This window comes from Bufo bufo, chromosome 8, assembly GCF_905171765.1.
Source record: "Bufo bufo chromosome 8, aBufBuf1.1, whole genome shotgun sequence".
Taxonomy (NCBI): Eukaryota; Metazoa; Chordata; class Amphibia; order Anura; family Bufonidae; genus Bufo; species Bufo bufo.
The window spans coordinates 159,142,363-159,430,720 of NC_053396.1; the positions used below are offsets into that span (position 1 = coordinate 159,142,363).

At 44.1% G+C, this 288,358-nt stretch overlaps 1 protein-coding gene and 1 long non-coding RNA gene across 2 annotated transcripts; one reads left to right on the forward strand and one right to left on the reverse strand.

Annotated features, from left to right (window-relative positions):
* The first annotated feature begins 32,484 nt into the window (after window positions 1-32,484).
* LOC120977801 lies at window positions 32,485-42,648 on the forward strand. The gene is made up of 3 exons (XR_005773966.1): window positions 32,485-32,496; window positions 33,905-33,908; window positions 42,399-42,648. It is a non-coding gene; the product is annotated as an uncharacterized LOC120977801 (long non-coding RNA).
* Window positions 42,649-74,670: 32,022 nt separating this feature from the next.
* LOC120978099 (pinopsin-like) lies at window positions 74,671-199,655 on the reverse strand. Its single transcript, XM_040406328.1, has 5 exons — window positions 199,304-199,655; window positions 116,495-116,823; window positions 110,391-110,393; window positions 99,235-99,468; window positions 74,671-74,886 (listed from the first exon to the last, which is right to left on the reverse strand). The coding sequence occupies exons 1-5, from the start codon at window positions 199,653-199,655 to the stop codon at window positions 74,671-74,673; spliced, it is 1,134 nt and encodes a 377-aa protein (XP_040262262.1).
* Window positions 199,656-288,358: the final 88,703 nt, after the last annotated feature.

Sequence of the window (288,358 nt, forward strand, 5' to 3'; positions counted from 1 at the left end):
CTACCCTCCCCTATCTATCGTCCTGGCTCAAATTCAGAGCACATTACTGCAGGAGATATAACAGGAGAGGACTATAACTAAAACTTTTTACATAGAGCCCTAGTGCCATCTAGCGGTAGAGTAAAAATTAAGACATGTATTACGAAATAGTTGGGGGATTTAACACTTGTGATGTCACTAGTGATGTGATCAAACCAGACCAATCCCATTTTTGAATGGGATAAAAAGGTGGCATGAGCTGACAGAGGGGATGCCATCTGATCCCATCTGATCCATCTGATACACCTACCTGAGGAAATCATCAGACCCATCCGATGAACTAGGACCACCTATCCAGTCATCCAGGGGGATCCACCTATTCCTTGAAAACATCATTCCATTCCTCAATCTTTTCAAGGAGGACACAACCATCCAGGAACAAATAGGACCAGACCAGTCTATGGTACTGATTTCTGCTAGCCGATACACTGGTATAATATAAACTTTCCTATATTTTATAGGAGAACGAAAATAAATATATTTGCCCATATACAGTTGCAAGAAAAAGTATGTGAACCCTTTGGAATAATATGGATTTCTGCACAAATTGGTCATAAAATATGATCTGATCTTCATCTAAGTCACAACAATAGACAATCACAGTCTGCTTAAACTAATAACACACAAAGAATTAAATGTTACCATGTTTTTATTGAACACACCATGTAAACATTCACAGTGCAGGTGGAAAAAGTATGTGAACCCCTAGACTAATGACATCTCCAAGAGCTAATTGGAGTGAGGTGTCAGCCAACTGGAGTCCCATCAATGATATGAGATTGGAGGTGTTGGTTACAGCTGCCCTGCCCTATAAAAAAAACACACACCAGTTCTGGGTTTGCTTTTCACAAGAAGCATTGCCGGATGTGAATGATGCCTCGCACAAAAGAGCTCTCAGAAGAACTACGATTAAGAATTGTTGACTTGCATAAAGCTGGAAAGGGTTATAAAAGTATCTCCAAAAGCCTTGCTGTTCATCAGTCCACGGTAAGACAAATTGTCTATAAATGGAGAAAGTTCAGCACTGCTGCTACTCTCCCTAGGAGTGGCCGTCCTGTAATGATGACTGCAAGAGCACAGCGCAGACTGCTCAATGAGGTGAAGAAGAATCCTAGCATGTCAGCTAAAGACTTCCAAAAGTCTCTGGCATATGCTAACATCCCTGTTAGCCAATCTACGATACATAAAACACTAAAAAAGAATGTATTTCATGGGAGGAAGCCACTGCTGTCCAAAAAAACCCATTGCTGCACATTTACAGTTTGCACAAGAGCACCTGGATGTTCCCCAGCAGTACTGGCAAAATATTCTGTGGACAGATGCAATCAAAGTTAAGTTGTTTGGAAGAAACACACAACACTATGTGTGGAGAAAAAGAGGCACAGCACACCAACATCAAAACCTCATCCCAACTGTGAAGTATGGTGGTGGGGGCATCATGGTTTGGGGCTGCTTTGCTGCGTCAGAGCCTGGACAGATTGCTATCATCGAAGGAAAAATGAATTCCTAAGTTTAGTGGTAGGTTGTGGTGGCTCACTAGCAAGTAGTTAAGGTATGGTGCTGCAAGCTCATATAGAGGGAATCACCCCACCCTCTCTTAAAGGCAAATGTAGTAATAGAGTAATGAGCGAGCACTCATACACTTGGCAACCAAATTGACATGTGCAGAAAATATTTATTATATCCCCATAAAATACAAGTAATAAAATTTATAAGAACAATGTAGCAATAATATACAACATTACAATCACATATATTGTGGTAGATATGATCAACACTATATTCATATGACTCAATAGTGTCGATAAATTCAATAATATATATCACACCAAGAAACTTCAAGTATATGCTGTTATTTGGGAAGAGGGGGTATTATCTTCTAGCGCTCTATCCCAATTTGGGAAACTGAATGTCACTGAAAATGTTGTAGGTGTATTCACTGGGAGCGCAATATGTTCATAAAGTGTCCACAGGAATCCTGATAATGTGAAAAGTCTCTTATAGCTGATCCTTTTAAGCTCGATATGAGCTTTGGATTGGAGAAAACTTTAAATCGATGTTTGGCTTACCGTCTAGCGTCTGCTGTCTCCCTATTGCTTCAATGGAGCTTTAAATATTTGCCGGCTTATTCAGTCGCTCCATACAGCAAGCTGGTTTAAATTTCGCAGGAGTTCCAAAGATCGCAGGAGTTGCCACTCTGTTCCGCAATTTCCTTTGGTGCAGCTTTCGACGATAAGAATAGTTAATCCTTTACTGTAGAGATTTTCTTCTGTATGGCCATACAGTATTATCGGAGGCTTTTCAATGCAGGTACATCACTTGTTTCACCATACGTGTTACGGGTAGATTCACTCTCCCTTCCTCAGTGGTCAAGTGTCTGCCTGCTCTGCCTCCATTTTTATCCATTCCTTTGATTGCTTCCCAAATCTCGGACACCTGTTGTTCATGCTACTCCCAGTTTGCAAGGGAATCCTCCCACATAATCAAGGGATAATTCTATACAGCCTTGATTTTTTAATTTTTTTTTATTTTTCCCCCTCTTGCAGTTTCCATGCGTTTTTTATGCGTTTTTTGGGGACACATGCGTTTTTTGGCCCAGATGTCCCAATTGGTGTGATATATCATTATGTGAAATATAAACTTGATATCTGATTGCCAACACTTATAAAATGACTTTTTATAATAAAATATTATTAAACAAATTTTCAAGATTAAAATATCAATATAAGAATATAAAACAATAAATAATAAATGTGAGGAATCTTGAAAGTTTCATAGGAATCCTAGAGATACAATTATTCGGATTTAATAGAGAAAGAAGGGTGGGTATCTCGGAGCCAAGGACACGTCGCAGCGCCGATAGACGGCCTAGCATGCGACGTGCCGTCGGCCTCGAGACATCCAACCTACATAAATCCAAAAATTTCCAACTCCGAATTAAGGCCTTTCGGTTGTAGAGATCCAAATTCATAAATGCGTCTGGATTCTATCCTAGACATTTGTCTGATAAAATCACCGCCTCTCCAGTGTTTCTCCACCTTCTCCAGTGCCGTAAACACCAGACTTGATGGATCCTGATTATGCATCTCTTTATAATGTTTAGATAGGGAATGTTTATCGTACCCCTTCCTGATGTTGGCAATATGTTCGGCCACTCTTTTTTTGAATGGCCTCTTGGTACGTCCTATATATTGTCTGTTACAGGGGCACTGGAGAAGGTAGATAACTCCACTGGAGTCACATGTAAGACAATCTTCTATCTCCCAATTATAGTTGTTCTGAGTCGAGGGGACATTAGTCGTCAGGCAGGGTTTTTTATTCATTCTACAACCCATACACCTTCCACATTTATAAAAACCCTTCAAACTCAGCCAAGTTCCTGAAAAACTCAACTTATTCTGTTTCCACGGTTTTACGGTAGGGGCCACCTTGATACCTAGATTGGGTGCGATCAAGATTCCTCACATTTATTATTTATTGTTTTATATTCTTATATTGATATTTTAATCTTGAAAATTTGTTTAATAATATTTTATTATAAAAAGTCATTTTATAAGTGTTGGCAATCAGATATCAAGTTTATATTTCACATAATGATATATCACACCAATTGGGACATCTGGGCCAAAAAACGCATGTGTCCCCAAAAAACGCATAAAAAACGCATGGAAACTGCAAGAGGGGGAAAAAAAAAAAATTTTTTTTTTTTTTTTTTAAATCAAGGCTGTATAGAATTATCCCTTGATTATGTGGGAGGATTCCCTTGCAAACTGGGAGTAGCATGAACAACAGGTGTCCGAGATTTGGGAAGCAATCAAAGGAATGGATAAAAATGGAGGCAGAGCAGGCAGACACTTGACCACTGAGGAAGGGAGAGTGAATCTACCCGTAACGCGTATGGTGAAACAAGTGATGTACCTGCATTGAAAAGCCTCCGATAATACTGTATGGCCATACAGAAGAAAATCTCTACAGTAAAGGATTAACTATTCTTATGTCGAAAGCTGCACCAAAGGAAATTGCGGAACAGAGTGGCAACTCCTGCGATCTTTGGAACTCCTGCGAAATTTAAACCAGCTTGCTGTATGGAGCGACTGAATAAGCCGGCAAATATTTAAAGCTCCATTGAAGCAATAGGGAGACAGCAGACGCTAGACGGTAAGCCAAACATCGATTTAAAGTTTTCTCCAATCCAAAGCTCATATCGAGCTTAAAAGGATCAGCTATAAGAGACTTTTCACATTATCAGGATTCCTGTGGACACTTTATGAACATATTGCGCTCCCAGTGAATACACCTACAACATTTTCAGTGACATTCAGTTTCCCAAATTGGGATAGAGCGCTAGAAGATAATACCCCCTCTTCCCAAATAACAGCATATACTTGAAGTTTCTTGGTGTGATATATATTATTGAATTTATCGACACTATTGAGTCATATGAATATAGTGTTGATCATATCTACCACAATATATGTGATTGTAATGTTGTATATTATTGCTACATTGTTCTTATAAATTTTATTACTTGTATTTTATGGGGATATAATAAATATTTTCTGCACATGTCAATTTGGTTGCCAAGTGTATGAGTGCTCGCTCATTACTCTATTACTACATTTGCCTTTAAGAGAGGGTGGGGTGATTCCCTCTATATGAGCTTACAGCACCATACCTTAACTACTTGCTAGTGAGCCACCACAACCTACCACTAAACTTAGGAATTCATTTTTCCTTCGATGATAGCAATCTGTCCAGGCTCTGACGCAGCAAAGCAGCCCCAAACCATGATGCCCCCACCACCATACTTCACAGTTGGGATGAGGTTTTGATGTTGGTGTGCTGTGCCTCTTTTTCTCCACACATAGTGTTGTGTGTTTCTTCCAAACAACTTAACTTTGATTGCATCTGTCCACAGAATATTTTGCCAGTACTGCTGGGGAACATCCAGGTGCTCTTGTGCAAACTGTAAATGTGCAGCAATGGGTTTTTTTGGACAGCAGTGGCTTCCTCCCATGAAATACATTCTTTTTTAGTGTTTTATGTATCGTAGATTGGCTAACAGGGATGTTAGCATATGCCAGAGACTTTTGGAAGTCTTTAGCTGACATGCTAGGATTCTTCTTCACCTCATTGAGCAGTCTGCGCTGTGCTCTTGCAGTCATCATTACAGGACGGCCACTCCTAGGGAGAGTAGCAGCAGTGCTGAACTTTCTCCATTTATAGACAATTTGTCTTACCGTGGACTGATGAACAGCAAGGCTTTTGGAGATACTTTTATAACCCTTTCCAGCTTTATGCAAGTCAACAATTCTTAATCGTAGTTCTTCTGAGAGCTCTTTTGTGCGAGGCATCATTCACATCCGGCAATGCTTCTTGTGAAAAGCAAACCCAGAACTGGTGTGTGTTTTTTTTATAGGGCAGGGCAGCTGTAACCAACACCTCCAATCTCATATCATTGATGGGACTCCAGTTGGCTGACACCTCACTCCAATTAGCTCTTGGAGATGTCATTAGTCTAGGGGTTCACATACTTTTTCCACCTGCACTGTGAATGTTTACATGGTGTGTTCAATAAAAACATGGTAACATTTAATTCTTTGTGTGTTATTAGTTTAAGCAGACTGTGATTGTCTATTGTTGTGACTTAGATGAAGATCAGATCATATTTTATGACCAATTTGTGCAGAAATCCATATTATTCCAAAGGGTTCACATACTTTTTCTTGCAACTGTATATGGGCAAATATATTTATTTTCGTTCTCCTATAAAATATAGGAAAGTTTATATTATACCAGTGTATCGGCTAGCAGAAATCAGTACCATAGACTGGTCTGGTCCTATTTGTTCCTGGATGGTTGTGTCCTCCTTGAAAAGATTGAGGAATGGAATGATGTTTTCAAGGAATAGGTGGATCCCCCTGGATGACTGGATAGGTGGTCCTAGTTCATCGGATGGGTCTGATGATTTCCTCAGGTAGGTGTATCAGATGGATCAGATGGGATCAGATGGCATCCCCTCTGTCAGCTCATGCCACCTTTTTATCCCATTCAAAAATGGGATTGGTCTGGTTTGATCACATCACTAGTGACATCACAAGTGTTAAATCCCCCAACTATTTCGTAATACATGTCTTAATTTTTACTCTACCGCTAGATGGCACTAGGGCTCTATGTAAAAAGTTTTGACAATTATAGCTATTTCCTATATTTTCCCTTTTAATTTGAAGGGGGCATCTTTAACTGGGATTTTAGACAGAACTTCTAGAACAATATAATGTAAATATAAAGGTGTATCCAGGATTAGACCTCTATTCTCAAGGACTTGTGGGTACACAACTCCTAGACATGACTAAACACCTTTTCTAGTAAACCAAAGGAGAAAAAGAATACAGAGATAAGAGCCGCACATCTAAAAAATATATCAAATTTATTCAAGACAACAGACACAACAGAGACAGATTAAAATCATTGTATACAATAAATCATGGCTATGTGGACCAAATACGTACCACACGCCACCCTGACTCTACCACAAAAACATGAGCATCATCCCACATGAGTAAGTAAGATACAATTAAAGTGCATGAAATCTATCAACATGAATGATATAAGTAGAATACTTTTCATGGAAGTAACATGGTGGGAGTGTGCGTGGTGGACAGGGAAAACAAGCCCAACGCATATCGCCAGGCTCTGCTGGCTTCCTCAGGGGTGCCTGTTTGTGTATCACATATGAACTCATATATATATATATATATATATATATATATATATATACACATAATAATGAAATAATAATAATAATCACCTGTGGTATGGGCGTACATGTGGTCTGTTGGAGGAACCCACCCCCCCAACAAAAAGGAGGAGGTGCTGGTCGTCAGTATGGGCTCGGCGCATAGGCAGAAATGCGGCGGGCGGAACTGCCACCTGCGCATGCGTGAGTACGCGTCGATCAGTTGAACCAGAATGCGCCGCGTTCAAAAGGGCGGAAGCAGCGTATCGCGCTGGATCAAAGCGCGCGCTGCGTTCCATGGAGAGGAAGCAGCGTCACGCAATGGAGGCTCGACCCGTAAGCATGAAAACCCATGTGAGCAAGAGGACAAAAAGGGGAGGGGAAACAAACAAAGGATAGGACATGAATAATAACATAAATAGATACCCTATGAGGGTCAGATAGTAAGCATGAATAGTAAGCATAAAACCCTATATATATATACATATTGAAACTGTGCTCATAAAACATCACCCAAGAGAAATGGGAAGGAGTGAATAAGGTGTGCATACACAGTATAAGCAGAATCAACACAATATACGTCACAGTGACCATGATTGGTGTATATAAATAAAAATAATAAAAAAACAGCAACTTTGTATTGGAACCCCTTACTTTTAAATCACTATCAATTGTGTCAATTATTAAGTATAATTTATATTGGTTATTTTATACATGATTAATCTACATAATTCATACTTATTACATAATTCATATTGTTGGTTTAGTTGATTTTACTTCCTTATTTTTTATTATTTTTATTTTTTATTATTTATTTATTTTATTTATATTTAATATTATTTATTCTAAATTATATCTATTTTTATATCTATTTTTATCTTTTGGATCCTAAAAGGGGGTGGAAGGGAAGTGAAACAGAAGGGAAGGAGGAAGGAGGGGAGGGAAAGGAGTGCTGGGAGGGAAATATTTTGTCCTGTCGCCCACAGAGTAAGAGTCCACAACTGTGGACCAGAGGAGGATGCTTAGCATAGTAAGGCATAAGGGAGACAAATCAGTTATCAGGTCAGTACAGTTCAAAAAGTGTATGTAGGACGAATAGGGAATATCCTCCACTGTGGATCCAGGATGAACAGGGAAAAACCTCCACTGGGGATCCAGGCAAAAGGTTCAACAAACGGCCCAGGAGATAGCCAATACGGAGGTATTCCAGGGAGGGAAAGGAGAAGAATATCCAAGGTACACCAAGTGAAGTGTGCAATCAATACCCGTGCGAGCGAAAAACATCTACAAGAAAATATAATAAACAAAAGAGTGAATAATATAAAACATACAATAAATTACCTAGTTTAAAAACCAGTGAACATAAGTTCCTCATTAAGACCCTGCGGAGACAAACATTCGAAATTATAAATCCATCGGGATTCAGCTTTAAGCAAACATTGTGTCATATGTGTCCCCCTAATATTATAGTGAACCTTTTCTAAACCTACCACCTGGAGGCCATTATACTTGCCTCCATGGTGATCCAGGAAGTGTGTTGCCACAGAAGTGAGTGGTTTCTCCTTTTCCACCCTGTCCCGAGCAGCCAAAGCAATGTTCGACATATGCTGTTGAATTCGTTTCCGCAAATCCTGTGAGGTCTGTCCCACATACAATTTCTTGCATGGGCAAATAATTGCATAAACAACATTTCTTGTGCGGCATATACATTCCTTACCATTTGAGAAGTTATCCTTGCCCAGCATGAATGAACAGACATTGCATTGGCCACACGAATGTGTGCCCTTTAATTTGACGCCTCTGTTCAACCCACGTAGAGGACACTGGAAATTACTCCGTACAAGTTGATTCTTTAAGGAAGGTGCCTTGCGTGCAATAATCTTCGGTTTATTATCCACATAAGGTGTCAACTTTTGATCAGACGTGAACAAGAACCAATGATTCTCTAAAATTCTGTAAAGTTCTGTCCACTGATTGTTGTAGCGGGTGATAAGATGTATCTTACCATCTCTAATTTTGTGCTTTGGAATAAACAACTTTGTTCGTTCTGAGCCCTTAGCATCCTGATAGGCCCGGGATATGAGCTTCTTGGGGTAACCCCTATTCCGAAACCGTGATGACAGATCTGCTGAGGCCGACCTGAAATCGGTCACCTGGGTGCAGTTACGTAGTAATCTAAGGAATTGGCCTTTCGGTATTCCCTTTTTCATATGTGCCGGATGGAAACTCCGGTAGTGGAGCAGACTGTTAGTGGCGGTGCTTTTTCGAAATAGAGCAGTAATGATCCGTTCTCCCTCTTTACGTAATTTTAGATCCAAAAAATCCACTGTGTCCTCCGAGATGTTATGTGTTAAATGAATGTTCAGATTATTCTCGTTTAATGCATCAATGAACTGTATGCAAACATCCTTAGGGCCCTGCTAGAAAAACAAGATGTCATCAATATAGCGGAACCAGCCCACCACACAGTCACGGAAAAGCGGCAACGGGTGCACGCATGCCTCCTCCCACCAACCCAAAAACAAGTTTGCGTACGAGGGTGCACAGCGCTTCCCCATCGCCGTTCCAGACTCCTGCCTGTAAAAAGTCAGATCAAAAACAAAATAGTTTTGATGTAAAATGAATTTCAGAAGACTTACCAAGAATGTGTGGTGGGCTGGCTCCCCAAAGTCTGATTTCTCCAATAAATAGGTGGTAGCTCTAATGCCATCTTTATGCGCAATGTTGGTATATAGGGATTCAACGTCGCAGGTCACTAATAATACGTCAGGTGTAATTAAGACATGTTCCAGAGGCCAGCGACGATGGAGGACAAGGAGGGGATTACGCAAATCCAAGAAATAGAGGACCTCAACACCGCAGGGGCAACAAGTATCCACTCTTTCAGAAGAGACGCCTGCAACAATATTAAATGGTGCCGAGGCCAATGCCCTCCAAGTCATAAATCTATCCTCATACAACCTGACCCCTCATGAAAAGTCAGTGCTAGAAAAGGGACTCTTTTTCTGCTATGACATTTTGGATAAGTTTGAATTCGTTAAAGATACATATTTGTTTTGCAGACAACTATGTTTCAAACTTTTATACGACCAACCGTCGATGTTACATGACCTGGCTGTGGATGAACGTGGTGCTCTTTTTTCAAGCTGTTGTACATGAAATACGCAAACTTAAATCTGATCCCTTATATGGCAGAAACCTGGACAAAGTGGAATCTGACACTATACGAAAATTATACGAGATGGGATTCTCTCCATCTGATTGAGATGTTGGAACATGTCTTAGTTACACCTGACGTATTATTAGTGGCCTGCGACGTTGAATCCCTATATACCAACATTGCTCACAAAGATAGCATTAGAGATACCACCTATTTCTTGGAGAAATCAGACTTTGGGGAGCCAGCCCACCACACATTCTTGGTAAGTCTTCTGAAATCCATTTTACATCATAACTATTTTGTTTTTTATTGGAATTTTTAAAGGCAGGAGTCTGGAACGGCGATGGTGGCGCGCTGTGCACCCTCATATGCAAACCTGTTTTTGGGTTGGTGGGAGGAGGCATGCGGGTACTCGTCGCCGCTTTTCCGTGACTGTGTGGTGGGCTGGTTCCGCTATATTGATGACATCTTGTTTTTCTAGCAGGGCCCTAAGGATGTTTGCATACAGTTCATTAACACATAACATCTCGGAGGACACATGGATTTTTTGGATCTAAAATTACGTAAAGAGGGAGAACGGATCATTACTTCTCTATTTAGAAAAAGCACCGCCACTAACAGTCTGCTCCACTACCGGAGTTTCCATCCGGCACATATGAAAAAGGGAATACCGAAAGGCCAATTCCTTAGATTACTACGTAACTGCACCCAGGTGACCGATTTCAGGTCGGCCTCAGCAGATCTGTCATCACGGTTTCGGAATAGGGGTTACCCCAAGAAGCTCATATCCCGGGCCTATCAGGATGCTAAGGACTCAGATCGAACAAAGTTGTTTATTCCTAAGCACAAAATTAGAGATGGTAAGATACATCTTATCACCCGCTACAACAATCAGTGGACAGCACTTTACAGAAAATTTTTGAGAATCATTAGTTCTTGCTCACATCTGTTAAAAAGATGACACCTTATGTGGATAATAAACCGAAGATTATTGCACGCAAGGCACCTTCCTTAAAGGATCAACTTGTACGGAGTCATTTTCAGCGTCCTCTACGTGGGTTGAACAGAGGCGTCAAATTAACCTCTTAAGGACATAGGGCATACAGGTACGCCCTTGTGTCCTGGTACTTAAGGACACAGGGCGTACAGATACGTCCTTTGTATTTTCGATCACCGCCGCACTGCGGGCGGTGATCGGAACCCCGTGCCTGCTCAAATCATTGAGCAGGCACTTGGGGCAAATGCGCCGGGGGGTCCTGTGACCCCCCCCCCCCATGTATGCGATCGCAGAAAACCGCAGGTCAATTCAGACCTGCGGTTTTCTGCGTTTCCGGGTTATTCGGGTCTCTGAAGACCCGATAACCCGGAACAGGATGGTGATGGTGGTGTGATTTCACCCCACCAATCACCATCCAGCGATCCTGAGTGGTGATGGTGACATCACCTCTCAGGATCGCCTCTGATTGGTCTGTGGGCGGGCCGGCGGCAGATTCAAATGATGCAAGCGCTCCTCTCCTCCTCCTTTTGTGTTCCGGAGCTGGAGGAGAGAGGAGCTGCCTGCACATGTCGTCCATCGGTGCCAGCATCACCCCATCTGTGCCCCCAGGACCCGATCTGTGCCCCAGCACCCCCCATCTGAACTTCAGGTACATAGGTAAAGCATAGGGGAAGTTTGGGTTAGGCAGGGAAAAAAAAGGGAAAGTTAGTTTGTAAACTTTTATTGCATCACCCTAAGTTAGGGTGTCTGGGGTCCACAGCACAGCTGTGTGACCCTAGACCCCCCAGGGGTGCTGCCGCTTGCCCCCCTCCCCCCCTTTTTTTGGGGTGCAGTTTTTTTTTGTTTACGCTGACTGTGGCCGGCACTCTTAGCGTCCGGCCACTGTTAGCGCATCGCACACCCCACCGCTGATCAACTTCGGACGGTTGATCAGCGGTTTTGAATTTTTTTTTCCTCATTTGTTGCCCTTTTTTATAATTTCGTTTATTTTTATTTTTTTCTGTTAGTTTTAGGGTGAGTTCGTGAACACCCGTGTCCCCAAACACACGCACACCAAATAAAGTTTTACACAGACGCACATACACACGCAGACACACACTCCCCTATGGCCCGCCGGACGTTCTCGGCTGAGGAGGCATACGCCCAGCTTGCCTCCGACTCCGAGAGTCCTAGTGAGGACGAGGATGACCCCACATTCCTGTTGTCATCCGTGTCCTCCTCATCATCTAGCAATGATGATGAGCCCCCAAGGCGGCAGAGACGCCGCCTGGTGGAGCAAGGGGACCGCCATATTAGGGACCCTGTGGCCCACACTAGTACGAGCAGCTCTGGGGCTCGTACTGGTTTCCCGGCCCACCAGTTAAATCCACCGGAGCACAATGCCGGTGAACTAGTCTGGTGTAGCCCAGAGTGATACGAGCCCGTGATTCCTGATTTTGTAGGCCAATCAGGAATCCAGATTTCCACAGTGGGCTACACTGAATATGACTTTTTTTTTAATTTTTTCAGTGACCCACTGGTAAATCTGATGGTGGAGCAGACGAACCTGTATGCCCAACAGTTCGTTGCTCAACACTCTTTTTGGCCAGGCCCGGTGGCTGGACGCCGGGCAGTGCAGCCGAAATGAGGACATTTTGGGGCCTCGTGCTGCATATGGGCCTGGTCAAGAAACCCAGTGTCAGGCTGTACTGGAGTGGGGATGTCCTATACCAGACCCCACTTTACAGTACGGCCATGACACGCTCCCGGTTTGAGGCCATCCGGAAATGTCTGCATTATTCCGATAATGCAGCATGTCCCCCCCCGAGGTGATCCTGCCTATGACCGTCTGTATAAGATACGGCCGGTCATCGATTACTTTGGGGCCAAATTCATGGACGCCTATGTACCTGGAAGGGAGGTCGCGGTTGATGAGTCTCTCATTGCGTTCAAGGGGAGACTCATTTTCCGCCAGTATGTGCCCTCCAAGCGGGCGAGGTATGGCGTGAAGCTCAGGGTACACTTACAAATTTATTGTATACGAGGGGTGAGATTCCCGGATTCAACTCCCAGAATGTCCCCCCACTCTGGGTGTTACCGGAAAACTTGTGTGGGACCTTATGTACCCACTGCTGGATAAGGGTTACCACCTTTACGTGGATAACTTTTATACCAGTATCTCCTTGTTCCAGTCCCTTGCCGCCAGATCCACGTCCGCTTGTGGGACCGTGCGGAAAAATCAACGCGGCCTCCCTGCCCACCCCCTCCAGGTACCTATCCCCAGGGGTGAGACCCGTGCCCTTACCCCTGGAAACCTGTTGCTGGTCAGGCATAATGACAAGAGGGATATCCTTATGCTGTCCACAATTCATGGTAACGGCATCACCCCTGTCCCTGTGCGACGAGGTACCGCGGCAACGGTCCTCAAGCCCGATTGTATAGTCGACTACTATCGGTATATGGGAGGAGTTGATCTCTCGGATCAAGTCCTCAAGCCATATAACGCCATGCGCAAAACCAGGGCATGGTACAAAAAAGTTGCGGTCTACTTGGTACAGGTTGCCTTGTACAACTCTTTTGTACTATCCCGAAGCGCTGGCAACACAGGGACATTCCTCCAGTTCTATGAGGCAGTCCTCAAGGCCCTGATCTTTTCGGACCGGGAAAGAGCAGGGCGGAGTACCTCGGGAACTGTAGGCACCCGGATGGTCCCTGGCCAACACTTTCCAGGTGTGGTCCCCCATACTGGAAAGAAGGGACGAACCCAAAAAAAGTGCAGAGTGTGTCGCAGGAGGGGGATATGGAAGGACACCACTACTCAGTGCGACACGTGCCCCGATCATCCGGGCCTCTGCATTGACGGTTGCTTCAGGGAGTATCACACTTCCATGGAGTACTAAATTTATATCCCAATTTAGCACTGACATCGTATAAAAAAAACTGGTTCTCAGACTTGAGACACCCAAAAAAACTATAATAGTTTATTAAAAGTAGACATATTAGGTATCGCCGCGTCAGTAATAATCTCCTCTATAAAAAATACCCCCTGACCTAACCCCCCAGATTAACACGGTCCAAAAAAAAAAGGGTGCAAAAAAAGTATTTTTTTTGTCACCTTACATAATAAAAAGTTTAATAGCAAGCGATCAATAAGTCATATAGCCCCCAAAATAGTGCCAATAAAACCGTCGTTTCATCCCGCAAAAAATGAGCCCCCACATAAGCTAATCGGATAAAAAAAAAAAAAAAAATGACTCAGACTTTAGAGATACAAAAAAAAATTTTTTGTATCAAAAAGGATAATATAGTCTAAAACCTAAATAAATGTAAAAAAAGTAGACTTATTAGGTATCGCCGCGTCCGTAAGAATCTCCTCTATAAAAATACCCCATGTCCTAACCCCCCAGATTAACACGGTCAAAAAATAATAAGAAAATAGGTGCAAAAAAAGAATTTTTTTTGTCACCTTACATAACAAAAAGTTTAATAGCAAGCGATAAAAAAGTCATATAGCCCCCAAAATAGTGCCAATAAAACCGTCCGCTCATACCTCAAAAAATTAGCCCCCACATAAGATAATTGGATAAAAAAAATGACACTTAGACTTTAGAGATACCAAAAAAAATTTTTTTTATCAAAAGGGTTAATATAGTCAAAAACCTAAATAATTGTAAAACAAAAGTAGACTTATTAGGTATTGCCGCGTCCGTAAGAATCTCCTCTATAAAAATATCCCATGACCTAACCCCCCAGATTAACACGGTTAAAAAAAAAAAAAAAAAACAGTGCCAAAATCGCTATTTTTGGCACTTTTCCATTTCAATCCGTTTTTTCCGGTAACAAAACAAGGGTTAACAACCAAACAAAAGTTAAAATTTATTACCCTGATACTGCAGTTTACAGAAACGTCACATTTGTGGTCATAAACTGCTGTATCAGTAAAAGGGAGGCCGCAAAAGGAAAGGACCGACATGGTTTCTGGAAAGCCGATTTTGATGGCTTTTTTATTGACACCATGTCCCTTTTGAAGCCCCCCTGATGCCCCACTAGAGTAAAAACTCCCTAAAAGTGACCCCATCTAAGAAACTACACCCTCAAGGTATTCAAAACAGATTATACAAACTTTATTAACCCTTTAGGTGTTAATGGCAAATGGAGATGAAATTTCAGAATTTCAATAAAGATAACCTTGCCTCACAAAAATGTAATATAGAGCAACCAAAAATCATATTTACCCTAAAAATAGTCCCCAAAAAAATGCCACCTTATCCCGTAGTTTCCAAAATGGGGTCACTTTTAGGGAGTTTCTACTCCAGGGGTGCATCAGGGGGGTTGAAACAGGACACGGTGTAAATAATCCGGTCTATAAAAATCAGCCCTCTAAAAACCAAACGGTGCACCTTTCACTCTACGCCCCGCTGTGTGGCCGTACAGTAGTTTACGGCCACATATTGGGTGTTTCTGTAAACGGCAGAGTCAGGGCAATAAATATACAGTCTTGTTTGGCTGTTAACCCTTGCTTTGTTAGTGGAAAAAATGGGTTAAAATGAAAAATTAGACAAAAAAATGAAATTCTCAAATTTCATCCCCATTTGCCAATAACTCTTGTGCAACACCTAAAGGGTTAACATCGTATGTAAAATCAGTTTTGAATACCTTGAGGGGTGTAGTTTCTTAGGTGTGGTCATTTTTGGGTGGTTTCTATTCAAGATTTGCTTCTAAACTTCTAAGCCTTATAACATCCCCAAAAAATAAAATAAGTCAAACATGAAGTAGACATATGGGGAATGTAAAGTCATCACAATTTTTGGGGGTATTACTATGTATTACAGAAGTAGAGAAACTGAAACTTTGAAATTTGCAAATTTTTCTAAATTTTTCGTAAATTAGGTATTTTTTTGTGCAAAAAAAAATATTTTTTTTTACTTCATTTTACCAGTGTCATGAAGTACAATATGTGACGAAAAAACAATCTCAGAATGGCCTGGATAAGTCAAAGCGTTTTAAAGTTATCAGCACTTAAAGTGACACTGGTCAGATTTGCAAAAAAATGGCCAAGTCCTTAAGGTGAAATAAGGCTGTGTCCCTAAGGGGTTAAAGGGCACACATCCGTGTGGCCAATGCAATGTCTGTTCATTCATGCTGGGCAAGGATAACTTCTCAAATGGTAAGGAATGTATATGCCTTAAACAATATGTCAACTGCCGCACAAGAAATGTTGTTTATGCAATTATTTGCCCATGCAAGAAATTGTATGTAGGACAGACCTCACAGGAATTGCAGAAACGAATTCAACAGCATATGTCGAACATTGCTTTGGCTGCTCGGGACAGGGCGGAAAAGGAGAAACCACTCACTTCTGTGGCAACACACTTCCTGGATCACCATGGAGGCAAGTATGATGGCCTCCAGGTGGTGGGTTTAGAAAAGGTTCACTATAATATTAGGGGGACACATATGACACAATGTTTGCTTAAAGCTGAATCCCGATGGATTTATAATTTGGAATGTTTGTCTCCACAGGGTCTTAATGAGGAACTTTTGTTCACTGGTTTTTATACTAGGTAATTTATTGTATGTTTTATTTTATTCACTCTTTTGTTTATTATATTTTCTTGTAGATGTTTTTCGCTCGCACGCACGGGTATTGATTGCACACTTCACTTGGTGTACCTTGGATATTCTTCTCCTTTCCCTCCTTGGAATACCTCCGTATTGGCTATAAAAAATAAGGAAGTAAAATCAACTAAACCAACAATAATAAGTATAAATTAAGTAATAAGTATGAATTATGTAGATTAAAAAATAATGTATAAAATAACCAATATAAATTATACTTAATAATTGACACAATTGATAGTGATTTAAAAGTAAGGGGTTCCAATACATATATATATATTTTTTTATATATACACCAATCATGGTCACTGCGATGTATATTGTGTGGATTCTGCTTATACTATGTATGCACACCTTATTCACTCCTTCCCATTTCTCTTGGGTGATGTTTTATTAGCACATTTTCAATATGTATATATATAGGGGTTCATGCTTACTATCTGCCCCCTCATAGGGTATCTATTCACGTTATTATTAATGTCCTATCCTTTGTTTGTTTCCCCTCCCCTTTTTGTCCTCTTGCTCATATGGGTTTTCATGCTTACGGGTCAAACCTCCATTGCGTGACGCTGCTTCCGATCCATGAAACGCAGCGCGCGCTTTGATCCAGCGCGATACGCTGTTTCCGCCCCCTTTGGAACGCGGCGCACGCTGGTTCAACTGATCAACGCATACTCACTCATGCGCAGATGGCAGTTCCGCCCGCCGCTTCTCTCGGCGCGCATTTCTGCCTCTGCGCCAAGCCCATACTGACGACCAGCACCTCCTCCTTTTTGCTGGGGGGGTTGCTCCAACAGACCACATGTACGCCCACACCACAGGTGATTATTATTATTTCATTATTATGTATATATATATATATAAGTTCATATGTGATACACAAGCAGGCACCCCTGAGGAAGCCAGCAGAGCCTGGCGATACGCGTTGGGCTTGTTTTCCCTGTCCACCACGCACACTCCCACCATGTTACTTCCATGATAAGTATTCTACTTATATCATTCATGTTGATGGATTTCATGCACTTTAATTGTATCCTACTTACTCATGTGGGATGATGCTCATGTTTTTGTGGTAGAGTCAGGGTGGCGTGTGGTACGCATTTGGTCCACATAGCCATGATTTATTGTATTCAATGATTTTAATCTGTCTCTGTTGTGTCTGTTGTCTTGAATAAATTTGATATATTTTTTAGATGTGTGGCTCTTATCTCGGTATTCTTTTTCTCCTTTGGTTTACATTGAATGTTTTATACCGTGTGCCAGCACTCTTGTTCTAATTTTGATGTGCCCCCGCCTTTCAGATTTCTAAACACCTTTCACCTAGTCATTGTGATAAAACAGGATTCAAGTGATACTTTGCCCTTTGTCTTGATGAAGACAATGTTTGCTTATGGACATCTGTGTTTACAATCCCCCTTCCCGAGATCTTCTGAGAAACAGTTAATTAACTTCACACCAGTCTCACTCTCTGACATAGCACTTTGAAACTACAGTACATTGGAATTTCCACCTCAATTCTAACACTAAATGAATATCCCTTTATCAAACTTCTAGTTATATAAAACACCCAATTTTATTACATATCATATAAAATCCCCAAATCCATTCATATGAGGATTAATATAAACATTACAATAAATACTAAATTATATTCTTTTTAGTCACTGAAAATAAAGTAAAACTCAGCACATTTCTATTTGGTTACCTATCTGTGTAACTACAGACAGCATTTTATGATACGTCTCTGTAAAGGCATAAAGACTTTTATGATATGTGTTAAACACCCTCCTCTCAAGAGAATACTTATAGAAACATTTCTGCACAAATCCTTTATCTCGGAGTTAGGGATTCTAAGTCCAAAGTGTTTGAACTCATATTGCCCTTTTGACAAAATCAGACAAGATGGCTTCTCCTTATGTTCATTTCCATATATCTGTATAGGGCTAATACTATGGACTCTTTTTATATCCAATAGTTCTGACAAATCTCCACCCTTTTTCCTACGTTAGTAAAGTGTCAACTTTAGACTTAAAGGGAACCTGTCACCTGGATTTTGGTTATAGAGCTGAGGACATGGGTTGCTAGATCGCCGCTAGCACATCCGCAATACCCAGTCCCCATAGCTCTGAGTGCTTTTATTGTGTAAAAAAAAACGATTTGATACATATGCAAATTAACCTGAGATGAGCCAGAGCTTGAAAATATGACTCTTCTCTGGTCACAGAAGTAAGATATGATTAATTTGCATAAAAGGCGGGAAGTACAAAAATGCATAATACTTATTGAATTCATCTGCAAATGAAATTAAAAGTGTAATTTATATGTTTAGGGTAACAATGAACATTTAGAAACGCTCAGTGAGGGTACCATAGTAGAGATGACAGGTTCCCTTTAACTGGGAAAAAGGTCAGAAGAAATATCAAGTCCATCAAAATATATATTTTTAATTTGCACTGTATTAATATTATTATAATATATATTTTGATTTACCACTGCCTTCTATTTGTCGTCAAACTTAGTGCAGATCACAAGCTTTATTGGCTTGGTCTTTATGACTGTAAGTTAGAATCTCCTCCCTTACAGATTCTAATTTATTTACATAAAGAATATAGACTGTTAATCAGAGCAGTATAAATATTCTGACAGTCCTCCTCAACCGTTTCTGGGTTAGGAGCCTCACAACTCGCAACACCAGCTCCCACGCCACTCTCCTCATCACTACTTGCTCTCCTAGCGGAGGAAGCGGCAGGTGTCTCCTCCACATCTTGGCTGGCCAGTAGCTGCTAACTGTCCTCTAGTAGCTCGTCCTCGCTGTATAGTGGGGCTGAGCCCTCAGCATATAATACTCGGTGAATTAATAGATGTCGTATATCTGGACTTCTCCAAAGCATTTGACACTGTACTGCATAAAAGGTTAGTATATAAAATGAGAATGCTTGGACTGGGAGAAAATGTCTGTATGTGGGTAAGCAACTGGCTCAGTAATAGAAAACAGAGGGTGGTTATTAACGATACACATTCAGATTTGGTCACTGTCACTATTGTGGTACCTCAGGGGTCAGTATTGGGCCCTATTCTCTTTAATGTATTGATTAATGATCTTGTAGAAGGCTTGCACAGTAAAATATAAATTTTTGCAGATGACAATAAACTGTGTAAAGTAATTAGCACAGAAGAGGGAAAAATGGCGTGGTGTTAAACAAGCAGGAAGTGCTCAAACCCATATGCAGTTGTGCATGTGTATACTGGGGAGCAAATCCTGCACTTGTAGCCCGTTGCTAGGGGGTAACTGGTGAGTTGGTTATGAGTTGGACCTTACGCTCCTGTAATTCGCCCACTGGCTCCTGGTATTGCCCATATGGCAGAGGTAGGTGAGTGTTAGGTCCCGAGCTACTTGAGAAACCTTGGCGCGGTGCTCGTGCAGTGTGCCAGGGCTCCCTAAGGATGATGTGGGCGTGAGCATACTAGTGATAAGGTGCCGAGGATAGTAGTACTCACGATTTAGTTGTCCCTTGGGGGCCGGCAGTGCAGTGGATGGGAAGACAGCACAAAATCCTCCAGGGCACTCTCGGTTGCAGGGAACACCAGCCAGATGTTGGTTAAGGTGCCCTTGATGGTAATTGGTGTAAGGTGCTTTTGCGACTGGGCCCTGTGTTCGTGACGCCAGCACCGTTAGGTGCAAATGTTGAGAGTAATGGTAGTAAGAATGAGGAGTCAGTAGTTGTAAACCAGTTGAACATTTACCGAAGAATAAATAGTTTCTGGACAGTTGGTACAGTTCTTCAATGGAAAGCATTTAGCATAGCATAAGTAATAATAAGTTGACTTGTAATCCTATTATCAGGCAATGGCAGTTGTCAATGGAGGGATTCTTCTAATGCTGATACTTTACAGGCAAGGATCCTGGTGGTAATCCTAAATTCACTCTTTACAGCAATCTGGCACTAAAGATGCTAATATATATATAGTTACTATGAGCTATCCTTTAAGGGCGATCTCCCTTGTGGCAGGCAAACACATCTGCTTCATTATTTGGCAGGATACTCTTATGAATAGGTTTTTACCCTATGACCCGCAAGGCTTGTGTAGTGGATAAGGACAATTATGGCCTTAATCATCGAGTTGTGTCCAGGCACTCGGAAAGCTACTCCTGGTCACTTGTGCTAATGAGGTCCTTAAGTTTAGCTGTTACCCTCGCCAGGCTATCTGCATCTTGGTGTATAGACTTACTGTCTGGTGCTTGGTTTCTGTAGTTATCCTCTTCAGGCTTGATCAGGGCCCAGAGGAAAGGAACACAGCTACATGGTGACTTTAACCTGTCTCTCTCCTCCATGAGCTTGCTTCTTCTCACCAACTACTAACTAACATCCTCTCTCTACATTCTAATGTGCTCTCAGCTAGACACCCCCCACTATATATATTATGTGGTGCCAGCACCACCTAGGGGCGAATAGGTGGGATTACATTGCCAGCCACATAATAGAGAATACCATACAATGTAATTACAGATGTTTGAAGCGCCCCTCTTACACACATATGTGGGATGCTGCACTCGGGCTCAGATATATCCTCCACAGTAGGATATGTTGGCTAATCTCTCAATTTTAACATCAGTATGAGGGTTTAGTAAGCCCGCAGAGTGCAGCTGTCTTTGCAAATGTTATTATATTGTTACATCAAAGGGGGCATAGCTGCCCGTGATGAGAACATACAGTCTTGTGAAAAAATTAGGACACCCTTTGAAAGCATGTGGTTTTTTGTAACATTTTTAATAAATGGTTATTTCATCTCCGTTTCAACAATACAGAGAGATTAAAGTAATCCAACTAAACAAAGAAAACTGAAGAAAAGTCTTTTCAAGATCTTCTGTAAATGTCATTCTACAAAAATGCCTATTCTAACTGAGGAAAAAGATAGGACACCCTTGCCCCTAATAGCGAGTGTTACCTCCTTTGGCTGAAATAACTGCAGTGAGACGGTTCTTGTAGCCATCTACCAGTCTTCGACATCGGTCTGAGGAAATTTTACCCCACTCCTCAATGCAGAACTTTTTCAGCTGTGAGATGTTTGAGGGGTTTCTTGCACGTACAGCCCTTTTCAAGTCACCCCACAGCATCTCAATGGGATTCAAATCTGGACTTTGACTTGGCCATTCCAGGACTCTCCATTTCTTCTTTTTCAGCCAATCTTTGGTTGATTTACTAGTATGTTTTGGGTCATTGTCATGTTGCATGGTCCAGTTCCGCTTCAGCTTTAATTTTCTAACTGATGGTCTCACATGTTCTTCAAGCACCTTCTGATACACAGTAGAATTCATCGTGGATTCTATGATGGTGAGCTGACCAGGTCCTGCTGCAGCAAAGCAGCCCCAAACCATGACACTTCCACCTCCATGCTTCACAGTTGGTATGAGGTTCTTTTCTTGGAATGCTGTGTTTGGTTTACGCCAAACATGTCCTCTGCTGTTGTGTCCAAATAATTCAATTTTGGACTCATCTGTCCAAAGAACATTATTCCAGAAGTCCTGGTCTTTGTCAACTTTATCGCTGGCAAATGTCAGTCTGGCCTCGATGTTTCTCTTGGAAAGCAAAGGTTTCCTCCTTGCACACCTCCCATGCAAGTTAAACTTGTACAGTCTCTTTCTGATTGTAGAGGCATGTACTTCTACATCAACAGTAGCCAGAGCCTGCTGTAGTTCTCGAGATGACACTTTAGGGTTTTTGGATACCTCTTTTAGCATCTTGCGGTCTGCTCTTGGGGTGAACTTGCTGGGGCGACCAGTCCTGGGCATGTTGGCAGTTGTTTTGAAAGCCCTCCACTTGTAGACTATCTTCCGGACAGTGGAATGGCTGATTTCAAAATCTTTTGAGATCTTTTTAAATCCCTTCCCAGACTCATAGGCTGCTACAGTCTTTTTTCTGAAGTCCTCTGACAGCTCTTTTGCTCTCACCATGGTGCTCACTCTCACTTCAACAGTCAGGAGCACACCAAACTAAATGTCTGAGGTTTAAATAGGGCAAGCCTCATTCAACATGCAGAGTAACGATCTACTAATTATGTGCACCTGGTGTGATATACCTGTGTGAGATCTGAGCCAATTTAAGAGGGAATACATGTGAGGGTGTCCTATCTTTTTCCTCAGTTAGAATAGGCATTTTTGTAGAATGACATTTACAGAAGATCTTGAAAAGACTTTTCTTCAGTTTTCTTTGTTTAGTCGGATTACTTTAATCTCTCTGTATTGTTGAAACGGAGATGAAATAACCATTTATTAAAAATGTTACAAAAAACCACATGCTTTCAAAGGGTGTCCTAATTTTTTCACATGACTGTAGTCCTGACACTTTTCAAATCACTAGTCAGACAACACATGGAGTACTGTGTACAGTTCTGGGCTCCTGTGAACAGGGCAGACAAAGCAGAGCTGAAGAGGGTACAGAGGAGCGCAACTAAAGTAATAACTGGAATGGGTGGACTACAGTACCCTGATAGATTATCAAAATCAGGGCTATTAACTTTAGAAAAAAGAGGACTGAGGGGAGATCTAATAACTATGTGTAAATATATCAGGGGTTAGTACAGAGATCTCTCCCATCATCTATTTATCCCCAGGACTGTGACTATGATGAGGGGACATCCTCTGCGTCTGGAGGAAAGAAGGTTTGTACACAAACATAGAAGAGGATTCTTTACGATAAGAGCAGTGAAACTATGGAACTCTCTGCCTGAGGAGGTGGTGATGGTGAGTTCACTAAAAGAGTCCAAGAGGGGCCTGGATGTATTTCTGGAGCGTAATAATATTACATGCTATAGCTACTAGAGAGGGGTCGTTGATCCAGGGAGTTATTCTGATTGCCGGATTGGAGTCAGGAAGGAATATTTTTCCCCTTAGGTGGAGAAAATTGGCTTCTACCTCACAGGGTTTTTTTTTTGCCTTCCTCTGAATCAACTTGTAGGATAACAGGCCGAACTACAGGGTGGGCCATTTATATGGATACACCTTAATAAAATGGGAAAGGTTGGTGATATTAACTTCCTGTTTGTGGCACATTAGTATATGTGAGGGGGGAAACTTTTCAAGATGGGTGGTGACCATGGCGGACATTTTGAAGTTGGCCATTTTGAATCCAACTTTTGTTTTTTCAAAAGGAAGAGGGTCATGTGACACATCAAACTTATTGGGAATTTCACAAGAAAAACAATGGTGTGCTTGGTTTTAACGTAACTTTATTCTTTCATTAGTTATTTACAAGTTTCTGACCACTTATAAAATGTGTCAATGTGCTGCCTATTGTGTTGGATTGTCAATGCAACCCTCTTCTCCCACTCTTCACACACTGATAGAAACACCGCAGGAGAAATGCTAGCACAGGCTTCCAGTATCCGTAGTTTCAGGTGCTGCACATCTCGTATCTTCACAGCATAGACTATTGCCTGGCTGTTCTCTGTCTGACATACTGTTAGATCAAATAAATCAATAAATAAATAAATCGGAAATTTAAACACCCCAAAAAAGTCAGTCATTTTTTTACTTCACCACGCAATGGCTAATAAGCTCTTTTTCCCCCACTAATACACGCAAAAAAGGCCTGTCATTTTCTCACTTCACCACACAACGGCAAATACTTTTTTTGTGCCACTAATACATGCAAAAAAAGGCTTTAGAACATATAACTGCACTGCTGAACGGCAAATATATTTTTCTTTTTTCCTGTTATACACTCCACAAAAGGCTTTAGAACATATAACTGCACCGCTGAATGGCAAATAGGCCCTTATTTTTTTCCACTTATACATGACACAAATTGCTTTAGAACATATAACTGCACCGCTGAACGGCAAATGTATTTTTCTTTTTTTCACTTATACAGGGCACAAACGGCTTTGGAACATATAACTGCATCGCTTAATGGCAAATAGTTTTTTTATTTTTTTCCACTTATACACGACACAAAAGGCTTTAGAACATAACTGCACCACTGAACGGCAAATATATTTTTCTTTTGCCACTAATACACAACAAAAAGGGCTTTAGAACATATAACTGCACCGCTGAACGGCAAATAATTTTTTTTTTGTGCCACTAATACACGCCAAAAAGGGCTGTAATTTTCGCACTTTACCACAAAACGGCTAATAAGCCCTTTTTCTCCCACTAATACAAGCCAAAAAATGCTTTAGAACATATAACTGCACCGCACAAGGGTAAATAAGATGTAAAAATATTTCCTTGTAATAAACCCTGTTAATGGCTGTATCAAACAGCACTTGCACCCCAATAACAAGAACGGTTTGCTGGAATTACAGAGCTGTATAATGGCAATTTGGATCCCCAGTCAGTGCAGCAAGGTGTAATAGGATAGTTTCTATTACCCAGGCTGTCACACCCCCTACTGAACCCTGTTCTACAGTACATAAATTCTGTGGAATGATTCCTCCCTATCCTTTCCCTACACCTTGAATAATATTTCATTTTTTTAGCACAATGAAGTCTTTCCTAGCACTGTCCCTAGCGCCTGCTGACATCTCTCCCTGCACTAAGTACACTGGAAAATGGCAGAATCCAAGATGGCTGAGGCTATTTATAGGGCTGTGACATCACAGGGCTGGCTGGCTGCTGATTGACTGCATGCATGGCATTATGGGTGATCCTTGCTCCATGTCCTCACACTTGGAGCAGCCATTTTAGGAAAAAATGTGATTCGTTACCACGAAGCGTGAGGAAATTCAGATTCTGTGCGAATCTAATTTTTCCTGAAATTCGGATCAAATTCCACTTCGTCAATTTTGATTCGCTCATCTCTAGTCATGACAGAGATCTGTTTAATGATCTATTAATCCCGATGTCTGTAACCAGACAAAGAAGCATCCTCTACATGTAAAGGAAAGAAGGTTTAGCAATATAGAAAGGGGTTAATGTAAGAGCAGCGAGACTATGGACTGTCAGAGGAGGCTGGTGTTATGGCGGTGGTCTATGCCCACCACTATTCCTCTCCTGTTGGTCACTGCCTCGTTCACCAGCTTCATAGCTGCAGGCCCCTTCTGTTTGGTTTCGCTGGTATCTTCCCATTCCTGCCTGGCATTCCCGACCACCAGAGTGTGTGTGCTACTTCTGTCTCTTAAATAGCCAATGAACCATAATCTTCCATAGCCGATGTTGGAAGGTGCCTGAGCAATAGGTTCTCATATTAGTTTCCTGTTAAGGTGTGCCATTTTTGTTTGCCTCTTCCATGTACCTGACCTTATGCCTGGATTACATGTATGCCTGTCCTGACTTCAGCATGTTCCTGACTCTGGTTGTAGCCTGATCCCTCATTGCTCTGCATCACTGTCTCCTGACCCCCAGGGGTCAGCAATCAACCAAGACTACTCCAAGAGATATCAGGCTGGTGGTTCCCCTGCAGCAAAGTCCAGATCCCTGTATAGAGGTTAGAGGATGAATACGTATGGAGATACTTAGATAACAGCCATAGGAGTAGTCCCAAACTAAATCTGTTCAAGTGAAATAGTGAGTCCACACCTACTTCGTTATAGCTGGGATAGTTAATTAATTAATTGATTTTGAAAGGGATCTGCATGCCTTATTTGATAGAATAATAATATCACAAGTTAGAGTTTCTAATTTATTCTGATTTACATATTTGGAGTCAAGAAGGATTTTCTCCCCTAAAATAAAGTAATAACTTCTGCTGCAATTTTTTCCCCTTCTTCTGCAATGTTGCAGGATAAGTTGAACAGAGTAAGGGTGGGTTCACACTAGCGTTAGCGATTCCGTTACGGCTTTCCGTTGTAACATGGTTATAACGGAAAATGACGGAATCCATAAGACGGAAGGACGGATCCGTTCTTCTGCCCAAAGACTTGTATTATGACAGAATGCAAAACGGAAGCTTTTAAAAGATAGATCAAAACGGATCCGTCCGGGTCCCGTTATGCAAGACGGAAAACAAAGTCCTGTCTTGCATAACGAATCCGTTATGCTTTCCTATAGACTTCTATTAGGAGGGAAAGCAAACGGAATGCCTTTTAAAGGCTTCCGTTTTGCATTCTGTCTGGGCATTCCGTTATTTTCCGTTATAACCATGTTATAACGGAAAGGCATAACAGAAACCCTAATGCTAGTGTGAACCCACCCTAACTAATATCTGTTATCAACCTCATTATATAACCCGCAAAGACTGTAGCGGATATCATACCCTCAGCCATACTAGTTACACTCATGTTTAAGAGTCAGAATTATTAGACAAAGAAACATCCCCTTTGCTGAAAATGATTTTTTCTTTTATGATAGAATATACAAGACATAAGAACACTGGCAGAGTGACACCCAGTGCTCGGATATTACATAGCAGCAAACAGTCATTCCATTGTCTTGCCTGGAAGGTTAGATTACTTGGGTGCTTCTAGATATTTTCTGATTAATTTTTAAAAATGGATAAATACCTAAGCAAATGGATAAAATTAGTTTATTTTTTTGCATGCATATAACAGTAACAGCCATCCATTCATTCTTTTATTCATTAATTTTTCTGTGCATTCATTCAGCCGATTATATTGTAGCGATCAATATACTAGTCACTAATGCCGGCCATACATTATTATTATTTATTTTAAAGCACCATTAATTCCATGGCGCTGTACATCCAGATGGGGTTACAGAAAAATAAAAATACAATAAACAAGAAACTATTAATAGACTTGTACAGAGGGGCAGAGGACCCTGTCAGCAAGACAGGGGTGGGATTAAAAATTTTAACAACAGGTTCTCTACTCAACGGCGGACATGCAGCGTCACGACACATGTTTACATGTACATACACCATATATATGCAAAACACATAAACATAAATACACCATATACATAGTACACATACATAAATACACTATATATACACTATACACACATACCACCCCACATTTTAAAAGCCTAAGAAGCTAAACAATGAATGGAAGCGCTTATCTCCAGCTGGCGCCGCCAGAGCACCAGATCGGGATTCAGCCGGTAACACGGTTCTCCGATCCGACTGTAATTTTAACCACCAAATCTGAGGAACCTGAGGGAACTGGCTGAATCCCATGCCTGCCGCAAGAGCTTACAATCTACAAGGTAGCGGGAGAACACAGTGGGTGAGGGTATAGGCTGCTCATGTGGCTGACAGTATGCTCATTGCAGATGGTAGGCTTTCCTGAAGAGGTGGGTTTTCAGGTTACTCTTGAAGCTTTGGATGTTAGGAGAGAGCTTGATGCGCTGAGGTAGTGAGTTCCAGAGTAGAGGAGAGGCACGTGCGAAATCTTGTAGTCGATTGTATGAAGAATAGATGAGAGGAGAACAGACAAGGAGGTCTTGTGAGGATCTGAGATTACGTGTGGGAATGTATCGAGAAAGCAGGTGAGAGATGTAAGGAGGGGACAGGTTGTGGACGGCCTTATATGTAGTTGTTAGTATTTTAAACTGAATTCTCTGGCCATTGTGGAGCCAGTGAAGGGATTGGCAGAGGGGAGAGCCAGAGGAGAAACGAGGGGAGAGTTGGAAAGTTGTTGGCTTAAAACTCTCTCTCCCAACATCCCTATAAACATGCACCCTTAAATCCACTGGAATGTATGGACATTTCACTGCGGAGATAGGAATAAGACGCTACATTCAATAAAATGGCTCCAGAGTAGGTGGGTCCCTAGTGGCTGATGGGATAACCACAATATGCTATCAATTAGCTTTACGACTTATGGATGTCATAGAGGAGGTTCCTTGCTTGAGACCCCTCTATGTCTATAAAGCTTCTTTCACACGAGCAAGTTTTCCGTCAGGGTGTGAAGCGTGAACCAAATGCATAGCATCCGGACTGAATCCTGACCCATTCATTTCAAGTTTTTCTGTTTTTATTCATGTGCGTGAAAAATGCATCAAAAACTGATTGCATCTGCGCAGAAAAAACTGAAACACTGAACGCAATTGCAGGCAAAACTGAACTTGTGTGCAAAACCATCAGTTTTTTCCTGAACAGACCCTGAGAGAATCCGTAACACTCGTGTGAAAGAGGCCTAAGGCCTCTTTCACACGGGCGTTGCGGAAAAATGTCCGGGTGCGTTGCGGGAACACCCGCGATTTTTCCGCGCGAGTGCAAAACCTTGTAATGCGTTTTGCACTCGCGTGAGAAAAATCGCGCGTGTTTGGTACCCAAACCCGAACTTCTTCACAGAAGTTCGGGCTTGGGATCGGTGTTCTGTAAATAGTATTATTTTCCCTTATAACATGGTTATAAGGGAAAATAATAGCATTCTGAATACAGAATGCTAAGTAAAACAGGGCTGGAGGGTGTTAAAAAAAATAAAAAATCATTTAACTCACCTTAATCCACTTGCTCGCGATGCCGGGCATCTCCGTCTGACTCTTTTACTGTCTAGGACCTGTGGAGAGCATTAACTATAGTTTAAGGACCTGGGATGACGTCACTCCGGTCATCACATGGTACGTCACATGATCTTTTACCATGGTGAATCACCATGGTAAAAGATCATGTGACGTACCATGTGATGACCGGAGTGACGTCATCCCAGGTCCTTAAACGATAGTTAATGCTCTCCACAGGTCCTAGACAGTAAAAGAGTCAGACGGAGATGCCGGCTACGCGAGCAAGTGGATAAAGGTGAGTTAAATGACTTTTTATTTTTTTTAACCCCTCTAGCCCTGTTTTACTTAGCATTCTGTATTCAGAATGCTATTATTTTCCCTTATAACCATGTTATAAGGGAAAATAATAAGGTTCGGGTCTCCATCCCGATCGTCTCCTAGCAACCGTGCGTGAAAATCGCACCGCATCCGCACTTGCTTGCGGATGCTTGCGATTTTCACGCAACCCCATTCATTTCTATGGGGCCTGCGTTACGTAAAAAACGCACAAATAGGAGCATGCTGCGATTTTCACGCAACGCAAAAGTGATGCGTGAAAATCACCGCTCGTGTGCACAGCCCCATAGAAATGAATGGGTCAGTATTCAGTGCGGGTGCAATGCGTTCACCTCCCGCATCGCATCCGCGCGGAATACTCGCTCGTGTGAAAGGGGCCTAACAGTGACTTCTAAAAGACTTTCTTATACTTATACTTAGGATGCTGCCACAGGTTCAGGTTCTTTGACACTTAAATCAGGTGTGGAACATAAAAGAAGAGAAAGTATTAAGGACAGATGCTTCTCTATTTTTTATCAAATCCACTACTGGTTTTGGTTTTAAATATTGAATGTATGGCAGCACCCGTAGGGCGGCCATACACATTCAGCTGTCAGACGAATTATCGTTCTGGGAGTTGTGATGCCAATCTCTCACGACTCCCTCTAAGCTCCCCCATACACATTTACATTTGGCTCGGGTGAACATGTATGTATATTCTATGGGGATAGGCCACCACCAGACACTTATGGCAGCAGCTTATTTCTAGGGAGAATAAAAAGATCTGTTGAAAATATTCACCTCCCCAATCCTCTCTCTCCCGATCCTTCTCTCCCCTTACATCATCTGTCAGGGGAGAGTTAGGAGCCCCCATAGACATTGGACTTTTGGATGAACCCACCGTTCTCGACAATACACTAATGTGTATGAGGGCCTTTAATACAGGTGAAACTCGAAAAATTAGAATATCGTGCAAAAGTCCATTTATTTCAGTAATTCAAATGAAAATTAGAATTTTGTGACAAGGTTCAATATTCTAGGCTCAAAGTGTCACACTCTGCTCAGGGGGTATGGATTAATTAGCTGACTAAAGGGTAACTCAAAATTGTGACTCTGGGGTTTCATAAACTATAATCCATAATCATCCAAATTATAACAAATAAAGGCTTGAAATATCTCGCTTTGCATGTAATGAGTCTATCTCATATGTTAGTTTCACCTTTTAAGTTGCATTACTGAATTAAATTAACTTTGCACAATATTATAATTTTTCGAGTTTCACCTGTACTGACCTCCAAGCACTTCAGATAAAAATGCTGATTTAGATTACTCTTAATTTCTAAAGCAGTCCCATGATAGGCAGGTGTTAACCACTTCACCATAAAGTGCTGACTCTGAGGTTTTATTCTGTGAGTCAGGGACAGGAAACTATCAGTCGTTCTCGGGCATGATGACAAGAAGGAGGTGTTGTGATACTAATTTAGGTCATGTTTGTGAAGGAAACAAAACTATCTCCTTTGCATACAATGTTTCCTAAAATGTTGATATCTAAAACCCAGGTAGATATGACAAGCTTGTGCCACGTAGCCCCTCTAACGTGCTAACGTGGGGAAGATACAAGGCAATGACTTCAAACTAAATCTTTGCTTCAGGAACGCTTGGTTAACAGCTGTGAAAAAAAAATTCCATATGGCTGATTGAGTAATTAAAAAATTTAAAATGTTTTAGCTTCACAAATCTTGAGTGTTTCTAGCATCATTTACTTATACTGCAGACAGAGCAGTGGGGAGAGGCAACTGCTGCAACAAGTTGCCTTACAACCAGACACAGGATTGTGAAAACGTAGAAAAGATCTGACCTCCTGGGACAAGGACAGAAGAAATTTTGGGGAATTTCTCAACTGCAATATATTTTATGCATTTTTTGTGCTTTTAGTATTTATTTTATATGGCTGACAATGGTAGCTGTCAGACAACAATAGTCCTATTGCAGACAGAGCAGTGGGGGGAGGTGCCTGCTGCAGCAAGTTGTCATACAGCCAGACACAGGATTGTGAAAAGGTAGAAAATATCTGACCTCCTGGGACACAGACAGAATAATTTTTTGCATATTTCTCAACTGAAATATATTTTCAACTTTTTTCTTTTTTTCTTATTCTTCTCATATGGCTGACAATGGTAGCTGTGAGACAACAATAGTCTGGAGACGACTGAAAAACACATCATTGAGCTGGCAAGAGAAAGACTTAACATAAGGATTTAGGTTTTCATTTTTGGTTGCGTACTCTAAGGTTCTTTCTTCCAAATAGAATGATGCTTCTGCCAAAATGGAGCAAAACAGCTAATTCTTTATTTTAATACTATTACTATTGTACATTCAAAAAATAAACTTGATGTTGCTGTCCATGAAATGGCTGTTATTGTATTACCCCACCCTGTTAGCCATTTTTTGCGGATCGGATGCGGACCCATTCCTTTCAATGGAGTTGCACAAGATGCGGAAAGCACACAGTGCGCTGTCCGCATTTGTAAGTCTGAGTCTCGGCCCCGCAAAAAAAGGTAGAACGTGTCTTACTTTGTGTCCATTTTGGGACAAGGGCAGGACATTTCTATTGAAGTGAAAAAGAAAATGGCAGGGGTAACATCTGCATGGAGTTTGTATGTTCTCCCCGTGTTTGTGTGGGTTTCCTCTTAGTACAACGGTTTTCTCCCAGACTCCAAAGACATACTAATAGGGAACTTAGATTGTGAGCCCCCTGGGGGACAGCATGATGCTAATGTCTGTAAAGCGCTGTGGAATATAGTAGCGCTATATAAGGGCATAAAATAAAAAATTATGGTCTAAACAAGAAAAAAAAGACAAACTCATGTCACTGATCCCCCGCCACTCCCGTTTTGAGGATGCCTGATCTCCTTTCTGGTTCTCTACTGCCTGCCGCACCGATGGCATCCTGGCTGGCACAGTGATTGTCTACCATGGCCACATGATGCATTTAGACCTTGCTGAGCCTTCGGGGTCTATAATCAGCTGTATGAGCAAAATAGGTATTTTGGGAAACCATGGTAACGGTACAGAAATATTATCTATGACCTATGGAGTAACAGGCGGGGTGATGAGTGTCAGTCTTTTTAGCCCTGTGTCTTATCTTTTATAAAAGTTAAAGATCTGTGCTTGTTTTCAGTACACTTTTGTCAGACAATATGTGCAATTACCACCATCTATCACTATTGCTAAAATTGGTTATGAATTAGTTATTACAGCAGCCTCTACTTGTCACCAGTAATGAGATCTGACACCTTGTAAACAAGTTATATCACTTATCTTCATATTCTCCTCTCGGAGAAGGAAATATTGGCAGGCACAGGCAATTAAGATTCTCTCAGAATATAAAATGACCTCCCCTTAAACATGTCATCTCTACTTTCGCAGCTTTCTCAATTGATCATATGCTCATAGACAGATAAGACGAGGAGAAAGGAGAAAGGAGAAAAGGGCACCATGTTTCCAAAGAAACTAAAGTAGATCGATGCAATGATGTCACAGCCCTATTAATATGGCAGCCATTTTAGATTCTGCCATTTTCCAGCGTTCAGAGTGCAGGGACAGACGTGTGAATGCGCTAGGGACAGGAAAAACCTCTGTTTTAAAAAAAAACCTGAAATAAGTATTTATAAGTGCAGTGAAAGGATGGGGAGGAATCATTTCACAGCATCTTAGTGCAGGGAGATATGTCAGAAGGTGCTGGGGACATTAATAGGAAAGTGATTTACAAGTGCAGGGAACGATTATTTGGGGATCCAAATAGTCATTAGACAGCTCTATCATTCCAGCTTTTTGTTATTGGGCTGTTAGTCTTATGTTGGAAAGCCTTTAGTGGCTTATATCTTAGTATCTTATTCAGTACGACAAAAAAATATATATATACGCATTTCACTTCTGCAGTTATTTCTGTTGAAAGCATATAGGGGAGTATTACAGTACAACAAGAAAAATATATACGCACTGTACTGTTGGAGTTATTTCTGGTCAAAGCATATATGGGCGTATTACAGTAAAAAAAGAAATATATATTCTCAGTGCATTTCTGCAGTTAATCCGGGGGAAAGCGTCTAGGGGCGTATTTCAGTAAAATAAGAAAAATATATACGCACCGCATTGTTGCAGTTATTTCTGTTGAAAGCATTTAGGGGCGTATTTCAGTAAAATAAGAAAAATATATACGCACTGCACTGTTGCAGTTATTTCAGGTGAAAGCGTATAGTGGCGTACTGTATTTCAGTACTGCAAGAAATATATATAAGCACTATTTAATTTTTTTGTGGTCAAAGCGTATAGTGGCCTAATTCAGTCCAACAAGAAATATATATTCTCAGGTCACTTCTGCAATTATTTCTGGTGAAAGCGTATAATGGCGTATTTCAGTACTGCAAGAAATATATATAAGCACTTCACTCTCTAATTTTTTTCTGGTCAAAGCGTATAGTGGCCTAATTCAGTCCAACAAGAAATATATATTCTCAGTGCACTGCTGCAGTGATTTCTGGTGAAAGTGTATAGGGGGGCGTATTTCAGTAAAAAAAGAAATATATATATGCACTGTACTGTTGCAGTTATTTCAGTTAAAAGCGTATAGAGGCGTATTTCGGTAAAAAAAGACAAATATATATGCACTGCACTGTTGCAGTTATTTCTGGTGAAAGCGTATAGGGGTGTTTTTCAGTTTAAACAAAAGAAAAATATATACCGTACGCACTGCACTGTTGCAGTTATTTCTGGTGAAAGCGAATAGGGGTATTTCAGTACTAGCAGAAAAATATATACGCACTTCACTATTTAATTGTTTTCTGATTAAAACGTTTAGTGGCCATTTCAGTCCAACAAGAAATATATATTCTCAGGTCAGTTCTGCAGTAATTTCTGGTGAAAGCGTATAGTGGCGTATTTCAGTACTGCAAGAAATATATATAAGCACTTCATTCTCAAATTTTTTTCTGGTCAAATCGTATATTGGCCTAATTCAGTCCAACTAGAAACATATATTCTCAGTGCACTGCTGCAGTGATTTCTGGTAAAAGTGTATAGTGGCGTATTTCATTACTGCAAGTAATATATATAAGCACTTCACTCTTTAATTTTTTATGGTCAAAGCGTATTGTGGCCTAATCCAGTCCAACAAGAGATACATATTCTCAGTGCACTGCTGCAGTGATTTCTGGTAAAAGCGTATAGGGGCGTATTTCAGTACTTCAAGAAATATATATACACACTTCAATCTTTACTCAATCTTTACTCAAAGCGGAAGGGTCATATTTTAGTACAACAGGAAAAATATATTTTCAGTGCATTTCCGCAGTTAATTGTGGTAAAAGCGTTTAGTGGCCTATTTCAGTACAAAAAGAAAAATATATTCGTCACTTTTAGGGGTATTTTAATTTCCTTCTTATTGGTTTAGTTCAGCTACAAGTATGTCAGGCAGAGAAGTGCCAGGCCGTGCACAGAGGAGTGGCAGAGGCCTAAATGTTTCTGGCGCAAGCTGAGGTCGCAGAAGAGTAAGGGGTCGTGGCAGCAGTAGTCGCAGCAAGAGGCCTGAGCTCCTGGTGTCATCTAGCAGTCGTGTCTTGACCAGCAACCCTGCGGTTATTGATTGGTTAACTCGGTCATCCACGTCATCCAAATGACATCAGACGCCCCCAGCCAACAGTCGGTGGGTTCGTCAGACACAACCCTTAGTTGGCATGGCCCGGGAGCAGGCCCTGTGCCCTCACCTGTCCTCAATCTGCCTCTGGCCTTTTCTGTTCCATCACCGCAAAAAGTACTACATGCAGTGGGCTCTGCTTCACTTTTCAACGAGGATGAGCTACTAGAGGACAGTCAGCAGCTACGGCCCAGCCAAGATGTGGAGGAGACATCTGCCGCTTTCTCCGCTAGGGGATCATGTAGTGATGAGGAGAGTGGAACGGGAGCTTGTGTTGCGATAGGTCAGGCTCCTGACCCAGAGACCGTTGAGGAGGACATCAGTGATGTGCAGACACTACTCGATGATGATGAAGCCGATTGCACTTGGGAGCCGGGTAAAGAAGGGGCTTTGTCATCATCAGGAGAAGAGGGTGGCAGCTTGCCAGTCAGGCAGCAGATGAGCCAGCAAGTCGCTAGCGTGGCCGGGAGTCAGCAGGGTGGCAGTAGTGGGAGGTTGGGAGCCAAACGGGCACGGGGTAGACCACTCGCTTTGCAGCAACCTACCTGCCCAGAAAGGAGTGGTGCACGGGTTAACGGAAGCAGCGGCGGTAGCGGTCAGCCAGTGAGAAGTGTTGGGGGGAAAATTAGGTACTCGGCGGTGTGGCTTTTTTTGTGAAGCCGCCGGAGGAGGTCATTATGGCCATATGTAGAATATGTGGGCAGAAGGTGAATCGTGGGCGGGGTGCCAATGTTGGCACCACGGCCCTGCGTCAACATATGCAGCATCACCATAAAGTGGCCTGGGAGAACTGTGGCTCCGATGTGGTGGTCCAGCCTGATGCAGCTGCCACTACATCACCAAGTTTCAGCCAGTCAAGGCTCCACCACCTCAGCCGAAGGGAGCTGTCTGTCAATCCCATCTTCTGCTGGTCCAGGTGCTCCTGCTCCTACTCCTCGTCAGTCATTCCGTAATCAATCGATCCCCAAAGCGATTGCCAAGAGACAACAGTATGCCTGCACGCATCCAAAGGTGCAGAAGCTGAACATGCTCCTGTCCAAGTTGCTAGTGCTTCAGTCCCTCCCTTTCCAAGTGGTGGATTCTGCACCTTTCATAGAACTGATGGCTTGTGCCTATCCAAGGTGGAGAGTCCCAAGCCCTCATTTCTTTGCTAAAAAGGCAGTACCAGCCCTGCACACACATGTAGAACAGAAGGTGGGCCAGTACTTGAGAATGTCGGTGTCTGCCAAGTACACGGCAGCAGCGACGTGTGGAGCTGTAACTACGGTCAGGGACAAATTGTCCTTTAAGGCCCACTGGGTAAATGTGGTTCCTGCACAGCCACACCATCAACTTGGACAGGTCACGCCGCTTCCACCTCCATGTTGTCACTCCGTTGGTCCAGCGACAATGTCCGCCTCTGCCTCCTCATCCTCCACTATGTCCTTAGCCTCTACTGCAAGGAAAAGTCACAGTGCCCCTCCAGCATACCACATGTGCAGGGCTCGGCGGTGTCACGCTGTTCTGCACCTGGTTTGCCTTGGTGAGCGGAGTCACACAGGGAAGGAACTGCTCCATGTGATGCATCAAGAAATCGAATTCTGGCTTTCTCCACGACAACTCAAAATTGGAACTATGCTGACCGACAACGGGAAGAACATGGTGTCAGTGCTGCATCAAGGAAGGCTGAGCCATGTGCCCTGCATGGCACACGTGTTCAATCTGGTTGTCAAGTGGTTCCTGAAGTCTTCCACCCATCTGCAAGACACCCTAAAAATGGGCAGTAAACTTTGCATGCACTTCAGCCACTCGTATACCGCAAAGCACACCTTCCTTGAGCTGCAGCGGCAGAACAGCATCCCCCAACATAGGCTGATATGCGACTTTTCCACCCGTTGGAATTCCACCTTACATATGTTGGACTGAGTATATGAACAGAGAAAGGCCATCAACGATTTCTTGATGATGCAAGCGGATAGGAGCACTCCCCTGTGTAACTTCGATGTCAGCCAGTGGAAGCTCATGCGTGACACCTGCCATTTGCGCAGGCCCTTTGAGGACGCCATGTTATTTGTCAGTCATCAGGACTACAGGATGAACGACATCATTCCACTGCTTCATGTCCTGGAACAGATGCTGGTAACAATGGCTGGTCAGGGGACAGTAGACGTGGCGCCTCAATCTCACGGCCACATGAGCTCTGTGGTGGCTGAACTGGAAGAGGAAGAGGAGGGGGAGGAGGACATTGGAGCACAGGCAATGTGTAGCCAAATGGGTGGTTTTTCTACTCAGCTGACAGGACAGGAGGAGCAGGAGCAGCCTGAGGAGCTACAGGGCGATGAGGAAGTCGAGACAGAGGACCCGGACACACCGTGGCAGTATGCACTGGAGATGGAGGCATGAAGTCCATCCGAGTCACTTGCACAAATGGCACAATGCATGCTCACTTGCTTGTGTAGTGACAGACGAATTGTCACCATTCGGCAGAGGGATGACTTCTGGTTCTCCAACTTGTTAGATCCTCGCTACCGGTCCAGAATGGGAGCCTTTTTTACTACAGAGAAATCCTATGTAGTCAGCTGGCCGCTGCCTATCTGCGCCATCGTCCATCCTCTCGCAGGTCTGACTGGTGGGGCCCTCAGCGCTCACGTTCCACTGCCATGGCTGCTGGGGAGGGGTGGGGTGGCAGGAGCAGTACCAGCTCTATCAGCAGCAGCCTGAGTCTACAGTCGCTGATGAGTAGCTTTCTTCACCCGCATAGTGAAGAAACTACTCTCCAGCAGCAGCAGCAGGCAGACCTGGAGAAGGACGTGAACCAGCAGGTGGTGGCATACTTGGACAGCACCCTGCCACCCCACATTGAACATCCGCTGGACTACTGGGTAGCCAAACTGGATTTGTGGCTGCAACTAGCAGAGTTCGCCCTGGAAAAGCTGTCCTGCCCGGCAGTAGTGTGGTATCAAAGAGGGTGTTTAGTGCGGCGGGGGCCATAGTTACCCCAAGGAGAACTCGCCTGTCTACCCAAAATGTGGAGAGACTGACCTTTGTCAAGATGAATCAGGCGTGGATCAGCCATGATTTCCAACCACCAATTCCTGATGCATCAGACTAGATCATCCATGGTGCCACGCCAACTCTTTGATACATGAGACCGGTTTATTCTTATTACCTGCCTCAGCTACTACTTTGATGCAGCAACCCGCCTGGTGCCACACATCTGATGCCAAGTGCTCCTTATTTCACCCACCTTCGTCAGCAGGTACTGATATTGCCACCCCCCGCCCCACTCTGTTACCGGGTCACTTTGTGGTCTCCTGATGCAGCTGCTGCTGCCATCTCCAGACTATGTTACCTTGCCACTCTGTGGTATCCTCCTTATGCTGCTGCTGCTGCTGCTACTGCCATCTCAACATTATGTCACCTTGCCACTCTGTGGTCCCCTCATGCTGCTGCCATATCCACACTATGTCACCTTGCCACTCTGTGGTATCCTGTTACTGCTGCTGCCATCGCCACATTATGTCACCTTGCCACTCTGTGGTCTCCTCCTGCTGCTTCCATCTCCACACTATGTAACCTTGCCACTCTGTTCTGTCCTCATGCTGCTGCCATCTCAACACTATGTCACATTGACACTCTGTGGTGTCCTCCTGCTGCTTCTTCCATCTCCACACTATGCCACCTTGCCACTCTGTGGTATCCTACTGCTGCTGCCATATCCACACTATGTCACTGTGCCACTCTGTGTTCTCCTCCTGCTGCTGTTTGTTACCTTGCCACTCTGTGGTGTCCTCATGATGCTGCCATCTCCACACTATGTCACCTTGCCACTCTGTGCTCTCCGAATGCTGCCGCCACCTCTAAACCATGTCACCTTGCCACTCTGTGGTCTCCTCCTGCTGCTGCCATATCCACACTATGTCACCTTGCCACTCTGTGGTCTCCTTCTGCTGCTGCCATATTCACACTATGTCACCTTGCCACTCTGTGGTGTCCTCATAATGCTGCCACCTCCACACTATGTCACCTTGCCACTCTGTGGTCTCCGGATGCTGCCACCACCTCTAAACTATGTCACCTTGTCACTCTGTGGTCTCCTCCTGCTGCTGCCATCTCCACATTATATCACCTTGCCTCTCTGTGGTCTCCTTCTGCTGCTGCCATATCCACACTATGTCACCTTGCCACTCTGTGGTGTCCTCCTGCTGCTGCTGCAATATTCACACTATGTCACCTTGCCACTCTGTGGTCTCCTCCTGCTGCTTCCACCTCACCAGTATGTGATAGGTCCACTCTATGGACTTCTTATGCTGTTCCCACCCTTCCCACTTCATGACTGGTCCACTATTTTGGCTTTCGGCCGGGCTGACATAAACATTTATTTGACCTTTCTTCTGATCTGTCAGAAGGAAGGAAAAATGAGAAGCACAATGGATCTTGTCCGCATAGCAGCTGTAAGGCCTGTATGGTCCCATCAGAATTGGCTTATGATTTGGTAGCCAAAAGCAGGAGTGGGTACAAAACACATAAGACATGCAAATATTCCATTCACGTGTCATCTCTGTTTTACATCCATTTTATTTTTGGCTTTAGCAATACTGATGGATTATTGAGCAAATGCTGACCGAGTAAAGGCGTATGCTCAACAGACAGGATCCATTTTTTGTGGGTTATTGTTCTGACAGATCAGAGGAAGGGCAAATTAATAAGTGACGTCAACACAACTATGTCATGGGGGCTCTACTTGTATACTCATTTAATAGAACAGGTTCTGTTGACATCGATGTGGAATCAGCTGGCAACGGTGTAAAAGAAGTGCGCTTCTTCTTGGCGCTAACATTGACCTGTAAGGCTGAGTTCATACTTGAGTTATTTGTGCAGTGTGCAGTGATTCTAAGAGTGACGCCTGTCATCTGCATGTCATACGGACTCACATAATTATTTCACTACCAAAGCAGACTCCCTATGCATGCTAGTACAAGGCACAGTGTTCTACACCACTATCAAGGCTCTCAGCAGCCAGGAAATAGCCATTTTTTAACGTAATTCGCCGCAAATTTATTCGGATCGAACCAAATTTTTCCTCAGGCAGAAAGTTCCATAGTCTCACTGCTCTTACAGTAAATAATCCTCTTCTATGTTGGTGAAGAAACCGTCTTTCCTCTAGATCACGGACGTCAAACTTGTTGCTCTCCAGCTGTTGCAAAACTACAACTCCCAGCATGCCCTGATAGCTGTAGTATGTCCAGGCATGATGGGAGTTGTAGCTTTGCAACAGAATGAGAGCCACAAGTTTGACATCCCTGCACTAGATGTAGAGGATGTCCCCTTGTTATACATACAGTCCTCGAATAGATCGCTGTATTGACAGTCAATATATTTATACATAATTATTAAAGCTCCCCTCAGCCATCTTTTCTCTAAAATAAATAATCCTAATTTTGATAATCTTTCTGGGTCCTATGGTCCACCCATTTCATGAATTACTTAGGTTGCAGGCTGCCTGCTCAAGCTCTGCTATGTCTCCCTTTAGGATCTTATTAGCCTTAGCAGCAGCTGCCTGATACTGGCTGCTACAGTTAAGCTGACTGTCTACAACAATGCTTTGGTCCTTTTCCATGTCAGTTTTACATGTTTTTTCCCATTTAGCAAGTAATCTTGGCACATATTTCCATTCCCATTTATATAAATTTTCATAATGTGTATCAGTACCGACAACAAGAAAGAACAAAGAAAGAAAGGTACTATGAAGTATAGGTCTTTATTGAAAAATTGACTAGTAAATGTGCACAGAAACAGGAGGTAGAATATTACACATACAGATGACAGTAGGTCAGGTAGAATATAGCATAGACTTATAACAAGGAGACTACTTCTCCATGTATACACACTTATTGGGCCATGACTCACAAGGGAAAGATTCCTATAAGAATGACAATTAGTAATTGCTTTCCAACCATGCACATATATGTATGGCACTGGTCAGGTCTTTAAAGATGGTGCCCACCCTGGAACACTGCGAGCACTATAGCCACTAGTTTTCTGCTGTTGTACACAGCAGAGACTTGGGGCTAATATCTGTGATTGGTGATAATGCCAATCACAGACATTTAATAACCTCAGATCAATTGTGCTCAATTGTGAGGCGCTACGATCTGGGGAGCGATTCATTCCTTGTAGTAGCCTTGGGCCCTTGGAAGGATCCGAGGCTATTACAGCCGTAGTTCCTATGAAGGCCTGCAGATGGCAGTGCTGCAGGGCTAATTCATAGCAGTATAAGGCCTCTTTCACACGACCGTATGGCTTTTTCAGTGTTTTGCGGTCTGTTTTTCACGGATCCGTTGTTCCGTTTTTTGTTTCCGTTGTGTTTCCTTTTCTGTTCTGTTTTTCCATTCCACTTTTCTGTATGGCATATACAGCATCAAATTTTCAATAGATGGCAAAAACGGAACGGATACGGAAGACATACGGATGCATTTCCTTATGTGTTCCGTTTTTTTTTGAGGACCCATTGACTTGAATGGAGCCACGGAACGTGATTTGCGGGCAATAATAGGACATGTTTTATCTTTCAATAGAACAGAAAAATACGTAAATGGAATAAGTTCCGTTTTTTTTTTGCGGAACCATTGAAATGAATGGTTCCGTATACGGACCGTATACGGAACGCAAAAAACGTCCCGTGAACGGAAAAAAGAACGTTAGTGCGTAAGAGGCCTAAGGGATACGTGATCTAACAATCACTTGGTAAAGTCCCCTAAGTGGACTTAAAATACAGTATGTGTAAAAAAAAGTTAAAACATGTTTTAAAAATTCCAAACAAATTAAAAAATTAAAAAATTCAAGAAGATGAATGGAGTAGCATGTCTGACCTGCTGCTCTAGGGGCCAGTTTGAGGTATATATGAGTACTTGAGCTCTGGCACACTCTATACCAGCTTAAAGGGATTGCCCTGCCGAATAAAATACTGTATGTGAAAACTGTTGTAGTATGATACTAGAAGGACATTCATTCATCTGTATTACTCAAACATTTTTATGGCACAGATCATTAATACTATCTTAAGAACAATACAGAAGAGAGAGATCACATGGCAAACTCCTAATAAGTAGAACACCTACTATCCTGTACATCAGGGGTCGGCAACCCCCGACACACGTGCCAAAGATGGCACGCAGGCTGCTTTTTACTGGCACACCACTGCAATTTGTGGTGGCTGCACCTTTAATAAACAAATTAATGTCAGACGCGCCAGGCCCACCGCCCCTGATGTTTCCCACCACGCCAGCCAGCAGAGTAGACTCTGCTACCTCACGGGCTGGCTGGCTGGCTGTGTAGCGCTGCGATACACCACGCTGTGCCTTTAATAAATGAAGAAATGTGCCACGAAGGGCACGTCTCCTAGGCCTGCCCCTCAGGCTTTCGGCCACGCCAGCCACCCAAATGCATTCTGCTGCTACCTCATGGGCTGGCTGGCTGAGCAGCGCTGCTCCTGTTATCTGTTACTTTGGAGCAGGTGGATTAAAGGGAGCTGGTCCGCTTGGGGATAAGGTAAAGGAGCATAGTGACTAATTTGGGGGTGAGGGGAGGATGGTGGGACAATGGGGAGCAAACTTGTGACAACCTTGGGGGGTGGGAGAGAATGGTATGCCTGCTGTTTAGAAATGTGGGAAGATGGGGAGGAAGCTTTTGACTATTTTGGGGGGGTGGGGGTGGATGGTTAGCGTGCATGTGATTGCTGGGGAAGGGGGAAGATGGTGAACCTGTTTCTGATTGCTGGGGGGGGGCATGTGGGGATGATGGCATGCAATATTCTGACAACTGTGGGGGAGGGGAGGATGGTAAGCATGCATGGGGCTAAGCTTTGATTATTACTGGTGTTGAAGGGGTGTCGGTGTATTGGATGCCAGTATATGGGGGCCCCTCCACCAACCATGCACTTACTGTCAGTGGTGAGCCCTCATTTAAAATGACTGAGCGAGGGCTGTCCTCCCCACCGCTGTCAGTAAGTGCATGGTTGGTGGAGGGGTCCCTCATATACTGGTGCCCCATACAGGTGAAACTCAAAAAATTAGAATATTGTGCAAAGTTCATTTATTTTAGTAATGCAACTTAAAAGGTGAAACTAACATATGAGATAGACTCATTACCTGCAAAGCGAGATATTTCAAGACTTTATTTGTTATAATTTGGATGATTATGGCTTAAAGCTTATGAAACCCCAAAGTCACAATTTTGAGGTACCCTTTTGCTCAGGGGGTATGGATTAATTAGCTGACTAGAGTGTGACACTTTGAGCCTTGAATATTGAACCTTTTCACAAAATTAAAATTTTAAGCTGCATTAATGCAATCCCTTTTAATTTGAATTACTTAAATAAATGGACTTTTGCACAATATTCGAATTTTTTGAGTTTCACCTGTATATTGTCCCTTAGGTGGATTCAAAGGAGAAGTGAAAGGCTACGTACGTCGTCACTTGAAACATCCAAAGAAAACACATGGGGAGATTTATCAAAATTGGTGTAAAGTAGAACCGACTTAGTCACCTATAGCAACCAATCAGATTCCACCTTTCATTTTACAAAGGAGCTCTGAAAACTGAAAGGTGGAATCTGATTGGTTGCTATGGGTGACTAAGTTGGTTCTACTTTAAACCAGTTTTGATAAATCTCCCCCACAGTCCCTTTTCATGTGTTAGAAATCACTTTTAGAGAAACTTGACAGTTGGGGAAAGATTACATTTGCATGCCAGTCTTTGGGTTGACTTTTTTGTGTGAACAAATCTCTCATATGAATGGCGTCCTCTGCCCCTCATGAAGCACTCTTACTGCAGAGGGACCTGTGTCTAGCTCAAAGTCTCCTCGTATGAACCAAATCTATAAGAAGGTCAGGGATCACACTGAATGGTAAGTTAAACTGATAATTTGGTTTATGTCACATACAGTTTGTATCATATGACTTTCCTGTATTGCCCGGCATGAAGATCACTTAAACTTTGATTTTTGTTTTTAAATTGGCACTCTGTCTGAAAAAGGTTGCCGACCCCTGCTGTAGACATTTTGGCTTTTTAAGTAAGTAAAAGTTGGTCAATGAAGGAGTCCGGAACAGGTATTGACTGGGATGAAAAGATGGCAGTCACACCTTGGGCACTGGTGCCTGAGGACCTTTTGAACCAGTGTTCCTCTACTCAAGTACTTAGGCTCCACCTGCCGAACAGGACTTAGGAATATCCCACAGAATTAATACCTGTGGTAAGTCCTGAAAACATGAGCGGCAGGTGGGCCCTGAGGACTGGAGATGAGGAACACTGCTTTAAACCACGTTATTTTCAATATATTTCAAAAAGACCCCACTTATTGTAGAGAATAAGACGATTTATAAAACTGGTGTAAATTAGAACTGGCTTAGATTCCCATAGCAACCAATCAGATTCCACCTTTTATTTCTCACAGCTTCTTTGGAAAATGAAAGGTGGAATCTGATTGGTTGCTATGGGCAACTAAGCCAGTTCTACTTTACACCAGTTTTATAAATCTCCCCCAGTATGTTTTAGAAGAGTTAACGGGTAATACGGCATTCCCTCAAGTTTAACTATTGAATGGTTCTAGGGCGCCCGTTGTAAGTAAAAAAATATAACCTTAATGAGACCATAACTCTTTGAAAAACAAGTAATTGGTTCCAAGGCGCTCAAAATGTCACCTAAAATAAGGGGAAAAAAATGAGGATAATGGAAAATAAGCAGATAACTAATACAAATAAGGAAAAGTCCTTACATATAAATGTCAGACAACTGCTGGAAACTGTCAATCACTTTCTGTGCTGAGGATAGGAGTTTCCTCAGGGTCTTTTGTCTCACACAGTGTACCAGAAAAATGCATTTAAGCCATCATCAATAAGGGGCAGCTCATCCTGGCACATGTAAAGAGCTGTGCAGTACACATGGTATAGATAGATACTCCCCCCCCCCCACCTTCCAAGACCCATAACTCACCTATACAGCACTGACATATTCTGCAAGGCTTTACAGACAATATCATTCGCTGTCCCCAGTGGAGAGTAGACCACTATTACTATGAGCAGGGGCGTAGCTAACGGCTCAGGGGCCCTGGTGCAAGAGTTCCGCTTGGGCCCCCCTTCCCTCAGTGCGTTGTGTGTCTTCTTATGTGGCACAAGGTTCTTTGGGCCCCCTCAGGCTCCTGGGCCCGGTAGCGACTGCTACCTCTGCACCCCCTATAGCTACGCCCATGACTATGAGCTAAAAATGACATGACAGCCTTATTCTTCCGGTCAGTATGATTTTGGTGATACCAAATGTATATACAGTGGTTTTTATTTTGTTTTACTGCTTTTAAAAAACATAAAAACTTTTGAAAAAATAATTTTCTTTGCATTGCCATATTCGGATGCTAAGAACTTGTTTTATGTTTTTGTCTACAGAGCTGTGTCAGGGCTTGTTGTTTGCAGGGCGAGCTCTAATTTTTATTGGTGCCAATTTGTGGTACATATCACTTTATGATTTTTTGGGAGGGGCACGGTGACCAATAATGGCGAATCACACATTTTTTTTTTTTTTTCCTGTTATAACATTCACTGCACAGGAAAAATATTTCTATATGTTAATAGTGCAGACATTTTCAGACAAATATTTATTTGTATATGTAAAAGGGGTGATTTGAATTTTTTTTATATGTTTGTCCCTTTAAGTTGTGGTAGATTTACCACATCCATTGGTATCGAGAGGCGGGTGGTGGTAAGGCAAGTAGGAGGGTGTTGGCTGCACAGGGATATGCTGGGGCAGGTGTCCTGTTATATTACAAGGGGATTCCCACAATTTTAAAGCTATTGATATTCATGTAAAGTGATTTAATACATAGCTGACTTTTTTTTTTTATAATTCTCATTTTTATTATGAAAAACACAATAATACAATGAAGTGGTCGGGTACATAGCTCACTTTTTAACGCAATAATCAAACACCATGCATCCTACATTTAGTTTCATAACCTAAATATATTAATACAACCTACAAAAAGCCAAACAGCATATACATCTCAAGCAGGAAATGCTTTGCAGATTTGCCATAGTTTCTGGGTTGCTGAATTTAAGTTTTAGAATATAAATTTTCTGTTGAATTCAATATGCCATAAATGTCTTTAGTGAGAGACTGCCTTGTATTCAGTTTTCTTAGAAGGCTTCAGATGCCATAACTGTTACACCTTAACAACTTAAGCTCAGCCTCAGCAACCCAAGAGCTGCAGCATTTCCTGTTTGCAATAGCTGTATACTCTCTGCGGGTTACATTGTTATATTTAGTTCTGAAACTACACGTGGGATGCATAAAGTTAAATATTAGTTCACAGTCACGTCGATATGTTACTGAACATGGACAGATTCTGGGTGTTCATTGACATGTCCACCAAAATAACTTGAGCAAACTGGCAGCAGCAATTGATTTAACCTGAACAGATATATAGCTCTGAAATGCAGTTTGAGATAAAGTTAGAGATAGAAAATTGGTGATATGATTTCAAATGCATTTTTACATTTGTCAACTGTACCGAAAAAAGTATTAGGCAGCTCCTCTTAAACACTGAATTCAGGTGTTCCATTCAATCCCGTTGCCACAGGTGTATAAAATCCAGTCCCTAGCCATGAAGACTACATTTACAAACATTTGCGAAAGAATGGATAGTTCTAAAGAGCTCACTAAATTCCACTGTAACAGGTATGGCACAGTTGCCATAAGTCAGTTCATGACATTTCTTCCCTCCTTAGACATTCAACCATGAGCTGGAGTCATATTATTGCAAAGTGGAAATGTTTAGGAACCACAACAACTCAGTAGACCATGTAGAGTTACAGAGTGTGCTCACATGGTGCTGAATAGCCTAGTGCAGGGCTGGCCAACCTGCAGCTCTTCAGCTGTTGTAAAACTACAATTCCCACCATGCCCTGCTGTAGGCTGTCTGGGCATGCTGGGAGTTGTAGTTTTGCAACAGCTGGAGAGCCGCAGGTTGGCCATCCCTGGCCTAGTGCATGAATGCCACCAATATTCTGCTAACTCCATAACTGGGGAGTGCAAAACTTCTCTGGTATTATCAGCACAAAAACTGTGCACCAGGATCTTCATGGCATGAGTTTACATGGACGAGCAGCTGCATGCAAATGCCAAAAGTTGGATGGATTGGTGTAAAGAACGCTGCCACTGGACACTGGACGCTTTTCTATCTGGCAGTCTGATGGACAAGTCTGGGTTTGGAGAATGCCTGGAGAATGTTACCTGCCCGACTGCATTGTGTCAACTGTAAACTTTGGTGGAGGAGGGATAATGCTATAGGAAAAGAAAGAGAAATCTTATGCTTCAGCATACCAAGATAGTTTGGACACTTGTCAGATTTCAACTTTGTAGGAGCAGTTGGGGGAAGGCCCCTTTCTGTTCCAGCGTGACTGTTCCCCAGTCCATAAAGCAAGGTCCATAAAGGCATGGTTGGGTGAGTTTGTTGTGGAAGAGTTTGGCTTACACAGAGCCCTGAGCTTAAACATCCTTGGGATGAAGTAGAGTGGAGATTGCGAGCCAGGTCTTCTCATTAGGTTTGAGCAAATTGGGTTCGGATTGCTGTACCCAAATCCAATTCATTTAAAAACGTTGTTAATAATACGGGCTCCGTGTTACTGGAAAATGTACAGTATGTCCTCCGCGGAGGTCTTTCCTTCGTTTCTGCAAATATCGTGAGACTTACTTCGTCTCGCTTCTATCACATGTCAGTTCGTTTATTGCCATAAACTACTGGATCAAAATACTAAGCCGAACTCAGTTTCGCGCCTCATTAACCACCTCAGCCCCCTTAGCTTAAACACCCTTAATGACCAGGCCACTTTTTACACTTCTGACCTACACTACTTTCACCGTTTATTGCTCGGTCATGCAACTTACCACCCAAATGAATTTTACCTCCTTTTCTTCTCACTAATAGAGCTTTCATTTGGTGGTATTTGATTGCTGCTGACATTTTTACTTTTTTTATTAATCAAAATTTAACGATTTTTTTGCAAAAAAAACGACATCCATATATAAATTTTTCTCTAAATTTATTGTTCTACATGTCTTTGATAAAAAAAAAATGTTTGGGTAAAAAAAAAATGGTTTGGGTAAAAGTTATAGCGTTTACAAACTATGGTACAAAAATGTGAATTTCCGCTTTTTGAAGCAGCTCTGACTTTCTGAGCACCTGTCATGTTTCCTGAGGTTCTACAATGCCCAGACAGTACAAACACCCCACAAATGACCCCATTTCGGAAAGTAGACAGCCTAAGGTATTCGCTGATGGGCATAGTGAGTTCATAGAACTTTTTATTTTTTGTCACAAGTTAGCGGAAAATGATGATTTTTATTATTTTTTTTCTTACAAAGTCTCATATTCCACTAACTTGTGACAAAAAATAAAAACTTCTATGAACAAATACCTTGGGGTGTCTTCTTTCCAAAATGGGGTCACTTGTGGGGTAGTTATACTGCCCTGGCATTCTAGGGGACCAAATGTGTGGTAAGTAGTTTGAAATCAAAATCTGTAAAAAATGGCCGGTGAAATCCGAAAGGTGCTCTTTGGAATGTGGGCCCCTTTGCCCACCTAGGCTGCAAAAAAGTGTCACACATGTGGTATCTCCGTACTCAAGAGAAGTTAGGCAATGTGTTTTGGGGTGTCATTTTACATATACCCATGCTGGGTGAGAGAAATATCTTGGCAAAAGACAACTTTTCCAATTTTTTTATACAAAGTTGGCATTTGACCAAGATACCACATGTGTGACACTTTTTTGCAGCCTAGATGCGCAAAGGGGCCCACATTCCTTTTAGGGGGGAATTTTTAGACATTTGGATCCCAGACTTCTTCTCACGCTTTAGGGCCCCCAAAAAGCCAGGGCAGTATAAATACCCCACATGTGACCCCACTTTGGAAAGAAGATACCCCAAGGTATTCAATGAGGGGCCTGGCGAGTTCATAGAATTTTTTTTTTTTGGCATAAGTTAGCGGAAATTGAATTTTTTTTTGTTTTTTCTCACAAAGTCTCACTTTCCGCTAACTTGGGACAAAAATTTAAATCTTTCATGGACTCAATATGCCCCTCAGCGAATACCTTGGGGTGTCTTCTTTCCAAAATGGGGTCAGTTGTGGGGTGTTTGTACTGCCCTGGCATTTGAGGGTCTCCGCAATCATTACATGTATGGCCAGCATTAGGAGTTTCTGCTATTCTCCTTATATTGAGCATACAGGTAATGAGATTTATTTTTTTTCCGTTCAGCCTCTGGGCTGAAAGAAAAAAATGAACGGCACAGATTTCTTCATTCGCATCGATCAATGTGGATGAAAAAATCTCTGCCAAAAAAAAAAAGGAGGGGAAAGGCGTCTGCCAGGACATAGGAGCTCCGCCCAACATCCATACCCACTTAGCTCGTATGCCCTGGCAAACCAGATTTCTCCATTCACATCAATCGATGTGGATGAATAAATCATTGCCGGGATTTTTTTATATTTTTTTTATATACAAAATGTTTGCCAAAGCATAAGAACACCGCCTCCTCCTCAGCTCATATGCCTCGGCAAACGTATCTTTTACTGCAGAGGAGAAATCTTGTCTTGCAGCGCCGCATACACCGACTTGCGTATAATCTGACAGCAGCGCAATGCTTCTGTCAGAATGCACATCAGTGCTGCAGCTAGTCGATCGGTTGGTCCACCTGGAAGGTAAAGAAAAAAAAATAAAGAAAAAACCAGGCCGCAACGCAATAATTTTATTAACTTTGGAACAGAACATATAAACTTTAACATTTCGAACTGAACATTAACCTTTTTGCTTACTGGTGTGTTTTTTTTTCTTTGTTTTTTTTTTTACCTTTATAGAACAAACCTCTCCTTCCCCATGGGTCAATGTGCAAAGCGCAAATCGCCCAAAGATGTGGCGAAGTGCGTTATGCACTTTGTCCCAGGTGAAAGGAGACGTTTGCAGCAGCTGTGAGTGAATGGGCCCTAATAGCCCTGTGTGCCTGTCCTGGTGAGATGTGATCCCTATGCTAGGTGTACCTGTGTGTGGTACTTCCGGAAACACTCCCCTAAGCATAGGGCAGGGTGGTCAGGACAGTCAGGACAGAAATAGCGGGTGTCACGCCTTATTCCACTCCTGCTACAGACACGACATCTTTTTCGGGGTGACGGTTGGGTTGAGGTACCGGCAACGACATTGGGGAAATGTCGCTCGTAACTACACTGGTGGATGGGGCCACGGAACCTTCTGGGTACAGGAGGTTCTCGATGATCTCTTCCTGAAATTTGAGGAAGGATCGTGTTCTCCCAGCCTTACTGTACAGAACAAAACTATTATACAGAGCCAATTGAATCAAATATACAGACACCTTCTTATACCAGCGTCTGGTTCTGTGGGACACTAAATACGGAGACAACATCTGGTCATTGAAGTCCACCCCTCCCATGTGAAGGTTATAGTCGTGGACTGAGAGGGCCTTTTCAATGACACGGGTTGCTCGCTCAATTTGTATTGTCGTGTCTGTGTGAATGGAGGAGAGCATGTAAACGTCACGCTTGTCTCTCCATTTCACCGCGAGCAGTTCTTCGTTACACAAGGCAGCCCTCTCCCCCCTTGCAAGACGGGTGGTAACGAGCCGTTGGGGGAAGCCCACGCGACTAGTTCGCGCGGTGCCACAGGCGCCAATCTGTTCTAGAAACAAATGCCTAAAGAGGGCCACACTTGTGTAGAAATTGTCCACATAAAGATGGTACCCCTTGCCGAATAAGGGTGACACCAAGTCCCAGACTGTCTTCCCACTGCTCCCCAGGTAGTCAGGGCAACCGACCGGCTCCAGGGTCTGATCTTTTCCCTCATAGACACGAAATTTGTGGGTATAGCCTGTGGCCCTTTCACAGAGCTTATACAATTTGACCCCATACCGGGCGCGCTTGCTTGGGATGTATTGTTTGAAGCCAAGGCGCCCGGTAAAATGTATTAGGGACTCGTCTATGCAGATGTTTTGCTCTGGGGTATACAAATCTGCAAATTTCTGGTTGAAATGGTCTATGAGGGGCCGAATTTTGTGGAGCCGGTCAAAAGCTGGGTGGCCTCTGGGACGGGAGGTGGTGTTGTCGCTAAAGTGCAGGAAACGCAGGATGGTCTCAAATCGTGTCCTGGACATAGCAGCAGAGAACATGGGCATGTGATGAATTGGGTTCGTGGACCAATATGACCGCAATTCATGCTTTTTAGTTAGACCCATGTTGAGGAGAAGGCCCAGAAAAATTTTAATTTCGGAAACTTGGACTGGTTTCCACCGGAAAGGCTGGGCATAAAAGCTTCCCGGGTTGGCGGTTATAAATTGTGTGGCATACCGATTTGTTTCTGCCACAACTAAGTCTAAGAGCTCCGCAGTCAAGAACAGCTCAAAAAATCCCAGGGCCGAACTGATCTGAGCTGTCTCAACCCGAACTCCAGACTGGGCAGTGAAAGGGGGAACTACAGGTGCGGCTGAAGTTGGGGACTGCCAATCAGGATTTGCCAGTACCTCAGGGACTCTAGGGGCTCTACGGGCCTGTCTGTGCGGTGGCTGCGATGGGGTAACTACTGCACGTGCCACCGTACCAGCTTCAACTGCCCTTCTGGTGCTCGCTACTTCACCATGTTGTACGGCAGTGCTGGTACTAGGTCCAGGAAGGGCTGCGCTGCTGGTGTATGCCTCACCACGTAATCCGACAGCGCCAGCCCCACTCTGCTGCTCTTGAAGCGGATCCTGCGCAACCTGTGGTCTAGCGACACGGGGCCGGGTACGCCTGGTGCTATCAGGGACCTCAGCCTCCTCGTCCGAACTTTGGGTCAGACTGCCACTGCTTTCTACAGGTTCATATTCTGACCCGCTAGATTCGTCAGATGAGGGTTCCCATTCCTCATCCGACTGGGTCAGAATCCTGTAGGCCTCTTCAGAAGAATACCCCCTGTTTGACATTTGGGCAACTAAATTTAGGGGTATTCCCTGAGACTACCCAAGAAAAAAAGCAAGCCTGTCTTACAAATGGGAGGCTAGCGAAGTACCGGAGGCCGCTGCGATTGATAAAAAAATATCAAAACTGATTTTTTTTTCGCCTTAGCGCGTGTAAAGTGAATGTGCAGTGATCAAAAAATAATAATTTTTTGTCACTGCGGTGGGGCGGGCGTGGGTGAACGCACGTGTGGGCGACCGATCAGGCCTGATCGGGCTAACACTGCGTTTTGGGTGGAGGGCGAACTAAAGTGACACTAATACTATTATAGATCTGACCGTGATCAGTTTTGATCACTTATAGATACTATAAAAGTACAAATGCTGATTAGCGATACGCTAATCAGCGAATAAGGGACTGCGGTGCGGTGGGCTGGGCGCTAACTGATCCCTAAACTACCTAACCAAGGGGCCTAAACTATCCCTAAAACCTAACAGTCAATACCAGTGAAAAAAAAAAGTGTCACTTTACACTGATCACTTTTTTCCTTTCACTTGTGATTGACAGGGGCGATCAAAGGGGTGATCAAAGGGTTAATTGGGGTGCAGGCGGTGATCTGGGGCTAAAGTGTAGTGTTGGTGCTACTCACTGAGAAGTCTGCTCCTCTGCTGGATCCAACTGACGAAAAGGACCAGCAGAGGAGCAGAGAAGCCATATAACAGATCATATTTACTAATATGATCTGTTATCTGGCTTGTGATTTGATTTTTTTAAAATCAGCAACCTGCCAGCCAATGATCGTCGCTGGCAGGTTGCTGACGAAATACTCCTTTAACTTTTGCCGGCCCGCGATGCGCATGCGCGGGCCGGCTCTGACCGAAATCTCGCATCTCGCGAGATGACGCACGGTTGCGTCCAGGAGGAATGAATCAACCACCTTCCGGACGCATCTGTGCGTTAGGCGGTCCGGAGGTGGTTAATAAAGCCTAGTTCTGCTCCGTGTTTTGATGCAGTAATTTATGCCAATAAATGAACTGACATGTGATAGAAGCGACACGAAGAACGTCTTGCGATATTTGCAGAATCTTTGGAAAGACCTCGTGGAGGACATACATTTTACAGTAAGACAGAGCCCATATTATTAAGGTCGTTTTTAAAAAAATCGGGTTCAGATACAGCAATCCGATCCAGATTTGCTCAACACTACTTCTTATTCATCATCAATGTCTGACCTCACAAATGCTCTTCTGGATGAATAGACAAAAATTCCCATAGACACCCTCCAAAATCTTGTAGAAAACCTTCACAGAAGAGTAGAGGCTGTTTTAGCTGCAAAAGGTGGGGGGGTCATGTCACTTGTCTCTTGTCTATGAAAACAGTGATCATTTCTGGGTGCTAAATAGGGAGTGAATAAAGATGAAGTATGCAGGCCTACTGCCTTTCTTCCTAATTTCAACAACCAACAAGTAGCCCTTCATGTTGACATTTTTACCCAATATAATAAAGCAAAAAAACAGCAGTCTGTATGTGCAGCAACTTGGACAGAATACAGGCTTCCATAATTCTGCTGACAGACTATAGTTGAGAATATGATTTATCTGCAAACTTTCATATGCCAAATAGATCTATATCACTATGAAGATCTAGAGATTATCTGCAGTGACCGGGCCGCAGGGGCAACACGTGAGCTACGGTGGGCCGATGGGGGTAGTAGTTGGTTTACTGACGGTTAGCAGAGCCCCCTGGGCCAGCGTGCAGTGAAGGGAAGGACAGCAACAGTTCCTTCGGGGGACACTCTGTTGTCCAAGGATTCCCACCAGATGGTGGTTGAGGTGCCCCTGGTGGAGTTTTTGTTAAGGTGCCTTGGCGGCAGGGTCCCTGGTGTTCGTGACGCCAGCACCGTAAGGTGCGTTGAGAGATGGTATAGAATAAGGAGAGAGTTGAACCATTAGTTGAACCAACAAGAATTTTACTTGAAATATTTGCCTTGAGGTAGACAGCATCCATGCAAATAATGCCTTGGTACAGAATAAGGAGGAGCTGCAACTCCAAACAACAGGCACAGTGTGACAGTGGTGTGCAGGCTCCAACTCAATCTGACAGAGAGGGTGATACTTTCCTTTCTTCCTTAACCCTTAGGCTACCAGCGCCGTACATGTACGGCGCTGGTGCGATATGTAAACATGATGCCCACTCGCACGTGCAGCGGGCGTCATGGCCAGAAGATCTCTGCTGTTTCATATAGCAGAGACCTGCGGCTAATTACTGTGACTGGTAATAATGCTGATCGCGGTAAATAAATGCTTTAGATGCTGTGATCAAGTGAGATCACGGCACCTAAATGCGCAAAAACCCAGAAGCTTGCGCTTCCGGGCTTCCTACCTATGCCCTGTGTGTCCAATCCGGGCATAGGCAGTTGCGCTGAATACTGTAAGCCTTACTGAGTAGGCTAACAATATTTAAACTGCAATTATTATTATGGCCACCTAATGGCAGGCCAGGATAAGAAATTAGCAATAGTGAGCAAAATAAGCTAATAATAAATTCCTGATAAACCCAAATTTAAAAAAAAATAAATAAATTTAATAAGCTCATATATGAGGCACATAATGATCACAACAAATAAAAAAAAAAGCTAAAATAAATATAAAAAATATATAAAAGTTGAAATCACCCCTCTTTCCGTATAATTAAAAAATAAATACCTAAATAACAATAAATATAAACATCATGGGTATCACTGCAACCAAAAATGCCCATACCATTAAAATAGAAAAAAAATTGCAATATGGCGAATGGTGTAACGGAAAAAGGGTCAAAATGGCCGATTTGCCATTTTTTTCATTGCTTCTCTTACCCAAAAAAATGTAATAAAATGTGATCAAAAAGTCACGCATATTCCAAAATTGTATCAATTAAAAGTACAGATAGTTCTGCAAAAAATGAGCCCCTAAACAGCTCAGTAGACATAAGTATAAAAAAGTTATGGGAGTCAGAATATGGTGATATAAAAAAAAAAAATTCTCAAAGTTTAACTTTATTTTTACACTATTTAGACATAAAGAACCTACACAAATGGGGTATCATTGTAATCATACTGACCAAGAGAATGAAGGGTATGGGTCAGTTTTGAAATAAACAAAACGCTGTGGGAACAAAACCCGTAAAACGGTAGAGTGATTGCGTTTTTTTTACAATTCCACCCTATATAGGGATTTTTTTTACTGCTTCCTACAATATTTTATGCCATGATTAATGGTGGCATTAGAAAGTACAACTTGTTCCACAAAAAATAAGCCCTCATACAGCTATGTGATTAGAAAAATAAAAAAAGTTATGGCTCACGGAAAATCGGGAAGAAAAATGAAAACGTAAAAACAAAAAAAGGGTTAACTTGCTCTGACAACCCAGTACTTTGGATCTTCTATCACTAAGATTTGGCAACCAACAGGGCGGTCTCCCTAGCAGCAGGCATTACTCTTCTGCTCCATTATTTGAACAGGTTGGTTCCGTAGATCCACTCCGTTTCTGGCTAGTGGTTCTATAACAAGGGGTCCAATAAGTCCTGGGTCTGGCTGCTCTGTGAATCAGAATAACATGCCCAGGGACATATTTATTCCACCACCACCACTGCAGCAATGCCAAAAGATATCGTTGCAGATTGAGGACCTGCAATTCCCACCATCGAGAGACAGGGAGCAACATTAAGGGGTTAATGGTTTGTTTTGACGCCATTCCAATTTCTCTTGTAGTATCAATAGTCACCTATCATATTTTCCACTTTCAAATAGCTTCTGTGCCACTTTTCATGGACAGGTAATTCTTCTTGAAGTAACCTAGAGAGGCAAAACTCATTTATCCAGTCATTTAAAGCTTTTAAGACAAATATGACATAACGACATATCAAAAAGTTTTGATCAGTGAGGGTGTAAGTCCTGAGACCACCACTAGTCAATGGAACATGTAGAGAGAAGTCCTCACGTAACATTCTCTCTGTCTTCACTGCAGAAGACGGAATCAAGATAGACTTTCTATTGAGTCCATTTCCTGCAGCAAGGAGAGTGTGTTATGCAATGCTTCTCTCTCCTCATTTTAGTGACTGGTGATGGTCTCAGCACTTGAACCATAAGCAATATGTCACTATTAGTGTTGGGCGAGCATGCAGGGCCAAACACTAATTTTACTCAAGCATCGTGATGCTCGGCACATCGCGGTGTTCGTACGAATACCGCGTGTGTTCGAGCGAGATGCTCGAGTCTCCTCCCCGCACATTTGTTGCTACGCAGCCAATAAACGCGCAGGTAAGTTCTGCCATTCACTGTAATGCCGTAGCCATGTTGGCTACTGCCATTACAGTGATTGGCTGGCCGGAACGCGTCATCGGGTGCTATATAGCACCTGATGACACGTGTTCGCCTCAGTCTTAGTCAGGGAGAGCTGGAGAGCAGAAGGGAGAGATGGTGTAGGGAGTGAAATAGGAATATTTTAGCTTTTATACTTGTTATAGACCCAAAAGTCCTTTTAAGGACTATTGTGTGTGGCAGCAATATATTTTTTTAGCGCAACCTGCGCTAAATTGCAAAAAATTGTTAGAAACCCAAAAGTCCTTTTAAGGACCATAGTTGTATCTGGCAGCAATAAATATTTTTAGCACAACCTGCGCTAAATAGCTTGCAATTGTTTGGCCGCTGCAGACAGCGATATTACTGTATCTGCGCTGCATCTCCTGTCTAACATGTGCACAGCCTAAAAATATCTGTGACATCCAGTGTACTTTTTCCGTAGATGGTGTCCGCTGCAGACAGTTACATTACCTGTGCTAAATCTCCTGTATAACGTTTGCGTGTCCGAAATATTAGTGACATTCAGTCAAATTTTTTTGCTGCTGGTGGCAGCGACAGTACCTGCGCTATACCTCCTGTTGAGCATGAATGGGTAGAAGAGGAGGATGAGGAGAATGAGAGTCATCCTCCTTATGAGGACAGCGAAGTCTTGTCTGTTGGGACTCTGGCACACATGGCTGACTTTATGTTAGGCTGCCTTTCCCATGACCCTCGCGTTGCACGCTTTTTGGCCAACACCGATTACTGGTTGTTCACCCTTCTCGACCCCCGCTACAAAGAGAACTTCTCATCTCTCATTCCTGTGGTGGAGAGGACGAGCAAAATGGTTCAATACCAGAAGATCCTTGTGGAAAAATTGCTCCAAAAATGTCCAGCTGACAACGCTGGCTACAGAGTATGTACTTCCTTGGCCAACCGAGGAGGGGAGACAAGGTGAACACACAGCAGTTCCAACACAAGCAGGGCAGCACTCTGGGACAGTTTTATGACACCCCGCCAGCACCCTCACCCTGATGCGTGGCCTGGTGCCACAAGGACGAAAACATTTTGGAATATGGTGAAGGAGTACGTAGCAGACTGTGTCAGCGTCCTCAGTGATCCCTGTGTGCCTTACAACTATTTGGTGTCCAAGCTGGATACGTGGCACAAACTGGCGCTCTACGCCTTGGAGGTGCCGGCCTGCCCCGCCGCCAGCGTTTTGTCAGAGCATGTATTTAGTACTGCTGGTGGCATAATAACTGATAAGCGCATCCGCCTGTCAACTGAAAATGCTGACAGGTTGACTCTTATAAAAATGAACAAGGCCTGGATTGCCCCTGACTTCTCTACTCCACCAGAGGAAAGCGGCTGAACATAAAGGCACTCTAAATGTGGCTTTTATGGTGTATTGAATACACTGTATTCTCATGCACCCCTTCCACCACTAAAATGGGTATAGGGTTCAATATCCCTTTTCTCCTCCTCCTCCTCCATCATATCAACATGCTTTTAAGGCTGCCCTCGCACCTAATGTTTTAGAGGGTCAGCTCAGCAGCGGGACCTCACCCATAATGTTTTAGAGGGTTACCAGCAGGTCCTCAACCATAATGTTTTTTAAGGGTCACCAGCAGGCCCTTAAAGGGGTTGTCCGGGTTCAGAGCTGAACCCGGACATATCCCCATTTTCACCCAGGCAGCTCCCCTGACTTGAGCATCGGAGCAGTTAATGCTCTGATGCTCTCCTTTGCCCTGTGCTAAATCGCACAGGGCAAAGACATTTTTAGGAGTTCCGGTGACCGGGGGGCTCTCCATGGGGTTGCCAGGAGGCCTGGTGATGTCACCGGCACTGATGGGCGGGCTTTAGCGCTGCCCTAGCCAGTAAAATGGCTAGGGCAGCGCTAAAGCCCGCCCATCAGAGACGGTGACGTCACTGAACACACTGCCGGGTGGAAGCTCAGATTTTTTTAGATGGTCAGCTCGGCAGCAGGCCCTCGCCCATAATGTTTTAGATGGTCAGCTCAGCAGCAGACCCTTACCCCTAATGTTTTAGATGGTCAGATCAGCAGCAGGCCCTCACCCCTAAAGTTTTAGAGGGTCACCAGCAGGCCCTTGCTCTTGTTTTTGAGGGTCACCTGGAGGCTATCAATCATAATTTTTTAAGGGTGTGTATGATGCCCTCCTTTATGTGTAATAAAGGGTGTATTGGAGTGCCCTTTCCATTAGTGCATTGGCTTTATGAGTGTAGGAGTCCCACTACCTGAACAATTGTACCACAATGTGAATGAGGCCCTCCTTTATGTGATATACAGGTTGTATCGGAGTGCCTCTTCCTTGTAATTTTTGGCAGCACCTGCACTTTATATACAAGTAAATATACAGGAAAGAATGTTTCCTAACAATTTATCCTCTAAAATCGATTTTATCTTTGGTTTGGTGCGTATTATTGTCAGTCTGTAAAAGTGGCGTACTACTCGGAAGACATCGTTCCCAGCAGCGACCTGGGAGTCCAAGATGCATCGAGACATCCTCCCCATGCTGTTCCCGAACCATTTCAGTGGTGTTTCCATCAATTTCTGACCTTTTACTATGAACCAGACACCTCTTCAAAGCAGGGGGTGCCTGGTTTAATGCTCGGATTCTCCCATTGACTTCCATTGTGCTCGGGTGCTTAGTAGAGCACCCCAGCAATCCGAGGTGTTCTACTCGAGCACCCGAGCATTTTGGTGCTCGACCAAACTAGTCACTATGACATATTAAGAGTTTTTTTAAAGCTCAGGGATACTTTAGGTTTTTGCAGATTCACACCTTGCAGCATAACTTTACTCAAAACCTAAAAATTCTGGTTTTACTGAAATTAACACAAATATCACAGTTTCTCTGTTATCACACTCACAAGGTCCCTTTTGATTGTGATAAGAGAGAAAGAGTTTCTATGGCCATCCTCTGCCAGCTCATGATATTGATGGAGCGCTGTGGTTGAAGGTGATTTTGTTTTCCTGACTAGTAAAATTATTGCTGTGTAAAGAAATAATAATTTTTTTTTTAATAATGACCCTGCCAAGCCACCCTTTTGTCTGTCAAGACAAGTAAATGACAGGAGGCCAAACATCATCAGTAACCACAGGGACAGCTATAAGCACCTCTACAATGTAGAATTCATCATATATCAGCTTCCTGGACCCTTGTTAGTGAGGCATTAGAGACAATTAGAGACAATGTATATTTGTGTCAACTATGTTCAACCCTGAGTATACACTACTCACAAAAAGTTCACCAGCTCATCAAATTCGAATCATAAGGGAACGGCTGCTGGAGACTGGGGTACCTCAAATGGCCTGCCCTTTCTCCAGACTAGAATCCCATTAAAAAACCTATGGGACCAGCTAAGTTGCCATGTAAAGGCTCGTAACTCTGTACCCCAGAACCTCAATGACCTGAGGGTCGGCCTTCAAGAAGAGTGGGATGCCATGCCTCAGCAAACAATAGGTCGACTTGTGAACAGCATGAGGCGTCCTTGTCAAGTGCTACGGTAATTGAGGCCATGTGACAAGTTACTGAGACATTGACATTTTTTGGGGGGTATACCCACCACTGGTGTTGGCTTTTGTTTCAATAAATTGTTTGAGATGAGAAAATCACCATTGCATTTTTCCTACTTTCATGATATAATATCACTGTAGCATAAACTTTTTACCTTTTTGTATAATTTCACGATGGATGGGATTGCTCCTCAGCCTCATTCCTTCAGCCAATGATTGGCTGAGCACCATTCACAGCCATTTCCTGATGTGCACCAGTACCGTCAGAATGGCAGAAGGGATAGGTGAGGTGAGTATAAGTTCTTTCACTTTTTTCCACCATGTTCAGCCTAGAGAAAAGTTTTTTTGTGTGCTGATATACCCCTTTAAAGGGGTTTTCTGGGAGTTCCATGTTAATGGGTTATCTTTGGGATAGGTCAACGATATCTGTTCGGTGAGGGTTCCATTCCAGGCACCTCCACTTAGCTGTTTGAAAAGGCCTACAGCCTATTCCTAGGCCAGTGACATGATGTACATCAGTCACATAGCCTTTTTAAAGCTCAATCCCATTCAAATTCCAAGCACAGCCGCTATACAAAGTACAGTGCTGTGCTTAGCCTGAGAAGGCCGTAGTGTTCGCTGGAGTGCCGCCGCCTCCTCCGCAAACAGCTAATCAGTGGTGGTGCTGGTAGATGGACCCACATCGACCAGATATTGATGACCTATCCTGAGCATAGGTCATTAAAAAGGTATTCTGGTTTCATGAAACTGATGACCTATCCTAAGTATATGAACAGTAAAGCCAACTAAAAAGATCACTGGAACCCACCCTTGATCCAATAAAAGCAGTCCTTATTGAAGTGATAATAGAAAGGCCATAGATGAAACTAATTTTGGGGTCCTGCCCCTTCTTCAATTACAAAGGACAATCCTATCCTCAGAATAGGTCATCAATAGCAGATTGCTGGAAATCTGACTCTTGGCATAGGTCTTCTTTAAGCAACCATATGGTGACTGTGTACAACTGTACCAGGGCTGTGCACATGGTCTTTAGACCTTAGGCTGCGGTTTCGCTGCATTGACATGTAGAACATTTTTCTTAGGGCTTGTTCACACGAACGTGCCGCTTTTTACGGTCCCCAAATCGCTGATACGCAAAACACGGATGCTGGCTGTGTGCCTTCCGCAATTTGCGGAATGGAACAGACGGCCCTTTATAGAAATGCCTATACTTGTCAGCAAAATAGACAAGAATAGGACATGACTTGCGGGGCCACGGAACGGAGCAACAGATGCAGAAAGCACATGGAGTGCTTTCCGCATCTTTTGCGGCCCCATTGAAGTGAATGGGTCCGCACCTAAGCCGCAAAAAATTCGACTCGGATGCAGAACTAAACCACAGTCGTGTGAATGAGCCCTTAACCCGTATTTTTTATAAACCTTTGAGATTACTGCCAAACCAGCATGCATTTATGTGTGTTTTTGTGGTGCAGTAGTTGGGCAGTTTTCTACCGGTACATGTGAAAATACAACCAGGGGTGTATCTATATTTATCTGTTGCATCTGGGTCCTGGTGTCTATGGCAGAATATCTCTTTGCTCCCCAGGCACCAGGACCCAGATGAAATTTTGTGCTTTTCTCCTGTCCCACTGTAGTTTTCTTTCCTACTATACACAACATAAAACTATACACAAAATGTCATGTTAAGGAGGCATCAACCATAAAGATAATCCAGTAATAAAACAGTAAGGTATATGCTTCATAGCCATTTCTCTGCAGAATTATTTGAGATGTAATCCATTTTTAGGACACTAGCCAGGTGGAGACTCATTGGAATGTCTTTCGACAATTGGCAATGCGGTCAACATATCTTTTAAAGGGTGTAACACACTTGACAAGCCCTACTTATTGACAACTAGCTGATTGCAAAGTGTCCCCTTGACTGTTATTTTAGGGAAAAATTATAGTAACTGTTAAATTTGTCTGCAGAGCCACCACAGGGGAAATTAAACATTGCACAGTGCCCATTCAAATCAATGAGCTGTCTATGTGATGCAGAACAATACAGGTCCTTCAGATCAAGAAACTCTCTTTGTAAGCTCTCTCCACTCTAGCCAAGAGATGAGGCTCCTGAAAAGGGACCCCCCTCTGCTCACTCTATATTCATTAATAGGATATATGAAATATAGTTTTGTAAACCAGACAATTCCTTTAACCCCTTAGGGACTTAGGGCGTACCGGTACGCCCTGTTTCCCGAGTCCTTAAGGACCCAGGGCGTACCGGTACGTCCTAACTTTAAATTGCGATTGCGGCGCAGCGGGGGTTAATCCGAACAGGATGTCCGCTGAAATCATTCAGCGGGCATCCTGTCACAACGCCGGGCGGGGGGTCATGTGACCGCCTGCATCGGCGATCGCAGCAAACCGCAGGTCAATTCAGACCTGCGGTTTGCTGCGTTTCCGGTCCATTTGGGTCTCCGGTGACCCAATGAAAAGGAAAAGGACTGTGATCGGTGGTGTGATTACACACCACCAATCAAAGTCCGAGCATTTGGGAGAGGCGGTGCTGGCCGTGGTGCTGATTGGGAGAGGCGGTGCTGGCCGTGGTGCTGATTGGTGCGGGGAGAGAGGCGCAAGATTCAAACTTCCAGCGCTCCTCTCTCCCCTCCTCTTCCTGTTTCAGCACCTGCACCGGCCAGCACCGTCCTCACCAGGCTCCTGCGATCCCCCGTTGTCGGCACCCATCACCCTCCTGCACCCATCACCCTCCAGGTAGGTTAGGATCAGTGAGGGAGAGGCACCGTTAGGCAGGGATAGAAGGGACAAGTTAGTTAGGAAAAAAACCAAAAAAAAACACACTTTTATCTAAATTTACTGTTTTCCAGCTTTGATACCCCCAATTAGTGCCAATAAAACCGCCATCTCATCCCGCAAAAAATGAGCCCCTACATTAGATAGTCGCCCAACAAAAAAAATAAAACTGTAGCTCCCAGGCTATGGAGATACTAAAATATTTTTTTTTGGTTCCTAAAATCATAATATAGTGTCAAATCTAAATAAATGTTAAAATGTAGACATATTAGGTATCGCCGCGTCCGTAAGAATCTGCCCTATAAAAATAACATTTGACCAAACCCCTCGGATGAACAGCGTTAAAAATATAAAATAAAAACTGTGCCAAAACACCCATTTTCATTTGAATCCTTTTTTTCCCGGTAATAAAGCAAGGGTTAACAGCCAAACAAAACTAAATATTTATTGCCCTGATTCTGTAGTTTGCAGAAACACCCCATATGTGGTCGTAAATGGCTATATAGCCACACGGCAGGGCATAGAATGAAGGGAACGCCATATGGTTTCTGGAAGGCAGATTTTGATGGACTGGTTTATTTACACCATGTCCCATTAGAAGCCACCCCCTGATGTAGCCTAGACTAGAAACTCCAAAAAAGTGACCCCCCATCTAAGAAACTACACCCCTTAAGGTATTCAAAAGTTACTTTACAAACTTTGTTAACCCTTTAGGTGTTCCACAAAACTAAATAGCGAATGTAGAAACAATTTTTGAATTTAAATTTCTTGTTATCTTGCCTCAAAAAAGTGTAATATAGAGCAACCAAAAATCATATTTACCCTAAAATAGTCCCAAAACAACAACCACCTTATCCCGTAGTTTCCTAGGTGGGGTCAATTTTATGGAGTTTCTACTCTAGGGGTGCATCAGGGGGCTTGAAATGGTACATGGTGTAAATAAACCAGTCCAGCAAAATCTGCCTTCCAAAAACCATATGGCGTTCCCCTTCTTCTATGTCCTGCTGTTTAGCCAAATAGTAGTTTACAACCACATATAGGGTGTTTCTGCAAACTACAGAATCAGGGCAACCCATATTGAGTTTTGTTTGGCTGTTAACCCATTTTTTCCAGTAATAAAGTAAGGGTTAAAATGGAAAATTTTCCAAAAACATTGTAGTGAGGGCCTACAGCTGAGCAGACCATATGAAACATTGGAGGTGAGGGCCTACAGGTGAACGAACCCCATAAAACATTTTAGTGAGGTCCTTATGGTGAGCAAACCCCATAAAACATTGTAGTGATGGCCTACAGCTGAGCAGACCATATGAAACATTGGAGGTGAGGGCCTGAAGGTAAGCAAACCCCATAAAACATTGTAGTGAGGGCCTACAGCTGAGCAGACCGTATGAAACATTGGACGTGAGGTTCCTGAAGGTGAGCGAACCCCATAAAACATTGTAGTGAGGGCCTACAGGTGAGCCGACCATATGAAACATTGGAGGTGAGGGCATACAGCTGAGCAAACCCCATAAAACACTGAAGTGAGGGCCTACAGGTGAGCAGACCATATGAAACATTGTAGTGAGGGCCTGAGGGTGAGCGAACCCCATTAAACATTGTAGTGAGGGTCTACAGGTGAGCAGACCGTATGAAACATTAGAGTGAGGGCCTACAGGTGAGCAGACCGTATGAAACATTGTACTGAGGGCATATATGTAGTGTCCCACTAGGTAAATGTGGGCACTACACAAGGGTCAATTGGGCCACGTTGTTCACCACCATCTGTGGGACATTGGCAGTGTATTTCACAGTACCTTTTAGTGCATTTTAATATGTATTTATGTGTATTTTCCTGTGATATGTGTAGCATGGCCTATTAGGGTATAGTTCAGCATCCTAGGCACTAGAGGGAGCTAGGGAACCCCTAATATAAATAGTCAGGCCCAGACAGGGAGAAGTTCAGTCTGTGTAGTCAGGAGTCTGTGTAGAGACAGAAGGAAGTGTGCACCTTAGCCAGAGAGAAGCTGAGGGCCACATCCTGACATGCAGCTAGACAGCCCAGGCTTCTAGTTGACACCAGGAGACCAGGGAGAATGGACCAGCCTGCCTGAGGATATTGAGCCAGAGTTAGCTCAGAAGAATTGTCACCAGGGGAAGAGTTGCCTCCTGAGAAACCAAGTTCCCATATGCAGAGCAGAGCCAGTATTCCAGCTAGACAAGTAAGCTGAAGGGCAGAAGTATTATACCTAAAGCAAGGATATATACCTGAGGAAGTTTTCTACCAAGGATAAAGCCAGCATTAGGGCATACGGGCCTTGGGATAAAGACAGCCATGAGTTCTGAGGAATAGTGCACAGGATCTCTGAGGAGAAGTGCAGCCTGGTCTGTGAGTGTTGTATTTAACCCTCTGTGTATCTTGCAAAGAACATTGTACCTGCCATTGATCTGAAAGCCTGCTTTATACTGCTGCATTACCTGGAACTTTACAAAAGACTGTATAAAGTTAACTGTTTCCAGTAAAGGAAGTTTTGGTTCACCATAACAGCGTGTTCCTCACTTATTACCACTATCAACCGGTGTGCCAACGTTACAGGCACTGGCGTCACGAACCTTAAAGGGACCTTGCCCTAGGCACATTAAACATCTGCAACATCCAGGGCACCTCACCCATCATCAGGCCTGGTCCCTATATACAGAGAGTGCCCCAGAGGTCTCCTGTGCCAGCCTCTCCATCACTGCTGTACGCTTGCCCAGGGTCTCCCTACAAACTGTGAGTCAGTGCCATCTTAAGAGCATTATAGGCCCCCGGGCAATACAGTGCACTGGGGCCCTGTCTACACAATCACGCACTAGAATAAAAATGCAAATTATCAATAAGGCGATATTTATTGGGCATTTCCTCTTGTGGATTTTCCCCAGCAGTAGGATCAGGTAATGATACCATTGGTATTTCTGCTGGAATTGGAGTGCATGTAGATGTGGATGCTACATCTGGAGGAGCAGAACTACTGGCTGACGTTGCACCTGGATTGAGCCAAGATGTTAGTTTTGGAAGTTTGCACATTTTCTCTTTCTCCTCTGCAGCCTTTTTCCTCTTCTGTGCTCCACTCAAAACATTACGTTTCATTTCTGCACTAAAGGTTATTTTCACCAACACGTAATAAACTTTATTTTTCCTCACCTTTTTTACACTTCCTCGAACGAGTGGCAACTCTAAGATTGCTATATAAGGGGGACACATAAGATATTACAGTCAAAACTTGAGGGGCACTAATAACTTAAAGTGGATGTAAACCCAAACATTTTTTTTTTTTGTGATGTCACAATGTAGAGTACCCAGGCAGTACACACGCCACTCCAACATTAATACCCACCAGCACCAGCAGTACCCACACCAGCATTACCCACCAGCACCAGAGTGTGTGTACATTTATATATATATCTATATTTATTTCGTTTTTTTAGTTGTATGATTAAAGTGGATGTAAACCCCCAAGTATGCAGTATAGCACCCTATAGTATACAGCACCACACAGTATGCAGTATAGCACCCTATAGTATACAGCACCACACAGTATGCAGTATAGCACCCTATAGTATACAGCACCACACAGTATGCAGTATAGCACCCTATAGTATACAGCACCACACAGTATGCAGTATAGCACCCTATAGTATACAGCACCACACAGTATGCAGTATAGCACCCTATAGTATACAGCACCACACAGTATGCAGTATAGCACCCTATAGTATACAGCACCACACAGTATGCAGTATAGCACCCTATAGTATACAGCACCACACAGTATGCAGTATAGCACCCTATAGTATACAGCACCACACAGTATGCAGTATAGCACCCTATAGTATACAGCACCACACAGTATGCAGTTTAGCACCCCACACTATACAGTACCCCACAGTATATAGTAGAGCAGTATAGACCCCCACACTATACAGCACCTCACTGTATACAGCACCCCAAACTATACACGATACAGCCCCCCACACTATACAGTACAGCACTCTACACTATACCGCACCCACAGTATACAGCCCCCCACACTATACAGTACAGCAGTATAGCACTCCCCCCACTATACAGCCCCCCCCCCCACACTATACAGGCCCCCCACACTATACAGCCCACCACACAGTATACAGGCCACCCCCCCCCCCACACACAGTATACAGCCCACCACACAATATACAGCCCATTACACAATATATAGCCCACCACACAATATACAGCCCACCACACAGTATACAGGCCCCCACACAGTATACAGCCCCCCACACAGTACACAGCACCCCACTATACAGTAGTTTACAGTATATTAACCACCTCAGCCCCCAGTGCTTAAACACCCTGAAAGACCAGGCCACTTTTTACACTTCTGACCTACACTACTTTCACCGTTTATTGCTCGGTCATGCAACTTACCACCCAAATGAATTTTACCTCCTTTTCTTCTCACTAATAGAGCTTTCATTTGGTGGTATTTCATTGCTGCTGACATTTTTACTTTTTTTGTTATTAATCGAAATTTAACGATTTTTTTGCAAAAAAATGACATTTTTCACTTTCAGTTGTAAAATTTTGCAAAAAAAAACAAGATCCATATAGAAATTTTGCTCTAAATTTATAGTTCTACATGTCTTTGATAAAAAAAAAATGTTTGGGTAAAAAAAAAATGGTTTGGGTAAAAGTTATAGCGTTTACAAACTATGGTACAAAAATGTGAATTTCCGCTTTTTGAAGCCGCTCTGACTTTCTGAGCACCTGTCATGTTTCCTGAGGTTCTACAATGCCCAGACAGTACAAACACCCCACAAATGACCCCATTTCTGAAAGTACACACCCTAAGGTATTCGCTGATGGGCATAGTGAGTTCATAGAACTTTTTATTTTTTGTCACAAGTTAGCGGAAAATGATGATTTTTTTTTTTTTTTTTTTTCTTACAAAGTCTCATATTCCACTAACTTGTGACAAAAAATAAAAAGTTCTATGAACTCACTATGCCCATCAGCGAATACCTTGGGGTCTCTTCTTTCCAAAATGGGGTCACTTGTGGGGTAGTTATACTGCCCTGGCATTCTAGGGGCCCAAATGTGTGGTAAGGAGTTTGAAATCAAATTCAGTAAAAAATGACCTGTGAAATCCGAAAGGTGCTCTTTGGAATATGGGCCCCTTTGCCCACCTAGGCTGCAAAAAAGTGTCACACATCTGGTATCTCCGTACTCAGGAGAAGGTGGGGAATGTGTTTTGGGGTGTCATTTTATATATACCCATGCTGGGTGAGAGAAATATCTTGGCAAAAGACAACTTTTCCCATTTTTTTATACAAAGTTGTCATTTGACCAAGATATTTATCTCACCCAGTATGGGTATATGTAAAAAGACACCCCAAAACACATTCCTCAACTTCTCCTGAGTACGGGGATACCAGATGTGTGACGCTTTTTTGCAGCCTAGGTGGGCAAAGGGGCCCATATTCCAAAGAGCACCTTTCGGATTTCACTCCTCATTTTTTCCTGAATTTGATTTCAAACTCCTTACCACACATTTGGGCCCCTAGAATACCAGGGCAGTATAACTACCCCACAAGTGACCCCATTTTGGAAAGAAGACACCCCAAGGTATTCCGTGAGGGGCATGGCGAGTTCCTAGAATTTTTTTTTTTTTGTCACAAGTTAGTGGAAAATGATGATTTTTTTTTTTTTTTTTTTTTTTCATACAAAGTCTCATATTCCACAAACTTGTGACAAAAAATAAAAACTTCCATGAACTCACTATGCCCATCAGCGAATACCTTGGGGTCTCTTCTTTCCAAAATGGGGTCACTTGTGGGGTAGTTATACTGCCCTGGCATTCTAGGGGCCCAAATGTGTGGTAAGTAGGTAAATGACCTGTGAAATCCGAAAGGTGCTCTTTGGAATGTGGGCCCCTTTGCCCCCCTAGGCTGCAAAAAAGTGTCACACATCTGGTATCTCCGTACTCAGGAGAAGTTGAGGAATGTGTTTTGGGGTGTCTTTTTACATATACCCATGCTGGGTGAGATAAATATCTTGGTCAAATGCCAACTTTGTATAAAAAAATGGGAAAAGTTGTCTTTTGCCAAGATATTTCTCTCACCCAGCATGGGTATATGTAAAATGACACCCCAAAACACATTCCCCAACTTCTCCCGATTACGGAGATACCAGATGTGTGACACTTTTTTGCAGCCTAGGTGGGCAAAGGGGCCCATATTCAAAAGAGCACCTTTCGGATTTCAAAGGTCATTTTTTACAGAATTTGATTTCAAACTCCTTACCACACATTTGGGCCCCTAGAATGCCAGGGCAGTATAACTACCCCACAAGTGACCCCATTTTGGAAAGAAGAGACCCCAAGGTATTCGCTGATGGGCATAGTGAGTTCATGGAACTTTTTATTTTTTGTCACAAGTTAGTGGAATATGAGACTTTGTATGAAAAAAAAAAAAAAAAAAAAATAAGCATTTTCCACTAACTTGTGACAAAAAATAAAAAATTCTAGGAACTCGCCATGCCCCTCACGGAATACCTTGGGGTGTCTTCTTTCCAAAATGGGGTCACTTGTGGGGTAGTTATACTGCCCTGGCATTTTCCAGGGGCCCTAATGTGTGGTAAGTAGGTAAATGACCTGTGAAATCCTAAAGGTGCTCTTTGGAATATGGGCCCCTTTGCCCACCTAGGCTGCAAAAAAGTGTCACACATGTGGTATCGCCGTATTCAGGAGAAGTTGGGGAATGTGTTTTGGGGTGTCATTTTACATATACCCATGCTGGGTGAGAGAAATATCTTGGCAAAAGACAACTTTTCCCATTTTTTTATACAAAGTTGGCATTTGACCAAGATATTTCTCTCACCCAGCATGGGTATATGTAAAATGACACCCCAAAACACATTCCCCAACGTCTCCTGAATACGGAGATACCACATGTGTGACACTTTTTTGCAGCCTAGGTGGGCAAAGGTGCCCAAATTCCTTTTAGGAGGGCATTTTTAGACATTTGGATACCAGACTTCTTCTCACGCTTTGGGGCCCCTAGAATGCCAGGGCAGTATAAATACCCCACATGTGACCCCATTTTGGAAAGAAGACACCCCAAGGTATTCAATGAGGGGCATGGCGAGTTCATAGAAATTTTTTTTTTTTGGCACAAGTTAGCGGAAATTGATATTTTTTATTTTTTTCTCACAAAGTCTCCCGTTCCGCTAACTTGGGACAAAAATTTCAATCTTTCATGGACTCAATATGCCCCTCACGGAATACCTGGGGGTGTCTTCTTTCCGAAATGGGGTCACATGTGGGGTATTTATACTGCCCTGGCATTCTAGGGGCCCTAAAGCGTGAGAAGAAGTCTGGAATATAAATGTCTAAAAAATTTTACGCATTTGGATTCCGTGAGGGGTATGGTGAGTTCATGTGAGATTTTATTTTTTGACACAAGTTAGTGGAATATGAGACTTTGTAAGAAAAAAAAAAAAAAAATTCCGCTAACTTGGGCCAAAAAAATATCTGAATGGAGCCTTACAGAGGGGTGATCAATGACAGGGGGGTTGATCAATGACAGGGGGGTGATCAATGACAGGGGGGTGATCAATGACAGGGGGGTGATCAGGGAGTCTATATGGGGTGATAACCACAGTCATTGATCACGCCCGTGTAAGGCTTCATTCAGACGTCCGGATGCGTTTTGCGGATCCGATCCATCTATCAGTGCATCCGTAAAAATCATGCGGACATCTGAATGGAGCTTTACAGGGGGGTAATCAATGACAGGGGGGTAATCAATGACAGGGGGGTGATCAGGGAGTCTATATGGGGTGATCACCACAGTCATTGATCACGCCCCTGTAAGGCTTCATTCAGACGTCCGGATGCGTTTTGCGGATCCGATCCATCTATCAGTGCATCCGTAAAAATCATGCGGACGTCTGAATGGAGCTTTACAGGGGGGTAATCAATGACAGGGGGGTGATCAGGGAGTCTATATGGGGTGATCACCACAGTCATTGATCACGCCCCTGTAAGGCTTCATTCAGACGTCCGGATGCGTTTTGCGGATCCGATCCATCTATCAGTGCATCCGTAAAAATCATGCGGACGTCTGAATGGAGCTTTACAGGGGGGTAATCAATGACAGGGGGGTAATCAATGACAGGGGGGTGATCAGGGAGTCTATATGGGGTGATCACCACAGTCATTGATCATGCCCCTGTAAGGCTTCATTCAGACGTCCGGATGCGTTTTGCGGATCCGATCCATCTATCAGTGCATCCGTAAAAATCATGCGGACATCTGAATGGAGCTTTACAGGGGGGTAATCAATGACAGGGGGGTGATCACCACAGTCATTGATCATGCCCCTGTAAGGCTTCATTCAGACGACCGGATGCGTTTTGCGGATCCGATCCATGTATCAGTGCATCCGTAAAAATCATGCGGACATCTGAATGGAGCTTTACAGGGGGGTGATCAGGGAGTCTATATGGGGTGATCACCACAGTCATTGATCATGCCCCTGTAAGGCTTCATTCAGACGTCCGGATGCGTTTTGCGGATCCGATCCATCTATCAGTGGATCCGTAAAAATCATGCGGACGTCTGAATGGAGCTTTACAGGGGGGTAATCAATGACAGGGGGGTAATCAATGACAGGGGGGTGATCAGGGAGTCTATATGGGGTGATCACCACAGTCATTGATCACGCCCCTGTAAGGCTTCATTCAGACGTCCGGATGCGTTTTGCGGATCCGATCCATCTATCAGTGGATCCGTAAAAATCATGCGGACGTCTGAATGGAGCTTTACAGGGGGTTGATCAATGACAGGGGGGTAATCAATGACAGGGGGGTGATCAGGGAGTCTATATGGGGTGATCAGGGGTGATTAGGGGTGATCAGGGGCTAATAAGGGGTTAATAAGTGACGGGGGGGGGGTGTAGTGTAGTGTAGTGGTGCTTGGTGCTACTTTACTGAGCTACCTGTGTCCTCTGGTGGTCGATCCAAACAAAGGGGACCACCAGAGGACCAGGTAGCAGGTATATTAGACGCTGTTATAAAAACAGCGTCTAATATACCTGTTAGGGGTTAAAAAAAACACATCTCCAGCCTGCCAGCGAACGATCGCCGCTGGCAGGCTGGAGATCAACTCTCTTACCTTCCGTTCCTGTGAGCGCGCGCGCCTGTGTGCGCGCGTTCACAGGAAATCTCGCGTCTCGCGAGATGACGCGTATATGCGTGACTGTGCGCAGCGCTGCCACCTCCGGAACGCGATCCTGCGTTAGGCGGTCCGGAGGTGGTTAAAATAACAACCCCATGTCACCTTTTTCTGATGTAATCTTTACACAGAAAAGCTCCACAGTTAACTTCTGCAACACTCCTGATAGGACCTGTGATGACTTCATAGCCATGTGACCAGTAATTGCTAGGTTACTGGTCACATGGTAATGATGTCATTAAGGTCCTAGATCAAAACTCATTAAGGTCCTAGAATTAAGATCATTAACACAGTACGATCATGATGCCTGTGTAGCCGACAGCCTGACACCCGGGGCAGTAGCTAGCAGGGCTCAAGAGGCAGCTGCCTTGGGCCCCCCCAGGAGCAACTGGGCCCAGGGCAGCTGCCCCTTTTGCCCCTTGGTAAAGACGGCCCTGGCGGCAACGCTGCTAAATGACGGTTGGGAAGTTGGCTGGTGGGTTCACTGGGCAGGCGGGCCCCCAGGCAAGTGGGGCCCCCGGGCAACTGCCCAGCGTGCCCATTCGAAAAGACGGCCCTGCTGTGAGTAACCCTCGTATGCCTATTAACCGTGACCTCACATCGCAATACCCTGCAGGGCTGCGTACTGCATATATACTGTATGGAACAGGAGGAGGAGTAAACAGGATTCAAACATATACCCTTTTTTTTGGAGGTGAAAAGGGTGCATCTGAATCTTGTGGATTGAGTACATTGTAAAGCATACATTTAAATTGCGTGTTTGTTCCTCATTAGCTCAGCGTTCCTGTGGTGGAGTGGAGAACTCAGGGGCAATCCAGGCCTTGTTTATTTTTATCTGAGTCAACCTGTCAGCATTGCCATCTGTTATGATGCCACCAGTAGCACTAAATACAGGGCAGGCCAACACCTCCAAGGCGTAGAGCGCAAGTTTGTGCCACGTGTCCAGCTTGGACACCCAGTAGTTGTAAGGCACTGAGGGATCATTTAGGACGCTGACACAGTCTGCTATGTATTCCTTCACCATTTTCCAAAACTTTTCCCTCCTTGTACCACTAGGCTGAGCTTCAGGGTGAGGTTGCTGGCGGGGTGTCATGAAAGTGTCCCATGCCTTGGAGAGTGTTGCCCTGCCTTTGTAGGAACTGCTGTGTGTTCCCATTGTCTCCCTTCCCCGGTTGCCTAAGGAAGTACGGACTCTGCCTTCAGCGTTGTCAGATGGAAAATTCCGGAGCAATCTCTCAACAAGTACCTTCTGGTATTGCACCATTTTACTCGTCCTTTCCACCACAGAAATGAGAGATGAGAAGTTTTCTTTGTAGCAGGGGTCGAGAAGGGTGAACACCCAGTAATCCGTGTTTCTCGGATTTTCTTTCACTTCCTCCTCCTCCTCTTCACGGTCCAATTCGTGCTGAGAAGATGAACTGTGGGTGGTCTGGGTATTACCCTGTGAGATGTCCTCCCCCAATTCCTTGTCTGCCACATTCAGAGCGTCGTCCTTAATTGTGAGCAGCGATCGTTTGAGTAGACACATACAGCAGTGAGATGGTTACGCTGATAATAGCGTTATCGCCACTAACCATCTGTGTGGATTATTCAAAGTGCAGATTCAGTGAAATTTGTATATATTGATTTTCACTTTTTCCAATATATGGGATTGAACACTCAGATGGTATAGAAATGCAATGCGCTGTGATAAATGGTTTCTGCTGCAGACAAGAAAAATGGGTGCTGTTTTCACAGATATTCTTCCTATCTATTCCCCTGATACACAGAAGGTATTGCACAGATGTCAGAAGTCACTGCAGACACCTTCTATTAAGATAGCCAATGAAGCGATTTTTTTTGTAAAGAAAAGTGCAAATCTGTACTTTAAATTGCTGCCAACACACACAGTAGTCCTTAAAAGGACTTTTGGGTCTTTGAAACGTCTTGAGAAAGAGTAATTTGCTCACAATCTCCCTACACTGTCTGTCCCTTCCTAACAGCAGCTCTCCCTGACTCGCAATGAGCCGAACACGCGTGACCGGGTGCTATATAGCACCCGATGACGTGTTCCGGCCAGTCATTCACTGTAATGCCTGTAGAAAACATGGCTAATGGCATTACAGTGATGGCAATACTTACCATCATGTTTATTGGCTGCTTAGAAGGCGAAAAACGTGCGGGGAGGAGACTCGAGCATGGCGCTTGAGCACATGTAGTACTCGGCCGAGCGCTCGGATCTGCCGAGCATAGCGATTCTCGAGCCGAACCGGTACTCGGCCGAGCATGCTCGCTCATCACTAATCAATATACGTAGATGAAGATAACATTTTTTTAATCTTCAGAAGTAATCTCAAGAGAGTTCTTCGGAGGAGAGCACTGGACTTGTGATAATCAGAGCATATGGTACTTAAATTCTTCCATGTAATCACAACCATATTTTGACTATTGCTCCTGATGAAAATGTAGGACAAGCTAGTAGTTATTTTACAAATGAGGATTTTCTAAGCTTGAGTACATATAAACATATGGCAACTGACATTTCTGTAATCCTCAGTAGAAGTAATGGTCACATCAAATTTCTTCTTTATATAACATTACAAAGAAAGCACTTCGTAATAGTATATGGACAGTGATGGTGATAATACACGTCAAACTCCTTCCACTCTCCATAATGATAATGGTCCCATGTAGGCACTCCATTCACACAATCCTTCTCCAAACTCAGTTGTGGTCCATTTACATTTGCTTCTTTAACTTACAAATCACTTATGTGATTAAGCAGCAGCTGGTTTGACATAGAAGTTCATCTATAATCTATGTAATGAACTACGTAGGCACTCTATTCACAAAACCCTTCTCCAAACTCAGTTGTGGTCCACTTATATTTGCTTCGTTTGACTTGCAAATCAGTTATGTTATTAAGCAGCAGGTGGTCTGACATTAAAGTTCATTTATAATCTATGTAATGAACTACAAGATTCAATTTTTGGTGTTTTGCAGCAGAAGATATTGTGTCCTTTCTTGGTAATGTCTGGTTAAAGCTGTGTTGGACCCTGCCATTTTCTTTAATATGTAGGTCTTTGGAGTTTCTTGAGTTTACTGTGAGGTCAGTGTCATGTAGTTCTGATGTACATTTCAAGAGAGATAAAAGACACCTGTAAAACTGAAATACAAAGATAAAGAAAATCAGGAAGATGAAAAATAACATCAAAAACATTAAAACTGAGGTACAAAATGCTATGTGTGAGTTATATAAAGTGATGCAGTCAGCACACATTCATCGACTTGTGAGGCTTAGGGACAGTAGGAAAACATTCTCATTAGAAGACAAATCCTGGTTCGAGGAAACCACTTTTTACCAACCCAAAGGATCACAGGAAATTGCTGTGGATAATACATGAGAGTCCTGAACTGGAGGCCACTCTCCCTTCATTAAAAGGGTATACTGGGAATAATTAACTATTAACTGAAGGCCCCTTGCCTGCATTGCCTACTGAAAGATTTATACGTACAAGCTCCCTGATGCTCCGGTCCTGCAAGCTGGCTCTTTTGCCTCCATCTTACAATCCCCAGCTTGTTTTCTTCCAGCTGGGGCATGGACATGGCCACCTGAGTTGCTGACGCCAATGAAAGGATTCAGCATGGTGACATGTTGCTTGGGGATATGTCACTGCTGAAGCCAGAGTTTTTTAACCTCTTGCCTACGTCACATGACTTTATATGTCATGACGTTAGGCTCTTATCTGTAACTTCACAGCGTTGGGTTACATTGCGATCTGCTGGATCTCTGTGACACTGCAGATTGCTGTGACCGCGCTGTCATTAGACAACTGCGGTCACAATGAGGAGTGCTGAGACCAGCAGAAGTGGTCTGGCTGCGTGGCATCCTTGTAGCACCATGCTGCAAGGATCCATTGCCATGTACAATTTAAAAGCCAGTGGGGAGTGCTCTTCTTGATGTGCTGGATGCAAGATGAGATGAGCAAATTTTTCAAAAAATTCAAAACATTTTTCAAGAAGTTTGCTTTGTACCGCATTAATTTGTCACGAAGCACATTAAATCAGCTATATACCGGCCTGCAGGTAGAGTGTATCTTGGTGTACATCATTGTACATTGCAGCAACATGCATAGCTAGTCCTTTCTGGTAGTGAAACAGATACTGTGCTTCAGTATAATAGGCAGGTCTCATATAGTATATGGACATGTGCATCGTCATGCAGTCCACCAACAGTCCTAGCTAACGCTTAGCTAAACCAAAACAAAAGCATACAGCATTCTTTAGTAAAAGAAAAAAATCACTGTGCATCCCTGCAAGACTTGTGTCCCAACTCTTTAGTGGAACAAAAGAAGTACACAAAGGCAGTGCCAAAAAAGTAGTGGAGAAACCACTCGGCCGAGCAGCCAATAAACATGTTGTGGCAGTGCAAACAAATGCTTTTGAATCTCTTCTGTTAGCTGTAAAATGACTATGCGTCACTTTTAGGCTCAGTTCCCACTTCACTTATTTGGTCAGTTACAGGTCAAAAACACAGAACAGGTGCAGATTTTTTCAGAATACCTTATCTGAGAGTAGGATTGACTCCTGATTTTGGCTCACCATACAGTAACTGCAGGAATTAACTGACCATATAAATGAAGTGTGAACTCAGCCTTACAGGTCAATGTTAGCATCAGGTATAATGTACTTAACCATGAAGTGGCCAAAGATTCTACTATAGAGTGAAAGAGTGAAGAGTCTCATTTTACACCATCTGCTGTTTTAGCCACGGATTCTACTAAAGTGGAAAAGAGCTGTCTCATTTCCCTTTTTGCTAGGTGTCCACATTGATTGCTAGATAATCTGTTCTGTTAGCCACTGATTCTACTATAGTGGGAAAACTGTCTCATTTTACACCATCTGCTGCTTCCACATAGATTAATAGATAACCTATTTTATTATCTACTGATACAAGAAGTGGCCCAATCACAGAGTGGGGCGGGTGTCAGCAATAAGTTTGTGTTGATATCACTGTTTATTTTTCCCTTCTTCTGACCCGTGAGAAGAACAATCCCCCCCAAAAAAATATCTGGCTTTTGAGCATCCGCCTTCACGCAGTCAGTATTTGGTCAGTAATTGATCAGTATTTGTAAGGCAAAAACATGAATGGGTCTAAAACAGAGTCGACATGTGAAGGAAATATTTGCATGTCTAGAGTGTTTTGGACCCACTCCTGCTTTTGGCTTCCAAATTATGATGAAATCCTGATGCAAAATACTGACCGTCTGATTGAGGCCTTATGGATGCTCCAAAGACAGGATCTGTTGTGTTTTTTATGTTTTGGTTCTTCTTACTGATCAGTATAAAGGTAAAATAAATGGTGATGCCAACAAGGCCAAACAAGGACACTAGTGGCCCCAGAACAGTGTGGGGAGGATGGCAACAGCATGAGGAGTCAACAAAAACAGAGTGGGTAGGGTGGCAACAGCATGAGAAGTCAACATAGATGCCAAGTCATAGAGTGAGGAGGTTGGCAACAGCATGAGGAATCAACATAGATGCCCAGTCATAGAGTGAGGAGGGCTGCAACAGCATGAGGAGTCAAAATAGTGGCCCAGTCACAGAGTGGGGAGGGTGGCATCAGGCAGTGGCAGAATCAGAATAGTTGCTGAAGCACGTGGTTAGAAATAACAGGCCATATTTCACAATTACTGGCAGAATGATCTGGTCTGATGCATCGGGTACTGGTGTGTGATATACGCCTGATTCATCTTTATAAAGGTTAATCTCAACATTTTGTGTTGAAAAGCGAGTTCTCTTTGGGGTAACTATGCCCCCATCGCACTAAACACCGGCTCTGATGCCACACTACTGGCCGGGCAGGAAAGCTTGTCCATGGTAAACTCGGCCAGTTACGGCCACAATTCACATTTGGCTGCCCAGTAGTCCATGGGATCTTGGATCTGGGGTGAGAGGGTGCAGTTCAAGTATGCCACCACCTGCTGGTTCAGGTTCTGCTCCATGTCCTGCTGCTGCAGGCTCATTTCTTCAGTAGGCAGGTAAAGAAATGTGCTCCTCAGAGATTCAAGACTGAAGTTAATACTGATGGAGCTGGGGATGCTCCTGCCACACACCCCTTCCTCCAGAAGTCATGGCAGTGGTGCATGAGTGCAGAAGGTCCCCCTGGTCAGACCTTCGGGAGGATGGGCGATGGCGCACATAGGCAGCAACCAAACGACTTCATAGGATGTCTTGATAGTAATTGAGTTTATCATCCCTCTCAGAAGGTGAAAAAAGGCTCCCATTTTGACCCAGTAGTGAGGGTCTTACATTGTGGAGAGCCAGTCATCCCTCTAAGTGGCCATTTGTGCAAGAAAAACAGAGGATCTCCTTGCCTCCATCTCCACTGCATACTGCCATGGTCTTCCTCATCGCCCTCCAGCTCCTCATGCTTCTCCTGTTCCTCTCCTGTCACTTGTGCAGATAAACCACCTATTTCTGTATACAATTCTAGGTGTTAATATCCTCCTCCTCGTCTTCATCCTGCTCTTCCTCTAGTTCAGCCCCTACAGGAGATGTAGGCGCTATGTCTTCTGTCCCCTAGCCAGAGAGATTTATCAGCATCTGCTCCAGGACGTGAAGAAGTGGAATGACATCATTCATCCCGTAGACCTGGTAACTGACAAATAAAGTGGCCTCTTCAAAGGACCTGAGCAAACGGAAGGTGTCAAGCATCAGCTGCCACTGGCTAACGTTGAAGTTACATGGGGAGTACTTCTGTCTGCCTGCATCATCACCATTCTTCCTTTGAATCTCAAGTAGGGTGTGGTTTGCACGGTAAGAGTGGCTGAAGTGCATGCACAGTTTCCTGGACAATTTCAAGACATCTTGCAGTTGGGTGGAAGACTTCAGGAACCGGGTTACAATCAGATTAAAGTCGTGCACCATGCAGGCCACATTAGTCAGCCCTCCTGGACGCACCACTGACAGAATGTTCTTCCTGTTATCGGAGACCATGATTCCAATATTCAGTTGGTGATAACACTGACCAGGATTACATTTTCTTGATGAAGGACACGGAGCAGTTCCTCCCCGGTGTGGCTCAGTTCGCCCAGGTGCAGAACAGTGTGACATTGCTGTGCTCTGCATAGGTGGTATGCTGGAGGACCACTCAGAACTGTGCCTACAGTGGAGGTTGAGAACAAGTTGGAGGACGAGGAGGTAGAGGATGAAATTGACACAGAAATACCACAATTACAATGCGGAGGCAGCATTGCCATCACCTGGCTAAGTTGCTGGTGTGGATGGGCAGGAACCACATAAAGCCAGTGGACCATAAAGGACATATATTGTCCTTGACTATAGTTATAGATTCACGTGTCGGTGATGCCATGAACTGTACCAGACACAGACAGGGTTAAGGACAGAAAATATACTGCATATAAATTGAGGATGCTCACTGTCTTATTGGAGCCTGGCCCACTGGCCATCCTCAGTTCCCAAAAATTTCCAAATGTCTACAAAATGACTGGCTCACAATATTCTGCAAGTATTTTTACTCATACATATAAATAAAAAACATTTAATCACACAATATACCAATAAATCATAAATCCCCAATTAAAATATATTCACAATAAGTTAATAGAACTGGTCCCTTTATAATGCGGAGCTCATGCATAAAAATAAAAAAATTAAAAATAAATCAAAAAGTGCGGTTATTCGCTTGTGTTTGAGCGTGTGGTTCAAGCTTTGGTGATTTACTTTCAAGTAGTTCAGTCATCTAATGTAGACAGACAAGGTAACATCCATATCTCTTATTGCTGTCTATTCACATTAATGCGATTTATCGCTGTTAGTACATGTTCATGTGGTAAGATTGTGCTATTAGTCACAATCAGCTTTTCAGATTGTTAGAATAATCCAAATTTGCTGATTATAATATATGGCCGTTAGTGTTCACATTTATATTCAACTCACAACCTCCTGCAGCTTATCAGCTGACTTTGGCTCCGGTCTCTCAGCACAAATGTCCCCTGTATCAATCACAACCTCCTGGGATTATTCACTGCTTTCATTCTAATCTCGCAGCGCAGGTCTCTGCTGTATCTCTCTCGGCTCTGTCTTTCCCAGCGCATGCACTCCCAGAACGCCGACTTCGATTGGTAATGATGTTCGTGTTCACCTTGTCTGCGATATGTTCTCATACACACTGCCCCTTCACCGCCGCACTAGGTGCGTTTCAGTACACGTGTGTACCTTCCTCAGTGGTATAAAATTCCAAATAAAAATGAAATGCAAAACGGGCGCCATTTTAAACCAATTCATGTATAATACAGTCCTGATCAAAAGTTTAAGACCACTTGAAAAATGGCAAAAAATGATATTTAGCATGGCTGGATCTTAACAAGTTTTGAAGTAGAGCTTCAACATGCAACAAGAAAAAATGGGAGTGAGACAAAACATGTTTTGAGCATTCAATTTAATGAAAACAACGAATAAACTGAAACAGGCTCTTTTTCAGCTCATCAAAAGTTTAGGACCACACCTCTAAAAAAAATGAAACCCCCCCAAAACAGAAATCCAACTTCCAAACATGAACTCAGTAATGAGTAGCTCCACCATTATTGTTTATCACTTCCAAAATTCGTTTCGACATGCTTGATGCAAGCGTTTCCATGAGGTGAGTGGGAACATTTCTTCAAGTGGTGAAGACGGCTGCACGAAGGCCATCTACTGTCTGGAACTGTTGTCCATTTTTGTAAACTTCCCTTGCAATCCATCCCCAAAGGTTCTCAATTGGATTTAGATCAGGGGAACACGCAGGATGGGCCAAAATAGTGATGTTATTCTCCTGGAAGAAGTCCCTTGTCCTGCGGGCATTGTGCACTGTAGCGTTGTCCTGTTGAAAAACCCAGCCGTTTCCACACAGACAAGGGCCCTCAGTCATGAGGAATGCTCTCTGCAACATCTGGACATAGCCAGTGGCTGTTTGACGCCCCTGCACTTCCTGAAGCTCCATTGTTCCACTGAAGGAAAAAGCACCCCAGACCATTCAGGCGCCCCTTCCACTGTGGCGCGTAGTAAACATCTCAGGTGGGATCTGCTTGTCATGCCAGTAACGTTGGAAACCATCAGGACCATCAAGGTTAAATTTTTTCTCATCAGAGAATAAAACTTTCTTCCACCTTTGAATGTCCCATGTTTGGTGCTCTCTTGCAAAGTCCAAACGAGCAGTTCTGTCGCGTTCAAGGAGACGAGGTCTTTGAAGACGTTTTTTGTTTTTGAAGCCCTTCAGTCTCAGATGCCGTCTGATGGTTATGGGGCTGCAGTCAGCACCAGTAAGGGCCTTAATTTGGGTCGAGGATCGTCCAGTGTCTTGACGGACAGCCAATTGGATCCTCCGGCTCAGTGCTGATGAAATTTTTTTGGGTCTTCCACTTGACTTTTTTGTTCCATAACCCTCAGGATCATTTAAGAATTTAAGAAATTCCAAATGACTGTCTTACTGCAAAAGGGGAGAGTTTTTTGCCTTTGCCATCACAACGTGTGATTACCTGACAGAAAATGACAATGAATCCACATCTTTGCACAGATTTGGCCTTTTAAAGGCATGTGGTCCTAAAATTTTGATCAGCTAAAAAACAGCCTGTTTCAGTTTATTCGTTGTTTTCATTAAATGGAATGCTCAAAAAATGTTTTGTCTCACTCCCATTTCTTCTTGTTGCATGTTGAAGCTCTACTTGGAACCTTGTTAAGATCCAGCCATGCTAAATATGATTTTTTGCCATTTTTCAAGTGGTCTTAAACTTTTGATCAGGACTGTATAAAACATGGACCAGATCTTCCCATTGTGGTATCAGGACCTGCATATACGCCAGCTGCGCTGCGTGAACCTTGATTGAGTTCATGCAGATCATAATTCACACAGTGCGTTTTTACAACTAAATATGTCGCTCTAACAAGGGGCAAAAGGGGCAGCTGCCCCGGGCCCAGTTGCTCCTGGGGGGCCCAAGGCAGCTGCCTCTTGAGCCCTGCTAGCCACTGCCCCGGGTGTCAGGCTGTCAGCTACACAGGGGGTGCTGCCATGTCATGCCTGCCGGCACTTCAGGCAGCGTACTGTGAAAGCTGTGATTCTCTAGGATCTTAGATGACATCATCACTATGTGACCAGTAACCTAGCAATGTTACTGGTCACATGGCTATGAGGTCATCAAGGTCCTTTCTACCAGGAGTGTTGCTGTAGAAGTTTGCCTTAACTGTAGAGCTTTTTTTGTGAAGATTACATCAGAAAAAGGTGACAGGGGCTGTTATGCTAATATACTGTAAACTACTGTATAGTGGGGTGCTGTATAGTGTGGGGGCCTGTATACTGTATACTGTGGGTGCTGTATATTGTGGAGTGCTATACTGCTGTACTGTATACTGTGGGGGGCTGTATACTGTATACTGTGGGTGCTGTATATTGTGGAGTGCTATACTGCTGTACTGTATACTGTGGGGGGCTGTATACTGTGGGGGGGCTGTATACTGTATACTGTGGGTGCTGTATATTGTGGAGTGCTATACTGCTGTACTGTATAGTGTGGGGGGCTGTATAGTGTGGGGTGCTGTATCGTGTATAGTTTGGGGTGCTGTATACGGTGAGGTGCTATACTGCTCTACTGTATACTGTGAGGTATTGTATACTGTGGGGTGCTGTATACTGTGGGCTGCTATACTGCTCCACTATATACTGTGGGGTACTGTATAGTGTGGGGTGCTGTACTGCATACTGTGTGGTGCTGTATACTATAGGGTGCTATACTGCATACTGTGGGTTGCTGTATACTATAGGGTGCTATACTGCATACTGTGGGGTGCTGGGGTGCACTGTAACACTAGGGTGAGCCGAGCCCTGGTCTCCTTCCTGCAGAGTGGTGCCCACTTCCAGCCTGAGCCCAGCTAACCAGAGCACTGGGCTCAGAACTGGAAGTATTTACAGTCATTCACTGTACTCTACCAGATGTGTGGATTTTTTGTGTGTGTGTTGTGGTGGAGGCCGTGATTGCCTGCTAAGGTGTGGGAAGGCGGGATCCAGGGGGCCCAAGTACATTTTTGCCCAGGGTCCAATCAATATTAAAGACGGCCCTGATTGTCGCTGATAGAGTAAAATACAATAAAATAAAATTCAATATGGCATCTTTCTTATAGTGTGTGAGATCTAATGGTTGGCAAGATAATACAAACTTGCCATATATTTGATAACTTATATAACTTATATGGCACTTTTTGCAAATTGGCCAATATTAGATAGTAATTTATATACATTTAACCTTCACATCATAGATCCCTAGGTTTTGTATATCACACACTACGCTTTGCACATAACCTCATAGGAATACATTTTTTTAGTGTGTTTTTATATCATATTTTTAAGTTTTATCCGACACCTTTCACATGGTGCGTTTTTTATTATTAAATAACTTCCTATATTTCAATCTGCCAATTAAGAAATATAAACCAAAAATAAAAATTTTTAATTAAAAGTAAAAAACTGATCTGTATGGATACCTTCATGAAGGTATCCATATAGATCAGTTTTTTACTTTTTATTTTTATTTTTAAATTTTTGTTTATATTTCGTTAATTGGCACTAAAGGCCTTATATTATAATCTGCAAAAGCCGATTGTGACTAATAGCACAATCTTTATATTTTATTTTTAATTGGGACCAAATCTGGGTAAGGTTATTTTACTATTTTATTTACAGATGCCTAACTAGGCAATGGAACCTAACTTGACCCAGATGTAGATTAATACTTTACTTTTATTGAGATAGTTCTAAAATGCAAAATACTAACATGTGTGCACATGCACTCTTTAATTGAGCTTAAACAACACCAAAGAATGAAAAAATTAAAAAAATTAAAAACACAATGCACCTCTGCACTGATGAAAGCATTGACTGGACAATTTGGGGGAAAGAGAGATGTGCACTATCTCTCACCATGTGTCCCTATAAGCAACGTGCTACTAGTGTCTTTAGAGGGGGGCCACACACTGCCGTAGCACCATCCGTGGTTCACTGCCAGCTGAGAATGGTTGTCATGGCAACCTTATTGAGTGGTGTGGGAATAAGGATTCAGCCCACTATACACATAGCGCATTGCACATGCCAATTGATCTCAAACTGGAAATGATGGCAACTGGAGCCACTACAAGGGCTCGGTGCCCAGCAGTGAATGCCCTACTATCTGCCCTACTTGGTTAGTCTAACAATTCAGATAGTAGGGCATTCACTGCTGGGCACCGAGCCCTTGTAGTGGCCCCAGTTGCCATCATTTCCAGTTTGAGATCAATTGGCATGTGCAATGCGCTATGTGTATAGTGGGCTGAATCCTTATTCCCACACCACTCAATAAGGTTGCCATGACAACCATTCTCAGCTGGCAGTGAACCACGGATGGTGCTACGGCAGTGTGTGGCCCCCCTCTAAAGACACTAGTAGCACGTTGCTTATAGGGACACATGGTGAGAGATAGTGCACATCTCTCTTTCCCCCACATCGTCCAGTCAATGCTTTCACCAGTGCAGAGGTGCATTGTGTTTTTAATTTTTTCATTCTTTGGTGTTGTTTAAGTTCAATTAAAGAGTGCATGTGCACACATGTTAGTATTTTGCATTTTAGAACTATCTCAATAAAAGTGAAGTATTAATCTACATCTGGGTCAAGATAGGTTCCATTGCCTAGTTAGGCATCCGTAAATATAATAGCACAATCTTAACACATGAACGTGCACTAACAGAGATAAATCGCATTGATGTGAATAGATGTAACGAGGGGCAGGCGGCACGTGCTTCCTTCGCAGCACCGCTGGCAACCAGCGCAAGGAGAGGGGCAAGGACGTAGCCTGCATCCTCGTTTCCATGGGAGCAGGCGAGCAGCAGGGGAGCCGAGCGCCGATAATGATGATCGGTGCTCGGCTGAGTTGGGCTGCTTTGAGTCACGTAACGCTGGCCACGTCATGTGACTCACCAGCCAGGCCGATTTAAAGAGGCAGCCTGCTGGCCACAAGTTGCCTGTGATTAAGGTCTTTTTACGCTCCTGTATTCCTGGCATTGTGTTCCTGAATCCTGACCTCGGCTCTGCTCGTTTGACCATGCTTCTGCCCATCCCCTGTTGCTTGTCGTGATCTCCTGGAACTGACTTATGGCTTGTGTTTGGACTCACTCTTGTTGCTCCCTTATACTGATTTGACTTCCTGGTATTTGACTTTGGCTAGTTTTACTTGCTTTGTGTTCTGTTTGTCCTGTCTTTTGTTTCCCCCTGCACTTATTTAAGTTAGGGACTGCCGTCCAGTTGCGCCCCGTTACCTAGGATGAATTGTGCAAGTAGGTAGGGGCAGAGGCGTCAGTCAGGGGTGCACGCTTCCCTACCCCCGTTAGTGACAATAGACTGCAATAAGAGATATGGATGTTACCTTGTCTGTCTACATTAGATGACTGAACTATTTGAAAGTAAATCACCAAACCTTGAACCACACGCTCAAACACAAGCGAATAACTGCACTTTTTGATTTATTTTTATGCGTGAGCTCCACATTACAAAGCAACTAGCTCTATTAACTTATTGTGAATATATTTTAATTGGGGATTTATGATTTATTGGTATATTGTGTGATTAAATGTTTTTTATTTATATGTATGAGTAAAAATACTTGCAGAATATTGTGAGCCAGCCATTTTGTAGACATTTGGTAATTTTTGGAAACTGGGGGTGGCCAGTGGGCCAGGCTCCAATAAGACAGTGAGCATCCTCAATTTATATATATTTTTAGTTTTAAAGTGATTTACCCATAGAGGAAAGTCTCCCAGCTGTTTGCAAGTATAAATTTTAGGTAGTTTTTTTTTGTTGCAATTATTGACTAAAATAGAAACGTACATATAAAACATCAAATATGGATATTTGGAAATAAATGGGAGAAAAAAAAGAAAAAGGTTAAAAATGTCACTTTTATAAATGAAAATGGAGAGAACAATCCACAAAGAATAAACACGCATAATAAAGTATCAGAGACATTCAAAGAGCTGGAAAAACAGCTATTTAAACAAATATGCCAACAATAGGAAATTAGAGCACTGAAACAATATTTTAAAGCAGGCATCACTCCACAGGGTTTAACCCCTTATAAAACACCTGCAAGTGACCTATGTAGGGATGAGTTTGATTCCCAATGGGAGTGTTTTTTCAAACTTCAATCCACAGAATTGGTCCAATTAGTGGTCCAGAGAAGACAACAATTGTTAAATGAAATAGAACAAAAATTCAGTCAAATTAAATTAACAATGGATACGTTCATAAATGAGATTTCTAAAGCAAATGATAGACACAAAGGAACACAACCACAGATACACACTAATTTTAATCTAGAGGCTAAAAATAAATATCAACTTTTATCGAGTCCTTTTTTGGGCAAGAAAATCTATGAGCAACACCAATACCAAAAAGGAAACAAGAAAAATTATGCAAAAACACGTCACAAATCACAATATACACAAACACATGGGACCTCAAAAACACAAACCAAAGTAGGGACCCAATTTCACACACCATGGACTTTTTCCTTTCCCAAACCACCACTGAACCCTCACCCAAAACATCAAACACTGGAAACACTGACACCAATGATCGGACAAGTATCACTGACACCAGCACTCAATCAACCAACACCAACTTCATTGCAAGTTATACAACCAATCCACTTCAGCAGAAAAAGAGAACATGAAGAGGAGGAGCTCATAGAATGCCCAAGCCACAAATTAGGGAAACAATAACAGATAAATATATACATTTAAGTTCAATTGTATTGACAGACAATCACAAAAAATTGCTTAACAAAGGTCTCAAGTTTGCACCAAGCACTCAGTTGAATAAATTCGATACATATATTGGGTTGGAGAAGTATATCAAGAAATTATGTTGCAAAAAGTATTTTATAAAAAATGCAATAATGAGTAATAGTGGAATTGTATCAAGCTATCATCATGTAGATGTTAAATTAAAGTCTAAACTATACCCACGTTATGAAATTGGACGAGAAATAGTTGCCTTTAGAGGAGCAGTAGAGGCAGACATCAGAAACATTAACAATGGTCATAAAGTAACAACAAGAAATTTGACTAATGCTGAGATGAAAATAATGCAGGAACTTGAATATAATCAGGAGATAACAATACGCCTAGCCTACAAGAGAGCGGCTATTGTCATCAAAGATACTGTGAAGTATGAAGCAGAATGCCTGAGACAACTAGCAGACAGACACTAGTACTTATATTTTACTTGAAAAAGACCCTATGGAAGATTATCATAACGAATTGACAAATATGTGTGAAAAGGCCTATTATAGTGGAATACTTGACAAATCTAAGTTCGATTTTATTTTGGGGACCCCATGTACACTCCCAGTGTTTTACTGTATTCCTAAAGTCCACAAGGATCCTTTGAATCCTCCAGGGAGACCGATTGTTTCCAGCATAGGGTCAGTTACATCCAATCTGTCCCAATATTTGGACAGATTTTTATAAGACACTATAGCAGTAATCAATTTACTGGGAAAAAAAACGGTTTGTCAACCACACTGGATATTAGCAACATTGGATGTAAGTGCACTCTACACAAGTATTACCACAAACAAGGTATTGAGGCTGTGTCAAAAATTCTCAGGCAAGCAAATAAGTTAGCTACCGACCAGAAAGACTTCAAACTGGATGGCATTGATTTTGTATTGCATCACAATTATTTTTATTTTAACTCAAAATATTATTTGCAGATTACCGGTACTGCCATGGGCACCAGGTTTGCCCCCAGCTACTCTAATTTATTTATGGCGGCATGCAAACAGGATTACATCAGCCCGGGGCTGGGGGCAGACCTGGTGCTATTGCGTACGTATATAGACGATGTCTTTCACATTTGGGAGGGTTCATATCAGGCATTAGTAGAATTTGTAGAATGGATCAATGCCAACCAGTATAACCTAAAATTCACTCCCAATATTAATACCAAAACTGTGGAGTTTTTAGATCTAAGAATAGAGATGGAAGCTGAATCATTTAAATGTAGTACCTATCAAAAGGAGGTAGCAAAGAACAGTTTCATTATAAAATCTAGTTGCCATCTGCCAAGATGGCTACTAAATGTGCCAAAAAGTCAATTCCGCCGTATGAAAAGAAATTGCACTAAAGTTGAGCAATTCGAAAAAGAAGCAGAACAATTAACTACCCAGTTTCTGGAGAAAAATTATCCACCACATATACAGTACTGGAAAAATCTCTAAATAAAGTAAAAAAAAATTTTACCCAAAATCTATAAAGGATAAAAGTTCAAAGACAGATGATTGCAAATTGGTATTACCATTTAATACCAGTTATAAAAAAGTGTCAAATATTATTCAGAGACACTGGCACCTGTTAAAAGAAGATAAAATATTGGGACATATAATCTAGGATTACAAATAGCGCCAACAGTGAGAAACCCTAACAACAAAAAATCAATACCCAGTGATTGGATGTCATTAAATGGTTTCTTCCGATGTGGTAGTTGTCATAACTGCAAACAAACCAACTTTCAGAGGAGAACAAACATAGTTAAATCTACTGTAAACAATTATCAATGGGAAATAAAAGAACTACTCGCATGCAACAGCAAAGCAGATATCTACTTGATAGAGGGCCCATGTTCTATGCAATACATAGGGAGAACCAAAAGGACTTTAAAAATAAGAATCGCTGAACACATTAAAAATATTAAAAAGGATATGAAAAACACACCTCATCTAATCATTTCAAACACATCACAACACTAATCCATGTGGCTTAAGATTTATAGAACTTGAAACAGTCACTGAAAATTGGAGAGGAAGTAATTTTGTCTCCCAAATGTCCAGTTGCGAATCAAAGAAAATATATGATTTTGGGTCTTTACTACCAAAGGGCCTTAACTCAGAATTGGACATTTTTGGATTTTTGTAAGACAGGGTGGGGGTGTGAGACATATTGGCCATCGGTGTCATGTTTTATATCATCCCACTGATGGGTTCTGCGACCACACCCTCACCTCATACTTCAATGAAGGTATCCATATAGATCAGTTTTTTACTTTTTATTTTCATTTTTTATTTTTGTTTATAATTCTTAATTTCGTTAATTGGCAGATTGAGATATAGGAAGTTATTTAATAATAAAAAACGCACCATGTGAAAGGTGTCGGATAAATGTAAAAATATATAAAAACACATTAAAAAAATTAATTACTATGAGGTTATGTACAAAGTGTAGTGTGCGATATACAAAACCTGAGGGATCTATGATGTCGTGTTCCTTTTAAAGGATAAAAGAGCTGTGATTGCTGGTGGATATTGAGACCGAGGAGCTGGAATTGTTTGGAATCGAGATAAAATCGTCTTGTGGAAGTGTTGCTGTGTGTGAACTGTTCCTTACTGATGAAGTTCAAGTGCGGACCCTGACTTGCAGTTTATTTTGGTTAAGAAAGGAGAAGAGACCTACTCCTGTTGTTTGGGACTGCTGCTGATTGTGCGGCTTGGAAGACCACACAAAATATCCTTTGTGTTTTTCAAACTTGGCCAGGAGCATGTTCAGCTCCTGCGCAGTTGGATGAGTGCACGCATACTTTCCAATTGCCTTGGTGATCGATTGCTGGCTAAACGCGTGACGGGGAGTAGGAGGAGCATCAAGAGCACTAGATGATCGGAAGGAAACACAGCTTCCTGCTGCTGAGTTGGTGGAGTCTTGACTACGGGAGAAGGGGTGTGGGCCGCTGGGAGATGCATCAGGCTGTACCACTACATTAGCGAAACGGTTTTCCCAGGCCACTTTATGGTGATGCTCCATGGGTTGATGCAGGGCAGTGGTGCCAACATTGGCACCCTGGCTGCGGTTCACCTTCTGCCTAGAGATCCTACATACGGCCACGCTGATGTCCTCAAGTGACTTGATAAATTCTCACACCGGCAAGTATGGCATTTTACCCCCACCACTCCATGCTGAGTGCGTGCCACTGCCTTTATGAAGCCATGCCCCGCTAGTTGTTTAGCATACGGTCCACCCTAAGCATGTTTGGCTCCAGATCTAACACTGCTGCCACCCGCTGGCTCACAGCCACGCTTGCACCCTGTTGGCTCAGCCCCACACTGCCACCCTGCCACTGTCTCAAGGGCAAGCGGCCACCATCACCCCCTGATGATGATGAAGCCCGCTCTTCACCCGACTCCCACGTGCGATCGGCTACATCATCATCCACCATTGTCTGCTCGCAGTGTCGGATTGGGGTACCTAGGGCCCACCAGTAAAATTTATTTTGGGGGCCCACCGTACAGATACATTCAAAAATAATAAATAATCTAACACGTTTCTTATATGAACATAGGCTACCTTAAGGTAGGTTTAGCGTAGGACCCGCCTGACCTAAGACCACCTTGGTGCTTGGTAGGCGGGCTCAGATGTGTTTTGATCAAAATATATTGGCTAAGTGTCTCAGATATTATCATATCAGAGTGAGGACTTTGTCCATATATGGAGCTGCTAGAGAGGCAAAGGACCTGTGATGACGTCATGACCATGTGACGAGTCACGTGTGTGGGAGGGGTCAGATGTGCACAGCAGCTGGTAGAGTGTACAGAACTGTAGCCATCAAATAGAGATCTGTACTAGAGATGTGTGTGTAACCTGCATGTAGCAGTGCTGTGTACTGTGTAGCAGAGCTGTATGTGTAACCTGCATGTAGCAGAGCTGTGTACTGTGTAGCAGAGCTGTATACGTAACCTGCATGTAGCAGAGCTGTGTACTGTGTATATAGAGCAGTGTGTGTAACCGCATGTAGCAGAACTGTAGCCATCAAATAGAGATCTGTACTAGAGATGTGTGTGTAACCTGCATGTAGCAGTGCTGTGTACTGTGTAGCAGAGCTGTATGTGTAACCTGCATGTAGCAGTGCTGTGTACTGTGTAGCAGAGCTGTATACGTAACCTGCATGTAGCAGAGCTGTGTACTGTGTTACAGAGATGTGTGTGTAACCTGGGATCTGGGATCTATAAAAAAGTGTAAAAAAAAAAATACATAAAAATTCAGATCACCCCTCTTTTCCCAAAATGAAAATAAAAGAACTAAAAAAATACACATCATGGGTGTCACAATGTGTAAAAACACCCATTGTATAAAAATATATTCCCCATACGGCAAACAGCAAAACAGAAAAAAAAAAAGAGTCCAAATGTCCGATTCACCGTTTTTGGTCGCTTCATTTGCTACAAAAATTTAAATTAAAAGTGATCAAAAAGTCTTAAACACCCCAGAATGGTATCAGTGAAAAGTTCAGATTGCCCTGCAAAAAATGAGCCCCCACCCAGCTCTGTACACATAATTACAAAAAAGTTTTAGGGGTCAAAATATGGCGACAAACAAAATAAATCAGATTCTGGAAATCTGCTGTCACTCCGAGTTACTCACAATTGGTAGCCCTAAATAATAAATACAAGCAACATGAATGCATATATGCCACTTCACACAAAACTAGATCACAAGTGTTAGGCCTCTTGCACATGAATGTTGTTGGTCCATTCCGTGCATTGGGGACAGCAATTTGCAGTCCCCAATGCACGGGCAACGTGCGTGCAGCGGCCGGGACAGATCCAGACCCATTCAACTTGATTTATGGTGCACATCCTCTTATGCTTCCCATATTCCACAGATTTACATCACACAGCTACTTACAGTTGTGCTGATAAGTTTACATACCCTTGCAGAATTTATGATTTCTTAAAGGGGTATTCTCATCTTCCCTTTTCATACTTACCTTCCTTGAGCGCGACGTTCACTTCCTGGATTCTTCTCCCGGCCGGGCCGCGCTTGCGCAGAAGACTGAAAATTTTCTCCCGGCCGGGCAATGTCCTGAACGCGCATGCCGCCGCGCATGTGCCATGGTGACTTCTTCCTGGCCTGTATAGTACAGAGTCGGCGTGCGCGTTCGCGGCTCTGTACTATACTGGCCAGGAAGAAGTCATCATGGCGCATGCGCGGCGGCATGCACGTTCAGGACATTGCGCTGCCCGGCCGGGAGAGAATCTTCAGTCTTCTGCGCAAGCGCGGCCCGGCGGGATTCGACAGGAGAGGTGGCCGTAACCAGGGGAGACCAAAGACAACATCAGGTAAGAGGGGACTTATTTTCTAAAAAAGGGTGGGAATTGGGTAATAAAATGTATTTAGAAAAATGATCACTGTCAAATCATTAACAGATTTAACAGTGATCATTAAGATGAGAATACCCCTTTAACCATTGTGCAGAGAATATGAATGATAACACGGACACTTTTCTCTCGCTCATGGTTAGTGGTCGGCTGAAGCCATTTATGTCAAACAACTGTGTTTACTCTTTATAAATCATAATCACAACACAAACTCCCCAAATGACCCTGATCAGAAGTTTACACACCCCAGTTATTAATACCATGTATTGCCCCCTTTAACATCAATGACAGCTTGAAGTCTTTTGTGGTAGTTGTGGATGAGGCTCTTTATTTTCTCAGATGGTAAAACTGCCCATTCTTCCGGTTGAAAAAAAAAAGCAATTCCACCATAGTTTTACCGGATTTTTATTTACGGCATTCGATGTGCGATAAAACTGACTGGTTACTTTTATTCTACAGGTCAGATCGAATCCGGCGATACCTTATATGTATAGTTTTTCTTGCGTTTTAATAGTGATAAAAAATAAATAATAATCTGATTTATTTTTTTGTCGCCATATTTTGAGCCCTATAACTTTTGTGTAATTATGTGTACGGAGCTGGGTGGGGGCTCATTTTCTGCGGGGCAATCTGAACTTTTCACTGATACCATTCTGGGGTGCTTAAGACTTTTTGATCACTTTTTATTTAAATTTTTGTAGCAAATGAAGCGACCAAAAACGGTGAATCGGACATTTGGACTCTTTTTTTTTCTGTTTTGCTGTTTGCCGTATGGGGAATATATTTTTATACAATGGGTGTTTTTACACATTGTGACACCCATGATGTGTATTTTTTTAGTTCTTTTATTTTCATTTTGGGTAAAGGGGGGTGATCTGAATTTTTATGTTTTTTTTTTTTTGTTTTCACTTTTTTATAGTTCCCAGGTTACACATACAGCTCTGCTACACAGTACACAGCCCTGCTACATGCAGGTTACACATACAGCTCTGCTACACAGTACACAGCACTGATACATGCAGGTTACACATACAGCTCTGCTACACAGTACACAGCTCTGCTACATGCAGGTTACACATACAGCCTGCTACACAGTACACAGCTCTGCTACATGCAGGTTACACATACAGCTCTCTACATACAGGTTACACAAACAGCTCTGCTACACAGTACACAGCTCTACTACATGCAGGTTACACATACAGCTCTGCTACACAGTACACAGCTCTGCTACATGCAGGCTACACATACAGCTCTTCTACACATTACACAGCTCTGCTACATGCAGGTTACACATACAGCTCTGCTACACAGTACACAGCTTTTCTACATGCAGGTTACACATACAGCTCTGCTACACAGTACACAGCTCTGCTACATGCAAATTACTGCTACATGCAAATTACACATACAGCTCTGCTACACAGTACACAGCACTGCTACATGCAGGTTACACATACAGCACTGCTACATGCAGGTTACACACAGCTCTGCTACACAGTACACAGCTCTGCTACAAGCAGGTTACACATACAGCTCTGCTACACAGTACACAGCTCTGCTACATGCAGGTTACACATACAGCTCTGCTACACAGTACACAGCACTGCTACATGCAGGTTACACATACAGCACTGCTACATGCAGGTTACACATACAGCTCTGCTACACAGTACACAGCTCTGCTACATGCAGGTTACACATACAGCTCTGCTACATGCAGGTTACACATACAGCTCTGCTACACAGTACACAGCTCTGCTACATGCAGGTTACACATACAGCTCTGCTACACACTACACAGCTCTGCTACATGCAGGTTACACATACAGCTCTGCTACACAGTACACAGCTCTGCTACATGCAGGTTACATATACAGCTCTGCTACACAGTACACAGCTATGCTACATGCAGGTTACACATACAGCTCTGCTACACAGTACACAGCACTGCTACATGCAGGTTACACACACATCTCTAGTACAGATCTCTATTTGATGGCTACAGTTCTGTACACTCTACCAGTTGCTGTGGACATCTTACTCCTCCCACACACGTGACTCGTCACATGGTCCTGACGTCATCACAGGTCCTTTGCCTCTCCAGCAGCTAGCAGCTCCGTCAGGTGAAGAGTGTGTGTAGTAGGGCATATTTTGAGTTAGGAGGACGGAGTTTTGGCTGATGGAGGACGGAGTTTTGGCTGATGTCTGAGGGAGGGAGGACGGAGTTTTGGCTGATGTCTGAGGGAGGACGGAGTTTTGGCTGATGTCTGAGGAAGGACAGAGTTTTGGATGAGGGAGGACGGAGTTTTGGCTGATGTCTGACGGAGTTTTGGATGAGGGAGGATGGAGTTTTGGCTGATGTCTGACGGAGTTTTGGATGAGGGAGGACGGAGTTTAGGCTGATGTCTGAGGGAGGACTGAGTTTTGGCTGATGTCTGACGGAGTTTTGGATGAGGGAGGACGGAGTTTTGTCTGAGGTCTGTTGGAGTTTTGGATGAGGGACGACAGAGTTTTGGCTGATGACTTTGGGAGGACGGAGTTTTGGATGAGGGAGGACGGAGTTTTGGCTGATGTCTGAGGAAGGACAGAGTTTTGGATGAGGGAGGACGGAGTTTTGGCTGATGTCTGACAGAGTTTTGGATGAGGGAGGATGGAGTTTTGGCTGATGTCTGAGGGAGGACGGAGTTTTGGCTGATGTCTGACGGAGTTTTGGATGAGGGAGGACGGAGTTTTGGCTGATGTCTGAGGGAGGACGGAGTTTTGGCTGATGTCTGACGGAGTTTTGGATGAGGGAGGACGGAGTTTTGTCTGAGGTCTGATGGAGTTTTGGATGAGGGACGACAGAGTTTTGGCTGATGACTTTGGGAGGACGGAGTTTTGGATGAGGGAGGACGGAGTTTTGGCTGATGTCTGAGGTCTGATGGAGTTTTGGATGAGGGAGGATGGAGTTTTGGCTGATGTCTGAGGGAGTTTTGGATGAGGGAGGACGGAGTTTTGTCTAAAGTCTGAGGTAGGAGGGAGTTTTGCCTGACGGAGGATGGAGTTGTGGATGATGTCTGACGATGTCCTAATATGTATGCCGTACAGTAGAAGTAGACAGGTTATTCACCCCTTTTTTAGAATCAAGGCCTAATAGCATTGCTCATGTAATAAACAAGATGGACACCCCTCTAACAGTAGAACAAGACAGGTTATTCATCCCAATTTGAGAATCAAAGCCTAATAGAATTGCTTATCTTTTAAACAAGGTGGACACCACAATAACAGTAGAATTAGATGGCTTATTCACCCCAATTTGAGAATCCCCCCTTTTTCAGTCATAAAAAATGATAATAAATATATTAGTTTTAGCAATAGTATAGTGGAATTTGTGTGTGCAAAATATACAAACATACACACATTGTTTCATCATTTTCACAGTTTCTCCTTAAATATTTTAAAAAAATATCATGCCTGTCATCTAATGGCACAAAAGAAATGTCTAAGGTGTTCCATGAAAAATAATATCAAATACATGTTGGTTGGCTCAGAAATTAATTAGTTATTTGCAGTTAGATAGGTCCATTGCTACAACTGAAACATTGGCCTAAAAAGGAAGGGGGATATACAATCCGGTAATAAAGTGGTTAAAGGTTTCTTGACTGCAGTAATTAGTTGGTTATTTCCTTTATGCCTAATTCAGAGGTCAGTAATTTCCATCATGTAATATCCAGACTGCATTGCATAGCATGCCCACCCATTTAAGTAAATGGTTCTTGTCTGTTTTCAGTCGGAGGCTCATTCCTTCAATGGACGCGCCAATTAAATCATGCAGATGTCCAGATAACTCTGTTTTGGGGATGCAAATCAGAACAGCTGTCTGAATTCAGCCTTAGAACCCAGGGCCGGGCCCGACACAGAGGCTGGGGAGGCTCCAGCCTCAGGGTGCAGCTTGGGGTGGGCGGAAAAACAAACCTTTTTTTAATTTTTTTTAAATCACTTACTTGCCAGCAGTGCAGCGCTTCCGGGCGCCCTCCCCAGCCAGTGTTCACTCTAAGCTGCGCTTGTGTTAAGCCACAGATAGGAGCAGGAGGCTGCTGATTGGCCAGTATCAGCTAGCTGCCCTGCCATTGGTCCATCCTTTCACACCCCCTTCTCTCTGGAGCTGAACACAGCAGGAGGCAGGCGTTCTCACAGTGGATCATGTGACCATGAAGGAGCATGTGACCAGTGACGTCACAGACCTCATTCTAACAAATCCATTCTAGCATCCATCCAGCATGTATGGCAGGACTCTGCTGAGCAAAGACCATGTGCCCAGGTGAGGTGACCACAGAAGTGCCCTGGCATCTGTCTGCTGCTGGAAGCTCAATGTGGAGCTTTATGAATGTAAAAACTAATACCCAAGAGGCTAAACAAAACCCTGCTTGTCTGCTTCTGACCCTAATCATAACACATAACGTTCATTTGATTGCAATTTACTCTAACACCTAAAGGGATTTTTTTAAAGCCTGCTGTTTCTCTAGGTGACCTTATGTTAATAGTAGTGTTAATAGAGTCTCAAAGGTCTGTAAAAATAGGGTAACTGCTTTTATAGACCCTTGAGACTCTATTAACACTACTATAAACATAAGGTCACTTCGAGAAATAGCAAGTTTTAAAAATTATTATTTTTTCCTTTAGGTGTTAAAACATAACTTATTTGATTGCTTGAGCACCTAAAGGAAAACAAATTAAAAACCTGCTGTGTCTCTAGATGACCTTATGTTGATAGCAGTGGTAATAGAGTCTGAAAGGTCTATAGAAGCAGTTACCCTATTTTTACAGACCTTTGAGGCTCTATTAACACTACTATCAACATAAGGTCATCTAGAGACACAGCAGGTTTTTAAAATGATTTTTCCTTTAGGTGTTATAGCAATCAAATGAAAGTTATGTTATAACATCTAAAGGAAAAACATAATTAAAAAAACCTGCTGTTTCTCTAAATGACTTGATGTTGATAGTAGTGTTAATAGAGTCTCAAAGGTTTGTAAAAATTGTGTACCTGCTTCTATAGACCTTTGAGACTCTATTACCACGACTTTTAGCATAAGATCATCTGGAGAAACATCAGGTTTTTTAAATTATTATTTCTTCTTTAGGTGTTAGAGCAATCAAATGGAGGGGGAGAAATGTGACATGGGTGAGGATGGGGTTACATGATGGGCCGGAGACAATGTCTGTAGTCTGTCTGTGCCATGGACGGGGAGAAATATGACATGGAGGGCTGATGGCTGACATGGGGGTCTGATCTGAGGCATTGGGGCTGTGCCTGTGAGCAGAGGTCTAATTAACATTGGGGGTCTGATGGCTGGTCTGACCTGAGGTGGAATGAAAAATATTGTTTCCTATTATCCTCCTCTAAAACCTAGGTGCGTCTTGGGGTGGGTGATGATTAATAACAAACATACATATCTAAATGGCGTGGGGGGGGGCTTGACTTGAGTCATCTACTGATCAGTGATCATCAGAGCATTAGAGCTGCAGGAATAAATAACATCTAAATGTCTGGTGGGGTAGATGGGGGGGGGGGCGCACTTGGGCAGCTCAGCCTCTGTTGGTGGTGGACCATGTCCCAGCCCTGTTAGAACCCACAATAAATCTACCTTGCAAACAGTCCAGCTATAGGGTATCTAAATCACAGAAGAATTAGAGGCATATCTGTTGCAAAAAAATTGTCTATATGCAATGTAAAATAATATACAATAATACACTGCTCAAAAAAATAAAGGGAACACTTAAACAACACAATGTAACTCCAAGTCAATCACACTTCTGTGAAATCAAACTGTCCACTTAGGAAGCGACACTGAGTGACAATCAATTTCACATGCTGTTGTGCAAATGGGATAGACAACAGGTGGAAATTATAGGCAATTAGCAAGACACCCCCAATAAAGGAGTGGTTCTGCAGGTGGTGACCACAGACCACTTCTCAGTTCCTATGCTTCCTGGCTGATGTTTTGGTCACTTTTGAATGCTGGCGGTGCTTTCACTCTAGTGGTAGCATGAGACGGAGTCTACAACCCACACAAGTGGCTCAGGTAGTGCAGCTTATCCAGGATGGCACATCAATGCGAGCTGTGGCAAGAAGGTTTGCTGTGTCTGTCAGCGTAGTGTCCAGAGCATGGAGGCGCTACCAGGAGGAAGGCCAGTACATCAGGAGACGTGGAAGAGGCCGTAGGAGGGCAACAACCCAGCAGCAGGACCGCTACCTCCGCCTTTGTGCAAGGAGGAACAGGAGGAGCACTGCCAGAGCCCTGCAAAATGACCTCCAGCAGGCCACAAATGTGCATGTGTCTGCTCAAACGGTCAGAAACAGACTCCATGAGGGTGATATGAGGGCCCGACGTCCACAGGTGGGGGTTGTGCTTACAGCCCAACACCGTGCAGGACGTTTGGCATTTGCCAGAGAACACCAAGAATGGCAAATTCACCACTGGCGCCCTGTGCTCTTCACAGATAAAAGCAGGTTCACACTGAGCACATGTGACAGACGTGACAGAGTTTGGAGACGCCGTGGAGAACGTTCTGCTGCCTGCAATATCCTCCAGCGTGACCGGTTTGGCATTGGGTCAATAATGGTGTGGGGTGGCATTTCTTTGGAGGGCCGCACAGCCCTCCATGTGCTCGCCAGAGTTAGCCTGACTGCCATTAGGTACCGAGATGAGATCCTCAGACCCCTTGTGAGACCATATGCTGGTGCGGTTGGCCCTGGGTTCCTCCTAATGCAAGACAATGCTAGACCTCATGTGGCTGGAGTGTGTCAGCAGTTCCTGCAAGATGAAGGCATTGATGCTATGGACTGGCCCGCCCGTTCCCCAGACCTGAATCCAATTGAGCACATCTGGGACATCATGTCTCGCTCTGTCCACCAACGTCACGTTGCACCACAGACTGTCCAGGAGTTGGCAGATGCTTTAGTCCAGGTCTGGGAGGAGATCCCTCAGGAGACCGTCCGCCACCTCATCAGGAGCATGCACAGGCGTTGCAGGGAGGTCATACAGGCACGTGGAGGCCACACACACTACTGAGCCTCATTTTTAATTTTTGTGTGATTTTGTTGTCAGCACATTCAACTATGTAAAGAACAAAGTATTTCAGAAGAATATTTAATTAACTCAGATCTAGGATGTCTTATTTTTGTGTTCCCTTTATTTTTTTAAGCAGTGTATAATATAGACAAATAAATATACAAATAAATATATCAATACATATATAAATAAAAAATGTGTAATAGCCTCAATAACCCTCCAATTTCTTACCTGTTTATTCATAAAAATATAAATTAGGGGATTAATAAAAGTGCTGCTCTTGGCAAGAATAGATGGTATGATGCTAATTGTGGGTGAAACTGCTCCAGGCTTTCCAAATGTTGTGATCAAGGACACTAATCCATATGGTAACCAGCAGAACAAATAACAAGTGATCATGCATACCACCATGAATAATAAATGGTGTTCCCTCTTCTGAGCTGTTGTTAGGTTAATCCTGCACATCTGAAAAAAAAAAAAAAAAAAAAAAACTGTAAAGACAACTAATCACAAATGTGTTAGATCAGTGTAACTACCAGTCATGCTGCCTTCAATTTCTGACAGAGTACCACCAGTGACAGGGAAAGTCCTAATTGTGTTACCAATACAGAGGAATTTTTACAGCTCTCACTCAATTAATAAATCTGTCTTACATAAGCTCCCTCTAGTGGCGGCTGAAGGTAGCCAAAATGTGATCATTGAACTATAAAGATGTTGTAAAGGAAACCATAAAGATGGGGCTCTGTACAAAAAAAAAAGAGTATACTCCCTATAATCAAATGAATCTACATAGATGTCTGGATTTATCTTCATAAAAAGAGAGAACTACTGAATCGCAGCAAGCCTAAAGTAGACCTAGAAATGTATAAAGTTATAACTGGGTGTTACCATGCTCCTTGTCAAAGAGTGTACAGGGACACAACACCAACTGGTAACATCCAATTGTCAAATTATTCAGAAATTTTTGGAAAGAATATCAGAGGAACTGCATAATGTACAGCTGCCAGATATCGGAAGAAGGGTGACCTCAGAAAATGCATATGTGAAGTCACCTTATATCCACTAAGATCTTAAAATCTTTCATGAACATTAGAGCTTTATGAGCAGCAGGATTAGAAGTGTTTTCTCCTTACACTTTTTTCTGGGTTATAGATGATCTATGATTAGGATAAGTCATCGATATCAAAATGGTGGGGTCCAACATCTGGCACTACCGCCGATCAGCTGTACTCAGCGGGAACGGAGCTGGAAGCACAGCTCCATCAATTGTGTACTGGCCATGCTGGGTACTGCAGCTACGCTCCCATTCAGCCTGCTTTCACCACTAAAGGATTTAAAGTGGTATTCCTAACCTGTGGATAGGGGATAGCTTGTTATAACCGGGATACCCATTTAATCCCTAAACACTTGTACATGGCTCCTGTTGACCAGAATAAAAGCCATATGCAAATGCATACACATCCGATCCCTAGTATTAGAAGTCGGCTGTACAGGGAAATTTAAAAAGAATGGTGCTTGATAATAAATGGAGCCCCTGATACGAATACAAACTCTATGGTATAGCATTTTACTGGTGTGTAGTAGTGATTTCCCATGTAAGTTATAATGTTCTTAGCATATAATGCCTACAATTAATTTTATAAGAAACTGAGTGTTATTACAAAAATCCATCTCTTTAAAAATAAATTATACCTTTGTGAAAAAAAAAAAACATCTTTTACTGCCAGATGAAGATAACAAAGGACAAGAACTTGACGTACTTCACACATTTAAGTGTTAACGCCTGAGGATATTTCTGCCTCTTGAGGTGAGGAGCAGCACATCTGTGGGTTACCAGAGTGTTGAAACCATACTTCTGCCCCCTGCTGGCTGTTCAGTTCAATATAATTATTCACAAATAAAAGCACAGCATGCAACTATGCTAATAATGTGTTTTGGAGCAATTTCCGAGAAATAAAATGCCGTGTAATTCAGTCCACAGATTTATATTATTTAATTAATCGTTTCACAAGTATATATAAAGTTTACTGACCGTAGAAATTAAAAGTCCTACAGCTTTCTGATACACTTTGTGTCAATGCATCAGCATTTTCAAGATATGTTTGCTGTCAGTGAATGAAAGCACTCTTCCTTACGTTCCCAGAATGCAACCACCACATATTTAGTCCAGCTCTTAGGTCAGAAGTGGATACAGCTGTATCGAATTTAGGCAATGTTCTGTGGGCTAAATAGACTCATTGACAGAAATGTTGGTTTGCTGCAAAACTAAGCATGTATTTATGCCTCATGCAGATATTTAAATGATTAAAGGTTTCCCGAAATGTAAATACTAATCGTGGGGATCTGACACCAGGGACCCCCGCTGATCAGCTGTTTGAGAAGGCACTGGCGCTCCTGTGAGTGCCATGGTCTTCTTCATGGTTACCAAGCACAGCGCCGTACACCGTATAGTGGATATGCTTGGTATCGCGCTCAGCCCCATTCACTTCAATTTTTAAAAATTCAAAATGGAACAGATATGGAATACGGAACGGAAAACGGAACGGATACGGAACTAAGAATAAGGATCCTGTAAAAAAAACTGATCCTTTTGCATCAGTTGGCATCCGCTTGAGCCATTTCCATCTGAGATAGTTTTTTTTAGATGGGAAAAAAATACTGCATGCATTGCATCTAAAGGCTTCATGCACACGACCGTTGTGTGCATCCGTGGCCGTGACTTTCAATGGGTCAGTTGAAAACTCTGAAAATGCACCGTTGTTCATCCGCGGCCGTGATCCGTGTTTCCTGTCCGTCAAAAAAATAGGACCTGTCCTATTTTTTTGACGGACAACGGTTCACGGACCCATTCAAGTAAATGGGTCCGTGAAAAAACACGGATGCACACAGGATTGGCATCCGCGTCTGTGGTCCGTGGCTGTAGGCTACTTTCACACAGACGGATCCGCAGATCCGTCTGCATAAAAGCTTTTTCAGAGCTGAGTTTTCACTTCGTGAAAACTCAGATCCGACAGTATATTCTAACACAGAGGCATTCCCATAGTGATGGGGACGCTTCAAGTTAGAATATACTACGAACTGTGTACATGACTGCCCCCTGCTGCCTGGCAGCACCCGATCTCTTACAGGGGGCTGTGATCCGCACAATGAGGGGTTAATTGTGCGTATCATAGCCCCCTGTAAGAGATCAGGTGCTGCCAGGCAGGAGGGGGAAGACCCCCCTCCCTTGTATTTAACTCATTGGTGGCCAGTGCGGCCTCCCCTCTCCCCCCCTCCCTAATTAAAATCACCCCCCCATCATTGGTGGCCAGTGCGGCCTCCCCTCTCCCCCCCCCTAATTAAAATACCCCCCCCCATCATTGGTGGCCAGTGCGGCCTCCCCCTCTCGAATTAAAATCACCCCTCCATCATTGGTGGCCAGTGCGGCCTCCCCTCTCCCCCCCCTCCCTAATTAAAATCACCCCCCCATCATTGGTGGCCAGTGCGGCCTCCCCTCTTCCCCCCCCTATTAAAATCACCTTCTCCCATCATTGGTGGCCAGTGCGGCCTCCCCTCTCCCCCCCCCCCTATTAAAATCACCTTCCCCCATCATTGGTGGCAGCTGGGGCTCCGATCGGTAACCATGGCAACCATGACGCTACTGCAGTCCTGGTTGCCATGGTTAATTAGCAATTTTTTGAAGCATTATACTTACCTGCGATGTCTGTGTCCGGCTGGGTGCGCCGCTCCTCCTACTGGTAAGTGACAGGTCTGTGCTATAGGCAATGCGCCGCACAGACCTTTCACTTACCAGTAGGAGGAGCGCCCGGCCGGTCACAGACAGCGAAGGTAAGTATAATGCTTCTAAAATTGCTAAGTAACCATGGCAACCAGGACTGCAGTAGCATCCTGGTTGCCATGGTTACCGATCGGAGCCCCAGCGATTAAACTGGGACTCCGATCGGAATTCTCCGCTGCCACCAATGATGGGGGAAGGTGATTTTAATTAGGGGGGGGAGAGGGGAGGCCGCACTGGCCACCAATGATGGGGGGGGATTTTAATTAGGGAGGGGGAAGAGGGGAGGCCGCACTGTCCACCAATGATGGGGGAAGGTGATTTTAATTAGGGGGGGGAGGGGAGGCCGCACTGGCCACCAATGAGTTAAATACAGGGGAGGGGGGTCTGCTCCCTCCTGCCTGGCAGCACCCGATCTCTTACAAGGGCCTATGATACGCACAATTAACCCCTCAGGTGCGGCACCTAAGGGTTTAATTGTGCGAATCACAGCCCCCTGTAAGAGATCGGGTGCTGCCAGGCAGCAGGGGGCAGTCATGTACAAAGTTCTTAGTATATTCTAACTTGAAGCGTCCCCATCACTATGGGAACGCCTCTGTGTTAGAATATACTGTCGGATATGAGTTTTCACGATCTAACTTAAATCTGATGGTATATTCTAACATAGAGGCGTTCCCATGGTGATGGGGACGCTTCAAGTTAAAATATACCATCGGATTGGAGAAAACTCCGTTCCTATGGTATATTAACTCCTGACTTTACATTGAAAGTCAATGGGGGACGGATCCGTTTGCAATTGCACCATATTGTGTCAACGTCAAACGGATCCGTCCCCATTGACTTGCATTGTAAGTCAGGACGGATCCGTTTGGCTCCGCACGGCCAGGCGGACACCAAAATGACTTTTTTTTCATGTCCGTGGATCCTCCAAAAATCAAGGAAGACCCACGGAAGGGGGAGGAATGGATGCATTGCATCTAAAAAGAAAGGATGTCAGACGGAAATGGCTCAAACGGATGCCCACTGATGCAACAGGATCCTGTTTTTTTTTTAGAACAATTCCCCACATCTCAAAAGGAATGTCAACATGGAATAGTTCCAAGAACATAACAACTTCATCAATTCATCGTCCGTAAAATACCTTATTATCTGCGGAAACTGAACAATCCTAGATACATTACACCTACTCCAGATTTCAGAACATTTGTAGCATCCATACCATAAGAAAATCCGTGAAAATAATAATAAAATAAGAAATAAGTTAAATGCACACAGTTTAATCAAACTTTGTAATTCGTTTCAAATGTATTCTTTAGTAGAGATCATGAATCAGCTAATCACCATGGGCCTGGGTCCTGGCACCTAGGCAAACAGTGGCCGCTACAGGGGAAATGTAGTATTACATGGTGACCATTATGCTGAATTGTTGTCCATGTAATACAGTCAATGACCAGTGATGGCCAGTTCGCATTGTTCGCCCGCGAACATATGCGGACTGCCATATTTTTTGACAAGTCCGGCGAGGCACAGGTAAGCCCTTACCTGTGCCTGTGCCGTGAGCGGGTCTGAAAACAAATGCGGTCACCGGGAGCAGGCAGTTCCGAGAACAGCCCGATGAAGGCCCCTGGTGGCTGTTCTCGGAACTGCCTGCTCCCGCTGACCGCACTTGTTTTCAGACCGGCTCGCGCACAGGCAGAGGTAAGGGCTTACCTGTGCCTCGCCGGACTTCTGAAAAAAGATGGCAGCCCGCATATGTTCGCGGGCGAACAATGCGAACTGGCCATCACTGTCAATGACATTCATATACCCTAACAGGGGATATACACAGGGGTAGACTTAATGAAACAACTTCTTTAATTACATCGCGCAACAATGATTTTACTACTGAGAGAAAAACATGTGATTTAGGCTGCGTTCACATGGGCGAGATTTCCGCGCGGGTGCAATGCGGTAGGTGAACGCATTGCACCCGCACTGAATCCGGACCTATTCATTTCAATGGGGCTGTTCAGATGAGCGATGATTTTCACGCATCACTTGTGCGTTGCGTGAAAATCGCAGCATGCTCTATATTCTGCGTTTTTCACGCAACGCAGGCCCCATAGAAGTGAATGGGGTTGCGTGAAAATCGCAAGCATCCGCAAGCAAGTGCGGATGCGGTGCGATTTTCACGCATGGTTGCTAGGTGACAGTCTATTCACTGTATTATTTTCCCTTCTAACATGGTTATAAGGGAAAATAATAGCATTCTGAATACAGAATGCTTAGTGAAATAGCGCTGGAGGGGTTAAAAAAAATAAACAAATTAACTCACCTTCTCCTCTTGATCGCGTAGTTCCCAGTCTCTTCTGATGAGCTGTCGGCTAAAGGACCTTTGGTGACGTCAGATCACATGCTCCAATCACATGGTCCATCACCGTGGTGATGTACCATGTGATTGGAGCATGTGATCTGACGTCACCAAAGGTCCTTTAGCCGACAGCTCATCATTAAAGAAGTAAAGAAGAGACCGGGAACTACGCGGAGGAGGTGAGTTAATTTTTATTTATTTTTTTAACCCTCAATTGATCACCTACTATGCATTCTGTATTCAGAATGCTATTATTTTCCCTTATAACCATGTTATAAGGGAAAATAATACAATCTACAGAACACCGATCCCAAGCCTGAACTTCTGTGAAGAAGTTCGGGTCTGGGTACCACAGTCGGTTTTTTATCAAAAACTGACTGCAATTGCATTCCTACTCGCGCGGGTTTGCCGCAACACACCGGGACGCATCCGGACCTAATCCGGACACCCTCGTGTGAACCCAGCCTTATACTAAAATGAGCGCGCTGATTCCAAATATGAACTCGGAATTTGCCTGACATGTCTAGATTTTAACCCCTTAAGGACCCTGCGATTTTCCATTTTTGCGTTTTTGTTTTTCACTCTCCGCCTTCCCATAGTGTTAACTTTTAAATTTTCCGATTCACATAGCCTTATGAGGGCTTATTTTTTGCGGGACAAGTTGTAAATTCTAATGGCACCATTTACAGTTGCATACCATGTAGAAGATACGGGGAAAAAATTCCAAATGGGGTAGAATTGGGAAAAAATGCAATTCTGATAAAGGTTTATATTTTTTTTTTACACTGTACACTATGCGGTAAAATTGACCTGTTATCTTCATTCTCCAGGTCAGTACGGTTACAACGATACCACACTCGTATAACTTTTCTTGCGTTTTAATACTGACATTTTTTTTTAAACCTATGAGGAATTTTTAGTAATTTTTTTCAGAACCATATTCTGACCCCTATAACTTGTGTAGTTATGTGTAGTTATTTTTGCAGAACGATCTGTTCTTTTTAGTGATACCAATTTGAAGTGTGTGCGACTTTTTGATCACTTGTTATTAAAAAAAATGGGTAGTTGAAGTGACAAAAAATTGCAAATTGGCAGTTTTTATTTTTGTCCCGTTACACCATTTGCTGTACGCCATTAATACTGTTATATTTTAATAGTATGGGAATTTTTGCATGCGGCGATGCCCATGATGTTTTTTTTTTTTATTGTTTAAGTATTTTTATTTTTATTTTAAGGAAAGGGGGTTATTTTAACTTTTAATTTTTTTTATATTTGCAAAAACTTTTTTTTACTTTTTTTTAAAACTTTTTTTAAGTCACCTTGGGTGACAATAACTTGCAATCATTAGATTGTCTATTGTGTTTATTGATGTCTATATAAACACCATTGAACACTTCATTTGCACTATACCAATACAAGGCTGCCACCTAGTGGCCTGTATTGGTATAGTCATCTAATAGGCACCGAAGCCTGCTTGAGGCTACAGCCTATTAGATCAATGTAACAGGTTCCCCGATCTCAGCCAGGGAACGCTTTTACCAGAGCGTAAGTGCTCGACTTCCGCTTCCGGACTGTGCAGATGCCGTGGTCACATTTGACCACAGCATCTGAAAGGGAAAATGTATGCAACCAGCCTTATGTCTGATCACATACATGTGCCGCAGGTCTCTGCTATTTAAAATAGCAGAAACACGGCGGCTATGGCGCTAGGGTTGCCACCTTTCCCAACAAAAAATACCGGGCAAGTTAAGCCACACCCAAAAGAGTGTGTGGTTGTGGGGGCATGGCTTAACATGGGTTGTGAAGTCGCTGTCATACTGTGGCTCCCCAGGAATATTAAAGCCCCATTAGCGCCCCCAGTAATAGTAATGCACTTATTAATAGTAATGCCCCATTAGTGCCCCCTCAGTAATAGTAATGCCCCCATTAGTGTGCCCCAGTAAGAGTAATGGCCCTATTAGTGCGTCCCAGAATGAATAATGCCCCCTATTAGTGTCCCACAGTAAGAATAATGCCCTCAGTAAGAGTAATGCCCCTATTAGTGACCCCCAGTTAGAGTAATGTGGCCCTCATCCCCGGGAACTGTCACTTGAGGCCGGCACACTGACTGTAGAGTGATGTGTGAGAGTCCGGCAGCTTTCCTGGGCCCGGTAACGGAGACCGGGGGAGAGGGGAGGTGTCGTGGTAGGAAAAGAGCGCAGCAGAAGAGCCGGAGACGGGAGGAGCGCAGGCCCGCAGCTCGTCTCATTGTTATCCGGCCTGATCTGGGAGTGAGAGCGGCTCAGTCGCCATGCTGTGGGGCGAGGGTTTGCTGCTCTCCTTCAGCAGTGTCTTCGTGCTCCTGCTCCTGACCACACGCAGCCCCCAGCTCTCCAGCTTCGAATCCATCCTGACCGGCATCCTCGTCCTCTTCAGGTTTGAGCCGGTCCCGGAGTTCTGGCCGCTCACAGGTCGCCGCTGCTCACTCACCGCCAGCTGTCAGGACTGTGAGCGAGCAAGTGATACAGTGTGCACTGCAGTTTGCAATGAATCCTGTGCCCGGGTCTGAGAAAGGCTTGTACCCGGGCAGAGGATTACAAACCCAGACTGTCCGGGTCATTCCCGTACGGGGGGTAACCCTATATGGCGCCTGCTGCACGTGCGAGCGGGCGCCATGCTTGGGGACCAGACTTCCGCCTTACATGTATGGTGGAGATCCGTAAAGGGTTAAGTTATGCATGCAAAGCCTATTCAGTTATAATATTAATGCATTATATTGGAGATATTCCAATGGACATGTCCAGACCTGTTCAGACGCACTTAGGCTGATCTCAGCAGTAAGTATATAAGGCAAGCTGGGCAGATTTTGATAGTGATCTGTTATAGTGCTATCAGTTTTGAAACTTAAGATGGATAAACGCAAACGTGTTAACAATCCAGACAATTTCTGCTACATATGTGGCAAATACACTACTTATGATCAGCGCAATAATCTGACAAAGCGAGTGCGTCTTGCAGCTTTTGATGCATTTTTGCTAGTAGTGCAGAACTTCCTTGGGAACAGGCGAGCTGCAAACTATGCTGAATTAGTAGACAACATGATTACAGCATATGAACAACTTGGCTGCCGAATGTCATTGTCATTCCCATCTTGACTTTTTCCCACCCAATTTGGGACACGTAAGTGACGAACATGGTGAGCGGTTTCATAAAGATATTTCTACAATGGAGAACAGGTATCAAGGCCGCTGGAATCCCAACATGATGGGGGACTACTGATGGTTTTTGCAACGGGAAAACATGACCGTTCACAAACGCAAAAGCAGATACCTGAAGCACTTTTAACAGTACTGGGCCTTGCTCAAGTAAGACTTTTAAACTGAAAAACTAGACTTTTTGAAATGTTGTTATTCTAATACATTTTCATATACTGTTTACTACGCTAACTTTGATGTAGATCAGGTAATTGTTGGAGTAAAGCTCGTTCTGTTCAAATTTATTCAATGCTTTCCAAGTGCTTAATTCATTTAGGCATACTTATGCATAGCAAAATTTTGTGACGTGTTACAACAATTCTGACTTCAGATTTGTAATCCACACACTCGATTTAGTATAGGACAAATGGTTTTTGCCCAGTAGCAGACGAAAAGTTGTTTTTTTTGTTGTGTGGTGTTGTTATTTACAACACAGGTTTAATGAGACGCACAGGACTGAGGAAAAATTAGGACGAGGTGCTGCCAGTAAAAGAGGATCCGCCCTTCCTCTAAAGTGAATAAATAATGTTAAAAAATATACTGGGCACACTCACTTATGTAGAATCATATATTTTATTCAAGGACATGTAAGGTAAAGTAAAATCAATTATTTTAAAAAACACATATAAAATACAGTCAAGCAATATAAGAACACATGGATACAATAAAATATATAGATATAGAATAAATACTAGGACCAGTGGTGGATAGGCTAGGGATGGTAAAAAATCAGTCCATACGAAAATCAGAACAAATAGAAGTATAGCCCAGCTGGTGGCTTGAGCTAATATAGTGGCTAGCTTCACAAAGTACTATAAGGTTCACAGTCCTGATTCACTGCAAGAGGATAATGTAACTGTGGTACAACAGAATTCACTTAAGTGAGTATACTTGCGGCGTCCCGCTAATACTCACTGTTCCTTATGCGGTTCCTTATGCAGGTAAACTTGGAAACAAAATTGTCGTTATCAGCTGCTGCTGTAGCAACTGAAGGATACTGTGTCTTTTCTCTGTGCCCTTGCGATCCTCTGGCTGCCGCTCCGTAGTAGCAGGAAGCCGGTCAGCGCTGGGACTCAAGATGCTTTTCCCCTCGTCGGTATGTTATGCGACACACTCCTCGTGTGTTTGCGCTTGTAGGTCCCGGCGTATCAGGGGTTTAGTAAGGCACAGAGTTCTCAAAGACTTTGAATTGCCGCACGGCTCTGGATAGTTCAAGCACGTACTCCTTGGGGTTGTTCCGGGGGGCTCCTCACCAAACGCGTTTCGGGGTACTTGCCCCTTCTTCAGTGGTACAGGTTCCCCCACAACTGCCTACTTTTATAGTGTCTTACAAATGGTAATTGTTCAAACACATGATGAGCCTCCTCATTTGGCTCAAAAGCTGACACGGAGTAGAAGAGTCCATTCCATTCAGATCCACCCAATTATCCACAAAAAAGACTTAAATTTCAAATAACCTACTGTTTAGTACACATCATAATAATCCGATTCCTATAAATACTAATACAATCCATTCCTATCCCTACATGTTATGTTTATTTCATTTCTTTCTCCATCAAATAAATTTATTTATACACTTCATTGATTTTATTCGTCTACAAAAAATCCCTTGCGGTATCTATGCGGTTTTGGTTATTAATCACAGGATTATAGCTAACAGATTAAATAACAATCATTCCCTACAGTCCCCTGTCATTTATGTATGGCTACAATTACAAATAAATATAAAAATAAAAATAAAATTGTATAAATAAGAAATTTTTTCTAAAAATCTTTTTTATATATAAATAAGAAATTTTTCCTCTATATATAAAAATAAGAACAATAAAGTTAAAAAGTAAAAATATAAATATATATATAAACCACTTTATTTCATGCATTGTTAAAAATGTATAATTTATTTATTATAAATGCTTCCCTTTTTCTTCATAATTTGAACACCAGAGTGGATTGTTGCACCCCGCAGGGGTTAAGGTGTTGGGTGGAGGCCCCCCATGAAGGGCAGAACCCCCCCAGGATATTACACAACCTGCTGGGGTTTTGCCGTCCATAGGGGACATCCACCAATTTACAAGAATCCGAATAACTCGAATTCTGCATTCAATCCACCCGGCATCAAAGTGTTGAGTTCATAAATACGTTGGGACTCTAATCTGGACATTTTACTAATGTGGTCCCCCCCTCTCCATCCTTTCTCTACTTTGTCAATTGCCGCAAATCTTAGGCCTGTCGGGTTTTTGTCATGCATCAGTTTGAAATGTTTAGACAGGGTGTGGGTTTCTAAGCCCTTTTTAATGTTGGTGATGTGCTCTGAGATGCGTTTTTTTAAAAGTCTTTTTGTTCTCCCAACATATTGGCGTCCACATGGGCACTCAATGATGTAAATGACATTATCAGAGTTGCACGTTAAAAAGTCCTTTATCGTATGTTTGTATTTATTGACCGTTGAAACAATTTCACTTGTTTTCCGAGGAAAAGAAGTGATCCTGCAATTTGCACACTTCCCGCATCTATGGAAACCCTCCATATTCAACCAGTTGTGTAAGGCGGTATTCCCGGGATTTCCTCTTTTGACCGTTGGGGCCACCTTATTCCCTAAATTAGGAGCTTTCGTGAAGGTTATCCGAGGTTTAGTTGGGATTAGGGAGCCTATGGTTTTGTCTTTTTGTAGCCAACTCCAATGTTTCCCTATTATTTTTTGTATTTTCCTGTACTCATCATTAAAGGGTAGGATAATCTTAATCTCTTCCTTTTCTTCATTTGAGTTTTTCACCTTTTCTACAAAAAAATCTTCCCTTTTCATATTCCTTACTTTATTTAGGGATCCAGTAATCAATTCTTCTGGGTAATTTTTCTCTAGAAATGCCTTTTTCATCTTGTTAGCCTCCTCTTCAAATTGATTCTCTAACGTACAGTTTCGCTTTAACCTTTGGAATTGGCCTTGCGGTATATTTATCAACCAACTGGGTAGGTGACAACTGTTGTACAGTATATAACTGTTCCTCATAGTCGGTTTCATAAAAGTACAACTCTTAATTGTCCTCTCTTCTATAAAAAGTTTTAAATCTAAAAATTCCAATGTTTCATTGCTAATACTGTGAGTGAATTTTAAATTTAAATCATTTTGATTAATAACTCCTAAAAACTTCTCCAAAGATTCCTTTCCCGATTTCCAGATAAAAAGCACATCATCTATATATCTTTGCCATAACACCAGGTTCACCCCCAGTAGGGGGATAATATTCCGTTCTTCCCAATCCGCCATAAATAAATTTGCATAACTGGGGGCGAACCTGGTGCCCATGGCTGTGCCCTGGGTTTGGAGATAAAAATCGGTTTCAAAGTTAAAATAATTATGTGTCAATATAAAATCTATGCTTTGTATTAAAAAATTGATCTGTTCCTCTTTCAACCTACCTTCTTGTTTTAATTGGGACTCAATCGCTCGTTTACCTTGCTCGTGGTTAATAATAGTGTATAAGGATTGGACATCCAGTGTGCCCATCCACCAGTCCTCCTCAAATACCATATTCTCTACAATTTTGATTATTTGTGTCGAATCCTTGGTATATGAGGTAGTTTTTTTAACTGTCAGCTGTAATAATACATCAATGTATTTTGAAAGATTACAGGTCAGGGACTCTATCCCTGAAACTATAGGACGACCTGGTGGGTTATTCATATCTTTATGCACTTTCGGTATGCAATAGAACACCGGAATTCTGGGATATTTGTTCAATATTAAATTATATTCATTCTCCTGTTGCTCCCTGTGTGTCTGTGGCCTGTCTCTCAGGTTGTACTGGTGATCTATTTGTGGTTTGTGATAAGGTTTTTGTGTGACCCTTAAAGGTGATGGTGGTCTGGTCCGTATTCGGTGGTGCGGTGGAGTCCGATCTAAAAAAGATTCCCGTTCATTAAAAATCTCGAATCTATTATAGGTCGGTATAGTGAAATTACTGTGTCTATTCGTGTCTTTGGTGTGGTTGTCCCGTGGATTAGTGGTATTTTCTGTCTGTTCCTCTTCCCTAATGTCCTCTATTCTCTCTCTATCTTCACGTTGGATTCCCCTATATTTCTTATCCTTTTTATTTTGAATAAAGAACATTTTCTTTAATTTTTTCTCCATAATTTCTCGTTCAATTTTATCCAAATTGCTACATAATCTAGTTTGTAGCATATTTAATTCCTCCGTTATGGGAAATTTATCAGTGATTAATTTGATAGCTGTAATTTTTTGAACAGTTTCTTCTAAAATTACAGTACGTCTTTTTATAATCAATCTGGTTAATGCTACCGATTGTTCATATAGTAAATTACCCCATTCCAGGTCAAAGTCCTTATTACAGAGATCCTGAGCTGGGACTTTGCTATATGATAGGCCTTTAGGGATCTGATTGACCTCTATACACCTTGTGAGGGTTTTGAGCTCCCATTTCTGTTTCAACTGACGTATCAGGAGTCCCTCTAGTTCTCTAAAGGTCTTACTCATACTAATTTCCTCCATATTTTCACAAATATCATTTGTTTCAAAGATAAAGTTATCAACCTTTTGATTTTTGGATTCGACATGATTCCACATATCCATATTTCCCAACGGTCCGTGCAGTCACCAGGACGAATTGTAAAATACAACACAGGTTTAATGAGACGCACAGGACTGAGGAAAAATTAGGACGAGGTGCTGCCAGTAAAAGAGGATCCGCCCTTCCTCTAAAGTGAATAAATAATGTTAAAAAATGAGGACACTTATGAGGACACTTATAAAAAATTAACAAAAGATCCAACTTGTGACTTCTTCATGGAACTATTAGATTTAGTAAAAGACGGTAAAACGAGAGGGATTTTGATGGAGAATGAATATAATTTTATATTGAACAAATATCCCAGAATTCCGGTGTTCTATTGCATACCGAAAGTGCATAAAGATATGAATAACCCACCAGGTCGTCCTATAGTTTCAGGGATAGAGTCCCTGACCTGTAATCTTTCAAAATACATTGATGTATTATTACAGCCGACAGTTAAAAAAACTACCTCATATACCAAGGATTCGACACAAATAATCAAAATTGTAGAGAATATGGTATTTGAGGAGGACTGGTGGATGGGCACACTGGATGTCCAATCCTTATACACTATTATTAACCACGAGCAAGGTAAACGAGCGATTGAGTCCCAATTAAAACAAGAAGGTAGGTTAAAAGAGGAACAGATCAATTTTTTAATACAAAGCATAGATTTTATATTGACACATAATTATTTTAACTTTGAAACCGATTTTTATCTCCAAACCCAGGGCACAGCCATGGGCACCAGGTTCGCCCCCAGTTATGCAAATTTATTTATGGCGGATTGGGAAGAACGGAATATTATCCCCCTACTGGGGGTGAACCTGGTGTTATGGCAAAGATATATAGATGATGTGCTTTTTATCTGGAAATCGGGAAAGGAATCTTTGGAGAAGTTTTTAGGAGTTATTAATCAAAATGATTTAAATTTAAAATTCACTCACAGTTTTAACAATGAAACATTGGAATTTTTAGATTTAAAACTTTTTATAGAAGAGAGGACAATTAAGAGTTGTACTTTTATGAAACCGACTATGAGGAACAGTTATATACTGTACAACAGTTGTCACCTACCCAGTTGGTTGATAAATATACCGCAAGGCCAATTCCAAAGGTTAAAGCGAAACTGTACGTTAGAGAATCAATTTGAAGAGGAGGCTAACAAGATGAAAAAGGCATTTCTAGAGAAAAATTACCCAGAAGAATTGATTACTGGATCCCTAAATAAAGTAAGGAATATGAAAAGGGAAGATTTTTTTGTAGAAAAGGTGAAAAACTCAAATGAAGAAAAGGAAGAGATTAGGATTATCCTACCCTTTAATGATGAGTACAGGAAAATACAAAAAATAATAGGGAAACATTGGAGTTGGCTACAAAAAGACAAAACCATAGGCTCCCTAATCCCAACTAAACCTCGGATAACCTTCACGAAAGCTCCTAATTTAGGGAATAAGGTGGCCCCAACGGTCAAAAGAGGAAATCCCGGGAATACCGCCTTACACAACTGGTTGAATATGGAGGGTTTCCATAGATGCGGGAAGTGTGCAAATTGCAGGATCACTTCTTTTCCTCGGAAAACAAGTGAAATTGTTTCAACGGTCAATAAATACAAACATACGATAAAGGACTTTTTAACGTGCAACTCTGATAATGTCATTTACATCATTGAGTGCCCATGTGGACGCCAATATGTTGGGAGAACAAAAAGACTTTTAAAAAAACGCATCTCAGAGCACATCACCAACATTAAAAAGGGCTTAGAAACCCACACCCTGTCTAAACATTTCAAACTGATGCATGACAAAAACCCGACAGGCCTAAGATTTGCGGCAATTGACAAAGTAGAGAAAGGATGGAGAGGGGGGGACCACATTAGTAAAATGTCCAGATTAGAGTCCCAACGTATTTATGAACTCAACACTTTGATGCCGGGTGGATTGAATGCAGAATTCGAGTTATTCGGATTCTTGTAAATTGGTGGATGTCCCCTATGGACGGCAAAACCCCAGCAGGTTGTGTAATATCCTGGGGGGGTTCTGCCCTTCATGGGGGGCCTCCACCCAACACCTTAACCCCTGCGGGGTGCAACAATCCACTCTGGTGTTCAAATTATGAAGAAAAAGGGAAGCATTTATAATAAATAAATTATACATTTTTAACAATGCATGAAATAAAGTGGTTTATATATATATTTATATTTTTACTTTTTAACTTTATTGTTCTTATTTTTATATATAGAGGAAAAATTTCTTATTTATATATAAAAAAGATTTTTAGAAAAAATTTCTTATTTATACAATTTTATTTTTATTTTTATATTTATTTGTAATTGTAGCCATACATAAATGACAGGGGACTGTAGGGAATGATTGTTATTTAATCTGTTAGCTATAATCCTGTGATTAATAACCAAAACCGCATAGATACCGCAAGGGATTTTTTGTAGACGAATAAAATCAATGAAGTGTATAAATAAATTTATTTGATGGAGAAAGAAATGAAATAAACATAACATGTAGGGATAGGAATGGATTGTATTAGTATTTATAGGAATCGGATTATTATGATGTGTACTAAACAGTAGGTTATTTGAAATTTAAGTCTTTTTTGTGGATAATTGGGTGGATCTGAATGGAATGGACTCTTCTACTCCGTGTCAGCTTTTGAGCCAAATGAGGAGGCTCATCATGTGTTTGAACAATTACCATTTGTAAGACACTATAAAAGTAGGCAGTTGTGGGGGAACCTGTACCACTGAAGAAGGGGCAAGTACCCCGAAACGCGTTTGGTGAGGAGCCCCCCGGAACAACCCCAAGGAGTACGTGCTTGAACTATCCAGAGCCGTGCGGCAATTCAAAGTCTTTGAGAACTCTGTGCCTTACTAAACCCCTGATACGCCGGGACCTACAAGCGCAAACACACGAGGAGTGTGTCGCATAACATACCGACGAGGGGAAAAGCATCTTGAGTCCCAGCGCTGACCGGCTTCCTGCTACTACGGAGCGGCAGCCAGAGGATCGCAAGGGCACAGAGAAAAGACACAGTATCCTTCAGTTGCTACAGCAGCAGCTGATAACGACAATTTTGTTTCCAAGTTTACCTGCATAAGGAACCGCATAAGGAACAGTGAGTATTAGCGGGACGCCGCAAGTATACTCACTTAAGTGAATTCTGTTGTACCACAGTTACATTATCCTCTTGCAGTGAATCAGGACTGTGAACCTTATAGTACTTTGTGAAGCTAGCCACTATATTAGCTCAAGCCACCAGCTGGGCTATACTTCTATTTGTTCTGATTTTCGTATGGACTGATTTTTTACCATCCCTAGCCTATCCACCACTGGTCCTAGTATTTATTCTATATCTATATATTTTATTGTATCCATGTGTTCTTATATTGCTTGACTGTATTTTATATGTGTTTTTTAAAATAATTGATTTTACTTTACCTTACATGTCCTTGAATAAAATATATGGTGTTGTTATTTGTTTCCTTTTAAAAGTAACCAAAAGTATGAATTTGGGTAATTACCGTAAATAATCAAAGTGTAAAGAAACTTACCCCTCGGATTGTTCGAACAATGTGACCATAGCTAAATATCATGACGAGCAGGGGTAAGACCAGGCAGAATAGGAAGAGGCACACAATGTATGATACGTTGTTGTGTGATCTTGAGTGCCATACTACTGAACAGGTGGTACCTGAGCTTTCAAGTCCATAACTACTCCAGCCAAAAAGGGGAGGTGTCGTCCAGAAGAAAGAATAGAGCCAAGATCCAACAATACAAATCCAGGCATTTTTGTAGTTAGTGGCATCAACTTTTGTGTACTTCAGCACTGTAAGGTAGCGTTCATAGGATAACATGGAGAGAGAGACCAGGGAGACGATTCCTATAAAAAAAAACACAACAAAAGGATAAAAAGACAAATTTAATGATAATGCAGCTACTTAGCATTTACAGTAATGTTTATCTTCAATTAAATATTGTGGTTGCTAAGACCCTATTTTCTCTGATACATTTGGTTTCTACTTCAGACACAAAACACAATCCAGAACTCACGGCTAAGACTCCAGGATCTGCGTTTGAAACAGAAAAAAGTATTAGCTCTAAACAGTTTATCCGCTGAGATGTAATATATCTGGAAAATAGAGACGAGGGAATTTTCGGGTCCAATTAAAAAGAATAAGCTATTTAACGCCAAGACAGCAATATTAATTTCAGTGTCAGCTACAAATATGGCTAGGGGTAAACGGATGGCAGCCGGAGGTAACAAAAAGACTGTTTGATAGGTGTTGGGTTTGTTATGGTTTTTAAAGTAAATAATGGTTAAAAAATTATCCCTTTTTGGGTGCAGATGTCTCCTTGTGTTTATATACAGAATATGCTTGCTGTTATTAAAGATATAATAAGAATACCCGCTGGCCAAAGCATACAATGATTTAACCATAAAGTGAGTCTCATACTTGCCCTTAGTCATATAGTTAACCCCTTAAGGACATAGGACGTACCGGTACGCCCTATTTCCCGAGTCCTTAAGGACCAAGGATGTACCGGTACGTCCTAACTTTTAAATCGGGATTCCGGCGCCCGAGGGGTTAAACGGAACGGGATTTCGGCTGAAATCCTTCAGCCGGCATCCTGTGACAACGCCAGGGGGGGTGATGTGACCCCCCCGTGTCGGCGATCGCAGCAAACCGCAGGTCAATTCAGACCTGCGGTTTGCTGCGCTTTTTGCAGTTTCTGATGCCCGCGGTCCCTGACCGCGGGGATCAGAAACTTTAGAGTGGCTAAAATCTATATTTTTCACCCCCCCCTGCACCCCTGCATGATTTGATGCCGGCGGGTGGTGCGGGGGGGGGTGTCGCAGGCGGTGGGGGCGTTGCGGGAGGCGGGTGGTGCGGCAGGCGGGATCGCGATCCCCCGCCCGCCTCCCCATGAATGATCGTTGGCTTCTAGTGGTTATACCAGGGTGCCAGCACATTGCTGGCACCCTGGTATAAACGGCTGACATCTGTGCAGATGTCAGCCGTTTAACCCTTTCCATACCGCGGTCCGTACGGACCGCTGTATGGAAAAAGTTAACTGTCATCGGTCAGGGAGCTCCCTCCCTCTCCATCGGGGGGCTGCTGTGCCTTTGCAGCCCCCCGATGGAGAGGGAGAGAGCCCCCAGAGAGCCCCCCTCAGCCCCGTGCTTACCCTTCCCCGTCTGCGAAGTTCTGAGCAGACGGGGAGGGTTCCCATGGCAACAGGACGCTCAGGCGTCCTGCTGTCCATGGTGCTGAACAGATCTATGCTGAAAGCATAGATCTGTTCAGTGTAAGTAAAATACAGTACAGAACAATATATATTGTACTGTACTGTATTATACAGACATCAGACCCACTGGATCTTCAAGAACCAAGCGAGTCTGGGTCAAAAAAATGTAACAAAAAAGTGAAAAAAGTTAAGATAAAAAAAAAACATTTATCACTGAATAAAAATTAAAAAAATAAAATAAACTACACATATTAGGTATCGCCGCGTCCGTAACGACCTGATCTATAAAATGGTCATGTTACTTTCCCCGCACGGTGAACGCCATAAAAATAAAAAAATAAAAACTATGAGAAAATTGAAATTTTGCCCACCTTACTTCTCAAAAAAGGTAATAAAAGTGATCAAAAAAGTCGCATGTATGCCAAAATAGTACCAATCAAACCGTCATCTCATCCCGCAAAAAATGAGACCCTACTCAAGATAATCGCCCAAAAGCTGAAAAAACTATGGCTCTTAGACTATGGAAACACTAAAACATGATTTTTTTTTGTTTCAAAAATGAAATCATTGTGTAAAACTTACATAAATAAAAAAAAAGTATACATATTAGGTATTGCCGCGTCCGTATCGACCGGCTCTATAAAAATATCACATGACCTAACCCCTCAGATGACCACCGTAAAAAAATAAAAATAAAAACAGTGTAAAAAAGTCATTTTTTGCCATTTTACGTCACAAAAGGGTAATAGCAAGCGATCAAAAAGTCATATGCACCCCAAAATAGTGCCAATCAAACCGTCATCTCATCCCGCAAAAAATGAGACCCTACTCAAGATAATCGCCCAAAAACTGAAAAAACTATGGCTCTTAGACTATGGAGACACTAAAACATTTTTTTGGTTTTAAAAATGAAGTTATTGTATAAAACTTACATAAATAAAAAAAAATGTATACATATTAGGTATCGCCGCGTCCGTGACAACCTGCTCTATAAAATTACCCCATGATCTAACCTGTCAGATGAATGTTGTAAATAACAAAAAAAAAAAAACGTGCCAAAAAAGCTATTTCTTGTTACCTTGCTGCACAAAAAGTGTAATATAGAGCAACCAAAAATCATATGTACCCTAAACTAGTACCAACAAAACTGCCACCCTATCCTGTAGTTTCTAAAATGGAGTCACTTTTTTGGAGTTTCCACTCTAGGGGTGCATCAGGGGGGCTTCAAATGGGACATGGTGTCAAAAAAACCAGTCCAGCAAAATCTGCCTTCCAAAAACCGTATGGCATTCCTTTCCTTCTGCGCCCTGCCGTGTGCCTGTACAGCTGTTTACGACCACATATGGGGTGTTTCTGTAAACTACAGAATCAGGGCCATAAATAATGAGTTTTGTTTGGCTGTTAACCCTTGCTTTGTAACTGGAAAAAAAATATTAAAATGGAAAATCTGCCAAAAATTTGAAATTTTGAAATTGTGTCTCTATTTTCCATTAAATCTTGTGCAACACCTAAAGGGTTAACAACGTTTGTAAAATCAGTTTTGAATACCTTGAAGGGTGTAGTTTCTTAGATGGGGTCACTTTTATGGAGTTTCTACTCTAGGGGTGCATCAGGGGGGCTTCAAATGGGACATGGTGTCAAAAAACCAGTCCAGCAAAATCAGCCTTCCAAAAACCAAACGGCGCACCTTTCACTCTACGCCCTACTGTGTGCCCGTACAGTAGTTTACGGCCACATTTGGGGTGTTTCTGTAAACAGCAGAGTCAGGGCAATAAAGATACAGTCTTGTTTGGCTGTTAACCCTTGCTTTGTTAGTGGAAAAAATGGGTTAAAATTGAAAATTAGGCAAAAAAAATGAAATTCTCAAATTTCATCCCCATTTGCCAATAACTCTTGTGCAACACCTAAAGGGTTAACGACGTATGTAAAATCAGTTTTGAATACCTTGAGGGGTGTAGTTTCTTAGATGGGGTCACTTTTAGGGAGTTTCTCCTCTAGGGGTGCATCAGGGGGCTTCAAATGGGACATGGTGTCAAAAAAACCAGTCCATAAAAATCAGCCTTCCAAAAACCATACGGCGCACCTTTCCCTCTACGCCCCGCTGTGTGGCCGTACAGTAGTTTACGGCCACATATTGGGTGTTTCTGTAAACGGCAGAGTCAGGGCAATAAAGATACAATCTTGTTTGGCTGTTAACCCTTGCTTTGTTAGTGGAAAAAAATGGGTTAAAATGAAAAATTAGACAAAAAAATTAAATTCTCAAATTTCCTCCCCATTTGCCAATAACTCTTGTGCAACACCTAAAGGGTTAATAATGTATGCAAAATCAGTTTTGAATACCTTGAGGGGTGTAGTTTCTTAGATGGGGTCATTTTTGGGTGGTTTCTATTATGTAAGCCTCGCAAATCGACTTCAGACCTGAACTGGTCCCTAAAAATTTAGTTTTTGTAAATTTCTGAAAAATTTCAAGATTTGCTTCTAAACTTCTAAGCCTTATAACATCCCCAAAAAATAAAATATCATTCCCAAAACAATTCACACATGAAGTAGACATATGGGGAATGTAAAGTCATCACAATTTTTTGGGGTATTACTATGTATTACAGAAGTAGAGAAACTGAAACTTTGAAATTTGCAAATTTTTCCAAATTTTTGGTAAATTAGGTATTTTTTTTGTGCAAAAAAAATAATTTTTTGGACTTCATTTTACCAGTGTCATGAAGTACAATATGTGACGAAAAAACAATCTCAGAATGGCCTGGATAAGTCAAAGCATTTTAAAGTTATTAGCATTCAAAGTGACACTGGTCAGATTTCCAAAAAATGGCCTGGTCCTTAAGGTGAAAATGAGCCCGGTCCTTAAGGGGTTAAAGTCCTGTTTGCTGTTAGGTGATGCTGGCGGAGTTTGAATGTTCAACCTCCACCCTCAGACGACACGCGCAGCCACGACCGGCAGCTCGTGCGCACAAGGGGAAGCCCGGCAAGTAATCCTTGGGAACGGACCTTCAGTGTGACGTCACACGCTTCCACAGATGCCTCCTAGGTCCACATTTCCTTCCGACGCGTTTCGGAATACACATATTCATTCTTCTTGAGAAAGGCTCTATTGTTGATCTGAAACGCTGCTGTTACTACATGAGTGAATAAAGGACTTACTTTTTCTTTTTAAGAGTGCTGCCCTCTTTTCTTTTTTGTATTTTGGGTATTAGCGTACTCCCCTTGGGCTTGCACCTGTTCGTTTTGTTTTAGTGCTAGTGCTGCCATTTTTTGTTATATACACTCACCTAAAGAATTATTAGGAACACCATACTAATACAGTGTTGGACCCCCTTTTGCCTTCAGAGCTGCCTTAATTCTAAGTGGCATTGATTCAACAAGGTGCTGATAGCATTCTTTAGAAATGTTGGCCCATATTGATAGTATAGCATCTTGCAGTTGATGGAGATTTGAGGGATGCACATCCAGGGCACGAAGCTCCCGTTCCACCACATCCCAAAGATGCTCTATTGGGTTGAGATCTGGTGACTGTGGAGGCCATTTTAGTACAGTGAACTCATTGTCATGTTCAAGAAACCAATTTGAAATGATTCGAGCTTTGTGACATGGTGCATTATCCTGCTGGAAGTAGCCATCAGAGGATGAATACATGTTCTCATTCTGTTTACGCCAAATTCGGACTCTACTATTTGAATGTCTCAACAGAAATCGAGACTCATCAGACCAGGCAACATTTTTCCAGTCTTCAACAGTCCAATTTTGGTGAGCTTGTGAAAAATTGTAGCCTCTTTTTCCTATTTGAGTGGTACCCGGTGGGGTCTTCTGCTGTTGTAGCCCATCCGCCTCAAGGTTGTGCGTGTTGTGGCTTCACAAATGCTTTGCTGCATACCTCGGTTGTAACGAGTGGTTATTTCAGTCAACGTTGCTCTTCTAGCAGCTTGAATCAGTCGGCCCATTCTCCTCTGACCTCTAGCATCCACAAGGCATTTTTGCCCACAGGACTGCCGCATACTGGATGTTTTTCCCTTTTCACACCATTCTTTGTAAACCCTAGAACTGGTTGTGCGTGAAAATCCCAGTAACTGAGCAGATTGTGAAATACTCAGACTGGCCCGTCTGGCACCAACAACCATGCTACGCTCAAAATTGCTTAAATCACCTTTCTTTCCCATTCTGACATTCAGTTTGGAGTTCAGGAGATTGTCTTGACCAGGACCACCCCCCTAAATGCATTGAAGCAACTGCCATGTGATTGGTTGACTAGATAATTGCATTAATGAGAAATATAACAGGTGTTCCTAATAATTCTTTAGGTGAGTGTATATAAAAACTCCTACACATTGAAATTGCAACAACACAACCTAAAAGACATGGAATTATGGCGATCACAGGATGGACTGACATGTTAATTACATGCTAATGATAAAAAAAATTAAGCAAAATATTCACAACATGCAGTTGGGCACACAAATGAGCAAGATCCAATGCTAGTATCTCCCTTTGAAATTGCCGACCCATGACGTCCCAGATGTACTTGATGGGAGATAAATCCAGAGACACTGCAGGCCATGGTAGCATGTTTAGGCCAGACAGGCTGCTCACAGTAGCATGAACAACCTACGGTCTGGTAGTGAATTGTTAAAAAACGGCTCCTGGGACTGCACCAAATTAATTTAATGCTGAGTTGTTAGTATGCCTAAAATGAAGACTAGAGGGGTGAAGCAACCATACATTATACTACCCCACACCATAATCTCAGGAGTAGGACCGGTGTGAAGGCTTCTTCATGGCGTTGCCCATGTGGTGTACAGACCAATCTTTGGCTATTATTGCATCCGAGAGAAAAGCGGGACTCATGCTCCACTCCAGCATTTATTGCTGTCTTGCTGTGAACCATGATAGCTTTTGAGAGCAGTGGCGTGAGGTTAATGGAACACCTGTAGCTGGACATCTGGCTTGTACTCCATCGTCATTCATGCAAATGTCTTCTAATGGTTTGTGTAGACACTGTTTGCCACCCTAGGCTTGGGATGTGATGTCCAATTTCCTTTGCAGTACAGAATGGATCACTACGCGCCATTCTTCTAACTAGATGATCTGTCCGTGCAGAGGTTCGCCTCTGTGCACCTCTTACTGTCATTCCACTTTGTCTTTGTTCTCCCAACCACCGGGACATGCAATGTTGAACAGTGCTGACATCTTGGCCTAGACGTATAGCAATCAGCTGGAGTGATAAACCAAGGTCTCTCATTTCAAGGATTCTATCCCTCTTCATTTGTGACAAGTGGCAATAACTGGCATGTTGACGAACAAGAGGCATCGCACAATCATCCCGCACCACTTGATGTGATTTTTTTAGGTTTCATGTGTCTAAAAAAGTTTTCTTTCAATCAGGCTTTTACGCTCCTCCCTCATGCCACTGATGTGAGTTATGTGATTGAAAATGAGCTTATCTGCAGATTTTAGCAACACCTGCTACTTCTTCGATTTGATTAGCCTTATGGTTTGTCCTTGGTATTGTAATTTCAATGTTGAGGAGTATACATATTTATTGTCATCCAATGACAGGAAAAGTGGTTGGAGATCATTATATTTCCCTGAGATTCCTCTCATATGTGTACTAGGCTCCAGGAAAGCTGAGTATACTGTGCCAATCTGTAAAATTTCCTGGCCAGAAATCAGCTATGGTGACAAAGGTCAGGAGCTTCTTCAAGTCAATTTATAAAAGGTCATAGAGATCATATTATAAGCCAGGACTAAGGAGAAAGGAAAGAAGAGATCAACCCATAAAGCAGGTGAGATAAGAAGACGTTCACAGATGTGTATAGTTAAGATTCTACTGCTGATAAGGGATGTAGAGGCTGAGAGAACTAAAAGCCATGGTATTTTTTGCCAAGCAAGTGTGAATGTAGCCTTGCGGTTGTTGCTTTTTTTTTTTTACTTGTGCAGAAAACTTTGCAAGGCGAGAATTGTAGCTGGAAGAAGTCCTTGGGCAACCTGGGCCAGATGGAGAAGATGGGGAAAGCAAACTACTCTAACAGCATCTAATCAGTATTTTATTATTTTGTCCTTTCTGCAGCATAGTGCCCACTAAATGATCACTGTACTTAGTGTCAGTATATTGGTAATATGCACTTACAGTGGTAATTTGGGTATTCCTGTGGTGTTCTCTATTCAGCAACAGTATGGAAGTACAATATTATTCATTTACTGTATTATTATGGTATTACCCAGTCACAGTATAGTGGTGGTATCCAGTCATAGTATAGTAGTGTTATACATTATGCTATGGTAAAGTCATCCATTCACTGTATATTGGGGTTATCCAGTCAAATCATAGTGGTGTAATTTAATAATGGTATGGCAGTTTTAGTTAGTCACATTATGGTGGTGTTATCCAGTCACAGTGTGGTAGTGTTATCCAGACATGGTATGGAGGTGTAATCCATCCACAGTATGAAGGTGTAATCCAGTCTTGGTATGGGGGTGTTATCCAGCCACAGTATGAAGGTGTAATCCAGTCTTGGTATGGGGTGTTATCCACTCCCTGTATGGTGGTGTTATATAGTAGCAGCATTTATTACTATTTTTGGGTAGGGATAATCTCTTCTAGGTTCTAGATTGTGGGTAGAGCATAGTATTGCCCTGTAATTCCCAGTAACGCACATAAGTCTTGGGAAACACAGTCCAAGCCACTAAACCATGACCTGGCTGTGAGGTCTGTAGCAGTTCTTTGAGTCACACTTATATTTACCACTGATAAACATTTTTACTGCATCTCAGGTGACCTGCATCTTTTTATGATAAAAACATGGCTAATTTCTTCCAAAAACAGGTTACGTATATGGTATTGCAACTTAGCCCTATTCACTTCAAATGAGCTGTGCTGCAATACCTGATAGAACTCATGGACAAGTGTTGAACTATATGTTGAAGAAAGCAGACATGATTTTTTTTTTATTCTGTATAACCCATTAAAAAGTCCCTGGAGTGCAGACATAGAGTGATGATCATACATTGCATTATACAGAAATCAGTTTTAATTTCCCCCAGGTCAATTTCCACAAGTGCTCAGGAGGAGGCAGCACTATGAAATATTATATAATGGTCAAAATTACTGTTACAATGAACAGATAAACAAGTTGAAGATTAAATGATCTCCAAAAGGTATACAATTAAAGATGTCACATTCCCTTTATATTTTAAGCCAAAACTATTTTTTATTTTAATCTTTTACATAAAAAAGGAACAAAAAACTAAAAGGGGCCGAAGCAAAAGTTTGGGCACCCTGCATTGGCAAGTATCACAGCTTGTAAATGCCTGTTATAGCCAGCCTGTTACCTCAATCTAATTGACCGAAGCCTCAAGCCGACTTCAGAGTTAATTAGATGTATATATCAATACAGGCCACTAGGTGGCAGCCTTGTATTGATATAGTGCAAATGAAGTCTTAAATGATGGCCATTTAGCCATCACTGAATACTATGGGCAATCGAATGATTGCCAGTTATTGTCCCCCAAGGTGACTTAAAAAATATGTAAAAAAAAAAGTAAAAAAAAGGTTTTACAAATATAAAAAAAACTCAAAAAACTAAAAGTTCAAATCACCTCCCGTTCCTTAAAATAAAAATAATTAACCAATAAAAAAAATAAACATCATGGGCATTTTCGCATACAAAAATGCCCATACTATTAAAACATAACAATATTAATGGCATACAGCAAATGGCGTAGCGGGGGAAAAAAATAAAAACAGCCAATTTCCAATTTTTTACTACCCAATAATGTTTTAATAAAAAGTGATCAAAAAGTTGCACTCACTTAAAATTGGTATCACTGAAAAGAACAGATCGTCCCGCAAAAAATTTGCCCTCACACAGCCCCGTACACATAGCTACAAAAAAGTTCTAAGGGTCAGAATATGGTTCTAAAAAAATAAATAAAAAATTTCCTCAAAGTTTTTTTTTTTTTTTTTTTCAGTATTAAAACGCAAGACAAATTATACAAGTGTGGTATCGTTGAAACCGTACTGACCTGGAGAATGAAGATTACAGGTCAATTTTACCGCATAGTGTAAAAAAAATAAAATAAAAACCTTGATCGGAATTGCGTTTTTTCCAATTCTACCCCATTTGGAATTTTTTTCCCGCTTCCTACTACATGGTATGCAACAGTAAATGGTGCCATTAGAAAGTACAACTTGTCCCGCAAAAAATAAGCCCTCATAAGGCTATGTGAATGGAAAAGTAAAAAAGTTAGGACTATGGGAAGGCAGGGAGTGAAAAACGAAAACGCTAAAATGGAAAATCCCAGGGTCTTTAACGGGTTAAGGTCTGACACCACTTATCTAAGCGCTCAAATCTCTTTTAGTTTAGCATACTTTTGCAAGGTATTACTTTCCTTTTTTTCACTCTAAGGGCTCATTCACACAAACGTTTTTTTTGCGTTCCGTATACGGGCCGTTTTTTTAGTTCTGTATACGGTCCGTATACAGAACCCTTCATTTTAATGGTTCCCCAAAAAAACAGAATGTACTCTGTATGCATTACGTTTCTGTATTTCCGTTTTTCCGTTCCGTTCAAAGATAGAACATGTCCAATTATTGCTCACAAATCATGTTCCATGGCTCCATTTAAGTCAATGGGTCCGCAACAAAAACGGAACACATACGGAATGTACTCCGTATGTCTTCCGTATCCGTTCCGTTTTTGCGGAACCATCTATTGAATATGTTATGCCAAGTCCAATTTTTTCTATGCAATTACTGTATACTGTATATGCCATATGGAAAAAAGGAACGGAAAAACGGAATGGAACCGGAAACACTACTGAAACAAAAAACGGAAAAATGGATCCGTGAAAAACGGACTGCAAAATACTGAAAAAGCAATACGGTCGTGTGAAAGAGGCCAAAGCCATACGGTCGTGTAAACAAGGCCTCTTTCACATGGGCGTCGTGTGTGAGGGCCGGACAAGATGCGGGTGCATTGTGGGAAAATCCATGATTTTTCCACACGAGTGCAAAGCATTTTAATGCGTTTTGCATGCGCGTGAGAAAAATCGTCATGTTTGGTTCCCAGACTCGAACCCGGACTTCTTCACAGAAGTTTGGGTTTGGGATCGGTGTTGTTTAGATTTTATTTTTTTCCCCTATAACATGATTATAAGGGAAAATAATAGCATTCTTAATACAGAATGCTTAGTAAAATGTCCATTGAGGGGTTAAAAATAATGAAAAAATGTATCCACTTGCATGTGATGGACCATGTGATGAGCGCAGTGACGTTATCAAAGGTCCTTTAGCCAGGTCCTGAAGAAAGTAGAAAGAAGAGGAGATCCACTACGTGAGCAAGTGGATGGGGTGAGTTAAATTTGTTTATTATTTTTAACCACTCAATGGACATTTTACTAAGCATTCTGTATTAAGAATGCTATTATTTTCCCTTATAACCATGTTATAAGGGAAAATAATAAAGATCGGGTCCCCATCCCGATCGTCTCCTAGCAACCATGCATGAAAATCACACTCCCTCCGCACTTGCTTGCGGATGCATGCGATTTTCAAGCAGCCCCATTCACTTCTATGGACCCTGCGTTGCGTGAAAAACACACAATATAGACCTTGCTGCGATTTTCACGCAACGCACAAGTGATGCGTGAAAATCACCGCTCATGTACACAGCCCCATTGAAGTGAATGGGTCCGGATTCAGTGCTCTTGCAATGCGTTTACCTCACGCATTGCACCCGCGCAGTATTCTCGCCCGTGTGAAAGGGGCCTCTTTTACACGACCGTTTTTTTTTAACGTTTACGGGCTGTTTTTTGTGTTCCGTATACGGTCCATATACAGAACCATTCATTTCAATGGTTCTGCAAAAAAAACGGAATGCACTCCGTATGCATTCCATTTCCAGACTTCCGTTTTTCCGTTCCGTTGAAAAATAGAACATGTCCTATTATTGCCCTCAAATTACGTTCCGTGGCTTTATTCAAGTCAATGGGTCTGCAAAAAAAACGGAACACATACGGAAACGTATCCGTTCCGTTTTTGCGGAACCATCTATTCAACATTTTATGCCCAGCAAAATTTTTTCTATGTAAATACTGTATACTGTATATGCCATACGGAAAAACGGAACAGAAAAACGGAACGGAAACACAACGGAAACAAAAAACGGAACAACAGATCCGTGAAAAATGGACCGCAAAACACTGAAAAAGCCATATGGTCGCGTGAAGAGGCCTAAAATTGTACAAAACCAAAACAATACACTGATATTGTCTAAAATGTTGAAAAGTGTGTTTCATTGTTAACTTTATGCCTTTTAGAGATGATTTCATCTTCAACTTACTTAACTGTTCACAGCAACAATAATGTTGACCATGGGTGCCGAAACGTACATGTTACTGTACAGTATATACACTGCTCAAAAAAATAAAGGGAACACTTAAACAACACAATGTAACTCCAAGTCAATCACACTTCTGTAAATTAAACTGTCCACTTAGGAAGCAACACTGAGTGAAAATCAATTGCACATGCTGTTGTGCAAATGGGATAGACAACAGGTGGAAATTATAGGCAATTAGCAAGACACCCCCAATAAAGGAGTGGTTCTGCAGGTGGTGACCACAGACCACTTCTCAGTTCCTATGCTTCCTGGCTGATGTTTTGGTCACTTTTGAATGCTGCCGGTGCTTTCACTCTAGTGGTAGCATGAGACAGAGTCTACAACCCACACAAGTGGCTCAGGTAGTGCAGCTTATCCAGGATGGCACATCAATGCGAGCTGTGGCAAGAAGGTTTGCTGTGTCTGTCAGCGTAGTGTCCAGAGCATGGAGGCGCTACCAGGAGACAGGCCAGTACATCAGGAGACGTGGAGGAGGCCGTAGGAGGGCAACAACCCAGCAGCAGGACCGCTACCTCCGCCTTTGTGCAAGGAGGAACAGGAGGAGCACTGCCAGAGCCCTGCAAAATGACCTCCAGCAGGCCACAAATGTGCATGTGTCTGCTCAAACAGTCAGAAACAGACTCCATGAGGGTGATATGAGGGCCCGACGGCCACAGATGGGGGTTGTGCCTACAGCCCAACGCCGTGCAGGACGTTTGGCATTTGCCAGAGAACACCAAGATTGGCAAATTCGCCACTGGCGCCCTGTGCTCTTCACAGATGAAAGCAGGTTCACACTGAGCACATGTGACAGACGTGACAGAGTCTGGAGATGCCGTGGAGAAGGTTCTGCTGCCTGAAACATCCTCCAGCATGACCGGTTTGGCATTGGGTCAGTAATGGTGTGGGGTGGCATTTCTTTGGAGGGCCGCACAGCCCTCCATGTGCTTGCCAGAGGTAGCCTGACTGCCATTAGGTACCGAGATGAGATCCTCAGACCCCTTGTGAGACCATATACTGGTGCGGTTGGCCCTGGGTTCCTCCTAATGCAAGACAATGCTAGACCTTATGTGGCTGGAGTGTGTCAGCAGTTCCTGCAAGGCGAAGGCATTGATGCTATGGACTGGCCCGCCCGTTCCCCAGACCTGAATCCAATTGAGCACATCTGGGACATCATGTCCCACTCTATCCACCAACGTCACGTTGCACCACAGACTGTCCAGGAGTTGGCAGATGCTTTAGTCCAGGTCTGGGAGGAGATCCCAGGCACAGGCGTTGTAGGGAGGTCATACCGGCACGTGGAGGCCACACACACTACTAAGGCCTCATGCACACGACCGTTGTGTGCATCCGTGGCCATTGTGCCGTTTTCCGTTTTTTTTTGCGGACCCATTGACTTTCAATGGGTCCGTGGAAAAATCGGAAAATGCACCATTTTGCAGCCGAGACCGTGATCCGTGTTTCCTGTCCGTCAAAAAAATATGACCTTTAATGGGTCCATGAAAGAACACGGATGCACACAAGATTGGCATCCGTGTCCGTGATCCGTGGCCGTAGGTTACTTTAATACAGACGGATCCAAAGATCCGTCTGCATAAAAGCTTTTTCAGATCTAAGTTTTCACTTCGTGAAAACTCAGATCCGACACAGAGGCGTTCCCATGGTGATGGGGACGCTTCTAGTTAGAATACACTACAAACTGTGTACAAGACTGCCCCCTGCTGCCTGGCAGCACCCGATCTCTTACAGGGGGCCGTGATCAGCACAATTAACCCCTTCAGGTGTTAATTGAAGGGGTTAATTGTACTATCATATCCCCCTGTAAGAGATCAGGGCTGCCAGGCAGCAGGGGCAGACCCTCCCCCCCTCCCCAGTTTGAATATCATTGGTGGCCAGTGCGGCCCCCCCCCTCTATTGTAATAATAGGTTGGTGGCCAGTGCGGCCGCCCCTCCCTCTATTGTAATAATTTGTTGGTGGCACAGTGTGCGCCCCCCCCCCCTCCCTCCCTCTATTGTAATAATTCGTTGGTGGCACAGTGTGCGCCCCCCATCGGCCCCCCCTCCCTCTATAGCATTAACAACATTGGTGGCCAGTGTGCGGCCTCCCATCTCCCCCCCCCCATCAATTGGTGGCAGCGGAGTTCCGATCGGAGTCCCAGTTTAATCGCTGGGGCTCCGATCAGTAACCATGGCAACTAGGACGCTACTACAGTCCTGGTTGCCATGGTTACTTAGCAATAGTACAATAGTAGAAGATTCATACTTACCTGCTCCTGGCTGCTGCGATGTTCGTGTCCGGCCGGGAGCTCCACCTACTGGTAAGTGACAGGTCTGTGCGGCGCATTGCTAAATGAACTGTCACTTACCAGTAGGAGGAGCTCCCGGCCGGACACAGACATCGCAGCTCCCAAGTAAGTATGAATCTTTTACTATTGTACTATTGCTAGTAACCCGCTGCCACCAATGATCGGGGGGGGGAAGAGATGGGAGGCCGCACACTGGCCACCAATGTTGTTAATGCTATAGAGGGAGGGGGGGCCGATGGGGGGCGCACACTGTGCCACCAACGATTTATTACAATAGAGGGAGGAAGGGGGGGGCGCACACTGTGCCACCAACGAATTATTACAATAGAGGGAGGAAGGGGGGGGCGGGGGGGCGCACACTGTGCCACCAACGAATTATTACAATAGAGGGAGGAAGGGGGGGCGGGGGGCGCACACTGTGACACCAACGAATGATTACAATAGAGGGAGGAAGGGGGGGGGCCGCACTGGCCACCAATGATATTCAAACTGGGGAGGGGGGGGTTCTGCCCCCTGCTGCCTGGCAGCCCTGATCTCTTACAGGGGGATATGATAGTACAATTAACCCCTTCAGGTGCGGCACCTGAGGGGTTAATTGTGCTGATCACGGCCCCCTGTAAGAGATCGGATGCTGCTAGGCAGCAGGGGGCAGTTATGTAAACAGTTTGTAGTATATTCTAACTAGAAGCGTCCCCATCACCATGGGAACGCCTCTGTGTTAGAATATACTGTCGGAAATGAGGTTTCACGATCTAACTCATATCCGACAGTATATTCTAACATAGAGGCGTTCCCATGGTGATGGGGACGCTTCAAGTTAAAATATACCATCGGATTGGAGAAAACTCCGATCCGATGGTATAAAAGGGACTCCAGACTTTACATTGAAAGTCAATGGGGACGGATCCGTTTAAAATGGCACCATATTGTGTTAACGTCAAACGGATCCGTCCCCATTGACTTGCATTGTAATTCAGGACTGATCCGTTTGGCTCCGCATGGCCAGGCGGACACCAAAACGACTTTTTTTTCATGTCCGTGGATCCTCCAAAAATCAAGGAAGACCCACAGACGAAAAAACGGTCACGGATCAAGGACCTACGGACCCCGTTTTTGCGGACCGTTAAAAAAACGTCCGTGTGCATGAGGCCTTAGCCTCATTTTGACTTGTTTTAAGGACATTACATCAAAGTTGGATCAGCCTGTAGTGTGTTTTTCCACTGTGACTCCAAATCCAGAGCTCCATGGGTTGAAAAATTTGATTTCCATTTTTTTATTTTTGTGTGATTTTGTTGTCAGCACATTCAACTATGTAAAGAACAAAGTATTTCAGAAGAATATTTAATTAATTCAGATCTAGGATGTGTTATTTTTGTGTTCCCTTTATTTAAATTTTATTCCTCTGCCATGCAACCTGCACTTCTGTCCATGGTATATGCACTGAGATTTCAGCCTGTATGGCGATAGTCTTGTTTAACGCTACAATGCTTCATCTACAAATGCATAATAAAAACAGAATTAGCAATGAATGACCAGTAGGTTGACCAGGTCAGGCATGTAATCCTTTATGGCATTTTTAGCTGATTCAGCTGCATTACATAACATTTTTAATAGATTTCAAGCTGAGAATATTTGCATATGATTTATGTAAGACTTCTCCCAACAGGATCCTGCCTTGTGCTCTGATACTGTAGCTTTTTACAATATAAACAGGCTTCACATGAGATATTACTTAGAAGTAGAACTTTAGGGTTTTTTATGCCTACACTTTATAGATTGTGAGAAATGAATTAATCAATTAAACACATAACAGTTTGTAAGGAATGTATATTGTCTATCACCAAGCAAATAAATTAGAGATAAGTGAGCTTCTTGAAAAAAAAAAATAGATTTGAGCCCAACTCGATCCTAAATGAATCAAAAGTGAATTACTCTGGATGTCTCCAAGGACTTAGATTTTTTTTAATATTTCATTTAAAAAAAAATATAAAGTTTTTCACATTTTTGAACTCTCCCTCCCCCCTCCCTTTTAATCTCTTTAAAACAATGACAGCACTAGAAATTAATGTCAAAGTGAAACTGACATACAAAGCTATGGGTAAACACAGGGTTGACAGTGTTAACAAATGTGCTTAACCACCTCCGGACCGCCTAACGCAGGATCGCATTCCGGAGGTGGCAGCGCTGCGCACAGTCACGCATATACGCGTCATCTCGCGAGACGCGAGACTTCCTGTGAACGCGCGCACACAGGCGCGTGCGCTCACAGGAACGGAAGGTAAGAGAGTTGATCTCCAGCCTGCCAGCGGCGATCGTTCGCTGGCAGGCTGGAGATGTGTTTTTTTTAACCCCTAACAGGTATATTAGACGCTGTTTTGATAACAGCGTCTAATATACCTGCTACCTGGTCCTCTGGTGGTCCCCTTTGTTTGGATCGACCACCAGAGGACACAGGTAGCTCAGTAAAGTAGCACCAAGCACCACTACACTACACTACACCCCCCCCGTCACTTATTAACCCCTTATTAGCCCCTGATCACCCCTAATCACCCCTGATCACCCCTGATCACCCCATATAGACTCCCTGATCACCCCCCTGTCATTGATTACCCCCCTGTCATTGATCAACCCCCTGTAAAGCTCCATTCAGACGTCCGCATGATTTTTACGGATCCACTGATAGATGGATCGGATCCGCAAAACGCATCCGGACGTCTGAATGAAGCCTTACAGGGGCGTGATCAATGACTGTGGTGATCACCCCATATAGACTCCCTGATCACCCCCCTGTCATTGATTACCCCCCTGTCATTGATTACCCCCCTGTAAAGCTCCATTCAGACGTCCGCATGATTTTTACGGATCCACTGATAGATGGATCGGATCCGCAAAACGCATCCGGACGTCTGAATGAAGCCTTACAGGGGCATGATCAATGACTGTGGTGATCACCCCATATAGACTCCCTGATCACCCCCCTGTAAAGCTCCATTCAGATGTCCGCATGATTTTTACGGATGCACTGATACATGGATCGGATCCGCAAAACGCATCCGGTCGTCTGAATGAAGCCTTACAGGGGCATGATCAATGACTGTGGTGATCACCCCCCTGTCATTGATTACCCCCCTGTAAAGCTCCATTCAGATGTCCGCATGATTTTTACGGATGCACTGATAGATGGATCGGATCCGCAAAACGCATCCGGACGTCTGAATGAAGCCTTACAGGGGCATGATCAATGACTGTGGTGATCACCCCATATAGACTCCCTGATCACCCCCCTGTCATTGATTACCCCCCTGTCATTGATTACCCCCCTGTAAAGCTCCATTCAGATGTCCGCATGATTTTTACGGATGCACTGATAGATGGATCGGATCCGCAAAACGCATCCGGACGTCTGAATGAAGCCTTACACGGGCATGATCAATGACTGTGGTGATCACCCCATATAGACTCCCTGATCACCCCCCTGTCATTGATTACCCCCCTGTCATTGATTACCCCCCTGTAAAGCTCCATTCAGACGTCCGCATGATTTTTACGGATGCACTGATAGATGGATCGGATCCGAAAAACGCATCCGGACGTCTGAATGAAGCCTTACAGGGGCGTGATCAATGACTGTGGTGATCACCCCATATAGACTCCCTGATCACCCCCCTGTCATTGATTACCCCCCTGTAAAGCTCCATTCAGACGTCCGCATGATTTTTACGGATGCACTGATAGATGGATCGGATCCGCAAAACGCATCCGGACGTCTGAATGAAGCCTTACAGGGGCATGATCAATGACTGTGGTGATCACCCCATATAGACTCCCTGATTATCCCCCTGTCATTGATTACCCCCCTGTAAAGCTCAATTCAGATGTCCGCATGATTTTTACGGATGCACTGATAGATGGATCGGATCCGCAAAACGCATCCGGACGTCTGAATGAAGCCTTACACGGGCGTGATCAATGACTGTGGTTATCACCCCATATAGACTCCCTGATCACCCCCCTGTCATTGATCACCCCCCTGTCATTGATCACCCCCCTGTCATTGATCAACCCCCCTGTCATTGATCAACCCCCCTGTCATTGATCACCCCCCTGTCATTGATCACCCCTCTGTAAGGCTCCATTCAGATATTTTTTTGGCCCAAGTTAGCGGAATTTTTTTTTTTTTTTCTTACAAAGTCTCATATTCCACTAACTTGTGTCAAAAAATAAAATCTCACATGAACTCACCATACCCCTCACGGAATCCAAATGCGTAAAATTTTTTAGACATTTATATTCCAGACTTCTTCTCACGCTTTAGGGCCCCTAGAATGCCAGGGCAGTATAAATACCCCACATGTGACCCCATTTCGGAAAGAAGACACCCCCAGGTATTCCGTGAGGGGCATATTGAGTCCATGAAAGATTGAAATTTTTGTCCCAAGTTAGCGGAACGGGAGACTTTGTGAGAAAAAAATTAAAAATATCAATTTCCGCTAACTTGTGCCAAAAAAAAAAAAATTCTATGAACTCGCCATGCCCCTCATTGAATACCTTGGGGTGTCTTCTTTCCAAAATGGGGTCACATGTGGGGTATTTATACAGCCCTGGCATTCTAGGGGCCCCAAAGCGTGAGAAGAAGTCTAGTATCCAAATGTCTAAAAATGCCCTCCTAAAAGGAATTTGGGCACCTTTGCGCATCTAGGCTGCAAAAAAGTGTCACACATCTGGTATCGCCGTACTCAGGAGAAGTTGGGGAATGTGTTTTGGGGTGTCATTTTACATATACACATGCTGGGTGAGAGAAATATCTTGGTGAAATGCCAACTTTGTATAAAAAAATGGAAAAGTTGTCTTTTGCCAAGATATTTCTCTCACCCAGCATGGGTATATGTAAAATGACACCCCAAAACACATTCCCCAACTTCTCCTGAATACGGCGATACCACATGTGTGACACTTTTTTGCAGCCTAGGTGGGCAAAGGGGCCCATATTCCAAAGAGCACCTTTAGGATTTCACAGGTCATTTACCTACTTACCACACATTAGGGCCCCTGGAAAATGCCAGGGCAGTATAACTACCCCACAAGTGACCCCATTTTGGAAAGAAGACACCCCAAGGTATTCCGTGAGGGGCATGGCGAGTTCCTAGAATTTTTTATTTTTTGTCACAAGTTAGTGGAAAATGCTTTTTTTTTTTTTTTTTTTTTTTTTTTTTTCATACAAAGTCTCATATTCCACTAACTTGTGACAAAAAATAAAAACTTCCATGAACTCACTATGCCCATCAGCGAATACCTTGGGGTCTCTTCTTTCCAAAATGGGGTCACTTGTGGGGTAGTTATACTGCCCTGGCATTCTAGGGGCCCAAATGTGTGGTAAGGAGTTTGAAATCAAATTCTGTAAAAAATGACCTGTGAAATCCGAAAGGTGCTCTTTTGAATATGGGCCCCTTTGCCCACCTCGGCTGCAAAAAAGTGTCACACATCTGGTATCTCCGTAATCGGGAGAAGTTGGGGAATGTGTTTTGGGGTGTCATTTTACATATACCCATGCTGGGTGAGAGAAATATCTTGGCAAAAGACAACTTTTCCCATTTTTTTATACAAAGTTGGCATTTGACTAAGATATTTATCTCACCCAGCATGGGTATATGTAAAAAGACACCCCAAAACACATTCCTCAACTTCTCCTGAATACAGAGATACCAGATGTGTGACACTTTTTTGCAGCCTAGGTGGGCAAAGGGGCCCACATTCCAAAGAGCACCTTTCGGATTTCACAGGTCATTTACCTACTTACCACACATTTGGGCCCCTAGAATGCCAGGGCAGTATAACTACCCCACAAGTGACCCCATTTTGGAAAGAAGAGACCCCAAGGTATTCGCTGATGGGCATAGTGAGTTCATGGAAGTTTTTATTTTTTGTCACAAGTTTGTGGAATATGAGACTTTGTATGAAAAAAAATAAAAAATAAAAATCATCATTTTCCACTAACTTGTGACAAAAAATAAAAAATTCTAGGAACTCGCCATGCCCCTCACGGAATACCTTGGGGTGTCTTCTTTCCAAAATGGGGTCACTTGTGGGGTAGTTATACTGCCCTGGTATTCTAGGGGCCCAAATGTGTGGTAAGGAGTTTGAAATCAAATTCAGTAAAAAATGACCTGTGAAATCCGAAAGGTGCTCTTTGGAATATGGGCCCCTTTGCCCACCTAGGCTGCAAAAAAGTGTCACACATCTGGTATCCCCGTACTCAGGAGAAGTTGAGGAATGTGTTTTGGGGTGTCTTTTTACATATACCGATGCTGGGTGAGATAAATATCTTGGTCAAATGACAACTTTGTATAAAAAAATGGGAAAAGTTGTCTTTTGCCAAGATATTTCTCTCACCCAGCATGGGTATATATAAAATGACACCCCAAAACACATTCCCCACCTTCTCCTGAGTACGGAGATACCAGATGTGTGACACTTTTTTGCAGCCTAGGTGGGCAAAGGGGCCCATATTCCAAAGAGCACCTTTCGGATTTCACAGGTCATTTTTTACAGAATTTGATTTCAAACTCCTTACCACACATTTGGGCCCCTAGAATGCCAGGGCAGTATAACTACCCCACAAGTGACCCCATTTTGGAAAGAAGAGACCCCAAGGTATTCGCTGATGGGCATAGTGAGTTCATAGAACTTTTTATTTTTTGTCACAAGTTAGTGGAATATGAGACTTTGTAAGAAAAAAAAAAAAAAATCATAATTTTCCGCTAACTTGTGACAAAAAATAAAAAGTTCTATGAACTTACTATGCCCATCAGCGAATACCTTAGGGTGTCTACTTTCAGAAATGGGGTCATTTGTGGGGTGTTTGTACTGTCTGGGCATTGTAGAACCTCAGGAAACATGACAGGTGCTCAGAAAGTCAGAGCTGCTTCAAAAAGCGGAAATTCACATTTTTGTACCATAGTTTGTAAACGCTATAACTTTTACCCAAACCATTTTTTTTTTACCCAAACATTTTTTTTTATCAAAGACATGTAGAACTATAAATTTAGAGCAAAATTTCTATATGGATGTCGTTTTTTTTGCAAAATTTTACAACTGAAAGTGAAAAATGTCATTTTTTTGCAAAAAAATCGTTAAATTTCGATTAATAACAAAAAAAGTAAAAATGTCAGCAGCAATGAAATACCACCAAATGAAAGCTCTATTGGTGAGAAGAAAAGGAGGTAAAATTCATTTGGGTGGTAAGTTGCATGACCGAGCAATAAACGGTGAAAGTAGTGTAGGTCAGAAGTGTAAAAAGTGGCCTGGTCTTTCAGGGTGTTTAAGCACTGGGGGCTGAGGTGGTTAAAGGGCTTCTGTCAGCCCACTAAACCGTTTTTTTTTTTTTTTGCTTAATAATAACCCCTACACTGCGATTTATCCATACATAAGTAAAATAAGAATTTTGGTTCAGTAGAACTTGCTAAAACCCTATTTTTATAATATGTAAATTACCTTGCTACCAGCAAGTAGGGCGGCTACTTGCTGGTAGCAGCCGCATCCTCCGATGGTAATGACGCCCCCTCTGCTTGTTGATTGACAGGGCCAGCTCACGGGATCTTTCTCCGCTGGCCCTGCCTGTTTTCATTCAATATCTGGCGCCTGCGCCGCGGCCGTACCTATCTTCAATCGGCGCAGGCGCACTGAGAGGCGGCCACTCACTCGGCCGCTTCATCCTCAATGCGCCTGCGCCGGGTGTAGATGTGACGTCATCGGCGCAGGCGCATTGAGGATGAAGCGGCCGAGTGAGTGGCCGCCTCTCAGTGCGCCTGCGCCGATTGAAGATAGGTACGGCCGCGGCGCAGGCGCCAGATATTGAATGAAAACAGGCAGGGCCAGCGGAGAAAGATCCCGTGAGCTGGCCCTGTCAATCAACAAGCAGAGGGGGCGTCATTACCATCGGAGGATGCGGCTGCTACCAGCAAGTAGCTGCCCTACTTGCTGGTAGCAAGGTAATTTACATATTATAAAAATAGGGTTTTAGCAAATTCTACTGAACCAAAATTCTTATTTTACTTATGTATGGATAAATCGCAGTGTAGGGGTTATTATTAAGCAAAAAAAAAAAAACTGTTTAGTGGGCTGACAGAAGCCCTTCAAAAATACACTGTACTGTGTTATTCTTTTTCATATTAGAAACATTCCAAAAATTGTCCCTTATTGCGGTCAGATTTTGTTTAAACACACATAGTGTTATGGGAATTAAAATAGGGACTTGTTGGGAACAAGCATCCAAAAAATTATGCTTTAACGGGGATGAATGATTATCAGAAGAACCAGTGGCTTGTTCTACACAAGCCTGGAGAAAAAAATTCTCCCTTTACAGTGTGGATGTGGAAATGGTAGAGTAATAGTAGCAATAGTAGCGGCAACAGAAGCAGCATATTATGTAAAGTACTGCCATGGTGAGGTTCACTGTGACTGTTTGGCCGTGTAGGCTGGCTGCATGCCCTCTCGCGTACTGGCTGCAGGCTGTCTCCTGTGTATGGTGTTTGCTTGGGGCTGCGTGCTGGCTGTGGTGTTATATGGAACTGCTGCCAGTGTATGTTTGCTCTCGCCGTGCGTGTGTCTCTGTGCAGTTCTTATCACTGTTGCTGTGCATGCTGGCTGCAGGCTCCCTCATGTACTGGCTGCAGGCTGGCACCTGTGTATGCTGGTTGCTTGGGACTGCATGCTGGCTGCGGTGTAGTGTGTGAACAGTGGCCTGTGTTTGTGGATTCCTGTGTCTGCATCTCTGTGTCTCATGTCTCTGGTTGTCACGGCAGAGAGTGGGGGAAACCCCCGCCGTGCGATGTTAAAGGGAAAGTGGGAAGCTGCTATGCCAGGACAGGAATCAGGGAGCAGGTCACCTCCTAAAGCGTCCCTAACGCTGACCCTGACTCCTAACCGTATGAGCCAACCCAGATGGTAGGAGGGCTCATACTCAGGAACCTCGGGTCCCTACTAGCCCTCAAGATATCCCTGGACTAGGAGAAGGGAAGACGACCTGTTCCTCCTAGACATGGAGGAACAGAAGTCTAAACTGACCAAGCTGCAAGGAAAGGGAAACATATACAACATATGGATATGGCAGATGAGTGAAGCAACTTCCACAACTACCTGCCACAGACACAGTGACTGGAACCCATGCTCAAACGCTGATGTCCACACTAAACATAGAGGGAGACAGCACACACACATTAAACACACAGGAAACCAGATCCATAGCTGCAATAAGGTTAGACACCACACAAACATAAGCTTAACATCAATACATGTTTTATAACCACAAGGGTGGCCCTCACTGGACAGATGGTATAAGACCAGGAGGATGACTCCAGCATAAGGCATGGCTGGAGTACCCCTCAGCTACAGGGATCCAGCAGAGGCTAAATAGCCCAAGTAGCCACACCCACACACACAAAGTAGGAAAGGAGTTAACCCTTCCAACACCAGACAAGGTAACTGTCACTTAAAGGGGAAATGTACACATAACATGAATCCTGGGCTCACCAAACATAGACAGTGAACACATACATACAAATGTTGCTAGAAGCAACCGCATGCCTTGACAGCGAGCCGCCTAGCAACCAACTCAGGCTGCTACACTGCCAAACATAATTATGTTGCCAGCGGCAACCACACGTGAGACAAACATACAAACTGTCCAAACCTGCGGTAGACAACAAACAGACCGCTGACAACTACATGCGACACAAAGAGTCACGACCAAAGGCCGTGACACTGGTGCAGTGCAGGCTGGCTGCATGCGCTTTGTGTACTGGCTGTGGGTATCCCTATGCATTCTGGTTCTGCCATGCGTGCTGGCTGCAGCCTTGTGTGTGAACATGGCCTTGTATGGATGCATTTCTGTTGTCATGTTTTTTTTATGCTCTGGCGTACTGGCTACAGTGGACTCTGTGTATGCTGGTTGCCAGGGGCAACGTTCTGTACTGCAGCCTGTGTGTTCACTTCCCTGTTCATGCAGGCTCCCCTCCCTGTTTGGTTCTGATGGGGTTAACTTCCCCTGGTGCATTCCTAGGTGTGGCTTATCAGTTCTCTCATTAAGCAGCTACTTTGTATATCTACCTATGACCTGTGGGGCTTGGGGTCAGTCTATCTTTTGTCCAGTGCCTTACTGGGTGTAGCCCCTTGCTCCTGACCCAGGTTTTTTTCCCTATCTGGCCTTGTTTGTGGTGTCACCTGTTAATGCATTGTTGCTGCTTTGTCTGATGTTGTTGGTACCTGTTCTGTGATGGTGTTTGATGTTATGTCCTTGTCTGATCTGTACCTGTCCTGTATGATGTTTTTGCTATCCTTGTTTGTTCCTTGTTAGCCTAGCAGTGCCCTACTGCATCTGATAGCCTAGCAGTGCTAAACTGCTTCTGGTTGTAGTCCTGTCCCATGTCCTGCCTGGCAGTGCCTACTGCTTTTGATCCTTTTCTGTTCTTGTCTGACTGTAGTTCCTTTCTGCCTCTGTTCCTATTCCGTGTTTGTCCTGCCTTCGTGAGAGGGCTCCTGGGTTCTCCGAAGTGAGGATCTCTTGTCTGTGTGGATCTCTTGTCTGTGTGGATCGCTTCCATTCCGCTTAGGGTCCAAGCATATGCTTTTGTGCTGGTTCCCATTCGTCTTGTTGTCTGTTCCATGTCCTGTGTTTGCTTGGGTTACAGTTTTGTTGTCTTTCCGCTGGTGGTTTCACCAGCCTGGTTCTCTGCAGGTAGTGGCCGAGTGTACCGGGATCTTCTTGGAGGTGCGACCAGGGAGCCCTCGGCCCAGTTTATCCCCATCACCAGGGGCTCTGTGAAGAACGGGGTTCACTGGCTCTCTGGATTTGCCTCTGGTCTGCCAATGCACTTGGCTCTGTGGTAGTGCTACCACTATTGCCTAACCTGCTTACTGTCATGTGCTTTTATTACACTTGTAATAAAGTTCTATGTGGGTCCTTGGTCTGTTTTGCCTGTGTCCTGTTTACATAATGTCCCGGAGGTCTGCGTTGGGCCTCCGGCACGTGACACGTATAAGGCAGTAGATGTGTGCGTAGCTGTGTTGTAGAGTTGTAGTGGCGGCTAGTAGTGACAGTTGGGGTAATGGAAGAGGCGACTGGTAGCGATGGTTGGGGTAATGGAAGTGGCGGTAAGGGGATTAGCAGCAGGGAGTAGCAGCTGTGATAGTGACAGCAGCAGCAATCGTATGGTACAGTACATGATATTGTAGTCAAGCAGACAGTGTCAATGGCATGATTGAGCTGGCGATAAATAGACACTGACAGCAATGGTAGATCTATTCATCAGTCTCAGCTGGTGGGGTTTAAAAATCCTCACAGATTTATGCCTCATTCCTTTTGACAAAAGAAATGCTTTCTACACTGGTGAAGGACACTTTTGGCACAATACCCCATGTTGCACTGAAAATCAGTTCCAGCTACTGTTCCAATCTGTCTGCCCAGAAGTCCATGGAATCGGGGAACATGGAATGTGCCAGAGAAAGGCCAGAGTCCGGGTAGGACTGCACTGTGACCCCAAGACATTGTGTAGAACTCCGATGTGACATTGAAATTATCCTGCTGTGACTAAGAGGAGGAATGAGCCATCCAGTCTAAAATCTCATCCTCAATAATAATGTGGCACATATAGAAAGCAAGAGAGAACTGTGGCCTTCTACTACTACTACCTCTACTACTGCTGGCTGGATGGCTGCTACTGCTGTTTTCACCACTACAGCCACCCACATTTTGACTCTCAGATGATAAGGCATGAGTCTTTTCATTTTGTACTTTTACATTTACTAGTAATTTCATTATGAGGCATATAAATGAAAAGTCTGGGGTTTGGCACACAGATTATTAAATGGTACTAGCAAAATTGCAAGTGTTTGTTCTTTAATTTAAAGATGGAAGAGCAATCAAATCTCTCTTCCCTTCTACAAGCACACTGCACACTGGTATTGACAATTTACAATTGTAATAATGTAGTTTTTGCTGTTAACTAGTAGATAAATTCGATTTATCATGAAGTACAGTAATGCAGTTTTTGCAGTAAAACATGTTTGTGTATAACATTACATAACATTTAATAACATTACATTATAAAACAAACCATTTACAGATATCAACTGCTCTGGGGTAGTGCACCACTATATTAGCATTTACCATAGTAATCCCAGAAAACCCCTTTAAAAGGCATTGCCCAGGATAAAAAAAAAATTAAATTACTAAAAGCATGGAATATAATAAATTTAATTTTTAACCTGATAAGTCGACCCCTTATCAAGTGTCACTTCTCTGTTTGTCTCTATCAGTCTTTGTTTACATGTTCTGCAATGATGACATCATGTACAACCATGTGACTGCTACGGCTAATCACTGAACCCAGGTGTCTCACGCCAGATATGCAGGTATCACTGCTGAGGCCAGTGATTAGCCGCCGTGGTCACATACCTGTACAGCACATGACAGCTGCAAACAGGGAAGTAAATAAAGACTAATAGTGACCACAGGGTTAGCAGGGGATTTGTTAAGTGTTATTTGTTTTTCCATTTTTACAAAATCCATGACAAACCCTTTAAGTTTCTGCAGTGAGATCATGCTATGAAAATGTGAGATTAAGTGAATATGTCTTTGTGTGATTTGCAGATTTTACATTGCATTAAGCAGTCTACTGTATAAAAATCTTGCAACACCAGTTAGCTGATTTATCAATCTACATACGTTTGATGTGCCTCCCTTATCAATATGGGGGATACTGCATTGGGAAAAAGTACAGTATCCATCAGGTCAGTCATACATTACCAGCTGGCTGACCAGTCATACAGTACCATTTATAACATATGTCCTCCAAGGTTTTCAGGGCATGTTACAATTTTTTACCCTACAGTAGACCTACAGTATGTGTGACAGTTTTAGCATTGCTTTGTTGCAGGTTTTTTTTAATTGACTTTAATGAGGCAAAAGACAATGGGGAATTAATCAAAGACCAGCATTTTAGCCTGGTCTGTGATCGCCCCTGCACAGCCAGAAGATTAAAGCTCAGTAAATTAAGCTCAGTAACACAGCAAAAACAACAGAAGCATAGTGTTAATCTGTTGCTGGGGGCATAAGTCTAGACCAATCACAGCCAGCTTCTCACACAGCAAGAGTTTTCACCAATAACAGCCAGCCTCACACACAGCCTGTCTGGTAATTCCCCTAGCAGGAGCTGCTAGAATCATTATTCACCAGAGACAGGAGCTGAAGAGACACTCACTCCACTGACAGCTGTGTTTTTTTTTGGAAGCAGAGAGGCCAAAATAAGTATTGTGGGGATGTGCTCGTGGTAGGCTACGGTAGCGGCGGCAGTATCAAGGCAATCACAGACAGTCTTTGTGATACACCATGACTTTATTCACACCAAAGGCATAACAGGCAATGTGCAGACCACACAGGTGCATATCCACATAGTGCATAGAACAAAAGTCATTTTATAGCAAATAAACAGCAGGTTTGAGTCACCTTGTTTCTGGACAGACCACACCGGTCCTACAGGCTTCTAGGCTACCTGCCTTTGTCTCCTTCAGGCCAGAGCCCCTTCGGCTAGTAGCACCACAGGTCCCAGGGCTATCCTTCAGTTTGTGCTGTGCCCAGTCTCTCCTTGACCAGCACTGACTCTGTCAAAATCTCCAGCACAGCAAGACACACCCCACCCCCCATCTTCAGCAGGCTGGGTTCTTCAAAGGACTAGCTCCACCAAAACCTGGGCTGGCCGTGGGGAACAGGCACCCACCCTGCTCTTTACCTGTTCCCAGTAAGAACCGGCCCGGACATATAGCTTCATCCGTAAGTGGTAAAAAGACCTTGATATTCAATTCTCAAATAGAGAAATTTCACAACTATGCTCTAATGCACCAAATTGCGGCGGAAGACAAAAAGAAGGGAGAGGTGCTCATAGGGTGGTGGGTAAAGATAATGTGGTTTGGTGAAATGGATGGGGTGTGCTCACCTTTTGGTGTTGTGCGGGTTGGAGCACAACGTCCGTGAAGGTAGGTGCACAGAGAGAGAGAGAGGGGGGGGGGTCGGTGCTGCCAATACCCGTTCGGGCTCTTAGGATGGAGTTGCCAAGGACTCCTAGGGACTGTGAAGGAAGAGGTTGCTGGTTTGTGTCTGCTTGCACACAGTAGGGTATTTCTTTGGCGCACAAAATACGACCTCAGTTGAGACTTTTGGTGAAATAGCTGTTTTATTGTTCAGTAGACTTAATAAGACCCTATTTTTATTGTTTAGTTTTATTGTTCAGTAGTCTACTGAACAATAAAACAGCTATTTCACCAAAAGTCTCAACTGAGGTCGTATTTTGTGCACCAAAGAAATACCCTACTGTGTGCAAGCACACACAAACCAGCAACCTCTTCCTAATGCACCAAAGGTATCTAGATGCATAAAGCTTCAGGAAAACTTTTATAAGGTGATCACCAGGTGGTACTATACGCCTCAAAAGCTACACCTCATTTACCCTGAGTGTGATCCAAAGTGCTGGAGGTGTCTGGGTGCGAAAGGCACACTCCTTCATATCTGGTGGTCTTGCCCCGGCATCACAGCCTTCTGGCAGCAAGTCTGCTCAATATGCACAAAAATAAGTAACACACAGATCTTACCTTCAGAAAAAAGGTGTTTATTGGGATTACTGGGAGATACTAAATGCAACAGACAAATCACTTCTCTGTTAGGCCAACTCGTAGCGGCTGCTAGAGTTCTGATATCGTATAACTGGAAAAGTCAAACAGCCCCTTCTTGTTCCCAATGGATAACAAAATGTGACGTCATATATAGGATGGAGCAGATAGCAGGGTGGGAATCCAAGAGGTCTCACACGTTCGATGCTACCTGGTTTCCATGGAAAAAATTCAGGAAGTTTTCTTCTTAGCGTCTAAAGGACACGCTTCCAGATCGCACTTTCTCTAGTAGGAAGAACCCCTCCCCCCCACCCCCCCCATCCCCCCTTCCCCCCCCCCCATTCCTTCCCACCCCTCTCCCCCCATTGAAGGAACTTTTATGTAACCGCTGACAAACAATGTAATATGCGAAAGTGTACCCTCTTGTGGGGAATTCTGTCTTTTCTGTATTTCCCTGTTCATCATCTCACAATAAATAATAATTAAAAAAAAGAACCGGCCCGGACACGCTGCGCCAGCAGCATTCACCGCTGTATCTGCAATGATCCAGTTTTTACTCCACCGAGGCCAGGACCTCTGGTGGCACGTATCGTCCGTCCATTATTATCCCGGGGACTCTACTACATATCCCCCCTTTGGTTCACCCCTGAGGGCTTGAACATACTGTTCAAACCTGAGGGGGTGAACATATGCTCTGCGTTCCCCTGTAAGCGGCCGGCCCTGTGCTCAACAGTGAACTTAAAGTTCTGGAGGGACAAGAACCACCTGGTGACCCGAGCGCTCCCCTCCTTAGCCCAACTCATCCACTGGAGAGGGGAGTGGTCGGTCACCAGACGGAACCTTCTCCCTAAGAGGTAATATCTGAGAGACTCGAGTGCCCAATTGATGGCGAGGCACTCTCTCTCCACGATGCTATACAAGGTTTTTGCTGGGGTAAGCTTGCGGCTTAGGAAAACCACGCGGTTCTCTTCCCCGTTGAACTCCTGGGAAAGCACAGCCCCTAGTCCTACTCCCAAGGCATCTGTTTGAACTACAAACTCCCGCTTGAAGTCGGGCGTCACCAGAACCGGGGACCCACATAGGGCCGACTTTAAACGGGAGAATGCCTCCTCCTCCTGCTCCCCCCAGCAAACCATCACCGACTTTCTACCCTTCAACTGTACGGTTAACGGGGCTGCCAAGATGGCAAAATGGGGAATGAACCTCATATAATACCCAATCAGGCCCAAAAATGACCGTACTTGCTTGGACGTACGAGGCCTAGGCCAATTCCAGATTGCTTCGACTTTATTCACTTGAGGCCTAATGACTCGGCGTCCAATCACATACCCCAAATAGCGAGCTTCCTCTAGCCCCACCGAGCATTTTTTTGGGTTGGCGGTCAACCCTGCCTTCCTGAGAGAATCTATCACCGCCTGAAGTTTTGACAAATGACCCTCCCAGTCCGGGCTGAACACGACTATATAATCCAGATACACGGAGGTATACTGGTGATGGGGCTTGAGGACGACATCCATCAGACGCTGGAACATAGCCGGAGCGCCATGCAACCCAAAAGGCAACACCCGATACTGAAAAAGCCCCTCCGGGGTGACAAAGGCCGTCTTCTCCTTTGCCGCCTCCGTCAGAGGTACCTGCCAGTAGCCTTTCGTGAGATCTAGGATCGATCAACTCGTCCACCCGAGGCATAGGATAGGCGTCAAATTTTGATACCTAATTTAATTTCCAAAAATCATTACAGAACCGTAATGAACCATCCGATTTGGGAATAAGGACAATCGGGCTACCCCACTCGCTCTTTGACTCTTCTATGACCCCTAGACGTAGCATCGATCTTACCTCCTGCGAAATGGCCTGTCGCCGAGCCTCCAGTACTCGGTATGGTCTTAGGTGGACTTTCACCCGGGGCTCGGTGACAATGTCATGCTCGATCAAGGTGGTACGTCCAGGAAGGTCAGAGAATACGTCCCTATTCCGACTAACGAATTCTCTCACCTCTTGCGCCTGTTTGGTCGACAGTCCGTCCCCTATCGTCACCCCAGCGGCGTTCTCCGGAACCCCTGGTGACCCCGGGTCACTCCCTGCCGTCCAGACAGAGGGTGGGCTGTCTCCAAACAAATTCTCTCTGTCTCTCCAAGGTTTTAGTAGATTCACATGATATACCTGTTCGGGCTTCCGCCGTCCTGGCTGGTATATCCTGTAATCAACTGGGCCCACTTTCTCCTTAACTTCATAGGGTCCTTGCCACCGGGCCAAGAATTTACTCTCGACTGTGGGCACGAGTACAAGAACTCGGTCACCCGGGATAAATGTCCTTACCCAGGCGGATCGGTTATATACTCGACTCTGGGCCAGTTGTGCCGCTTCCATGTGCTCACGGATGATCGGCAACATGACCACTATTCGGTCCTGCATTTTTCCTATGTGGTCTATCACACTTTTATAAAACGTAGGCTGTTGATCCCATGCCTCCTAAGCGATATCCAGTAGCCCACGGGAATGTCGCCAATATAACAACTCGAAGGGCGAGAACCCTGTGGACGCCTGGGGCACTTCCCGTACCGCAAACAAAACATAGGGCAACAGTAAGTCCCAATCTCTGCCGTCCTAAGCCGCGACTCTTTTTAGCATGGACTTCAGGGTCTTATTAAACCGTTCTACTAACTTATCGGTTTGGGGATGGTAGAGGGACATGTGCAGGTGTTTAATAGTTAATAGCTTACACAATTCCTTTGTTTGTTTTTGGACATAAAGGGTGTCCCCTAGTCCGTCAGAATCTCCTTTGGTATCCTCACCCGGGCGAACATACTCATGAGCTCTTTAGCTATTACCTTGGCCGACGTATGGTGCAATGGGACCGCCTCTGGATACCGCCTGGCATAGTCTAACACTACCAGGATGTGTTGGTGACCTCGGGCTGATTTAATAATGGGGCCTACCAGATCCATGACGATCCTTTTGAAGGGCACCTCTATAATGGGCATAGGTACCAGTGGACTGCGATACTGAGGTTGGGGGCTAGTCATCTGACACACTGGACAGGACTGACAGAACGTCCGGACTTCCTCATATATCCCAGGCCAATAGAACCATTGTAAAATTCGCTCCAGTGTTTTCTTAACCCCCAGATGCCCTCCCAACACATGCGCATGCGCTAAATCGAAGACAATTCACCTGAAAGGCTGGGGCACCACCAGTTGTTCCACCACCTCCTGCCTCACCTTGTCTACCCTGTATAACAGGTCCTGGTTATAGGCCAGGTGAGGAAATATCGTATCGGCCCCGGGACGCTGGGCAACGCCATTGATCACCGACACACCTTCTCTAGCCCGCAATAACGTAGAATCCTGGAGCTGTGCGGTCCCGAAGGTTTCTCGGGGTACCTCCAGATCCAGGATGGACGAACTTTCTACCGGCTCACCAGACAATACTTCTAGGGGAAACCGGTCGGGGTTACACTCCACCTCCCCTACGGTGACCCCTACTGCTGTGGCCCCAGCCTCTGGGTCCTCGTGCTCGGGACCTGGACATTTTTCTTCCCCACAGGTAGGCAACCCGTTCCTCCACAAGGTCCAAAACAGGAGAAAGTCCCTCCCCAATATTGCAGCCTAAGGGAGCCGTCTCCCCACTCCTACGACATGTGGTACCTCCTTCCCACACACCGCCAGGGTAACCTTAGTGGTGGGATACTCCCGGCGATCCCCATGTATACAGACAATGGTAAGGGTTCGCCTTTCTGGAAGTTTTTCCGTTACCAACGACTCATGGACCAGAGTTACCAGGCTCCCAGAGTCCAGCAGGGCCTGCACGGAGTGTCCATTAACAACGACATCACACACCGGAGGGGTGTCCGCGGCAAGCAGGGGGTCAGCTATATACACCAGTTGGGCATAAAAAGAGGACCGGCGAGCGAACCCGCAGTCCATGGGTTCGGATGCCCTAGGGCAGTTGGCTACCACATGTCCCCAGTCCTGACAATGCCAACATTTGATCCCCGCAGCCTCCCACCTCCCCAGGGTATTCCTCCCACGGACTGGAGAATCAACCCCCCCCCCCCCCTTATAAGGTTGGATCCCTTTTTCAGGATCCCGGGCCGGCAACGGGGGCTGACGTGACTTCGGTAGTACTGCTGAGTCTCGCACCAAATCCTGAGTGGCCATATATCTCTCCACCAGGCTAACCAGTTGTTTTAGGTTGACTGGATCGCCTTGTCCCACTCAGCGCTGTATGGCTCTCGGGAGGGTATGCACGAACCTGTGGACCACGACCCTTTCAACCATCTGAGAAGGGCTCAACATTTCAGGCTGAAGCCATTTTTTTTACTAGGTGAAGTAATTCATAGGCTTGTGACCGGGTGGGTCGGGACTCGGCAAAAACCCACTGATACACCCTGTGCGCTCGCACAATGGTGTTTACCCCCAACCTGGCTAACCCCTCACCTTTTAGCCTCTTATAGTCCTTGGCCTCATCGCGGCTGAGGTCAAAATAGGCCTTTTGTGCATCCCCCACCAGAAAAGGTGCCACCACCTCAGCCCACTGCTCCAATGGCAGCCTCTCTTGCTCCGCGTTTTTTTGTCCCTGGCGGTAGACACAGTCGGGGTCGTCGCGGTTGAAACTCTTTGCAGGGATGTTCGCACTGACTCTTGCATGGCTACCAGCTGCTGCATTAGGAGATTGTTCGTCTGCTGCTGTGCACACATAGCCTCCTTATGTCTTTTTTGCTGTAGCTCATTACTTTCCCTCTGAGCCTTCAAAGCCTGTTGCTGCTGTAAATTACTCTGAATCAGGTGCTTAATGGCCTCCTCCATCTTGTCAGGAACCATAAAACTTGCAGGCCTGATATATGACATGCAGTCCAACACAACTTTTGCCTCAGGCCTGCCTCACTGCAGGAATGCCCGCTCCAAGCCACCAATTGTGGGGATGTGCTTGTGGTAGGCTACGGTAGCGGCAGCAGTATTCAGGCAATAACAGACAGTCTTTGTGATACACCGTGACTTTATTCACCCCAAAGGCATAACAGGCAATGTGCAGATCACACAGGTGCATATCCACATAGTGCATAGAACAAAAGTCCTTTTATAGCAAATAACAGGTTTGAGTCACCTTGTTTCTGGACAGACCACACTGGTCCTGCAAGATTCTAGGCTACCTGCCTTTGTCTCCTTCAGGCCAGAGCCCCTTTGGCTAGTAGCACCACAGGTCCCAGGGCTATCCTTCAGTTTCTGCTGTGTCGTCTCTCCTTGACCAGCACAGCAAGACACACCCCACCCCCCATCTTCAGCAGACTGGGTTCTTCAAAGGCCTAGCTCCACCAAAAACCTGGGCTGGCTGTGGGGAACAGGCACCCACCCTGCTCTTTACCTGTTCCCAGTAAGAACCGGCCCGGACACTCTGCGCCAGCAGCATTTCCGCTGTAACCGCAATGATCCGGTTCTTACTCCACCGAGGCCAGGACCTCTGGTGGCCCGTATCGTCCGTCCATTATTATCCCGGGGACTCTCCTACAGTATTTAAAACTGTTATATAATGTTCCTACTGTTAGTATAGTGATTAAAACTGTATACTGAACCAGTTATATGTGTGTTTACTTACAGTTCCACCAAATACAAATTGCAAATTTAATTGCAAACTACAAATCCATATTGCAATCCAAAAATTGCATACAACCATACCAGATCATACTCAACCAATCCGCAAATAGTTACTGCTAACTTCATACTGCAAATAGAACTATTAGTTAAATCTCAGATATACCTCTCAGAGAGATCATAAAGTGCTTAAATAACTTCAAGTGAGAGTACAGATACTCTAGAGAGAAATATATCCACCATTTTATGTTGAATGACAAGATTGAACAGTTGAACCACCATCTTATGCTTACCTCCATTTTGTGATATCTTTTCAAGACTTGTTTTGTATATAGACAATCTGCTGCGGAGGCGACAGTGTTATATTAAGAAAAGTTGAAGTTAATAAAGGAGTTATTTCAAGCATTTGGTGTGCTCTTTAAACCTACTGTTTCCATAGAACTGCGCTAGAGGAATTACAGAGTAACAGACAGTCTGGTTAGACTAAAAGTCAGAGATATCAGAATTCTTTTAATGCCACAGCGCAAAAGGCACTTCATAGCGCTGCACCTGCCACACCACTGCCTCTTCCAGCCTGTTGCGGTGCTGCGTATCCCTCCCCCTCTGTACTGCTGTCCTTGCTCGGCTTGCCACCTTCCCAGGTTGGGTCAGTGATTTCATCATCCACCACCTCCTCTTCCACTTCCTCACTCTGGTCATCCTCCTGACTTGTTGACCTAACAAGAACCTCACTTATTGACAACTGTGTCTCATCCTCATCATCCATCTCATGAAACACTAATTGCCGTTCCCCACCGTTGTCTTCTTCTGACTGTGGATGCTCAAGAGTTTGGGAATCAGTGTACAAGATCTCTTTATGTCCCTCTTCAAGCGGGCTTGGCGAGAGGCCCAAATCAAGGAATGGTGATGAAAAGAGCTCCTCAGAAGATCCGAGTGTGGGATCACTTGTTTGCCAAGACTCTCCATGGTGGTAGGAAAGAGGATCAGGGTGAGGATTCTGTTGACCAGACTCTTGGCTAATGGACTTTGTGGAAGACAGGGTGGTGCTTAACCCACTGGAAGCATTATCTGCTGCAATCCAACCGACCACCTGGTCGCACTGGTGTGACTTTGAGAGTGGTGTCCTGCGCCGCCCTGCAAACTGGGACATGAAGCTAGGTATCGTGGATGAGTGTGTTTCTTGTGCTCTGGCAGCAGGCACAGTTTCGCTGTGCCCAGGGCCATGGCCTCTGTGTGCACCATCACAAAATCCTTGGCGTCGGTAGCACCTGTGCAATCCCAGAGTACGACTCTCTCCCGGCCTCCACAACGTTCACCCAGTGTGCTGTCAGAGAAATGTAGCGTCTCTGGTCGAAAGCACTTTTCCATGTGTCAGTCATTAAGTAACCAATAACTGCGTTGGTCAGGGCACGGGTGATGTTACGGGACACATGCTGGTGTAAGGCGGGGACGGCACACTGGGAAAAATAGTGGCGGCTGGGGACTGAATAACGAGGGATGGCCGCTGCAAACAGTCTGCGGAAAGCCTCAGTGTCCACAAGCCTAAATGTCAACATTTCCAGGGCCAGCAATTTGTTATGGTGCGCATTTAGTGCTATGGCCTGTGGGTGGGTGGCTGGGTATTTGCGCTTTCGTTCAAAGGCCTGGGGTATGGACATCTGTACGCTGCGCTGGGACACAGATGGGATGTGCTAGCTGATGGTGATTGTGAAGGTCCAGGTACAGGGCAGGAGGCATCTGTGCCTGCGTCTTGGACAGAGGATTGGCCAGCATGTAATACAGGGGAAGAGGAGGCAGTGATGTGACCCACAGACACCGATTGTGGACCAAGGCGTTCGGCCCACCTATTAGGGTGCTTTGAAGCCATGTGGCGGATCATGCTGGTGGTGGTGAGGTTGCTAGTGTTCACGCCCCTGCTTATTTTGGTATGGCACAGGTTGCAAATGACAATTCTTTATCGTCCGCACTTTCCTCAAAAAAGCGCCAGACTGCGGATCCCAACCCCTCTGTACTGCTGTCCTTGCTTGGCTTGCCACCTTCCCAGTTTGGGTCAGTGATTTCATCATCCACCACCTCCTCTTCCACTTTCTCACTCTGGTCATCCTCCTGACTTGTTGACCTAACAAGAACCTCACTTATTGACAACTGTGTCTCATCCTCATCATGAACCTCAAGAGACACTAATTGCGGTTGACTTATTGGCAACTGTGTCTCATCATCATCATTCACCTTGTGAAACACTAATTGCCGTTCCCCACCTCATCTTCTTCTGACTGTGGATGCTCAAGAGTTTGGTAATCAGTGCACAAGATCTCCTCATGTCCCTCTTCAAGCGGGCTTGGCAAGAGGCCCAAATCAAGGAATGGCGATGAAAAGAGCTCTGGGAGGAAAGAGGATCAGGGTGAGGATTCTGTTGACCAGACTCTTGGCTACTGAGACTGGACTGATCTGCTGCAATCCAACCGACCACCTGGTCGCACTGGTGTGACTTTGAGAGTGGTGTTTTGCGCCGCCCTGCAAACTGGGACATGAAGCTAGGTATCGTGGATGAGTGTGTTTCTTGTGCTCTGGCAGCAGGCAGAGTTTCACTGCGCCCAGGGCCACGGTCTCTGCGTGCACCATTAGCAGCACGACCACTTCCCCATCCCTTAGGCTGGGTTCACACTTGAGCGTTTTACAGCGCGTTCAAACGCGCTGTAAAACGCTCAACAAGGAGAAACCAATGCTTCCCTATGGGAATGGTTCTCACCTGGGCGTTTTACAGCGCGTACGATCGCACTGTAAAACGCCCGACGCTCAAACAAGTACATGAGCGTTTTTTTGGGCGTTTGTCGCGCGTTCCCGTACATAGACTTTCGGGAACGCGCGGCAATGTGTGTTCACTTTGTCTCTGTATGCGCGCTTGTAAACGCCCGTACAATCGCGCATACAGAGCGCTCCTTTCAGAACGCTCAGGTGTGAACTGAGCCTTACTGCTCGCCTTGAGCATATTAAATAGTATATAAGCTTGCAAGTATGTCACACGTACAGTAGCGCAGGTTTTGTAATTGTATGCGCAAATTACACTGAATGTCACAGATATTTAGGATGTGCAAACGTTATACAGGAGATGTAGCGCAGGTAATGTCACTGTCACCAGTGTCTAAGAAAAATTTACACTGAATGTCACAGATATTTAGGATGCGCAAACATTATACAGGAGATGTAGCGCAGATCTTGAGGCCTATTGTTGTGCCATTCATCCACGACCATCACCTGTTGCTGCATGAAAAAGCACAGCCCCATATTGCAAGGATCTGTACACGATTCCCGGAAGCTGAAAACATCCAAGTTCTTGCATGGCCAGCTTACTTACCGGACATGTCACCCATTGAGCATGTTTGGGATACTCTGGATCGACGTATACGACAGCGTGTTCCAGTTCCTGCCAATATTCTGCAACTTTGCACAGCTATTGAAGAGGAGTGGACCAACATTCCATAGGCCACAATCAACAACCTGATCAACTCTATGCGATAGAGATGTGTTGCACTGCGTGAGGCAAATGGTGGCCACACCAGATACTGACTGGTTTTCTGCCCCCTCCCCCACCCCCCAAAACTGTGCACATTTTAGAGTGGCCTTTTTATTGTGGGCAGCCTGTGCAATATTCATGCTGTCTAATCAACACCTTGATATGCCACACCTGTGAGGAGGGATGGATTATCTCAGCAAAGAAGAAGTGCTCACTAACACAGATTTAGACAGATTTGTGAACAATATTTGAGAGTAATGGGTCTTTTGTGTATGTAGAAAATGTTTCAGATCTTTGAGTTCAGCTCATGCAAAATGGGAGCAAAACCAAAAGTGTTGCGTTTATATTTTTTCTCAGTGTATATATAAATATATCAGGGGTCAGTACAGAGATCTATCCCATCATCTACAGGGAGTGCACAATTATTAGGCAAGTTGTATTTCTGAGGATTAATTTTATTATTGAACAACAACCATGTTCTCAATGAACCCAAAAAACTCATTAATATCAAAGCTGAATATTTTTGGAAGTAGTTTTTAGTTTGTTTTTAGTTTTAGCTATTTTAGGGGGATATCTGTGTGTGCAGGTGACTATTACTGTGCATAATTATTAGGCAACTCAACAAAAAACAAATATATACCCATTTCAATTATTTATTTTTACCAGTGAAACCAATATAACATCTCAACATTCACAAATATACATTTCTGACATTCAAAAACAAAACAAAAACAAATCAGTGACCAATATAGCCACCTTTCTTTGCAAGGACACTCAAAAGCCTGCCATCCATGGATTCTGTCAGTGTTTTGATCTGTTCACCATCAACATTGCGTGCAGCAGCAACCACAGCCTCCCAGACACTGTTCAGAGAGGTGTACTGTTTTCCCTCCTTGTAAATCTCACATTTGATGATGGACCACAGGTTCTCAATGGGGTTCAGATCAGGTGAACAAGGAGGCCATGTAATTAGATTTTCTTCTTTTATACCCTTTCTTGCCAGCCACGCTGTGGAGTACTTGGACGCGTGTGATGGAGCATTGTCCTGCATGAAAATCATGTTTTTCTTGAAGGATGCAGACTTCTTCCTGTACCACTGCTTGAAGAAGGTGTCTTCCAGAAACTAGCAGTAGGACTGGGAGTTGAGCTTGACTCCATCCTCAACCCGAAAAGGCCCCACAAGCTCATCTTTGATGATACCAGCCCAAACCAGTACTCCACCTCCACCTTGCTGGCATCTGAGTTGGACTGGAGCTCTCTGCCCTTTACCAATCCAGCCACGGGCCCATCCATCTGGCCCATCAAGACTCACTCTCATTTCATCAGTCCATAAAACCTTAGAAAAATCAGTCTTGAGATATTTCTTGGCCCAGTCTTGACGTTTCAGCTCGTCTTTCAGCCTTTCTTACCTTGGCCATGTCTCTGAGTATTGCACACCTTGTGCTTTTGGGCACTCCAGTGATGTTGCAGCTCTGAAATATGGCCAAACTGGTGGCAAGTGGCATCTTGGCAGCTGCACGCTTGACTTTTCTCAGTTCATGGGCAGTTATTTTGCGCCTTGGTTTTTCCACGCGCTTCTTGCGACCCTGTTGACTATTTTGAATGAAACGCTTGATTGTTCGATGATCACGCTTCAGAAGCTTTGCAATTTTAAGAGTGCTGCATCCCTCTGCAAGATATCTCACTATTTTTGACTTTTCTGAGCCTGTCAAGTCCTTCTTTTGATCCATTTTGCCAAAGGAAAGGAAGTTGCCTAATAATTATGCACACCTAATATAGGGTGTTGATGTCATTAGACCACATCCCTTCTCATTACAGAGATGCACATCACCTAATATGCTTAATTGGTAGTAGGCTTTCGAGCCTATACAGCTTGGAGTAAGACAACATGCATAAAGAGGATGATGTGGTCAAAATACTCATTTGCCTAATAATTCTGCACGCAGTGTATTTATCCACAGGACTGTGACTGTGACGAGGAGACATCCTCTGCGTCTGGAGGAAAGAAGGTTTGTACACAAACATAGTAGAGGATTCTTTATGGTAAGAGCAGTAAGACTATGGAACTCTCTGCCTGAGGAGGTGGTGATGGTGAGTTCACTAAAAGAGCTCAAGAGTAGGGTTGAGGGTTCGTACCGAACTTTAGTTTTTTTTGTACCAGGACCCGAACCCAAACATTTTTCATAAAAGTTCGGGTTCGAGTTCGGTGTTTGGCGATTTAATGGCCCTTTTTGAAAGGCTGCAGGTCAGCCAATCAACTAGCGTTTAACTAGTGTGCCTACTAATGGCATGGCTGTGATTGGCCAGTGCAGCATGTGACCCAGCCTCCATATAAGCTGGAGTCAAGTAGCGCTGCACGTCACTCTGCTCTTACTAGATGTAGGCATAGGATGCAGCTGCTGTGAGGAAGAGATTACGAAAGTCTCTGATATCTGCACTTGGTGTGAAGCCAGCGATCTACAGCGTTTTTTGTTTTGGGGGTGCAATGCAACATTTTTGTACTCTGCCCTGAGTCCAGTGAAACTGAAAAAAAAGTTTTAATCCGTCTGTTAGTTAGGTGGCCGTCGGCGGCCATTTTGTGCAACAGCAGTGCACCAGCACTGCATGTGTGCCAGGGACAATCATTTAATCCTGTTCTTGTAGTTCAGTGGCTGACATATACCCATTTTAAAGTGCACCTGCACTGCATATGTGCCAGGGGAAGGTAAAATAATACCGTCTGTGAGTTCAGGGACCCAGGGGGTGACATATCCCCATTTTGTTCTGTAAAGTACCCCTGTGCTGCATTTCTGAGAGTGAAATATAATAAGTTAAATCCATCTGTTCCATTGTGGGGTGACATTTTTACTTTTTTGTTGTAAAGTACCTCTGAGACCTGCACTGCATATGTGACAGGCAGGCACATAAATTCAGCAAATCCGTCTGTTCCATTGTAGGGGTGACATATCCACAATTTTTTATGTTAAAAACCCCTGTGCTTCATTTCTGAGAGTGAAATATAATCACAGTTAAATCTGTTTCATTTAGGGTTAGAATAAACACCTTTTTTTGTGTGCAATAAAGTACATTTTTTTCCCTGTGCTGCATTTCTGGTAGTTAAAGAAATACAGTTAATTCCATCTGTTTCATTTTGTGAGCGAAAAATACTTTTTTTTGGCAATAAAGTACCTGCACTGCATAGCAGACCGGGCAGTAAGTTTAAAACATTTGTCTGTTTCATTGTTGGGTGACATTAACCCATTTTTCCCGTCAGAAAAACCCTGCTCTGCCTAGGTGACAGGGCCCTAAATTTCAAAAATTCGTCTGTTCCATTCTCGGGTGACATTTAACAATTGTTGCAGTATAGAAACCTCTGCTCTGCATAGGTGACAGGGACATAAATTTCTAAAAATCGTCTGTTACATTCTCGGGTGACATTTTACCATTTTTCCCATATACAAACCCCTGCTCTGCATAGGTGACAGGGACCTAATTTTTGTAAAATGGTCTGTTCCATTAGTGGGTGACCTGAACCCAGTTTTTCCGTGAATAAACCCCTGCTCTGCATAGGTCACAGGGACCTAAATTTCGAAAAATCATCTGTTACATTCTTGTGTGACATTTTACCATTTTTGCCATATACAAAACCCTGCTCTGCATTGCTGACAGGGAACTAAATTTTGTAAAAACGTCTGTTACTGATTGGAAGATGCGCGACTAACAGCGCACGCTGGTAGATGGTATTCCCACCTGACAGCAGGGGCACAGTGGAAGCATAAGGTGAAGGCTGAGGAGGAGGAAGAGGTCGCCAACACAGCTGGGGCACCGCCAGCACCTCAGAAGACAGGGTTAGCATGGCCGAAATGTGGAAAAGCTTTGTCAGCACGCCACAACAACCAGCACCACCAGCTGATATGGAACGTCTTAGCAGGAGGCAGCATTTCAGCAACATGGTGGAGCAGTATTTGTGCACACGCCTACACGTACTGACTAATGGGTCTGCCCCCTTCATCTTCTGGGTCTCCAAATTGGGCACATGGCCTGAGCTTGCCCTTTATACCTTGGAGGTGCTGGCCTGCCCTGCAGCCAGTGTATTGTCTGAACGTTTGTTTAGCACGGCAGGAGGGGGTTATCACAGACAAGCGCAGCCGCCTGTCCACAGCCAATGTGGACAAGCTCACGTTCAATAAAATGAACCAGGCAGGGATCCCACAGGACTTGTCTGTACCTTGTGCAGAATATACATGTATACCGGTCTCACCCAGCCATTGTTGTACTCCAGCGCACTTTCTCTTTGTTTTATTTTTTATATTTCCCAATGTTTTGGGGTCTACCCAAATTTAAACAAAAAAATACAATTAAAATAAAATAAAAAACAAAAACCAGTGTTGGCTACCTCCTTCTCCTCCTCCTCCACCGCGACTTCTACCTACACGGCCACAACCATAGCCTCCTTAACCTCCTACTCCACATGGACCTCATCCTCCTAGATCAAGATTATTATTTTTTATTTTTGCGTATTTTATGTTATTTTAAGTCATTTCTCTATCCACATTTGTTTGCAGAGCACTTGCCATGCTCTTACCCCCATTTTGCTGCCTCTTGCAGCCGTCTAGCAATTTCCATGACTTTTATAGAGCCATTTTAGTGCTCCAAAGTTCAATGGGGTTCGGGTTCGGGGTCAAGTTCGGGTCCCGAACTCGAACATTTTTTGCGAAGTTCGGCCAAACCTGTCGAACCTGAACTTCCAGGTGCCTGCTGAACTCTATTCAAGAGGGGCATGGATGTATTTCTCGAGTGTAATAATATTACAGGGTATAGCTACTAGAGAGGGGTTGTTGATCCAGGGAGTTAGGCTACTTTCACACTGCCGTTTTGGCTTTCCGTTTGTGAAATCCGTTCAGGGCTCTCACAAGCGGTCCAAAACTGATCAGTTTTGCCCTAATGCACTCTGAATGGAAAAAGATCCGCTCAGAATGCATCAGTTTGCCTCTGTTCTGTCTCCATTCTGCTTTAGAGGCGGATACCAAAACGCTTCTTGCAGCGTTTTTGGTATCCGTCTGATGAAACTGAGCCAAACGGATCTGTTCTGACACACAATGTAAGTCAATGGGGACGGATCCATTTTCTATGACACAATCTGGCACAATAGAAAACTGATCCGTCCTCCATTGACTTTCAATGGTGTTCAAGACGGATCCGTCTTGGCTATGTTAGAGATAATACCAAATGATCCGTTCTGAACGGATGCAGATGGTTGTATTGTCTGAACGGATCCGTCTGTGCAGTGTGAAAGTAGTCGGGAAGGAATTTTTTCCCCTAAAGTGAGGAAAATTGGCTTCTACCTCACAGGGTTTTTTTGCCTTCCTCTGTATAAACTTGCAGGATAACAGGCTGAACTGTATGGGCAGATGTATTTTTTCAGCCTTATAAACTATGTTACTAGTGATGGATAAACATCGGCCGGGACGGTTGGTGAACCGCAAGTTCGCGGCGGGCCCCATTCACTTTAATGGCAGGCGAACCTGAAAAACCTTCAGCTCATATTCGCAACCACCAAATACTTAGTAGAAGTGTACAAATAGCTCCACAACATGGACAGTGACATACTAGAGGGTGATCAATAACAAAAATTCCAACAAAAAATACGTATCTTAGGGCCCTTTCGCACTTGCGTTCTTTTCTTCCGGCATATAGTTCCGTCGTCGGGGCTCTATGCCGGAAGAATTCTGATCAGTTTTATCCTAATGCATTCTGAATGGAGAGAAATCCGTTCAGGATGCATCAGGATGTCTTCAGTTCTGGAACGGAACGTTTTTTGGCCGGAGAAAATACTGCAGCATGCTGCGCTTTTTGCTCCGGTCAAAAATCCTGAACACTTGCCGCAAGGCCGGATCCGGAATTAATGCCCATTGAAAGGCATTGATCCGGATCCGGCCTTAAGCTAAACGTCGTTTCGGCGCATTGCCGGATCCGACGTTTAGCTTTTTCAGAGTGGTTACCATGGCTGCCGGGACGCTAAAGTCCTGGCAGCCATGGTAAAGTGTAGTGGGGAGCGGGGAAGCAGTGTACTTACCGTCCGTGCGGCTCCCCGGGCGCTCCAGAGTGACGTCAGAGTGCCCCATGCGCATGGATGACGTGATCCATGTGATCACGTGATCCATGCGCATGGGGTGCTCTGACGTCATTCTGGAGCGCCCGGGAGCCGCACGGACTGTAAGTATACTGCTCCCCCGCTCCCCACTACTACTATGGCAGCCAGGACTTTAATAGCGTCCTGGGTGCCATAGTAACACTGAACGTATTTTGAAGACGTATCCGTCTTCAAATGCTTTCAGTTCACTTGCGTTTTTCCAGATCCGGCGGGCACCTCCGGCAAATGGAGTGCACGCCGGATCTGGACAACGCAAGTGTGAAAGAGCCCTTAATCAGGGGACATTTTTATGCGTCTTAAAGGGAAATTCTCTGCAATATGCCCAGTTGGAGCCTAGTAAAATTTTATTTTAGGACACAGGAGTACGAAAATTAGGCATTCACCTGACATAAAAGAAATTCTGATTATGTGGCTCGAGGAACATTATGCAGTCAATGAATAAAAGTTTTACTGTAGGCCACTGGACTACAGGCCCCAAACATTAGGCATTCACCGGACAAAAAAGATGAAGTGATTATCTGACCGGAGGTATATTACATGCTCAATGGATATCAATTTTACTGCAGGCCAGTACAAAAACAGGTCAAATACATATGTTTAAAAAAACTAAAAATATAAAATTGGATTAAAAACATAGCTAACGAAATCCCCCCTCTTGAAAAAAACCACAAATAATAATAATTGAAATTAGATAACACGTGGTCGTCAGTGGTGTTGAATTTCTCAGAGACCGCAACAATTATTCATTCACTCTACAGAAAAGAACTATATTGGGCAGACTAGATGGGCCAAATGGTTCTTATCTGCCGACACATTCTATGTTTCTATGTATCTATATCAATTTTACAGCAGGCCAGTGGACTACAGGCCCCAAAAATTATGCATTCAGAGTACATATAAGAACAAGTAAGTATATGGCTGGAAGTAGATTACACGGTCATTGGATATCAATTTTACAGCAGGCCAGTTTACTACAGGCCCCAAAAAGTATGCATTCAGCGGACAGAAAAGAACAAGTATGTGGCTGGAGGTAGATTACAAGGTCATTGGATATCAATTTTACAGCAGGCCAGTGTACTACAGCCCCAAAAATTATGCATTCAGCGGACAGAAAAGAACAAGTAAGTATGTGGCTGGAGGAAGATTACACAATCATTGGATATCAATTTTACAGCAGGACAGTGTACTACAGGCCCCAAAAATTATGCATTTAGCATACATAAAAGAACAAGTAAGTATGTGGCTAGAGGAAGATTACACGGTCATTGGATATCAATTTTATAGCAGGCCAGTGTACTACAGGCCCCAAAAAGTATGCATTCAGCGTACATAAATGAACAAGTAAGTATGTGGCTGGAGGTAGATTACACGGTCATTGGATAACAATTTTACAGCAGGCCAGTGTACTACAGGCCCCCAAAATTATGCATTCAGCATACAGAAAAGAACAAGTAAGTATGTGGCTGGAGGTAGATTACAAGGTCATTGGATATCAATTTTACAGCAGGCCAGTGGACTACAGGCCCCAAAAATTATGCATTCAGCGTACAAAAAAGAACAAGTAAGTATGTGGCTGGAGGTAGATTACATGGTCATTGGATATCAATTTTACAGCAGGCCAGTGTACTACAGGCCCCAAAAATTATGCATACAGCGTACATAAAATAACAAGTAAGTATGTGGCTGGAGGTCTATTGGACGGTCAATGGATATCAATTTTACTAAAGGCCAGTACAAATACAGGTCAAATATATATGTTTAAAAGAACTCAAAATATAAAATTTTATTAAAAACATGGCTAACGAAATCCCCCCTCTTTAAAAAACACAAATGATAATAGTTGAAACACGTAGTCGTCACAGGTGTTCAATTGCTCTAAGGCCCAGAACATTAGGCATTCAACGGACAGAAAAGGCCTTTTATGCCGCTGTATTTACCTAAGACAGGGACCATAATTTGTTCTTGGTGGTGGCAGATATTTGTGGGCTGTCATGAGGAAATTCAATTAAACATGGTCGACTCGTCACATGTGTTGAATTCCTCCAAGATCCATGCCTCATTCATTTTTAGAAATGTGAGGTAGTCCACACTGTAGTGAGCTAGGCAAGTGCGCTTATCGGTCACGATCCCCCCTGCTGCGCTGAACGTCCTTTTGGACAGGACACTGGATTAGGGGCAAGCCAAGAGTTCCATGGCAAATTGTGCCAGCTCTGGCCACAGGTCAGGCCTGCACACCCAGTAGTCCAGGGGTTCCTCGCTTCTCGTTAACCCGATGTAGTCGGACACCTGTCGGTCTAGGCTTTCCCGGAGGCTGGATCCGGAGAGCGGCTGTCGATAGGTTGGCTGCAAGAATGATCTCATATCCGAAGTGACTAATACATCTTCAAACAGCCCTCTTTTTGTATGCGCTGGAGGTAGATTACACAGTCATTGTATATCAATTTTACAGCAGGCCAGTGTACTACAGGCCCCCAAAATAATGTATTCAGCGGACAGAAAAGTACAAGTAAGTATGTGGCTGGAGGTAGAATACAAGGTCATTGGATATCAATTTTACAGCAGGCCAGTGTACTACAGCCCCAAAAATTATGCATTCAGTGGACAGAAAAGAACAAGTAAGTATGTGGCTGGAGGAAGATTACACAGTCATTGGATATCAATTTTACAGCAGGAAAGTGTACTACAGGCCCCAAAAATTATGCATTTAGCATACATAAAAGAACAAGTAAGTATGTGGCTGGAGGTAGATTACAAGGTCATTGGATATCAATTTTACAGCAGGCCAGTGGACTACAGGCCCCAAAAATTATGCATTCAGCGTACAAAAAAGAACAAGTAAGTATGTGGCTGGAGGTAGATTACATGGTCATTGGATATCAATTTTACAGCAGGCCAGTGTACTACAGGCCCCAAAAATTATGCATACAGCGTACATAAAATAACAAGTAAGTATGTGGCTGGAGGTCTATTGGACGGTCAATGGATATCAATTTTACTAAAGGCCAGTACAAATACAGGTCAAATATATATGTTTAAAAGAACTCAAAATATAAAATTTTATTAAAAACATGGCTAACGAAATCCCCCCTCTTTAAAAAACACAAATGATAATAGTTGAAACACGTAGTCGTCACAGGTGTTCAATTGCTCTAAGGCCCAGAACATTAGGCATTCAACGGACAGAAAAGGCCTTTTATGCCGCTGTATTTACCTAAGACAGGGACCATAATTTGTTCTTGGTGGTGGCAGATATTTGTGGGCTGTCATGAGGAAATTCAATTAAACATGGTCGACTCGTCACATGTGTTGAATTCCTCCAAGATCCATGCCTCATTCATTTTTAGAAATGTGAGGTAGTCCACACTGTAGTGAGCTAGGCAAGTGCGCTTATCGGTCACTGGATTAGGGGCAAGCCAAGAGTTCCATGGCAAATTGTGCCAGCTCTGCACACCCAGTAGTCCAGGGGTTCCTCGCTTCTCGTTAACCCGATGTAGTCGGACACCTGTCGGTCTAGGCGTTCCCGGAGGCTGGATCCGGAGGGCGGCTGTCGATAGGTTGGCTGCAAGAATGATCTCATATCCAAAGTGACTAACACATCTTCAAACAGCCCTCTTCTTGTATGCGCTGTTGGATTATTACCCGCAAGGCCGCAACTGTTTCTCTGTGAGTGGAACTTCCTCTGCCAGTGCCCGCAAAAGCAGAATGCAGCATTTTTCAAAGCAAGGCCTGGAAGTGCTGCATTATGACAGCCCTCTGTGATGCTGGTAACATGTCCGCCATTTTGTGTTTGTACCGGGGGTCTAAGTACGTTGCCACCCAGTACTGGTCCTTGCCCTTTATGCTTTTTATACAGGGGTCCCTCTTCAAACACTGGAGCATGAAGGCCCCCATTTGCACTAAACTGGAAGCAGTGGAGTGGCCTGGCTCCTGCTCATCGTCCAGGATAATGTTGTCCTCTGTCTCCTCCCTCCAGCCACGGAAAACACTAAGGATCCCAGAAAAGTTTAAAGCATGCTCTTCTTTCTCCTCCTCCGCCCTGGCACCATCCTCCTCTGACTCCTCTTCAGACTTAATAAGACAAATGAATGGGCGGCACTGCGCATCAGTCGCGGTCCAGGTGCGCGGTCAAGAGGTAGATACCTGAATATTTGTAGTATAAAGACCAGCACTCCGTAATTCCAATGATGAAAAAAGGTTTCTTTTATTCGTCACCCATGTGTAAACACATGGGTGACGAATAAAAGAAACCTTTTTTCATCATTGGAATTACGGAGTGCTGGTCCTCTTCAGACTTGTCTCAGATGGAGTAGCCCCCCTGGGAAATTTATCCAGCATTGCGACTTCCTCATCTTCCTGCTCCTCAATGGCTTGATCAATGACACGACGCAATGCGCGCTCCAGAAAGAAGGCGTAAGGTACGATGTCACTGATGTCGCCCTGGCTGTGACTGACCATTTTGGTGATCTCATCAAATGGCCACAGAAGTCTGCATGCGTCGCGCATGAGCAGCCACTGGCGTGGTGAAAAAAACCAAGCTCCCCATAACCTGTCCTGCCGAAGAGTTCGTACAGGTAGTCCTTAGCTGTATGTTTCTGCTGGAGCAGCCTATCAAGCATATACAAGGTGGAGTTCAATCACGTCGGGCAGTCACAAGTCAGACGTCTGATGGGCAGGTGGTGTCGCCGCTGAACGTCAGCAAGGCGAGCCATGGTCGTGTAAGATCTTCTAAAATGGCCGGAGATTTTCATGGCCTGCCGCAAAACTTCCTGGACCCCGGGGTATTTGGCAACGAATTGCTGCACGACTAAGTTCAGGACGTGTGCCATGCACGGCACGTGTGTCATTTTGCCCTGTTTCAGTGCGCTCAGCAGATTGGCACCGTTGTCGCACACCACTTTACCAACTGTCAAATTGAAAGGAGTGCAGGACCAGTGTGGCTCTTGGCTTCCAGGCACAAGAGCCGCAGCACAGCATGGCAATGTCTCACTTGGCATGTCGAATAGGTTCTGGGGAGCTTAGGGGGTGCAGTGGAAGAGGCGGTAGGAGTGGAAAAGGAGGAGTCAGCCGAGGAGGAGACGGAGGATGGAGTAGGAGGAGGAGAAGAAGAGGCAGGCCTGCATGCAATCTGTGGCGGTAATACCAAATCCACACAGGGGCCACGGGTTGCATGCTTGACGGCTGTCAGAAGGTTCACCCAGTGGGCAGTAAAAATTATGTACCTTCACTGCCAGTGTTTGCTAGACCACGTGTCTGTGGTCAGATGTATCTTGGCACCGACACTGTGTGCCAGAGATACATTCACTTGCCGCTGAACATGGCCACATAGCTCCGGGATGCCCTTCTGATAGAAATATTTCCTTCCGGTGACCTTCCATTGCGGTGTGCCACAAATTTTCTAAAGGCCTCAGAGTCCACTAGTTTATATGGCAGTAGTTGGCGGGCTAGCAGTTCCAACAAGCCAGCAGTCAGCCGTTGGGCAAGAGGGTTATCTGGCGTCATCATCTTTTTTCGCTCGAACATTTGGGCAACGGAAACCTGACTTTTGCCAGATTAATACGACGATGGCACGGTGAAAGGTGGAGTGGTCAAATGGGAGGGGAGAGGAGAAGGAAAAGGAGAAGAATCAGAACGTGGAGCGCCGGGAGTGTGGCTTTGTGGGTTCTGACGTTGTTGCTCCCATTGGGCTCTGTGATGGCAGGCCAGATGTTATAAAAGCCCACACTGTGGAGCCATGTGCCGGCGTCCTGGGAGTGCCAGATGTGACCGTGCATGGTGGATGGCTCGTTCTAGATACATTAGCAGTCTGCTTTTTGCCTCCTGTGCACTGTAAATTCTGCCTGCTTCTCCTCCTTCTCCTCCCTATCTGCTGCTCCGTCTCTCCCTCTGAACTCCCCTCCTCTTCCTCTCTTGTGGGCACCCACGTGACTTCCATCGACACATCATCATCACCTTCACCACCACTGACATTAGAGATCTCGGAGTAGGCAGCAACAGCGGGGACCACCCTCCTTGGGCTGATCTGGGTACTGTCGTCAGACTGCTGGGTGGCGACCGTTGATACCTCCTCTTCTTGATCCGATGTCAAGAATGGCTGCGCATCGGTACGGTCTTGTAATGGATAGGAAAATAATTCCTCTGATTCAAGCGGAGGGTATATGGTGGTGGTGGTGGTGGTGTCTTTGGGGGTGCACACAGCAGAGAGTGAAGAGGGTGCAGATAGAGAGGACGAGGAGGGTGCAGAAGCGGAAGGCTGAGTGAGCCACTCAACCAAGTTTGGTGCGTCCTTTGACATAATCGCACGCACCTTCTGCAGCTTCCCACTTAGGCTCCGGCCTGGTGCACCTGCCCGACCCCTACCACCCCTGCGGAATGGCCTGCCTCTTCCTCTGCCTGTCATTTTCAAAATGACCCTGTGACAAAAGTCCCTATAGAAGAGCAGTATTTGTGGAAGAAGGTATATAACACCCCTGCCTCAATCACTTTTTTTGGGGGGGGGGGGAACTGGTATATCACATCAGTCGAAATTATTTGTTCCAATAGCGTTTGTCACTCTGTGTAGCTGAGGTAACCCTGCAAAACCGCAAACAAATGCTGCACTACCCAAATGCACTACATAGAAAGTATATAATTGGTATATCACACCCGTGCTTCAATCAGTTTTTTTGGGGGGCAACTGGTATATCACACCAGTAGAAATTATTTGTTCCTATAGCGTTTGTCACTCTGTGTAGCTGCGGTAATGCAGCAAAACCGCAAACAAATGCTGCACTACCTAAATGCACTATATAGAAAGTATATTATTGTAATATCACACCCCTGCTTCAATCAGTTATTTTGGGGGGTGTTAAAGGAAACATTAATTATTGAAAGTTATGCAAATCTCAATAATTAATATTCATAAACAGGCGTGAGTCGTCTAGTGATGCCTCCACCTATTTATACCAATTAAACAAATTATACTGATTACCTTACTCCATACTGAACTACCTGCGGCTATTTCTGCGGCGCCTATTACAACAAAAGACTACACGCTGTGCTTAAATAAAAGGTATTTATTAACACACTACACGTTACAGTCTAATTTTTGCTTATAACCATATATATCTATATCAATGGAATAGATATATATACTGCTCAAAAAAATAAAGGGAACACTTAAACAACACGATGTAACTCCAAGTCAATCACACTTCTGTGAAATCAAACTGTCCACTTAGGAAGCAACACTGAGTGACAATCAATTGCACATGCTGTTGTGCAAATGGGATAGACAACAGGTGGAAATTATAGGCAATTAGCAAGACACCCCCAATAAAGGAGTGGTTCTGCAGGTGGTGACCACAGACCACTTCTCAGTTCCTATGCTTCCTGGCTGATGTTTTGGTCACTTTTGAATGCTGGCGGTACTTTCACTCTAGTGGTAGCATGAGACGGAGTCTACAACCCACACAAGTGGCTCAGGTAGTGCAGCTTATCCAGGATGGCACATCAATGCGAGCTATGGCAAGAAGGTTTGCTGTGTCTGTCAGCGTAGTGTCCAGAGCATGGAGGCGCTACCAGGAGACAGGCCAGTACATCAGGAGACGTGGAGGAGGCCGTAGGAGGGCAACAACCCAGCAGCAGCACCGCTACCTCCACATTTGTGCAAGGAGGAACAGGAGGAGCACTGCCAGAGCCCTGCAAAATGACCTCCAGAAGGCCACAAATGTGCATGTGTCTGCTCAAACGGTCAGAAACAGACTCCATGAGGGTGATATGAGGGCCCGACGTCCACAGTTGGGGGTTGTGCTTACAGCCCAACACCGTGCAGGACGTTTGGCATTTGCCAGAGAACACCAAGATTGGCAAATTCGCCACTGGCGCCCTGTGCTCTTCACAGATGAAAGCAGGTTCACACTGAGCACATGTGACAGACGTGACAGAGTCTGGAGACGCCGTGGAGAACGTTCTGCTGCCTGCAACATCCTCCAGCATGACCGGTTTGGCATTGGGTCAGTATTGGTGCGGGGTGGCATTTCTTTGGAGGGCCGCACAGCCCTCCATATGCTCGCCAGAGGTAGCCTGACTGCCATTAGGTACCGAGATGAGATCCTCAGACCCCTTGTGAGACCATATGCTGGTGCGGTTGGCCCTGGGTTCCTCCTAATGCAAGACAATGCTAGACCTCATGTGGCTGGAGTGTGTCAGCAGTTCCTGCAAGACGAAGGCATTGATGATATGGACTGGCCCGCCTGTTCCCCAGACCTGAATACAATTGCGCACATCTAGGACATCATGTTTCGCTCTATCCACCAACGTCACGTTGCACCACAGACTGTCCAGGAGTTGGCAGATGCTTTAGTCCAGGTCTGGGAGGAGATCCCTCAGGAGACCGTCCGCCACCTCATCAGGAGCATGCACAGGCGTTGTAGGGAGGTCATACAGGCACGTGGAGGCCACACACACTACTGAGCCTCATTTTAACTTGTTTTAAGGACATTACATCAAAGTTGGATCAGCCTGTAGTGTGTTTTTCCACTTTAATTTTGAGTGTGACTCCAAATCCAGACCTCCATGGGTTAAAAAATTGATTTCCATTTTTTTTATTTTTGTGTGATTTTGTTGTCAGCACATTCAACTATGTAAAGAACAAAGTATTTCAGAAGAATATTTAATTAACTCAGATCTAGGATGTGTTATTTTTGGGTTCCCTTAATTTTTTTGAGCAGTGTATATTTATAGCAGCACACAGCAATATAATATAATCACACTGCAACAACACACTAATACGGTCCTAACTACGCTCACACAGTACACAATTCCCATTCCACCGCACACACACTATTATACATTACACTTACATACATTCATATGTATATCAGCAACCCACCCACCTGGCTACTCACTGTCCCTACAGGGTACAAAGGGTAATGCAATAGTGGCACTGCAAGGGTTAATACTTGCAGGTCAGGGATATAGACAGGGATGTAGCCGTGGGTTACAAGTTAGTGTAATACAGGAGTTAATCTGCTGCTAGGTACTGCAGCAGGGGTTCAGGGCAGCAGCAGTGAAGGGGTTACTGCTGCAATACAGGGTTAATACAGCCCAGCAAAGGAATGCTGGGGCTTCACACAGGGAGCAGGGGACTGGGGGCAGGGAATTGCAGGGGCTAATGCTCTGCAGGGCAGGACTGGGGTATAGGGACTCTGCAGGACAGGGCTCTGCTAGGCAGGATCAGTCCAGAAAGGGGTTAACTGCTGGGTAAGGGTTAACCCAATGCAGGCCAGGGGTGAATAGGGGTAAATCAGGGCAGGGGTATTAGGGGTACTGCAATGCTAGAGGGAAAGGGTTACTCAGCCATCTCCAGAGGCTTGTGGGGCTCTGCCTCTCTTCATGACCTCTCTTCCTTCAGGGAGCTGTTCGGTCCATCTTCCTTCATGGAGCTGCTCCCATGTGTCTCTTTTTGAGGCCGTCCCAAGAGCGAGAGCCTTTGTCCTGGCTTGGGCTAATCTGTGTAGATGTGGCAACGCAGCAAAACCGCAAACAAATGCTACACTACCTAAATGCACTACATAGAAAGTATATTATTGGTATATATCACCCCTGCTTCAATCAGTTTTTTGGAAATGCTGCACTACCTAAATGCACTACATAGAAAGTATATTATTGGTATATATCACCCCTGCTTCAATAAAAAAATTTGGGGGGCAACTGGTAAATCACACCAGTAGAAATTATTTGTTCCAATAGCGTTTGTCACTCTGTGTAGATGCGGTAACGCATCAGAACCGCACACAACTGCTGCACAATACAAATGCACTATAATATACTTTCTATGTTAGAAAGTATATTATAAGTACCGTATTTTTCGCTTTATAAGACGCACTTTTTCCCCCCCCACTTATGGCAGTGCGTCTTATAAAGCGAACACTGCCATGTTTACTTTGGTGACGCTGATACATCGCAAGCCGCGATGTATCAGAGGGGTGGGAGGAGGGGACGGAGACTGGCAACATTCGCAGCGGGGCCCGGTAGGCCAGATCCTACTACAGAGGATCTGCTTTAAACTATGGCAATCCTCTGTAGTAGTACAACTCACTCCGAAAGCGGCAGGCAGGGCGGCAGCGTAACCTCGCGATGCTCACTCATTCACGCTCCTCCCACTTCATTCATGAAGAAAGTGGGAGGAGCGTGAATGAGTGAGCATCGCGAGGTTACGCTGCCGCCCTGCCTGCCGCTTTCATAGTGAGTTGTACTACTACAGAGAATTGCCCTAGTTAAAAGCAGAGATACTGCTTGAAGATTATAGACTTTACATATGAAAACTGCTTCATTACACTCTGCTTTCTTCTATTACAGTACTCACTATGAAAGCAGCGGTCCAGCCGGCGCGTGACGTCACTCACTCGGTCATGCTCCTCCCACTTCATTAATGAAACTGGCAGGAGCGTGACTGACTGAGTGAGTGACGTCACGTGCTGGCCGGACTGCTGCTTTTATAGTGAGTACTGGTATAGAAGAAAGCAGAGCCATTAAAAGATTTTACATATAAAGTCTACTGTGTGCCCTGTGGTGTAATGGGGGTCACTATTCGCACAGGGACAATATACTGTGACACATATGATACTGTGACCAGCATAAGATGATCTTATGCTGGTCACAGTATCATATGTGTCACAGTATATTGTCCCTGTGTGAATAGTGACCCCCATTACATAAGATGCTATATATGATGCTACATCCCCCGTAGTAGTGTATCATCCACACATCCCCCTCATAACAGTGCGTCATTCACAGATCCCCCATAACAGTGCGTCATCCACAGGTCCCCCCATAACAGTGTCATCCACAGGTCCCCCCATAACAGTGTCATCCACAGGTCCGACCATAACAGTGTCATCCACAGGTCCCCCCATAACAGTGTCATCCACAGGTCCCCCCATAACAGTGTCATCCACAGGTCCCCCCATAACAGTGTCATCCACAGGTCCCCCCATAACAGTGTCATCCACAGGTCCCCCCATAAGTGTCATCTACAGGTCCCCCCATAACAGTGTCATCCACAGGTCCCCCATAACAGTGCGTCATCCACAGGTCCCCCCATAACAGTGCATCATCCACAGATCCCCCCATAACAGTGCATCATCCACAGACCACCATTAGTTAAAAACCCAGCAAAAGCACACCTTTTGGTTCAATTTTTTTCTTCTTATTTTCCTCCTCAAAAATCTAGGTGCGTCTTATCATCAGGTGCGTCTTATAAAGCGAAAAATACGGTATATCACACCCCTCAGTAAGTCACACCTATCGATTGCACATCTACACCAGTCTTTAAAAAGACTTTTGCGGCCCTATTAGCTAACGTTTGGTGTCCCTAACAGTCTGTCCCTGTTCCACACAGCAACCTCTACCTACAAAAGACTGAATGTAAAATGGCGGCCAGATCGGGTTTATTTATAAGGGGGTATGTCCATGTGCTGAAACGTCTCAATTGGCTGTCCTGTACCACCTGATGGATGTGTCATGGGTCAAAGTTCTTCACAATGTAAAAGAATATGGTGCCGGTGGACATCGCCATATGTTCGCCCGTTCGGCGAACCGCGAATGAGCAAAGTTCGCCACCAAACGACCGCCGGGCGAACCGCAAGGCCATCCATCTCTATATGTTACTATGTTACTACACAGTAACTGTTGGGTCAAGCAAAAGTACCTGCAGGACAGACAGGGTTACATTCCTACTCAATACTATGCAGTTATCAGTATGACTTTTATTTACAGCAAACAAATGTGATATTTCTTGAATAATGTTCCAAAAAAATCAATATGTCAGCTCTACAAGGTCAGCAACCCAGCGAAAACACAAAATGGTGCTTTCACAGAACTTACCAGCTAGCTAGAACAATACTATAGTAAGCATGGGCAAACAGCAATATTACATGTCATATACAGTACTGTCCAAAAGTTTTAGGCAGCTGTTGGAAAAATGCTGCCATGTTAGAATGCTTTCAAACATAGAAGTTAATAGTTTATTTTTATCAATTATCAAAATGCAAAGTGAATGAACAAGATTAAATCTAATCAATATTTGGTATGATCACCCTCTGCCTTAAAGCAGCATCAGTTCTTCATGTTTTTTGAAGGAACTTGGCAGGGAGGTGGTTCCAAACATCTTGCATAACTAACAACAGATCTTCTGTGGATGTAGGTTTGCTTAAATCCTTCTGTCTCTTCATGTAATCACAGACAAACTTGATAATGTTGAGATTAGGGCTCTATGGAGGCCATATCATCACCTTCAGGGCTCCTTCTTTTTTACGCTGAAGATAGTTCTTAATGACACTGACTCTATGTTTGGGATAGTTTCATGCAGGGCCGGTACAAGGCAGGGGCCGAAGGAGCGGGTGCCCTGGGCGCTACCATTTGCGGACAGGAGGGGGGCGCAGGCAGGGCCGCTGATAGGCCAGTACAGCTGGCCCAGTTGTACCGGGCCCGGCTGGCAGGGGGGCCCGGGCTGCCGACTCCCGAGCCATTTTAATTTTTTTGCTGCGCGCTTCTAAAGGTTAAAGGGGCGGGGACTGAGTCAGTGACGTCACGGGGGAAGCCTCTCTGGGCGGCGCTGTAATCGGCTGGTGCGCTGGAGGCCGGGGAGATCCTCCTGCTGCAGTGTTGTTGTGCCGAACGAGCGCTCAGGCTGGTGCTCCGGGGGTAGCGCAAGTTGGAAACGGCAGATCAAAGGGGGTGGATCAGGCTGATGTGCTGATATCGTAGTGGCGATCTCCAGTAACAGCAGGCAGTGTGGGGGCGGCGCTCACTCACTGACGTCACACGCTTCTCCTCCCACTAGGCGGCGCAGGCGCGTGACGTCAGTGAGTGAGCGCTGCCGCCCGCACTTGTTACTGGAGGGTGGAGGGAGGAGGCAGGAGCTGAATGTAAGGTCGGTATGTGTCATCCACAGATCCCCCTCTATAACAGTGCCATCCACAGATCCCCCCATAACAGTGCCATCCACAGATCCCCTCCTTAACAGTGCCAGATCCACAGATCCTCTCCATAACAGTGCCATCCACAGATCCCCTCCATAACAGTGCCATCCACAGATCCCCTCCATAACAGTGCCATCCACAGATCCCCTCCATAACAGTGCCATCCACAGATCCCCTCCATAACAGTGCCATCCACAGATCCCCTCCATAACAGTGCCATCCACAGATCCCCTCCATAACAGTGCCATCCACAGATCCCCTCCATAAAAGTGCCATTCACAGATCCCCTCCATAACAGTGCCATTCACAGATCCCCTCCATAACAGCGCCATTCACAGACGACCCCCCAGCGCCATAAATATCACTTGTAGACAAATCTGCATGTTGTTTCAAGGCGGCGTCTGGGGAGGGGCCAAGGGCGGGGCCAGGGGTGTGGCTGAAGGAGGGATCAGGGGGTGGAGCTGAAGGGGGCCCCGTCATGTATGCTGTACGGGGCCCCATGATTTCTATCAGCGGCCCTGGGCGCAGGTGAAGTGCCAGCAGTGTACAGCTTCACTGTACCACATTAGCCAAGCGCCACTTGCTGTACTTGCTGTGCTTGCTGTGCTGAGTGCGCTCCTGCACCCGCCTAGCCATGTCAGCGCTGCTCCTTCTCTCCCCCTATGAATTTTTGTGCCGACTGCGCTCCTGGCTCGGGCTCCCTTTCCTCCTCTGCGTTTCCTCCCCCCCCCCCCCCCCCCCCCCCATGGAGGATTCATTTGGTTGATACCACCGGCATGCGCCGTGTGACGTCACGCGGCTCACGCCGGAGGCGAGGTGTGAGGTGAGAGAGGGAGGACTCGCGCAGCCTACAGGGAGCTGTGTCGGCGCGTGAAGAACAAGCCACGAGGAGCCTGCCTTCACTAGCTGCTACTCACACACAGACTGTAAAAAGTAAGAAAATAATGTAATACAAATAACAAACTAATTTTTTTCTTAAAAACGGGGGGGGGGGGGGGGGGGGGGGGCGCAGTTTGCCATCTTCGCCCTGGGCACCAAATGGCCTTGTCCCAGCCCTGGTTTCATGTATAGAATAAATGTAAATTTAAACTATTAACACTTCTGTTTTTGAAAGCATTCTTACTTTGCAGCAATTTTCCCACACTTGTCTAAAACTTTCACACAATACTTTAGCGTACTGAAACCGAAGAGCTCATGGCAGATAGCAAAATGGACTTCTGACTACTCCACTAGGCTTGAGGGGTTGTCCAAGATTTTGATATTGCTGGCCTATCCTCAGGACAGGCCATTAACATCAGATCGGCACTCCCACCAATCAGCAATAAACTTGCAGCTCCAGTGCCAGAAGTTGGATTCAGAACTACACAGCTACATCCAATGCATACTGGATGGAGGTGGTAACGGCAGCGCTGCTCCACTGAAGTGAACAGGAGCAGCTGTAGTTACCAGCTTCATCTAACTAAGCAATGAATAGAGCTCCTGCGACTACTTCCACCACCAGAGCTACAATCAAAGATCTGATTGGCAAGTGGGGTCATCTGATATTGATGGCCTATCCCGAGACATCCTGGACAACTCCTTTAATGATAGTGATCCACATACTCAATCTACTCGATCTAGTTATGTATAATAAATTGTTCACTGACCCAAAATGTAAAATTTTTAAACAGTTCTAAAGATGACAATAGACACTTTCATACACACACTCCATACTCCACACCAGAGAGGTACTCACCTCTCCTCTTTTCATGCTACCTTCCTTCCTCTCAAAATCCCTTTGTTCGCTCTTCTGGGAGTCCTGGAGATCTCCCTTTTTTTGTGCGGGTCTCCCAGACATTCCTGCACTAAATGCAGCAAAAATCTAAATTAAAAAGAAAGCAAAGAACACTAGCGACACTCATCAGAATACACTTCTCTTCCTCATCCCGTCCTCCATGACAATCCATAGTGCTGTCTCCATTTGGTAGAAATCCTCAGTTCTGTTCCAGCCTTATCTCACTGGTTCTCTTTAATCATTATCAGAACTAGGACAACTTTTTGTGCAATTTTCACATATTGCTACAAAAAAAAGTTACAACCTTTCCAAGGAATCCTTATGCAGATTTTTCGAAGACTTACTTCAGTCTGGTAAATAGTCTGAAATTATTCTTTATAATATAAGGAAGTCCCAATGCTGTGGTATCTAGCCTTGCCTACACTGCTAGGAGACATCAGGCAATTAGATGAGGATTATAATTGTATCTTTGCTTCTTCAACTATGGGGCTGATGTATAAATACTGCTTCAGGAAAAGTGACCTAATTGCATTGCTTATTCCGGAGGTAGTTTAGGAAGTGAAAACTAATCATCGATGGAGTATCTTTCTTCTGAGATAGTTTTCATCTATAAACCACTATGTGTGAAGATACCAAGCACTGCATACAGCAGATACCTGCAAATTTTTTTTGCATTTTTAAAAGTGTCAACTGAGGGCATGCATACTATAGAGATAGACTATGTACCTGCTATGGTGCCCTTGGAGAGAGTAGGCTCAGCCCTAGCTGGTCCTATCTCCTTGACTACTAGGTGGTAAAATGTCCATATGGACCCATTATAGTATATTGTTCTGTTCAAATTGCACAAGAGGGACATTTTGGATGTACTTGGGGACCTAGGAAAAAATACGGATTGTCCTTTGGAAAGAGGGGTGCTTGGTAGGAATGTACAATGATCTGATATTAATGAGGATGCTGTGGTGTGCATTTAGCTTGCCATACAAGAAGAAGATGATCTGGTCTAGTCTATTAAATTATCTTTTAAAGAGGACCCATGTAATTTAGCATGAGATGAGCCCAATCCATGCTTTTCTGCTTTAAATCAACCCACTAGTCACACTTACCTGCAGCTTCTCACTCCCAACTCTCCACGTAGTGGAACCTCTCTAAAAGATTTCTGCCCCTTCATATACAGTAAAATCTTGCCAAAAGAGCACGTCTTTAAAGGGGGCCTCCAGTTTGCATAAACATCCTTTAAAATCATTATTTATGAAGACAGCTGTGATTTTGTAATGTATTTCTTTTACTGCTTTTACCTTTATCGCTCCTATATCCAATTGTGGGCTTTGGTCATACAGTTCTTTCTTATTTCCTGTGATGTTGTGTCCATGGGCGGGGCAGTGATAGGGGAGTGTGTATGTAACTAGCTGGTGGGAGGAGCGATAAACTAGCTGGGAGATGTTAGAGGCAGTGGCAAGTGCATCATGGGTTTGGCTGGATACAGCAACAGGAAAATGTACATGAGGTAAGCAACTACACGATTATATCTTTAAAAACCATAGTAAGACTGGAAAACCCCTTTAAGAAGACTTCCCACCATCTACCCACCACGTGGTTCCAGATTGTAGCGCAGTGGGGGTAGGGTTGTTTCGGGTATCGAATTTTCGATACCTAATCAATACTTTTGCCTGGTATCGACCTCGATACCAGGATTTGCCTTTTTTTCAATACTAGGCTTCGCTATTGCGCAGTCTAGTATCAGAGAACAATGAGCACGCTCATTGTTCTCCTCAGTAGCACAGGGGAAAAGGAAGCAGTTTCTCCCTCCCCCTGTGCCGCTGCCACCAGTGATGAGAGAGGGGCGGGAGCACTGCGCCACCAATGAAAGTAAATTAACCTTTCATCTGGCAAAAATATCTGTACTCAGTATCATGATATGTACAGCGGCACCCTGGGATCTCACTGCACTTACTATTATGCCTGGGCGCCACTCCGTTCTCCTGCTATGCCCTCCGGTATCTTCGGGGACTTGGTTATACTGGGCGGAGACTGCCCTTGTTCTCCTGGGCGTCTCCTTCCTCTAGGCTGTGAGCTCTGTGCTGCGATTGGCCAGTGCTACAGCCTGGGAGAAGGCAACGCCCAGGGATAATAGTAAGTGCAGTAAGATCCCTGAGCGCCGCTGTACATATCATAATACTTAGTTCAAAATTTTTTGCCAGATAAAAGGTCCTCTTTAATACAAATCCTGGAGGCGGGTGCTGGCGGGGAGCTGCGATTAGCAGCAGTAAACCCCTCAGGTGCCGCACCCGCCTCCTGTATTAAATGTTAATTATATTGTCATTGGTGACACAGTGCGCCCTCCCCCCTCCTCCCCAGTATTAAAATCATTGGTGGCGCAGTGCGCCCCCCAACCCCCCCAGAATTAAAATCATTGGTGGCAGTGGCCACAGGGTCCCCTTCCCTCCTCCTCATTGGTGGCAGTGGCAGTTCTGATCGGAGCCCCAGCAGTGTAATCCTGGGGCTCCGATCGGTTACCATGGCAGCCAGGACGCTACTAAAGCCCTGGCTGCCATTATTACTGGTGCCGGTAACAAGAGCCCCCCCCCCCAATCATGAGCCAGTAATAAAAGCATCCCCCCATCATGTGCTAGTAATAAGAGCCTCCCCATAATATGCCAGTAATAAGAGCCCCCCATCAGGTGCCAGTAATAAGAGCACCCCCCATCATGTGCCAGTAATAAGAGCACCCCCCCATCATGTGCCAGTAATAAGAGCCCCCCCATCATGTGCCAGTAATAAGAGCCCCCCCCCATCATGTGCCAGCAACAAGAACCACCCCCCAATGTGCCAGTAAAAGTATTGTACATATTTAAAAAAATAAAATAAAATGTTATACTTACCTCCATGTCAGCGATGGGTTGCAGGCCTCTTCCGGCCTGTGTCCCGCGCTGTATGGCTCAGGCTGCTACTGACGAGAACAATGCGCCGGCCTCTGCAGCCTGCCTGCAGCCTATCAGAGGAAGGGGAAGGGACACGCCTCTCCCTCCCATGCCCCGCCGCAGCACAGCCATCTGTATCGCTGTCCTGAGGACGGCGATACAGATGACTATGGAGATGAGCGCTTCCACAATGGAAGCACTTATCTCCCTGTGCCCTGCCGCTGCCACCCCCCACTTGTGAGCAGGGCCGCCAGCTTGGGGGGGAGGAATTTCCCCATCCCCCCCCCCCCCCCTGGATCCGCCAGTAGGTGGTGGCTTGGGTGGCTATAGGCCCCTCTCAGTCATCAAGCCCTGGGAGATCGCCCGAAACGCCTATATTAGGATCCATTACTGACTGCAGGGGAAGCATTTAAGGCAATCATAATATTATAAGATGCACTAAACTTTTGGCCCAAAACGTTTTGGGACAAAAAAGTACATCTCATACTGTAATTTTGGGTGGTCATCTCAAAGAGGTTTCTCTGCATTGGGCTGGCAGGAAAAGGTTGACTCCCACCCAAATATTAATTTGTGTTGCTTGAGATAAACTCCTACAGGAAACTCCTCTGCCCAATGTCCCCCATTTTACCTCTACCCATCTAGCATCGCGGGTGACGCAAGTGAGGCTTATCCCTGTCCCCGTCTGCCATTGGCTGCTCCCACTGACACCGGATGTTTTCATCCGCGCATGGGGAGAAGCAGCAGCGGCGGTGCGGGGGACCAGGAGCAGTGCAGGGAGCGGGGAGCGGGGAGCCAGATAAGTATATTTAGTGTGAGGGGCCTGGGCATATGGCGGACATTTTTTAGTCTTGGATAAACCCTTTAATCATCTTATACAGACCGTTCATATACTTCACTGAACACAGATCACATCACAGGTCATACACGTCAAGATTTTATACATCATTGCTGTCATTGTTTTTTCAATGTGTCTTCTGATATTATCTCTGTACTGAAAATGTTCTAAAATACTTTCCCCTCATTCCTTTGCAGATTTGTAAGATCTCTGCTGGCTGTTGGTAAATGGAGGCAGCCCCACGGCAGTGTAGGTTATCAGATCTTTCTCCTATAATTTGCTGTGCACCTGTGCGACCAAGATGTGATCAAGATGGGTTTTAGGCTGTGGAGGTAAAAAATTCCCTGACAACAGCAGGAGATTTTAAATACTGTGATATTTTGAAATGCAAAGTATATTAAAGAGTTGTATATTAAAACCTCTTGAAGAATAATGTTAAATCTTTAACTACGAAGACATCAATATGATTCATGGCTACATGTGGAACAAAACCTTGAAAAATATCCACTTGAAACATTGCAGGGGATAATGGATCTGAAGTGCTCCGATAAGAGTGAGAATGGAAAAATGGAAAAACTTTAAATATTAAAGTATACCTCCATGTTCAGGTGACTTTTCAGGATAAACTGTCAAGTGGGTGTATATAAGGACACAACTATTTAATTATATCACTCGTATCAGTCATTTTTCACCAGTTTTTCCCCTTCGCAGCCTCTATTTCTAATTGTCAGTCATCCTGAGCCAGTATGTTGGAGTATGTTCAGCCAGTAGCCTCCATAATGTCTCCCACAGAATACAAATGGATGAGAACAGGAGATTCTGGTCCCAAACCGCTATAATCCAATCACTCAGTGAGCTGACAGTCCGTTTTGGTCTCTGAAGACGGATTCAGCAGAGAATTCAAACTGAATGTTAGTTAAGGGGTGTGGGAGAGATAAAGAGCTGATCAGAGGAGAAAGAGGCATTTTTCACTGATAAGGCATTTTACAAGGTTTCTGATATTCACCTATACTATTGAGTTATGCAAAGTTGTGTGAAAATTTTGTAACCATTTAAGAACTGCATAGTCATAGAATGGGAGGGGAAATGTACACAGGAAAAAAGCTGAAGCCAATACAAACTGAGATTACTTACCTCTAATTAACTACATGTGAGTGCTGCTGTCCATAACTATCTACAACAGGTCACCACTGCAGCCAGTGACTGACTTCAGTGGTCACATACAGAATCCATTGGAGGATCTCGAAAGTGTTGGAATGGAAGTGTCCGGCAATCCGTAATATTACTTCTATTATATTATACACTATTCTTAGTAATTTTTTTTTAAAAATTAGGTGGTCAGAAAACTCTTGAGCCTGTGCACAGAGCTGTGTGCTATCCGTGTAGTCAAATATATCATCTTTAGATCCCAATATCCCAGATCCAAGCAGGAAAAACTCCTAATTATCAACCTCACAGCATGATTACAGAATGAAAGGACATAGCTAAACATAACTATGCACCTACATAGCATGCTAATAGTCCCTATTAAATATCACATACACAGTGTGCATAAAAACACATAGGGGGTCATTTATCAAACTGGTGTAAAGTAGAACTGGCTTAGTTGCCCATAGCAACCAATCAGATCCCCTCTTTTCATTTTCCAAAGGAGCTGTGAAAAATGAACAATGGAATCAGATTGGTTGCTATGAGCAACAAAGCCATTTCTACTTTACACCAGTTTGATAAATGATCCCCATAGTTTATTGAGATAAATACACATAACATACTAGTGACAAAATGGGGCAAGATGGACAAAGGCCCCACATTACTGCTGCAAGTAGGGAAGCTAACCAACGTATGTAAATATGTGCCACTTTAACAGAAAAATCATCCAAAGATATACACACCAAATATATAAGTATAGAGCGGCACGAATAGCCCCTGCTGCACAATAAATGGGCCACTATCAATATAGTATAGGATGGTGCCGCCCGTCTCTGGAGGACACAAACAATGTGTATGTATATAATAAACCTAATAATAATATTAATAAAGCTAGCAAAGGCTCACAAAAGCTTCAAAATACAATCCAAATAATAGGGCTTATGTCTATGTGATGTCTCCTCTATTCAAGCTCACTGCACCTACTCTAAACTCCCAACAGAACAAGTGCAGAATAGAGGAGACATCACATGGAGATGATCTGCCTGGTCACATGACCCTCCATTAGAAGCCATTTTATGGACAGGAATTCCATGTGGACAGCACAGAAGACTTTGTAAACAAATAAATATAGAAAATAATGCAGACTAACAAGCAAAGCTACATTAGTATTTATTATATAATCATCTTACATACACATTGGTCAACAATAACCAGAAAGTTGCCAACCCCTGGCCTTTAAGCAAGTTGAAGATGAGATGATTTCCAAAAGGCATAACGTTAAAGATGACCCATTCCCTTTGTATTTTAAGAAAAAAAACAGGGAATGAAGCAAAGCTTTGGGCACCCTGCATGATTAGTACCTAATAGCACCCCCTTCGGCAAGTATTGAAAGGGAAATCAGAACCCCTGCTTAACCGCAAAAGACCTTCAAGAAGATTTAGCAGACTCTGGAGTTGTGGTAGATTGTCTAACTGTTCAGCGACACCTGCACAAATATGGCCTTCATGGAAGAGTCCTCAGAAGAAAACATCTTGTGCGTCCTCACCACAAATTTCAGCATCAGAGGTTGTCAAAAGAACATTTTGACAAGCCTAATGCATTTTGGAAATAAGTCCTATGGACCAATGAAGTAAATAGAACTCTTTGGCTGCAATGAGGAAAGGTATGTTTGGAGAAAAAAGGGTACATAATTTCACGAAAAGAACAACTCTCCAACCATTAAGAATAGGAGTGGATCAATCATGCTTTGGGATTGTGTTGCAGACAATGACATGGGGAACAATTCACGGGTAGAGGGAAGAATGGATTCAATGAAATTCCAGAAAATTCTGGAAGCAAACATAACACAAACTGTAAAAAAGCTGAATCTAAAAAGAGAATGGCTTTTACAAATGGATAATGACACACCTCAAAATCCAGAATACAGGGTGGGCCATTTACAGTACAGACCAAAAGTTTGGACACACCTTCTCATTCAAAGAGTTTTCTTTATTTTTCTTTATTTTCATGACTATGAAGGCATCAAAACTATGAATTAACACATGTGGAATTATATACATAACAAACAAGTGTGAAACAACTGAAAATATGACATATTCTAGGTTCTTCAAAGTAGCCACCTTTTGCTTTGATTACTGCTTTGCACACTCTTGGCATTCTCTTGATGAGCTTCAAGAGGTAGTCCCCTGAAATGGTCTTCCAACAGTCTTGAAGGAGATGCTTAGCACTTGTTTGCCCTTTTGCCTTCACTCTGCGGTCCAGCTCACCCCAAACCATCTTGATTGGGTTCAGGTCCGGTAACTGTGGAGGCCAGGTCATCTGGCGCAGCACCCCATCACTCTCCTTCATGGTCAAATAGCCCTTACTTTCAAAGTTTTCCCAATTTTTCGGCTGACTGACTGACCTTCATTTCTTAAAGTAATGATGGCCACTCGTTTTTCTTTACTTAGCTGCTTTTTTCTTGCCGTAATACAAATTCTAACAGTCTATTCAGTAGGACTATCAGCTGTGTATCCACCTGACTTCTCCTCAACGCAACTGATGGTCCCAACCCCATTTATAAGGCAAGAAATCCCACTTATTAAACCTGACAGGGCACACCTGTGAAGTGAAAACCATTTCAGGGGACTACCTCTAGCTCATCAAGAGAATGCCAAGAGTGTGCAAAGCAGTAATCAAAGCAAAAGGTGGCTACTTTAACCACCTCCGGACCGCCTAACGCAGGATTGCGTTCCGGAGGTGGCAGCGCTGCGCAGAGTCACGCATATACGCGTCATCTCGCGAGACGCGAGATTTCGCTCAAAGCCGGCCCGCGCATGCGCATCGCGGGCCGGCAAAATTAAAAGAAGTATTTCGTCACCAGCCTGCCAGCAACGATCATTGGCTGGCAGGCTGGCGATTTTCAAAAAATCCAATCCAAAGTCATATAACAGATCATATTAGTAAATATGATCTGTTATATGGCTTGTCTGCTCCTGTGCTGGTCCTTTTCGTCGGTTGGATCCAGCACAGGAGCAGACTGAACTGTGAGTAGCACCAACACTACACCTTAGCCCCAGATCACCCACCTGCACCCCAATTAACCCTTTGATCACCCCTTTGATCGCCCCTGTCAATCACTAGTGAAAGGAAAAAAAGTGATCAGTGTAAACTGTCACTTTTTTTTTTCCACTGGTATTGGCTGTTAGGTTTTAGGGATAGTTTAGGCCCCTTGGTTAGGTAGTTAGCGTCAGTTAGCGCCCACCCCACCGCACCGCAGTCACTTTTATTCGCTGTTTAGCATATCGCTAATCAGCATTTGTACTTTTATAGTATCTGTAAGTGATCAAAACTGATCACGGTCAGATCTATAATAGTATTAGTGTCACTTTAGTTTGCCCTCCACCCAAAACGCAGTGTTTGCCCGATCAGGCCTGATCGGTCGCCCACACGTGCGTTCACCCACGCCCGCCCCACCGCAGTGACAAAAAATTATTATTTTTTGATCACTGCACATTCATTTTACACGCACTGCGGCGATAAAAAAATCAGTTTTGATATTTATTATCAACCGCAGCAGCCTCCGGTACTACGCTAGCCTCCCCTTTGTAAGACAGGTTTGCTTTTTTTCTTGGGTAGTCTCAGGGAATACCCCTAAATTTAGTAGTCCAAAATGTCAAACAGGGGGTATTCTCTGAAGAGGCCTACAGGATTCTGACCCAGTCGGATGAGGAGTGGGAACCCTCATCTGACGAATCTAGCGGGTCAGAATATGAACCTGTGGAAAGCTCTCTGACCCAAAGTTCGGACGAGGAGGTGGAGGTCCCTGGCAGCACCAGGCGTACCCGGCCCCATGTCGCTAGACCACAGGTTACGCAGGATCCGCTTCAAGAGCAGCAGAGTGGGGCTGTCGCTGCCGGATCACGTGGTGAGGCATACACCAGCAGCGCAGCCCTTCCTGGACCTAGTACCAGCACTGCCGTACAACATGGTGAAGTAGCGAGCACCAGAAGGGCAGTTGAAGCTGGTACGGTGGCACGTGCAAAAGTTACCCCGTCGCAGCCACCGCAAAGACAGGCCCGTAGAGCCCCTAGAGTCCCTGAGGTGCTGGCAAATCCTGATTGGCAGTCACCAACTTCAGCCGCACCAGTAGTTCCCCCTTTCACCGCCCAGTCTGGAGTTCGGGTTGAGACGGCTCAAATCGGTTCGGCCCTGGGATTTTTTGAGCTGTTCTTGACTGCGGAGCTCTTGGACTTAGTCGTGGCAGAGACCAACCAGTATGCCACACAATTTATAACCGCTAACCCGGGAAGCTATTATGCCCAGCCTTTCCGGTGGAAACCAGTCCAAGTTTCCGAACTTAAAATTTTTTTGGGCCTTCTCCTCAACATGGGCCTGACAAAAAAGCATGAATTGCGGTCATATTGGTCAACGCACCCAATTCATCACATGCCCATGTTCTCTGCTGCTATGTCCAGGACACGATTTGAGACCATCCTACGTTTTCTGCATTTTAGCGACAATACCACCTCCCGTCCCAGAGGCCACCCTGCTTTTGACCGGCTCCACAAAATTCGGCCCCTCATAGACCATTTCAACCAGAAATTTGCAGATTTGTATACCCCTGAGCAAAACATCTGCGTAGACGAGTCCCTAATACATTTTACCGGGCGCCTTGGCTTCAAACAATACATCCCAAGCAAGCGTGCCCGGTATGGGGTCAAATTGTATAAGCTCTGTGAAAGGGCCACAGGCTATACCCACAAATTTCGGATCTATGAGGGAAAAGATCAGACCCTGGAGCCGGTCGGTTGCCCTGACTACCTGGGGAGCAGTGGGAAGACAGTCTGGGACTTGGTGTCACCCTTATTTGGCAAGGGGTACCATCTTTATGTGGACAATTTCTACACAAGTGTGGCCCTCTTTAGGCATTTGTTTATAGAACGGATTTGCGCCTGTGGCACCGCGCGAACTAGTCGCGTGGGCTTCCCCCAACGGCTTGTAACCACCCGTCTTGCAAGGGGGCAGAGGGCTGCCTTGTGTAACGAAGAACTGCTCGCGGTGAAATGGAGAGACAAGCGTGACGTTTACATGCTCTCCTCCATTCACGCAGACACGACAATCCAAATTGAGCGAGCAACCCGTGTCATTGAAAAGCCCCTCTGTGTCCACGACTATAATGCGCTCATGGGAGGGGTGGACTTCAATGACCAGATGTTGTCTCCGTATTTAGTTTCCCGCAGAACCAGACGCTGGTATAAGAAGGTGTCTGTATATTTAATTCAATTGGCGCTCTACAATAGTTTTGTTCTCTACAGTAAGGCTGGGAGAACAGGATCCTTCCTCAAATTCCAGGAAGAGATCATCGAGAACCTCCTTTACCCAGGAGGTTCCGTGGCCCCATCCACCAGTGTAGTTAGCCGTCTACACGAGCGACATTTCCCCAGTGTCGTTCCTGGTACCTCAACCCAACCGTCACCCCGAAAAAGATGTCGTGTCTGTAGCAGGAGTGGAATAAGGCGTGACACCCGCTATTTCTGTCCTGACTGTGCTGACCACCCTGCCCTATGCTATGGAGAGTGTTTCCGGAAGTACCACACACAGGTACACCTAGCATAGGGATTGCATCTCACCAGGACAGGCACACAGGGCTATTAGGGCCCATTCACTCACAGCTGCTGCAAACCTCTCCTTTCACCTGGGATAAAGTGCATAACGTACTTCGCCACATCTTTGGGCGATTTGCGCTTTGCACATTGTCCCATGGGGAAGGAGAGGTTTGTTCTATAAAAGGTAAAAAAAACTAAACAAAAAAAAAAATACCGGTAAGTAAAAAAGTTAAATGTTCAGTTAAAAAAGTTTAAAAAAAGTTTCTATGTTCTGTTCAACAGTTAATAAAGTTATTGCTTTGCGGCCTGGTTTTTTCTTTTTTGTTTTGTTTTTTTTACCTTTCAGGTGGACCAACCGATCGACTAGCTGCAGCACTGATGTGCATTCGGACAGAAGCATTGCGCTGCTGTCAGATTACACGCAAGTCGGTGTATGCGGCGCTGCAAGACGAGATTTCTCCTCTGCAGTAAAAGATACGTTTGCCGAGGCATATGAGCTGAGGAGGTGGCGGTGTTCATATACTTTGGCAAACACTTTGTATACTGTATATAAAAAAAAAAATCCCGGCAATGATTTATTAATCCACATCAATTGATGTGAATGGAGAAATCTGGTTTGCCAGGGCATACGAGCTGAAGTGGGTATGGATGTTGGGCGGAGCTCCTATATCCTGGCAGACGCCTTTCCCCTCCTTTTTCTTTTTTTGGCAGAGATTTTTTCATCCACATTGATCGATGCGAATGAAGAAATCTGTGCCGTTCATTTTTTTCTTTCAGCCCAGAGGCTAAACGGAAAAAAAAAAATCTCATTACCCGTATGCTCAATATAAGGAGAATAGCAGAAACTCCTAATGCTGGGCATACATGTAATGATTGCGGAGACCCTCAAATGCCAGGGCAGTACAAACACCCCACAAATAACACCATTTTGGAAAGAAGACACCCCAAGGTATTCGCTGAGGGGCATATTGAGTCCATGAAAGATTGAAATTTTTGTCCCAAGTTAGCGGAAAGGGAGACTTTGTGAGAACAAAATCAAAAAAATCTATTTCCGCTAACTTGTGCCAAATTTTTTTTTTTCAATGAACTCGCCATGCCCCTCATTGAATACCTTGGGGTGTCTTCTTTCCAAAATGGGGTCACATGTGGGGTATTTATACTGCCCTGGCATTTTAGGGGCCCCAAAGCGTGAGAAGAAGTCTGGTATCCAAATGTCTAAAAATGCCCTCCTAAAAGGAATTTGGGCACCTTTGCCCACCTAGGCTGCAAAAAAGTGTCACACATGTGGTATCTCCGTATTCAGCAGAAGTTGGGGAATATGTTTTGGGGTGTCATTTTACATATACCCATGCTGGGTGAGATAAATATCTTGGTCAAATGCCAACTTTGTATAAAAAAAATGGGAAAAGTTGTCTTTTGCCAAGATATTTCTCTCACCCAGCATGGGTATATGTAAAATGACACCCCAAAACACATTCCCCACCTTCTCCTGAGTACGGAGATACCAGATGTGTGACACTTTTTTGCAGCCTAGGTGGGCAAAGGGGCCCACATTCCAAAGAGCACCTTTCGGATTTCACAGGTCATTTACCTACTTACCAGACATTAGGGCCCCTGGAAAATGCCAGGGCAGTATAACTACCCCACAAGTGACCCCATTTTGGAAAGAAGACACCCCAAGGTATTCCGTGAGGGGCATGGCAAGTTCCTAGAATTTTTTATTTTTTGTCACAAGTTAGTGGAAAATGATGATTTTTTTTTTTTTTTTTTTTTTCATACAAAGTCTCATATTCCACTAACTTGTGACAAAAAATAAAAATTTCCATGAACTCACTATGCCCATAAGCGAATACCTTGGGGTCTCTTCTTTTCAAAATGGGGTCACTTGTGGGGTAGTTATACTGCCCTGGCATTCTAGGGGCCCAAATGTGTGGTAAGGAGTTTGAAATCAAATTCTGAAAAAAATGACCTGTCAAATCCGAAAGGTGCTCTTTGGAATATGGGCCCCTTTGCCCACCTAGGCTGCAAAAAAGTGTCACACATCTGGTATCTCCGTACTCAGGAGAAGGTGGGGAATGTGTTTTGGGGTGTCATTTTACATATACCCATGCTGGGTGAGAGAAATATCTTGGCAAAAGACAACTTTTCCCATTTTTTTATACAAAGTTGGCATTTGACCAAGATATTTATCTCACCCAGCATGGGTATATGTAAAAAGACACCCCAAAACACATTCCTCAACTTCTCCTGAGTACGGGGATACCAGATGTGTGACACTTTTTTGCAGCCTAGGTGGGCAAAGGGGCCCACATTCCAAAGAGCACCTTTTGGATTTCATAGGTCATTTTTTACTGAATTTGATTTCAAACTCCTTACCACACATTTGGGCCCCTAGAATGCCAGGGCAGTATAACTACCCCACAAGTGACCCCATTTTGGAAAGAAGAGACCCCAAGGTATTCGCTGATGGGCATAGTGAGTTCATGGAAGTTTTTATTTTTTGTCACAAGTTAGTGGAATATGAGACTTTGTATGAAAAAAAAAAAAAAAAAAAAATCATCATTTTCCACTAACTTGTGACAAAAAATAAAAAATTCTAGGAACTCGCCATGCCCCTCACGGAATACCTTGGGGTGTCTTCTTTCCAAAATGGGGTCACTTGTGGGGTAGTTATACTGCCCTGGCATTCTAGGGGCCCAAATGTGTGGTAAGGAGTTTGAAATCAAATTCTGAAAAAAATGACCTGTCAAATCCGAAAGGTGCTCTTTGGAATATGGGCCCCTTTGCCCACCTAGGCTGCAAAAAAGTGTCACACATCTGGTATCTCCGTACTCAGGAGAAGGTGGGGAATGTGTTTTGGGGTGTCATTTTACATATACCCATGCTGGGTGAGAGAAATATCTTGGCAAAAGACAACTTTTCCCATTTTTTTATACAAAGTTGGCATTTGACCAAGATATTTATCTCACCCAGCATGGGTATATGTAAAAAGACACCCCAAAACACATTCCTCAACTTCTCCTGAGTACGGGGATACCAGATATGTGACACTTTTTTGCAGCCTAGGTGGGCAAAGGGGCCCACATTCCAAAGAGCACCTTTTGGATTTCATAGGTCATTTTTTACTGAATTTGATTTCAAACTCCTTACCACACATTTGGGAGCCTAGAATGCCAGGGCAGTATAACTACCCCACAAGTGACCCCATTTTGGAAAGAAGAGACCCCAAGGTATTCGCTGATGGGCATAGTGAGTTCATGGAAGTTTTTATTTTTTGTCACAAGTTAGTGGAATATGAGACTTTGTATGAAAAAAAAAAAAAAAAAAAAATCATCATTTTCCACTAACTTGTGACAAAAAATAAAAAATTCTAGGAACTCGCCATGCCCCTCACGGAATACCTTGGGGTGTCTTCTTTCCAAAATGGGGTCACTTGTGGGGTAGTTATACTGCCCTGGCATTCTAGGGGCCCAAATGTGTGGTAAGGAGTTTGAAATCAAATTCTGAAAAAAATGACCTGTCAAATCCGAAAGGTGCTCTTTGGAATATGGGCCCCTTTGCCCACCTAGGCTGCAAAAAAGTGTCACACATCTGGTATCTCCGTACTCAGGAGAAGGTGGGGAATGTGTTTTGGGGTGTCATTTTACATATACCCATGCTGGGTGAGAGAAATATCTTGGCAAAAGACAACTTTTCCCATTTTTTTATACAAAGTTGGCATTTGACCAAGATATTTATCTCACCCAGCATGGGTATATGTAAAAAGACACCCCAAAACACATTCCTCAACTTCTCCTGAGTACGGGGATACCAGATATGTGACACTTTTTTGCAGCCTAGGTGGGCAAAGGGGCCCACATTCCAAAGAGCACCTTTTGGATTTCATAGGTCATTTTTTACTGAATTTGATTTCAAACTCCTTACCACACATTTGGGAGCCTAGAATGCCAGGGCAGTATAACTACCCCACAAGTGACCCCATTTTGGAAAGAAGAGACCCCAAGGTATTCGCTGATGGGCATAGTGAGTTCATGGAAGTTTTTATTTTTTGTCACAAGTTAGTGGAATATGAGACTTTGTATGAAAAAAAAAAAAAAAAAAAAAATCATCATTTTCCACTAACTTGTGACAAAAAATAAAAAATTCTAGGAACTCGCCATGCCCCTCACAGAATACCTTGGGGTGTCTTCTTTCCAAAATGGGGTCACTTGTGGGGTAGTTATACTGCCCTGGCATTCTAGGGGCCCAAATGTGTGGTAAGGAGTTTGAAATCAAATTCTGAAAAAAATGACCTGTCAAATCCGAAAGGTGCTCTTTGGAATATGGGCCCCTTTGCCCACCTAGGCTGCAAAAAAGTGTCACACATCTGGTATCTCCGTACTCAGGAGAAGGTGGGGAATGTGTTTTGGGGTGTCATTTTATATATACCCATGCTGGGTGAGATAAATATCTTGGTCAAATGCCAACTTTGTATAAAAAAATGGGAAAAGTTGTCTTTTGCCAAGATATTTCTCTCACCCAGCATGGGTATATATAAAATGACACCCCAAAACACATTCCCCACCTTCTCCTGAGTACGGAGATACCAGATGTGTGACACTTTTTTGCAGCCTAGGTGGGCAAAGGGGCCCATATTCCAAAGAGCACCTTTCGGATTTGACAGGTCATTTTTTTCAGAATTTGATTTCAAACTCCTTACCACACATTTGGGCCCCTAGAATGCCAGGGCAGTATAACTACCCCACAAGTGACCCCATTTTGGAAAGAAGAGACCCCAAGGTATTTCGTGATGGGCATAGTGAGTTCATAGAAGTTTTTATTTTTTGTCACAAGTTAGTGGAATATGAGACTTTGTAAGAAAAAAAAAAAAAAAAAATCATCATTTTCCGCTAACTTGTGACAAAAAATAAAAAGTTCGATGAACTCACTATGCCCATCAGCGAATACCTTAGGGTGTGTACTTTCCGAAATGGGGTCATTTGTGGGGTGTTTGTACTGTCTGGCCATTGTAGAACCTCAGGAAACATGACAGGTGCTCAGAAAGTCAGAGCTGCTTCAAAAAGCGGAAATTCACATTTTTGTACCATAGTTTGTAAACGCTATAACTTTTACCCAAACCATTTTTTTTTTACCCAAACATTTTTTTTTATCAAAGACATGTAGAACTATAAATTTAGAGCAAAATTTCTATATGGATCTCGTTTTTTTTGCAAAATTTTACAACTGAAAGTGAAAAATGTCATTTTTTTGCAAAAAAATCGTTAAATTTCGATTAATAACAAAAAAAGTAAAAATGTCAGCAGCAATGAAATACCACCAAATGAAAGCTCTATTAGTGAGAAGAAAAGGAGGTAAAATTCATTTGGGTGGTAAGTTGCATGACCGAGCAATAAACGGTGAAAGTAGTGTAGGTCAGAAGTGTAAAAAGTGGCCTGGTCTTTCAGGGTGTTTAAGCACTGGGGGCTGAAGTGGTTAAGAACCTAGAATATGACATATTTTCAGTTGTTTCACACTTGTTTGTTATGTATATAATTCCACATGTGTTAATTCATAGTTTTGATGCCTTCAGTGTGAATCTACAATTTTCATAGTCATGAAAATAAAGAAAACTCTTTGAATGAGAAGGTGTGTCCAAACTTTTGGTCTGTACTGTATATGGATACACCTTAATAAAATGGGAATGGTTAGTGATATTAACTTCCTGTTTGTGGCACATTAGTATATGTGAGGGGGGAAACTTTTCAAGATGGGTGGTGACCATGGCGGCCATTTTGAAGTCGGCCATTTTGAATCCAACTTTTGTTTTTTCAATAGGAAGAGGGTCATGTGACACATCAAACTTATTGGGAATTTCACACGAAAAACAATGGTGTGCTTGGTTTTAACGTAACTTTATTCTTTCATGAGTTATTTACAAGTTTCTCTTTGTTTGCAGCCATTGACATGTCGCCGAGGTTAACACGTGAGGAGCGGATAGAAATTGTGTTGATGTCTGGGGAACGCAGTAACCGGGTCATTGCAGCAGATTTCAATGCAAGACACCCTACGAGACCACCCATCTCCCATGCTACAGTTAGCAAACTGCTTGCTAAGTTTCGTGAAACTGGTTCAGTGTTGGATTTGCCAAAATGTGGACGCATGAAATCTGTCTCTAATGAAGAAACATCAGTGGCTGTCCTAGCTTCATTCAGCAAGAGCCCACAGCGTAGCACTCGCCGCATGTCACTGGAGAGTGGCATTAGTCAAACATCCCTTCGGCGGATATTAGCTACTCACAAATGGCACCCTTACAAACTCCAGCTACTGCAGCATCTCAACGAGGATGACCCAGATCGGCGCACTGAATTTGCAGAATGAGCAAAACAAAAATTGGAACAGGACCCTCAGTTTACGCAGAAGATTTTGTTCAGTGATGAGGCAAACTTTTATGTGAATGGTGAAGTTAACAAACAAAACCACCGCTATTGGTCTGACACTAACCCACATTGGATAGATTCCTCCAAGACTGTTGGAACAAAAAAATTGATGGTATGGTGTGGTATATGGGGTACAAAGATAGTGGGGCCATTCTTGATCAATGGAAACCTCAAGGCCACTGGATATGCGAAATTGCTACATGATGATGTGTTTCCCTCTTTATGCACTGAAGCTGGCACGTTCCCTGAGTTTTTCCAGCAAGATGGTGCACCACCACATTATGGGTGTCAGGTCCGAGCATTCCTAGATGAACAGTTTCCTGGAAAGTGGATTGGTCATCGTGGGCCAGTTGAATGGCCCCCAAGGTCTCCCGATCTGACCCCCTTAGACTTTTATCTTTGGGGTCATCTGAAGGCAATTGTCTATGCTGTGAAGATACGAGATGTGCAGCACCTGAAACTACGGATACTGGAAGCCTGTGCTAGCATTTCTCCTGCGGTGTTGCTATCAGTGTGTGAAGAGTGGGAGAAGAGGATTGCATTGACAATCCAACACAATGGGCAGCACATTGAACACATTTTATAAGTGGTCAGAAACTTGTAAATAACTCATGAAAGAATAAATTTACGTTAAAACCAAGCACACCATTGTTTTTCTTGTGAAATTCCCAATAAGTTTGATGTGTCACATGACCCTCTTCCTATTGAATAAACAACAGTTGGATTCAAAATGTCCGACTTCAAAATGGCCGCCATGGTCACCACCCATCTTAAAAAGTTTCCCCCCTCACATATACTAATGTGCCACAAACAGGAAGTTAATATCACCAACCATTCCCATTTTATTAAGGTGTATCCATATAAATGGCCCACCCTGTAGATTACATCAAAAGGCATAAGCTGAAGGTTTTACCATGGCCCTCAGAGTCCCCTGATCTGAACATCATTGAAAATCTGTGGATAGACCTCAAAAGAGCAGCGCATACAAGACAGCCCAGGAATCTCACAGAACTGGAAGACTTGAAGAAGGAAGAATGAATGAAAGTCCATCAAACAAGAATTGAAAGACTCTTGGCTGGCTACAAAAAGTGTTTACAAGCAGTGATTCTTGCGAAAGGCAGTGCTATAGGGTAGCATATAGTTAAATAAAAAAAAAGAAAACAGTTCTACCACTTGCACTGCCAAAAAGTTACATGAAAGAAGCCAAAAAGCAGCAATATATAAGAAAAGTAGGGTAAATGTCCATTACAGCCCAGCAAACAGCTTCAGACTTCCTACTATATGGGAAACTTGCCTGCTCTGCCAGAAGTATGGAGGTCTCCTTTTAAAGGGGCTGTTTCGGGGACATTTAAAACTCAATAAAAAAGAAAGGCATTTGCTAAAATAACATTAAAATTACACTGCCACTCCAGTGGCACTGCTCCAGTTTCTGGCTGTATTGTAGACAGTCACGAGCTGCAGCAGCAACATTCAGGTAGTCATAATGTCATCACTGCAGGACACAGCAACTGAGACTAGCCGGAGCACCGGAGCAGGTAAGTAATATCTATCCCCTTCTTTTTCTATGATTTTTAAACCCTGAAGGACCCTGAGATTTTCAATTTTTGTGTTTTTGTTTTTCACTCCCCGCATTCCCATAGTACTAACTTTTTTCATTTTTCCATTCACATAGCCTTAGGCCTCCTGCACACGAACGTATTTTTTTGCGGTCCGCAAAAACGGGTCCCGTTTTTCCGTGATCCGTGACCGTTTTTTCGTCCGTGGGTCTTCCTTGATTTTTGGAGGATCCACGGACATGAAAAAAAAGTCGTTTTGGTGTCCGCCTGGCCGTGCGGAGCCAAACGGATCCGTCCTGAATTACAATGCAAGTCAATGGGGACGGATCCGTTTGACGTTGACACAATATGGTGCAATTTCAAACGGATCCGTCCCCATTGACTTTCAATGTAAAGTCTGGAGTCCCTATACCATCGGATCGGAGTTTTCTCCAATCCGATGGTATATTTTAACTTGAAGCGTCCCCATCACCATGGGAACGCCTCTATGTTAGAATATACTGTTGGATATGAGTTAGATCGTGAAACCTCATTTCCGACAGTATATTCTAACACAGAGGCGTTCCCATGGTGATGGGGACGCTTCTAGTTAGAATATACTACAAACTGTGTACATGACTGCCCCCTGCTGCCTAGCAGCATCCGATCTCTTACAGGGGGCTGTGATCAGCACAATTAACCCTTCAGGTGCCGCACCTGAAGGGGTTAATTGTGCTATCATATCCCCCTGTAAGAGATCAGGGCTGCCAGGCAGCAGGGGGCAGACCCCCCCCTCCCCCCTCCCCAGTTTGAATATCATTGGTGGCCAGTGCGGCCCCCCCCCCCCTTCCTCCCTCTATTGTAATAATTCGTTGGTGGCACAGTGTGCGCCCCCCCCCCCCGCCCCCCCCTTCCTCCCTCTAGTGTAATAATTCGTTGGTGGCACAGTGTGCCCCCCCCCTTCCTCCCTCTATTGTAATCGTTGGTGGCACAGTGTGCGCCCCCCATTGGCCCCCCTCCCTCTATAGCATTAACAACATTGGTGGCCAGTGTGCAGCCTCCCATCTACCCCCCCCCCCCCCCCCGATCATTGGTGGCAGCAGGTTACTAGCAATAGTACAATAGTAAAAGATTAATACTTACCTGGGAGCTGCGATGTCTGCTTCCGGCCGGGAGTTCCTCCTACTGGTAAGTGACAGTTCATTTAGCAATGACACTTACCAGTAGGTGGAGCTCCCGGCCGGACACGAACATCGCAGCAGCCGGTAAGTATGAATCTTCTACTATTGTACTATTGCTAAGTAACCATGGCAACCAGCGTCCTGGTTGCCATGGTTACCGATCGGAGCCCCAGCGATTAAACTGGGACTCCGATTGGTACTCCGCTGCCACCAATGATGGGGGGGGGGGAGATGTGAGGCCGCACACTGGCCACCAATGTTGTTAATGCTATAGAGGGAGGGGGGGCCGATGGGGGGCGCACACTGTGCCACCAACGAATTATTACAATAGAGGGAGGGAGGGGGGGGAACGCACACTGGCCACCAACGAATAATTACAATAGAGGGAGGGGGGGGGGCGCACTGGCCACCAATGATATTTAAACTGAGGAGGGGGGGGAGGGTCTGTCCCCTGCTGCCTGGCAGCCCTGATCTCTTACAGGGGGCCGTGATCAGCACAATTAACCCCTTCAGGTGCCGCACCTGAAGGGGTTAATTGTGCTGATCACGGCCCCCTGTAAGAGATCGGGTGCTGCCAGGCAGCAGGGGGCAGTCTTGTACAAAGTTTGTAGTGTATTCTAACTAGAGGCGTCCCCATCACCATGGGAACGCTTCTGTGTTAGAATATACTGTCGGTTCTGAGTTTTCACGAAGTGAAAACTCAGCTTTGAAAAAGCTTTTATACAGACGGATCTTCGGATCCGTCTGTATAAAAACTAACCTACGGCCACGGATCACGGACACGGATGCCAATCTTGTGTGCATCCGTGTTCTTTCACGGACCCATTGACTTGAATGGGTCCGTGAACCGTTGGCCGTGAAAAAAATAGGACAGGTCATATTTTTTTCACGGCCAGGAAACACGGATCACGGATGCGGCTGCAAAACGGTGCATTTTCAGATTTTTCCACGGACCCATTGAAAGTCAATGGGTCCGCGAAAAAAAGCGGAAAACGGCACAACGGCCACGGGTGCACACAACGGTCGTGTGCAGGAGGCCTTATGAGGGCTTATTTTTTGCGGGACAAGTTTTACTTTCTAATGGCACCATTTACAGTTGCATACCATGTAGTAGGAAGCAGAATTCCAAATGGGGTAGAATTGGGAAAAAATGCAATTCTGATAAAGGTTTTTATTTTTATTCTTTATTTTTTTACACTGTACAGTATGTGGTAAAATTGACCTGCTATCTTTATTCTCCAGGTCAGTACAGTTATAACGATACCACACTTATATAATTTTCTTGCGTTTTAATACTGAAAAAAAAAATTAACTTTGAGGGAAAAAAAAGTTTTTTTATAACCATATTCTGACTTCTATAACTTTTTAAAAATGTATGTATATGGGGCTGTGTGAGGGCTCATTTTTTGCGGGACGATCGGTTCTTTTCAGTGATACCAATTTGAAGTGTGTGCAACTTTTTGATCACTTTTTATAAAAAGATTATTGGGTAGTTAAAGTGACAAAAAATTGCAAATTGGCAGTTTTTATTTTTTTCCCGTTATGCCATTTGCTGTATTCCATTATTATTGTTATATTTTAATTGTATGGGAATTTTCGCACGTGGCGATGTCCATGTTTATTTTTATTTTATTCTTTAAGTATTTTTATTTTAAGGAAAGAGGGGGTGATTTGAACTTTTATATTTGTAAAAACTTTTTTAAACTTTTTTTTAAACTTTTTTTTAAGTCAACTTGGGTGACAATAACCGGCAATCATTAGATTGCCCATTGTTTTCATTGATGGCTAAATAGACATAATTGAAAACATAATTTACACTATACCAATACAATGCTGCCACCTAGTGGCCTGTATTGGTATATTCCTGAAATAGACATGTAACAGGTTCCCCAATCTCAGTCGGGGAACGCTGTTAGCGGAGCTTCCGGCTGATCAGATGCCGTGGTCACATTTGACCAAGGGATCTGAAGGGGAAAATGTATGCGATCAGCCTTATGGCTGATTGCATACATGTGCCGCGGGTTTCTGCTATTTAAAAAAAGCAGAAACCCAGCGGCTATGGCGCCCGCACCACGCGCAAGCGGGCGCCATGTTTGGGGACCGAACTTCTGCCATACATATACAGTGGTGGTCCTTAAGGGGTTAAAGGTGTTATTCAATTTTTTTTTTATTACTCACATGTATGGAAGACATCTTCCCTTACTGTAGGTGGGCAGCAGCTCATCAAGCACTCACATCTCCCAGAACGAACTGCAATTAGCTCTTGTTAACCCTTTCCTCACTCCAGAAAAAACAGACCCTCAAGTATAGCCCCAGAGATGAATAGGTTATGTAATGCCCCTACAATTTCCTTCTCCACGGTCTAGAGAGAGATATGGCTTTGCATTGTTTTGATTGTGGAAGTAAAGATGAATGAATGAAAGGCATCTGGAGCACTTCTCTATGAACTGAGGGAGAGTAGAAGGAAGCAGGGAAGCTACTGAGCATGTTAGTCCACCTCTGAATGCATGTATATTGCAATAATACTTCATTTGCAATGCATTATCCGTGTATGTGTACTCATACTTTTTATGCTAAATCGCGCAGGGCAAAGCCATTTTTTTTCCCGATCCGGTGACGTATCGGGGCTCTCCATGGGGCTGCCAGGAAGCCCGGTGACATCACTGGCACTGATGGGCCAGTAAAATGGCTAGGGCAGCGCTAAAGCCTGCCCATCAGAGACGGTGATGTCCCCAAACACACTGGCGGGCGGAAGTTTCCGAACGGCAGTGTGTTATTGAAAACAAAATAGCCTGTGCCCTGCACGATTTAGCGCAGGGCAAGGGAGCGCATCGGAGCATGAGATGCTCCGATGCTAGCCTCAGTGGGGCTGCCTGGGTGAAAATAAGGTTATGTCCGGGTTCAGCTCTGAACCCGGACAACCCCTTTAAAGGGATTCTGTCACCTCGTTTTTGGTTATAGAGCTGCGGACATGCACGGCTAGATCGCCGCTAGCATGTCCGCAATATACTGGTCCTATAGCGCTGTGTCCTTTTATTTTGTTTTAAAAATTATTTTTGAGATATGTAAATGAGCCTTGTAAGGTGCCCAAGGGGCTGTACGAACCTTCTTGGTGCCCAGCCACTCCCCCTGTGAAGGAGCCCAGCACCGCCTGTATCCAGGAATCTGCCCTTTCGTCACAGTTAGATTGCCATAAACTCACGATGCGCGAGCTCCTTCCCTGAGGCTGATGCCAGCACAGGGAAGGAACACTATACCGGCACTGCGCATGCGCGAGCTCGTGCATAGCGAGATTACGGCAATCTAACTGTGACGAAAGGAGGAGATTCGGAGGACATAGGCGGTGCTGGGCTCCTTCACAGGCGGGCGTGGCTGGGCACCAGGAAGGTTCGTATAGCCCCTTGGTCACCTTACAAGGCTCATTTACATATCTCTAAAATCATTTTTTAAACAAAATAAAAGCCCTATAGGACCGGTATATTGCGGACATGCTAGCGGCGATCTAGCCCTGCATGTCCGCAGCTCTATAACCGAAAACGAGGTGACAGAATCCCTTTAAGTGTCCTAGGCAGCTCTTTTAAGGGCATTCTAGGAGATTAGGTTGGGTATACTGCAAATGAAATCATAAAAAAAATCTCACTTTCCCACTCAGAAGAATAGTAACGGGATGTAACAGAGCTGAATTTACCATCAAACTCGTTTCCTAATGAGCACCTGACATAAAGTAGGTCCACAAGGTGTCCAGTGTAAAATCACCCATGAGATCTGATGTTAGAACAAGTGGTCCTTCAAGATACAATACTAATCGGTTCCAGGACGACCATTGTACGCTGAAACCATTGTTACTTGATTAATCGGTTCCAAAGCCCAAAGTAAATATAAGCAGATTAAACAAGTCCTTACATAAAACAGTCCGGAATAGCTGCTAACTGGCAACTAATACTCATATTTTACCAGAGAAGTGACCTTGATTGTTGGATCTGAGTCTGAGGCATTGTGTGTTGAGTCTAGTTTAAACTTATGATGGGTCAGAAAGAAACATTTTATGTTGAAAATATTGTATCCTGAGGGAGCGCTGTACAGGTAGTCACAAAGTGCATCAACAATGGTACCATTTACAAACTCAGCTCTCCTACATCTGCAAATAAAAACCTACATTACTCACCAAACAAGGAGTTGCAGAAGCCATACCACTTACATCCCTGCTGTCCTATGAGCCACTTGCCGGATACACTGGCCGCAAAGCTGAAGGGGGTCCCAAAGATACAGACCAGCAAGTCACTGACGCTGATGTTCAGCAGGATCATATTAATAGGTGTCCTCACCACCTCAAACTTCACAAAGATCAGCAGCACCAAAAAGTTATACACTGATCCCAGAAGCAGGATGAAGCCCAGGCACACTGCCACAGCACTGTGAGCAGTCCTGCTGAGACCAGGCATCGGGGAGTCCCTGCTGTCCTCAAGGCTGGCGTTATGCAGTACAGAGTCATTCAGTGTGCTGAGGACATACACCATCTCTGCTGATCATCAACCTCCGCTCCTTGCAGCCTATTGTGAGGAGCCCAAGGATAAAGCTGCTGCAGCCAGGATTCCAAGATGTGCACCGGCGCCACCTGCTGGCAGCTAGCCGTCTGCCTAGTAACATTGTATCAGCAGGGACTTTGTCATTGGATTTACTGTAGATCAGCAGTTAGATTAGAAGGTAGAAGATAGATATAGACATATATAGAAGACTGACAGAAAAAGACCACATGATCCATCTAGTCTGCGCTTACATTATTATTTATCATAGGATAGACGTGTATATCCCAGGCATGTTTATATTAATTTACTGTATATTTCCCAACCACATCTGATGGGAGTTTTTTCAAAAAATCTTCAACTTCAACTATTCTTTCAGTGTCAAATTATTTTTTCCTGATCTCCCCCCAAATTAATAGATTGTGTCCCATTAATAAACAACACATCCTTCCTGAACCTTATTTATGCCTTTAATATAGTTAAAGGTTTTGATTCCTCCTTTCCTTTCTTTCCTCAAGGATATACTTTAAGTCTCTGTTTTTATGATTCAGACCTCAGAGAGGTAGATAGAAGGAATGGATGGATAGATAGATAGATAGATAGATAGATAGATAGATAGATAGATAGATAATGGATAGATAGATAGATATAGATAGATAGATAGATAGATAGATAGATAGATAGATAGATAGATAGATAGATAGATAGATAATGGATAGATAGATAGATAGATAGATAGATAGATAGATAGATAGATAGATAGATAGATAGATAATATATAGATATTAGATAGATAGACATGGGATAGATATAGATAGATAGATAGATAACAAACAAATGAAGTAGCAGCACACCACTAAATGCGCAAAGACTGAGTAAACAGGTGAATATGTGAACAGGGTCAAGTACATGACGCCACTATTTACTGCAAAGCAGTGAAGAAGCTCTTAGCGCATATTCTTGATCAAAAATATGTCGAGCCCACCTACCAGACGACAAGGTAGCTTCTTATCAGGTGGGACCTACTCTAACATGGAGGGTCCAGCTCCATTATTACTCTGATTAAAAACACCAAGGGGTGGGGGATGGGCGGGGAGTGCAAAGTTCCAAAGAGGATGCCTAGTCCTCTATAATATACAGTACAGACCAAAAGTTTGGACACACCTTCTCATTCAAAGAGTTTTCTTTATTTTCATGACTATGAAAATTGTAGATTCACACTGAAGGCATCAAAACTATGAATTAACACATGTGGCATTATATACATAACAAACAAGTGTGAAATATGTCATATTCTAGGTTCTTCAAAGTAGCCACCTTTTGCTTTGATTACTGCTTTGCACACTCTTGGCATTCTCTTGATGAGCTTCAAGAGGTAGTCCCCTGAAATGGTTTTCACTTCACAGGTGTGCCCTGTCAGGTTTAATAAGTGGGATTTCTTGCCTCATAAATGGGGTTGGGACCATCAGTGTGCAAAGCAGTAATCAAAGCAAAAGGTGGCTACTTTGAAGAACCTAGAATATGACATATTTTCAGTTGTTTCACACTTGTTTGTTATGTATATAATTCCACATGTGTGGATGCCATAGTTTTGATGCCTTCATAGTCATGAAAATAAAGAAAACTCTTTGAATGAGGAGGTGTGTCCAAACTTTTGGTCTGTACTGTATATATAAGCAAAAAACGGAACAGCACCTCCTGAGACAAATAGTAGGTGCAAGCTACCTGGTAATAATATAACAAACAAATGAAGTAGCAGCACACCACTAAATGCGCTAAGACTGAGTAAACAGGTGAATATGTGAACAGGGTCAAGTACATGACACCATTATTTACTGCAAAGCAGTTGAAGAGTAATAATGGAGCTGGACCCTCCATTTTAGAGTAGGTCCCACCTGATAAGAAGCTACCTTGTCGTCTGGTAGGTGGGCTCGACATATTTTTGATCAAGAATATGCGCTAAGAGCTTCTTCGCTGTTTTGCAGTAAATAGTGGCGTCATGTACTTGACCCTGTTCACATATTCACATATTCACCTGTTTACTCAGTCTTAGCGCATTTAGTGGTGTGCTGCTACTTCATTTGTTTGTTATATTATTACCAGGTAGCTTGCACCTACTATTTGTCTCAGGAGGTGCTGTTCCGTTTTTTGCTTATAGATAAATAGATAGATAGATATAGTCCACTGTGGAGTTCGCTGCCCAATATGTCTCAACCTGTCATCAACTGAGAGGAAGATGAGATACAATGGACTATTATACCCCTATACTGCCCCTTTAGCCCAACATCCACCACTTTAATTCCATTCCCACATCAACCCCCCCCCCTCCCCCTCTACAATACCTAATATTTATTTTGCTTTGGCAATGCTAAATGTTATACTTGGACATGCCAATAAAGCTTTTTTGAATTTGAATTTGATAGATAGATAGACATGTTATAGATAGATAGATAGATAGATAGATAGATAGATAAATAGATAAATAGATGAATAGTTATTAGATAGATAATAGATAGATATGGGATAGATAGATAGATAGATAGATAGATAGATAGATAGATAGATCGCACTCCCAGCCCCCCACGCTGATTAGCTGTTTGAAGAGACTGCTCCTAGCCTTCCTGCCCCCCCCCCCCCCCTTCCCTTTTCCCATTGCCATCCCATTATCATCCTAACCTCTTCCCTGCTAACATTAAATAAACCACTACAAAACATACAGGAAAATACAGCACCACATCCCTCTTACATCCAGTGACATCTCCTCTGATGTACAGTCATGTGAAAAAATTAGGACACCCTTTGAAAGCATGTGGTTTTTTGTAACATTTTTAATAAATGGTTATTTCATCTCCGTTTCAACAATACAGAGAGATTAAAGTAATCCGACTAAACAAAGAAAACTGAAGAAAAGTCTTTTCAAGATCTTCTGTAAATGTCATTCTACAAAAATGCCTATTCTAACTGAGGAAAAAGATAGGACACCCTTGCCCCTAATAGCGAGTGTTACCTCCTTTGGCTGAAATAACTGCAGTGAGACGGTTCTTGTAGCCATCTACCAGTCTTCGACATCGGTCTGAGGAAATTTTACCCCACTCCTCAATGCAGAACTTTTTCAGCTGTGAGATGTTTGAGGGGTTTCTTGCACGTACAGCCCTTTTCAAGTCACCCCACAGCATCTCAATGGGATTCAAATCTGGACTTTGACTTGGCCATTCCAGGACTCTCCATTTCTTCTTTTTCAGCCAATCTTTGGTTGATTTACTAGTATGTTTTGGGTCATTGTCATGTTGCATGGTCCAGTTCCGCTTCAGCTTTAATTTTCTAACTGATGGTCTCACATGTTCTTCAAGCACCTTCTGATACACAGTAGAATTCAACGTGGATTCTATGATGGTGAGCTGACCAGGTCCTGCTGCAGCAAAGCAGCCCCAAACCATGACACTTCCACCTCCATGCTTCACAGTTGGTATGAGGTTCTTTTCTTGGAATGCTGTGTTTGGTTTACGCCAAACATGTCCTCTGCTGTTGTGTCCAAATAATTCAATTTTGGACTCATCTGTCCAAAGAACATTATTCCAGAAGTCCTGGTCTTTGTCAACTTTATCGCTGGAAAATGTCAGTCTGGCCTCGATGTTTCTCTTGGAAAGCAAAGGTTTCCTCCTTGCACACCTCCCATGCAAGTTAAACTTGTACAGTCTCTTTCTGATTGTAGAGGCATGTACTTCTACATCAACAGTAGCCAGAGCCTGCTGTAGTTCTCGAGATGACACTTTAGGGTTTTTGGATACCTCTTTTAGCATCTTGCGGTCTGCTCTTGGGGTGAACTTGCTGGGGCGACCAGTCCTGGGCATGTTGGCAGTTGTTTTGAAAGCCCTCCACTTGTAGACTATCTTCCGGACAGTGGAATGGCTGATTTCAAAATCTTTTGAGATCTTTTTAAATCCCTTCCCAGACTCATAGGCTGCTACAATCTTTTTTCTGAAGTCCTCTGACAGCTCTTTTGCTCTCACCATGGTGCTCACTCTCACTTCAACAGTCAGGAGCACACCAAACTAAATGTCTGAGGTTTAAATAGGGCAAGCCTCATTCAACATGCAGAGTAACGATCTACTAATTATGTGCACCTGGTGTGATATACCTGTGTGAGATCTGAGCCAATTTAAGAGGGAATACATGTGAGGGTGTCCTATCTTTTTCCTCAGTTAGAATAGGCATTTTTGTAGAATGACATTTACAGAAGATCTTGAAAAGACTTTTCTTCAGTTTTCTTTGTTTAGTTGGATTACTTTAATCTCTCTGTATTGTTGAAACGGAGATGAAATAACCATTTATTAAAAATGTTACAAAAAACCACATGCTTTCAAAGGGTGTCCTAATTTTTTCACATGACTGTACATATTCTCTTTCCTCATCTTCTCATTTCAGACCAGACCACCATGATGATATCTTTGAGCCAACTGTCATCTGCAGAGTTTAAGAAACTGACATCTTAGTTTTCTACTTTTTCCTTTTTCATACTTTTCCATGATCCTCGCACTTTCTGAACACCACAGGGGAGATTTATCAAACTGGTGTAATGTAGAACTGGCTTGGTTGTCCATAGCAACCAATCAGATTACTCATTTCATTTTTTACAGCCCCTTTGGAAAATGAAAGTTGAAATCTGATTGGTTGCTATGGGCAACTAAGCCAGTTCTATTTTACACCAGTTTGATATCCCCCCATCTTGCCACCCCCAATACTGTACCCACTGTGCTCTCCAATACTATACTGCAGAAACAGCACCTCTGAAATCACCAGAACCACACAGATAGTGCCCCTTCAATAATTATTGGCACACAGTGCCCTAAAATTAACTGCGCCAAGCAAATAGTGTCCCTGCCACTAAAAGTGTCGTAAAAATGATGTCTCTCAAAAATAATTGTGCTAAGCTGACACTGTGCCAGGGTGTCTCCCACAATAATAGCGTTCCCAAAAGTTCCACTAACAGTAATAATTCTTTGCCAGTATGCACTTAGTAGTGTGAGGCAGTGACAGGCCTCATATATAAAGGACGGTATGTATCTCCGAGAATGGGACAAGAAACCTACTAAGGAGATGCATACTGGTTTGCTGTGGTGCACCTGAGACCTGCCACCAAGGTACCCGGCCTTGGTGGAGTGGAAGCCAGTAGCTAGTGTGTCCACTAAGATAGATAGTGGACGCTGTTGCTACTTAGTATAGCTGGTATCAGCTAATCCGGACCTGGCTTTCACTGGGAGTAAGCAAAGAGCTGGGTGGGTGCTTACTCCCCACAGTCCACTCTGGGTTTTGTACGTGGATCATGTCCACGATTCTGTTTAAAAGTGAGCAGCAGGAAGCAGGGTGTGTCCTTATGGGTGAGAGGCTACAGATCACACACTTCAAGGCGCGTGTGAAGTCAACACTGTCCTGTGGACAGTTCTAGAGGAGACCCGAGCCTGCAGTACTTTATTTTGGATGTCTTGGACTGATTACCTGATCTGAATGTAACTGAACTGTAAGTTGGCTGGAACAAGCAATAAACTGTATGGAAGTGACTTTCTTGTGTCCCTGCCTGTCTTTAAAACTGGTCATAGGAGCCTACGGTATTACATATGGTGGAGGATGCGGGCGAACCAGTAAGGCAAACACAGTGTTCATATGTCCTGGATTAAACCAGTAAAGTTCTGGGGGTGGAGAGCCTGGCAGCAGAGCTAAATGCAAGCAGCTAAGTGAGCTCTGCTGTGGACCGATTAGGAGGGGGCAATTAAAAGCTTTCCAAGTGAGACAAAATGGGGAAACTTAGCAAAGAAAAGTCCAGAGACACCCCTGGATCCCTTAAAACAGGCACTGGACATGGGGACTTGGATAGATTTGTTAAAAAGACGGGATCCATCTCCTCAAGGCCCGGTGGACAAAGAGGGAGAAGAGGACTACGATGCAGCGTTCCTGGCACCACAGGACAACTTATCTGTGTCCAGAAGCTTCATGAGACAACTACTAGCTGAAGCGCTAGATCCCCTGGTGCAGGAGCTAAAAGATTTCAAGCAGGAATTCCAGCAGTTAAGTCATAGTGGAGGCGGTGGAAGCATTACAGGCCGCCATAGCCACATTTGAATCAGCGGTCTCCAATACCCTGGAGTACTCACAAGCCCACTTAAACTACTTCTACAACCTAGTAGAGGACCAGGACAACTGAGGACGACGGAACAACCTGAGGCTCAAAGGCTTCCCAGAGTCTATTCCACCTGACTCGATAATGGAAATTGTAATACCGTTCTTTGCAGATCTACTGGGCACGGACCTAGCGACTGACATAGTATTAGACAGAGCGCACAGGGCCCTCAGACCCCCTTCACAGCCCTCTGAACCGCCGAGGGATATTATTTGCATGCTCTCCAGCTTCCAGCTCAAGGAGCGGATCTTAAACAAGGCTAGGTCTGCATCAAATCTTAACTATGCAGGTACCAAAATTACTATATACCAAGACTTATGACCAATGACACTTTAGAAAATGCGAGCTTTGAAGCCTTTATTATATGTCCTAAGAGACCATAAGCCCACATATCGATGGCTTTATCCCTTCGAAAAGAGTCTACGACTACTTGAACATTGAAGATCTAAAGATAGCTGATTGGAACCCAATCCTGACTATGACTGACCTGCCACCAATACCTGTTATACCAGCATGGTTCCCAGCAGGTCAAGGGAGGCCTCCATGACAAAAAAGGAAGGCAAGAAAGCTTACTCTGCGTAAAATACCTATGGACAATGTCTGAAGAGATGCTGGTGGCAGTAATTTACTAACCATACTTATTGGAAGTGATGAGAGTTTTGATTTTGTTTTGTTATGTTAAGTCTGCATCATCTCCACTATAATGTTCTTAACATTTAGAGCCTGTTGATAGCCTACACCCTGCATGGATTTGGAAGAGTTGGTGTGTGGACGTTACCTGTGTTCCTGCTCATCCATTTTCTATAAGATAAATTGTACTGCTCTTTGTATTTGGTTGTTTCCCCTGTACTTGTTGTTACTAGGCCTCAAGGAGACGCTGGTTCGTTCACCTGGGAAGGAACCAGTAGTCTCATTCCCTGCCACTACCTAGGGAATTTCAGGTCTCCTAGGGTCTAGGGTCCGGTGTATGTATTTTCCCAACTTCAGGGTCTATACATGCTGACAGGAGTCAGGGCCAGGTTTAGGGGCTTCCTAGGAGGTGACCTTTTCCCTCTCCCTAGCCTTGAGGCCTAGTTCTGTGTACACCAATGCCAGTAGATGGCGGTGTTGAGTTAAAGTACTAGATTAATCAGTAGTACAGTACTTTATGTGAATTTCTAGTAGTGTAACTGGATGTACAGAGCAGCATGTGCTGTGTATTAATATCGCTATCCAGCTCCTGATACAGCCCGTAGTCATCCCGACACTGTACAGGAGCCGGGCGCTATAGGGGATGGCACCTGAACAGTCAATCATTAAATAAAATAAAAAAAATTGGTGAGCGGAATCACACAGACCTACAGTACATCGGGGTGGGGAGCCGCAGGTACGGTACTGTACCCCACCGCACCCGACTGTACTGTCCTGTACCCCACTGCACCCGACTGTACTGTCCTATGCCCCACTGCATCTTATTGTCTACTGTATGTACAGTACTGTACATGTGCTGTGTATTAATATCGCTATCCGGCTCCTGATACAGACCGTAGTCATCCTGACACTGTACAGGAGCCGGGCGCTATAGGGGATGGCACTAGGGTTGAGCAAACCCGAACTTTACGGTGTTCGGAACCCGAACCCGAAAGTTCGGGTTCGGTGTTCGGGTAATATTAATATACCATCGGATCAGAGTTTTCTCCAATCCGATGGTATATTTTAACTTGAAGCGTCCCCATCACCATGGGAACGCCTCTATGTTAGAATATACTATCGGATTTGAGTTAGATTGTGAAAACTCAGATCCGACAGTATATTCTAACACAGAGGCGTTCCCATAGTGATGGGGACGCTTCAAGTTAGAATATACTGAGAACTGTGGACATAACGGCCCCCTGCTGCCTGGCAGCACCTGATCTCTTACAGGGGGCTGTGATCAGCACAATTAACCCGTCAGGTGCTGCACCTGAGGGGTTAATTGCGTGGATCACAGCCCCCTGTAAGAGATCAGGTACTGCCAGGCAGCAGGGGGCCAGACCCCCCTCCCTCCTCAGTATTAAAATCATTGGTGGCCAGTGCAGCCCCCCCTTTCCCCCTATTAAAATCATTGGTGGCTAGTGCGGCCCCCCACCCCCTATTAAAATCATTGGTGTCCAGTGAGGCCTCCCCTCTCCCCCCCCCCTAATTAAAATCATTGGTTAACAACCCCCCTCCCCCATCATTGGTGGCAGTGGAGCGGCAGTTCCGATCGGAGTCCTAGTTTAACCACCTCAGCCCCCAGTGCTTAAACACCCTGAAAGACCAGGCCACTTTTTACACTTCTGACCTACACTACTTTCACCGTTTATTGCTCGGTCATGCAACTTACCACCCAAATGAATTTTACCTCCTTTTCTTCTCACTAATAGAGCTTTCATTTGGTGGTATTTCTTGGCTGCTGACATTTTTACTTTTTTTGTTATTAATCGAAATTTAACGATTTTTTTGCAAAAAAATGACATTTTTCACTTTCAGTTGTAAAATTTTGCAAAAAAAACGAGATCCATATATAAATTTTGCTCTAAATTTATTGTTCTACATGTCTTTGATAAAAAAAAAATGTTTGGGTAAAAAAAAAAAATGGTTTGGGTAAAAGTTATAGCGTTTACAAACTATGGTACAAAAATGTGAATTTCCGCTTTTTGAAGCAGCTCTGACTTTCTGAGCACCTGTCATGTTTCCTGAGGTTCTACAATGCCCAGACAGTACAAACACCCCACAAATGACCCCATTTCGGAAAGTACACACCCTAAGGTATTCGCTGATGGGCATAGTGAGTTTTCTTACAAAGTCTCATATTCCACTAACTTGTGACAAAAAATAAAAAGTTCTATGAACTCACTATGCCCATCAGCGAATACCTTGGGGTCTCTTCTTTCCAAAATGGGGTCACTTGTGGGGTAGTTATACTGCCCTGGCATTCTAGGGGCCCAAATGTGTGGTAAGGAGTTTGAAATCAAATTCTGTAAAAAATGACGTGTGAAATCCGAAAGGTGCTCTTTGGAATATGGGCCCCTTTGCCCACCTAGGCTGCAAAAAAGTGTCACACATCTGGTATCTCCGTACTCAGGAGAAGGTGGGGAATGTGTTTTGGGGTGTCATTTTACATATACCCATGCTGAGTGGGAGAAATATCTTGGCAAAAGACAACTTTTCCCATTTTTTTATACAAAGTTGGCATTTGACCAAGATATTTATCTCACCCAGCATGGGTATATGTAAAAAGACACCCCAAAACACATTCCTCAACTTCTCCTGAATACAGAGATACCAGATGTGTGACACTTTTTTGCAGCCTAGGTGGGCAAAGGGGCCCATATTCCAAAGAGCACCTTTCGGATTTCACAGGTCATTTTTTACAGAATTTGATTTCAAACTCCTTACCACACATTTGGGCCCCTAGAATGCCAGGGCAGTATAACTACCCCACAAGTGACCCCATTTTGGAAAGAAGACACCCCAAGGTATTCCGTGAGGGGCATGGCGAGTTCCTAGAATTTTTTATTTTTTGTCACAAGTTAGTGGAAAATGATGATTTTTTTTTTGATTTTTTTTTCATACAAAGTCTCATATTCCACTAACTTGTGACAAAAAATAAAAACTTCCATGAACTCACTATGCCCATCAGCGAATACCTTGGGGTCTCTTCTTTCCAAAATGGGGTCACTTGTAGGGTAGTTATACTGCCCTGGCATTCTAGGGGCCCAAATGTGTGGCAAGGAGTTTGAAATCAAATTCAGTAAAAAATGACCTGTGAAATCCGAAAGGTGCTCTTTGGAATGTGGGCCCCTTTGCCCACCTAGGCTGCAAAAAAGTGTCACACATCTGGTATCTCCGTACTCAGGAGAAGGTGGGGAATGTGTTTTGTGGTGTCATTTTACATATACCCATGCTGGGTGAGAGAAATATCTTGTCAAAAGACAACTTTTCCCATTTTTTTATACAAAGTTGGCATTTGACCAAGATATTTATCTCACCCAGCATGGGTATATGTAAAAAGACACCCCAAAACACATTCCTCAACTTCTCCTGAATACAGAGATACCAGATGTGTGACACTTTTTTGCAGCCAAGGTGGGCAAAGGGGCCCAAATTCCTTTTAGGAGGGCATTTTAAGACATTTGGATACCAGACTTCTTCTCACGCTTTGGGGCCCCTAAAATGCCAGGGCAGTATAAATACCCCACATATGACCCCATTTTGGAAAGAAGACACCCCAAGGTATTCAATGAGGGGCATGGCGAGTTCATTGAAAAAAAAAAATTTTGGCACAAGTTAGCGGAAATTGATTTTTTTGATTTTGTTCTCACAAAGTCTCCCTTTCCGCTAACTTGGGACAAAAATTTCAATCTTTCATGGACTCAATATGCCCCTCAGCGAATACCTTGGGGTGTCTTCTTTCCAAAATGGTGTTATTTGTGGGGTGTTTGTACTGCCCTGGCATTTGAGGGTCTCCGCAATCATTACATGTATGCCCAGCATTAGGAGTTTCTGCTATTCTCCTTATATTGAGCATACGGGTAATGAGATTTTTTTTTTCCGTTCAGCCTCTGGGCTGAAAGAAAAAAATGAACGGCACAGATTTCTTCATTCGCATCGATCAATGTGGATGAAAAAATCTCTGCCAAAAAAAGAAAAAGGAGGGGAAAGGCGTCTGCCAGGACATAGGAGCTCCGCCCAACATCCATACCCACTTCAGCTCGTATGCCCTGGCAAACCAGATTTCTCCATTCACATCAATCGATGTGGATGAATAAATCATTGCCAGGATTTTTTTTTTTATATATACAAAGTGTTTGCCAAAGTATATGAACACCGCCACCTCCTCAGCTCATATGCCTCGGCAAACATATCTTTTACTGCAGAGGAGAAATCTCGTCTTGCAGCGCCGCATACACCGACTTGCGTGTAATCTGACAGCAGCGCAATGCTTCTGTCCGAATGCACATCAGTGCTGCAGCTAGTCGATCGGTTGGTCCACCTGAAAGAAAAAAAAAAAAAAAAAAAAAAAAAAAACCAGGCCGCAAAGCAATAACTTTATTAACTTTAGAACAGAACATATTAACTTTTTTAACTTTTTTACTTACCGGTAATTTTTTTTTTGTTTAGTTTATTTTACCTTTATAGAACAAACCTCTCCGTCCCCATGGGACAATGTGCAAAGCGCAAATCGCCCAAAGATGTGGCGAAGTACGTTATGCACTTTATCCCAGGTGAAAGGAGAGGTTTGCAGCAGCTGAGAGTAAAAGGGCCCTAATAGCCCTGTGTGCCTGTCCTGTGAGATGCAATCCCTATGCTAGGTGTACCTGTGTGTGGTACTTCCGGAAACACTCACCAAAGCATAGGGCAGGGTGGTCAGGACAGTCAGGACAGAAATAGCGGGTGTCACGCCTTATTCCACTCCTGCTACAGACACGACATCTTTTTCGGGGTGACGGTTGGGTTGAGGTACCAGGAAAGACACTGGGGAAATGTCGCTCGTGTAGACGGCTAACTACACTGGTGGATGGGGCCACGGAACCTCCTGGGTAAAGGAGGTTCTCGATGATCTCTTCCTGGAATTTGAGGAAAGATCGTGTTCTCCCAGCCTTACTGTAGAGAACAAAACTATTGTACAGCGCCAATTGAATTAAATATACAGACACCTTCTTATACCAGCGTCTGGTTCTGCGGGAAACTAAATACGGAGACAACATCTGGTCATTGAAGTCCACCCCTCCCATGAGCGCATTATAGTCGTGGACACAGAGGGGCTTTTCAATGACACGGGTTGCTCGCTCAATTTGGATTGTCGTGTCTGCGTGAATGGAGGAGAGCATGTAAACGTCACGCTTGTCTCTCCATTTCACCGCGAGCAGTTCTTTGTTACACAAGGCAGCCCTCTCCCCCCTTGCAAGACGGGTGGTTACAAGCCGTTGGGGGAAGCCCACGCGACTAGTTCGCGCGGTGCCACAGGCACAAATCCGTTCTAGAAACAAATGCCTAAAGAGGGCCACACTTGTGTAAAAATTATCCACATAAAGATGGTACCCCTTGCCGAATAAGGGTGACACCAAGTCCCAGACTGTCTTCCCACTGCTCCCCAGGTAGTCAGGGCAACCGACCGGCTCCAGGGTCTGATCTTTTCCCTCATAGATCCGAAATTTGTGGGTATAGCCTGTGGCCCTTTCACAGAGCTTATACAATTTGACCCCATACCGGGCACGCTTGCTTGGGATGTACTGTTTGAAGCCAAGGCGCCCGGTAAAATGTATTAGGGACTCGTCTACGCAGATGTTTTGCTCGGGGGTATACAAATCTGCAAATTTCTGGTTGAAATGGTCTATGAGGGGCCGAATTTTGTGGAGCCGGTCAAAAGCTGGGTGGCCTCTGGGACGGGAGGTGGTGTTGTCGCTAAAATGCAGGAAACGGAGGATGGCCTCAAATCGTGCCCTGGACATAGCAGCAGAGAACATGGGCATGTGATGAATCGGGTGCGTTGACCAATATGACCGCAATTCATGCTTTTTTGTCAGGCCCATGTTGAGGAGAAGGCCCAAAAAAATTTTAAGTTCGGAAACTTGGACTGGTTTCCACCGGAAAGGCTGGGCATAAAAGCTTCCCGGGTTGGCGGATATAAATTGTGTGGCATACTGGTTGGTCTCTGCCACGACTAAGTCCAAGAGCTCCGCAGTCAAGAACAGCTCAAAAAATCCCAGGGCCGAACCGATTTGAGCCGTCTCAACCCGAACTCCAGACTGGGCGGTGAAAGGGGGAACTACAGGTGCGGCTGAAGTTGGTGACTGCCAATCAGGGTTTGCTAGCACCTCAGGGATTCTAGGGGCTCTACGGGCCTGTCTGTGCGGTGGCTGCGACGGGGTAACTAGTGCACGTGCCACCGTACCAGCTTCAACTGCCCTTCTGGTGCTCGCCACGTCACCATGTTGTACGGCAGTGCTGGTACTAGGTCCAGGAAGGGCTGCGCTGCTGGTGTATGCCTCACCACGTGATCCGGCAGCGACAGCCCCACTCTGCTGCTCTTGAAGCGGATCCTGCATAACCTGTGGTCTAGCGACACGGGGCCGGGTACGCCTGGTGCTGCCAGGAACCTCCACCTCCTCGTCCGAACTTTGGGTCAGAGAGCCACTGCTTTCCACAGGTTCATATTCTGACCCGCTAGATTCATCAGATGAGGGTTCCCACTCCTCATCCGACTGGGTCAGAATCCTGTAGGCCTCTTCAGAAGAATACCCCCTGTTTGACATTTTGGACTACTAAATTTAGGGGTATTCCCTGAGACTACCCAAGAAAAAAAGCAAGCCTGTCTTACAAAGGGGAGGCTAGCGAAGTACCGGAGGCCGCTGCGGTTGATAAAAAATATCAAAACTGATTTTTTTATCGCCGCAGTGCGTGTAAAATGAATGTGCAGTGATCAAAAAAAATATATTTTTTGTCACTGCGGTGGGGCGGGCGTGGGTGAACGCACGTGTGGGCGACCGATCAGGCCTGATCGGGCAAACACTGCGTTTTGGGTGGAGGGCGAACTAAAGTGACACTAATACTATTATAGATCTGACCGTGATCAGTTTTGATCACTTACAGATACTATAAAAGTACAAATGCTGATTAGCGATACGCTATTCAGCGAATAAAAGTGACTGCGGTGCGGTGGGCTGGGCGCTAACTCACGCTAACTACCTAACCAAGGGGCCTAAACTATCCCTAAAACCTAACAGCCAATACTAGTGAAAAAAAAAAAGTGACAGTTTACACTGATCACTTTTTTTCCTTTCACTGGTGATTGACAGGGGCGATCAAAGGGGTGATCAAAGGGTTAATTGGGGTGCAGGGGGGTGATCAGGGGCTACAGTGAAGTGTTTGGTGTACTTACAGTTCAGTCTGCTTCTCTGCTGGATCCAACCGACGAAAAGGACCAGCAGAGGAGCAGAGAAGCCATATAACAGATCATATTTACTAATATGATCTGTTATATGACTTTGGATTGGATTTTTTAAAAATCGCCAGCCTGCCAGCCAATGATCGTTGCTGGCAGGCTGGTGACGAACTTCTTCTTTGAATTTTGCCGGCCCGCGATGCGCATGCGCGGGCCGGCTTGGAGCGAAATCTCGCGTCTCGCGAGATGACGCGTATATGCGTGATTGTGCGCAGCGCTGCCACCTCCGGAACGCGAATCTGCGTACAGCGGTCCGGAGGTGGTTAATCGCTGGGGCTCCGATCGGTTACCATGGCAGCCAGGACGCTACTGCAGTCCTGGCTGCCATGGTTACTTAGCACTTTTAGCAGCATTATAAAGTAAAACTTTTTGGTGTGCACACCTTCTGCTGGTCTTGCATCTAAGTTTATTTAACAAATAGCATTGTGAGACTCCTAATAATTAAAATTTTTAAAATAAAATAAAAAAATAAGCATAGAAAGATAGCCTAATCGCCTAATTAAATAAAGAAAATTCATACAGTACAAATATATATTACTGTATATGGTGTTACTTTACACCCTACCCCCCACTCTCAGTATGGCTACATTAGGATCTAAGGCCCCTTTCACACGGGGCGAGGAGGGACTGGAGGGGTTAAAAATAGGGCTGGAGGGGTTAAAAATAAATAAAAAATAATAAACTACTGTACAATGGACTAACTGTACATTCATATATTTATGTATCGATCACAATTATGATTCAGTACATCGAGAATATTAGACTATATATTTGCATATGCAGCTCTATAATATATCTGTATACACCGCTCCATTATGTCTTTAGATCTGTGATACAAGTGGATTAAATTTGGATAACACCTGGTGATACAATGTACCGGATCTTTTGCGGTCTACTGCATACAGATATATAATAGAGCGGTGTGTACAGATATATAATGAAGTGTTCTATACAGATATGCAATGGAGCAGTGTACAGTATACAGATATATAATGTAGTGGATACAGAGAGTATTTATTAGCTATGTTCCTATAGTGGCTGAATGTTATTACAGTATCGAAAAACAACATGTACAGTATCGATACATTTGTATTTAGCAAAGCCTTTTGATCATTTCCTCCTTGACGGCACCCCCCACCGACCCGCCCCCCCCTTCTGCCAGGACAATTCCCACACCTATTCTTGCTATTCTTAATGTTGGATCTCTTTCTCCACAATTGCGCAATGGAAACCTAATATGAATTATGATGTTAACACTGACACCATTAAAACAAATAATATTGTTACATGAAAAACAAAAATAAATAAATCAATACAGCTGCAGCGCTGGGTACGTTTTAAAATACACCAAACGTTTACAGGCAAAAATAGACCAATATATACAGCGTTGCTGCTATATTGATTTATTATATATAAATATATTTTATATATTTATATTATATATAAATGTACATATAGTATAATTAGTGTAATATTGTATAATTATTTTTTAATACAGAGGTTATCTATCTTTCTATCTATCTATATCTATATATGTCCATTATACTGTACAATACACTATATCTAAATCATCCTACCTCATATGGATCATGGAATAAATAATTATACAATATTTTACTAATTATACTATATGTAAATTTATATATAATATAAATACTGTATTAAAATTCAGCCACTATAGGAACATAGCTAATAAATACACTCTGTATCCACTACTTCAGAGAAAAACTAATAATAAATAAAAATGAATATGGAAAACTGCATCAAGATACAAAACCATATACACTTAAAGGATAAAAAAAACTGATGAATGCAATAATATTGATTGTGTATCTGACATACTTGAAGCAAACTATCTTATTACTTGAAATTGGGACATTCTCTAATAACTTTCTTATCCCCTAAACACTGAAGGTATTTAGATGCAAATCGCGATTCATATGCTAATGCCGCTCTTCATTAGGGTTGCACTTGCAAGTACATACAAAAGGATCGACTAATGGTGTACATTGCAGTATTAACCTCAGTATCGCTGACTACACTGCCTGCGCCTGACTCTGGTGAACACCTAGCGGGGTTAAAAATAGGGCTGGAGGGGTTAAAAATTAATAAAAAATAATTGAACTCAACTTAATCCACTTGTTCGCGCAGCCCGTCTTCTCTTCTCTGTGCACAGGAAAAGGACCTTTGACGACGTCACTGCGCTCATCACATGGTCCGTCACATGATCTTTTACCATTTAAGTGTATATTGTTTTGTATCTTGATGCAGTTTTCCATATTTATTTTTATTTATTATTTGTTTTTCTCTGATGTAGTGGATACAGAGTGTATTTATAAGGGCTCTTTCACACTTGCGTTGGCCGGATCCGTCATGTAGTCCATTTACCGGAATTACATACCGGATCTGGAAAAACGCGTGAGAACGCATCATTTTTTCATTCCGGATGCGTCTTTCCGCTTTTTTTCCGAACAAACGGATCCGGACATCCTGAATGCAACCGTTACGGTTTTTTTATGGATCCGTCCTACGGATCCGGTATGCAGCCGGATCCGTCTTGCGGATCCGTCTAAACAGCGGATCCGTCGTCTATTTTAGAGCGGATCCGTTATGCAAAATAATCCTATCAATAAAATTATCAGAAACTAATCTAATCACAACTAATCTTATCACTTATATAGTTGTACAACAATAAAATATGCAAATATTTTGGTCTCACTGTTGTACAACAATAAAATATGCAAATAATTTGGTCTATAAAAAGTAAACCTTTAGGGACTAGCTCAGATTCTGCTTTTAGGATTGTCGCCAGGATGATGCCTGAACAAGAGTTTGCTTTCAAAGCCCTGATTTTTGTTTCAAGATGGAGGAAACAACAGCGAGATAGACGTCGGCGTTGTCTTCGTCGGTATTGGGTTCATCCAATTTCGTCTGCACGGATTACCGAAGGAGCATTTGAAGTCCTGTACCCGGAATTGCGTCATTATCCAGAAAAATTGAATAATTTTTTTCGCATGAATATGGCTAGCTTTGATGAGCTCCTAGACCGAGTATTACCGAGACTGGCCAGGATGGATACGTATTTCCGCAGGAGTGTGTCACCTACAGAACGACTCATGTTGACCATCCGGTAAGATAATGAGATATAGATATATTAATTTTAATTATTTATATGTGTTGTTTACTATTTATACTTCATTAACAACTTTTTTAGAAGATTTTTAGAGCAGCTATACTAATAATCTGTATGTATTTAAATATTACAGTCGTTAAATATGTATTGATGCTTTCAAGTATAGAAACATTTTACTCCTAACGATATTTTTGATAATTATAGTGATTCAGGCCATATCAAATTTGACAAATCCATAATCTTAAATTTTTAAGTATTTCAAATTACTAATCTAATATTTTATTTATATATTTTTTTTCCGCTTTCTGGCTACAGGTGACAGTTTCACCTCACTACACTACCATTTCCGGCTTGGGATTTCAACGATTTCGACAATTGTAAAAGAAACCTGTCAAATTTTATGGGAGGAACTGCATGAGGAGTTCATACCTACTCCGAATCAGCAGCGATGACTTCAAATTGAGAAAAAAAATTCTGAGGTGTGTCAATTTCCGCATTGTGTTGTCGCAGTGGACGGAAAACATATCCGTATTATAAAGCCACCAGGTACCGTATCAGAATTTTATAATTATAAAAAGTATTTTTCAATTGTTTTAATGGCCATCACTGATGCTGAGTACCGGTTTGTGGCAGTTGATATTGGTGCATATGGCCGCACCAATGATTCAATGATTTTTAAAAGCTCTTTCATGGGACGGAGCGTTTACAATCGGCAATTTGACTTTCCTCCTCCTGAACCTATGCCTGGAACCGACAGTCCACCACTGCCATACGTCTTGGTGGGTGATGAAGCTTTCCAAATGTCTGGAAATCTGATTAAACCCTACTCCAGCCGTCGATTGGATGCCACAAAACGGATTTTCAATTATCGGTTAACAAGGGCACGAAGAATGGTCGAGTGCACCTTTGGGATCCTTGCCTCTAAATGGAGAGTTTTTGCTAAACCGATTCACTTGAAGATTGAAACTGTAGATGAAGTGGTAAAGTGTGGGGTAGTTCTTCACAATTTCATACGGACAAAAGAACCCGCCATTGAAAGAATAATCGAGGACAGCGAAATGACTAGTATTGAAACTTTTGGACCACGTGGTACTGTGGCGGTGTCTGCCATGCGTGATTCATTTGCTGCCTACTTCAGCTCAGATGCTGGACGTTTACAGTGGCAGGACCAGAATGTTTAAAATTGTAATTTTTTACTGTTGCTTTTTTTTCTCTCCAAAAAATTGATCATTAATAAAGTTTAATAACTTTTTCAAATATAGTAGTATGGTGTTTCTTTTTAAATAATTTATATTATTTTTGTAAAAATATCTTATCACCGCATGAGTAGCCACTATCATTGGCTGGCTCCCAAGCGGTATGAGAGCATGTCAGGCCTTTATCCACCACACCCTCTCCCACGGCCAGTAGAGCGACAGTTGCATTGTCGCTCCCCAAGCGGTGTGAGAGCATGTCAGGCCTTTATCCACCACACCCTCTCCCACCGCCAGTAGAGCGACAGTTGCATTGTCGCTCCCCAAGCGGTGTGAGAGCATGTCAGGCCTTTATCCACCACACCCTCTCCCACCGCCAGTAGAGCGACAGTTGCATTGTCGCTCCCCAAGCGGTGTGAGAGCATGTCAGGCCTTTATCCACCACACCCTCTCCCACCGCCAGTAGAGCGACAGTTGCATTGTCGCTCCCCAAGCGGTGTGAGAGCATGTCAGGCCTTTATCCACCACACCCTCTCCCACCGCCAGTAGAGCGACAGTTGCATTGTCGCTCCCCAAGCGGTGTGAGAGCATGTCAGGCCTTTATCCACCACACCCTCTCCCACCGCCAGTAGAGCGACAGTTGCATTGTCGCTCCCCAAGCGGTGTGAGAGCATGTCAGGCCTTTATCCACCACACCCTCTCCCACCGCCAGTAGAGCGACAGTTGCATTGTCGCTCCCCAAGCGGTGTGAGAGCATGTCAGGCCTTTATCCACCACAGCCTCTCCCACCGCCAGTAGAGCGACAGTTGCAGTGTCGCTCCCCAAGCGGTGTGAGAGCATGTCAGATCTTTATCCACCACACCCTCTCCCACCGCCAGTAGAGCGACAGTTGCATTGTCGCTCCCCAAGCGGTGTGAGAGCATGTCAGGCCTTTATCCACCACACCCTCTCCCACCGCCAGTAGAGCGACAGTTGCATTGTCGCTCCCCAAGCGGTGTGAGAGCATGTCAGGCCTTTATCCACCACACCCTCTCCCACCGCCAGTAGAGCGACAGTTGCATTGTCGCTCCCCAGGCGGTGTGAGAGCATGTCAGGCCTTTATCCACCACACCCTCTCCCACCGCCTGTAGAGCGACAGTTGCAGTGTCGCTCCCCAAGCGGTGTGAGAGCATGTCAGATCTTTATCCACCACACCCTCTCCCACCGCCTGTAGAGCGACAGTTGCATTGTCGCTCCCCAAGCGGTGTGAGAGCATGTCAGGCCTTTATCCACCACACCCTCTCCCACCGCCAGTAGAGCGACAGTTGCATTGTCGCTCCCCAAGCGGTGTGAGAGCATGTCAGGCCTTTATCCACCACACCCTCTCCCACCGCCAGTAGAGCGACAGTTGCATTGTCGCTCCCCAAGCGGTGTGAGAGCATGTCAGGCCTTTATCCACCACACCCTCTCCCACCGCCAGTAGAGCGACAGTTGCATTGTCGCTCCCCAGGCGGTGTGAGAGCATGTCAGGCCTTTATCCACCACACCCTCTCCCACCGCCTGTAGAGCGACAGTTGCAGTGTCGCTCCCCAAGCGGTGTGAGAGCATGTCAGATCTTTATCCACCACACCCTCTCCCACCGCCAGTAGAGCGACAGTTGCATTGTCGCTCCCCAAGCGGTGTGAGAGCATGTCAGGCCTTTATCCACCACACCCTCTCCCACAGCCTGTAGAGCGACATTTGCAGTGTCGCTCCCCAAGCGGTGTGAGAGCATGTCAGGCCTTTATTTTTAGATAAGTAAAAAAAAAAAAAAAGGACACATAAAAACTTTTAAAATAACTTTTACTGAATGGTATAAAATTAAAATTATATATATATATATATATATATATATATATATATATATATAAATAAAACAATATTAATATAAAATTAAAAATTTTTTTTTTTTACAAATCCTGGTATTGAGGATTTGGAGGAGGAGGTTGGGGGGTGGAAGGCAGTGCACGGCTTGATCCCTCTCCACCTTCTTAAGTTCTGGTGGAGACTGAAATGTGCGATGTGGGAGGAGAGACAGCGGGAGTATGCAAACGGGATGGGGGATTGGGTGAAGGAGTTGTCCGAGCCAGCGAAGAAGGAGTGGTGAAAGTTGGTTGTTGGAAATAGTTAGGAGGAGAGAGAGAACAGTGTTGAAAAGACTCGGGGGTTGTAGAATGGGGAGGTGGTTTAGGTGGACGGGTTGGAGTTTGCGGAGGTTGGAAGGGGTGAGGAGGTTGTGGTGGGGGATAGGAATGGGAGGGGGGATAGGAATGGGAGGGGGGATAGGTTGGTGGTTGGGGGACGGAAGTTGTGCGGTGTCTCAAATCCCACACCGCATCCTCCACCCTACGTCTCAACGCCAACACCTGGTCGGGCGCGAAGTCTGCCACCAGCTGATTAACTGACAGCCAATAGGGTTGTAGCGGGCCCGGCAGAGAAAACTGCGCCAAAAGCTCCCGCTGACTTCTCTGCTCGGCCTCCAAGGCTACAATCCTATTGCTGTAACCACACAAGGTCTCATACAAGAGCCTTGTGAGGTCTTCATAATCAGCTTGGTGGCTTCTACCGGCCCTCTGGCGACGCATCAACGCCTCAAAAAGTGCCGCCATAACGGTCATTGTTGCGTCACCAGAGGGCACCAGTAGAGGACGATTTGGGTCCTGACCAGGTGCTGGAACAGGTGGAGAGGGATCCGCGGGTGGCAGCTCAGCAGGGACCGCCTCTTGATGACCTTCACAAGGAGGTTCTGGCGCCCGAGTACTGCTAGTTGTTCTGTAAAAAAAAGAAAAAAAAAAAATTTGCATATTTTTAAAATTAAACATTTAACCATTTTGTAAGGGATTTTTTTACTTACCTTCGCAGCTCTAGGGTTCTACGTAGGAACCCTAGGGCAGCCGCATAGCGGTACGGCTGCCGGCGGGTTCCGCCAGACCCACTCGGGCGATTGACCTCCTCATTGTAATCTTTTTTGTAGCGGTCCCTTATTGAGCGCCATCGCACCATGACTGCCGTCTCTGAAAAATATAAAAATAAACATTACTCTCAAATTACAGGCATTTACCAAACTGCAGCCCTAATGCTGTTGCAAAACTACTACTCCCAACATGCCTGGATAGGGCATGATGGGAGTTGTAGTTTTGCAACAGCTGGAGGGCCACAGTTTGGATATGACAGAACTAATCAATTAAAAAAATTTAAGGATACTTACTGCAATCTTCCTGTTTGCCTTCACTGAGGTCGTCTTAATCTGTCAGCATTTTGCCACAAATCTCCATCCACAGACTCCGGGTCAGGTGATGGTCTGCATGGCGGCGGTCGGTATGGTCCCAGAGTGGGACGCGTTCCTCCACCAGATGGATGAGGAGGTCATTGTCTATATAGAAACCGGATAATTCCTCCTCATCCGTTCTGGCAGAGGCCCTTGAACCCTAAAAAAAATTTGAAAATGTATTAATTTAAAAAAAAAAATTCATAATTTACACATATGATATAACAACATTCAATACTGAGATATACTCACACGTCCCCGACCGCCGCGTGCTCCCCGGCGCCTTGTGGGTGGTTGCTGACGACCTCTTGAGGCAACAGTCGGATTAGACTAAAATAAAAGAATATCAATTTAATAACCATAAATTATAAGAATTATGAAAAAACACAATACATCTTTTTTTTTTTTTAATTACCGATTCATCGTGTCCACCCCCGACTTCCTCCTCTTCCGCTGTCGGAGCTGGGCCAGAATACCTCTCCTCCGTTGACGATTGCTGTAAAAGAAAAAAATAATAATATTTGTGACATGGATGGGATAATAAAATAAAACTTTAAAACATGACATACCGTTTCTAAGCGAACTCGTCGCCTTGGAGGAGAGTTTCCGGACTCACTTGAATAGCCTATTGAAACAATTAAAAATAATTAAACAATTTATCTTTAATCATTAGAAAAAATCCATCAAAAAATATACTTACTGGACATTTTTTTTTAAAATGTATTCAGGTCTTTCTCCCAAAAAATATAACCTAAAAGAAAAATGAGAACAAAAAGATGAAAATTTTAACACATTAATATTAAACAACAGTACCACCTTACTACCACCCCCAACATCCACCACGCAGTCACCCCAGCCAGCTTCAGTCCCAAAGAAAAAGCACTTGGGACTGAAGCTGGGGTGACTGCATGCTGGGTGTTGGGGTGACTGCATGCTGGGGTGACTACTACCCCCAACATCCACCATGCAGTCACCCCAGCCAGCTGCAGTCCCAAAGAAAAAGCACTTGGGACTGAAGCTGGGGTGACTGCATGCTGGGTGTTGGGGTGACTGCATGCTGGGGTGACTACCACCCCCAACATCCACCACGCAGTCACCCCAGCCAGCTGCAGTCCCAAAGAAAAAGCACTTGGGACTGAAGCTGGGGTGACTGCATGCTGGGTGTTGGGGTGACTGCATGCTGGGGTGACTACTACCCCCAACATCCACCATGCAGTCACCTCAGCCAGCTGCAGTCCCAAAGAAAAAGCACTTGGGACTGAAGCTGGGGTGACTGCATGCTGGGTGTTGGGGTGACTGCATGCTGGGGTGACTACTACCCCCAACATCCACCATGCAGTCACCCCAGCCAGCTGCAGTCCCAAAGAAAAAGCACTTGGGACTGAAGCTGGGGTGACTGCATGCTGGGTGTTGGGGTGACTGCATGCTGGGGTGACTACTACCCCCAACATCCACCACGCAGTCACCCCAGCCAGCTGCAGTCCCAAAGAAAAAGCACTTGGGACTGAAGCTGGGGTGACTGCATGCTGGGTGTTGGGGTGACTGCATGCTGGGGTGACTACTACCCCCAACATCCACCATGCAGTCACCCCAGCCAGCTGCAGTCCCAAAGAAAAAGCACTTGGGACTCAAGCTGGGGTGACTGCATGCTGGTTGCTGGGGGCAGCATTCCCCTGGAGACTACTACCCCCGAAATTCATTTACTGCCTCCTACATGCATCTACTATGTCTAGGACATAGTAGATGCATGTAGTCGATGTATTTAAAAAACAAATCACACATTGAATACTCACCTCCAGGAGCTGATGACACGACCTGTCCTCTCCCGCACGGGTTGTCTGTGCAAGTTCGCGCCAGCCAAGACCTTCCTACTTCCTGGCGCAGGCGCAGACGCAACTTCCGGATCCGTTGTTGCGTCCTAACAACGGAAGATTTTAGGACGGATCCGGATCAATGCCTTTCAATGGGGTATTGATCCGGATCCGTCGATGCGGCAAGTGTTCTGGATTTTTGGCCGGAGCAAAAAGCGCAGCATGCTGCGGTATTTTCTCCGGCCAATAAACGTTCCGTACCGGAACTGAAGACATCCTGATGCATCCTGAACGGATTTCTCTCCATTCAGAATGCATTAGGATAATCCTGATCAGGATTCTTCCGGCATAGAGGCCCGACGACGGAACTCTATGCCGGAAGACAATAACGCAAGTGTGAAAGAGCCCTTAGCTATGTTCCTATAGTGGCTGAATGTTAATACAGTATTTATATTATATATAAATTTACATATAGTATAATTAGTGTAATATTGTATAATTATTTATTCCATGATCCATAGGAGGTATAGTGATTTAGATATAGTGTATTGTACAGGATAATGGACATAGATAGATAGATAGATAGATAGATAGATAGATAGATAGATAGATAGATAGATAACCTCTGTATTAAAAAATAATTATACAATATAACACTAATTATACTATATGTAAATTTATATATAATATACAGTACAGACCAAAAGTTTGGACACACCTTCTCATTCAAAGAGTTTTCTTTGTTTTCATGACTATGAAGGCATCAAAACTATGAATTAACACAAGTGGAATTATATACATAACAAACAAGTGTGAAACAACTGAAAATATGTCATATTCTAGGTTCTTCAAAGTAGCCACCTTTTGCTTTGATTACTGCTTTGCACACTCTTGGCATTCTCTTGATGAGCTTCAAGAGGTAGTCCCCTGAAATGGTCTTCCAACAATCTTGAAGGAGTTCCCAGAGATGCTTAGCACTTGTTGGCCCTTTTGCCTTCACTCTGCGGTCCAGCTCACCCCAAACCATCTCGATTGGGTTCAGGTCCGGTGACTGTGGAGGCCAGGTCATCTGGCGCAGCACCCCATCACTCTCCTTCATGGTCAAATAGCCCTTACTTTCAAAGTTTTCCCAATTTTTCGGCTGACTGAGTGACCTTCATTTCTTAAAGTAATGATGGCCACTCGTTTTTCTTTACTTAGCTGCTTTTTTCTTGCCATAATACAAATTCTAACAGTCTATTCAGTAGGACTATCAGCTGTGTATCCACCTGACTTCTCCTCAACGCAACTGATGGTCCCAACCCCATTTATAAGGCAAGAAATCCCACTTATTAAACCTGACAGGGCACATCTGTGAAGTGAAAACCATTTCAGGGGACTACCTCTTGAAGCTCATCAAGAGAATGCCAAGAGTGTGCAAAGCAGTAATCAAAGCAAAAGGTGGCTACTTTGAAGAACCTAGAATATGACATATTTTCAGTTGTTTCACACTTGTTTGTTATGTATATAATGCCACATGTGTTAATTCATAGTTTTGATGCCTTCATAGTCATGAAAATAAAGAAAACTCTTTGAATGAGAAGGAGGTGTGTCCAAACTTTTGGTCTGTACTGTAAATATATAAAATATATTTATATATAATAAATCAATATAGCAGCAACGCTGTATATATTGGTCTATTTTTGCCTGTAAACTTTTGGTGTATTTTAAAACTTACCCAGCGCTGCAGCTGTATTGATTTATTTATTTCTGTTTTTCATGTAACAATATAATTTTTTTTAATGGTGTCAGTGTTAACATCATAATTCATATTTCAGGTTTCCATTGCGCAATTGTGGAGAAAGAGATCCAACATTAAGAATAGCAAGAATAGGTGTGGGAATTGTCAAAAGGAAATTATCAAAAGGCTTTGCTAAATACAAATGTATCAATACTGTACATGTTGTTTTTCGATACTGTATTAACATTCAGCCACTATAGGAACATAGCTAATAAATACACTCTGTATCCACTACATTATATATCTGTATACTGTACACTGATCCATTACATATCTGTATAGAACACTTCATTATACACTGCGTGCAGAATTATTAGGCAAATGAGTTTTTTGACCACATCATCCTCTTTATGCATGTTGTCTTACTCCAAGCTGTATAGGCTCGAAAGCCTACTACCAATTAAGCATATTAGGTGATGTGCATCTCTGTAATGAGAAGGGGTGTGGTCTAATGACATCAACACCCTATATTAGGTGTGCATAATTATTAGGCAACTTCCTTTCCTTTGGCAAAATGGGTCAAAAGAAGGACTTGACAGGCTCAGAAAAGTCAAAAATAGTGAGATATCTTGCAGAGGGATGCAGCACTCTTAAAATTGCAAAGCTTCTGAAGCGTGATCATCGAACAATCAAGCGTTTCATTCAAAATAGTCAACAGGGTCGCAAGAAGCGTGTGGAAAAACCAAGGCGCAAAATAACTGCCCATGAACTGAGAAAAGTCAAGCGTGCAGCTGCCAAGATGCCACTTGCCACCAGTTTGGCCATATTTCAGAGCTGCAACATCACTGGAGTGCCCAAAAGCACAAGGTGTGCAATACTCAGAGACATGGCCAAGGTAAGAAAGGCTGAAAGACGACCACCACTGAACAAGACACACAAGCTGAAACGTCAAGACTGATTTTTCTAAGGTTTTATGGACTGATGAAATGAGAGTGAGTCTTGATGGGCCAGATGGATGGGCCCGTGGCTGGATTGGTAAAGGGCAGAGAGCTCCAGTCCGACTCAGACGCCAGCAAGGTGGAGGTGGAGTACTGGTTTGGGCTGGTATCATCAAAGATGAGCTTGTGGGGCCTTTTCGGGTTGAGGATGGAGTCAAGCTCAACTCCCAGTCCTACTGCCAGTTTCTGGAAGACACCTTCAAGCAGTGGTACAGGAAGAAGTCTGCATCCTTCAAGAAAAACATGATTTTCATGCAGGACAATGCTCCATCACACGCGTCCAAGTACTCCACAGCGTGGCTGGCAAGAAAGGGTATAAAAGAAGAAAATCTAATGACATGGCCTCCTTGTTCACCTGATCTGAACCCCATTGAGAACCTGTGGTCCATCATCAAATGTGAGATTTACAAGGAGGGAAAACAGTACACCTCTCTGAACAGTGTCTGGGAGGCTGTGGTTGCTGCTGCACGCAATGTTGATGGTGAACAGATCAAAACACTGACATAATCCATGGATGGCAGGCTTTTGAGTGTCCTTGCAAAGAAAGGTGGCTATATTGGTCACTGATTTGTTTTTGTTTTGTTTTTGAATGTCAGAAATGTATATTTGTGAATGTTGAGATGTTATATTGGTTTCACTGGTAAAAATAAATAATTGAAATGGGTATATATTTGTTTTTTGTTAAGTTGCCTAATAATTATGCACAGTAATAGTCACCTGCACACACAGATATCCCCCTAAAATAGCTAAAACTAAAAACAAACTAAAAACTACTTCCAAAAATATTCAGCTTTGATATTAATGAGTTTTTTGGGTTCATTGAGAACATGGTTGTTGTTCAATAATAAAATTAATCCTCAAAAATACAACTTGCCTAATAATTCTGCACTCCCTGTATATCTGTACACACCGCTCTATTTTATATCTGTATGCAGTAGACCGCAAAAAATCCGGTACAATGTATCACCAGGTGTTATCCAAATCTAATCCACTTGTATCACAGATCTAAAGACATAATGGAGCGGTGTATACAGATATATTATAGAGCTGCATATGCAAATATATAGTCTAATATTCTCGATGTACTGAATCATAATTGTGATCGATACATAAATATATGAATGTACAGTTAGTCCATTGTACAGTAGTTTATTATTTTTTATTTATTTTTAACCCCTCCAGCCCCTCCTCGCCCGTGTGAAAGGGGCCTTAGATCCTAATGTAGCCATACTGAGAGTGGGGGGTAGGGTGTAAAGTAACACCATATACAGTAATATATTTTTAACCCCTCCAGCCCTATTGTACTATGCATTCTGTATTAAGAATGCTATTATTTTCCCTTATAACCATGTTATATGGGAAAATAATAATGATCGGGTCTCCATCCCGATCGTCTCCTAGAAACCGTGTGTGAAAATCGCACCACATCCGCACTTGCTTGCGGATGCTTGCAATTTTCACGCAACCCCATTCACTTCTATGGGACCTGCGTTGCTTGGAAAACGCAGAAAGAGGAGCATGCTGCGATTTTCACGCAACACACAAGTGATGCGTGAAAATCACTGCTTATCTGCACAGCCCCATAGAAATAAATGGGTCCGGATTTAGTGCGGGTGCAATGCGTTCACCTCAGCTGCACGGAAATCTCGCCCGTGTGAAAGGGGCCTTACAAGTGGAGTACGTGTTTATTAACTAAAATCAGGAAAATTGCTAAAATAATGACCAGCAATAAAAAATAGCAATGAATAAAAAATAGCAATAAATTTAAAATAGTGATAGATCCAGGAGCATACACAAACAAATAAATTAATTAATTTATTTACAACTAGATTGGGTGAGTCTTTTAGCAGTGCACCTATCCATTATTACTCCTGGTTGAGCAACCCAATAATTTTATATGTGAAAAACTTGCATAAAATTTTATATTATTATTTTTGCATTTTTCCTATTTACATACATTTACATATATTTTATTGATTTATTTATATAAGGACCAGTCAGAAAAGAAAATGGCAGTCTACATTTTTTGATGCATGATAAAATATATATATATATATATATATATATATAGATAGATAGATAGATAGATATATTTATATACACGCACAAACATATATATACAGGGTGGGCCATTTATATGGATACACCTTAATAAAATGGGAATGGTTGGTGATATTAACTTCCTGTTTGTGGCACATTAGTATATGTGAGGGGGGAAACTTTTCAAGATGGGTGGTGACAATGGTGGCCATTTTGAAGTCGGCCATTTTGAATCCAACTTTTGTTTTTTCAATAGGAAGAGGGTCATGTGACACATCAAAATTATTGGGAATTTCACAGGAAAAACAATGGTGTGCTTGGTTTTAACGTAACTTTATTCTTTCATGAGTTATTTACACGTTTCTGACCACGTAGTATTTTCCGAAATACTGCCTGTACCACGAGCCACACAAGAAAGGCAATGGGAGATTAGGGAGATTAACAAGTGGCTCAAGAACTGGTGTAGGATGGAGGGGTTTGGGTTCCTGGAGAACTGGGCCGATTTTTCTATCGGCAACAGGCTCTATCGTAGGGACGGGCTGCACCTCAATGGGGAAGGGGCAGCTGTGCTGGGGAGAAAGATGGCTAGAAGGTTGGAGGAGTGTTTAAACTAGGGACTGGGGGGGAGGGTAATTACATTATAGGAGGGGAAGATAGTGCAGATAGAGACCGGGGGCAAGGTAATAAGAATGGGGGAGGAATGGAAGGAGGGACTAGAACAGTTCAGAAGGAAAGGTGTAGGGTAAAAAATATACATAAACCTCTCAAATGTATGTATACTAATGCCAGAAGCCTGACTAATAAAACTGGTGAACTGGAATTAGTGATGTGTGAGGAGGACTATGACATAGTGGGAATAACTGAGACATGGCTGGATGATAGCTATGACTGGGCAGTTAATGTACAAGGTTACAGTCTGTTTAGAAAGGATCGTCAAAACCGGAGAGGGGGAGGGGTCTGCCTTTATATAAAGTCCTGTCTAAAGCCCACAGTCCGAGAAGATATAAGTGAGGGACATGAACATGTGGAGTCACTATGGGTAGAGATACATGGAGCTAAAAACAACAATAAATTACTAATAGGAGTTTACTATAAACCACCTAATATACCAGAGTCCACAGAAAATCTACTACTAAACGAGATAGACGAGGCGGCAAATCATAATGAGGTGGTTATTATGGGGGACTTCAACTACCCAGATATAGACTGGGAAACTGAAACTTGTATATCTCATAAGGGAAACAGGTTCGTGGCTATAACCAAAGACAATTACCTCTCCCAACTGGTTCAGGACCCGACTAGAGGGACGGCCATACTGGACTTAGTATTAACCAATAGACCTGACAGAACAACAGACGTGCAGGTCGGGGGACACCTGGGAAATAGTGACCATAAAGTAATAACCTTCCAATTATCATTCAAAAGAGCGTTTCTACAGGGAGGAACAAAAATACCAAACTTCAAAAAAGCTAAATTTAGCCAACTAAGAGAGGCCATAGGCCAAACTAACTGGGACAAAGTCCTCACAAATACAGACACAAAATGGGATATCTTTAAAAACATCCTAAAAACTCATTGTCAGAGGTACATACCGTATGGTAATAAAAGGTTAAGGAACAAAAAGAAACCAATGTGGATAAATAGAACTGTAAAGAAAGCAATAAATGACAAAAAGAAAGCATATAAAACACTAAAACAGGAGGGTTGCACGGAAGCACTGAAAAACTATAAGGAAAAAAATAGAACATGTAAAAAACAAATAAAAGCGGCCAAACTAGAGACCGAGAGATTAATTGCCAAAGAGAGTAAAACCAACCCTAAAATGTTCTTCAATTATATAAATGTTAAAAAGTATAAAGCTGAAGGTGTTGGCCCTTTAAAGAGTAATGAGGGGGGAGTCGCAGAGAGCGACGAGGAGAAAGCAAAGCTGTTAAATATTTTTTTCTCCAATGTATTCACTGAGGAAAATAAATTGTCAGATGACATGCAGAATGCAAAAATAAATTCCCCATTAAAAGTGTCCTGTCTGACCCAGGAAGAAGCACATCAGCGGCTTAAAAAGATTAAAATAGACAAATCGCCAGGACCGGATGGCATACACCCCCGTATCCTAAAGGAATTAAGTAATGTCATAGCCAGACCCTTATTTCTGATATTTGCAGACTCTATACTGACAGGGAATGTCCCACAGGATTGGCGCGTGGCATATGTGGTGCCAATATTCAAAAAGGGGCCAAAAACAGAGCCTGGAAACTATAGGCCGGTAAGTTTAACATCTGTTGTGGGTAAACTGTTTGAAGGTTTTCTGAGAGATGCTATATTAGAGCATCTCAACGGAAATAAGCAAATAACGCCATATCAGCATGGCTTCGTGAGGGATCGGTCATGTCAAACTAATTTAATCAGTTTCTATGAGGAGGTAAGTTCTAGACTTGACAGCGGCGAATCAATGGATGTCGTATATCTGGACTTCTCCAAAGCATTTGACACTGTACCGCATAAAAGGTTAGTATATAAAATGAGAATGCTCGGACTGGGAGAAAACATCTGTATGTGGGTAAGTAACTGGCTGAGTGATAGAAAACAGAGGGTGGTTATTAACGGTACACATTCAGATTGGGTCACTGTCACTAGTGGGGTACCTCAGGGGTCAGTATTGGGCCCTATTCTCTTCAATATATTTATTAATGATCTTGTAGAAGGCTTGCATAGTAAAGTATCAATTTTCGCAGATGACACTAAACTGTGTAAAGTAATTTACACTGAAGAGGACAGTATACTACTACAGAGGGATCTGGATAGATTGGAGGCTTGGGCAGATAAGTGGCAGATGAGGTTTAACACTGACAAATGTAAAGTTATGCACATGGGAAGGAATAATGCAAGTCACCCATACATACTAAATGGTAAAACACTCGGTAACACTGACATGGAAAAGGATCTAGGAATTTTAATAAACAGCAAACTAAACAGCAAAAACCAGTGTCAGGCAGCTGCTGCCAAGGCCAACAAGATAATGGGTTGCATCAAAAGGGGCATAGATTCCCGTGATATGAACATAGTCCTACCACTTTACAAATCGCTAGTCAGACCACACATGGAGTACTGTGTACAGTTCTGGGCTCCTGTAAACAAGGCAGACATAGCAGAGCTAGAGAGGGTTCAGAGGAGGGCAACTAAAGTAATAACTGGAATGGGGCAACTACAGTACCCTGAAAGATTATCAAAATTAGGGTTATTCACTTTAGAAAAAAGACGACTGAGGGGAGATCTAATTAATATGTATAAATATATCAGGGGTCAGTACAGAGATCTATCCCATCAGCTATTTATCCCCAGGACTGTGACTGTGACGAGGGGACATCCTCTGCGTCTGGAGGAAAGAAGGTTTGTACACAAACATAGAAGAGGATTCTTTACGGTAAGAGCAGTGAGACTATGGAACTCTCTGCCTGAGGAGGTGGTGATGGTGAGTACAATAAAGGAATTCAAGAGGGGCCTGGATGTGTTTCTAGAGCGTAATAATATTACAGGCTATAGCTACTAGAGAGGGGTCGTTGATCCAGGGAGTTATTCTGATTGGAGTCGGGAAGAAATTTTTTATTCCCCTAAAGTGGAGAAAATTGGCTTCTACCTCACAGGGTTTTTGCCTTCCTCTGGATCAACTTGCAGGATAACAGGCCGAACTGGATGGACAAATGTCTTTTTTCGGCCTTATGTACTATGTTACTATGTTACTATGTTACTTATAAAATGTGTTCAATGTGGTGCCCATTGTGTTGGGTTGTCAATGCAACCCTCTTCTCCCACTCTTCACACACTGATAGCAAAACCGCAGGAGAAATGCTAGCACAGGCTTCCAGTATCCGTAGTTTCAGGTGCTGCACATCTCGTATCTTCACAGCATAGACAATTGCCTTCAGATGACCCCAAAGATAAAAGTCTAAGGGGGTCAGATCGGGAGACCTTGGGGGCCATTCAACTGGCCCACGACGACCAATCCACTTTCCAGGAAACTGTTCATCTAGCTGGCATGTTCCCTGAGTTTTTCCAGCAAGATGGTGCACCACCACATTATGGGTGTCAGGTCCGAGCATTCCTAGATGAACAGTTTCCTGGAAAGTTGATTGGTCGTCGTGGGCCAGTTGAATGGCCCCCAAGGTCTCCCGATCTGACCCCCTTAGACTTTTATCTTTGGGGTCATCTGAAGGCAATTGTATATGCTGTGAAGATACGAGATGTGCAGCACCTGAAACTACGGATACTGGAAGCCTGTGCTAGCATTTCCCCTGCAGTGTTGCTATCAGTGTGTGAAGAGTGGGAGAAGAAGGTTGCATTGACAATCCAACACAATGGGCAGCACATTGAACACATTTTATAAGTGGTCAGAAACTTGTAAATAACTCATGAAAGAATAAAGTTACGTTAAAACCAAGCACACCATTGTTTTTCTTGTGTAATTCCCAATAAGTTTGATGTGTCACATGACCCTCTTCCTATTGAAAAAACAAAAGTTGGATTCAAAATGGCCAACTTCAAAATGGCCGCCACCCATCTTGAAAAGTTTCCCCCCTCACATATACTAATGTGCCACAAACAGGAAGTTAATATCACCAACCATTCCCATTTTATTAAGGTGTATCCATATAAATGGCCCACCCTGTACATACATGCATGTATACACAGACACACACACATATATACACATATATGCACACATGTATATACACATATATATATTAAATTTTACTACTGAAAAATGCTAGTAGAAAGGGGATTAAAAGGTTAATCCACAGGAGGCCAGTGGGGCGCTGCTCAACAACGAATGACTTTTTATAGCACGGTCATGGGAACCAATCACAGACCGGTTCTCACGGAAATTAGGGTTAAATACCTTGTTAACCAATATGACATAATTGTTTTGACAAGCTGCCATCACAAATTAAGCTGGATTGCCAGAGAACCGGCCTGTGATTGGTTCCCATGACCGTGGGAACTAGAATGTGATTGGCTAAATATTCTGTATTGAGCGATCCAGAGCTATAAAAAGACCTGGCAGTGAAGAAAATGGCAGATTACTGTTATTAGGATACAGAGATGCTGCCATTTCTTTTTTATATTAATTAAATACAATGACATTAGGTGTTGAGCAGCGCCCTACTGGCCTCCTGTCGATTAATCCCCTTTCTACTAGTATTTTTCAGTAGTAAAATTTTATATATATATATGTGATCAATTATTTGCTCAGGGGATGAAGTGGTGAGATCGGTTATTTACAGTTCTGTATGGTACTTTCTATAGTTCAGTTCAGCGCCTCTGTTTTTTTAATTATTCATAATGGGGCAAATTTGGACTGGCGATCAGTTTACAGTACTTTATGCGGGACTTCTGTAATGGAATAAGCCTTGCCACCTACAGTACTCCTATCTCCACAGCGAAACTTTGATATTTACTGTATAGCACATGGGAACTAACTAACTGACTGTAGTTCCATGCGCCATCTGGTGTTCACAAACCAACATTGCACCCTGAATTTTCTCAATGGCTATTTACGCGATTCGAATTTGCTAATTGAATTGGAAATCGCTCTGCACTGCCGCGATTCTGAAGGGAGCGCTAGCAATGCTATATCTGTATATCATTTCATTGCTGTATGATCATTTCATTGCTTAAAGGTGACGCCCAGTCTTGGGCCTTTTCTCTGCCGACCGGATCACAGTCCCTCCAGTCGGTAGATTAATTTTTTAGAGCCTTGGGTCTTATTTACGATGACCCGGAACGTATCTCTCAGGCTGAGACCAAATTACGTGGTTTAGGGCAGGGAGAGTGCTCCGCGGAGAGACCTATTGCTCTGAATTAAGGAGATGGTCTATGGATACATAGAAACATAGAATGTGTCGGCAGATAAGAACCATTTGGCCCATCTAGTCTGCCCAATATACTGAATACTATGAATAGCCCTTGGCCCTATCTTATATGAAGGATGGCCGTATGCCTATCCCATGCATGCTTAAACTCCTTCACTGTATTTGCAGCTACCACTTCTGCAGGAAGGCTATTCCATGCATCCACTACTCTCTCAGTAAAGTAATACTTCCTGATATTACTTCTAATTTAAAACTATGTCCTCTTGTAGCAGTTTTTCTTCTTTTAAATATTCTCTCCTCCTTTACCTTGTTGATTCCCTTTATGTTTTTTAAAAGTTTCTATCATATCCCCTCTGTCTCATCTTTCTTCCAAGCTATACATGTTAAGGTCCTTTAATCTTTCCTGGTAAGTTTTATCCTGCAATCCATGTACTAGTTTAGTAGCTCTTCTCTGAACTCTCTCCAAAGTATCAATATCCTTCTGGAGATATGGTCTCCAGTACTGCGCACAATACTCCAAATGAGGTCTCACTAGTGCTCTGTAGAGCGGCATGAGCACCTCCCTCTTTCTACTGGTAATGCCTCTCCCTATACACCCAAGCATTCTGCTAGCATTTCCTGCTGCTCTATGACATTGTCTGCCTACCTTTAAGTCTTCTGAAATTATGAAAAGGTCCAGCAATGAAGATACCAATAATATATCAAATCAGAGTATTTATATAGAAAACAAGAAGTCCAGCAAGGGTACCCTGTTATAACATGAGGTGACTAAATTTAATAAGAAATATAAATATATACATAAACACAAAAACTCTCAATAGTTAATCCGAGGTAAGAGGCCAGGATACAGTCAGATGCACTGGGTAAGTGGTGGGGAAGAGAAATCCCTAGCACTGATACCCTAAACTGGTCCTCTGCCCAGGGACGTCTCCTGGTGGTGGGGACGCCCTGTCCACGTACCTAGTCTCAAACTCCTGACTGTCCCTATTAAAGTGAACAGTGGAGGGAGATAGGTGAGGAGTGGTGCCCTAACGGATAACTAGAGCGGATGACTAGCACACAGTCAAAAAGTTTGAGAGGTGTCCACTGTATACTGCCCTCGTGACATTATGCCAGGAGGTACAGGGTCCACCAAGAGGATAAAAAATATATATACAAACAGACACACGCACAAATAAACACAATTATATAATAACCATAGATGACCTACAACCCCGACGCGTTTCACCCACAGCAGTGGGATCATCAGGGGGTTATACGGGGTAGGTATAATAAGGACGGGAGGCCCGTGACAATGGCGATGGCAGGCCCAGTCCAATGATACGTGCGTAGATAAATGCGTGGATAGATAGACACTTATAACGCAATAACAGACCCAGAATTGGTAAGTAGTTGCCAAATGGCAGATTACATACGGTCAACTCGGCGGCACGGTTAGTGAAATCCACCGCCTAGATGCAAACTGCAAATCTATATAGAGAGCAAAGGCTTGGGTAAGTACATATGTAAACAAAGGGAAGGAAATACATCCGTAGCGCTAAGAAGATACAGTGATAGTAAGTACCTGTGATTGGCGAAGGTATTAGGGTAACGTAAGGATAATTAATGAAGAGGCACACAGGGGCATAAAGAATAATCACCCCGGATCCACCTAGCTCTATAAAACACAAGGTGAACATAAATGATCCCTAAATACATGATCCTAACCAATAACGAATAGAACCAGAATAGGAGAATCCTATATAGATACCTGATAGGCCCTCCAGGAATACGATAGCTGGGTTTGTAGCTCATAAGATGTAGGGCTACACGCCAAGGTGATACCTAAAATGCATGTATGCCTGAAGTTAGACTCAGGGGCTAGGCCGTATAGAAACTCTAGTAAACATAGTGCACTGGTACTTACATGATGCCGCCGTAGGTGTAAGGAAGAGGGTCTGGGGCGGTCATGCTATATTGCCCAGCCCTTTAAATACCCTATGCGCCCATTACATATGATGAAGAAGATAGCCAGGAGGCGGGGCGGCTAGAATGCAGCCGCCGTGATTAGTGCGTTCCAGGGTGGAACGCACGCTAAGGTGCGTCCAACCAGATGATGGGCCGGACGGATATCCGGTGAGTGTGATCCGGCCATCCCCTGTATAGCTAGCGTATGACGTGCGTGCCAGGGTGGAACGCACGCCGGAAGTGACGCAGTCGTGTTGCCGCCAGACCGGAAGTACGGTGTGTGGCGTGCCATGTGCGCAACCCGGAAGTGACGCACCATGTCACTGCCGGATCAAAAGTATGGTATGTAGACCGCATATCTCCATAAATGGAGTAACTGCTAAACAGGGTAATGGTGGAGGTAATGGGCGTACAATGAAGAATAAAGAAAAAAGAAAAAGGAAAAATGGGCAAAATGGGGGGCGAGGGGGAGCCTATGTGCCAAGAAAAAATGATGATAATGAATATATATATAGAACTACTTAGATGCAGAGGTAGGGCTACCTCGATGATGGCGAGGATGCCCACAAGGGGGTGTGAAGAGGTACAAGAACACCCCAAATAAGTGACATTCGGGTACTTTACGTACCCAGGCTACGTAACAAGGGAAAACATACTATTTTTACTGAGGCCATAGGTGCTAAAGGGACACCCACAGAGCAGGGGAGATCCCGCACCGAGGCCAGGACAACGAGGCAGCAGGAAAATTACAGTGTAAATAGGCATGGATGAAAGTGGGTATATAAAAGATGGATGTAGGTGGGCATACAGGGGAAGTGGATAGTTATAAAAAGCACGAAAAGGTCAGACGCTCGTTAAGTCCACGGGGTGATTGGGAGCGGAACCTGTGAATCCACTCACTCTCCTTCTGTAGAATACGCCTGTCCAGGTCACCCCCTCGTGGGGACGGGGGTATCACTTCAAGGACCGAGAACCGAAGACAAGAAGGATCGCCACCATGGCAGTCGTTAACATGAGTGGCCACCGGTGTAGGCTCCTTCTTGATGACGTCATTGACATGTTCTAAGATTCTTCTCCTAAACTCCCGTATCGTTTTACCCACGTAGTCCATGGGACATGGGCACTGACATAAGTAGACGAGCCCCTTGGACAGGCAGTTGATGAAATCCCGGACCTGAAATGAGTGACCAGTGGCCGAGCAGGTGACTGATTTAGTGGTCAAAACATATTGGCAGGCCTTGCATCGACCACATTTGAAAACACCCATGGGTTTCCGGTCAAGCCAGGAGCCACTCTTCAGAGGTGGTGAAAAGTGGCTCCGAACCAAGCGGTCCCTCAGGCTCCTACCGCGTCTATAGGAGACCGAGGGGTATTTGCTTATGATGTCCGAGAGATCAGCGTCCATGTGCAAAATCGGCCAGTATTTGTAAAAGGACTTCCCTAGTTTCACGGTTAGCGGAATCAAAATTAGCGATGATCCGTGCCGGTTGAGGGCCGTCATCGGTTCTCCTTCTTGGAACTAAAAGTTCAGTCCGCTGTCTGGTAGATGCACTCTGGAATGCCTCCCGGAGTACTCCTCTAGGGTAACCCCTTGCCAGGAATCTATCCTGAAGCCTACCAGCCTCATGAAAGAAAGAGGAATCATTGGAGCAGTTTCTCCTGACCCTAAGGTATTGACCTTTGGGTATACCCCGTCTATGAGGGGCGGGATGATAGCTGCTCCAATGAAGAAGGGAGTTGGTAGCCGTGCTTTTCCGATAAATATTAGTTGATAGACTGTCACCCACCTTAGTGACCCTTACATCAAGGAAGGTAATTGACTCATAGTCCCATTCACAGGTGAACTTAAGACCCACCTTGTTCTCATTAAGATCCACGACGAACCGTCTGAAGCTGCGAGGATCACCCTTCCAGACAATAAACACATCATCTATATATCTGGTCCAAAATTGGATGTAGTCAGCCCACCAGACGACGTGGTCCGGAAACACGTGAGTGTCCTCCCGCCAGCCCAGGAAGAGATTGGCGTAAGACGGGGCACATGGGCTGCCCATCGCCGTCCCCCTTAGCTGGTGGTAGAACCGTGCATCAAAAAGAAAGAAGTTGTGATTCAGGGTGAACCTCAAGAGCTCATGAATAAAGGCATTGTGCGGAAAACAATGAGTACCCCTGGTTCTAAGATAGTGGTCAACCGCTCTAAGTCCCTGCTCATGTGGTATAGAGCTATAGAGAGCTTCGACGTCGATACTCCCAAGTATACAAACTGGATCCAGATTCAAGGTATTAATTTTATTGAGGAAGTCCATCGTGTCCCTCGTATAGGTAGGGAGGGACACGACGAACTCCCTCAGAATCTGGTCCAGATAAATACCACAGTTGTGTGTTAAGCAGTTGACGCCTGAAACAATTGGACGACCTTTGAGGGGAGAGGTGCCCTTATGTACTTTGGGGAGGCCATAGAATGTAGCTACTAATGGTTTTGCCGGTAGTAAAAAGGCATATTCTACGGCACTAATGACCTTATTTCGTACACCCATGCTCAGGATATTTTTAAGTTCCCCCAAGTACAATGCAGTCGGGTTAGTCTGTAAAATCGCATACCCCTCTCTGTCCTTAAGAAGATCCAGGCACATGTTTTTATACATCAAGCAGTCAAGGATGACAAGATTGCCACCCTTATCGGATGGCTTGATCACAATCGTGTCATCCCTCTCCAATGACCTTAAAGCCTCCATCTCTGTGACCGATAGATTAAAGGACTTAGGTCTCACATATCCCAGCTGGTCAAGATCTCGTGTGACCAACTGAAGGAATATGTCGATATGTTCGGAACTCGATGGAGGAGGCATTCTACTGCTTTTTGGCCGTAGCTTGGTAAATAAGCCTGTACCAGGGGTTCTATTGTGTTCACTGTTAAGGTCAACAAGATCCTGCAGGTCCCCATAGTCAGCCTCATCAAGACCCAATCTCTGGCATGTGTCTCTATTGGAGTTCTTAAAGAACTTATGCCATTTTAACCTTCTGCAGAAGAGATGGAGGTCCTTAGTCCAAGTGAAGAGGCTGAAGTCCGTGGTGGGTACGAACGACAGTCCCCGCCTAAGGACCCCCATCTCCTCAGGGCGAAGGGTCCGGGCAGAGAGGTTGATGATTTGAAGATCATCCGTGGGCCCCTGTCCTACCGATTGCGATCCCGAAGCTGATAGGGGATCGCCCCTTTCTCTAAAGAAGAGGAGGCAGAGGCAGAGGGAAAAGGCGGCTGTTGAGGTACGGTATTTTGAAATACCGTACCTGGTGCGTCACTTCCAGGTTGCGTTCCACCCTGGCACGCACATGGCACGCCACACACCGTACTTCCGGTCTGGCAGCAACACGACTGCGTCACTTCCGGGGTGCGTTCCACCCTGGCACGCACGTCATACGCTAGCTATACAGGGGATGGCCGGATCACACTCACCGGATATCCGTCCGGCCCATCATCTGGTTGGACGCACCTTAGCGTGCGTTCCACCCTGGAACGCACTAATCACGGCGGCTGCATTCTAGCCGCCCCGCCTCCTGGCTATCTTCTTCATCATATGTAATGGGCGCATAGGGTATTTAAAGAGCTGGGCAATATAGCATGACTGCCCCAGACCCTCTTCCTTACACCTACGGCGGCATCATGTAAGTACCAGTGCGCTATGTTTACTAGAGTTTCTATACGGCCTAGCCCCTGAGTCTAACTTCAGGCATACATGCATTTTAGGTATCACCTTGGCGGGTAGCCCTACATCTTATGAGCTACAAACCCAGCTATCGTATTCCTGGAGGGCCTATCAGGTATCTATATAGGATTCTCCTATTCTGGTTCTATTCGTTATTGGTTAGGATCCTGTATTTAGGGATCATTATGTTCACCTTGTGTTTTATAGAGCTAGGTGGATCCGGGGTGATTATTCTTTATGCCCCTGCGTGCCTCTTCATTAATTATCCTTACGTTACCCTAATACCTTCGCCAATCACAGGTACTTACTATCACTGTATCTTCTTAGCGCTACGGATGTATTTCCTTCCCTTTGTTTACATATGTACTTACCCAAGCCTTTGCTCTCTATATAGATTTGCAGTTTGCATCTAGGCGGTGGATTTCACTAACCGTGCCGCCGAGTTGACCGTATGTAATCTGCCATTTGGCAACTACTTACCAATTCTGGGTCTGTTATTGCGTTATAAGTGTCTATCTATCCACGCATTTATCTACGCACGTATCATTGGACTGGGCCTGCCATCGCCATTGTCACGGGCCTCCCGTCCTTATTATACCTACCCCGTATAAACCCCTGATGATCCCACTGCTGTGGGTGAAACGCGTCGGGTTGTAGGTCATCTATGGTTATTATATAATTGTGTTTATTTGTGCGTGTGTCTGTTTGTATATATATTTTTTATCCTCTTGGTGGACCCTGTACCTCCTGGCATAATGTCACGAGGGCAGTATACAGTGGACACCTCTCAAACTTTTTGACTGTGTGCTAGTCATCCGCTCTAGTTATCCGTTAGGGCACCACTCCTCACCTATCTCCCTCCACTGTTCACTTTAATAGGGACAGTCAGGAGTTTGAGATTAGGTACGTGGACAGGGCGTCCCCACCACCAGGAGACGTCCCTGGGCAGAGGACCAGTTTAGGGTATCAGTGCTAGGGATTTCTCTTCCCCACCACTTACCCAGTGCATCTGACTGTATCCTGGCCTCTTACCTCGGATTAACTTCTGAAATTATGACCCCTAAATCCCTTTCCTCAGATACTAAGGTTAGGACTGTATCACTGATTTTATATTCTGCTATTGGGTTTTTACGCCCCAGGTGCATTATCTTGCACTTATCAACATTAAATTTTAGTTGCCAGATTTTTGACCATTCCTCTAGTTTTCCTAAATCCTTTTCCATTTGGTGTATCCCTCCAGGAACATCAACCCTGTTACAAATCTTTGTGTCATCAGCAAAAAGACACACCTTACCATCGAGGCCTTCTGCAATTTCGCTGATAAAGATATTAAACAATATGGGTCCCAGAACAGATCCCTGAGGTACCCCACTGGTAACAAAACCATAGTCTGAATATACTCCATTGACTACAACCCTCTGTTGTCTGTCCCTCAGCCACTGCCTAAAACATTCAACAGTATGGGAGTTTAAGCACAAAGACTGCAATTTATTGATAAGCCTTCTATGTGGGACAGTATCAAAAGCCTTACTAATGTCTAGATAAGCGATGTCTACTGCAACTCCGCCATCTATTATTTTAGTCACCCAATCAATAAAATCAATAAGATTACTGTATTTTTCGCCCTATAAGACGCACCGGCCCATAAGACGCACCTAGGTTTTTGGAGAGGAAAATAAGAAAAAAAATATTTTTAACCAAAAGGTGTGCTTTTGGTGGGTTTGGAACTAATGGTGGTCTGTGGATGGCACTGTGGCGAAACCAACCTCACCACTGGGTTTTGGAGAGGACTGGCTGCTGGCCTCTTGCCCCTGGATTATGGGCCATATACTAACTTTTAAACCCCTGAACCTATTCAAGTGAATTTTGGATAGGTTTGTCCCAAAGTTATACTGTTTAAATTGATGCTAGATATATGTATGGCCAATGTAAAATCACAAAGTTGTAACAATTTATAATAAGTGTAACTTGTCAGCTTGGGAGGAAAATGCTGGGTGTGTTTCTATTGTGCCATTGTCCCATTGTGTGTTTAAATGGTGATGTCTGTTCTGTTGTCCTCACATGTGTATTGGCGATCTCCCTTTGTCCTCAGAGATAATTGGATTGCTCCTCAGGTTGTCTCCGGGACAGAGAGGAGGAGACCATGATGCATTGTGGGGATATGTTGTATCTGTCCTATGTCACAGTCTTCATTCTGGTCCTCTGGGGGTGTGAACGATTGGTTGCTGTAGTTACATTGTATGTGTTGTAAATTACTGATTGGTTGTATTTCAAACCCCTGTGGGCAGTACTATGTTTGTGGTTCATGAATAAAAGAGGCTGTACGTGAAGTACAGTCAGACCACTGCTTGACCCTCAACACGGAGCCTTGTCTCGTTATTGGGGGGATTCACTGTATGCTGTTAGAAGACCGATTGCCAGAAGTGTAAGCTGATCCCTGTTCGTCTGCTAGCAGCTATTCGTGAGGTTCCAGTTTGGAGTGCTACTTTGTATCCCGTTCGGAGATTGGAGCATTACCTTGTATGCCGTTACATTGGTGGCAAGCAGAGGGATCGTTCCTACAGCCAGAAGGACAGCTACAGGAGACACCATTTCTGTGGATTCTACAATTTAAGGACAACGCATGTCCCAGTACAGCGTCCCTGACAGCAGCAGGATGGAACCAGCAGTGTTATACGAGGAGGAGGACCTGGATGGCCGGGATGCATTAAGGAAAGGCATCTGGTACCAGGCCCTGGATAATCTACAATACCAGCGGGGTGAGAGTCTCCCCAGTGAAGAGCAGCGGTTGCAGAAGCAAGTGGCCCTGCGGATGCCCTTCCTGGGAGAGCAGCCCCTGGAGGAATGGGTGAAGGAACTAGAGCACCGGGTATGGCAGGAGCTATGACTGGAGGATGCCTACCAGGCGCTTTGGTGGTATATGGCACAGTATATACCCTGGACAGCCGAACATGACAAGCCAGAGGGAGAGGAGTTTTATGGTCCTGGCTAGTTATGGGAGTCCTTTGCAGAGCCTGACTTCGGGAGCCCTGCACAGTCCAGACTTCAGGACATTTTTTATGAGAGGGAGGCTAGGCATGAGTGGGATGACCCCCATGAGGTAGAGCAAGACCTGGCTCACCTAGCAACCCTGGAGTGGGAACTGGAGCAGGACTACCGAGATCTCTTCCACTCCATTGGGAAGGCTCAGCAGGACGGTAAGGTGACAGACCCAGATCCAGACCCATTCAGCTGGGCAGATATTGTGGAGGTTTACTGGGAAGGAGCCCAGGTGGCCGGTAGAGATGGGACCGAGGTCTCTCCGCCGGTCCTGCAGGGAATTGGGAGCCCAGTCTCCATTCCCCAGCGGCAGTGTGAAGTGCAGGGAGAGGAGAGCAGCGTCCTCCCTCCCCAGCGGCAGGCTGAGTTACAGGGGGCAGAGGTAGTTGTTCCTGCCCCCCAGCAGCAGAGTGAGATGCCGGGAAGGCAGTGTGAAATGCAGGGAGAGGAGAGCAGCATCCTCCCTCCCCAGCGGCAGGCTGAGTTACAGGGGGCAGAGGTAGTTGTTCCTGCCCCCCAGCAGCAGCATGATTTTTTGGGAATTGGGAGCCCACTCTCCACTCCCCATTGGCAGGCGGAGTTACAGGGGGCAGAGACAGTCGGTCCTGTCCCCCAGCGGCAGAGTGTCCAGCAGGGAATAGAGAGCCCAGTCTCCTTTCCCCAGCAGCAGGACACTGTATTGGGAGCGGAGACGGTCGTTCGCCCTCCCCAGCGGCTGGAAGTATGTATGGGAGAGGAGCTCGTTACCCCCTCTCCCCAGCGGCAGCTTAACGCACCAGGGGGAGACAGTAAGCCCCACAACAGTGCAGATGGGACCGTGGTCTCTGCACTTACAGCACAGGGGGTAGAGACAGTCGGTCTCCCCCTCCAACAACCAGGCTCCAACCAGGCTTCTTCCGTGGTAGCGCTGGCACCAGGGCAGAGTACCGCTGATCCCTGCCCACAAAGCAACCTCCACTCCAAGCCAGGGAGCAACACAGAGACCGGGAGTACCAGCTTCCAACATAACCTTGGTGGACTCACTGGACAGAGACAGGCTACTAAATTCAACAGGTCCAGTATTGGGTTGTGGGTGGGCTGCCAGACTAACTCAGGTACCGATCGGCGTGAGGTCAGGTATCTGGTTAGTCTTCCCTGGGGGGGGGGGGGGAGATGTGTGGCGAAACCAACCTCGCCACTGGGTTTTGGAGAGGACTGGCTGCTGGCCTCTTGCCCCTGGATTATGGGCCATATACTAACTTTTAAACCCCTGAACCTATTCAAGTGAATTTTGGATAGGTTTGTCCCAAAGTTATACTGTTTAAATTGATGTTAGATATATGTATGGCCAATGTAAACTCACAAAGTTGTAACAATTTATAATAAGTGTAACTTGTCAGCTTGGGAGGAAAATGCTGGGTGTGTTTCTATTGTGCCATTGTCCCATTGTGTGTTTAAATGGTGATGTCTGTTCTGTTGTCCTCACATGTGTATTGGCGATCTCCCTTTGTCCTCAGAGATAATTGGATTGCTCCTCAGGTTGTCTCCGGGACAGAAAGGAGGAGACCATGATGCATTGTGGGGATATGTTGTATCTGTCCTATGTCACAGTCTTCATTCTGGTCCTCTGGGGGTGTGAACGATTGGTTGCTGTAGTTACATTGTATGTGTTGTAAATTACTGATTGGTTGTATTTCAAACCCCTGTGGGCAGTACTATGTTTGTGGTTTATGAATAAAAGAGGCTGTACGTGAAGTACAGTCAGACCACTGCTTGACCCTCAACACGGAGCCTTGTCTCGCTATTGGGGGGATTCACTGTATGCTGTTAGAAGACCGATTGCCAGAAGTGTAAGCTGATCCCTGTTCGTCTGCTAGCAGCTATTCGTGAGGTTCCAGTTTGGAGTGCTACTTTGTATCCAGTTCGGTCGTTTGGTGTTCTGCAGTAGCTGGGCCTGTCTCTCAGAAAGGGGCTTATCGCCTAAACGAATTTTAACCCCTTGTCTGCTGAAACGGTCCGTTACAGGCACTATTACTGGGGATCTGTGGATGACAGACACTGTTATGGGGGGATCTGTGGATGACGGACACTGTTATGGGGGGATCTGTGGATGACGGACACTGTTATGGGGGGATCTGTGGATGACGGACACTTATGGGGGGGGATCTGTGGATGACGGACACTGTTATGGGGGGATCTGTGGATGACGGACACTGTTATGGGGGGATCTGTGGATGACGGACACTGTTATGGGGGGATCTGTGGATGACGGACACTGTTATGGGGGGATCTGTGGATGACGCACACTGTTATGGGGGGATCTGTGGATGACGGACACTTTTATGGGGGGAACTGTGGATGACGGACACTGTTATGGGGGGATCTGTGGATGACGGACACTGTTATGGGGGATCTGTGGATGACGGACACTTTTATGGGGGGATCTGTGGCTGGCACTGTTACAGGGGGGATCTGTCGCTGGCACTGTTACAGGGGGGGATCTGTGGCTGGCACTGTTATATATGTGCCATCCACAGACCCCCACCCCATAACAGTGCCATCCACAGACCCCCGCCCAGCCCATAACAGGGCCATCCACAGACCCCCCCCAGCCCATAACAGTGCCATCCACAGACCCCCACCTCTTAACTGTGCCATCCACAGTGTTATCCACAGATCCCCCCCCGCCGCCCGCCCCCCGCCGCCCCAGTATACAAATATAAAATGTCTTATTCAATTAAAAGTTATTACACATGCCCCCCAACTCCTAATAGTACCGTACATCCTAATAGCTTCTGTACAATGCCGGCAGGCAGGCCTGGCGGGCGGCGCGTCACTCACTGACGTCACTTGCCTGCGCCGCCTGCTTCATTCATAAAGTAGGCGGCGCAGGCACGTGACATCAGGGAGTTACGCTGCCGTCTGCCCCGGCCTGCCTGCCGGCATTGTACAGAAGCTATTAGGATGTAGGGTACTATTAGGAGTTGGGGGGCATGTGTAATAACTTTTAATTGAATAAGACATTTTATATTTGTGCAGCACTGGAGCGGCGGGGCGGGGCTATAGTACAGTGACTGCACCGCTCCGCCGCTATTGCTGGCCCCCAGCTCCTCCTCCCAGTCCCTCCCCCGCTCGCTCGTACAATCCGTACATCGCACATTGCGATGTTAAAATGCCAGCATTCGCCCCATAAAACGCAGGGGCATTTCCCCCCCATTTTTTTGGGGGGAAAAGTGTGTCTTATGGGGCGAAAAATACGGTAGCTTGACATGATCTCCCTGAAGTAAACCCATGCTGTTTTTCATCTTTCAATCCATGGGATTTTAGATGTTCCACAATCCTCACCTTAAGTATGGTTTCCATTAATTTCCCCACTATTGATGTCAGGCTTACTGGCCTATAGTTGCCCGATTCCTCCCTACTACCTTTCTTGTGAATGGGCACAACATTTCCTAATTTCCAATCTTTTAGGATGACTCCTGTTACCAGCGATTGGTTAAATAAATCTGTTAATGGTTTTGCTAGTTCACCGCTAAGCTCTTTTAATAGCTTTGGGTGTATCCCATCAGGCCCCTGTGACTTATTTGTATTAATTTTAGACGGCTGACTTAGAACCTCTTCCTCTGTAAAGACACATGCATCAAAAGATTCATTAGTCTTCCTTCCTAACTGAGGTCCTTTTCCTTAATTTTCCTTTGTAAAAACTGAACAGAAGTATTCATTGAGGCAGTCAGCTAGTTCTTTATCTTCTTCCATATACCTTACTTATTTTGTTTTTAATTTGGTAATTCCTTGTTTTAGTTTCCTTTTTTCATTTATGTATCTGAAGAATCGCCTTTTTTCACTGACTGAGCTAATTTCTCTTCTGCCTGTGCTTTAGAAGCTCTTATAACTTGCTTGGGTTGACCAATGCCCCTGCTGTTTTTCAACATTTCATTAATGACATCTTTCATCATCTGGTAGGCAGGTTTGTGGTGGTGTATCTGGAGGATATTTCAATTTATTCCCCCGACATGGAGAAGAATCAGGATCATGTGAGACAGGTCTTACAGATCCTAGGGGAGAATAAATTGTATGCTAAGATGGAGAAGTGTGTACGTATTTGCGGTTCCGGAAGTGAAATTCCTGTGTCACCTACTCTCATCTTCGGGTTTTCGTATGGATCCAGAAAAAGTCCGTGCTGTGTTGGACTGGGATCAACCTGAAAATCTGAAAGTGGTCATGTGATTTTTGGGGTTCACCAACTACTACCATAAATTTATCTTGAATTACTCGACTGTTGTTGTTGTTAAACCATTAACAGATATGCAAACACATATATATATACAATCACAGTCTGCTTAAACTAATAACACACAAAGAATTAAATGTTACCATGTTTTTATTGAACACACCATGTAAACATTCACAGTGCAGGTGGAAAAAGTATGTGAACCCTTGCATTTAATAACTGGTTGAACCTCCTTTGGCAGCAATAACTTCAACCAAACGTTTTCTGTAGTTACAGATCAGACGTGCACAACGGTCAGGGGTACTTCTTGACCATTCCTCTTTACAGAACGGTTTCAGTTCAGCAATATTTTTGGGATGTCTGGTGTGAATCGCTTTCTTGAGGTCATGCCACAGCATCTCAATCGGGTTGAGGTCAGGACTCTGACTGGACCACTCCAGAAGGCGTATTTTCTTCTGTTTAAGCCATTCTGTTGTTGATTTACTTCTATGCTTTGGGTCGTTGTCCTGTTGCAACACCCATCTTCTGTTGAGCTTCAGCTGGTGGACAGATGGCCTTAAGTTCTCCTGCAAAATGTCTTGATAAACTTGGGAATTCATTTTTCCTTCGATGATAGCAATCCGTCCCTGCCCTGACGCAGCAAAGCAGCCCCAAACCATGATGCCCCCACCATCATACTTCACAGTTGGGATGAGGTTTTGATGTTGGTGTCCTGTGCCTCTTTTTCTCCACACATAGTGTTGTGTGTTTCTTCCAAACAACTCAACTTTGGTTTCATCTGTCCACAGAAGATGTTCAATAAAAACATGGTAACATTTAATTCTTTGTGTGTTATTAGTTTAAGCAGACTGTGATTGGCTATTGTTGTGACTTAGATGAAGATCAGATCACATTTTATGACCAATTTGTGCAGAAATCCATATCATTCCAAAGGGTTCACATACTTTTTCTTGCAACTGTAAATAAACATCACACAATACAATGTATAAAAGAAACTTAAAATTAAAACATAAAAGTAACCATCCCAATGGATATGGGGTAGACAGTCAGATGACCACTGTAAGGTGACCTAATGAAATGAATAGCGATGGTACCGTGGGTCACAAGATCAATGTGCAGATGGCAAAGTCTATAATGAAATACTCAAGTGGTACATTCCATATAAATTGAATAGATGGTAGTTAGTACGTTACCGCTCCCTGGCCGGTGTCCAGCTCCTTAATCTGCCGCCCGGACCTAGCACGGCGTCCCGTGTGGTCTCGCAGTCAAACAGTGGCGTCCCACGTGACTCTGCGGCGTCTCACGTGATCAAGTAGTAACCACGTGAATGGCGTGCAGGATGATGCATTCCACAATGCGTCTCAATAGAAACTTCCGTAATAGGAAATGAAGTATTGGATGATGCGTTCCACCATGCGCTTCAATGGGAACTTCCGTAATAGGAAGTGAAGTAATAAATGATACGTTCCACCATGCGCTTCAATGGGAAACTTCCGCGGTATGTTGCACTTGAAGTTAGAAGGGAAGAACTCTCTTGGACGTCCGCTTGTGATGGAGAACAGTTGAATCGCTGATATATCTTACAGCTTCAGTCTCCAGTTGGTATAAATGCTTGCCAGGACACTTGCGCCATACACGTTTCGGGGTAACTCCCCTTCCTCAGTGGCAGTGTAAGCAAGCAAAGAATGCCATGTAATATATATATGATCCCCCCTGCCAGATTGTCCCTTTAGGTTTCGTTTTCCTATTGTCAACCCATCTATATGATATGGAATATTATTGAGGAAGGATAACCTGATTTTATACATATGCCTTCTGTGAAGATCTGTTATATTTTAATATTTTTATTTATTTTTTAATATTTCTTTTTTACATTTCACATATTTAAAACCAAATAGGGATACGTATTTTTAGTCATTGGTACTGATATTGTTTTAACATAGTAGGCTACTTTCACGTTTTTCTTTTCCGGCATAGAGTTCTGTCACAGGGGCTCTATACCGGAAAAGAACTGATCAGTTTTATCCCCATGCATTCTGAATGGAGAGTAATCCGTTCAGTTTGCATCAGGATGTCTTCAGTTCAGTCGTTTTGACTGATCAGGCAAAAGAGAAAACCGTAGCATGCTACGGTTTTCTCTCCAGCGAAAAAAACTGAAGACTTGCCTGAACGGGATCCGGCATTTTTTCCTATAGGAATGAATTAGCGCCGGATCCGGCATTCAGAATACCGGAATGCCGGATCCGTCGTTCCGGCATGCGCATGCGCAGATCGGTAAAAATGTGAAAAAATTTACAAGACGGATCCGCCGGTCCGCATGACAAGCGGAGAGACGGATCCGTCCTTGCAATGCATTTGTGAGACGGATCCGCACCCGTATCCGTCTCACAAATGCTTTCAGTCAGCGGCAGATCGGCGGAACTGCGACGACGGAACTGCCCGCCGGATTACACTGCCGAACTGCCCGCCGGATCACACTGCCGCAAGTGTGAAAGTAGCCTGTCAGGTATTATGCTATTAAGATACCACTGCTTATTAGTATTACTATTGTATCATTACTCCATGCCACATTTTGGGAGTTACCTTTTATCCCATCATTCCCCCTGGACTAAACCTGGTATAAATACATGGCATTCTTTGCTTGCTTACACTGCCACTGAGGAAGGGGAGTTACCCCGAAATGCCTATGGCGGAAGTGTCCTAGCAAGCATTTATACCAACTGGAGACTAAAGCTGTAAGATATATCAGCGATTCAACTGTTCTCCATCACAAGTGGACGTCCAAGAGAGTTCTTCCCTTCTAACTTCAAGTGCAACATACCGCGGAAGTTTCCCATTGAAGCGCATGGTGGAACGCATCATCCATTACTTCATTTCCTATTACGGAAGTTTCCATTGAAGCGCATTGTGGAACGCACCATCCTGCACGCCGGTCACGTGGTTACTACTTGATCACGTGAGACGCCGCCGAGTCACGTGGGACGCCACTGTTTGACTGCCAGACCACACGGGACGCCGTGCTAGGTCCGGGCGGCAGATTAAGAAGCTGGACACCGGCCAGGGAGCGGTAACGTACTAACTACCATCTATTCAATTTATATGGAATGTACCACTTGAGTATTTCATTATAGACTTTGCCATCTGCACATTGATCTTGTGACCCACGGTACCATCGCTATTCATTTCAGTAGGTCACCTTACAATGGTCATCTGACTGTCTACCCCATATCCATTGGGATGGTTACTTTTATGTTATCATTTTAAGTTTCTTTTATACATTGTATTGTATGATGTTTATTTATGTGCTCATTTTATGATATTTTACATTTTATTATTAAACCCTATTGTTTTCCATTATACTCAGATATTTGAGTGCCCCTCCATTTTTTCACCATTAACAGATATGACTAAGAAAGGTGTGGATTTCTCAGTCTGGTCTGATGAGGCATTACATGCCTTTTCAGCAGTAAAGGAATGTTTTGATTCTGCTCCTATACTGGTGCAGCTGGATGTTTCACTGCCATTTTTTGTGGAGGTTGATGCATCCAAGGTAGGGGTAAGAGCAGTCTTGTCTCAGGGTCCTTCACCTAGTAAATGGTGCCCATTTGCTTTCTTTTCTAAGAAAATCTCGGCTGATGAAAGAAATGATGACTTAGACAATAGAGAATTGCTGGTCATTAAGTTGGCTTTTGAGGAATGGCATAATTAGTTGGAAGGAGCGGTTCATCCCATTACGGTAATTACCGATCACAAAAATCTGGCTTACCTGGAGTCGGCTAAACGTCTGGACCCAAGGCAGGACAGATGGTCGTTGTTTTTTTACCAGATTTAATTTCATTGTCACCTATCGCACTGGGATTAAGAATGTCAAGGCGGATGCCTTTTCTGGGGGGGGGGGGGGGGGGTGATTCGGAAGATCCTGGTCCTATCTTGTCTGAAGGGGTAGTAATATTCACTCTTTATCCCGACCTTGAGGCAGAAGTGTTGCAGACCCAGGGAGATGCATCGGATTCTTATCCTCCGGGAAAGTTGTTTGTTCCTTCTGAATTACGGTACAAGGTGTTCGAGGAACATCACTGTACAGTTCTTACAGGACACCCTGGGAGCAGATCCACGGTCGATCTCATCTCTCGTAGATTCTGGTCGCGGGGGTTGTGTAAATGTGTGAAGGGCTATGTGTCAGCCTGTATTACTTGTGCACGTGCTAAGGTGACACATATTCGGCCTTCCTGATCTCTACTTCCATTGTCCATCCCGTCCAGACCTTGGACTCATTTGTCCATGGACTTTATCACTGATTTGCCGAATTCCTCAGGAAAAACTGTGATTCTGTTGGTTTTTGATCGCTTCAGTAAGATGTCGCACTTTATAGCATTACCAGGGCTACCTAATGCTAAAACTCTCACACAAGTGTTTGTTGACAACATCGTGAAGCTACATGGTATGCCATCTGATGTGGTGTCTGATAGGGGAACTCAGTTTGTTTCTAGATTCTGGAAGGCGTTTTGCACTCACTTGGGGGTACAATTGTCCTTCTCTTCGGCCTTTCACCCTCAGTCGAATGGACAGACTGAGCGCAATAACCAGAATCTAGAGACTTATCTGAAATGTTTTGTCTCAGGGGGAGTGTTCTTCTTTTTTGTCTTTGGCCGAGTTCGCCATAAATAACCATAGGCAGGAGTCCACTGATAAGTCGCCGTTTTTCTGGGGCATATGGGTTCCATACTCAGTTTGGCACATTTTCTGGTACTGAGACTTCTGGTATACCTGAAGAGGAAAGGTTTTCCTCTTCTTTGTCATCTATTTAGTGGAAAATTCTAAATAATCTGAAAAAGATGGGCAAGAAGTATAAACGAATGGCTGACAAGAGATGTATGAGTGGTCCAGACATGAGAGTGGGTGATTCTGTGTGGCTGTCCACAAGAAACATTACGTTGAAAGTACCTTCGTGGAAGTTGGGCCCAAGGTTTATTGGTGCCATTATTAACCCGGTAGCCTTTTGTCTTGACCTTCCGCAGGCTTTAAAGATTCATAAGTTTTCCATAAATCATTACTAAAGAGATATTTCGAACCTGCTGAACTGTCCTCCCTGCAACCCCCTCCTGTCATGGTGGACGGTAATCTTGAATTTCAGATCGCCTGGATAGTGGACTCCCAAATTCTCTATAGATCCCTCCAGTATCTTGTTCACTGGAAGGGTTACGGTCCAGAGGAGAGAATGTAAGTTCCAGCGGCCAATGTTAATGCCATTTGCCTTGTGAAAGTCTTTCACAGGGCTAATCCGGAAAAGGTCGGTCCTGGGTGTCTGAAGGTCACCCGTAGAAGGGGGGGTACTGTCACGGTACCTTCTGTGACAGAGGTTAGAAGATCGGAGAGACTGACTGCATGTGAGGTTAACTGACAGTCTCTTGATTCTCAGTGTTGTGATTTGGTAATGACCACACCTCTTGTCAGGTGCAGCCCGTGGTCATTACTGCATTCCCTACTTATTTTGGTCTCACACTTCTTACCATGTGGTTGATATTCTCTGCTTGGATTTGGAAAAGTTGGTGTGTGGACCTTACCTGTGTTCCTGCTCATCCATTTTCTATAAGATAAGTTGTACTGCTCTTTGTATTTGGTTGTTTCCCCTGTGCTTGTTGTTACTAGGCCTCAGGGAGACGCTGGCTCGTTCACCTGGGAAGGAACCAGTAGTCTCATTCGCTGCCACTACCTGGGGCATTTCAGGGCTCCTAGGGTCTAGGTTACGGCGTATGTATTTTCCCACCTTCAGGGTCTATACATACTGACAGGAGTCAGGGCCAGGTTTAGGGGCTTCCTAGGAGGTGACCTTTTCCCTCTCCCTAGCCTTGAGGCCTAGTTCTGTGTCCCTCCCCTGTATTCTTGACAGCGCATGTGCCGGCGGGATCTCAGCCAGTACACTGGATGACAAAAGAGGCTTACAGGGCGGGCCAAGCAACAGTATAGTTATGCTACAGTGCTATGTAAGCTGTCTATAAGGGCAACTTGTGGTAACAGACTCCCATTAAAATGTGTTCATTCAACGTTAGGGGGCTGAGTGCGCCGACCAAGAGGAGCCAGATTTGTACTCTTATGAAAAAACACCAAGTAGATGTCTTACTCTTGCAAGAGACACATTTCAAAAGAGGTAATATACCTCGATTTAACCACCTAGTGTACAATCAATGGTTCCACAGTACTGCACCACATTCACCTACTGAAGGCACGAGCATTGCTTTGCATAGATGGCTCACCTCGGTGGTGCGCTTTACCCTGGCAGATGAAGAAGGCAGATATATCTTCCTCAAATGAATTGTAGGCAACCAAATGTACACGTTTGGTAATATTTATGCACCTAGCTCAGGCTGCCTGGTTACAGGATGTGTTGCTGCTGCTCCAGAAATTTGCAGAAGGAATTACACTGCTTGGAGGTGACATTAATTTGGCACTCCACCCACATATAGATACATCCACCGGTACCTCAGCCATGTCACACAGGGCACTTAGACAGATACGCATCTCCCTAACCAGAGCGGGACTGGTTGACGTCTGGCACTCCCTGCACCCATCCACTAAACACTTTTCATTCTACTCCACAGCTTACTCATCTTATCAAATATTAAACTATATATTTGCACCTTCAACAATGCTACCATATTGTACAGATGCCTCCATTGGATTCCTGCTTCTATCAGATCATGCCCCAATATTTCTGCAATTTCAGCTGAAGTCGATACCCAAACCAGAGATAACATGGAGGCTAAATGAATCAATACCATACAACCCAGATAATGTTAGGCAAATTCAGCGGAAGCTAGAGGAGTACTTTATACTAAATACAGACCCATCCATATCGACCAGTGTTGTATGGGAGACTCATAAGAGGAACTTACAAGAGCACAGAAAACAACCCCACTGCACAAAAGCCCAGATCGTCTCCTCCCAAAATATTCTGACTCCTTTAAAGAACTGTTGCTACCCAAGTTCCTTTCTGTATGTAACTCCGTCTGGAACGGATAAACCCTCCACCCACATATGTTGGCGGCTAGGATAACTATTATCCCTAAAGACGGTAAAGACCCAACTCTCTGTGCTAGCTATCGACTGATATCTCTGCTCAATACTGTAGTTATCTGAAATTAAAGGCCAAACTATTGGCTATGAGGATCCAACCTTTAGGCCTCTTTCACACGGGTGTTCCGGATTTGCTCCGGATGAGTCACGTGTGCATTGAGGAAAACCTGCGCGAATAGGCACGCAATTGCAGTCAGTTTTGACTGCGATTGCGTTCGGATGTTCAGTTTTTTCCGCCAGAGTGCAATGCGTTTTGCACGCGCGTGAGAATAAACTGAATGTGGTACCCAGACCTGAACCCGGACTTCTTCACTGAAGTTCGGGTTTGGGTTAGGTGTTCTATTCATTTTATTATTTTCCCATGGTTTTACAACATGGTTATAAAGGAAAATAATAGCATTCTTAATACAGAATGCTTACCAAAATGTTGCTTGAGGGGTTAAAAAAAAAAGTTATAATTATTAACTCACCCCATCCACTTGTTCGCGCAGCCGGCATCGTCTTCTTTCTTCATCTTTCAGGACCTGCAAAAGGACCTTTGATGACGTAATCAAATAGAAGATCCTTCTATCTTCATTCAGCAGTACCTGCGCTGACGTCAGCGCAGGTCCTGCTGAATGAAGATAGAAAGATTACATCATCAAAGGTCCTTTTGCAGGTCCTGAAAGATGAAGAAAGAAGACCATGCCGGATGCGCGAACAAGTGGATGGGGTGAGTGAATTTTTTATTTATTTTTTAACCCCATAAGCAACATTTTAGTAAGCATTCTGTATTAAGAATGGTATTATTTCCCCTTATATCCATGTTATAAGGCAAAATAATACAGTAAATTGACTTTTATCAATTTACTAACATCATCTCCTAGCAACCAGGCTTGAAAATCGCGGATTTGTAGAAATGATTGAGTCCAGACTTCGTATATAGGTGATAACAGCTTTACTTGAATAAACTTGCATCAGAGAACAATCTTCCAACTTTATCTTGGTCACCAGCAAGCTTTGGCATAAGTTTTGGCAGGCAAGCACATTCGGCTCTGCTACATCTGCACCTCTTTAGCTCTGCTGTGCTAACTGGATTAAATAGAAACTTTTCCTTTCTGCTGAACTTAACTTTCTGTAGTCTGGTCTGTCTTTATCTTTATCCAGGGAACTTTACTCCTGGCTTGTGAGGCTTGCAGCTTGGGCCTCTATACCCAGCAGAGCTGAAGGCGTGCTCTGCTGGCTTGCACACGACCTTCCCCTTGCAGGGGGTACTCCAGTCTGACCTTCACTAACTAAAACTCCTCCCTTAGAGAGGGTCAGAATGGAAAACAGGTTCCACTCTCTTCTAACAGTAGCACTGCCAAGTCTGCTGCCACCTCTTGTGAATCAGGCATATTACATGAACATTAACAATTTCAAAGATAGGAAATGAACAGTGTGGAGTAAATGGACAAAATAGACAGAATGACACCGTACCAGCACACACAGATAGGAGCGGGGCGTAGGAGTTGTAATGCCACTCGGGGGCGTTACACTATCCACATGCAAGCTGCATTTGCAGATGATCTATTGCTCATTGTAACAAATCCCACTGAGGCCTTCCCAGCCATACACGCTATCCTAGATCATTTTGGGGATTTATCAAATTTCAAGATATATCTCAATAAATCACAAGTATTAAATGTGACTCTAGACTTCAACACTCAAACTATGTTGGAAAACTGCACCCCCTTTGTCTGGACTAACAGACATAACTTTTTTAGGTATACAACCCACCGCACAACCTACTTCTCTCTTCACAGCTAACTACAAGGACCTCCCAGACAAAACTACCTCATTTCTACATTCATGGGACCTATCATTCACTTTATGGTTTGGCCGTAGGTCCTTGCTTATGTAAGAGTCAGCCTTATATTCACCACATTACACTGACATCTCTGGTAATAATGCTGCACACAGGCTGTGATATCCGCCTCCAGTCACAAGAGGCTGCTGTGGCTTAGAATAAGAAAAAGGACAAGCTGAAAGAGAACTATAGAGTCTCTTAAAGTGGTTGCCGGGTCTGTCTGGAGAGGGAGAGAGACTGGCTGCTGGGAGATAACAGAAAGAGACTGTAAGAAGTGATTTCTTCCTGACAGCTGTGGAGCAGAATACAGAGACTGCAAAGTGTGTTCCAGAGGAGCGAGATCATGTCATTCAGAGACCAGTGACAAGCCGGATTCTTCCTGCCAGAGCTGAACTAGGTGAATACCTGTACCTGCTGTAATCTAACCAAAGAGAAAGAAAGACCACGCTGGGACAAGCAAGCGACCGGATCTGGAGCCAGACTGCACCTTCTGTCACATACCGGACAAAGGAGAATCTGCAGAACTGTGAGTGGCACCGGTGCTAATCTGCAATAGGTTATAGAGAAAAGGAATTTAGTCAGCGCGCTGTATAAGCGTACCCTGGGTAGCAGGGGTAGATAGGAAATTATTAGTGAGAGTAGCTTGTAAGCTGTCTGTTTGCTGTTTAGCACATTCTGTTTTCTATGCAAAGTTCCATTACCATTCTTGCTGATTTATGTATGTAGTGTACGGGGACTGTAATACCCGTCACTACCAAAGTGTCACTTGGTGTGCTGTCGTCCCTCCTTAGTTATGGAGAAGTTGGTATATGTCAGTTTTATAAAATGTCATGTAATGCAATGCTATGTGTTTCCCTGTTACTATAACACTTGCATGTACAGGCCTGCTAGGGGTGTCATTCCAGCTTCTAGTCACTAGAGGGAGCTAGGGAGCCCTAGTCTATATAAGGCCCAGACAGGGAAGCAAAAGTCAGTCTAGTGGAGAGCTCAGAAGTTTCTAGAGCCTCAGGAAGCTGAGAGAGACCGAGGCAGAGTGCAGAGAAGCAAGAGGTACTAAAATTAACAGAGGAGGTACTTTCTAAAGCTATAGCCAAGGATATAAAGCCAGAACTAGGTTATTGGGCCTTGGTGAAGAATTGCTATATTCCAGGATCAGACGGAAATAGAGTGCAAGCTCCTGTACTGCAAGTCCTGTGTTCAACACTCTGTAATCACCTTGCTAAATCTGTAATTGCCTGCATCAACCGTATTGCAAAATCGACTGTATGCCAAGGAACTGCGATTCCAATATTGTCTCTGCATGAAAACTACTAAAGTTGGAGTTCTGTTTTAATACCACGTGTTCCTCAATTTATTCCTGCTATCCGCAAACGGCGTGCCACCGTTTAATTGGCACTGGCGTCACGAACAATTTCTACCATCACCTGCTTATGCAGAGAGTCAGCCGTCTCAGGTTAGTGTCATTGCACTACTACACCCAGAAACTCTATTACACACAACTTGAGTACGCTGCACCTCTCTTTTGGCGTCACGAACAGGATACGCACGCTTTCTAGTGCAAGAAGCGTGAACTTTTTGCCTTATACAGTTGCCCTGTGACCAAAGTGACAAATTGCCTGTTTATTGAAAGTGTACTTTGTGGACTGAAAATCATACCCAAAGTGTACCAAAAAATTCTAAAAAGCGCTGTGCAGTGTTGCGCTACCAAGAGGAAGAAAATCGCCGCATTGGAGTGTGGTTTTGTGGACTTTTAACAATCCTGCTTGCTGTCAGTGAATAGACAGCGTTTATACCCAAAGATGGCTGCTGGGCTTGCTGAATTTACTGCTGCGTCACCTTCATCCCGAAAAGGCGGGAAAAATTGGCGCCTTTCCGAGAAAAGAGCGGGAAGGAGTTCAAGGTCAGGCGCCACTGCTTATCTGGACATTTGCATGTCTGCCAGCATGGACACCGCCTTCCATATACTGGAATACCTGGGGGGGCGGCCTCCCAGTGCAGTGGGAGGAGCTGGCTGCTGTAATTGACGCGACCCTATCGCTCTCCTCAGAAGGATCGAGCATGTTGGAAAGTGAGCATCATTGTGCTGCAATGTCTACGCCTAAAATACCGCAAGTGCCTGATGTTGGTGTAGAGCCAGAGGAGGCTCCACCGGCCTACTCTCCGGGACCGGAGACACCCGCCTGCCGCCCAAGGGAGAAAGAACCAGAGCCCTGCTATGGCTCGTGGAGAGACTTTTTTCAGCCCTCGTTCAAGTGGTCATCACTTATGGCGGAGATCCGGGAGGCCGCTATAAAGCGGAATACGAAGACCAAAATCGTTTATGAAGAATTGACTAAAACAATCCATGAAAAGCATGCTAACACCCAACCCCGCCTGGAAAGGAGAAAGGGAGTGGTGCTGTCATTCGACAAAACCCGTGGCTACGGGTTCATCCAGGACTATCTAACTGGCAGAGACCTCTATGTGAATCGAAGGTCTGTCAAAAGAGACTACCTCCCTTCTTATCAGCACAGCCTCCGTGAGGGAGAGGAAGTGGAGTACACCCCTGCCGAGAGCCTGCGAGGCCCTTATGCCACTGCCGTGACCCGTCCCAAACGAGAACCTGAGGACTGGGAGGCAGAAGAAGAAGAAGACTACTCTGGCTGCGAGCGGGAACCTGAACGCTCTCCAGAGCCGGCCCATCACGCCTTCCAGGAGCGGAGCTCCTTCATTGGGCCTAACGTCTTCTGGCAGCCAACCGTGTTGGAGAAATGGGTCAGCCCCGATCCTTCCCCCGAGCTGCCTCGTCGGGAGAAGACCCTGCACGAGATGGGGAATTTAAAAGGACTTCAAAATACCTTCAAAAACATCCGGATGGGTCGGAGACCAGACACATCGCCAGAACCTGCAGAGGCCGAGTCCGCACCATCGGTGACTGTACCTGCGCCGGCGGCGCCAGCAGATGACAGCGACTCCGACACAGAGAGCATCGGTGAGCAGATTATCCGGCTGGAGGAGAAGTTGCGGGAGCTGCGCAAGATCGCGACTGCCAGGATCCAGACGCCGCCAAAGAAGGACGAGGTAAGGGTGCCTGTCTCCACCCGCAGACCACCTTCTGTTGCCACCGCTCCGTCAGTGCCCCAGACCGGACCCGCGATTGCTGTAAACTGCTGCACACAGCGCACCGGACCGCTTGCGGCGGCGGTACCCAGCACATTGCACCCTGCAGTGATCATGCCAGGACCGGCACGGTCCACAAGAGGGTTCACCCCTAGGCCTATGGGGCCAATACCTATTAGGGGCCCCTTTACCCTACAGCTGCCCCCTGACACTGTTATGTGGGCACACCCGCCTGTAGAAGAATACTACAGACGATACTTGCCAGCGGAGCCGAGTGGTTATGATATGCCACTGTAAATCAGCCTGCTAGGCCTTTGATTTATTGCACCAAAGAAATATGGTGTTTATCCTTCCAGGACAGGAGTCCTATGTTTCTGGTCCTTTGTTGCGGCTGCCAGTTTGTCCACGGCTCAGTGGTAGGTGTTGACCACTGAAATCACAAGGTCAGCAAGGCCAAGTTTGTGTTCAGGACCTCCTGCCTGTTTTTGTTACCCTACACCAAGTTGTGCCTGTTCCTTTAGTTGCACCTTTTACCCTTCACCCCCTTTTCAGGTTGATCAGGGGTCTTACAGCACTTGTCTTTGCTGTCCTTTTATTGTGCAACTTCATACTAAGGAACCGTGCCCGGAGACAGACTCAAAAGAACCTGAGCCTCTGAGATTTTTGCTCTTTTAAAGGAAATGTGCCCAGAGATGGACTCCACCGCATGAGAGCCTCTGTGATTTAATAGAAAAATAACCTGGGTACGGACTCATGTTTGTTCTTTGAGCCTCCAAGAACTTTTATACTGTTTTATCTATTTTGCTGTTCTATCATGGACTTATTCATTGTCATGGACTATCCTGGTTATAATGTTACGCTGTGCCAGGTCAGCGCCCCAGTTCCATTCATTATCCTGAGAGAAGAGAACGACGCCCCTTGTCACTACCCTTCACCTTTGCCAATTGGACCTGATGTAAATGTAAATGCAGATGAATTACATGTATGTATGCCTGCATGTCTCTTTTTCTATTTCAGGTAGAGATTCCAGTTGGGCGACCCATGATGGAGTACGAGGTCGTACTCAGCTTAAAGCAGTGGGGTATGTAGTGTACGGGGACTGTAATACCCGTCACTACCAAAGTGTCACTTGGTGTGCTGTCGTCCCTCCTTAGTTATGGAGAAGTTGGTATATGTCAGTTTTATAAAATGTCATGTAATGCAATGCTATGTGTTTCCCTGTTACTATGACACTTGCATGTACAGGCCTGCTAGGGGTGTCATTCCAGCTTCTAGTCACTAGAGGGAGCTAGGGAGCCCTAGTCTATATAAGGCCCAGACAGGGAAGCAAAAGTCAGTCTAGTGGAGAGCTCAGAAGTTTCTAGAGCCTCAGGAAGCTGAGAGAGACCGAGGCAGAGTGCAGAGAAGCAAGAGGTACTAAAATTAACAGAGGAGGTACTTTCTAAAGCTATAGCCAAGGATATAAAGCCAGAACTAGGTTATTGGGCCTTGGTGAAGAATTGCTATATTCCAGGATCAGACGGAAATAGAGTGCAAGCTCAACACTCTGTAATCACCTTGCTAAATCTGTAATTGCCTGCATCAACCGTATTGCAAAATCGACTGTATGCCAAGGAACTGCGATTCCAATATTGTCTCTGCATGAAAACTACTAAAGTTGGAGTTCTGTTTTAATACCACGTGTTCCTCAATTTATTCCTGCTATCCGCAAACGGCGTGCCACCGTTTAATTGGCACTGGCGTCACGAACAATTTCTACCATCACCTGCTTATGCAGAGAGTCAGCCGTCTCAGGTTAGTGTCATTGCACTACTACACCCAGAAACTCTATTACACACAACTTGAGTACGCTGCATGTACACCTGCTTATACCATTTCTGTCGTTAACCCATTGTACCTCTGGTGCGGTGGTAATATACTGTTAGGGTCCATTCACATGTCCGTGTGCGTAGATCCACAAAACACGGACATCGGCGATGTGCGTTCCGCATTTTGCGGACTGCACATCGCCGGCACTTAATAGAAAATGCCTATTCTTGTCCGCAATTGCGAACAAGAATAGGACATGTTCTGTTCTATATTTTTCGGGATCGGAATTCCGAAAATGGGTCCGCAATTCCGTTCCACAAAATGCGGAACGAAATTGCGGACGTGTGAATGGACCCTTAATCCGATTTTCCGGCAGTTACATTTTGTTCTTTAATAAAGTCGGTGTATGCTTCAGCCTCCTTGTCTGCTGTACTGTATTTGAATCCTGCCTTGCGGTCCCTTCCTCCTCTGACCGCTACACTTAAATCAGTGATACGCCCAAAAATACTATACTACCTCCAAGTCCTTCCTATCCCTTTACCCCGTTCTTATTTTAGGAAATTCTAGAAAATATTCCTATGGTGTAAATCACGCCCGATATTGGCCCTATCCTGACAGGCGGTTACTAGAGGGGGTATGGGTGTCCCAGACATCTTTGCATACTACAGAGCGATACAGGGTCTTAGAGCCCTAGAGTGGCTGAGAGATGTTCCAGATAGATTGGACATGCTGGCGGAATAATCTCTATCTAATATCCCCCTACGTTCCATGCTGTTTCTCAAAACACATCTGAAGATCTCACAGCACACCTCGAACAGCATGACAGCTAACACTATCAGAGTATGGCATAATGAGCTAAGACCCTGTTACTCCACACCTGTCACCCCTATTACAAAAAAGTTTTGTGGGACTCCACTCCTGCATTCCAATCTTCACTAACCACCCTCAATAAATGAAATACCACACCACTTAAAGAGCGGAGATGTATCCTATCGACAGACCCAGGCTCTATGACACACCATTCGCTTTCATACTTCCAAACTCTACATATCTTACAATATGCCAAAGACATACAACCACTATGTTCAACCCCTCCTTCCCCTTTTGAAAATATGGTACTTTATGTTAAGGATCCGATTAAAAAAATATCTGTCATATACTCACTACTGACGCAGGAACAATCATCTCCAACACCCTCCTTCATTAGGCAATGGGAAACAGACTTAAAGAGGGTATTTAATACCCAAGAAGTACAATGTTTGCTTTCACAAACCCCAAAGGTCTCCAGATGTGTTAGGGTACAGGAGAAGTACTATAAATTGCTAACAAGATGGTACTACACCCCAGTCCGTCTAAAAAAGATCTACCCAACCACCTCCCCAGTCAGTTGGAAATGTGGCAAGGAGCTAGGAACCTTTCTGCACATATGATGGACGTGTCCTCTACTACAACATTACTGGAGAGAAGTGTCACTGTCACTTCTATATAAGAAAACAGTCACACCCACACCCCAATTTTGCCTGCTAGGGTGTTCCTGCCTCCACAAACAATAAACGATACGAGATGCAGCTATACCATCACATCCTTGCAACAGCTAGAATCCTTGTAGCAGCAAACTGGAGACCACCACTCCACTGTCCATAGAGCACTGGTTAACCAGATGTGACCATATCTATAGAATAAAACAACTAGCACACTGGGAACAGAACACACCACACTTATTTACACACATATGGACCCCCTGGAAAGGCTATAGAAACTTTTCTTCCCCCTGAGAGATCCCTGGGACCCCTTTACATCCTTTCATGAAAATACTATTATTGCTATGACTGACTCAATTGACCTGTAGAGAACATATAGAAGCGCTGGGCGATAAATTAGTCTTGAACCACCTAACCCAGGGGTCAGCAACCTCTGGCGCTCCAGCTGTGGTAAAACTACGACTCACAGCATGCACACTTGCTTGCTTGTTCTCAGGACTCCCATAGAAGCAAATGGAGCATGCTGGGAGATGTAGTTTCACCACAGCTGGAGTGCCGGAGGTTGCTGATCCCTGACCTAATCCATGGGTTGCAATACCCCTCCCCCTTCCCCTCTCTCCTCCACCCACTTACCAGGTTCCTTGACCTAAATAATGTTTCTCAACATTGTTGTTGCTGCTTGTTTATAAAAAAGTAAAACATGTATAACATTGTCTTTGTACGCTGACTACTCTTTGTATTCAACTGTTCACTGTATATTGTGTGTTGTACAAATACGATGCCAATTTTTCTTAATAAAATATTTGAAAGATAAACCAGCAAAGTTCCAACCTAAGCCAGCAGATGGAGGAAGTACTAAAGCATCTGGTGCAGGGCTATGCACAACAGCAAGAGACCAACAGCCTGTTGCTACAGCAGATTGTGGCGCTGAGGGAGACACCACCAGCGGCGACCCAGCTCCAGCCAGCGGCCCGGGATAAAGTCCGGTCAGCATTGAGGAAAATGATGGTGGAAGACGACGTGGAGGCCTTTCTGAGAGTTTTTGAAAGAACAGTAGAGCAGGAGAATCTGCCGCTCGACCAGTGGGCTAAAGTGGTGGCTCCATTTCTGGTGGGGGATGCACAGAAGGCCTACTTTGACCTCAGCTGTGAGGATGCCCAGAACTATATTAAGCTTAAAGGTGAGGTCCTGGCCCATGGGGGTCAATACATATGTGCGGCCCAGCGAGTGTACCAGTGGGCGTTTGGAGAGTCTCAGCCTGCCAGGTCGCAGGCTTATGATCTGTTGCACCTCGTGAAGAAATGGCTCCAGCCTGAGTATTTGGGGCCCGAGCAGATGATAGAGCGGGTGGTGGTGGATCGGTTTGTGCGTACTCTGCCAGTGGCCATTCAGCATTGAGTGGGTCAGGGGGATCCGGGCAACCTTGACCAGTTGGTCAGCCTGGACTAGTGGTACATGGCCACCCAGGACTTGGTGCGGGACACTTCTCAAAAACGGGTGAAATCCCGACCACCCCTTGTAGAGACTGGGAAAAAGTTCCAATCCCAAGAAGGGGAAAATGCAACCCAAAGGCTCCTTAAGCATACCCCGTGGGCTTGTTAAAACACCTTTATCCAATGCTGGCGGTGCCAACAGCCTGGACATAGGACCGCAAACTGCCCCTTGACCACAGAACCCATGGACTGCGGGTTTGCTCGCCGATCCTCATTCTACGCCAGGCCTGTCTGTACCGCAGCCACCCTGCTGAGCACTGGTGAACCTCCTATGTGCCAGGTGTCCATAAATGGGTACCGGATAAACGCGCTGTTGGACTCCGGAAGTCTAGTGACCCTAGATTAAATTATCAAAGCTGACCCTTTCACACATGTTGAGACACGGCAAAATTCATTATTTACAAATGGTTACTAAGACCAATAGTTGTCTCCTAATTACATGTTGTACTTGTAATCCTAAATAAAACGTAACATTTATTTTTTCTTATAAAAAAGTTTCTACCTATTACTATTGTTTAAAACTGTTAGCTGTGTCTGTGAGTTTGTTGTTTGCTTTTGGTTGTTACACCAGGTGCTTGCACTGTTTGATTCACAGTGCACCACTAGCTAGGAGACTATACTGTGTTTGCTGCGAATCCTGCGAATTCGCAGGCACCCCTATTCCATGCAGTTAGTGTATTTTATCGCATCTCACATTCACACTCTGTCTAAAAACTCTTCACAAGCTGCCCCCCAACATGTTTCTCCAATTCCTTGGTGTCCTCAGGGGTTTCGGGCAAACTGCTGGTGAAATGGTGAGCTCTTGAATTCAGCTGTATCTCCCTCTTTAGGACAGTGATGCCATTGAATTCTGCAGCGGGGGCGGCAGTGTTTGTATTATTTGGTTCTGTTGGGGTGATATTTTATGTTGTACTACGGAATTTCAGGCCTTGCCTACTAGTTTTAACCCGCCTTCTGTCAATTTGGACCCACCTACAACTGTGACAGATGTCAGGAGATCAAGGAGACTGGCGGAGCATGGAGGAATCTAACAGCCTCTTTGATTACTCTTTATTCAGTGTTTGTTTGTGACCTTATCCCGTTTTCAGGTGTAGCCTAGTACTCATTACTCTACCCTATTTAGTGTTGCCCCACGCTTCTGACTGTGCGGTAGATAGCTTCATTTGGGTTTTTGCTGAGCTGGTGTAAGGTCGTCTCTGGTGTTCCTGTTCGTCCATCATTACAGTTAAGTGTCACTTTTTTTGTGTTTTGTTTTCCCTTCCTTGCTTGTTGTTACTAGGCCTCAGGGAGACGCCTGTTCCTTCATCGGGGAAGGAAGGGGTTGCCTCAGACCTATGAATACGAAGTGGAATGATCCTGCTCTCCGTAGCCAGTTTTGTCAGGGTCTATTTGAGAGGCTTACAGGACACGTTGGCCTTTCATGAAAAACTTGAGTCATTGGAAGCAGCTATGTCCCTTGCTGTACGTCTGGATAGACGCCTGAGGAGGAGATCTAAGGGTCCTCACCCTCAGGACGCACTGTCAAATAAGGTGGCGGCTTCCTTTGACATTTATGGTAAAGAGACACCTGTGGTTACGCCTTGTGATGAGCCTATGCAGTTGGGGGGAGCTACTCCTGGGACTGCTGGTAAGAGCTCTGGTCATATGAAGGGAGTCTGTTTTTGTTGTGGAAAAAAGGGATATTTCGTGAATATTTGTCCGTACATTCAGCGTCAAGGTGTAAACAAAAAAAACGCCTATACCCCAAATTACTATTGGTGGTATGGGTGGGGAGCAAGAACACATACTTTTGTCATTTACTGGTAGTACCCGATTTCTCCTGTCTGCCGAGGTGGGGCTAGAGTCCAAAACTGTGGAAATTGAGGTATTTGTCGACAGTGGGGCAGGGGTTAACCTGATTGATGGACAGTTTGTTGGTATTCATGGGTTGACTACTAGTGCATTAGAGAAAAGTATTTCTGTCTTTGCAATCGATTCAGCACCTCTTACACAAAAATGCTTGTCGCAGGTAGTGAATGACATCCATTTAAGAGTGGGTGATTTTCATCAGGAAGCCATTTCATGTTTTGTGCTGGAGGGTCTGCCTGCTCCGTTGGTTTTGGGCTTACCGTGGATAAGCAAACATAACCCGACCATCGACTGGCAAGCGAGACAGATTCTCGGTTGGAGTGAATTTTGCATAGACAACTGTCTTAATACATCTTTCTCTGTGGTTATAACTAAAACTGTACCCGCGTTTATTTTTCCGAATTTTCTGATGTATTTTCTGAGAGTGGTAACCAGGAGTTACCTCCGCGTCGGGAATATGATTGTCCCGTCAATCTTATTCCCGGAGCTAAACTGCCCAAATCTCGGTTGTATAATCTTTCGGAACCCGAAAGAAAGGCCATGCGAGAGTATATCACCGAGAGTTTGGCAAAGGGACATAGCAGACCATCCAAATCCCCAGTGGCTCCTGGGATTTTCTTTGTAAAAAAAAAAAAGGATGGTACTCTTAGGCCATGTCTGGACTTCTGTGAGCGCAACCGTATTACCGTCCGTGATCCTTACCCCCTTCCTTTAATTCCAGATTTGTTTAATCAGATTGTCAGTGGCAAGGTGTTCTCTAAATTGGATCTGAGGGGGCATATAATTTGGTAAGGGTCAATGAGGGGGACGAATGGAAGACGGATTTTAATACCCCTGAGGGTCATTTTGAGAATCTGGTCATGCCCTTTGGGTTAACCAATGCTCCAGATGTTTTTCAACACTTTGTCAATTACATCTTTTATCATCTGGTGGGGAGGTTTGTTGTTGTATATCTGGATGACATACTAATTTATTCTCTAGACATGGAGATTCATCAGGATCATATGAAACATGAATAAGTTGTATACTAAGATGGAAAAGTGTGTATTTGCAGTTACGGAAGTGCATTTCCTGGGTTACCTGCTTTCATCCTCAGGTTTTCGTATGGATCCCGAGAAAGCCTGTGCCGTGTTGGACTGGGATCGACCTAAAAATCTGAAAGCGCTTATGCGGTTTTTGGGGTTCACCAACTACTACCATAAATTCATCTTTAACTATTCAACTGTGGTTAAACCTTTAACAGACATGACTAGGAAAGGTGCCGATGTCGCTGTTTGATCTGATGCAACATTACAAGCCTTTTCTGCAGTGAAGGAATGTTTTGCTTCAGCTCCTATTCTGGTGCAACCAGACGTGTCACAGCCATTCATTGTAGAGGTTGACGCGTCAGAGGTACGGGTGGGAGCAGTTTTGTTGCAGGGTCCTTCACCTAGTAAATGGCGTCCATGTGCTTTTTTCTCCAAAAAACTGTCGACTGCTGAAAGAAATTATGATGTGGGTAATAGAGAATTGCTGGCCATTAAGTTGGCTTTTGAGGAATGGCTTCATTGGTTAAAAGGAGCAATTCATCCTATTACGGTGATTACTGATCATAAGAATCTGACTTACCTGGAGTCGGCTAAACAACTGAACCCAAGGCAGGCCAGATGGTCGTTGTTTTTCCTAAAGATCATAGTCCTATTTTGTCTGAAGGGGTAGTAATTTCCGCCCTATATCCTGATCTTGAGGCAAAGGTGTTAGAGGCCCAGGAGGATGCTCGGACTCTTGTCCTCCGAGGAAATTGTTTGTTCCCTCCAAATTACAGCACAAGGTGTTCGAGGAACATCACTGTACGGTGCTTGCTGGACACGCTGGGAGCAGATCTACTGTCGATCTCATCTCTCGTAGATTTTGGTGGCCGGGGCTGCGTAAGTGTGTTAAGAACTATGTATCAGCCTGTTGTATCTGTGCTCGTGCTAAGGTGACACATACTCTGCCTTCTGGATCCCTTCTTCCGTTACCAATCCCGTCCAGACCTTGTACTCATTTGTCCATGGATTTTATCTTGTGGCTGTCCACAAGAAACATTAAGCTTAAGGTACCTTCTTGGAAGTTGGGCCCAAGATTTATTGGTCCATATAAGATCATTGCCATTGTTAACCCTGTAGCCTTCCGTCTTTTACTTCCTCAGGCTTTGAAAATTCATAACGTATTTCATAAGTCGTTGAAAAAATGTGTTCCCTGTTTCAGGTATAGCTTAGTACTCATTACTCTACCATATTTAGTGTTGCCCTAACCTTCTGACTGTGTGGTAGATAGCTTCATTTGTGTTTGGCTGAGCTGGTGTGAGGTAATTTCTGGTGTTCCTACTCGTTCATCACTACAGAAGTTAAGTGTTGCGTTGTTTGTGTTTTGTTTTCCTTTACTTGCTTGTTGTTACTAGGCCTCAGGGAGAGGCCTGTTCCTTCATCGGGGAAGGTAGGGGTTGCATCAGCCCTGACAATATTCTTAGGGCTCTCTAGAGTCTTCAGGGTCCCAGGTTCCCGGGTATGGGCATTTCTACCTTCATGGGGTGCCCATACGGTTAGGAGTCAAGGCCAGGAGTAAGGTTACTAGTAGGTGACCTTTTCCTGTCCCTAGCATTGAGGCCTAGTTGCTTTCCCTTTCCCTCCTGGTTGTCAGTTTGGTGTTTACTCCTATACCTCATCCATAACAACAACATGGGGCCTCTTTTTTTTTTTCCAGGGCCACTTTAATTTCCCAGTCCATGCCTGTCTCAGACATTGTGGCATATCGCTAGGATATGCCACCAATGTCAGATAGGTGTGGGTCTTACCTCCAGAAGTGAAGGAGAGCATACCACGCATGCGCTCCATTCACTTCTATGTGAGTTCTGAAAATAGCTGAGCGAGCATACTTGGCTGTTTTCAGAAGTCCCATAGAAGTGAATTGAGAGAGCGTTGCGCATGCGCTGCCACCTCTCTATTCAGGCTATGAGACTTCCAGATATAGCTGAGCCAGCGATCAGTTAATTTTGTAAAACCCATATCGATGAATGGAGGTTGGTCACACTCATTTTAGGGAGCCTGGAGATAGAGTGGGACCATTGGTGGCATATCCTAGAAGTATTTTATTTATTTACTTCACTTTCACTTATATATTGCTGACATATTCCACATGGCTTTACAGACATTTTTACTATTTGCTGTCCCCAGTGGAGCTCGTTTCCTATCAGTATGTCTTTGGAGGAAACTCACAAACTCCGTGCAGATGTTGTCCTTGGTCGTATTTGAACCTTGGACCCCAGCACTGCGGGGCACCAATGTTAATCACTGAGCCACCGTGATACCACCAATGTGTAAGATTAGACAACCCCTTAAGTGTAGCCACTGTGTTACTTAATGAGAATACATGTGATAAGGAATTGCATGCATGAAGCTCTGAATTTCATCTCAATTAATAATGCCTATCTGAGCAGCTGGAGGACATGTTCCAGCCTGTGCAGACAGAGAGAAAAAAATATAAATTGCCTTTATATCCCCCCTCACACACACACACACCCTCATAACATGAGCAAAATGATAAGGTGTGTACTGGCTGCCATAAATCACTGAATTCATCTATGCTACACAATACATTTCCATACCTCCAGATATCTGCTTCACCTCCTTCTGTATCCTATAATAGAGGAAAACTTTGAAAACCCGCAGAAAATGATGAAGAACTGTGCTACATGATTTCTTAAGGAAATTCTAGAATTCTGCTGGTTTCCTGCTTCCAGATGACTACTGCACAGTTAGAGCTGGGTTGATGTCTGACTGCAGATACATCTTAACCACTGTCTTTCTATAAAGGTGTCCAGCAGAAATTTGAAAGGAGCTCTGTCTTATGAATGGAAAACTATATAAATGACTGCACAACAATACAAAAATGATAAACTACAGGTTCTGCAAAATCACTCAAACTTTTACGTAGATTCAAGCTGTGAAATGTTCTTGACAGTAAAAATTGCACTTTAAAGCGTATCTGAGGCCACAAAAAGTTTGCATATGGCTGTGCTTCATTGTACAATCAAAACTTAGAAAGAAAAAGTCTTTTTTGGGCTTTCCTAATGTCTTTTGCAGCTTCAGTATACCAGCTACACAGCTGGATGCATTTCTCTCAGAAGCAACAAATGTCTCTGTGGCGAAACCAGCCTCGCCACTGGGTTTTGGAGGGGCCTGGTTGCCAGCCTCTTGCCCCAGGATTATGGCCCATACTAACTTTGAAGGAGAAGACAGACCGGCCGCACAGCTTAAATCTGTGGAACTGTTTTGGGCAGGAAAGCCATGCTTGCGGTCGGCCAAATGTGACTTCCATGGAATTCGGGAACCCCTGCTCGGATCTGGGTGATTTTTGGATATGTTGTTTACCCAGATCAGAGCTATCCATGGATGTATACATTATGGGGATATGTGGGGTTTTGAGGTGTGTGACAGAACCATCTGTCTTTGGAATTGTAGTGTATGTTATGTCAGGGTACCCAGATAGCTAATTTTATTGTATTCGTGTAGTCTGAGTGCCATTCACCTAATAATATGCACTCAAACTTGAGCTATCTGGGGATATGTTAAATGTCTGTGTTTACTGTAAGGGTTGTGACATTGTATGTTTAAATGGTGATTTCTGTCCTGTTGTCCCCACATGTGTATTGGCGATTTCCCTTTGTCCTGAGAGATAATTGAATTACTCCTCGGGTGTCTCCAGGGCAGAGAGGAGGAAACCATGATGCATTGTGGGGATGTATTGTGTCTGTGTATCCTGAATTGCTGCATATCTGTCCTGTGTCACAGTCTTCCATCTGGTCCCCTAGGGGAGTGTCCACCAGATGGGGACCTGCATAAATACGGGCGGGTAGCCCTCAATAAAGAGTTCCTGTTTTATCCTTCATCATGTTGAGGCTGGTGTTTGGGTAACTGATCGACCCTGGGGATTGCTATACGCTGAAGATTTGCTATACTCCCCTGGCTAATACTATTAGCTCTTGTAAGAGCTGTTCCTGCTCTCTGGACGTAGTAGAGGTTCACCCACTGGAGCCTGGAGCCTTGTCGTAGGTCCAGGGTGGGTAGGAGACGGTGAGACCTCAACCAAGCTTCAGCGGTTCGTGGGGTCTGCAGTACTTACGGTGTCAAGGGGAGTGCTTGGAGTCCTCGGGAAGCACTAGGAGCTTCTATCAACGGAGGTACCCAGTCGGGGTGCTAGGAGATCCGTTACAGTCTCCCTTCTGTGGAATCTGCCAGTACTGTACTTCTGTGACATCCTTTCTCTTACTTCCCAATATGTTTATTTTCAGCTCCATAGCACAGAGAACAGATAAGGATGGGGACATCATACTTACAGAAAGGCTGGATGCTCCTATGATTTACAGAAGGCCTAGTGGTCGTGACTTTACAGCTTTTTTCAGGTTGATGCAGGATTTTTTTTTTGTAAATGATGTGATTTAGAAATTTGCTAGTTACACCATTCTCTATTAAATGAAATAGTTTGAAAGTATAGTGACTCTTTAGGGTAAACGGATCATTTACTAATACACTTACTTTTCTGGCTCATGATGGGCAGGTATACACTCACCTAAAGAATTATTAGGAACACCTGTTCTATTTCTCATTAATGCAATTATCTAGTCAACCAATCACATGGCAGTTGCTTCAATGCATTTAGGGGTGTGGTCCTGGTCAAGACAATCTCCTGAACTCCAAACTGAATGTCAGAATGGGAAAGAAAGGTGAGTTAAGCAATTTTGAGCGTGGCATGGTTGTTGGTGCCAGACGGGCCGGTCTGAGTATTTCACAATCTGCTCAGTTACTGGGATTTTCACGCACAACCATTTCTAGGGTTTACAAAGAATGGTATGAAAAGGGAAAAACATCCAGTATGCGGCAGTCCTGTAAGCAAAAATGCCTTGTGGATGCTAGAGGTCAGAGGAGAATGGGCCGACTGATTCAAGCTGATAGAAGAGCAATGTTGACTGAAATAACCACTCTTTACAACCGAGGTATGCAGCAAAGCATTTGTGAAGCCACAACACGCACAACCTTGAGGCGGATGGGCTACAACAGCAGAAGATCCCACCGGGTACCTCTCATCTCCACTACAAATAGGAAAAAGAGGCTACAATTTGCACGAGCTCACCAGAATTGGACTGTTGAAGACTGGAAAAATGTTGCCTGGTCTGATGAGTCTCGATTTCTGTTGAGACATTCAAATGGTAGAGTCCGAATTTGGCGTAAACAGAATGAGAACATGTATCCATCCTCTGATGGCTACTTCCAGCAGGATAATGCACCATGTCACAAAGCTCTAATCATTTCAAATTGGTTTCTTGAACATGACAATAAGTTCACTGTACTAAAATGGCCCCCACAGTCACCAGATCTCAACCCAATAGAGCATCTTTGGGATGTGGTGGAACGGGAGCTTCGTGCCCTGGATGTGCATCCCTCAAATCTCCATCAACTGCAATATGCTATCCTATCAATATGGGCCAAAATTTCTAAAGAATGCGATCAGCACCTTGTTGAATCAATGCCACGTAGAATTAAGGCAGTTCTGAAGGCAAAAAGGGGTCCAACACCGTATTAATATGGTGTTCCTAATAATTCTTTAGGTGAGTGTATGTGCTTGAATAATAGATTTGGTAAAAGTTGGTTGGCTTACTTTTCATCTAAATTTAGCAGAAAAGTTTTGGCATACATGGTATCTTAAGACCATTCCCCTTTCTATCAAGCTACAACCCCATGGCCGCTAAGAAATACCCCTAGTGGGGTTACATCTAAATCTAGTTACACCAAATGTGTCAAATTTTACAACAGAGGAAGGAGCAATAATTTGCGTCAGAATTGTGCCAAAATTTTCACTGATAAAATTTAGATGCGCCAAAAATTTGGTGCATTTTGGCACATCTAGATTTTGATTATTTAAGACCAAACCATTGCACCTTGTTTGAGGGTTGTGGCTAAGCAGGAAAGGGGATGTGCCTTAATGGAAAGGGGCATAGCTTAAGATGCGTATGGGCCAAAATGTGGCGCAAAATTTTGTCAAAGTAAGCCACCAAATACTTGATATAGAGTTGGACAGCATGAATCACTGTGATAAATTTGGAGAATTTTAGATTTTTTGTTTTCATTTTTTACTCCCTACATTTCCAGAGCCATAACTTTTTTACTTTTCCACTCAAACTCCAGTCAAATTGTGGAACAAGCTGTACTTTTTAATGGCACCATTTACTGTTGCAAACACTGTAAGCTAGAAAAAAATTCTGCCAAAGTTTTATGGGTTTTGTTTTTAAGGTGTTCCTTATGCGATAAAACTGATCTGTGCCCTTCATTCTCTGGTTACAAATCTGTTTGACCACAGCACTTAACTTGGCAAAATTGGGTGCACGTCCGGATTTTAGTTCTTAGCTCCACCACAAGAACTGTATACATCGTATGGATTTAGACAGCACTCCGACAGCAATTATGATGCTTAGTGAATTTTATTTCATATTATTTCAGCCGGGCACAGTGGTACACCAGAAGCAACGTTTCGGGCTAGTATAAGCCCTTCATCAGGCTGATAATTTTTTTTTTATAAATATACAATGAGTACATCCATATTTCATACAAAAAAGAGTTATGCAAATCTACATAATACATAATTCATACAAAAAGAGTTTTATAGATTTACGTAATACATGATTCGTATATTGGAAGTAAATAATAAACATGATCTTTTGTACATGATTTTTTTAACATAATTTTGAGAATAAGAGTACATAAATAAAAATAAAATACTAAATATACAGCTACAATAGATAAAAATGAGGGTGTGATGAAGGATACATATCTTCCATACATGGTCAGATCAAATCCATAATGGCTGTGAAAGGGTCATCATGAATGTGATCCGAGCTGAGTAGACAATATAGTGTAACTGACTACAGGCTGAAAGTAAAGTAACCATACAGGTCAAAGAAGAGATAGCAAAGGACAATAGTGGGTAACAGATATAGGATGTAAAAGTAAATGGGGGGGAGTAGATAAATAGAGATCAGGCTCCATGAGGAAAAAAAGGCTGGGTGCAGTGATGCTCAAACTTATCAGAACCGTGTCCACATTAAGGATGCAGCCGGCGATGGTGCCTGATTGGTGGTTGCCGCGCGCCCGTCAAACAATATGGGCGGGGGTGACCCAGGAGTGGGGTGTAGGAGGCAAAGGCCATATACCCAAGGCGCGAATGTGGAAAGCGCATAACGGCGCATGCGCGAAGGACATAGGAGATGGGGGCGTACGCGTCTATAGCGTGACAAGACCATCACACAGGTGCGCATACGTAGACTACATAACCTGGTTCCGGCGGCCATCTAGGATGTGGGCAGAACTGTGGGCGCCAACGAATACCTGGCAAAAGTAAGTCATTTAACTGTCCGGATACTACAGGACTAAGCTCAGGATAATAAGGCAATTTAATGGATAAGGATGTGGTCCAAGACATACTGATAGTGAGCTGGACTGCAATGTGGACTAAGAAAAAGATGTAACAACAAGAACAGGTATATGAGTCTCAGAAAGCAAAAGCACATCAAGTATATGAATAGTATAATTTCATATATTAAGTGGGGCATTCTACAATTATAGCAGTACAGAAGAATAGAGATGGCCTGAATAGTTCGCGGGCGAATAGTTCCCGGCGAACCTAGCTTGTTCGCGTTCGCCGCGGCGGGCGAATATATGCGATGTTCGGTCCGCCCCCTATACATCATCATTGAGTAAACTTTGACCCTGTACCTCACAGTCAGCAGACACATTCCAGCCAATCAGCAGCAGACCCTCCCTCCCAGACCCTCCCACCTCCTGGACAGCATCCATTTTAGATTCATTCGGAATCTGCATTCTCAGTGAGAGGAGGGACAGTGCTGCTGCTGCTGATTCAATAGGGAAAGCGTTAGCTAGGGCATTGTTCTGTGTCCACAGACTCATCTGCTGTAAAGACAGCGTCCTGACAGCATCCCAAAAAGCCCTTTTCAGGCCTGGTACATCAGTCTGCTTTTTTTATTTTATTTTATATATACATATATTGCAGTTGCCTGCCCGTGTGTGAGAGGCTGCAGGCTCAGTCACAGACAGTACTGTGTGCACACCATTCATACAGGGTGTGACAGAAAATACCTCGCAGATAAAAAAAATTATATTTAATATTTTTCTGTGATCTAATCCCATTTGCAAGCCCATGTGTGTCAGGCCCACACAGACTGTATTGTGTCCACTGGCTAGTGGCTAGACCTCCACTTATACCGTTACAGGGTGTCACTCACTCACAAATACCTCGCAGATAAATAAAAATTCTATTAAATATTTTTCTGTGATCTAATCCTATTTGCAAGCCCGTGTGTGTCAGGCCCATACAGACTGTATTGTGTCCACTGGCTAGTGGCTAGACCTCCACTTATACTGTTACAGGGTGTCATTCACTCACAAATACCTCGCAGATAAATAAAAATTCTATAAAATATTTTTCTGTGATCTAATCCCATTTGCAAGCCCGTGTGTGTCAGGCCCACACAGACTGTATTGTGTCCACTGGCTAGTGGCTAGACCTCCACTTATACCGTTACAGGGTGTCATTCACTCACAAATACCTCGCAGATAAATAAAAATTCTATTTAATATTTTTCTGTGATATAATCACAGTTGCAAGCCAGTGTGTGTCAGGCCCACACAGACTGTACTGTGCCCACTGCCCACCACTTATATAGGGTGGCACAGTACCTTGCACGCATAGTAACACTTATCTAATAAAAAATGACAGGCAGAGGCAGGCCACGCCGCAGGCACCGTCGTGTTCGTGGTGCTGTGATTTCCACTGGCCCTGGAATAGAGTCACCCCCTTGCCCGACGTCTGACAGCTGGCTTGACGGAACTCTCAGCCCGCCAGCTTTTACCATACCAGCTGGTGGAGTCTGAGGCCTTCAAAAAATTTGTCGCTATTGGGACACCACAGTGGAAGGTACCCGGGCGAAATTTTTTTTCAAAAAAGGCAATCCCAAACCTCTACTCAGTGATTGAAAAGGAAGTCATGGCATCTCTGGCATACAGTGTTGGGGCAAGGGTCCATCTGACCACTGATACCTGGTCTTCAAAGCACGGTCAGGGCAGGTATATCACCTACACTGCGCATTGGGTCAACCTGCTGACGGCTGACAAGCATGGAATGCGTGGCTCTGCAGCGGAGTTGGTGACACCGCCATGACTTGCAGGCAGGCCTACTGCCACCTGCTCTACTCCTCCTACTCCATCCTCTTCCCTAACCTCCTTGGCTGAGTCCTCTTCTGCTGCGGCGTCTGGCTGCACATCAACTGAATCCCCCCAGCTCCCCAGGGGCTATTCCACATCCCGGATACGACAGTGTCACGCTGTCTTGGGGTTGACTTGCCTGAAAGCAGAGAGCCACACCGGACCAGCACTCCTGTCCGCCCTGAACGTACAGGTGGATCAGTGGCTGACCCCGCACCAACTGGAGATCGGCAAAGTGGTGTGTGACAATGGAAGCAATTTGTTGGCGGCATTGAATTTGGGCAAGTTGTCACATGTGCCGTGCATGGCACATGTGTTGAATCTCATCGTACAACGCTTTGTGTCTAAGTACCCAGGCTTACAGGACATCCTCAAGCAGGCCAGGAAGTTGTGTGGCCATTTCAGGCGTTCCTACACGGCCATGGCGCACTTTTCAGACATTCAGCGCCGAAACAACATGCCAGTGAGGCGCTTGATTTGCGACAGCCCGACACGTTGGAATTCAACACTCCTAATGTTCGACCGCCTGCTCCAACAAGAAAAAGCGTCAACGAGTATTTGTATGACCGGGGTGCTAGGACAGCCTCTGCGGAGCTGCGAATTTTTTTGCCACGTTACTGGACGCTCATGCGCAATGCCTGTAGGCTCATGTGTCCTTTTGAGGAGGTGACAAACCTAGTCAGTCGCACCGAAGGCACCATCAGCGACCTCATCCCATTTGTTTTCTTCCTGGAGCGTGCCCTGCGAAGAGTGCTGGATCAGGCTGTAGATGAGCGTGAAGAGGAAGAGTTGTGGTCACCATCACCACCAGAAACAGCCTTGTCATCATCGCTTGCTGGACCTGCGGCAACGCTGGAAAAGGAGTCTGAGGAAGAGGAGTCAGAGGAGGAATGTGGCTTTGAGGAGGAGGAAGACCAACCACAGCAGGCATCCCAGGGTGCTCGTTATTGTCACCTATCTGGGACCCGTGGTGTTGTACGTGGCTGGGGTGAAGAACAGACCGTCAATGACATCAGTGAGGACGAGGAACGGGAAATGAGTAGCTCGGCATCCAACCTTGTGCAAATGGGGTCTTTCATGCTGTCATGTCTGTTGAGGGACCCTCGTATAAAAAGGATGAAGGAGAACGAGCTGTACTGGGTGGCCACGCTACTAGACCCCCGGTATAAGCAGAAAGTGGCGGAAATGTTACCAACTTACCGAAAGTCAGAAAGGATGCAGAAGTTCAAAACAAAACTAAAAAATATGCTTTACACAGCTTATAAGGGGGATGTCACAGCACAATGGGAATCTAACAGGGGAAGAGGTGAAAGTAATCCTCCTCCTACCACGACCACGGCGGCAAGGACAGGTTGCTTTACAGATGTGTTGTTGATGGAGGACACGCAGAGCTTTTTCAGTCCTACACATGGCCACAGCCCTTCGGGATCCAGCCTTAGAGAACGACTCGACCGACAGGTAGCAGACTACCTCGCCTTAACTGCAGATATCGACACTCTGAGGAGCAATGAACCCCTTGACTACTGGGTGTTCAGGCTTGACCTGTGGCCTGAGCTATCCCAGTTTGCGATAGAACTTCTGGCCTGCCCCGCTTCAAGTGTCCTGTCAGAAAGGACCTTCAGTGCAGCAGGAGGCATTGTCAATGACAAAAGAAGTCGCCTCGGTCAAAAAAGTGTTGATTACCTCACCTTCATTAAGATGAATGAAGCATGGATCCCGAAGGGACTGACAGTGGGGGATACGTTTGACTAACAAAGGGCCTGATGACATGCCTTGGCCTCAAAATGGTCCCCACGCTGCTGTATTTAATGTCTGCATACCGGATGACTTTCGTGAATTCTCCACCACCAACTAGGGTTCAAGCTGCAATGTTTTAGTCACCTTTCTGCCTTGAAAACATCAATTTTTCCGGCCGCTGCTACAACAGCGGCTGCAACAATAACATTATTTTTCAGGCATGTGTACATGCCTAATTTTTCTGGCCTCTGGTACTGAACTGTGGCTGCAAAAACAAAACAAACAAAAAAAGGCACATACAAGTGTCAATTCCCCTTAGTGATCGTTACCTTGTTGTGGTGAAGGGGCTTGCGTATCACAATGAAGCGATCATCACCTCCTATGAGTGTGTTGGCAATGTTGCCACACCCCAGATGATAAGGCCGTTGCTTCATTATGATCAGATCAAAAGCGATCGGCTGGATAATTTTTCATAGAAAAACCTTAAATTTTTTTATATATTTTTTTTAAGTTGTATGGGTGGGGTTTTAATAAATAAAATAAAAAATCATAATAAAGTCTCTTAATAGTTTATTAAAAATAATGCAGACAATTTAAAAAATCACCATCAATTCCAATACAAAGCAAGTACAAAGCTCAGAACTAAATTATTCCAGGATGTCGTAATGGTTCGTTAATTCGACAATGGTTAATCAATTCGACACATGTCCCCGGATAGGGGACGTAACAGGGATTAAACTGATAGGAATAGTACTAGTTAAGACACCACTCATATAGGGTGTCACAGCACATTGCTCCGTGCATGCGCAGTGCCCCAACTTGGGAGTAAAAGGACCGACCAAGCTGCTTTTTCCATCTCCCGGTTCCTAAAATCAATTCAGTTTGGTGTATCAGAGTTTGGTCTGTCACTGTAAAGGCAGTCGAAGGTACCCGGCCTAAATTTTTTTTCACAAAAGGCAATCCCACCCTGATATCGGACGTAACTGGGATTAAACTGATGAGAATAGTACTACAGAAAATAGCACTCATATCGGGTGTGACAGTAAATTGCACGGCGCAGACGCTGTGACCGTGGCGTGGATTCAAACAAAGGGGAGGGAGCCAGCATTTTTTTAACCATCTCGCCGTTCGAAAAATCAATTTAACCACCTCAGCCCCCTTAGCTTAAACACCCTTAATGACCAGGCCACTTTTTACAATTCTGAGCTACACTAATTTCATCATTTATTGCTCGGTCATGCAACTTACCACCCAAATGAATTTTACCTCCTTTTCTTCTCACTAATAGAGCTTTCATTTGGTGATATTTCATTGCTGCTGACATTTTAACTTTTTTTGTTATTAATCGAAATTTAACGATTATTTTGCAAAAAAATGACATTTTTCACTTTCAGTTGTAAAATTTTGCAAAAAAAACGACATCCATATATACATTTTTCTCTAAATTTATTGTTTTACATGTCTTTGATAAAAAAAAATGTTTGGGTAAAAAAAAATGGTTTGGGTAAAAGTTATAGCGTTTACAAACTATGGTACAAAAATGTGAATTTCCGCTTTTTGAAGCAGCTCTGACTTTCTGAGCACCTGTCATGTTTCCTGAGGTTCTACAATGGCCAGACAGTACAAACACCCCACAAATGACCCCATTTCGGAAAGTAGACACCCTAAGGTGATGGGCATAGTGAGTTCATAGAACTTTTTATTTTTTGTCACAAGTTAGCGGAAAATGATGATTTTTTTTCCTTACAAAGTCTCATATTCCACTAACTTGTGACAAAAAATAAAAACTTCTATGAACTCACTATGCCCATCAGCGAATACCTTGGGGTGTCTTCTTTCCAAAATGGGGTCACTTGTGGGGTAGTTATACTGCCCTGGCATTCTAGGGGCCCTAATGTGTGGTAAGTAGTTTGAAATCAAAATCTGTAAAAAATGGCCGGTGAAATCCGAAAGGTGCTCTTTGGAATGTGGGCCCCTTTGCCCACCTAGGCTGCAAAAAAGTGACACACATGTGGTATCTCCGTACTCAGGAGAAGTTGGGCAATGTGTTTTGTGGTGTCATTTTACATATACCCATGCTGGGTGAGAGAAATATCTTGGCAAAAGACAACTTTCCCATTTTTTTATACAAAGTTGGCATTTGACCAAGATATTTATCTCACCCAGCATGGGTATATGTAAAATAACACCCCAAAACACATTGCCCAACTTCTCCTGAGTACGGAGATACCACATGTGTGACACTTTTTTGCAGCCTAGGTGGGCAAAGGGGCCACATTCCAAAGAGCATCTTTCGGATTTCACCGGCCATTCTTTACAGATTTTGATTTCAAAATACTTACCACACATTTGGGCCCCTAGAATGCCAGGGCAGTATAACTACCCCACAAGTGACCCCATTTTGGAAAGAAGACACCCCAAGGTATTCCGTGAGGGGCATGGCGAGTTCCTAGAATTTTTTATTTTTTGTCACAAGTTAGCGGAAAATGATGTTTGTTTTTTTTTTCTTTTTTTTTTCTTACAAAGTCTCATATTCCACTAACTTGTGACAAAAAATAAAAACTTCCATGAACTCACTATGCCCATCAGCGAATACCTTGGGGTGTCTTCTTTCCAAAATGGGGTCACTTGTGGGTAGTTATACTGCCCTGGGATTCTAGGGGCCCTAATGTGCGGTAAGTAGTTTGAAATCAAAATCTGTAAAAAATGGCCGGTGAAATCCGAAAGGTGCTCTTTGGAATGTGGGCTCCTTTGCCCACCTAGGCTGCAAAAAAGTGTCACACATCTGGTATCCCCGTACTCAGGAGAAGTTGGGCAATGTGTTTTGGGGTGTCATTTTACATATACCCATGCTGGGTGAGATAAATATCTCGGTCAAATGCCAACTTTGTATAAAAAAATGGGAAAAGTTGTCTTTTGCCAAGATATTTCTCTCACCCAGCATGGGTATATGTAAAAAGACACCCCAAAACACATTGCCCAACTTCTCCTGAGTACGGGGATACCAGATGTGTGACACTTTTTTGCAGCCTAGGTGGGCAAAGGGGCCCACATTCCAAAGAGCACCTTTCGGATTTCACCGGCCATTTTTTACAGATTTTGATTTCAAACCACTTCTCACGCATTCGGCCCCTAAAATGCCAGGGCAGTATAACTACCCCACAAGTGACCCCATTTTGGAAAGAAGACACCCCAAGGTATTTTGTGATGGGCATAGTGAGTTCATGGAAGTTTTTATTTTTTGTCACAAGTTAGTGGAATATGAGACTTTGTAAGGGAAAAAAAATAAATCATAATTTTCCGCTAACTTGTGACAAAAAATATAAAATTCTAGGAACTCGCCATGCCCCTCAGGGAATACCTTGGGGTGTCTTCTTTCCAAAATGGGGTCACTTGTGGGGTAATTATACTCCCCAGGCATTCTAGGGGCCCTAATGTGTGGTAAGTAGGTAAATGACCTGTGAAATCCGAAAGGTGCTCTTTGGAATGTGGGCCCCTTTGCCCACCTAGGCTGCAAAAAAGTGTCACACATGTGGTATCGCCGTATTCAGGAGAAGTTGGGCAATGTGTTTTGGGGTGTCTTTTTACATATACTCATGCTGGGTGAGAGAAATATCTCGGCAAAAGATAACTTTTCCCATTTTTTATACAAAGTTGGCATTTGACCAAGATATTTATCTCACCCAGCATGGGTATATGTAAAATGACACCCCAAAACACATTGCCCAACTTCTCCTGAGTACGGCGATACCAGATGTGTGACACTTTTTTGCAGCCTAGATGCGCAAAGGGGCCCACATTCCTTTTATGAGGGCATTTTTAGACATTTGGATCCCAGACTTCTTCTCACGCTTTAGGGCCCCTAGAATGCCAGGGCAGTATAAATACCCCACATGTGACCCCATTTTGGAAAGAAGACACCCCAATGAGGGGCATGGCGAGTTCATAGAATTTTTTTTTTTTTGGCACAAGTTAGCGGAAATTGATATATATATATTTTTTTCTCACAAAGTCTCCCTTTCCGCTAACTTGGGACAAAAATTTCAATTTTTCATGGACTCAATATGCCCCTCACGGAATACCTTGGGGTGTCTTCTTTCCGAAATGGGGTCACATGTGGGGTATTTATACTGCCCTGGCATTCTAGGGGCCCTAAAGCGTGAGAAGAAGTCTGGAATATAAATGTCAAAAAATTTTTACGCATTTGGATTCCGTGAGGGGTATGGTGAGTTCATGTGAGATTTTATTTTTTGACACAAGTTAGTGGAATATGAGACTTTGTAAGAAAAATAAAATAAAATTCCGCTAACTTGGGCCAAAAAAATGTCTGAATGGAGCCTTACAGGGGGGTGATCAATGACAGGGGGGTGATCAATGACAGGGGGGTTATCAGGGAGTCTATATGGGGTGATCACCCCCCTGTCATTGATCACCCCCCTATAAGGCTCCATTCAGATGTCCGTATGTGTTTTGCGGATCCGATCCATGTATCAGTGGATCCGTAGAAATCATACGGACATCTGAATGCAGCCTTACAGGGGGGTGATCAATGACAGGGGGGTGATCAATGACAGCGGGGTGACCAGGGAGTCTATATGGGGTGATCACCCACCTGTCATTGATAACCCCCCTATAAGGCTCCATTCAGATGTCCGTATGTGTTTTGCGGATCCGATCCATGTATCAGTGGATCCGTAAAAATCATACGGACATCTGAATGCAGCCTTACAGGGGGGTGATCAATGACAGGGGGGTGATCAATGACAGCGGGGTGACCAGGGAGTCTATATGGGGTGATCACCCCCCTGTCATTGATCACCCCCCTATAAGGCTCCATTCAGATGTCTGTATGTGTTTTGCGGATCCGATCCATGTATCAGTGGATCCGTAAAAAACATACGGACATCTGAATTCAGCCTTACAGGGGGGTGATCAATGACAGGGGGGTGACCAATGACAGGGGGGTGATCAGGGAGTCTATATGGGGTGATCACCCCCCTGTCATTGATCACCCCCCTATAAGGCTCCATTCAGATGTCCGTATGTGTTTTGCGGATCCGATCCATGTATCAGTGGATCCGTAAAAATCATACGGACATCTGAATGCAGCCTGACAAGGGGGTGATCAATGACAGGGGGGTGACCAGGGAGTCTATATGGGGTGATCACCCCCCTGTCATTGATCACCCCCCTATAAGGCTCCATTCAGATGTCCGTATGTGTTTTGCGGATCCGATCCATGTATCCGTGGATCCGTAAAAAAACATACGGACATCTGAATGCAGCCTTACAGGGGGGTGATCAATGACAGGGGGGTGATCAATGACAGGGGGTTGATCAATGACAGGGGGGTGATCAGGGAGTCTATATGGGGTGATCACCCATCTGTAAGGCTCCATTCAGACGTCTGTATGTGTTTTGCGGATCCGATCCATCTATCAGTCGATCCGTAAAAATCATACGGACGTCTGAATGGAGCCTTACAGGGGAGTGATCAATGACAGGGGGGTGATCAGGGAGTCTATATGGGGTGATCACCTCCGTCATTGATCCATCCCCTGTAAGGCTCCCTTCAGACGTCCATATGTGTTTTGCGGATCCGATCCATCTATCAGTGGATCCGTAAAAATCATACGGATGTCTGAATGGAGCCTTACAGGGGGTTATCAATGACAGAGGGGTGATCAATGACAGGGGGGTGATCAGGGAGTCTTTATGGGGTGATCACCTCCGTCATTGATCACTCCCCTGTAAGGCTCCATTCAGACGTCCGTATGTGTTTTGCGGATCCAATCCATCTATCAGTGGATCCGTAAAAATCATACAGATGTCTGAATGGAGCCTTACAGGGGGTTATCAATGACAGGGGGGTGATCAATGACAGGGGGTGATCAGGGAGTCTATATGGGGTGATCAGGGGTGAATAAGGGGTTAATAAGTGACGGGGGGGGTGTGTAGTGTAGTGTGGTGCTTGGTGCTACATATTACTGAGCTACCTGTGTCCTCTGGTGGTCGATCCAAACAAAGGGTACCACCAGAGGACCAGGTAGCAGGTATATTAGACGCTGTTATCAAAACAGCGTCTAATATACCTGTTAGGGGTTAAAAAAATCACATCTCCAGCCTGCCAGCGAACGATCGCCGCTGGCAGGCTGGAGATCCACTCGCTTACCTTCCGTTCCTGTGAACGCGCGCGCCTGTGTGCGCCCGTTCACAGGAAATCTCGCGTCTCGCGAGAGGACGCGCCGGCGCGTCCAGGAGGAATGAATCAACCACCTCCAGGACGCGTCGCTGCGTTCGGCGGTCCGGAGGTGGTTAATAAATGGACCCCAGATTGGGGACGTAACAGGGATTAAACTGATGAGAAGAGAGAACTACAGAAAATACCACTCATATCGGGTGGGGCAGTAAATTGCACGGCGCAGACGCAGTGACCGTGGCGTGGATTCAAACAAAGGGGAGGGAGCCAGCATTTTTTTAACCATCTCCCCGTTCGAAAAATCAATTTAATAAATGGACCCCAGATTGGGGAAGTAACAGGGATTAAACTGATGAGAAGAGAGAACTACAGAAAATACCACTCATATCGGGTGGGGCAGTAAATTGCACGGGGAGGGAGCCAGCATTTTTTTAACCATCTCCCCGTTCGAAAAATCAATTCAATTTACCTTTCCGGGACCCTTGGTTTTGTACGTGGCTGGGTGGAGGAAGAATCCTTCAATGACATCAACGGGACATGGCTAGCTTGGTATCCAACCTTGTACAAATGGGGAGTTTGCGGTTGGGCAAATTGACTGTTTGCGGTGCATTAAAAGGGGAGTTTGGTCTGTCAATGTCTGTGAAGCGGGCGTAACCCTTACACTACTTGATCGATACAACATCATACCTGATCGTATACACACACTGGATGTTTTAAACCATGTTGTTCTAAAAAAATTTGGATTGTTAGGTGATTTTTGCACTTTATGGATTAAAATCCAACTCTGCGTCAACTACATAATTTTCCATGGGAGTTTTGCCATGCCACAGTCCAGGTGTCAGTCCCCTTGAAACAACTTTTCCATCACTACTGTGGCTAGAAAGAGTCCCTGTGGGTTTTAAAATTTGCCTGCCTATTGAAGTCTATGGCGGTTCGCCTGGTTCGCAAACATTTGCAGAAATTCACGTTCGGCGTTCGCGAACGGAAAATTTTATGTTTGCGACATCACTACAGAAGAAATGCCATCCGATACTATGAGGTACAGTTGGAAAAAGAATATGGTGCAAAAAGCAGCTGGACCGTGGGACGTGCTTAGCGGATGTCTCCACCCGCTAGTGGACGGCTCCGGTCCTGGAAATGAAAAAGAAAACATATGTTAGAACATCTAATAGGGGAAAATTGCAAAGCTTATTCATCCAAAAAGTAATCTCTATTGAGTCCAATAGGTTGTAAAGTACTGAGGCGTCGAATCCAAACCATCTCTCTCTCTCGTAACATCATTTGACGGTCGCTCCCTCTTCTTGGGGGGGTAATCCAATCAATTACCTGAAACCGTAATTGGCTTATGGCATGTTTGTATGTAATAAAGTGTTCAACCAGTGGAGCATCTGCTTTTTTGGTCCGAATATTTGATTTGTGCTGACAAATACGTTCCTTTATTCTTTGAATGGTCTGGCCCACGTAACCAAGACCACATTGGCATCTAATAAGATAAATGGCGTAATTTGTCTGGCATGAAAAATGGCCCCCCGTATGTTATATGTCTTGCCCGTAGTGGGGTGTGTGAACGTCGGGCCCTTGGTAACATTACTGCACTGGGCACATGAGAGGCATGGGTAGGTACCTTTAATGGGAGTACCTGTGATGGTGGTTTGAATACTCTCACCTTTAGTAGACCCTAAGTCGGACTTGACAAGCAGATCCCTAATGTTTTTGTCCCTCTTGTAGGACGTCAATGACAATTTGGAGAAAATGTTGGGAAAATTATTAGTCAAGATGTGCCAATGTCTGTACACAATTTTTTAAATATCCGTACTCAGGTGGGAAAACGTGGTAACACAAGGGATATGTTTATGAGGAGCGTTGTTAGTTAATGCTTGTTCTAGACAGGTCTACTACTTTATGGACATGATCTTGGAGGATGTGTGGGGAAGCCCCTCGCAAGAAATTTCTGTGACATTTCATTAAGTCTGACCTCAGCAGTGGCCGGGTCCTATACTATGCGTTTAACTCTCATAAGTTGGGATCGTGGAAGGGCCGGATGAGGCCAGGAGGATGGAAACTATTAAACCTAAGAAGACTATTCTTGTCAGTAGGTTTCGTGTATAAATCCATTGTAATAATATTATCCCTTACCTTAAGACAGACGTCGAGGAAAGAGAATTCTGACCGGCTGAAGTCCAGAGAGAGAGAGATGGAGGTGACGCTGGAGTTGATGGACTGATGGAAAGCAAGTAGGTCTTCCTGTGTTCCCTGCCAAACACAAAACACAACGTCAATGTATCTAACCCAACATCGAGCATGTTCTACAAACATTGCATGTGAATAAATTACTTTCTCCTCAAAGAAATTCATATAAATCACAGCAAACGTTGTCACTACGTTACATCCCATTGCTGTCACGGCTATCTGCAGGTAAAATTGATCCTCAAAAAGTAATTACGTTTAAGGACAAAGGATAGGAGGAACAGAATGAAATCTTGTTCAATCAATGTAAATTCCGCCTGCTGTTGTAGAGATATTTTTACACATTTTATACCTTCATCTGTAGCGATGTTGGTGTATAGACTGGTCACGTCCATGGTGACCAGGAAGGGATTGTTTCCTTCCAAGTTGACCTCTTGAATTCTATTCAGTAAATCCGTTGTGTCCTGAATAAAAGAGCTTCCTTTTTGGGCATAGCGTCTGAGAAGGTTGTCAAGCATTTTAGCTGCTGACTGAAACACTGAATCACACGCTGATACAATGGGCCTACCGGGGGATGGTCCCTATTTTTGTGGACCTTAGGTAAGGTATAGATTACAGGTGCACGTGGGGGGTTGTGGGATAAGATTGTCCACCATTTTCTTGGTGATAATTCCATTCATATGGGCATATCTACAATCCTAGACAGTTCAATTGAGAATTCCCTAGTGGGGTCATGGTCTAGGGGTAGATAGGTCCAATGATCCCTGAGTTGTCCCACAATTTCATTTTTGTAATCAGTTCTGTTCTCTTGGTCAGTACAATTACAATGATACCACATTTTATACTTTCTTGTTTTTCCTTGCCATATTCTGGCCCTCATAACTTTTTTTTATAGTTATCTCTAAATAGCTTTGTGGGGGCTCATTTTTGAGTGTGTATGATTTTTTTTGTATTTTTTGGGAGAGGAAATGATGAAAAAAATGGCAAATTGACAATTTGTTTATTTTACCTTATGCCGTTGAATTTTTTAAAACTTTTTTTATGTCCCCATGAGTCTAACAACATGCAATCGGCAGATAACTATTACCATTATGGGATTTGAGACATTGCTAAATAGAAAATTCTGTATATTCCAATGTAGTGCTGCCACCTACAATCCTATACTAGAATATACCTGTGAAAGGCATGGTAGTCTCCAGAAGGCTCAGGTGATTGCCACATGGAGGAGCCATTCTAATCCCAGAAACACAGCTCTTCTAGGTTTTGAGCTCTCAGAAGCCATGGTCACATTCAACCACAGCATCTGAGGTGTTAAATGACTGCGATTAGAGTTATTACTGATCAGACATTATTTAAAGACCAGACTTCCACTGTACATGTATAGCAGAAGTCTGCAAAGGGCAAAATGAATTCTGTGAGCAGTTTTGGCCATAGTAAACTACTGATAGCATTAGGTAAGGGTTGGGAGAGCAGGACAAACATACCATTTGTGAAATTAGCAGGATAAGGCCTCATGTACACGGCCGTTGTTTTGGTCTGCATCTGAGCTGCAGTTTTGGCGGCTCGGATGCGGACCCATTCACTTCAATGGGGCCACAAAAGATGCGGACAACCTGTCCTATTCTACTCCACGCTTTGTGGACTAGAATAGGCAGTGTAGGGATTTACTCCGGTAGACAGGGGGTGCGGGTGCAGTATACAGGCAAATGGAGTCCATAACGAAGCAAAAGAGCTTTTATTTCACATTTGCTCAAACAGAACAGTCACTTGGTGTTAATTCACACACAAAATAAGAGAGAGCTTCACCTGGCTCCTTAAGGCTTCATTCACACGTCCGCAATGTGTTTTGCGGATACACGGAGACACGGATCCGCAAAACACGGAAAGCGGCAATGTGCATTCCGCATTTTGCGGACCGCACATTGCCGACATAATAGAATATGCCTGTTCTTGTCCACAATTGCGGACAAGAATAGGACATGTTCTATTTTTTTGCGGAAACGGAAGCACGGATGCGGAAGTGCGGATCCGCAAATGTGGATGCGGACAGCACATTCCGTCCCTATAGAGAATGAATGGGTCCGCACCCTTTCCGCAAAATTGCGGAAAGGATGCGGACACATTTTGCGGACGTGTGAATGGAGCCTTACTTGAATGTGTCAGGGTCCAGGCCTCAGCTCCACACACTGCAAAAACCACCCCACAGTGATTTCCCTTCCTTCTCCTGCCAGCTGAGGTTGCTGCCTGGGAATTTAAATCCCAGCTCCAAAACCTTGTTCTGGAATGTGGGGAGTAGGCACCTGCCCAACTATTTACCTGCTCCCAATAAAAGCCGGCCCGGATTGGCTTTGCAGCCATACTAAGTATTAAAGGTGTCAACAGCTTCTGCTTCTAACACAAAATCCGGCTTTTACCCCGGTGACACGTATCTGCCATCCGTTACGGTACCCTGCACCTTACCACATACCGCCCCCTTTGTTCAACCCTGAGGGGGTGGACACCCGAAAAACAGTGTACCTGGGAGAGGGCGTCCGCATTCCTCAGTAATCGGCCAGCTTTGTGCTCCACCATAAATTTGT

Coding starts and splice junctions, on each gene's coding strand:
- LOC120978099 (XM_040406328.1), bottom strand. CDS start 199,655: ATGGTGTATGTCCTCAGCACACTGAATGACTCTGTACTGCATAACGCC. Junction 116,824..199,303: donor CTTCTGCAACTCCTTGTTTG/GTGAGTAATGTA, acceptor TTTTTTTTATAG/GAATCGTCTCCCTGGTCTCT. Junction 74,887..99,234: donor ATATTTTTATGAATAAACAG/GTAAGAAATTGG, acceptor TTTGTATTTCAG/TTTTACAGGTGTCTTTTATC.